General features: G+C 42.2%; 1 long non-coding RNA gene across 1 annotated transcript; it reads right to left on the reverse strand.

Moving 5' to 3' along the window:
- Positions 1-58,148: 58,148 nt before the first annotated feature.
- Positions 58,149-194,759, reverse strand: LOC145395613 (uncharacterized). Its single transcript, XR_013896643.1, has 3 exons — positions 194,714-194,759; positions 97,237-97,333; positions 58,149-58,210 (listed from the first exon to the last, which is right to left on the reverse strand). It is a non-coding gene; the product is annotated as an uncharacterized LOC145395613 (long non-coding RNA).
- Positions 194,760-288,358: the final 93,599 nt, after the last annotated feature.

Genomic DNA, 288,358 nt, shown 5'->3' on the forward strand with positions numbered 1-288,358 from the left:
AGATGGGCATTATGGTCAGGATTATCAGGTATTCTGGTTGGTTGCTTTACCAGCTGGGTGAGATTAAATGATTCTGCAAACAGCTCGCACTCTAGACCAGCGTCATCAGTCCTGGCAGAATGCAATAACCATTCAACATTATCTATGTTAAAATCACCCAAAATGGTAATTTCGGTGGTAAGGGCAAGGTTAAGGTTACTCAACTGAGTGGATATGGAATCAAATACACTGGGTTCCGAAGAAACACTGGGGAGCGATAAACTACACAAATATATTTGGTAATATTATGACAATTTAGTTTATATAAAGAGTAATCAAAACTGGATGAAGTGAAGTTTAACCCGCCCCATCCCGACCACTTCTCCATCACTGACTCCCCCCAATCCTGACCATTTTTGGAAAAAAAAATTTTTGGCTCAAACCTCAGCTTTTGGTGAGAAACATCGAAAATTCATAGAGAAATCACTCACTTGAGGTTTAAAATACTTGATACAGGTAGAAGTACCTTCTCACCTCACTGTGTTTTCTATCAGGCTGGCTCCAAAGAAAACGAGTTCTATGGGAGGTTAACCATTCCACACCACTCAGAAATGGTATTTATTTATTTATTTGGTACGAATTTATATGTAGTACGAGAGTATATTAGTTTTCACACAGTAATATAGGCAGTTTAAGCATTGTTTCACTCACCAAACACATCAACATACCTGACCTTTTTTGGCAACATTACCTGATCATCATTTCTGATTGTTTCTTCCCCTAATGCTATGTAAAGTTTGTCCTCCACATTGTCATTGATTGGGGAATCACTCTGGCCATGAATTTCGTACTGTGGCACGACATGTCTTTACTGGCCAGGTCATTGGTAACAGGTGAATTGCCGAGACAATGGCATGCAGGGGGGGGGAGGTAATGCTGGGTAAGGCATTGTCCCTGCCTGGCATCTTGTAGAGGAAGGCGTCCTGTGTATATGTACCAAAAATCACTTGCGAAAATTGAAAATTGTGCAAATTAGGGACCTTGCAATTGATTCGCGTTTATGTACGTCAACAGGATTGGCAGTGACAAAACGTGTGGACGTTTTATTCACATCAATGGGATGCGGTGGGTTAAAATAGTGTCAACTGCATATTGGGATTTGATATAAGAACAGGTGCCGCCCTTGTTACGGAAGTTTGTAAGGAGATGGTAACCGGGAAAACAAAATGGAGATATATCGGTAGAGGGTGAGATTTGTGGTTCTGTGAGGAAAAGGGCCAAAGAGGATATGGACTGAAGGAAAAAATGAACTGAGTTTAAATTTGTGGTAAGGCCACAGATCTTGGTGAAGAGTAAGGCCGCACTTTCACCTCTTCGCTGACGACCATTCCCGGAAATAATAACAGTCGCTGCTGGCACAGTCACTTGATGGCGACCGGGAGGACCCTGTGCCGCCAGCCCTACCCTGCCGGTGGTGGCAATCCGAGGTACCACCTCATTTGATAGTAACATTGGAGCGGCCATTACTAGAGACAGTGAATAGAAGGTGTGATATGTTATGCGCATGTAGTGTGGTGTAGACAGTTGAAGGTAGAGGTATTATGAGAGCATGCTGGCCTACTCTCCATGTCAATGAATGCACTGAAAATGTTCAGCAAAGGGAGATGGTCAGGATCAAGTCCTGAGGGCTGGTGAAACGGGAGCTCCAGCTCTCCCTATCACCAGCTTGCCATCAACCTTACTACATACCTGTAAAATTCTATGATGATAACTTGAGTGGTTGCAAAGTTACCATGGTAACAGACACACAGACCTCTTACTTTCACCAATTTCAGTTTCATAGATTTTCATCCCTACTACACACCTGTAAAATTTTATTATGATATCTTGAGTGCTTGGGAAGTCATCATGGAAACAGACACACAGAGTTTGACCTACTTTCACCAATTTCGAACTCGTGATCGATTTCTTTTTTTCTCTACCGCAGACCTGTAAATTTTGTAAAGAATATCTTGAGCAGTTTCGTGCCAAGAGAAACACAGACAGACGGTCAGAAACGCGGACAGATTGAAAACAATATCAGCATCGCTAATGCAGATAATAATAATAATAATAATAATAATATTATTATTATTATTATTATTATTATTGTTATTACAGCCGAAACTGAAGTCCCATCTGGAAACAGTACTGGAATATTATAGATTTTTTAAATAATTCCAGCTTCATCATCTTCCCATAGCTCCATGCATAGGCGTACAGGCTGGGGTGGTGGGGGAGGGGGCTGTCATCCCCCCCGATTCGGACAGAAATGAAAGAAATTTGGGCAAGTGATCAAGACCCATACTTGAAACGAAATTTTGCTTGAACACAGTATACAATTTGAACAATGCATTTTAATACGACAGAAATGGATATACCATACATAACATAAACAAGAAAACAAACGGGTTAAGGGGATATAAGTAGGAGATATACAGTATAGTGTGTCGCACTATGGTGTTGATCAGGACCTGATCAAGGCAGAAAAAACAATATTCATCCACATGTCATCACGATCATACACGCCAGTCAGGCTCAGAGGCGCAGCCAACTGCAGCCAGTGTTGTGGAAACTTTGTACAGTAATGATGTACATCGCGTGCTGCCAGTGTTTAACAGGACCGCCGGCATCCTGGCAACCATTCCTGTGACGTCTTGTTAGGCAGAACGCAGTTTCAGTGTGCTCCGACGTTTGAAAACATAATCTGAGGAGCACAATGGGTCAAGCACTTCTGAACAGTGTAGCCATACTGAATGTAGAGCGACATTATACAAATTTGTCACTTGGCAAGATTCTGGACCACATAGTGGATATATTCGCTTCTAGGCAAGGAAGAAAGCAGTATTTCCTCTAGAGGTGCCAATACTCAGAGGTTAGAGCACAGACTAAATGCAAACCACTCCATATATTTGTGCTGCCTTCCCAGTATAATTCTGTCTTGAATTACTGGATTTTCAGCTCCCAGCTAATTTACGAAAATTAGCATTACTGAACTCAATATTTTCTTATGCAACTGTGTGTGCTATGTCTCAATATGACAATAAGAGATGTAAATCTCTGTTGAAAACAATGTTTTGTTGTCAGTATTCCTATATTTTTTCTATTTCTGTGTGCTTCTTTTTGCTGGTTTCGCCGCAGTTCTGTTGGCTGTGCTAGTACGTTACAGCTGACACGGGCTTTTGAAAGAGTTTCGATGTTATACGGTTTCGTGGATGACGTAGTCACATGGATGACAGTCTGGAAAATTCTCGGGCAAGATGAATTCTCCCCCCCCCCCCAAATCAACAGCCCCCGTATGCCTATGGCTCCATGCATACCCTCCAGATCATTTCCTTTACTATTGAACATTGTCAGACTACAAGAAGCTACAGTATATTATTTACAACTCCATCATCATCTCCCTATCCTTCTATCCTTCCCAGTTCTGTTTTATTATGTTGGAAAAACGAAAATAACCAAGAATTAGGTGCAGATAATATGTTCTTATCACAGATGAACATATAGTCCTTCTTGGATGGACTGCCAGAATATAACATGTTGGTACTGAGACATTTTTTTTCCTCGGCTGACAAGAGATTCTTTTTAAAAGTTGAGTTAAACGAGCCCGTGGCTAACCCCTTCTTTATGAGATGGACTTTCATAGGCTTACTAATTTTGCTTAGTAATATAAGCTAACCAAAGGAAGTGTCCTTACCGTGAACAAGTAAAGGAGGCAATATATACAGAATGCAGTTCCACATTTGTAGGCAGTCAGTAGAAGAATGTTCTTGACTTTTGTGCAATGACAAGCTCATTATCTAGTTACTCCACCAGAGCAAGTAATGCAAAATGTAAAAATTATTTTCCTCATCACTTACATTATCTGTAATTAAAAAGACATAAGGCAGTTTCAAATTAGATATACTATCTCTGTCTTTTGACAATGTATAGCTTTTCTTTGCTGCATAAAATTATCTGCAATTGAACTGGATTATCAATACCAGTGCAAAGGTCAACCCTAGCTTAGAATTTCACCTCTCTAGGTCTTGTGGAATAACACCATGCATCACTGTCGCCATGAATGATTTACGAATCTGCACCAGATCTGTCACCTGCAAGTAAATGTAACATTAATATACAGGAATGAAAGCCCGAATTGATATATATTTTTTCTCGTCTGTCATTTTTACCATAAAAACTTTCAGGGAAATGTTTGGAACTAAAATTTATAATGTAACATTCCTTAAAGCTTACCAGCAAGATGCCCTTCCTAATTTGAAAGAAACTGATTATTTTACTGCATATTAAAGTACGAGCCAAAGGCTCCAAGTATAATAATGTATTGTTCCTGGAAGAACTAAAACAAATCGTCAATTTATTTTGAGATGTCTGGATTGGACACATAATTATAAAGTTTGGAGGTTATAGGCAGAGTGAAATACAGAATGATGACAGTTCCTTATTTGATCATTTGAATACAAGACGACTGAGAATACCTGGCAACTCCTGCAAGTAAGAGCTGGACAGGAAAGGGGACTAGGTGCTATAGGCTATAGCTTCTGTTACTGGGGAGGGACAGAGGCATTCACTTCAGGAAAATAGTGCTCTTTGAAATGTCAGTAAAATATGGAAGGATATGCAACACTTAAGTGAAGTGCGAGAAGCATGATGCCACAAAGTAGCGGGGGGATGGTGGGAAGTTATTCCTTTACCTCCACTGTGTTGAGAGAGAGAGAGAGAGAGAGAGAGAGAGAGACAGGGAGAGAGAGAGAGAGAGAGAGAGAGAGAGAGAGAGAGAGCAGAACTTCTTACAGTAAAAAATATCCCTTGGACAAAGCCAGCATTATCCAGGGATATGGATGAGGTAAGGCAATTTTCTTTCTATTTTCTATTTTTACCAATTAGGGAATAAATAGAATGAAACATAAATTGTTGCTTTCGGTACCAAACTTTATGAAAGGAAATGTAATAATATCATAAATAATGAGATACATACTGTTAAGAAACGAGATTTGCCAGTTGGGTGTTCGACAGGCTTCTCTCGCTTCTCGATACTTACAGTGGTTTCAGTACGAGTCAGAGTTGCCAGTTTGCCTGCTGTTTGTGAGTGTAGTTACTTTGTAAGTTATGCATTAATTTTAATGCTCTTTTTTTCTCAATAATGTTCTGTTTACGTGATTGTTAAATTATGTAACTGAAATTAAGTTTGTATGCAAAATAATTTACAGTGTTATGAAATATAAGAACTAAGAAAACTCTGGCATGTTTCGATGTCTCCTAGTTGGTAACTGTTAGCTATTGCCCCATCGAGTTTGTGCTAGAAGTTTCTCGAACAATGCAAGCTTATAAGGATGGATAAGAGGCTATTTTTTTCCCTATCGACCACTGAGGCCGGAGCCCCTGGTCATTAAGGCAAAAATATATATATATGTATATACATTGACACATATATACATATATATACGAACATCTATATATACGTACATACATACATACACACATCCATGAATATGAACATACACACTTTCATGCACACGTACATATATATATATATATATATATATATATATATATATATATATATATATATATATATATATATATATATATATATATATAATAATAATTTTTTTATTTAATTATTTTTTTTTTATTTATTTTTTATTTTTAACCTTATATTACTTATAATAAAAAATACCTAATCTAAATACCCTAAAACTAACCACCTAACAGACAAATCGCTAACCTATACTAAGTCCTAAGAGACAAATAACTAGACCTACACTAATAGTAAAAAAGCCTCGACCAAGAGAACACCATCGACTGCAGATATGTAATGCCTTTCTACACTACATACCTGCACTCATCACCTGGTGTCTGTCAGTCGAGGCACAACCTAATATAGGGGACATCAATATATGAAAGGGAACCAGACGAGTCAGGAACATTTCCATATACGTCAGCTGTCGTCCCTAATTAGAATAACTTAAGCAAGATGGTATAATGTATTTACATAATTTATACAATAAGTGAAGAACCTCGCCCAGCAGACCACCATCGACTGCAAGTGCCCAATACCTTCCTATATTGCACACTTGCACTCATCAGCTGGTGACTGTCAGGCGAGGAACTTGGCTTAATGTAGGGGACATCTATATTAGAAATAGATCAGTGGGAGGAGGAACTATTTAAAATATGTCAACTGTCAACCCTAATTAATATTACAATATATACATATTTACCGTTGATAAAAACCATAACCACACAGTAAAAAAGTCACATCACTCTGATCAGTCCGGTCTCTCTCAAGAAAGCCATCAATTTATCAGTCATAACAATGTCCCCATCACCCAGGATGGTGGAAAGGGTGAAGGGAACGTCTCCTGTACCGCAGTAATTTATAAGTGAAGCACGTTCACGAATAAATCGCCGACAGCGCAGGATGATATGACTGATAGATAACACCGCATTACAGATGTCGCACTGCGGTGGGAAGCGTTTTTGCATATATGGTTTCATGTGAGTTAAAATGGTGGCATTAAGCCCTAACCGTGCCAACACTTTTTCTTCCAGGCGACTAGGGCGGTTGGCAGTGTCCCAGTCGCCCAGGTACGGCTTACAAGTTGGAATATTTAGTCTGGTCCACTGACCTTGCCACAGAAGATTTATTGATTTCTTTCCGAGAGAGAGACTCGACCGTAGATCACGAGGAACGTCCCAAGTCTCCCCGAGCTCTACAGCCGACTTTGCAAGTAAGTCAGCCTGCTCATTGCCGTAGATACGACAATGACCAGGCACCCAGATCAGTGTGAATGACTTGTTGCTTGAAAGAGACTATGGGAAGTTCAGTTGGTTTTCAGTTCAGTTTGAGTGTAGTTCTGTGTCAGTGCAGTGCTTGTGGAAATAGTGAAGTGTTGTTGGCAGGCATTAAGTGTCAGTGCAGTGCAGTTTGTATATTTTCGGTACTTGTGAAAACAGTGAAGTGTTGTTGAGCATTAAGTGTAATTGGAGTTATTAAAGTTTGCATAGCTCCAGTGCTTGTGAGAACAGTGAAATGAAGTTGGAAAGGATTAAGTGGAATTATTTGGGAAAATAATGACAGTGTTTATTTTCACCTCCGATGAACCTGTGTGCTGTACACCGAAAGGCTGACCATAGGAAGAACATCTCATTGGCCAACGTCCTTCCTGTACTGAACTATTATTGTTGGAGCCTGTGGCAGTGTGGGGAGGGATGTTACAATATCTAAACAGCAATAGAGTCGAAAGAAACGCATCAGTGCATATCAAATTAAGAAAAAACGTCACTCACAAACAGTGGTCCACTATGACTGAAATTATCTATGTACACCCTGGGGATTCATAAAAGACACCAAATAGGCAATCCCTGGGGCTTATCATGCAGTTTTAGGTGGCACTGACGAGACCGATGCCAGCGACAGTTTGCATTAATCGACATCGATCATCACCGAGGGCAGTGGAGATGTTAAAGTCCTGTTTCAGTACGATTACACATTTCATCTAGGATGATACTGTAGAACACTGATATGCTGGAGCTGAATCAAGTTTGAATATCACCTTAAAAGGGTTAAGATCTTATTTGAAATTTGGTTTCTAACAGTAGCAAGCAAAATGAGATCAAATCCTAACCCTTGCAGTGAATACTTTCTGAACATGAATTTTGTGAAAAACAATGTAGTTTCTGTGGAGATCGCATTTCAAATAATCGCCAACATATCACACAAGAAAGTGAGTGGGCTGTATTGCAACACGATGCTGATATTATATTCGGATGTAATATTCAAATTAATTTACAACAGCAACAGATAGTGACAGCAAAATTTTGACTGTATACAAGTATATAATCCTCACCTCGTTCGCGTTGCGTGATGGAAGGACATGGAAAGTAAAATTCAGGGCCTGGCCAACCGCAACCAGCTGGTTGTAGTCAGTGCCTGAGTACCTGGTGGTGTTGCCCTCAATGGACTCTCTCCAGAAGGGTTCATATGTAAACGCTGTCACGTTTATCATCGCACCATGGAAACTGCCAAAAATAATGTAATATTCTGAATGTAAGGAAGTTGCAGTGCAACATTAGGGTGGAAGTGACTTTTTATTCAGCTTATGATAATCCTATAGGAATAAAAGCTATTGCATATAGTTCAAAGCAAGCAAAGGTACTCCATGATAAATTTTATAATTGATTATTACTGGATTACTAATATTAATTTCATTTAAGTAATTGTTTCTCGGCTCGATGTTCTCTTTGATTCCATTGTCTATAACATGTGTAATCCAAGTTACAAGTTATAACTGTTTTACATTAATCTGCACTAGATTTTCAGCCTTTTGCAATATATTTCACATAACTCAGATGCTGAAAAATACAAAGCTAGGGCTCTACTTCATTTCCATAACACTTTCTCATGACCAGCACTATAGTCTAATGTTAATCTCTTGTTACACCTAAGCACAGAAGATGGAGAGATGACAACTTTAGGTCGGGTTAGAATAAAATCAGTATAGCCCAGTCCATATACGTGAGTAATCTGAATATATTACTTATATTTTTCCAGTTTTGTAATGCCCAGTAATTTCAGCAGAGTACATAAGATACTCCAGTTCTGAAATGGCCAGTAATCTGTACACATTACTTGGTGTATTTCTCCGGGAAAAGGGTGGGAGGTGTGAGATAGTGTAGACCTGATGTGGGGGTCCAGGAAGCCACTTGCAGCACCCGGGCACCGTCAGGACTGTACGGCAAGTGAACCAACATGCTGTACCTGCACAATACATTTAAAGTTTTCAGGCAGAATGTATTATAATTCCTCGACACCACAAGGATGTAATTTATCATTTCCTTTAGCTAATGAAGGGACAGTTTCATGTAGTCTTTGGAAAAACTCTAGTAATGAAAATTGTGTCTAATCGAGGCTATAATTTAACCCCTTTGTTAAGAAAATTATGATTAACCCCTCAGTCTGAAAATTGTCTCCTGAGTGAAATTTTCTGGTGGCAGCAAGAATGATCGAAAAAAAAAAAAAGTATGATGTTAATTCCACTTATTGTCTGTTCATCACATAGGGCTATCTTTTCGATGCCTTGGATGTTTTCTGGTAATAAATCCTGTCCAGTTAATTGCTTGCTATGGTAGAGTCATCAGCCATTGGTTCTATAGACAGTACTCTCCACTGTTTTTCTCTCACCGAAACAAAGACGTATCCAGGGTTTCTCACGGGAAAGAGACCAGTTAACCCTCTCGCGCACCGTAAGTTGCCAGTAAGTTTCAATGCCCCCCCAAAGAACCTAAACCCCGCTCAGGCTGCCTCCGCTCATGCGGGAAGGAAACAAAAATTCTATGGCTTATATTGTTATAAATCGTAGCCCATCATCTTCGCTGATGTTTATACTATCAGATAAGCAAAAAAAACAAAAACAAAAAAATCATAAATAAACGTTCAGAAATGAAGTGAGAATAAACCTTATTCAGGTGACAACTAGTTTCCAACAACTTCCCAACATCACTGTGGAAAATTTTTCCTGTGATGCGCAGTTGTAGAGGACATGTCTATATGCAGAATTTCACGAACTTTCAAATGAGCTAGGTTGCGATATGATACGTCCAATACTTTTCGATAAAATCGAAAAAAAAACTACAAAAATTGCCTAAAAATGTCTGATTTGTTTATTATTTCATATGTTATTAGTGACACTGTTACAAACGTAAATGTTAATTATATCTTGTTTTGTAGCCCAAAGGTTAAGGAAGCCCATGATATAATTTGCAGGGTTATAACCCTTATTGTTATTGAGAAAATGAATTTTGAAAAGTTATGATGGGTTCCGCGGTAACAGCACGTATGCTCCGGCCTGTAGGCTGAGGGTGTTCGTCTTTCATAACTTTTCCCAGAATAATTACTTGCGCACATAGGTTACTTTGCTCTACAAAAGTATGCATAAGAAATCATCAGCTTGATCGTGCTTTCTTCGGATTTTTGATGCGACCTATACTTTACGAGTAAAATAACTGAGAGAATAGCAATGAAATGCACCACATTATCCCTATGAGAATATATAGTAAACACACATTTTATACCTTAAGATACAATAATATAAAAACTAGACAAATAAGCTGGTTACTCACGTCCTCTAGCAGTGTTGCTGTGTTTCTTGAGAGGAGATGGAGTTGCAGAGAGGAGGAAAGGTACTATCACAGCCTGTGTGTGTGTGTGTGTGTGAGTATTTATGATGTGTGTCTGTGTGTGTGTGGGGGGGGGTGATAGGAATGGTGGCAATGGTTATACCAGTGATGACATTGATGATGAGTGGTGAGAGTGGTGGCAATGGTGTTAGCAGTGGTTATACCAGTGGTGGCATTGATGATAGGAGTGGTGGCAGTGGTGATAGGAGTGGTGGCAGTGGTGATAGCAGTGGTAAGACCAGTGGTGGCAGTGGTGATAGGGTGGCTGTGGTGACAGCAGTGGTATAGTCTGTCTCAGGAAAAACGAGGGTAGAATATCGTCTATTTTACTCCAAAGTCACTGTCAAAGGCCGAAGGCATCTGATTTAACGACCTGTGGGAATACAGGCTGGCCAGGGACAAGGCCTGAGGGCAAGAGGCACACACACACACACACACACACACACACACACACACACACACACACACACACACACACACACACACACACACACACACACACACACACACACACACACTGAATGATTGGGTATAAGTGACCCGCTATGCTCACAGGTCAATATGAACTGTGGTTCCTGTTTTTGGATGCAACTTTTTTTTTTTTTTTTTTAGTTATGTTGTGTTGTGTTATGTTGTGGTCAGGCTTGGGTCCGAGTACATGGACTCGTACTCGTACACGTACTTAAGTACACAATATAATGTACTTGTACTTGTACTTGTACTCGGGTTTAAAATTTCCGTAGTACTTGTACTTGTATTTGTACTCGGACCCAAAGTACTCGACAATTTTACGAGTACTTTCGAGTACAACCATGATATATAAAAGTGGTGAGGGTAACAATGGTGTGTCCTTGGAGAGGCCAGGTGGCCTGGGTTGGTGAGTCACTGAGGTCAAGTGGTATTACAGCCACGCCCACTAACTCCTGATAAACTACATTTAATATGTTAGCAAGGAGCGAAGAACAGCTGCCTGGACATTATATACCTACATACACACAATAAACAGCTGAAGCAATTGAGGTTAAATCAGTAAAATGAACTCGTACTTGGATTCGAGGACAGTACAAATGTACTCGTACTTGGACTCGTGTTCGGCTATAAAACGGAGTACTTGTACTTGTACTTGGATTCGTGATACCGTAATGTAATCGTACTTGAACTTGAGTACAGAAAAATGTACTCGAACCCAAGCCTGGTTGTGGTGTGGTGTCGCACGTTGTGTTGTGTTGTATTGTGATGTCGCACGTTGTGTTGTGTTGTGCTGTGGTGTCGCACGTCGTGTTGTGTTGTGTTGTGTTGTGTTATGTTGTGTTGTGTTGTGTTGTTGTGTTGTGTTATGTTGTGTTGTGTTATGTTGTGTTGTGTTATGTTGTGTTGTGTTGTGTTGTGTTGTGTTATGTTGTGTTGTGTTGTTGTGTCGAACGTTGTGTTGTGTTGTGTTATGTTGTGTTGTGTTATGTTGTGTTGTGTTATGTTGTGTTGTGTTGTGTTGTGTTGTGTTATGTTGTGGTGTGGTGTCGCACGTTGTGTTGTGTTGTACTGTGATGTCGCATGTTGTGTTGTGTTGTGTCGTGGTGTTGCACGTTGTGTTGTGTTATGTTGTTGTGTCGCACGTTCTGTTGTGTTGTGTTATGTTGTGGTGTGGTGTCGCACGTTGTGTTGTGTTGTATTGTGATGTCGCACGTTGTGTCGTGTTGTGTTGCAGTGTCGCACGTTGTGTTGCGTTCAGTTGTGGTGTCGCACGTTGTGTTGTGGTGACGCACGTTGTGTTGTGTTGTGTTGTTGTGTCGCACATTGTGTTGCCCACATACACAACATTTGCACACACACACACACACACACACACACACACACACCTGAGCTGGGATCGGCAATTCCTTTTCCACTATGACCTCTATTTCCTTACCCAACATTCCTTCCCTCTCCCTAAGGACTTCCCACTTCACCTGTCCCTTGTTTCTCTCCGTCTTTGTGCCGTGATTAGAAATCTGGACAGAATAGGGTTGAGACTGAATGGCTTGTTCTTTGTTACTTTGTTAAAACGATAAATATAAACAAACATGTTTGTTTAAATAACTGACGACCTACCAAAAATTCTATCATTCTATCAGAATATATATATATATATATATATATATATATATATATATATATATATATATATATATATATATATATATATATATATATATATATATATATATATATATATATATATATACAACTTAGAACTATAAAACTTATATGTAAACCTCAGGAAACTGGCAAATGGGGACCCCCCCCCCTTAGAAAATTCCTTGGTGCGCCCCTACTGGGCACTGATAGATAAACAGAGGCTTCACATTGTTTTATTACTTAAGCGTCGTGTGTGTGTGTGTGTGTGTGTGTGTGTGTGTGTGTGTGTGTGTGTGTGTGTGTGTGTATGTGTGTGTGTGTGTGTATGCTTTTTCATAGTGATAGCTGAGTAGTCTAGGGAAGAGGAGGGCTCGGATTAACAGGATGGGGGGAGGGGGATTCCACCAGTGAAGAAGAAGGTTTAGATGAGGGAGACATGAATATCGAGTGATAGATAGATAGATAGATAGATAGATAGAGAGAGAGAGAGAGAGAGAGATTGTATTTTCGATGTAAATTTTAGAATATAATGAATATTTATAAAGGAAATGCTACTGTTGACCCTTCGATCAGTAATACTATTGTAAATCAGTTTATGTTTTTTTCACAAAGAATAGTAATTAAACAATAAAATAAAATAAAATAATTTGTCTTCATCTTTCATGGCTATTTCATTGGCTTCCTTACCCAACCCCTCCCCACATTCCGACCCGGGCCACTCCCATCCTCCATCCCTCCTCATATGGACCGATATCAGGACACTGACAGATAAATAGAGGCTACACATTGTTTTATTATTTAAGCGTCGTGTGTGTGTGTGTGTGTGTGTGTGTGTGTGTGTGTGTGTGTGTCTATCTATCTATCTATATACCTAGGCTGCTTCCCCCAAGGAAAGGGAGGTAGCCGAGACAGGACGACTCACTCTCCATTTACTCATCCATTCAAACACATTCATTTGCATCTTAGCCCCAAAGGGGAGAACGGACAGATCCTCACCGCACCACACCGCACAAGGGTCAACTGGGCAATGCAATCAGTGACATCCGCAGCAGGGCCCGACAGCAGAACTGGTTTACCCCTGCCACATCATAACAGACCCATCCCCTTACCCACACCTGACCTGACTAGCTGATCAGACCAAATGCGGGAGAATATCCCCTTAGGGCTCCGTCATCACTTATTCATTCACAATTTCTCTCCATTTATTTCTGTCACGCACAGCCACTCTTCCTTGCTCAACAGACATCCCTCTCGCATCCAGCGCTCTCTTCACACTGTCCATCCATCCTATTCGTGGTCTTCCTCTCAGCCTTACACCTCTCACATCAGATCTAGTTATCTTTTTCACCAATCGCTCATTATCCATTCTCTCCATATGTCCAAACCATTGCAACACCCTCTGCTCAACTCTACCAGCCATCTCCCGAACAACTCCAGTTCTCCTTCGCACTTCATCATTTCGCACCCGATCCATACGCGTCACTCCACACATACTCCTCAGACATCTCATCTCCATTACATTCAAACTTTTCCTCTCTGCTACACCCATATTCCATGTTTCAGCCCCATATAATGAAGACGGTACCACAACACCCTCATACAGCCTTCTCTTTACATCCATTCTAAGCGAACGACATTTAAACACTTTTTTCATTCCTCCCAGCACCTTTCCTACTTCATTTATTCTAAACTTCACTTCTGCATCTATTCTTCCATCCACAGCAACATGTGACCCTAGATATTTAAAACAATCTACCTCCTCAAGCAACTCACCATTCAAAACTATATTCATCCCCCTACCATCTATCAACCTCGTACACTTCATCACTTTACTCTTATTCTCATTTACTTTCAATTTCCTCCTTTCACACAGAGGAAAGAAAACGGAAGAGGAAAGGAGGAAGGTCCAGAATCCCGAGGCTTTGTAAAATTCTCTCCCTCATGTTTCCTGAGAAAGGTATAGGACCGGTGGTGGCATTTTTTTTTTTTATGTGACCGACTCTGGGCATAGGCTTCACAGCCTGATTTCAAGGCCCAGTAGTCCTCCTACGTACTGTACACCTCTACATGTCACCACGTCGGTGCTAACACCCATCGTCCATACTGAATACATGCTAGGGCTGTCTCATATAGGACTGATGTATTGGTATTAGCGGGGGTATTTTTACGATATGTCGGTGGGTCTTCTGGTAGATCAGTAAAGTCTGATTTTATGAAATTCAAATCCTTAAACTGTTCCCTGCCTCAGCGGGATTTGAACCCGGGTCCGTCAGGACTGCAGACCAACCCTCTACCGATTGACCCACCGCAGTGGTGACACCAGTGGTAGGACCGGTGGTGGCAGTGGTGATAGGGTGGCAGTGGTGATAACGGTGGTAAGACCAGTGGTGGCAGTGGTGATATGAGTGGTGGCAGTGGTGACAGCAGTGGTAGGACCGGTGGTATCAGTGGTGATGAGTGGTGGCAGTAGTGACAGCAGTGGTAGGACCGGTGGTGGCAGTGGTGATAGGAGTGGTGACAGTGGTGACAGCAGTGGTAGGACCGGTGGTGGCAGTGGTGATAGGGTGGCAGTGGTGATAGCAAGTGGTAAGACCATTGGTGGCAGTGGTGATAGGGTGGCAGTGGTGACAGCAGTGGTAGGACCGGTGGTGGCAGTGGTGCTAGGGTGGCAGTGGTGACAGCAGTGGTAGGACCTGTGGTGGCAGTGGTGATAGGGTGGCAGTGGTGATAGCAAGTGGTAAGACCAGTGGTGGCAGTGGTGATAGGGTGGCAGTGGTGATAGCAAGTGGTAAGACCAGTAGTGGTAGTGGTGATAGGCGTGGTGGTAGTGATGGTGCTACTGCCTGTAGTGCTAATTACCGCAGCCTTGACCGCGGCTTTGGGTTTATCTATTCCCCTGGGGAAGGATTTTCCTCTCCCTTTCCTCTACCTCACTCTCTCCTCCTCACCAAATTCACTGTCACATTCACTATCACTAGATTCTTCTCTTTCCTTCCCACCGAACTAGTATTTCAAATACTCCTCCTCTGATGAACCCCTGCCTGCATTCGTAGCTTCAGTGTACAGGAGGGGAATGGTCAAAATCAGTTACGAAATTTCAAAAATAGATGTCTCTGAAAAAAATATCAGAAACACTTATAAACCTTCTTCACAAGCACACTGCATTATATATATAGCCCACTATCACTATAGTATTCGTAAGGTATGGTCGGTGCAGTAATAGAAAACGAGGAATATGATGGCCGACCGGGTGCTCGCACACCTTCCTAGACTGACTGCCAAGAGGACACAGCTAAAAATAGGCCGCTTTTCCTTCGATAAGCTAGTAGGTGTTGTCATATATTTCCCTCAGACCTGGCCACCCTCACCTTTGACTGACCAAAATTTGACGCAGTTTCAGCCATAGGAAAAGTTTCTATGATCATTTATAGGGAAGTTGCATCATTCTGCATCATCGGTTACTCTTCCGATTGCAAGGACTATGATTTGCATTGCATCATAGTGCGCGAAAAGGTTAATCTATTCTGTTTGCATTAACTTGGCCTAATGTTATAACCTCTCCATCTGGAATGCTAAGCTGTGGCTATGATAATTTGTTGCTAGTCATGAAAAGTGTCATAGAAAGGAAGTATAACCACAAAATTGTTATTGTGCCACTTAGCTGTGTGCAATAAGATACAAAAGAGAAAAAATATGGGACAAGTTATAATGAAGGAAACAAAATGAGAATATAGAATGCAAAAATAATAATATTAATGTGCATTGTTTTCTCTTCAGTCCAACAAAGTTTTGAACTACCAACTCAGCACTGGACAGCAGGCTTTTATTCAGTGTGGAACTCTGGCTACAATTTCCTTTTACTTGTTGTGAATATTAGAGGGTTGGCAGATACTGTTACTCAAAAATGTACGTGTATGTTAGCCACCTAGATATTATAACAATATTATATATATATATATATATATATATTTTTTTTTTGGTGGGGAGGGCGTGAAAGGGGGATTCTTACAACTGGTAGATGATTTTATTAAATTTCGTAGTTTTTAAATATACGGGATTATAGCCTCCATCAAATTTTTCGCGATGCATACTCATTCCAAGAATCAGTTTATATTCTTTGGTGTTACTCTTGATTAAAATTAATGAGACGTTGTAGTTCTTAAGGTGCTAGGATCTCGTCTATGATTACGTATACATCATAGTTAAAGCTATTTAAATGACACACAAGCATATAAGAGGGTGTCCCATGCAAAATTAGTAAGGAAAAAGAATCCATCCTCTCTCATAAGCCTCGACACAAATGACAGTACACTTAAATTACAAAGGAGAATACAGACTCCTAGATAATAACAGAGATTTACGCATGTCTGTGGACGAGGTATACGTGATGCACGAGCCCATTGCACCAGTTCCCACAAGCAAAGTGTAAGGACAATCAAAATTATTGTGTGAAAAGAGGGGAACGGGTTTCAGTCCACAGAGGCTGCATTTCATGATCCTCAGGCATGTTTTTGGGCACATTTTCTGAGGACATGCAACTCTTGCATCATGGATTTTTCACGGCATTTCTTTCATTGTCCATAATGGGATACCTAGGCACAAGATCAGTATCATCAGAAAATCTCCCTACACTGGCTTGACCTCCCCTCTTATGACAAGAGCCAACATGATGGAACGGTATCCTGTTGAAGTCGGTGAATTTTACGTGTGGTTACCTTTGACCATGTTGGTGGCACACATAAAAAAGCACGCCATATAGGACTACTGGATCATGGACGACCTCATAGCCACACCTGTCTTTGGGAGGTAAATGGCACATTAGAGAGAACCTTGCCATACTACGGGTCCTGCACTTTTCGCCCAATGTGGGATCCTTACCCAATGACAGGGTGTGCAAAATTCGCCCAATTCTGGCCATGCTAGAAGGATCTTCCACCATTTTTTGCCTTTGTATTGTTCTGTCGCATGTATTGTTCTTGAGCTGACTGGCATTTATCCAATACACATCGCCCAAACGTCACTGCTTATGCATCACATTCTCTGTTGCTTGTGACCGTAGGATTGGATATATGCTGAACTTTATAGTTATCGACCACCTAGCGAGACGATAATGTAACCGCCTGCATCTGAGTGCATGTGTGTGTGTGTCTTCTTACCTAACTGTATCTTTACAGAAATGAGTCAAGCTCATACTGTCCAGTGTATTAAATTTGTGTTGTTATCATACATATCCTTAAATTTATGAATAGTATTGGCACACACCATTTCATTGGGTATTGCATTCCATTGATCATTTGCCCCAATTGGGAAGCTGATTTCCGTAAGTCTCTGTCACTTTTTATTTGATACAGTTTTTTGCAGTGTCCTCTTCCTGATGCCTCCCCATAGGTTATATACCCATTTATGTCTATTTTCTCTTTCCCTGAGATGCATTTATAAAGAGTAATCATATCTCCCCTTTTCCTTCTCTCTTGTAATGTTGGTAGGTTCAGGTTTCCTAGTCTTTCTTCATAGCTTAGATCCTTGAAGCTTGGTACCCATGCTGTAGCAGTCCTTTGTACATTTTCAGTCTTATCTATGTATTTTTTTATATGAGGATTCCAGACCACTGATGCATATTCCAGGGTTGGTCTGATGAATGATGTTATTATCTTTCTCAGAATGTCTTCATTTATATATGTGAATGGTATTCTCATATTAGCAAGCAGTGCGTGCATATTTCGTACCTTCTCATTTATGCGGCCAGCCAGAGATAGTCTGTTATTGATAATCACTCTCAGGTCCTTCTCCGTTTCTTATATTTGTAGGGTTGAACTTCCTAGCTTATAATCCCAATCTGGTCTTTTTCCACTTTTGCCAAACATAATTACATGGCATTTTCCACAATGAATTACATTTGCAGTCTGTTGCTCCATTCATGAAGCTTTTTTAGTTCTTCTTGTAGCTTTCTGCAAGAGTCTGTGTATTTTTGCATCATCAGCCAGCATAATTAGATAGCTTCCATTTCCAGTGTTCCTGTCTATATCATTTATATACACTAAAAACATAATTGGTACCAGCAATGAGCGCTGTGAAACTCCACTAGTCACTTCCCTCCATGATTAGTAATTACCCCTTAGTAACGTTCTCATTTCCTTTTTTTCTGAGAAAATCCTGCATCCAACAGTACAGATTACCTTGGATTCTCCTTGATGGTACAGTTTCCATAAAAGTCTTTGGCGCGGTACTCTGTCAAATGCTTTCTTAAAATCTAAATAGATACTGTCCACCCATCCCTTTCTTTTCTGTAATGTTTCTCCAACTCTATCACAATAACTTAATAGATCTGAACACGTGATTTTCCTTTTTTTTTTTTTTTTAATCGAATTGTCTTTCTGTTATCAAACTGTATTATTCCAGACGGTTTATCCAAATTTTCCTTATTAGCTTTTCTAATACCTTGTGTACAACACTGGTCAGAGATACTGGTCGTAGCTGAGTGGATTCTGTCTGTTTCATTTTTTGAATATGGGAACAATGTTTGCTTTCTTTCAAATACCTGGTAGTTTACCTTGATTTAAGGATTCCTTGAATATTAAATATTGTTGAGAAGCTGAATTTCTAACCAGAGTGTTCTGGAGAATTCCCGATGTTTGTTGTAGTTCCGGTACGAGTCAGAGTTGCTAGTTAGCCTGCTTTTTGTGAGGATACTTAATTTGTAAGTTATGCATTATTTTTTGTGCTCATTTTCTCTATATTGTTTTACTTATGTGATTGTTAAATTGAGTAAATTCTTTCAGTTTGTATGTAAGGAGAGTGGAAAGGTTACAAGATGAGAAAAAGGCAGAATATAAGAGAGAAGTGGAGGAGCAATTAGGTAAATATAGATTGGAGCAGATGGGGGAAATGGAAGGTGTGTGCAGGATATTCACAAAAGAAATATGTGCAGCATGTGATGTGGTGTGTGAGGTGAAGAGAAGACGACTGAGGATGCAAGGAACAGCGTGGTGGAATGACGAGGTGAGACAGGCTGTGGCACAAAAGAAGGAAGCATACAATGAATGGATGAGAAATAGGGACGTGGAAGAAGTTGAGAGGCAGAAGAGAGAGTTAGATGTAGAAAGGAAGAAAGAGGTGAAAAGATTAGTAAGACAGAGTAAGAAGAGTGTGGATGAGGCATTTGGAAGGAATTTGAGTGTAAAGTGGAGGGACTAAGAAAATGTTCTGGAAAGAGGTGAAGAGAGTAAGACAGGGTGGCAGTGAAGTTAGCAGGGGAGTGAAAGATAAAAATGATAGATTACTAGTGGAGAAGAGAGAAAAAGTGAGCAGATGGAGAGAACACTTTAAGGAATTGTTGAACATAGAGAATGAAAGTAATGCGAGTATAAGTGGCTGGGGAATGACTGGGAGAAGGAGTGAGGTGAGAAGACAGGAAGAAATCAGTAGGATAGAAGTTATGGAAGCAATGAGGAAAGTCAAACTGGGGAAAGCCCAAGGAATTGATGGAGTGTGTGGTGAAATGTTAAAGCATGGGGGAGAGACAGTAGTACAATGGATGTGGAAGATGTGCAGATTGGCCCAGGAGGAGGGTAGAGTCCCGGAGGATTGGAAGTCAGGTATAATTATCCCTTTGTACAAAGGAAGAGGGGAAAAAGAAGTGTGTGGTAATCATAGGGGCATTTGTCTTAGTGTAAGAGGAAAAGTGTATGGTAGGATACTTATTGACAGAGTTAGGGAAAGAACAGAGGAATTAGTTGGAGAAGAACAGGGAGGCTTTAGGAAGGGGAGAGGTTCTGTAGATCAGATATTCATTCTTAGATCTTTAGTGGAAAAGTTCTAGAGAAGGGAAAGAAGTTGTATGCGGGTTTCATGGATTTGGAGAAAGCATATGACAGGGTAGATAGACAAGGACTGTGGAAAGTATTGAGAATATATGGAGTAGATGGGAAGTTGTTGAATGCTGTGAAGAGTATGTATGAGGGTGCTAATGCTGCAGTGCATGTGGATAGTGAACTGAGTGAATTTTTCTACCTGAATGTTGGATTGAAACAGGAATGTGTCATGTCTTCATGGCTCTTCAATCTGAACAAGGATGGAGTTATAAAAGAGATGCAAGGTAGGGCAGCAGATATTGGAGCAGCCTTAGTGAAAGAGGGGAGTGTTTGGAAACTCCCTGTACTGTTGTTTGCAAATGATACTGTGTTGTTAAGTGAAGACGAAGGGGAGCTGCAAGGCTTGGTGGATGAGTTTGGGAGAGTGTGCAAGAATCTATCTATCTATCTATTGCCAGACGCCTCAATCCCGTTTGGGGTGGCCGCAAACAAATTGCCTCCAAGTCACCCTGTCCCCCGCCATTTCACTACCCTGCTCCCAACTCACACACCCCCTCTCTCATATACCTCTCCACCCCATCCCTTCATCTCATCCTCGGCCTCCCCCTCCCTCTTCCCCCCTCCACCTCGCTCACATACACTCTCTTCGTCAGTCTTTCACCCTCCATCCTCTCCACATGGCCAAACCACCTCAGTGTGTTCCTCATAACGCTTCCTATCACATCCACATATACACCACAACGCTCCTTTATATCCTCATTCGTCAGCCTGTCTCTCCACGTGACTCCACAGGCTCCTCTTAAATAACTCATTTCCACTGCTGTCACTCTTGACTTGTGTCCTTCCAACAATGTCCAAGCTTTACTTCCGCACGTTAGAGTTGGTATCACAATACTGTCATGTAGTAACTTTTTCACTTCCATGCTCACTTCCCTGTTTCTTATCACTGCTTTCAAAGAACCAGCAACCCTTCTTCCCTGCTGTACCCTTTCAAGCACTTCACCCTCCAAACCTCCATCCTTACTCATCACACTACCCAGGTACTTAAACGTACTCACATTTTCCAATTCCAAACCATCCAACCTCGCTGTACATTCACTAACTTCACCTCTCTCAAAGACCATTACTTTACTCTTCCCTACATTCACCTTTAGATTCCGTTTCTTACACACTCTCTCAAACTCATCCACCAAGCCTTGCAGCTCCCCTTCGTCTTCACTCAACAACACAGTATCATCTGCAAACAACAGTATAGGGAGTTTCCAAACACTGTCCTCTCTCACCAGGGCCACTCCAACATCCACTACCCTACCTTGTACCTCTTTTATTACCCCATCCATGTACAGATTGAACAACCATGGAGACATGACACATCCCTGTTTCAAACCAACTTTCAAAGAGAAAAATTCACTTAGTTCACCATCCACACGCACTGCAGCCTTCGCACCATCGTAAATACTCTTCACAGCATTCAACAACTTCCCATCTACTCTATATATTCTTAACACCTTCCACAATCCCTGCCTATCCACCCTGTCATATGCTTTCTCCAAATCCATGAAAGCCGCATACAACTTCTTTCCCTTCTCTAGAAACTTTTCCACTAAAGATCTAAGAATGAGTATCTAATCTACACAACCTCTTCCTTTCCTAAAGCCTCCCTGTTCATCTCCAACTAATTTCTCTGTTCTTTCTCTAACTCTGTCAATCAGTATCCTACCATACACTTTTCCTATTATACTAAGAAGACAAATGCCCCTATGATTACCACACACTTCTTTTTCCCCTTTTCCTTTGTACAAAGGAATAATTAAACCTGACTTCCAATCCTCTGGGACTCTACCTTCCTCCCAGGCCAATCTGCACATCTTCCACATCCATTCTACTACTATCTCTCCCCCATGCTTCAGCATTTCACCACACACTCCATCAATTCCTGGGGCTTTCCCCGATTTAACTTTCTTCATTGCTTCATTGCTTGTGCAAGAAACGGAATCTAAAGGTGAATGTAGTGAAGAGTAAAGTTATGGTCTTCAAGAGAGGTGAAGTCACTGAATGTACAGTAAGGTTAGTTGAGGAGGAAATGGAAAATGTGGGTGCGTTTAAGTACTTGAGTAGTGTGATGAGTAAAGATGGATCATGGAAGTTTGGAGGGTGAAGTGTTTGAAAAAGTACAACAAGGAAGAAAGGTTGCTGGTTCCTTGAAAGCAGTGATAAGAAACAGAGAAGTGAGTGTTGAAGTGAAAAAGTTACTACGTGACAGTATTGAGATACCAACTCTAACGTATGGAAGTGAAGTTTGAACCTTGTTGGAGGAACAGAATTCATGAGTGAGAGCAGTGGAAATGAGTTATTTGACAGGAGCATATGGACTCACATGGACAGACAGACTGATAAATGTGAATGTGATGGAGCATTATGGTGTGGATATGGATGTGATAGGAAGCATTAGGAGAAATGCAGTGAGGTGGTTTGGCCATATGGCGAGGATGGAGAGTGAAAGACCGATGAGGAGAGTGCATGTGAGTGAGGTGGAGGGGGAGAGAGGGAGGGGGAAGCCAAGGATGAGATGGAGGGATGGAGTTGAGAGGTTTATGAGAGAGGGAGGTGTGAGCAGGGAACCTGACAGTGAAATGGCAGAGGACAGGGCGACATGGAGATGATTTGTATGTGGCCACCACTTACGGAATTAAGGCGTCTGGCAATAGATAGATAGATTGTATGCCTAATAATTTACAGTGTTATGAAATGTTAGAAAACTGTGGCATGTTTCGGATGTATCAGAGTTGGTAACTGTTGTAACTGTTGCACCCTCGAGAATGCACGAGGACTATGGAGAAGAGTAGAACACTCTAGAATGCATGAAGATTATATAAGCATGGGCATGAGACTAGACCAGTTTCAGTCAGTTTGCAGTTTAGTTAGAGTGTCATGCAGTGTCAGTGCAGTGAAGTTTGTATATCATCGGTAACAGTGGAAAACAGTGAAGTGTCATTGGAAAACAGTGAAGTGTTATTGCACTTTGTGTATCTTCGGTGCATGTGAAAATAGTGAGGTGAAGTTGGAAAGCATTAAGTGTAATTATCTGCAAAATAAAGACAGTGAACTGAAGAAGCTAGTGTTTATGTTCACCTCAGCTGATCTTGTGTGCTGTACACCTAAAGGCTGACCATAGTAAGAACAACTCACTGGGCAACATCCTTCGTATGTGGCAGTGTGGGATGGGGACGCAACACTGGTGTCAGGAGTGTGGATCATTCAAGTGCTGCAGTAAGTCTAATCTTTGACATAAAGCAAAAGGGTGTGCAGACAAGATCCCGAGCTGGGCAGGAGGACGAGATGTCTTTGGCTGCAATTATGAAACTAGTGCAAGCACAAAGTGTCCAAGTACAAGCACAGAATGAAGGACAGAAAGAACTTAAAGAACAATTACAGGCACAAAGTGTACAACTACAAGCACAATATTAAGGACTGCAGGCACAGAATGAAGGATGGAAAGCACTCAAAGAACAATTACAGACACAAAATGAAGAACAGAAAGAACGATGTGAATGTCACGGGGTTTTTATAATATCACGGTGATTTTATAATAAATGGTTAAATATTATTCAATTGATAATAATATTCAATAATATTGAAGAGCAGGGACAATGATTGTCTTACTAAATCAAACAACGATTACTTTACGCTGACTTGCTACGATTCTCTAAGATCGAGAATTTATAAACTTTCTCAACAGTACACAGCAGAGACTAATTACTCACAATTGCTGAATTACTGTACTGTTAGCCTCTGGAGAAAGTTACTTCACCCCTGACAATAAATAACTAATACTAATAATAATAACATCAGGTTCTTGCTGATGCATTAACTCCTGGCACAACGGATTTTAAGTTAATACAACTAGACTGGTCTAAGTACCAGTTATGAAAGCAAACGTTTATGCCAGCTAGGAGCTATATGGAAAATAAGCTTAATTTGGATTAAATGAAACAAGAGTTTACTTACATTAAGCTCAAGAAAGGAACTGTTAAATTTATTAATCACAAAAATAAATTTAACATTACAATTCAAATCAATTAAATGAGACGCACTCACTCACTCTCACAAAAGCTAAATACTTACGCCTAGGAAAAAACACCTTAACTAAACTCTTAAAACTAGGAAATACACGAAGGAAATACCAGTCGATGAATACTATGTATCACCCGAGGGGTGGGGGGTGGGAGTACTGGGATTAACTGTACTAGTGGAGCTTGGGGTGCTAGCTGACCTCTCCACTTCTGAGCACAGAACCTTTCTCCGTCACAGCAAACACCAGACTGAATTCAAATACATTGTATGGGCAGGACGCAAGGCATGGCTAATGGTTGAGGGAAGCAGAGGCGAACGATAAAGAAACAATTGTATCGCTCAGTAGAGCACTTAGTGACGTGCATTAAATCGGTCACTTTTGAAAGTGATGAATGTTTTGAAAAGTATACTCCGAAAGGGAGGGAGAAACGGTTAGCTGAGCGATACACAGTGAGTTTTCCACTAATAGTTCGTGGCTTCTCACAAAACGGAAATGTCGCGAATTGATTCGTGACATTACGCCCCTACAAAATTAAATTTTTTCCTTATGGGAAAAAATTTGTGGATATATATATATATATATGTATACATCCTAAGTCATACACACAAGATTCACACTGTGGTGTGTGTGCTATCCTGCTACAGGAGAAAGTCGCAGTCGCCAGTGAGCGAAAAAACCTCGTATTTAAGTTAATAGAAGCAAGCTTGAGGGAAAAACTCCGTGACGACGGTGAAAATCCTGTACTCAGGTCAAACTGGGTGAAAGTTCGCTACATTTACTCTGACAACTAATTGTTGTGTAGCGTGGTGTATGTAATACACGGTGTAGGTGTGACAGTTGCAGTGTAACTGTACCTACGTGTAAAATGACACAGTAAATAATAATATGGCGACGAAGAAGGTAGAGGAGAAGAGGCGGCAGCGTGCGGCAGACAATCAGCTGGCTCGCACAGCAAAACTGCTACACCCATTGCTGAACCTGCAAAACCAATTGAGGTGGAGCATCAAAAGTGTCAATGAGACAAAATTTTATTGTTATAATTACTCTCTCTGCCTAGCAGTCAGTGCTACGACGTACATTCGAGGTCGCCATTAATTATAGCACACGATTAGTTTCGACAAGTGGAGAATCCCTGTGCAAACTCGGGTCTTCCATAGCCTCAAGTCGCCTCTGCGGAGTTCTCACTTCCCCCTTAACCTACAATACAATACTTATATTAGTATCGGGGAGCTGAGAATCCTTGTGCAAACTTGGGTCTTCCATAGCCTCAAGTCGCCTCTGCGGAGTTCTCTCTCGAACTTCCCCCTTAACCTACAGTACTTCTATTAGTACCGGGAAGCTGAGAATCCTTATGCAAACTTGGGTCTTCCATAGCCTCAAGTCGCCTCTCAACTTCCCCCTTAACTTACGGTACATAATATGTATGTACAGGCCCTGGACATAATGTGTCCTGTGGGGCCAATGGGCGAGACATCAGGTCTGCACCCACTTCACCACTACCCTGTCTCTCAACGGTCTCAGAGATTATGGGTGTGGTTACAAATGGCACAGGAAGGGGATGTCCCTGATTAGTGGTGATACTTTGGCACACACTGCAGGAACGGACAAAACTATCTATGTCTCGTCCCATCCCTGGCCAGAAAAAGTCAGCTCGGATACGGCCCTGGGTCTTCCTTTTGCCCATGTGACCTCCTGAGGCTGAACAATGACCCCATTGTAACACTGCTAGGCGGTACTTGGCGGGAACGACAAACTGCAGTCGAACCTCGCCCTCGGGTGTTCGTGACTCACGGTAGAGCCGTCCTTGTTTACGAAGGAACTTGGCTCGACCTCCCCGTGAATACTTAATCACTCGACCCTTTTGTTTATTCCGCACGGCAGCAAGTGTCGGGTCAGAATGTTGTTCTTGCACAACAAGTTGACTACACATCAGATCTTGCGGCGATTCAATGATCACTGGGGTGACACAGTCTGGAGCCTCAGTCATGGCTCGTGTTACCGCAGCAGCCGAAGTCTGAGTAGCGCCATCATCGGAGCAGCTATCCTTGGCTCCGTTAATATTTCCAATGATGAGTTCAAATAAGGGTTCTGGCATGACAACTGCAAGTGTCATACCAGTATAAAATGGAGATGCCACCTGGATACTTGCCTCAGGGAACAATCTCACTGATCCATCAATAAGATTTGCATGGATCTGTCGACCTGTATACTGCTTAACAGAGCAACCTGAGGAACCATTGTCTCTCAGGACCTTCACAGGAATGCCTCCCACAAACCCTGGCTGAACAAGGAAGGTACTGTCACCTGTGGGAGGGCCTGTGGAGGAAGCAGCTAGCCACTCATGAGGCTGCTGAATTGATGTGGCAAACATTGTGCCTTGAGGAGAAGATGGAACATTGGCCATCTGTGGAGGGAGGTTCACTGTCACTGGGGGACTAGTGAACTGTGGGGAAGTACCCACACTGGTAGGGACGTGACCACCGTGCTGCTGCTGAGGAATGAAGGCCGCATTTGCTTCCTGCCTCTTTTGAGCTGGTGGTAAAAAAGTTTGTCCCGACGGTCGGTTGCGTGGCTGATACTGCTGCTGGTTAGGGTACTTGTTGTACCTCTTCCACTCAGGTTTCTGAGTGTTTTACCCCTGGTCCTTCCACTGCGGTTTTGGACCTTGGCCATTATTCTGAGAATGACCTTGTTGCTGGGATTCAGTCTGAGACGGCTTCCCAGACTTGACAGTATCTTTTCTGCTCAAGGTGTTTTGCTTACGAGTTTGATACCCGTATGCAGTAAAGAATGCATCAGCCTTTTCTGCCATTTGGCTGGCATCTTTCACCTGGCAGATCTTAAGCTGTGCTATGAGCTCAGCAGGCCACAACCTCTCTAGCTGTGTACGCAGCATAAGGTCAATTATCCCATCACGCGTGGAAGGAGTTTCATCTTTCTCCATCCACTCATTTAAGTAAGCTGTGAGACGATCAAGGAACTGAACAGCTGTCTCCTTGTCTTGGAGATGAGCTCGCATGAACTGAACTTTGGCGTCGTCTACTGTGAGACCATACGCCTTAATGAGTGCAGCTTTCATCATCTCATATGTGAGATTGTCTCCACGAATTCTGTGGAGAATATCGAGGGCAGGGCCCTCAAATAGGCTAAGAAACTGAAGCCGCTTAGCTGCCTCATCCAGTTGATATAAGTCTGCCATGTCCTCAAAACGAGCTATGTACGGCTCGATTAGCTCGCTTTCCTTGTATGAAGGAAGCTTGATGCGTGGGTCGCCAGGACATGTGCAGGGAGAACGCTCGTGGAGCTTGGACCAACTGCACCAGACGTGTCTGAAGCCAAGGAATCTCGCTTGAGCTTCAGCACTTCAAGTTCATGTTCTCGTTCTTTCTCTCGTTCCTCACGCTATTCTCGCTCGTGTTCCAAGTCGAGTTCGCGCTGTTTTTGCTCGTGTTCACGCTGTTCTCGCTCGTATTCGCGCTGAATTCTACGCTCTTCACGAGCATCTTTCTCACGTTCTTGCTCGTAATTGAACCGTGAGAGTATGTATTCTTTGATTTCAGTTGGGTCCGAAAGACCCATTTCTTTGGCTTCCTGTAAAAATACAGTAGTAGCCATGGCGCTAATTTATTAAGCAACCCGAAATTGAGCACTGACTGCTTAGCGACGAATACTAATAAACACAAGTAAAGAGTACAGACACAAGCTAGTGGTGACCAGTCTTATCCAGTTAACTGGCAAAGAATAAATAAAAAATGTAAATGACTGGGAGGACTCAATAATAAACACAATGGGTACGGCAACTTCCCAGAAGCGAATAAAATCGTCTGGCGTTACTAAAAATAAACTAGAGTTAAGTATTCTATTGATTAATAAAGCAAAAACTCACTTGCTAAATTAACGGTAAACACCAGTAAGCTTGTGCCTATAAACTTTAATAATAAATACCTAAATATGAATGAGTGAGCACTATCTCGTGAATAGCTTTAGGGTTAGGAGTTAATATCCTGGAATGAGGTCGCCAATTGTCACGGGGTTTTTATAATATCACGGTGATTTTATAATAAATGGTTAAATATTATTCAGTTGATAATAATATTCAATAATATTGAAGAGCAGGGACAATGATTGTCTTACTAAATCAAACAACGATTACTTTACGCTGACTTGCTACGATTCTCTAAGATCGAGAATTTATAAAGTTTCTCAACAGTACACAGCAGAGACTAATTACTCACAATTGCTGAATTACTGTACTGTTAGCCTCTGGAGAAAGTTACTTCACCCCTGACAATAAATAACTAATACTAATAATAATAACATCAGGTTCTTGCTGATGCATTAACTCCTGGCACAACGGATTTTAAGTTAATACAACAAGACTGGTCTAAGTACCAGTTATGAAAGCAAACGTTTATGCCAGCTAGGAGCTATATGGAAAATAAGCTTAATTTGGATTAAATGAAACAAGAGTTTACTTACATTAAGCTCAAGAAAGGAACTGTTAAATTTATTAATCACAAAAATAAATTTAACGTTACAATTCAAATCAATTAAATGAGACGCACTCACTCACTCACACAAAAGCTAAATACTTACGCCTAGGAAAAAACACCTTAACTAAACTCTTAAAACTAGGAAATACACAAAGGAAATACCAGTCGATGAATACTATGTATCACCCGAGGGGTGGGGGGTGGGAGTACTGGGATTAACTGTACTAGTGGAGCTTGGGGTGCTAGCTGACCTCTCCACTTCTGAGCACAGAACCTTTCTCCGTCACAGCAAACACCAGACTGAATTCAAATACATTGTATGGGCAGGACGCAAGGCGTGGCTAACGGTTGCGGGAAGCAGAGGCGAACGATAGAGAAACAATTGTATCGCTCAGTAGAGCACTTAGTGACGTGCATTAAATCGGTCACTTTTGAAAGTGACGAATGTTTTGAAAAGTATACTCCGAAAGGGAGGGAGAAACGGTTAGCTGAGCGATACACAGTGAGTTTTCCACTAATAGTTCGTGGCTTCTCACAAAACGGAAATGTCGCGAATTGATTCGTGACAGTGAACAGCTTCAGGAAGCATTACAGGAGCAACAGATGGAATTACAATTGATGATGCAAGGACAGCTGGATGTTTTCAGGGGGGAAATGAAGGAAGAACAGCAGCAGCAGTTGAAGGGGGAAGTATATGCTAAGCTACAGCAGCAGAAGTGTGAGGTAAGCAATAACGTGATGGAGTTCAGACAGCATTTAGACGATCAGGTGAAGCATGTAGACAATTAACTGAAGATTAGTGAGGGAATAGTGACAGAGTGCAGACAACATGTTGACAACCAGCTGATGATCAGTGAGCGAATAGTGATGGAGTGCAGACAACATGCAGATAACCAGTTGAAGCATGTAGTCGACCATGTAAAGATAATCTGTAAGAAAATTGAGGCTGTAGAGAAATATTGCACTGCTGAGCCTCAGGTTAGTGTACAGGGAGTATATGAAAATAATGGACAGTGTATGGTGAATCTTGACAGATCTCAAGCACCTAAAGGAAGTATTGCAGGGTTTATTAATCAGAATGTAGGAGATTTAAGTCCTTGACTTAATTATGATGCCCCAGTTTTGGGGCCCAAAACCAGTGAAGTACATGGCTATAATGAGGGTACAATTAAAAAGAAACCTTAGGAATTTTATGGTAGAGTATCTTGGGAAGCTTACCGTGCACAGTTCGAGTTACTTACTGATCAAAATGGTTGGGATGATAGGCAGAGGGCTGAGCAGCTTGTTATTAGCCTTAAGGGTGCCTCAATGGAAATTCTGGGCCAGGCCAGATGTCAGTGATGGAGAGGAACAGTTATCAGTCCCTAGTAGAACTGCTTGAGTGCAGATATGGGACCATGTACCAGGCTGAGGTTTACAGAGCAAGATTCCGGAGTCATGTACGGTCTCGAGGCGAATCCCTACAGCAGCTTGCTCATGATTTGGTGAATATGGCACACAAGGCGTACCCTGGAGCAGCACCTAACCTGTTGGCTATTCTTCTGAGGGACCAGTTCATTGATACTCTTGGCAGTGCAGAGTTCAAAATGCAAGTGAAGCAGGCACAACCCAGAAGAATGCAAGAAGCACTAGCCAGGGTTCTAGAATTTGAGTCCTACGTCAGGCCAAGTACGTCCACTTTCCAGGCAGGTTGTAGTCCAGGATTCAGAGCAAGGAAAGGGCAGGTATGTGAAGTGGAAAATTCTGAAGGAAGTTGCTGGTACTGTGAAAAGCCAGGACATAGAAAAGAGGTCTGCTACAGGTGGAAGAGAGAACAGGAGAAGATCAGAGGAAGTTGCTGGTTGTGTGGGAAGCTGGGACACAAGAAGGACGTTTGTTACAAATAGAAGAAGGAGCAAGAACAGGGCATTGCAAGGAAATCTAAAATTGTAACAAAAGCATCTTGACATGTAATGATGTGGGACACTTCAGTTCTGCCCAAAGAAGAAAAAGGGGGATAAGAAGAAGGCTGCAGAGGACCAGAAGGAAGCGGATAACTAGTGGAGGCTGGTGTTTAAGGGTAACCACCAGCTGGCTTATTCCAAGTAGCCCCACCACCGAGAAAATGCAAGAGGACGGCAATTGACAGTGTGCGAGTAGATGGAAGAATAGATGGAGAGATGTGTTCCCTGGTGATTGATTCAACCTCAGAGCAGACCTTTGTGAGGCCTGATGTGTTACATCATCTGTATCATCCTGGATCATCAGAAGAACTGTGTGGCGTTACTGGGCACCGAGCAGAACTGAGGGGACCCCTGGATGTCCGGATCAAAGTGGCAGGACAAAAGGCTATGTGACCGACATGGAGGATCCTTGCCTTCTTGGTCTGAACTATCTGATGTCCATGGGATGTGAGCTGGACTTCTGCTCCATGAAGTTGAAGGTTAGAGGAAAGTCGGTTCCTGTCAGAGCAGTGAAACGTATCAGTTCTGGTGGCGAGGTGAGGATGCTCCGCACTACAGTGATACATCAAAAATCAGAACTGCTGCTCCAGAGTAAGGTAAGTGGCTCTTTTGACAGTTGTCTAGTGGTAGTGGAGCCTGAAGTGCGGTGCAAGATGAAGGCTGGAGTCATGGTCAGGAGAACTTTAGTGGAAACTTTTTTTTTTTTTAATGCAAGAAAGAAGGAACCAAAGGCCATGAGCCCACTATTGTTGTTCCTTCCAAGAGAAAAACAAAATACAATAAAGAGCCAAATTCATGATCCTGTCATTTCGAGATGCCTGGACACACTGCGTTTGAAAGACTGGAGATCATTGGAAGCGGTAATACAGACAGAGCGAGACAGTTCCAGAGTTGACCTGTTGCATAAATGAAGGACTGGGAGTAACGGTTAACCCTTGCATTAGAGAGTTGGACAGAAAAGAGATGAGAGTTTGCTGCTAGATAGATGCTATGCGCCCATCGTAGAGGTGGAGGAATGCATGCAGACAGTTCGGAGGAGCAGTAACCATTGAAGTAGTGATAGAAAAGAGATAAAGATGCAACAGTGCGACGAAGAGACAGAGGTTGCATGGAGTCAGTAAGAGGAGTATTAATGAGACGAAAAGCCTTTGACTCCACCCTATTGAGCAGAGCTGTATGTGAGGAGCCTCCCTACAGATGAGAGTAGTACTCCACACAGGGGCGGATAAAACCCCTGTATAGAGTCAACAATTGTGCAGGGGTAAAGAAGGAACAGAGTCGGCTTAGCACACCTAATCTCTTGGAAGCAGATTTTACAAGAGATGTAATATGATCTTTCCAAGATAAGTCCCGAGTGAATGAAACCCCAAGCATGTTCAAGGATGATGCAGGATTAAGCTGAATATTATTAAACATTAGTGGGTATACCCGTGGAAGATTTTGTCAGGTTGATAGGTGTAAGAACTGAGTCTTTGATGCATTAAAAACAACCAGATTATTTCTACCCCAGTCAGAGATACGAGCCAAATCAGACATTAGGTGTGCCATAGCCTCATCCCTTGTTTGTTGAAGTAACTGCTGAGATGGACGTTGTGGGAATCGAATGGAAAGGTGAAGGGTGTAGTCATCAGTGTATGAGTGGATAGGGTTAGATGTTTAGCTTAGGTCATTGGTTAATAAAAGGAAGAGAGTAGGTGATAGGACAGAGCCATGAGGAACACCACTGTTGATAGATCTAGGAGAAGAATGATGGCCTTCTACAACAGAATCTATAGAACGACCAGAAAGGAAGCTAGAGATGAAGGCACAGATAAAAGGATAGAAACAGCAAGAGGGCACTTTGGAAATTAATAATTTGTGCAAGACTCGATCGAATGCCTTAAAGATGTCAAGTGCAATGGCAAAGCTTTCGCCAAAGTCCCGAAAGGAGGATGGCCAGGAGTCTGAAAGGTAGGTGAGAAGATAGCCAGTGGAGCGTCTCTGACAGAACCCATACTGACGATCAGAACGAAGGTTGTGACATGAAAGATGCTTTAATTTTTTTCTATTAAGAATTGACTCGAAAACTTTTGAGATACAGGATGTTAAAGCAATTGGACGATAGTTAGAGAGTTGGGAATGGTCACTCTTCTTTGGGACTGGCTGAATGAGAGCAAACTTCAAGCAAGAAGGAAAGGTACAAGTTGATAGATAAAGGCGAAAGAGCTTGTCTAGGCAGGGTGTAATCACAGAAGCACAGTTCATGGGAACAACAGGATGGACTCCAGCAGGTACGTATGCCTTATCAGTGTTCAGGCCAGCAATGGCAGTTAATACATCAGCTGAAGAAATTTTAATGTCAGCCATGAGGAAGTCAGAGGGGGGAAATGATGGAGGAACAGCACCAGAATCGTCTAAGGTGGAATTGGAGGAGAAAGTCTGAGTGAAGAGATCTGCTTTATCAGTAAAAGAAATAGCTACAGATCCATCACAGTAGAAAAGAGGAGGGAAGGATGATGAGGTAAAGTTGTTAGATAGATTTTGGCAAGGTGCCACAAGGAGCGGGAAGAATTCGAGTTGGAAAGTTGAGAGCATTTAGTACGGATGAAATTATTTTTAGCAGAGCAAAGAACAGACTTAGCACGATTCCGGGCAGAAACGTATAAAAGAAGTGATTCAAGGGTGGGTTGCCTCTGATACCTTTTATAGGCCCTCTCCTTGTTGCGGACTACATTAGAACAAGCGTGATTAAACCAAGGCATTATTGCATTAGTCAGAGGATATGAGAAAGAAGTGTATCCTTCCATGCCCGAGAGAATAACCTCCGTAATGCACAAGGCAAACTCAGATGGCTCCCGGCCATGGAAGCAATAATCATTCCAGGGAAAGTCAAAGAAGTACTGCCTGAGGGTCTCCCAATCCGCAACTCCAAAGTGCCACATATGATGTTTCTTTGGAGGGTCCACAGGCCATACCGGAGTGATAGGACAGGTCAAGGTGATAAGATTGTGATTGGAGGAGCCCAACGGAGAGAAAAGATTAACAGTGTAAGCAGAAGGATTAGTAGTAAGGAAGAGGTCAAGTATGTTGGAGCTCTCTTGAAGGCCATCAGGTATATGGGTAGGGTGCTGTACAAGCTGCTCTAGGTCATTAAGGATAGAAAAGGTGTAGGTTAGTTCACCAGGTGGATCAGTGAAATGAGAGGAGAGCCAAAGGTGGTGGTGAACATTGAAATCTCCTAGAATGGAGATTTCAGAGAAAGGAGAAATGGATAGAATGTGTTCCATAGTAAAAGTAAGATAGTCAAAGAATTTTTGATAGTAGAATTAGGAGATAAGTAAACAGCACAGATATATTTAGTCAGAGAATGACAGGAAAGCCAAAGGCAGAGTGTAGAGAATTCAGAAGAATCGAGTTCATGAACACGAGAACAAGATAGGTTGTTGTGTACTTATACGCAACATCCACCTTTGGCTTTGAAATGAGTATAGAGAAAGTATGAGAATACAGAAAAGTGTTTGCTGTCAGTTGCCTCAGTCAGCTAAGTCTCAGTTACAAAAAGAAAGTGAGGTTTAGAGAAGGAGAGGTGGTGCTCAACAGAGTTAAAGTTAGAGGAAAGGCCACGAATGTTGCAGAAATGAAGAAGAGAGTCAGACAGTGGTTCCAGGCAGCTCGAGTCATCACTAGGAGAGGGGCAGAAGGTGGAGGCATTTATGGTCCCCCCCCCCCCGGGGACTCTGAGGCCACGTGTAGTGCTGCCATGAATTTTTTATTTTGGAAAAGGAAGTGAAGTGTGTACTGTGCATGTAGTTTGGTGCTGATAGTTAGAGAAACTTGTATTGGAGAGCATGCTGACCTACTCTCTGTGTTACTGAGACACTGAAAAAGTTCAGCAAAAGGGGATGGTCGGGACCTAGTCCCGAGGGCTGATAAAACGGGAGCTCCAGCTCTCCCTGTCATCAGCTTTCTATCCACCTTGAGAGTATTGCCCTGCTTGACTGGTGCTACAGTCTACTGGTTGTGGTGGCCAATTTCTCAAGTGAGCCACAGAAGATCAACGAGGGAGAAGTTCTGGGACTCTGCCAGGCAGTGGACCCTGAGTGACATCAGAGGAAGGCCTGCAGGTGTGTAGTCACAGAAGATGGGTATCTGCCAGACCACTTACAAGACCTATTTTCTAGGAGTTGCCAATGTCTGGATGACTCACAAGTGCTGAAGGTGATTCAGCTGCTGACGAAGTTTGCTAATGTATTCTCCACCGGAGACATAGACCTGGGGTGCACTGATCTGGTGAAGCATAATATACACACTAGGGATCACCACCCGATTAAACAGCTAGCACAGAGGATGGCGCCAGCCCAACAGCCCAATAGCAAGAAATGTAGATAGTAATGGAGAATCTCCAAAGTCAAGGAGTGATAGAAAAGTCCAGCAGTCCTTGGGCATCAGCAGTTCTAGTAAGGAAAATGAATGGCTCAGTAAGGTGCTGTGTACATTATAGAACCCTGAATGATGTGACAGTGAAGGATGCATACCCCTTGCCAAGAATTGATGACCCCTTGGATGCTCTGTCAGGTGCCATGCAGTTCTCCACCCTAGACATGAAGGCAGGATATCATCAGGTCAAGGTTGCAGAGAAGGACGAGGAAAAGACAGCCTTTTCATATGGGCAGGGTTTATGGCAGTTTAAAGTGATGTCATTTGGCCTATACAAGCCCCAGCTAATTTGGAGTGTCTCATGTATCACGTACTTAAAGGCCTGCACTGGCAGACAGCTCTATCTATCTGGATGGTGTAACTGTGTTTGGATGGACGTTTTATCAGGAATTGGAGAGACTGTCAGTGGTGTTGAATAGGAGCTGAGCAGCGCACCTGAAGCTGAACCCCAAGAAATGCTACCTGTTTCAGAAGGATGTGATGTACCTGGGTCACATTGTAGGTGAGGGCAGCATCCCTACTGATCCAGAGAAGGGGGCAGTTGTGGAAAACTGGCCAGTTCCAACTTGTATGAGAGAGCTATGGAGTTTCCTGGGCTTGTGCACCTACTACTGGCATTTTGTCAAGAACTTTGCAATGATAGCTGCACCTCTGCACAAGCTGTTGGGGAAGAAGCAGAAGTTTATGTGGACCGCAATGACTCAAAAGTCTTCAACAAACTCAGGCATGTGTTGGCAAACTCTCTAGTATTGCTGTACCCTGATCAGAGTCAGCCATTTATCTTGGACTGTGACACCATTGACCATGGTATTGGTGGAGTCCTGTTACAGAAGAAGGATGACAAGGAGTATGTGGTGGCATATTACAGCAAGAAACCCAGCCTACCGAAGTGAAACTACTATGTGGCCCATAAGGAGCTCTTGGCAGTGACAAAGAGCCTAATTTCTTCTGTCACTACTGGTATGGGTCCTACTTCATCATCAGGATAGACCATGCGGCACTCAAGTGGCTGAAGACGTTGAAGAATCTGGAAGGACAAATGGCACCCTGGCTCAGGATGCTAGACCAGAACAGTTATGAGGTGAAGCACCGTCCTGGGTGGGTACATGGCAATGCTGACAGCCTGAGTGGTCGGCCTTGTGACCCAGAGTGCCAACAGTATAGTAAAAAAGATAACAAGAAATGCAGCTGTGCTACAGTGACAGGGTCATCGTCAGATGAAGACCTTAAGAGGATACAGATGGAAGATGCAGATTTACAGTGCTACAATGGCTACAATGGAGTACAGTGTAACCATCTTGGGAAGAAGTTTCCAGGTTAAGCCCTGCAACCAAGAGCTACTGGAGTCAGTGAGACCTTCTTCGTTTCAGCAGTGGGCCACTGGAGTGTCAATGGGAGACACCTTATGGCCTCAGCAAGTCCCAAGAAAATGAGGTCTGGGATCTTGGATGAGTCTCATAACGCAATCACTAGTGGGCACCTGGGAGTTAAGAAAACTCTAAGGCAGATGTGACAGAAGTTCTACTGGTATGTGGCAGGATGTGGCAGGATGTTGAGGAGTGGTGTCGGGCCTGTGATGTATGCTGTGCCAAGAAGGGACCCAAGAAACGTAATTGCACCCCACTCCAGCGCTACCAAGGGGGTGCACCAATGGAAAGAGTTGCAATGGACATTGCTGGACCTTTGCCACTCACTGAAAGAGGAAACCAGTATATATGTGTTGCCATGGACTACTCCACAAAGTGACCAGAAGCCTATGCTATCCCCAATCAAATGCTGTGACTGTTGCTCAGGTGTTGGTTGACCAATTCTTCTGTCATTTTGGGATGCAACAGGAGCTACATTCAGACCAGGGTAGAAACTTTGAGTCTGATGTGTTCCATGAGTCCTGCAAGTTACTGGGGATCAGGAAGACCAGGACGACTCCACTAAGGCCACAGTCAGATGGGATGGTGGAGAAATTCAACTGGACCCTAGGACAAGAACTGGCCATGTACTGCATAGAGGGACAGACAGAATGGGTATGCTGATGGCATATCAGTCTGCATCCCATGATTCTACCGGCTACACCCCTGCAAAACTGATGTTGGGCCACGAGTTATGCTTACCTGTTGAATTGTTAATGGGAAGACCACCTAATGAATAGCTGCCTACAGATGTGGTAGGTCTCCATATTATAATTGCAAATCATACTAGATAGATAGATAGAGAGACAGATAGAAGCAGGAAGTCAAATGATGAGAAGGTGTTGTGTCTGCGAGAATCCAGCAGTGCTAAACATGCTTACACACTCTTAACACTGAGGAAAGCTGACGACAGCGGCCAGTAAGGAGATGATGCAGTTAGCTGTCAGCAGTCCTCTCGTGAACAAAGATCTAGTCCACCCCTGCTATACCAGAATTTAGGAAAGAGAGCTCAGACGGAGATTAGCCACCGAACAGGCTAGACAGAAGGAGACAAGCGACCCTAGAGAGAGGTCGAGACGGAGATTAGCCTTAGAACAGAGAGAGAGAGAGAGATAGCGAGACAGGGAGGTAGCTACCCAGGACTTATACTATTATACCTGTTTAATATTTCCAAGACAAATAAAAATAGTCCCATACTATTCTTTACCTCTCCCGTCACTACATGACATCTGGTGGGGAAACTACTACAAGATATAAAAGCCGCTCGACCACAAGTCTAAAATATACTTCTCTACAAGTAACTACAAAGTCTTTATGACATTTGGTAGCAGCGAACGTATACGAACCTCGTCTACGAATCAACATTAAATTCCTACAAAATATCAAGATTGAAAACAAGAATATCTCTCTCAACCAACAACATAACCGGCTCCTGACGCTTCTCTCCATCCCCCTCCGTCTCCCAGATCTTTACGCTGATGCAGAGGTCAAGAGATCACTCGACGCCTTGCAAGTAGCTTAACGACAAATCAGCAAATCTGCGGACATCGTCTCCGAATTAAAAGCAAATTTCTACAAAAGCAACCGATACTACAAGATTAGCTTCAGTTCTACATTGAATCCTACAAAATACAGCCTACAGTGCAAATAGTCTACAAGTCTACGACGAATAAGCGAACTACAGCCATCTACAATCAACTACAATTAACAACTCTACGTCGTCTGTATAATCTTCTACACGCACCTACAAGTAGCGGCAGTCTTCATTCTACAACGAGTAAATCACAAGAAAAAAAGGACCAAGAATACATCAAGAAAGAAAAAAAACAAACAAACAAACAAACGAAGAGTGAGAGACGACTCACAACTCATAACCACCAGACCTCACCCTCCTCTCTCTGCTACATCCACCAAACCCCCAACGCTTACGCAGGTGTGAAGAGGTCAATGCACGCAGCAAAACACCAAGTCCATATTTACAACTCATCTTACTCACTCGTCTTCACTCAAGTTACTCATCGCTACTCATTCACTCACCACAGCTACCAGTGTGGGAAGTTGAGGTCATCATGCGTGCTTGCTGAACAGACGCCACGTCAGTCAACACACCACCTGCACCACCACTCACACCATTCCCACCACGGTAAAAATTAGTGAGTTACATAGTTACTTCATTTATACAATACACAGTGATAGACAATAAGCTTCTGCACAAACATATAAAACGTGCTGTATAGTTACAGCTTAAATACACATACTTACTTCAGTTATCTGCATAACTCAAATACTAAATAATCACCAACAATAAATATTCTACACTGTATATATTCATTCATTTATTATAACATTTATTTACTACCAACGAGTGTTACCATTTATACCTACGTAAAATACGTGTTTCATACATACAACTATACATTAATTATATCTACAAAGTAATAAAGAAAATATACAATCACAGTTACTCAGTGAGCAATTAAAAGAACTGTATTAAACATTTATTAATTAAAGCTACCTAGTGGAAACAGACAAATTAAGTTACAAGGTAAACTAGAGAGAAAAAAAAAATGGCCAACACAAATGCCGTTAGCAAGAGTGAACATCTTCAACACAATCGTGAAGACAATGATTTCCACACAGTGCTGACACACATATTACCCACGATAGGTACAGGTGAACAACAAGTCAGTGTGTATAGTTAATACTGTATATAGTGTATATATTTTTTATATAAAATAACAAAATATGGGACTATATAATATCATTTTCAGTAGTATCTGTGCAATATAAACTAAACTTTAAAAAAGTATCCCAAGTAAATTAGCCAGTAATTATGTAACCATGAACAACATGGAAAAAAGTGTACACAAGCAAAGAGAAACAAACTATAGAAAATCATACAAAAAAAAAAAGAAAGAAAGAAAGAAAGGAAAGTAAGAAAGAAAAAAAGAGAAATAGAGTAAGATCACATAACAAACAAATGAAAATAAGTGTAAATGTTACTACATAAGTCAAAATACCACGTAAACTACAAACAAAAAAGCAAATTGTTGTCTCCACATACAAGTGGCACGACACATCATCACTATCATCGACCGCAGCATATGTTAGGACTGCACTTATTACAATTATGTTACTCCATATTACAATTATGTACCTACAAACGATATGTAACAATTATGTAACGACAAACGATTGCATTATGTTACACTTTGCCAATTATGTAACAGTTGCATTAACAAGATGTAACTTTTATGTAACTTTAACTACAATTATGTACCTACAAACGATATGTAACAATTATGTAACGACAAACGATTGCATTATGTTACACTTTGCCAATTATGTAACAGTTGCATTAACAAGATGTAACTTTTATGTAACTTTAACAACAATTATGTACCTACAAACGATATGTAACAATTATGTAACGACAAAACAGTTGCATTAACAAGATGTAACTTTTATGTAACTACAATTATAAGGCCAACACAATTATGCATTAACACAATATATGGTAACAATTCATAAAATGTTACAATTATGTAGTACCACAATGTTTGTACAATATTATAAGTCATACAATTATAGCACAATTCTATATTACCAGTATCATCATACAAGTTAGGTGAAATATTAGACATTACTAAAGTGATAACTCAAATATGTAATGTATAACCTAGCAGTATTACCATTGCACAATTATATGCGTACGTCTGTTGTACATGCACGTCTTACAAAGTGTTATACAACAATCATTGCATTTATTCCAATATGTATTCAACTTATTTAAAATGTAATATTACTGAATAATCACTATTTACTATGAATAATATATGTATACAATATTCATACAATTATGTTACTTTACAATATTATGTATTTCACTTAATTAGCTTATAAGTTCATTATAATGTGTATGTAGTATGTATTAATATATTATGACTATTAAATGTCGATGGTACGCCATTTTTGCGCGGCCGAGCAATGTGGTAGGTCTCCATATTATAATTGCAAATCATACTAGATAGATAGATAGAGAGACAGATAGAAGCAGGAAGTCAAATGATGAGAAGGTGTTGTGTCTGCGAGAATCCAGCAGTGCTAAACATGCTTACACACTCTTAACACTGAGGAAAGCTGACGACAGCGGCCAGTAAGGAGATGATGCAGTTAGCTGTCAGCAGTCCTCTCGTGAACAAAGATCTAGTCCACCCCTGCTATACCAGAATTTAGGAAAGAGAGCTCAGACGGAGATTAGCCACCGAACAGGCTAGACAGAAGGAGACAAGCGACCCTAGAGAGAGGTCGAGACGGAGATTAGCCTTAGAACAGAGAGAGAGAGATAGCGAGACAGGGAGGTAGCTACCCAGGACTTATACTATTATACCTGTTTAATATTTCCAAGACAAATAAAAATAGTCCCATACTATTCTTTACCTCTCCCGTCACTACATGACATCTGGTGGGGAAACTACTACAAGATATAAAAGCCGCTCGACCACAAGTCTAAAATATACTTCTCTACAAGTAACTACAAAGTCTTTATGACACAGACACCTTCTATGCGAAGCATCTTCAGGAAAGGATGGCTGAGGTACATATCAGGTGTGATAAGCTCTAAAGTTTTCGGGGAAAGTGATGAAGTGCAAGTATGATGCCAAGGCATGTGGTGACAAAGTTTGGTTGCATAATCCACAGCAGAAGAAGGGACAGTCACCAAAGCTGCAGAGCCCATGGGATGGGCCTTACACTGTGTTGGACCATCTGAACGACGTAACATACCTGATTCAGGGAGGCAGGAAGTCTCGCCTAAAGGTGATACACGTGAACCGTCTTTGGCAGTACCATTGGCCAGAACTGTACAGCTGGGACGTCTCCGAGGAAGCGTGCTCCCTCTCAGCTGAGGATGTTAAGGAGGACCAAGAAGCTGAAGTACAAGAGGATGGTGACAGTCTCCAAAGAGAAGAAGTGCATCGGGAAGAGGACCAAGACATTCCAGGAGGAGTGGACTGTGTGGAAGAGCAGGGACGTCGTCGGAAGTGGCATAATAGAAGACCTGATAAGTTGAAGGATTACTTTGTGTATGATTAAATGTTTAGTTTGGATTAAGGACTACGCTTACGCACATTATGTAGTTTTGTCTGGGCGACAAAAGGAATAGGGAGGGGGTAGTGCTGAGAAGCTGGCTTGCTAGCTAGATTGTTCTGGAGAATTCCCGACGTTTGTTGTAGTTCCTTTACGAGTCAGAGTTGCCAGTTAGCCTGCTGTTTGTGAGTGTAGTTATTTTTTAAGTTTTGCATCAGTTTTTGTGTTGCTTTTCTGTATAGTGTTTTACTTATGTGATTGTTTGTTAAATTATGAAATTTAATTTAAATTTGTATGCTAAACAATTATAGTGTTATGAAATGTAAGAAAACTATGGCATGTGGAGAAGTGTAGAACACTCTAGAACACAGGAACAATATATAAGGATGTGGAAGAGACTAGAGCAGTTTCAGCCACTTTTTCAGTTTAGTTTTAGTGTAGTGCTGTGTCAGTGCAGTGAAGTTTGTCTATAATCGGTAACAGTGGAAAACAGTGAAGTATTGTTGACAAACAGTGAAGTGTTATTGCAGTTTGTGTATCTTCGGTGCTTGTGAAAATAGTGAGGTGAAGTTGGAAACCATTAAGTGTAATTATCTGGAAAATAAAGACAGTGAAGTTAAGAAGCCAGTGTTTATTTTTGCCCCACCTGACCTTGTGTGCTGTACACCGAAAGACTGGCCATGGGAAGAACAACTCATTGGGTAACGTCCTTCCAATACTGAGCTACTGCTCTTGGTGCCTGTGGCAATGTGGAACAGGAACACAACAATATATTGGTCTGCTTAACTCTGCTCCACATTCATGTAGCACCCAACCTGATATTTCTTTAGGACCATCTGCTTTTCCTTTGTCTAAGTTACTCAACTCTGCCTGTACCTCTTGTTCCGATAATCGTAAGTCAGGTAATGTGTGGGCATGCATCACCTCTTCAGAATTACTTTCTTCTGTAAAAACTGATTGGAAATTCTTGTTAACTTCGCAAATATCGTTTTCTTGGATATAAGTTATTCCCTTATCCATGATGGACAGAATTTTATCCTTAACTTTGGTTTTGCTTAGATGTAGCTGTCAATACGATTCAGTTGATCACTACTTTTAAATAAAATGTCTTCCCCAAATTGCATTTGAGCTTCTCTCCTTATCCTTGTATAATAATTTCTTGCCTGTTTGTAGCTGTTATATGCCGTCTCACTATTGTGTCTTTTGTATATGTTCCACAGCAAGTCTCTTTTCTCTTTAGATTTTTTTGCTTTGTGTGTTAAACTACTTCTTTATCCTTAATTCTGTTTCTTTGTGCTGAGTTTCATAATTTTGGACTCCTGTTTCATACATTTCACAGAATTTTCTATATATAGCATTTAAATCTTGTCCTCTAAGCTCCTTTTCCCATTCTGTTTCTATGAGGTACTTCTTTAGGGCATGGCAGTTGCCCTATTTTGTAGTTTAGACTCTTTTTGTAACTATCATTACTGCTAAGTATATCATTTGCAATCCTGAAGTTGAAATTTAATACTACATGGTCACTTTTGCTGAATGGAGGGAGATACATTATGTTGTCGATATCATGATCTTGCCTGGTAAATAAAAGATCTAGTAATGATGCATCATCAAATCCACTTCTCGTGTTTTCCTTTACATGTTGTGTTAAGGAAAACTTCTGTGCAAGATCTAGAAACTTTTGATCCCAACAGCTTTCTTCGCTTCTTACATATAGAGTATTCCAATTTATATGTGTATTGAAATCTTCAGTTAATATAATTCTTTCATATTTCTCTTCCATTCTGTATAGTAGGGCACTTAAACTCTGACAAGTCTTCATATTTACCTTTTTCCTAGGTGTCTGTTTTGGGTTGCATGTATAAATTTGCCACAGTTATTTTCCCTCCAGATGTGTCAGTCTGTACTGCAATCACTTCTAATTGGGCTATCTCTAGTTGTATCTCTTTGACTCGTAGATTTTTCTTTGTTAATACCAGAACTCTTCTTTTTTCACATTTCTACCTCTTCTTCATTGTAATCTGCACAGCTTTGGTTGTCATTTAACCCCTTACCCGAGGCGATGGCTGGACCATGCCGTGCCCTTCTCGCGGGGATAGGAGGAAATCTAGACAATACATGATAAATCAGCTACTTCCAGGTCAATGGAAGTATCATTTAGCCTTTTTCCTTTTTTATATATATTTATTATTATGAGAATAGGGCATTAGGGACGTTTCAATGGGTAATGAACAGGGAAAATTAGCAACCAAGTGCACGTGGGGTGTTGCCAGGTAATAAATTATCTACTTCATGGCATTGACAGTATCGAATAGCCATTTCTCTATTTGTGTATATTTTCAGTATGAGAATAGGGCATAGGGCACATTTCCATGAAAAAAGCGAATGGAAACAAACAGCCAGGCACTGCGTTGTGCGGCCAGGCTATAGCTAGGCAGGGTAAGGGGTAAGGGAGGGGAGGTGGGGAGGTGAGGCAAATACAGGAAAATGTCTAAATTGGCAACACTGGATGCAAGTACTAGCAGTATTAGCAGCACTGCCTATAGCTACTCACTGACAGTACTGATAGATGATACAAGACAGCACTTGAAAGCCAGGGCGATTAAAAAAAAAAACTGGATCACAGAAGTGACGCCCAGTGGTATGGTTTATGTAACAAGTGTCATGGTAGTGATGGCCTGGCGGTAAGGGGATTAATTTTGTGTCAGTTAGGCAGATAATATGAGGTTCCATTTCTTTGATATAGTCTCTTATCTCTAATAATTTGGAAACCTCGGGTAGTAATTCTTTGATTTTCCCTGGAATGATTCTAGCTTCCGTGGCCGAGAGCCATCTGAGTGTGACTCACCCATTGTGTCTAGCAACAAACTCTCCCAGGCATGGAAACATACTTTCCTTTCTCTTATCATGTTACTACTGAAAAAAAAAAAAAGTTTACTTTTTCTAATGCTGTCCACAGCAAGGAGAGGGCCTTCAAATGGTACTGGAGCCAACACATCCCTGAATCTCGTATTTTTTATGTTTCCGGATGGAACTGTGTTTAGTGTGTCCTTAACTCTGCTAATTATAATTTTTGTCAGACTAACTCAAATTCTTCCAGCTCATTCTGGTGCTTACCAAAACCATTCTGACAACTTAACTTCATCACCCTTTCCTCTTTTCCATTCTGATGACTCTGTAACTGTTTTTTCTAATGAAAAAGCAGAACTCTTTGCTCAGATTTCCTCCTTTAATTTAAGTTTAGACGATTCTGGTGGTGTTCCTCCATCTCTTCCTCCCTCTTGCATATTGATGGCTGACATTAAGATTTAATCAGTTGATGTGTTTTCTGCCGTCACTGGCATTACTACTATCAGGGCACGTGGGCCTGATGGGGTCTCTCAAGTTGTCCTCAAGAACCGCGCTTCTGTGATTACACACTGCCTTGGTAAACTCTTTCATCAGTGTCAACTAACTTGTACCTTTCCTTCTTGATGGACTTTTGCTTTCATAGATGGGTGATCATTCCCAGCCCTCTAACAATCGTTCAGTTACATTAACATCTTGTCTTTGTTAAGTTTTTGAATCTATTATTTAATAAAAACAATTAAAAGCACCTATCCTATCATAACCTACTTTCTGATTGTTAGTATGGGTACAGAGAGGGGTGTTCCACTGACTATCTTCTCACCTCCCTTTAAAACTCCTGGTCATCCTTCTTTCGGGACTTTGGTGAAAGATTTGTCATTCCACTAGACATCTCAAAAGCATTCGATTGAGTTTGGCATAAATCTTTAATTTCCTTACCTCTTACAGTTTCTGTCCTATCTGTGCCTGTATCTACCGTATAGTCGATCAATAGCTGCTGTTGTAGACTGCCGCTGTTCTTTATCTCAGGTTATCAATAATGGTGTTCCTCAGGGCTCTGGCCTATCACGAACCCTCTTCCTTCGATTCAAAAATGACCTACTAAGGTTTACATCTAACCCTATTCACTCATATGCTGATGACTCCAGCCCTCACCTTTCCATCCGTTTCCCTCAACATCCATCTTAGCAGTCACTTTATCAAACGAGAGGAGACTATTGCACAAATAATATCTGACTTGGCTCATATCTTTGATTGGGGCAAAAGTAATTTTGTTGTTTTTAATACATCAAAAACTCATTCCTTACATCTTTCGACTCATCATAATGTACCACAGGAACATCCTCAAATTTTTATCTGTGGAGTAGACTGTAGCACCAGTCGAGCAGGGCAGTACTCCCGAGGTGGATGGAAAGCTGATGACAGGGAGTGCTGGAGCTCCCGTTTCATCAGCCCTCAGGACTAGTTCCTGACCATCCCCCTTTGCTGAACTTTTTCAGTGTCTCAGTTACACAGAGAGTAGGCCAGCATGCTCTCCAGTACAAATTTCTCTATCTATATTCACCAAACTACATGCACAGTACACACTACACTTCCAATTCAAAATTTACCAAAATGGCATCAATTCACCCAGCCTCGGAGTCCCCAGGGGGGGGACCATAAATGCCCCCGCCATCTTCCCCTCTCCCGGTGACGACTCAAGGTGCCTGGAACCACTGTCTGAGTCTCTTCTTCTTCATTTCTGCAACATTTGCGGCCTTTCATCTAACTTTCGCTCTGTTGAGCACCACCTCTCCTCCTCTAAACCTCACCTTCTTTTTCTAACGGAGACTCAGCTGTCTGAGGCAACTGACAGCAAACCCTTTTCTGTATCCTCCTACTTTTTCTATACTCATTTCAAAGCCAAAGGTGGCTGTTGTGTATACATACGCAACGACTTATCTTGCTCTCGTGTTCCTGAACTTGAATCTTCTGAATTCTCCACTCTCTGGCTTCGGCTTTCCTGTCATTCTCTGACTAAATATATCTGTGCTGTTTACTTATCCCCTAATTCTACTGACTATCAAAAATTCTTCGACTATCTTACTTCTACGATGGAACACATTCTGTCCATTTCTCCTTTCTCTGAAATCTCCATTCTTGGAGATTTCAATGTTCACCACCACCATTGGCTCTCCTCTCCTTTCACGGATCCACCTGGTGAACAAGCCTACATCTTTTCTATCCTTAATGACCTAGAGCAGCTTGTACAGCACCCTACCCGTATCCCTGACCGCCTTGGAGAGAGCTCCAACATACTTGACCTCTTCCTCACAACTAATCCTTCTGCTTACTCTGTTAATCTTATCTCTCCGTTGGGCTCCTCCGATCACAACCTTATTACCTTAACCTGTCCTATCGCTCCAGTACGGCCTGCGGACCCTCCAGAGAAACGTCGTCTCTGGCATTTTGGAGCTGCGGACTGGGAGGCCCTCAGGCAGTACTTCTTTGATTTTCCCTGGAATGATTATTACTTCCATGGCCGTGAGCCATCTGAGTGTGCCTTGCGCATTACGGAGGTTATTCTCTCGGGCATGGAAGCATACATTCCTTTCTCATATCCTTTGACTAACGCAAGAAAGCCTTGGTTTAATCACGCTTGTTCTAATGCTGTCCGCAACAAGGAGAAGGCCTACAAAAGGTACCGGACCCAACCCACCCCTGAATCACATAATCTTTACGTTTCTGCCCGGAATCGTGCTAAGTCTGTTCTTCGCTCTACTAAAAATAATTTCATCCATACTAAATGCTCTCAACTCTCCAACTCGAATTCTTCCCGCTCCTTCTGGCACCTTGCCAAAAATCTTTCTAACAACTTTACCTCATCATCCTTCCCTCCTCTTTTCTACTCTGATGGTTCTGTAGCTATTTCTTCTACTGATAAAGCAGATCTCTTCGCACAGACTTTCTCCTCCAATTCCACCTTAGACGATTCCGGTGCTGTTCCTCCATCACTTCCCCCCTCTGACTTCCTCATGGCTGACATTAAAATTTCTTCAGTTGATGTATTTTCTGCCATTACTGGCCTCAGTACTAACAAGGCATATGGGCCTGATGGGGTCCCTCCTGTTGTTCTCAAAAACTGTGCTTCTGTGCTTACACCCTGCCTAGGCAAACTATTTCGCCTTTGTCTGTCAACTTGTACCTTTCCTTCTTGCTGGAAGTTTGCTCTCATTCAGCCAGTCCCAAAGAAGGGTGACCACTCCCAACCCTCCAACTATCGTCCAATTGCTTTAACGTCCTGTATTTCAAAAGTTTTCGAGTCAATTCTTAATAAAAAATTTTTAAGGCATCTTTCCTATCACAACCTTCTTTCCGATCGTCAGTATGGGTTCCGTCAGGGACGCTCCACTGGCGATCTTCTCACCTACTTTCAGACTCCTGGCCATCCTCCTTTCGGGACTTTGGCGAAAGCTTTGCCATTGCACTTGACATCTCAAAGGCTTTCGATCGAGTCTGGCATAAATCTTTAATTTCCAAACTGCCCTCCTACGGTTTCTATCCTTCTATCTGTACCTTCATCGCTAGCTTCCTTTCTGGTCGTTCTATAGCTGCTGTCGTAGACGGCCATCGTTCTTCTCCTAGATCTATCAACAGTGGTGTTCCTCAGGGCTCTGTCCTATCACCAACTCTCTTCCTTTTATTCATCAATGATCTTCTAAGCTGTACATCTAACCCTATCCACTCATACGCTGATGACTCCACCCTTCACCTTTCCATTCGGTTCCCGCAACGCCCATCTCAACAGTTACTTCAAGAAACAAGGGATGAGGCTATGGCACACCTAATGTCTGACTTGGCTCATATCTCTGACTGGGATAAAAATAATATGGTTGTCTTTAATGCTTCTAAGACTCAGTTCTTACACCTATCAACCCGACAAAATCTTCCACAGGTATACCCACTAATGTTTAATAATATTCAGATTAATCCTGCATCATCCTTGAACATGCTTGGGGTTTCATTTACTCGGGACTTATCTTGGAAAGATCATATTACATCTCTTGTAAAATCTGCTTCCAAGAGATTGGGTGTGCTAAGCCGACTCCGCTCTTTCTTTACCCCTGCACAATTGTTGACTCTATACAGGGGTTTTATCCGCCCCTGTGTGGAGTACAACTCTCATGTGTGGGGAGGCTCCCCACATACAGCTCTTCTCAATAGGGTGGAGTCAAAGGCTTTTCGTCTCATTAACTCTCCTCCTCTTACTGACTCCCTTCAACCTCTGTCTCTTCGCCACACTGTTGCATCTTTATCTCTTTTCTATCGCTACTTTAATGGTCACTGCTCCTCTGAACTGTCTGCTTGCATTCCTCCACCTTTACGACGGGCGCGTAGCACCCGTCTGGCAGCAAACTCTCATCCCTTTTCTGTCCAACTCTCTAATGCAAGAGTTAACCGTTACTCCCAGTCTTTCATTCATGCAACAGGTCAGCTCTGGAACTGTCTCCCTCTGTCTGTATTTCCTCCTGCCTATGATCTCCAGTCTTTCAAACGCAGTGTGTCCAGGCATCTCAAAATGATCGGATCTTGAATTTGGCTCTCTATTGTATTTCGTTTTTCTCTTGGAGGGAACTGTTACTGCGGGCTCATGGCCTTTGGTTCCTTGTTCCTCGCATTAAAAAAAAAAAAAAAAAAAAACTCATTTTCATTCTGCATCATCTTTGAACATACTTGAGGTTTCATTGTCTTGGAATTTATCCTGGGAAAGTTCGTATTACCTCTGTTTCGAAATCTGCTTCAAAGTGATTACATTTGCAAAGTCGACTCTGTACCTTCTTTACTCCTACACGGTCGTTGACTTTAACCAGGGGTTTTATTTGCCCTGGTGTAGACTACTACTCTTATGTGAGGAGAGGCTTCCCACATACAGTTCTTCTAAACAAAGTGGACTCAAAGATTTTTCATTTCATTAACTCTTCTCCTATTGCTGGCTTCCTTCAATCTCCATTTCTTTACCGCACTCTTACATCTTTACATATTTTCTATCATTAATTTAATTATTTCTGCCCACCTGAACTTTCTGCTTGTATCCCTCCACCACTGTAGCAGACACGAAGCACCCGTCTAGCAACAAATTCTCATCTGTTTTCTGTCCAACACTCTAATGCAAGAGTTAACCATTACTCCCATTCTTTCATGTAGGCAACAGGTCAACTCTGTAACTGTTTCCTTCTGTCTGTATTTCCTACTGCCTATGATTTCCAGTCTTTTCAACACAGTGTGTCCAAGCATCTTGAAATGAACAGATATTGAATTTGGCTCTGTATTATTGTGTAGTTATTTTTGCTTACCGGGAGCAAATTGCAAGCTTCTAGCATTTATTTTCTTTACTTCCATAAAAAAAAATAATTGTTAAAAAACAGTGAAACATACATGGAAAGTGGATTTGTTTTTATAGTAAAATAGTATTGTTTTTAGTTCAGGATCTGTTGTGCAATAAGATCTTAGCCAAGGAAGTGGTTTAGAAAAAAAGAAAGAAAAAAAGAAAACTACGCGTCAGGAATGGACATGGCCACAGGGATAGCTCGACATCTTATGCGATATAGAAAACGTACTCGCAGAGAAAGTAAAGAAATTGTAATGGCAAGTCATGTGTAATAAACCTTAGAATTTCTTTTCTCTCTTCCATTCGACACAGTCATGCACATTGTCACTCTTGATCTATCTATCTATACACCTAGGCTGCTTCCCCCAAGGAAAAGGAGGTAGCCGAGACAGGATGGCACACTCCCCATTTACACATCCATTCAAACACGTTCATTCGCATCTCAGCCCCAAAAGGGAGAAGGGACAGATCCTCACCGCACTACACAGCACAAGGGTCAACTGCTCAGCAGAGCTGGTTTACCCCTGCCACATCATAATAGACCCATCCCCTTATCCGCACCTGACCTGACTAGCTGATCAGACCAAATGCGGGAGAAAATCCTCTCATTGCTGTGTCATCATTTATTCATTCACAGTTTCTCTCCATTTACTTCTGTCACGCACAGCCACTCTTCCTTGCTCAACAGACATCCCTCTCGCATCCAGTGCTCTCTTCACACTGTCCATCCATCCTATTCTAGGTTTCCTTCTCAGCCTTACACCTCTCACATAAGATCTAGTTATCTTTTTCACCAATCGCTCATTATCTATTCTCTCTATATGCCCAAACCATCGCAACACCCTCTGCTCAACTCTACCTGCCATCTCCCGAACAACTCCAGTTCTCCTTCGCACTTCATCATTTTGCACTCAATCCATACGCATCACACCACACATACTCCTCAGACACCTCATCTCCATTACATTCAAACTTTTCCTCTCTGCTACACTCATATTCCATATTTCAGCCCCATATATCGCAGTCGGTACCACAACAACACCCTCATACATCCATTCTAAGCAAACGATATGTAAACACTTTTTTCTTTCCTCCCAGCACCTTACGTACTTCATTTATTCTAAACTTCACTTCTGCATCTATTCTTCCATCCACAGCAACAAATGACCCTAAATATTTAAAACATTCTACCTCCTCAAGCAACTCACCATTCAAAACTATATTCATCCCTTTACCATCTACCAACCTCTACACTTCATCACGTTACTCTTATTCTCATTTACTTTTAATTTCCTCCTTTCACACACCCTTCCAAACTCCTCTGCCAACTGTCTCAATCTTACCTCTGAATCAGCCACCAGTGTAGTATCATCTGCAAACAGCAGTTGGTTCAGATTCCACTCTCCACCATCAACATTGACCTTACTCAGACCTCCACCTAAAACTCTTGCATTCACTTCCCTTACAACACCACCCATATAAATTTTAAACAACGAAGGCGACATCACACATCCCTGTCACAGCCCCACTTTCACAGGAAACCAATCACTCACAGCATTTCCCACTCTTCACACGCTTTACTATTTACATAAAAACTTTTCACCCCTTTTAGTAACCTACCATCAAGTCCATACAATCTTAAAACAGTCCACAAAGCCTGACTATCAATTCTATCATACATTCATTCATTTATTCATTGCCAGACGCCATGTATCCGAAACGGGGTGGCCAACGGCTTAGAGTTAATTGTTTTACAGGGAGGGGCACTAATCCTTCACCAACCCCACTTGACACGTCGCTTTCTCTAAATCCATGAATGCCTAAAACACATCCTTGCTTTTTGCTAAATACTTTTCACACACTTGTCTCACAGCGAACACCTGATCCACGCATCCCCTCCCTCTCCTAAAGCCACACTGCTCATCACCAATCACTCCCTCTCTACCTCCTCTAACTCTCATAATTAACATTCTACCATACACCTTACCTACAACACTCAACAGACTTATACCCTCAAAGCTAGTACATTCATACTTATCACCCTTGCCTTTATACAACGGGACTACACAAACACTTGCCCAGTCAATTGGCACCATACCTTTCACAAAGCACACATTCAACAATCTTACTAACCAGACAACAATAGTCACTCCACCACCTTTCAGGCATTCCACAGCACACTCCTCCATATCTGCAGTTTTTCCTATCTTCATCTTCTTTATTACCTTCTCCACTTCCTCCTTCGTGATCAAAGAATCATTCAACTCTCCCAACACATTTATTCATTGCACCCTTCCATCCGGCACAATTTCAGCCCCTCTTTCCTCTTCTACATTTAACAATCTTTCAAAATACTCTGCCCATCTCTTCCTTATTGCATCCATCTCAATTAACATCCTTCCATCCTCTGCTTTTACTTGCTCTTCCTTCCCGGACTCTCCCTTTTGCACCCTTTTAACCTCCTTCCAGAACAGTTTCTTATTCTGTTGAAAATTCTCAGTCAGCCACCTACCCCACCTCTTATCTGCTGCCACTTTAGCATCACGCAGAGCCCTTCTCGCCCTAATCCTCTTTTCCTTATACATCTCATATGACACCTCATCCTTCCTCTGCAGCCACACTTCATATGCACGTCTCTTCTCAGCTCCAGCCATACTTGCTTCCTCGCACCACCATTCACTTCCTTTTCTTTCCCCACCACCCACACGTCTCACACCACACACTCTTGATAGGCCAGAAAAATTGAGCAAGTAACCCGATTACAAGGGGTGATGATTCATTAATGTGGTGGTGGCCGGGGGCAGTGGAGAGGAATGTTAATGGCAAGAGGGGCAAGGGGGAGCAATGAGTGTATGTCAGCACGGAATCCCTATTTCTCTCAGGCTGGTGCGAGGGCTGTGGGCTGTAACTACCAACTCACCGCCGTATGAACACAGCCTTTTGTCACTCCCCAAATTCCCTCCATCCATCTCCTTCTACCTCCACAATGCCTCCGCCTAGACCAGACCTGTGGACACTTACAATGGAGAGATGAAGGATAAGTGAATAATCTGGTTTTTAATTGAGAGTTCGGTGTGCTGTAATTATGCAGTTATGACTGGTTGAAAAATCTATCTATCTATCTATTCCCATACGCCTCAATCCCGTTTGGGGTGGCCACAAACAAATCGCCTCCAAGTCGCCCTGTCCCCCGCCATTTCACTGCCCTGCTCCCAACTCACACACCCCTCTCTCATATTCCTCTCCACCCCATCCCTCCATCTAATCCTCGGCCTCCCCCTCCCTCTTCCCCCCTCCACCTCACTCACATACACTCTCTTCGTCAGTCTTTCACCCTCCATCCTCTCCACATGGCCAAACCACCTCAGTGTGTTCCTCATAACGTTTCCTATCACATCCACATCAACACCACAACGCTCCTCTATATCTTCATTCGTCAGCCTGTCTCTCCATGTGACTCCACAGGCTCCTCTTAAATAACTCATTTCCACTGCTCTCACTCTTGACTTGTGTCCTTCCAACAACGTCCAAGCTTCACTTCCGTACGTTAGAGTTGGTATCACAATACTGCCATGTAGTAACTTTTTCACTTCCATGCTCACTTCCCTGTTTCTTATCACTGCTTTCAAAGAACCAGCGACCTTTCTTCCCTGCTGTACCCTTTCAAGCACTTCACCCTCCAAACCTCCATCCTTACTCATCACACTACCCAAGTACTTAAACGTACTCACATTTTCCAATTCCTCACCATCCAACCTTGCTGTACATTCACTGACTTTACCTCTCTCAAAGACCATCACTTTACTCTTCCCTACATTCACCTTTAGATTCCGTTTCTTACACACTCTCTCAAACTCATCCACCAAGCCTTGCAGCTCCCCTTCGTCTTCACTCAACAACACAGTATCATCTGCAAACAACAGTACAGGGAGTTTCCAAACACTATCCTCTCTCACCAGGGCCACTCCAACATCCACTACCCTACCTTGTACCTCTTTTATTACCCCATCCATGTACAGATTGAACAACCATGGAGACATGACACATCCCTGTTTCAAACCAACTTTCAAAGAGAAAAATTCACTTAGTTCACCATCCACACGCACTGCAGCCTTCGCACCATCGTACATACTCTTCACAGCATTCAACAACTTCCCATCTACTCCATATATTCTTAACACTTTCCACAATCCTTGTCTATCCACCCTGTCATATGCTTTCTCCAAATCCATGAAACCCGCATACAACTTCTTTCCCTTCTCTAGAAACTTTTCCACTAGAGATCTAAGAATGAATATCTGATCTACACAACCTCTTCCTAAAGCCTCCCTGTTCTTCTCCAACTAATTTCTCTGTTCTTTCTCTAACTCTGTCAATCAGTATCCTACCATACACTTTTCCTATTATACTAAGAAGACAAATGCCCCTATGATTACCACACACTTCTTTTTCCCCTTTTCCTTTGTACAAGGGAATAATTATACCTGACTTCCAATCCTCCGGGACTCTACCTTCCTCCCAGACCAATCTGCACATCTTCCACATCCATTCTACTACTATCTCTCCGCCATGCTTCAGCATTTCACCACACACTCCATCAATTCCTGGGGCTTTCCCCGATTTAACTTTCTTCATTGCTTCCACAACTTCTATCCTACTGATTTCTTCCTGTCTTCTCACCTCCCTCCTTCTCCCAGCCATTCCCCAGCCACTTATACTCGCATTACTTCCATCCTCTACGTTCAACAATTCCTTAAAGTGTTCTCTCTATCTGCTCACTTTTTCTCCCTTCTCCACTAGTAATCTACCATTTTTATCTTTCACTCCCCTGCCAACTTCGCTTCCACCCTGTCTTACTCTTTTCACCTCTCTCCAGAACATTTTCTTACAGTTCCTCCACTTTACACTCAGATTCCTTCCAAATTCCTCATCCACTCTCTTCTTACTCTCTCTTACTAATCTTTTCACCTCTCTCTTTCTTTTTACATATAACTCTCACGTATCATACTTTCACCAAAAAAAAACCACATACGAGAAGGGCTTGCCTTGTAAGATCCCCAAGGTTTAGGATTTAAGATTTAAGTGAGTGTAATACTTTAGTAATTACAATCTGAAGCTGTCGGAGATATAATGAACAGGAGCGATACCAATGGTGATTGAAGCCATGTTTGGCGGACTTGAGTAGATCAACACTTTGTGTACACTGATACTGTAGGACACATAGCACTGGAAATGGAAATTAGATTTTGAAGAGAAATTCTTTGTATGGCACTGGAGACCAAAAAGGGTTGCGTAAGCAGAGACGAATGAATATAAAAGACTAGAAAGATTAAGTGTTGAAGGAGGGTTGATGTAGTACACAAAATCAAGATTGGTATAAGCTTGGCAAAGGATTTCAACAATTATATCTTTAAGGTAAAAAAAAAACAGTAAATACATGCCACTTTCAAATACTTGGCATCCTACAAAAAACTACAAATAAAAATATTAGCATTAGTGGTACGTTCTTTGTTGGTGAATACTTACCTACTGTCAGACGTTAAGGTTTCAGCATTGATAACCAAGGTGTTCATCATGGAAAATGTCCAGTGGGAAACAAGTAGAGCCCCGAGGTCTTCGTTGGGCAGGCGAGTAACCACCAAAAGTCTCGTCAACCACACCAGGAGGCGGCCATTGAGAGACCAATTGGCGAAGGCAGTGAGGAAGACAGGATCGTCACTCACCACCACCACCATTACGCACGATGACACCTGCCGCAGCTGCTGATGTCACCATGGTACAGGTTAGCTGTGTGAATTACCTGCCCGAGCATTACTGTGAAACTGACCAACCCACCTTAGCAGTAATGAGAGAATAACCTACCCACCTCAGCAGTGAAGTGAGAGCGACCTACCCGCCTCAGCACTAATGTGAAAGTGACCTGTATGCCTCAGCAGTAATGTGAGAATGACCTACTCACGTCATCAGTAACATGAGAGCGAACCACCCGCCCAAACAGTGATGTGAGAGTGGTGAACCCACCTCAGTAACAGAGAGTACTAGCCTGCCCCAACAGTAATGTGAGAGTGACCTACCCACCACAACAGTTATGTTAAAATGACGTACCCACCTCGGCATGAATGTGAGTGTGGCCTTCCCAACACAATAGTAATATTAGAGTGATATTCCCACCTGGGCAGAAACATAAGTGTAGCCTACCTGACGAGCCTGGCTGACGACCCGGCAGAGCTGTGCCTGCGTCACGTTAGCGTCCTGGCCATCCACACCCACCTCAAACAGACCGACACCCCATGCTGCGCCAAAATCACCAATACCCTAATAAAATGCAGTATATATTTACACAGAGTAAATTAATTTTCATGTGGTTAAGAAGCCGGCGAAGAAAGTGTATTATTACTTTGAAATCTCTTCCTAATTATCTATCAGTCTATCTATCTATAGCCAGACTTATCAGTCCCTTAAGGGAAGGCAACAGACAAATCGGCTCCATGTCACTCTGTTCTCAGCCATTTTGCTTCCTTCCCCCAACTCACACCTACTCTCACATAAACCATTCCAATCCATCCCTCCATCTCATCCTCAGTCTCCTCTTCCCTCTTCCCCCTCTCCACCTTACTCACATACATTCCTTGTCAGTCTCTCGCTCTTCATACTCTCCACGTGGCCAAATGACCTTAATGTACTTCTCCTAATGCATTCTAGAACATCAACATCTACACCACAACGCTTCTTCACTTCTCCATTTATTAGTGTGTCTTTCCATATAATTCCACATGGTCATCTCAAATAACCTATTTCCATTGCTCTCACCCCTGACTTGTACCCTTCCAACAAGGTCCAGTTATTGCCTCCATACGTTAGAGTTTGTATTACAATCCTATAACACAGCGTTCCTTTTACTTCCATGCTCACCTCCCTATTCCTTATCAGTTTTCAAAGAATCAGGGACCTTCCTTCCCTGGTGTATCTTTTCATGGACTTCATCTTCTAAACTTCCATCTTTAGTCATCACACTACGTAGTACTTAAATGCACCCTCATTTTCCATTTTCACATCATCCAGCCTCTCTGTGCATTCAGTGATTTCATTTTTCTCGAAGACCACAACTATACTCGTACTCTTCCCTGCATTCACCTTTAGGTTCCGTTTCTTGCACACTGTCCCAGACTCATTCACCAAGCCTTGCCATGCCCTTTCGTCCACATTTAACGATACAGTGTCATCACAAAACAACAGAACAGGAAGTTTCCAAAAGCTGCCCTCTCTCATTAGAACCACTCCAAAATCCACTGTTTTATCCTGGATCTCTTTTAAAACTCCATCCATTTACAGATTGAACAACCATGGATACATGATACATATTTGTTTCAATCTAATATTCAGGTAGAAAAATTTACTCAGTTCACTATCTGCACGCACTACAGCCTTAGCACTGTCATGCATACACTTCAGGCCATTCAACAGCTTCCCACTAACTCCATTATTATATTCTTAGTAGTTTCCATATTCCTAGTCTATCCACTCTATCATTTGCTTTCTCCAAATCCATGAAGGCTGCTACAACTTCTTTCCTTTCTGCAGAAACTTTTCCACTGAAGAACTTAGAAAAAATATCTCATCTACAGAACCACTTCCCTTTCCAAAACCTCCCTATTCTTCTTGAACTCATTCCTCTGTTATTTCTTTAACTCTGTCAGTAAGTATCCTACCATATATTTTTCCTATTACACTAAGAAGACAAATGCTATTATGATTAAAAACACTTCCTTTTCCCCTTGTCTTTTACACAGGGGAATAATTCTACCTGACTTCCAATCCTCCGGGACTCTACCTTCCTCCCAGGCCTTGGAGTTTCCCCGTTTTGACTTCTTCATTGCTTCCATTACTTCCATCATTCATATCACTTCCTCCCGTATCTCCCTCCTCGTCCCAGCCACTTCCCAGCTACTTGTACTTGCACTAATTTCATTCCCTATGTTTAATAATTCCTAAAAATGTTTTCTCAATCTGCTCAGTTTCTCTCCCTTCTCTACTAACAATCTACCATTTCTATATTTCACTCCCCTACTACCTTCTTTATAACCCTATATATCTCTCTGTACATCCTCCCTAACTATCAAGGTATTTCTTACAGCCCAGTAATGTCTAATGTAAAAGAATAAATTGTTTTCTGTGTATTACTTAGTATCAAAGGAAACTTTTGGTGTTGAAACTCAATTCTAGCAGTGAGACCATCACACTGTTTATGAACTTAGCTATCAAAGTAATGATCTCATCCAGTTAAGGTGCCTTATTTAACATCCATTAACATGTTCTTTTGTATTACCTTTATTATGGTGCTATTTATTCCCATGTTGTCCGTAAGCAGCATTGGAAAACAACTCCCTTGTAGCCAAGCTTCCAACACTGAACCAACCATCTGTACCGATTCCCACAGACGATCTCTGGAATCTGTAACGAAATATGACTCTCTCTCTCTCTCTCTCTCTCTCTCTCTCTCTCTCTCTCTCTCTCTCTCTCTCAATGTATATATATATATTGTTACGGAACAGAGAAAGATAATGTACACTTTAAGTGAGAATACGAAGAGTCACTACTGTCCCGTAAAGTTCCAGGTTCAAAACAAAAGAGTTAGGTAAAATTACAAGTTAAAGTTTAATGCTTAAATTAACAACAAAACATTCAGGACTCATAAGGATAATGTAATGGCAAATAAACAGGTTAAATATATGGTTAACTGCAATAGCCTCTATTAACACGAAATTAGCAAGAGTAAATTTATCTAAGTCAGCCCTGATAAAATGAGATACCAGCTAATACTCAGTGAATGCCAGATAAATAATTACAGATACAAACTATTATCAAAAATAACTGACACAACCCAACATTAATCAAAACCTCACTAGGCCTAAGAATTAACCTTATGCTACACAGTACAAGAAAAAATACAACAACAGTTATACTCAAATTACACACAGCTGCTAGATGTTTGGAGATTTCTTGAGCACTCACAATAATAATATCTGTACAGGGGAGGACAGAGATGTGAACAAAATGAGGAGCAGATCTAAGTGGCAATGATGCAGAGACTGAGCTCATTATATAGGAGCCAGGAGAGCTTGATACAACTTGTAATAAGGACGCGCAAATGAAGCCATGGGGACATAGAGTTGACAATCCCGCTCTGGACAACAGAGAGAACGACTTACTCTACTATAACGGTAGAAAGGGGGGACTGAGGCAGAACACGCTCGTGATCAAACATGCAGCATACTGTGCGTTAAAATTACACAAAGGATGATGAAATCATAGGCTATGTAACACCTCCCCACAAAGAAAAAAGAAATTTACAAAGGAAATTTCTTATTACTCTAAAACAATCTGTCTAAAGTCTAGATAAGCAATCTGCAATAACATTTTCTTTCCCCTTGACATGTTGTATGTCTAATGAATACTCCTGAAGAAGTAGACTCCATCTTGTCAATCTCTGATTTTTATCTTTAAACTTACTAAGGAATTTCAGTGGGTTATGATCGGTATAAATGACTATGGGGTCAAAACCAGAACACAAATAAAATGAAAAATGCTGTAAACCCAAAATCAAGGCCAAAAGCTCTTTCTCAATAGTTGAGTAGTTCTTTTGAGGTGGAGTGAACTTCTTACTGTAATAAGATACAGGATGTTCAATACCCTGATCATCCTCTTGCAGCAAAACAGCCCCAGCTCCTGTATCACTTGCATCAACAGCCATCTTAAAAGGCTTAGCAAAATTTGGAGTAGCGAGCACTGGCTGACTTAATAGAATAGCTTTAAGTTTGTTGAAAGAGGATTCACAGTTATCGGTCCAGACAAATTCAACTCCCTTTTTCAGTAGGTCTGTAAGTAGTGATACAAGAATAGAAAAGTTAAGAACAAATCTCCTGTAATAACCTACCATTCCCAAAAATCTTTGTAGCTCTTTCCTACTTTTAGGTCTGGGAAGATCACTTATAACCTGAACCTTAGCTCCTGGTGGTGCAACATGTCCATCACCAATTACATACCCAAGGTACTGAACTTTAGCTTGACCAAACTCACACTTTGATAAATTAGCTACAAGATTAGCATGAACTAAACGGTCAAGAAATTTACTGACATGGCATAGGTGATCTTTCCAGTTGTCACTGAAGATTAATACATCATCAATATAAACAACACACCCTGCCAAACCCTCTGTTACAACATTCATGAGCTTCTGAAATGTGGCTGGTGCATTCTTCATACCATACGGCATTACAGAACATGCAAAAGCCTTTCCTAGTGTTACAAAACATGAGATCTCCCTAGCACGTTCAGTCATAGGTACTTGCCAGTATCCCTTTAACAAATCAAACTTACTTATGTACCTAGCCTTTCCGATCTTGTCTATGCAATCTTCCACACGAGGGAGAGGGTAAGTGTCTGTTTTAGTTATCTGATTAACACGTCTGTAGTCGATGCAAAGCCTCTGTGACCCACCTGGCTTAGGGACTAGAGTGACAGGAGAACTCCACTCGCTCTGACAGGGCTCAATCATCTTGTGGTCCAACAGGTAGCCAAGCTCCTTCTGGATGAGAGGAACTTTCACTGGGTTCACACGGTAAGGAGGCAGTTTAATTGGCTTTGCGTCTCCAACATCGACATCATGCATCAACACAGTGGTTCTTCCTGGAGTGGCACGGAACACTTGCGGGTACTCCTGCAGTAATGCCGAAAACTCCTGCCTTTCCTTGGGTGGTAGATGAGAAAGCTTAGTCTGGAGATCATTCATGATATCAGGATTCTTCCCCAAACTATCACTCAGGCTCATGCTGCATGGGAGAACTTCACTTGTAGACTCGGGTGGAACAGCTACAGTGCAGACTGGATTATTTTCGTCCCGCCTGTGATATAACTTTAGCATGTTGATGTGACATAGTTGCTTGCTCTTTCTACGATCTGGCGTGGCGATGACATAGTTGACATCACTGAGTTTCTTCTCCACGAAATAAGGGCCACTAAACTTGGCTTGAAGAGGTTGCCCATGAACTGGTAGCAGAATCAAAACCTGATCTCCTGGCTGAAAGTGGCGTAACCTGGACTTCTTGTCATACCAAGTCTTCATCTTCTCCTGAGCAGCTCCTAAATTCTCTCTCGCCAGCTGTAAAGCAGTGGACAGCCGTTCTTTGAACTTCATCACATACTCCAGCAGGTTGACGTCATCTTCCTCCGACAGCCAGCATTCCTTGAGTAACTTAAGGGGTCCTCTTACTTCATGGCCAAACAGTAGTTCAAAAGGTGAGAAGCCCAGTGATTCATTTGGAGATTCTCTTGCAGCAAACACAACGAATGGAAGACCTTTATCCCAGTCTTTCTGATGTTCCAAACAGTATTTCTTGAGCATCGATTTGAGTGTTTGATGATATCTCTCCAACGCTCCTTGGGTCTGGGAATGGTAAGCTGAAGACGTGATCTGGGTGATGCCCAACTCTTTCAGAGACTGCTTGAAAACATTTGACATGAAATTACTTCCTCGGTCTGACTGTACCTCCTTGGGCAGACCAAACTTTGTGAAGAACCCTAGCATTTCCTTAACCACGTTCTTTGCTGAGATGTTTCTAAGTGGAATGGCTTCAGGATAACGAGTAGCCATATCAATCATGGTCAACACATAAGAAAATCCTCAAGAAGTCTTAGGAAGAGGGCCCACAATATCCACCAACACACGGGTGAAAGGCGCCTCAAAAGGAGGAATGGGAACTAGAGGTGCAACCTTTTCTGCCTGATTACACTTCCCCACAACTTGACAGGTGTGACAAGACTTACAATACCAGGAAACATCCCTGAAGATACCTGGCCAGTAGAAGTGTTTCAAAATGCGTGCCACAGTCTTCCTCACTCCAAGGTGTCCTGCCAAACTGGAATCATGAGCCATTCTAATGATATCCTGCCTACAAACACGAGGGATGACAACTTGATGTACAACCTCCCATTCACAGTCAGCTGATGCTGTTGGGGGTCTCCACTTCCTCATAAGTACTCCTGACTTTACATAATAACAAGTAGAAGCACCGGCTGACTCTTCTTCACTGTAAGCAGAGTTAGCTAGACCTTTCAACTCAGGGTCAGCAACCTGCAACTCAACCAACTCTTGACGAGACAAATTATCAACACTACGGGGTACTGCCTCATCTGGTGAGTGGTCCAAATTAGCAAGAAAAGTGTCAGCTAGGATAACATCATCATCATCATTATCCTCTAAATCACCAGTAACTTTAGACTTAGCCCTAGTGACAGCACATGCAGGGAACACATCAGGGACATCACAATCCTGGGACGCAGCCACTGGCTCACCAGACAACTGAGGAGCTGGACACACTTGACTTCCACCAATATCATTTCCAAGTAAGAAAGTTACACCTGACATTGGGAGTGTCTCAACCAACCCAACCATAACAGAACCATTAACAAAACCAGACTCTAAATTCACTCTGCACAGAGGAACAGAGAAGTAATTATTCCCTACACCTTGTAAGATTACAGTTTCATCAGAGGAATTAACATTAGAGCCTAGAACACTGGTCAGCATAAGGGATTGGCAAGCACCTGTATCACGATATATCTGAACTGATTTCCTGTCATTACTGTCCAGAGGACTGACAAAACCATCAGACAGGAAATTAGCACATGAACTCTTGAGAGTGTCACCCACGTTACTGCTCAAAAGAGGAGCTCCATCATGAGAATTTAAGTTACCCCTCAAAGCAGGTTCAGTTAACTCAGTTAAAGAATTCTGGGAACTCTCAAGAGTGGACACTAGACCAATCGACTGAATATTTAAAGACTCCTTTTTGTTCACATCACGCTGTCTCCTGAAACATCTCTCCGTAGTATGACCAAGCTTACTACAATAAGTACATTTACTTTTCTGAATTCTAGAGGTGAAGCTGGTATTTACTTCCTGAGAAACATCATCCTTATTCTCTTTCCTGTTACCTGTACTCTGAGTAGAGGCAACGTACTTACTCTCAGCTTTCCCTTTTTCTCTAGAATATCTCTTGTGAGTGAGAACATACTCATCAGCTAAAACTGCAGCATCAGACAAATTATCTATTCTTTTCTCATCAAGATATAGGCTTACATCTCTACTAATACACCTTTTGAAATCCTCCAGCAAAATCATCTGCTTAAATTTACCAAAATCAGAATCCACATTCTTAGAATTTAACCACTGCTCTAACAGATCTTCTTTGATTTTTGCATACTCAACATGGGATTGCTTATCTTGCTTATAAGTTGTCCTAAATTTTACTCTATAAGCTTCAGGAACAAGCTCATAGGCCTTAAGAATCAAGCTCTTAACTACATCATAATTATCAGATTGATCCTGAGGCAAAGATGCATAAGTTACTTGAGCTTTACCGGTGAGAACAGTTTGAAGGAGTACTGGCCAATACTCCTTAGGCCAATTAAAACCTGTAGCTACCCTCTCAAACAACTGAAAATACTTTGTTAAATCAGATTCATTAAAAGGAGGGACAAGTTTAACATTTTTAGCCACATCAAAATCATCAGAGCTAGATGATCCAGTTCCACATTGTTTCATGCGATACTCATGGTCTGCCTGAATCCTAGCAAGTTCAACTTGTGCCTGTATCTGTGCCTCCTGAATCCGAGCCTGAGATTCCGCCTCCTTAGCCTGAGACTCAGCCTGCTTAGCATTTGCCTGAAATTCAGCTTCCTTCACACGAGACTCCTGCAGAGCTAGCTGTAACTTAGCTAATTCAATCTGCGTTTGCTCATTTGGAGGAGTTACATTAAACAAGCTTTTATTAATCATGCCAACAATTTGATCTTTAGAATGATGAGAGTGAACTGCAATTCCCAATTGTTGAGCAACGAGCTTAAGTTCATTCTTTGTTCTGTTTTCTATATCACACACTGTTTGCACATTTGACAAAAAATCTTTGGCTTCATCAAGTGTAGAAATAGTAGCCATCATGAATATATCACAGTCACAAAATATCAAACAATATCCTTATGATAATATCCTGAATATCCTGATATGAGGTCGCCAAATTTATGTTACGGAACAGAGAAAGATAATGTACACTTTAAGTGAGAATACGAAGAGTCACTACTGTCCCGTAAAGTTCCAGGTTCAAAACAAAAGAGTTAGGTAAAATTACAAGTTAAAGTTTAATGCTTAAATTAACAACAAAACATTCAGGACTCATAAGGATAATGTAATGGCAAATAAACAGGTTAAATATATGGTTAACTGCAATAGCCTCTATTAACACGAAATTAGCAAGAGTAAATTTATCTAAGTCAGCCCTGATAAAATGAGATACCAGCTAATACTCAGTGAATGCCAGATAAATAATTACAGATACAAACTATTATCAAAAATAACTGACACAACCCAACATTAATCAAAACCTCACTAGGCCTAAGAATTAACCTTATGCTACACAGTACAAGAAAAAATACAACAACAGTTATACTCAAATTACACACAGCTGCTAGATGTTTGGAGATTTCTTGAGCACTCACAATAATAATATCTGTACAGGGGAGGACAGAGATGTGAACAAAATGAGGAGCAGATCTAAGTGGCAATGATGCAGAGACTGAGCTCATTATATAGGAGCCAGGAGAGCTTGATACAACTTGTAATAAGGACGCGCAAATGAAGCCATGGGGACATAGAGTTGACAATCCCGCTCTGGACAACAGAGAGAACGACTTACTCTACTATAACGGTAGAAGGGGGGGACTGAGGCAGAACACGCTCGTGATCAAACATGCAGCATACTGTGCGTTAAAATTACACAAAGGATGATGAAATCATAGGCTATGTAACAATATATATATATATATATATATATATATATATATATATATATATCTAGATATATGTGTGTGTGTGTGTGTGTGTGTGTGTGTGTGTGTGTATAATCATCATCGTCAGCCATTACAAGTCCACTGCTGAACAAAGGCCTCCCCCATCCTTCCCCACGAATTCCTTGACTTCTTGCTACGTTTACTGCAAATTTGTCTATCTCATCTCTCCACCTACTCTCTGGCCTTTTTCTGCTACGCTTACAATCTCTTGGTGTCCTGTCAATCAGCCTCTTGCTCCATCGGTTATCCCTTATTTTTGCTACATGGCCTGCCCACCTCCATTTCTATTCTTTTAAAACTTAAATAATATCTTTGACTTTAGTCTGCTTTCTCATCTAATTTGATCTTTTCCTGTCTCTTAAAGATGTTCCCAACATTGACCATTCCATTGCTCTCTGAGAAGGGAGTAATATAGTTTCCATCAATTTTATCAGTCTTCAGGTCTCACAACCATACGACATAGCTGGAATTATACATTCGTTATATACGTCTCGTTTCTCAAAGACTGGCAACCTAATTTTCATAATGTCTCTATGTTTACCGAAAGCTTTCCATCCAGTTGTAACGCGTCGTTTTATTTCGCTATCATGATCTTCCGATAATTTTAATATTTGCGCCAAGTAATTGTACTCCTTGACTTCTTCAAGTGTTTCTTTGCTTACTCTGATGATGCTCTTTGGTGTATTTCGATTAAACCTCATTTTACTGTTACTCCGGTGCATCTTATGCCTACTTTGAAACTTTCTCTGTTCAGATCATTTAGCATTTCTTGCACTGTATCTGCTGTTTGTGAGATTGGGACAATGTTATCTGCAAATCTTAAATGATTTAGCTTTTCTCCATCTATGTTCACTCCTTTGTTTTCCCAGTCTAGCTTTCTGAAATTACTTTCTAGGCATGCTGTAAATAATTAAGGTTAAATTGTATATCCCTGAACACGCCCTTATCAATCTTAATTTTTTTCCAAGTCATTATGTAATTTAAATGTAGCCGTCCCCTTTATATATATTCTCGAGCAGTTTTACAATGTTCTCATTCATTCCTTGTTCTTATAATTAATTTATAATTCCTATCTGCTCCGCTGAGTCGAAAACCTTTTCGTAATAAAAAAAAAAATTTAGCAGAGTGGTTTATTATATTCTGTAGTTTTTTCAGTTAGCTTAATTATTGTGTGTGGATGATCAGTAGTCGAATACCCGCTTCGGAATCCTGTCTGTTCACCAGGTTGGAGTTTCCTTCAAATTTGTTGTTATTCTCTTCGTAAGGACTTTAGTGAAGTGTTTGTAAATGACTGATAATAAACTAATGGGTCGAAAGTTATTAAGATCTTTTGTGTAACCTTTTTTGTAAAGTAAAATAACTATTGCATTACACCATGTTTGGGGAATTTTCTTCTTTTGTATACATTGAGTAGATAAGTGAGAAAGCCTGTTTCGTACTTCTACTCCTGCATCCAACAGGAAATCTGCTACTATTCCATCTTCTCCCGGAGCCTTCCTTCTTTTCATATTTTTAAGAGAAATATTTACTTCGTCTCGTGTTACCTCAGCTATTTCACTTGTGTCAGCTGAAAAGTTAGCTATTGGTACTACTGTCTTTGATGCATACAGTTTTTTGTAAAATTCTTGAATTCTCTTCACCATTTTATCTCTGCATTTAATGACTTCACCGTTCTTGTCTTTCAGTGATGTAATTTGTTGCTTTCCTAGTGCAATTTCGCTTCGGACCTGTTCCAGACGTTTTCCTTTTTTGATGGCTTCTCTGATCTGATCCATGTTTCTCTTTCTTTTTTCTTCCTTTGTCTCTTGTGGAAGAGTGCATGGAAAAGTTTGGAAGGAATGAGAGAGTGTTTTTGATTGGTGATATGAATGGTTAAGTTGGGAATGTGAAGGTGGATGGAATAGTTGGTGAGTGGGGTGTGCCTGCTGAGATAGATGAGAATGGCAGTGCGTTAGTGGACATTTGTGCTGGGAGGGGGTTGGTAATAGCCAATACCCTCTTCAGGCATAAAATGATCCACAGGTATACATGGCGAGTGATGAGAAGGGTGGGTGGTGAATTGAATGAAAGGAAGGCAATGATTGATTATGTGTGTGTGGATGAAAGGATGCGAAGATGTGTAAAGGATGCAAGAGTGTATAGAGGTTGGGGGAGTGGACTTTCTGACCACTACTTGGTGGTGGCCAGAATTAGAATGCAAGTAAGATGGAGGAATAGAAGAAGGGAAAGACGAGAGGAAGGAGTAGTTGCAAGGAGAGTGGAAAGGTTACAAGAGGATGAGAAAAAGGCAGAGTATAAGAGAGAAGTGGAGGAACGATTGGGCAAATATGAATTGGAGCAGACGGGAGACGTGGAAGGTGTATGTAAGATATTTACAGAAGAAATATGTGCAGCATGTGATGTGGTGTGTGGAAGGAAGAGAAGACGGAGGGGGGTCCAAGGAACAGCGTGGTGGACTGAAGAGGTGAAACAGGCTGTGGCACAAAAGAAGAAAGCATACAATGAATGGATGAGAAATAGGGGCGTGGAAGAAGTTGAGAGGCAGAAGAGAGAGTTATATGTGGAAAGAAAGAGAGAGTAAGAAGAGAGTGGATGAGGAATTTGGAAGGAATCTGAGTGTAAAGTGGAGGAACTGTAAGAAAATGTTCTGGAGAGAGGTGAAAAGAGTAAGACAGGGTGGAAGCGAAGTTGGCAGGGGAGTGAAAGATAAAATTGGTAGATTACTAGTGGAGAAGGGAGAAAAAGTGAGCAGATGGAGAGAACACTTTAAGGAATTGTTGAACGTAGAGGATGGAAGTAATGCGAGTATAAGTGGCTGGGGAATGGCTGGGAGAAGGAGGGAGGTGAGAAGACAGGAAGAAATCAGTAGGATAGAAGTTGTGGAAGCAATGAAGAAAGTTAAATCGGGGAAAGCCCCAGGAATTGATGGAGTGTGTGGTGAAATGCTGAAGCATGGCGGAGAGATAGTAGTAGAATGGATGTGGAAGATGTGCAGATTGGCCTGGGAGGAAGGTAGAGTCCCGGAGGATTGGAAGTCAGGTATAATTATTCTCTTGTACAAAGGAAAAGGGGAAAAAGAAGTGTGTGGTAATCATAGGGGCATTTGTCTTCTTAGTATAATAGGAAAAGTGTATGGTAGGATACTGATTGACAGAGTTAGAGAAAGAATAGAGAAATTAGTTGGAGAAGAACAGGGAGGCTTTAGGAAGGGAAGAGGTTGTGTAGATCAGATATTCATTCTTAGATCTTTAGTGGAAAAGTTTCTAGAGAAGGGAAAGAAGTTGTATGCGGCTTTCATGGATTTGGAGAAAGCATATGACAGGATGGATAGACAATGATTGTGGAAAGTGTTAAGAATATATGGAGTAGATGGGAAGTTGTTGAATGCTGTGAAGAGTATGTACGATGGTGCGAAGGCTGCAGTGCGTGTGGATGGTGAACTAAGTGAATTTTTCTCTTTGAAAGTTGGTTTGAAACAGGGATGTGTCATGTCTCCATGGTTGTTCAATCTGTACATGGATGGGGTAATAAAAGAGGTACAAGGTAGGGTAGTGGATGCTGGAGTGGCCCTGGTGAGAGAGGATAGTGTTTGGAAACTCCCTGTACTGTTGTTTGCAGATGATACTGTGTTGTTGAGTGAAGACGAAGGGGAGCTGCAAGGCTTGGTGGATGAGTTTGAGAAAGTGTGTAAGAAACGGAATCTAAAGGTGAATGTAGGGAAGAGTAAAGTGATGGTCTTTGAGAGAGGTGAAGTTAGTGAACGTACAGCGAGGTTGGATGGTGAGGAATTGGAAAATGTGAGTATGTTTAAGTACTTGGGTAGTGTGATGAGTAAGGATGGAGGTTTGGAGGGTGAAGTGCTTGAAAGGGTAAAGCAGGGAAGAAAAGTTGCTGGTTCTTTGAAAGCAGTGATAAGAAACAGGGAAGTGAGCATGGAAGTGAAAAAGTTACTACATGACAGTATTGTGATACCAACTCTAACGTACGGAAGTGAAGCTTGGACATTGTTGGAAGGACACAAGTCAAGAGTGAGAGCAGTGGAAATGAGTTATTTAAGAGGAGCCTGTGGAGTCACATGGAGAGACAGGCTGACGAATGAAGATATAAAGGAGCGTTGTGGTGTGGATGTGGATGTGATAGGAAGCGTTATGAGGAACACACTGAGGTGGTTTGGCCATGTGGAGAGGATGGAGGGTGAAAGACTGACGAAGAGAGTGTATGTGAGTGAGGTGGAGGGGGGAAGAGGTAGGGGGAGGCCAAGGATGAGATGGAGGGATGGGGTGGAGAGGTATATGAGAGAGGGGTGTGTGAGTTGGGAGCAGGGCAGAGAAATGGCGGGGGACAGGGCGACTTGGAGGCGATTTGTTTGTGGCCACCCCAAACGGGATTGAGGCGTCTGGCAATAGATAGATAGATAGATAGTCTCTTGTTGATAAGCTTATTTGATTCTGCTCCTTCTATTTCATCTTTGTTTTTACTTTTTTTTTCATAAGCTCGTGTCTTTTTTTAATACTTCTTGGCTTTTGTTGTATTCAGTTTTCCTTCTACTTCCGCTGATTCTCTTAGCACTTGTTAGTCTGTTATTCTGCTCATCAGTGTCACATTTTGCATTACTTAGAGCCTGAAATCTGTTCCTTATTTCCAACTTAAAGGCTGCTTTGTTTCCATTTACATTTATTCGGCATATCTTTTTATTTTTAATCATCATTCTTTCACTTCTGAAATTGAATCTGGCTGTGCAACCCACCATTCCACAGTCACTTCATATATTTAACTTGGTTACTAAAAGGGGTGAAAAGTTTTTATGTAACTAGTAAAGCGTGTGTAAGAGTGGGAAATGCTGTGAGTGATTAGTTTCCCGTGAGAGTGGGGCTGCGACAGGGATGTGTGATGTCGCCTTGGTTGTTTAATATTTACATGGATGGTGTTGTAAGGGAGGTGAATGCAAGAGTTTTAGGTGGAGATCTGAGTCTGGTGAATGTTGATGGTGAAGAGTGGAATCTGAAGCAGCTGCTGTATGCAAATGATACTGCACTGGTGGCTGATTCAGAAGAGAGATTGAGACAGTTCCCAGAGGAGTTTGGAAGGGTGTGTGATAGGAGGAAATTGAAAGTAAATGAGAATAAGAGTAAAGTGATGAAGTGTACGAGATTGGTAGATGGTAGGAGGATGAATTTAGTTCTGAATGGTGAGTTGCTTGAGGAGGTAGTGTTTTAAATATTTAGGGTCACATGTTGCTGTGGATGGAAGAATAGATGCAGAAGTGAAGTTTAGAATGAATGAAGTAGGTTAGATGCTGGGAGGAATGAAAAAAGTGTTTACATGTCGTTAGCTTAGAATGGATGTAAAGAGAAGGCTGTATGAGGGTTTTGTGGTACCGACTGCATTATATGGGGCTGAAACATGGAATATGGGTGTAGCAGAGAGGAAAAGTTTGAATGTAATGGAGTTGAGGTGTCTGAGGAGTATGTGTGGAGTGACGCGTATGGATCGAGTGCGAAATGATGAAATGCAAAGGAGAACTGGAGTTGTTCGAGAGATGGCTGATAGAGTTGAGCAGAGGGTGTTGTGATGGTTTGGGCATATGGAGAGAATGGATAATGAGCGATTGGTGAAAAAGATAACTAGATCTTATGTGAAAGGTATAAGGCTGAGAAGGAGACCACAAATAGGGTGGATGGACAGTGTGAAGAGAGCGCTGGATGCGAGAGGGATATCTATTGAGCAAGGAAGAGTGGCTGTGCGTGACAGAAATAAATGGAGAGAAATTGTGAATGAATAAATGATGACGCAGCACTGAGGGGATATTCTCCCGCATTTGGTCTAATCAGCTAGTCAGGTCAGGTGCGGGTAAGGGGATGGGTCTATTATGATGTGGCAGGGGTAAACCAGCTCTGCTGTCGGGCCCTGCTGCGGATGTCACTGACTGCACTGCGCAGTTGATCCTTGTGTGGTGTGGTGCGGTGAGGATCTGTCCCTTCTCCCCTTTGGGGCTAAGATGCGAATGAATGTGTTTGAATGGATGAGTAAATGGGGAGTGTGTCGTCCTGTCTCAGCTACCTCCCTTTCCTTGGGGGAAGCAGCCTAGGTATATAGATAGATAGATAGACAATTGTGACATTTGTGATCTTTTTATTCTTTTCTGCTATAATGAAGTCGATTTCATTCATTGTTTCTCCATTTGGGTTTCTGTAGATCTACTTTGTCCCTGTTCTTTTGTGAAAGAATATGTTCATTATTATCATATTATAAGAGTACATTTCAGCAAAATTTACTACCATTTCTTGTCTTTCATTCCTTTCTCCCACTCCAAAATTTCCAATACATTTTTCTCCTTTTCTTGATTTGCCAATTTTGCATATAAGTCTCCCACGAGTATAGTATATATGGTCTTTTCTTCATCCATAAGCTAGGAGATGTTGTCATAGAGTGTTTCTATTTCTTCATCTAAGCTTTGATAAGTTCGTGCATATATTTGTATTACTTGCAGGGTATATTTTTTACACAGTCTAATTACTATATATATATATATATATATATATATATATATATATATATATATATATATATATATATATATATATATATATATATATATATATATATATATATATATATATATATATATATATAATTGGATTCCAGAGTTGCGGTGTGAGGCACTGTTCCTGGAGGGTCCTAAGCGTAGCGCCCTCTGTATATTGGCTCATAGTTGCCATGCTCATTGGTCCCTACCTGGGGGTTCCCTACTTTATTAAGGTTTGAAAATTCCCAGTTCTGTCCAATACAAAAACTAAGAAACACAAGATGAACAGGGAACTGAACAAAAAATTCTATCTATCTATCTATCTATAGCCCGACGCCCTAATCCCGCAAAGGGTGGCCGCAGACAAAACGCCTCCAAGTCACTCTGTCACCCACCATTTGACTCCCCTCCCCCCAACTCACTCCCCCCTCCCTCATATACCTCTCAACTCCATCCCTCCACCTCATCCTCGGTCTACCCCTCCCTCTCCCTCCCTCCACCTCACCTACATACACCCTCTTAGTCAGTCTTTCAGTTGATGAAAAATAATAAAAAAAGACACTAACTCCAATCTCGCAACACAGGTCCGAATGTAAATAAAACCAGCTGACGTACTCAAGGGCAAAAATAAAAACACAATGAATAATACCTAATATAATACAAACTAATATTATTTACAATACAATATTTACAATGAGATAATGAAACACAAATGAATGAGAAGAACAAGCAACCTGATAATACCCCGAATAATCACACTTAAGTCTGGGACCAAACTTGCCAGACAAAAGGAATAAAATCATACAAAAAGAGTTAACTAAACTGCACTCGATTGCCACATATAATGATAATACCATAACAATAATACTTGCGATTGGATGCTGATACGAAGTGAAAAGATGTTTAGAAATATATACAACACACAAAATACTGCTTCTCCTCCCTCTCTGATCTCCAGTCCATACACTCCCTCTCCCAACGCCAATCCCACAAAAAGTCTCGCTCCATTCAAAATTCTCTTATATACCCTCCGGCAGCAAGCAAGCATTAACATGGAACTGGAGACCAGTTGAGAAATATACAGAAAAGAGCAAGGCAAATTAATCTCTCCCCCATACTCCAAACGTTATAAATATAGCTGGTGAATACAGATACTTATGTCGCCATATTAAGCTCCACCAAAAGTCACTGATATTAAAAACAATTTTAGTCACATCCGTATCGAGAGAGCAAACAAAGTTAACTAATCCTTTATAATTGTGTAGGCACTAAACAGGCAACAACATAATAGCGGGTGCATGTGCGTAAATGCTGGCATACACAGCATCGACACACACACACACACACACGCACACACACACACACACACACACACACACACACACACACACACACACACACACACACACACACACACACACACACACACACACACACACACACACACACACCACACACACACACACACACCACACACACACACACACCACACACACACACACACACACACACACACACACACACACACACACACACACACACACACACACACACACACACACACACACACACACACACACGCCCAGGGACACGCACACACTATACATACATGCACAATATACACAAAAATGTATATACATTCCTAAACATGTAACAATCCCACACCTAAGACAATTTTCCCTTATGAAAATTCGTTCTAAAGAACGTGACAATCAGTGATGATATTTTCAACACCCTTGATATGTCTAACATCCAAATGAAACTGCTGAAGGAACAAACTCCAAGGATTCAATCACTGATTCTTCATCTTCTAATTATTCAGAAATATGAGTTGGCAATGATCAGTATATACAATGATAATAGGTCCAAATGCAGGGACATACACAGAAAAGTGCTGCAGGGTGAGGATCAGGGCTGATAGTTCCTTTTCGATAACAGAATAATTACGTTGAGGAACAGAAAACTTGTTACTGAAATAGGAAATAGGATCGTCTATGCCACGATCATCGTCCTGCATCAACACAGCTTCTGCATCCACATTACCAGCATCTACAGCAAGTTTAAATGTCTAATTAAAGTTTGGTGCAGCCATAACTGGATAATTACATAAGATCTCATTGGCTGCATCAAAACTATTCTGACACAATCAGTCCAGACGTATTTTCTATCTTCCTTAAGCAGTTCAGTGAGAGGGCCCACTCTTGTTGCAAAGTTCTTCAACAAACAACAGTAGTAACCAATACTGCTGAGGAATCTCCAAAGTTTGCGCCTGTTTTGTGGTGCCTCAAAACACTTAATTGCCTCCACCTTAGAGTCAGGGGGGTGTACACAACCATGACGAACCAAATAACCAAGGTACTGAACTTGTGTACAAAAAAAAAACGCACATCTTTAGATTTACTACAAGGTGAGCATCGGAAAGCCTGGACAGCAAAACACCCAGTTCTCTTAAGTGGCGTTGCCAATCATCAGTAAAGACTACTACATCATCCAAGTATACCACACAATGTTTCACACCACTGACAACCATGTTCATTAATCGCTGGAATGTTGCTAGGGAATTTTTCATATCATACAACATCACATTACACTGATGTGTTTGTCCGTCTACCACAAAACACGAGACTTCCTTAGCCCGTTCGGTCAATGGCACTTGCCAGAAGCCTTTCTTGAGATCTAACTTGGTGATATAACTGGACGACCTGAAGCGATCAATGCAGTCCACAAGCCGGGGCAATGGGTACGAATCAGCCTTGGTTAGCGTGTTCACCCGACTGTAGTCTTTGCAAAATCTTGTGATGCCATCTGGTTTAGGCTGCAACATCACAGGGGAACTCCAAGGACTAGCAATGGGGGAGATAAGCCCGAGGTCCAATATATAATTGAGCTCCTGACGCAGCATGCCAACATGCTGCGGACTGACTCGATAAGGGGGCAAATGCACAGGAATGGCATCACCCACATCCACGTCGTGTTGAATCCAATCGGTCTTCCCAGGGGCACTGCTGAACACCTACTTGTAAGTTGACAAGAGGGCAACCAACTGAGATGCTTGGTCCCAAGGTAGATGTGCTAACTTGGAGTTGAGAGTGGACTCTGCCTCATCATTCTTCACCCAGCTACAATCTGGAAACTCGCAGTCCACCTCAAACAAATCGCTATCAACACCCTCCTCAGCAGCAGCAGCAGTGGTGGAGACAAGGTGTACTGGAGCTGGAGAATCTGGTGCACGATGGTGTGGCTTCAGCATGTTCACATGGCACAGCTGATGTTTGTTCCTTCTGTCGGGGGTCTCCACCAGGTAATCGGTGTCTCCAATATGCCACACTAAAGGGTAAGGATCATTATACTTAGCGGCCAGTGGTTGACCCTGCAGTGGCAGCAACACCAAAACCTCGTCACCGACCTTAAACTCCCTCAGCTTTGACTTTCGATCGTACCACACCTTCGTGTTTTCCTGAGCTTGCTTAAAATTTTCTTGGGCCAGCTCTAGAGTCACACTCATATGGGTCTTAAAGTCTGCACATAACGGAGGAAGCTCTGGTTCACAGCAAGGTTATTGCTCCAAGTCTCCTTAACCAAGCTCAGGGGACCCCAAGCTCGTTGGACAAACACGAGCTCGTTAAGAGAGAAACCCAAACACTCCTGGGGGACTTCCCTCGTAGCAAACAGGAGGAACGGCACAACATGGTCCCAGTCCTTAGAGTGCTCCAGACAGTACTTGCAGAGCATATTCTTGAACGTCTGGTGGTCACGCTCCAAGGCACCTTGCGTCTCTGGATGGTAGGCATTGCTCTTGAAGTGTGTGATGCCAAGTTGAGCTAATGACTGCTGGAAAATGTTGGAAAGGAATATAGACCGTCTATCTGACTGAATCTCCCGGGGCAAAATAAAACTTTGTACAGAAATCTAGCAAATCTCTAACCACTGCCTTAGCTTTGATAAAATGTTGAGGTATTGCAGAGTACCTCGTGAAAGGGTCAATCATAGTGAGCAGATGTGAGTTACCACTAGAAATTGGGGACAAGGGTCCCACCACATAATTAACCTGGAAAAAAGGGGATCAATGGCAGAAATGGGGACAAGAGGGGCCTTAGGGACAGACTGATTCGGCCTACTGACCACTTGACATGTATGACAATGTTTGACAAACTTAGCCACATCCACTGCCATGACGGGCCAGTAGAATTCCCTACTCAGTCTCTCCATGGACTTCCTTACTCCCATGTTACCTACAGATGGAGTAGAATGGGCCAGTTGAATTAACTCCTGCCCTCACACATTAGGCACTATAATCTGATGGTAGTCCCACATCCCATCATCTACATTCACATCTGGCGGTCTCCACCACCTCCACAAAATCTCATCTTTCACTTAAAAACATCCACTCTTCTTCTCAAAATCATCCACTGCATACAACTTCAAACTCTGAATCTCCTGGTCTCCAGACTGCAACTCCTTTAACTTCTCAATGTTCACATCCTTCAATGGAACAGGTGAAGTATCTTTAAAAGAACCCATACGTGTATCTGCCAAAGATATCTCACTGTCTGATTGTTTCATGTCCTTGGACTTAGGAGTAACTGTTGTCTCTGGTACGGCGATGCAGGGCACACTACAAGTAACGTTCTCCCGTTGACTCCTCTCTGCACGTGACATAGACCTAGTCACTGCACAAATTGGGAATACCTCTGCATCACTGGGATCAACCTGCGAGGGAACTTCAGGCACTGGCACCTCTGACAAAACTGGAGTGGTAATCTCACCTCTCACTAGGTCACTGTGAAATACGAAATTAACACCACCCTCTGGTCAATAATCTATAACACCCAATCGTGCCAATCCATCAAATAACTGACATTTAACCTCACAAGAAACTAGCAGCACAGTCTTTGCACCCATTACTCTCTTAATCAGAATAAACTCTGCACCTGCAACATCAAGAACTGCATTATTTGGCCTTATCAACAAAGAAATTGAAGAACCAGTGTCACGAAGAATGTGTACCAGATGCTGCATGTCATTCACCTACACTGAACAAGAATACAGGTAGGGGGCATACGAAGAAGCATGGGCAACACTGCTCGTCACAGCCTGTGCCACACCTGAAACAGTGGGCTCCGACACAACTGTGGCCTCCTTCTTCCCATCTTCTGGAACTTTAACCCTAGAAGAGGGTAAAGCATTTAAGTTTCCCTGACTAACAACTGGAGAACCAACTGAAGGGGTATCAACGGGAGCTCCACGAGAAACAAAGCTCACTGGCTTCGCAACATCTGACTTTTGCCAACGTCTGTCTATAGTGTGACCTGGCCTCATGCAATATGAACAAGGAAATGGGCAGCGGTTAGGTTCTGGGGAAATGTGAGGTGTATCAGGTTTGGGTGTGGAGGAATTCGTGGAGCTGGGCTTCTGAGATGGTTGTTTGGGGAGCTGAGTGAGGTAACACTTCTGAGGAACACTCCTAGGAACTTCCTTACACTTATTCAAATTCTTCAACAATAAATAATCTTCTACATAAACTGCAGCTTCAGCAGCATTCTTAACTTTCCTATCAGCAAGGTAAGTTCTTAAATCTGTATCAATCATATCAAGGAAGTTCTCGAGGATAACAAGTTCCTTAAGCTTAGCATAAGATTCTGAAAAATCCTCACTTCGCATCCATTGATTAAATGCATCAGTCATCTGCCTTCTGAAAACTACAAAGGTATCATGCGGGCACTTCCTACAATTCCTAAATTTCTGCCTGTAAGCTTCAGGTCTCATCTCGTATGCACACAGTATGGCTTTCTTTAGTACCTCGTATTCCTGTGATTCTTGGTGGCTGAGACTGTCATAAACCTTCAATGCTCTACCATTGATTACTGTCTAAACTAAAGATGACCAGTTGTCTCTGGGCCACTTGTTACTTGTAGCAATCTTCTAAAATCGATCAAAGAACTCCAGGACTAAGCACTGATCGAATGGCGGAACTAATTTTATGGGTTCAGCTGCTCTAAAGTCTGAAAAAGAATGGGGAAAATTGGTTGGGGCACTTGGCCAATTCATACATATTTCATAGTCAAGCTTCATCTGTTGTAGTTCAAAATTCTCCTCCCCCTTCTTCTCCCTCTGAAGCTGTAGTTGAAGCTGTAACATCCTATTCTGCTCCTCCCCCTTCTCCCTCTGAAACTGTAACATCCTATATTCATAATCACGCTTAGCCTGCTCTGCATCGATAGATTCTTTGTGCTGGATGACAGTGACCTCAGCTAAACTATCATGGAATGAATGAACTGATCTAGAAACTGATTCAAGGTCTGGCAAGGATCCAGGGACTTCGTATGGGCCTGTGCCAAGCAGTCGGTGGCAGATTAAGTTAGTTAATGGGAAGGCATTATCTGACTCACTCTGAATTTCAAGAGCTTGGGCAACTTAGGTTAACTCCTGCCTCTGCAACCTCCTAACCTTATCCTCCGCTGGTCCTGAGTTGAAGAAGTCAAGTGGATCTTGCTGACTCGCAATATGTACGGGTGCAACAGTAACATCACTAGTTCTACCCTCCATGATGATACAGTACCACAATGACTCAACAGTAAACAAAATATCAAGGTATTATGCTGGCGAGGTAATGTCAATTTATATGTTATGAAATGGAAGTAGGCAACACATGATAACTAAATCTGACTGCGTGAAAACCGAGGAAAAACAATCAAGATGAATAGGGAACTGAACAAATATTTAACTGATGAAAAACAATAAAAAAAATACACTAACTCCAATCTCGCAAAACAGGTCCGAAAGGAAATAAAATTAGCTGACGTACTCAAGGGCAAAAATAAAAACACAATGAATAATACCTAATATAATACAGGCCAATATTATTTACAATATTTACAATGAGATAATGAAAGAAAAGAATGAGAAAAAGAAGCAACCTGATAATACCCTGAATAATCACACTAGAGTCTGGGAACAAACTTGCCAGACCAAAGAAATAAAATCATACAAAAAGAGTTAACTAAACTGCACTCGATTGCCACATATAATGATAATACCATAACAATAATACATGCGATTGGATGCTGATACGAAGTGAAAAGATGTTTAGAAATATATACAACACACAAAATACTGCTTCTCCTCCCTCTCTGATCTCCAGTCCAAACACTCCCTCTCCCAACGCCAATCCCACAAAATCTCTCGCTCCGTTTCATTTAAAGATTTCCTGCACATATAGTGCAGGTCGGGCTATACATTAGCCCGGTCAGTGGGGTATGGGCTGGTTAAAAAATAATAAGAGGGGAGGACAGGACCTGGACATAGCCCAACACACACATCCTGTATCCTGGCTGGCTTTATTGTGTGTGTGCTCTCGCGCCATTAAAAATCCCCTTATATACCCTCTGACTGTGTGCAGGTATCAACATGTAGCTGGAGACCAGATGAGAAATATACAGAAAAGAGCTAGGCAAATTAATCTCTCCCCCATACTCCAAAAGTTATAAATATTGCTGATGAATACAGATCTTTATGTCGCCAGTTTATGCTCCACCAAAAGTCACTGATATTAAAAACAATTTTAGTCACACCCGTGCCGAGAGAGCAAACAAAGTTAACTAAGCCTTTATAATTGTGTAGGCACTAAACAGGCAACAGCATGATAGCGAGTGTATGTGCATAGATCCTGGCATACACAGGATCCACACACACACACACACACACACACACACACACACACACACACACACACACACACAAAGACACACACACACACACACACACACACACACACACACACACACACACACGCCCAGAGACGCGCACACACTATACATACATGCACAATATACACAAAAATATATATACATTCCTACACACGTAACAAGCCCACACGTAATTCAGAACTTTCCCTTACGAAAATTCGTTCTAAAGAACTTGACAAACAGTCTGCAATGATATTGTCAACACCCTTGATATGTCTAACATCCAAATGAAACTGCTGAAGGAATAAACTTGAAGGTTTCAGTCACTGATTCTTCATCTTCAAATTATTCAGAAATTTGAGTGGGTGATGATCAGTATATACAATGACAGTAGGTCCAAATGCAGGGACATACACAGAGATGTGCTGCAGGTTGAGGATCAGGGCTGATAGTTCCTTTTCGATAACAGAATAATTACGTTGAGGAACAGAAAACTTCTTGCTGAAATAATAAATAGGATGCTCTATGCCACGATCATCGTCCTGCATCAACAATGCTCCTGCACCCACATTGCTTGCATCTACAGCAAGTTTAAATGCCTTATTAAAGTTTGGTGCAGCCATAACTGGATAATTAAAAAAGATCTCCTTGGCTCCACCAAAAGTATTCTGACACACATCAGTCCAAACGTATTTTCTATCTTTCTTAACCCCTATCCACCGGCTGACGTGTATGCACGACAGGATTCAGGGCGCTGAGGTCCACAAGTTGACTTGATTTACCGCACTCACCTTCCCGCCGCTGTTTGAGTGCGAGACCATTTTCTGTGATACCTAGGGGTAGGGAGGACCCCCAGGTACCCCGCAGTTACGCGGTTCAGTTTGTGCTCGGCAGTGGTAGCGAGAGAAGCCATGTCATCTTCCTTGACATCGTCCGATTCCATCCCACCGCATGAAGGTCCAATTGCCTCATCAACCCCCGCGAAAATTCAGCCCTTAGTGCCACGTAAAGGGCTTAGTGAAAGTGCCATAGGACGTGCCCTTGACGATACTGTCACCTCTCGTACACTCAGCTAGAATACGTCCTCTGAGGAGAAAAAAAGCTACGACGTGGAGAGCGAGCTCTCTCGCCCTCCAATCCTTACTCGCCCTCTGACGTCAGAGAGGGCTCTCCGACTTCTCCAGGAGGAAGGGACAGTCTAAGAGTGATGATTTCGGCGATGAGGAGGGGCAAGATGACCCAGGACATCGGGAAAGTGACGCGGACCTGCGGTCATCTGCGGGAAAAAAACGCTGCAGAGCCGTTTCCCCCACACTCTCGCCGCCTGCTTGCCGACGTATCTTCCTCCAGCGTTCTCCCACATCTCAGCCTACCACTTGAAGGGCAGAATCTCCACAATCAGGCCCTTCGGGAGTGGTATGAGTACTGAGCAGGTGTGTGGGGAAGTATAAATAGTGTACAGCAGTGCAGAAGTTTGTGTATTTTCATAAAAGAGTGAAATATGTGATATTATAAGTGAATTATAGAAAGTGCTAAGATATGTCTTTTATAAGTGCATATAAGTGATTTATAGTAATTGCAATATGGAAGTTGATACTGTTTATTGGATATTGGTTAGAAAATTAGTGGATATACTTTGAGTTGGCCTACATGTTACCTGAAAGAAAACCACTTGTAATCGGGCCACAAAGAACAATACCTGCTTCACTATACCTAAATTATTTCACTCAATACTTTGGGGGATTGTGCCAAATATGAGCATCAGTGTATCTGTGATGTGAAGTACAAATAATGTTAGTTGTGTAAAACATTTATATGATTTTCACTATAACCCTGATTAGTACAAAGCAGTCTGATTTACAGTGCAAAATAATTACCTCATACTCTACGATCATGCGTGAAAGAGCAATAGCACTTACTTGTCAACCTGCAATTACCCGTAATCGTGATGTAAAGTGCAGTTCTATGTGTCTTAGTAAAGGAGAAATATGATTATTTACGGAAGAAGTGAGTACAGAGAAACGACGAGATATTTCCTTTCCCACACACCTACGGGGCTTAGTGGCATGGTGGTGTGGGCGGTAAATCCTTGGGTGAGCCACATGAACTGGGTGATGACTCATTTTCACTGCGGTGAGTAAGGAGTAGAAAAAACGTGCGGAATATTCCGCATTCCAAGGACGCACGGACAGTGTTACAATCATCACTCCAGTCAGCGCTGTCAACGCTAGCCGGCAGGGCTAAGGCCATTGCCAGTGTCAAATGATGAGTCAAATGAACTTTCATTGAATTCTCTAGCTATTATAGTTTGTCAAATATAAGGGTTTGAAGTAAGGGTATTTTTTCCCAAATCGCGGAAATCGCCTGTAGGGAGGAGTGTGCAGCTGCCGGGAACCCCCCGGCTGCTAAGGGTTAAGCAATTCAGTGAGAGGGGCCACTATTGTTTCAAAGCTCTTCAAAAACAACGGTAGTAACCAATACTGTCGAGGAATCTCCAAGGCTCCCACCTGTTTTGTGGTGCCTTAAAACTCTTTATTGCCTCCACTTTAGAGTCAGGGGGGCGAACACAACCATGACCAACCACATAACCAAGGTATTGAAATTGTGTACAAACAAACCCGCACATCTTTAACCCATTGACTGTGGCTGTATCATATATGATATCTGAGTCCAAATTGCTCTGACTGCGGCTGTATCATATATGATTTCCTGATTTCAAAAATTCCGCCGTCAGAAATGGCATGAAATAAATCAGCTAGCAACTCCTGGCACCCTATAGAATATTGCCATACATAGATTATGCATTTTATGAGGTGCAGAGCTCAGCTCACTTACCTACAAATGCCGAAGGTAAGGGTACGAAATCTTCTCCACGTCGCCACAAGCAGTAGCCACAGCAAATATTGGATGAAATCTCTGGGTGAATGTAGTAATGATACTGATACATTATTAGATGATGACAATGATTGTTTAGATGCTGATTTACACCTTGTCTGATGGCAAGATTGACACTGACAACAAAGTGCAGCCATAACACATCGTTTGCCTGGCACCGCCACACACGGAATATTTATTACTTCACAGACCTGTATCAGAGGTAATTTTTTTGTTTACTATATTGTGTTATATATCATTGAACTCGGGATTTTTTTCTCTATATTTTGACAATATTTTTTTTTTTTAATATTGTTTTCTAAATATTTGAAAACTGCAGCACACAGGATGTACATGTAAAAAAAGACTGACGCAGTGAATGGGTTAAGTTTACTACAAGGTGAGCCTCGGAAAGCCTGGATAACAAAACATCTAGTTCTCTTAGGTGGCTTTCCCAGTCATCAGTAAAGACTACTACATCATCCATGTATACCACACAATGCTTCACACTACTGACAACCATGTTCATTAATCGCTGGAACATTGCCGGGGAGTTTTTCATACCATACAACATCACATAACACTGATGTGTTTGTCAGTCTGCCACAAAACACGAGACATCCTTAGCCCGTTCGGTCAATGGCACTTGCAAGAAGCCTTTCTTGAGATCAAACTTTGTGATATAACTGGACGACCTGATGCCTTCGATCAGTCCTCAAGTCGGGGCAACGGGTACATATCAGTCTTGTTTAGCGTGTTCACCCATGCAAAATCTGCGGTGCCATCTGGTTTAGGCTGCAACATCACATGGGAACTCCAGGGACTAACAATGGGGAAGATAAGCCCGAGGTCCAACATATAATTGAGCTCCTGATGCAGCATGCCAACATGCTGCGGACTGACCAGATTAGGGGGCAACTTCACAGGAATGGTGTCACCCACATCCACGTCGTGCTGAATCCAACCGGTCTTCCCAGGGGCACTGCTGAACACCTACTTGTAAGTTGACAAGAGGGCAACCAACTGAGATGCTTGGTCCCAAGGCAGATGTGCTAACACAGAGAGTGGACTCTGCCTCATCATTCTTCACCCAGCTACAATCTGGAAACTCGCAGTCCACCTCAAACAAGTCACCATCAACACCCTCCTCAGCAGCAGCAGCAGTGGGGGAGACAAGGTGTGCAGGAGCTGGAGAATCTGGTACACGATGGTATGGCTTCAGCATGTTCACATGGCAAAGTTGATGCTTCTTCCTTCTGTCAGGGGTCTCCACCAGGTAGTTGGTGTCTCCAATATGCTGCACTACAGGGTAAGGACCACTATATTTAGCCAGTGGCTGACCCCACAGTGGCGGCAACACCAAAACCTCGTCGCCGACCTTAAACACCCTCAGCCTGGCCTTTCGATTGTACCACACCTTCATGTTTTCCTGAGCTTGCTTGAAATTTTCCTCGGCCAGCTGTATAGTCTCACTGATACGGGTCTTGAAGTCTGCAAATAACAGAGGAAGCTCTGGCTCTCGGTGAGGTTACTGCTCCAAGTCTCCTTAACCAAGCTTAGGGGACCCCAAACTCGATAGGCAAACACGAGCTTGTTAAGAGAGGAACCCAAACACTCATGGGGGACTTCCCTCGAAGCAAACAGAAGGAACGGTACACCACAGTCCCAGTCCTTAGAGTATTCCAGACAGTACTTGCGGAGCATATTCTTGAGTGTCTGGTGGTAATGTTCCAAGGCACCTTGCGTCTCTGGATGGTAGGCGCTGCTCTTGATTTGTGTGATGCCAAGTTGAGATAATGACTGCTAGAAGATGTTGGAAAGGAAATTAGACCCACTATCTGACTGCATCTTCCGGGGCAAACCAAACTTTGTAAAGAAATCTAGCAAAACTCTAACCACCGCCTTAGCTTTGATAGAATGTTGTGGTATCGTCTCAGGGTACCTCGTGGAAGGGTCAATGATATTGAGCAGATATTAGTTACCGCTAGAAGCGGGGGGCATTGGTCCCACCACATTGATATTTAACCTGGAAAAAGGGAGATCAATGGCAGAAAGAGGGACAAGAGGGGCCTTAGGGACAGAATGATTCGGCCTACTGACCACTTGACATGTATGACAATGTTTGACAAACTTAGTCACATCCACTGCCATGACGGGCCAGTAGAATTCCCTACTCAGTCTCTCCATGGTCTTCCTTACTCCCATGTTACCTGCAGATGGAGTAGAATGGGCCAGTTGATTTAACTCCTGCCTGCACACATTAGGCACTACGATCTGATGGTAGTCTCACATCCCATCATCTACATTCACATCTGGCGGTCTCCACCGTCTCCACAAAATCTCATGTTTCATTTAAAAACATCCACTCTTCTTCTCAAAATCATCCACTGCATACAACTTCAAACTCTGAATCTCCTGGTCTCCAGACTGCAACTCCTTTAACTTCTCAATGTTCACATCCTTCAATGGAACAGGTGAAGTATCTTTAAAAGAACCCATACGTGTATCTGCCAAAGATATCTAACTGTCTGATTGTTTCATGTCCTTGGACGTAGGAGTAACTGTTGTCTCTGGTACGGCGATGCAGGGCACACTACAAGTAACGTTATCCCGTCGACTCCTCTCTGCACGTGACATAGACCTAGTCACTGCACAAATTGGGAATACCTCTGCATCACTGGGATCAACCTGCGAGGGAACTTCAGACATTGGCACCTCTGACAAAACTGGAGTGGTAATCTCCTCACCTCTCACTAGGTCACTGTGAAATACGAAATTAACACCACCCTCTGGTCAATAATCTATAACACCCAATCGTGCCAATCCATCAAATAACTGACATTTAACCTCACAAGAAACTAATGGCACAGTCTTTGCCCCTGTTACTCCCCTAATCAGAACAAACTCTGCACCTACAACATCAAGAACTTCATTATTTGGCCTTATCCACAAAGAAATTGAAGAACCAGTGTCACGAAGAATCTGCACCGGATGCTGCGTGCCATTCACCTACACCGAACCAGAATACAGGTAGGGGCATACGAAGAAGCAGGGGTAACACTGCTCGTCACAGCCTGTGCTACACCTCCTGAAACAGTGGGCTCCAACACAACTGTGGCCTCCTTCTTCCCATCTTCTGGAACTTCAACCCTAGAAGGGGGTAAAACATTTAAATTTCTCTGACTAACAACTGAGAACCAACTGAAGGGGTATCCGCAGGAGCTCAACGAGAAACAAAGCTCACTGGCTTCATGACACCTGACTTTCGCCAACATCTATCTACAGTGTGACCTGGCCTCATGCAATATGAACAAGGAAATGGGTGGCATGTATGTTTTGGGGAAATGTGAGGTGTATCAGGTTTGGGTGTGGAGGAATTCGTGGAGCTGGGCTTCTGAGATGGTTGTTTGGGGAGCTGAGTGAGGTAACAATTCTGAGGAACACTCCTAGGAACTTCCTTACACTTATTCAAATTCTTCAACAATAAATAATCTTCTACATAAACTGCAGCTTCAGCAGCATTCTTAACTTTCCTATCAGCAAGGTAAGTTCTTAAATCTGTATCAATCATATCAAGGAAGTTCTCTAGGATAACAAGTTCCTTAAGCTTAACATAAAATTCTGAGACATCCTCACTTCGCATCCATTGATTAAATGCATCAGTCATATGCCTTCTGAAAACTAGAAAGGTATCATGCGGGCACTTCCTACTATTCCTAAATTTCTGCCTGTAAGCTTCAGGTCTCATCTCGTATGCACGCAGTATGGCTTTCTTTAGTACCTAGTAATCCTGTAATTCTTGGTGGCTGAGACTGTCATAGGTTTTCAACGCTTTACCTTTGATTACTGTCTGAACTAAAGATGACCAGCTGTCTCTGGGCCACTTATTACCTGTAGCAATCTTCTAAAATCGATCAAAGAACTCCAGGACTAAGCACTCATCGAATGGCGGAACTAATTTTGTGGGTTCAGCTGCTCTAAAGTCTGAAAAAGAATGGGGAAAATTGGTTGGGGCACTTGGCCAATTCATACACATTTCATAATCAAGTTTCATCTGCCGCAGTTCAAAATTCTCCTCCTCCTTCTTCTCCCTCTGAATCTGTAGTTTAAGCTTTAACGTCCTATTCTCCTCCCCTTTCTTCTCCCTCTGAAGCTGTAGTTGAAGCTGTAACATCCTATTCTGCTCCTCCCTCTTCTCCCTCTGAAACTGTAACATCCTATATTCATGATCACGCTTAGCCTGCTCTGCATCGATAAATTCTTTCTGCTGGATGACAGTGACCTCAGCTAAACTATCATGGGATGAATGAACTGATCTAGAGTGTGATTCAAGGTGTGGCAAGGATCCAGGGACTTCGTATGGGCCTGTGCCAAGCAGTCGGTGGCAGATTAAGTTAGTTAATGGGAAGGCATTACCTGACTCACTCTGAATTTCAAGAGCTTGGGCAACGTAGGTTAACTCCTGCCTCTGCAACCCCCTACCCTTATCCTCCGCTGGTCCTGAGTTGAAGAAGTCAGCTGGATCTTGCTGACTCGCAATATGTACGGGTGCAACAGTAACATCACTAGTTCTACCCTCCATGATGATACAGTACCAGAATGACTCAACAGTAAACAAAATATCAGGGTATTATCCTGGCGAGATAATGTCAGTTTATATGTTATGAGATGGGAGTAGGCAACACATGATAACTAAATCTGACTGCGTGAAAACCGATGAAAAACAATCAAGATGAATAGGGAACTTAACAAAAATTTAACTGATGAAAAACAATTAAAAAAAATACACTAACTCCAATCTCGCAACACAGGTCCGAATGTAAATAAAACCAGCTGACGTACTCAAGGGCAAAAATAAAAACACAATGAATAATACCTAATATAATACAAACTAATATTATTTACAATACAGTATTTACAATGAGATAATGAAACACAAATGAATGAGAAAAACAAGCAACCTGATAATACCCCGAATAATCACACTTAAGTCTGGGACCAAACTTGCCAGACAAAAGGAATAAAATCATACAAAAAGAGTTAACTAAACTGCACTTGATTGCCACAAAGAATATTAATATAGTAACAATAATACTTGCAACTGGATGCTGATACGAAGTGAAAAGATGTTCAGAAATATATACAATACACAAAATACTGCTTCTCCTCCCTCTCTGATCTCCAGTCCAAACACTCCCCCTCCCAACGCCAGTCTCACAAAAACTCTCACTCCATTTTTTTTTTTATTGGAGGGGTTTAATGGCCATCACCCTCTATTCGGGGTATTAGGCCAGCCGAAATTGATGGTATTAGTACAGGTCACTCCCTCGCCACGCACACCGCCCATCTAGGGGGCCAGCCGAGGCGGGAGCATATAAAAGAATGCTCTAAGATCGGCTAGATGCACCTCCTCCCCCCTGACAATCAGCACAGGTCTTATGATCTCACCACGATCGTCAGCCCGGAGCAGATCGTAGAGGGTTGTATATGTTGTTGCTCTGAGCTGGTACGATCATGTGTGAGTGCTGAGAGCCAGAAGGTGTCTATACGAGGCTACGTCTAGCTGACTCTTAAGGTCGATAATAGGAGGGGGAGATGGGGTGTCCTCCTCTGTCTGAGGAGGAGGGGACTCCTCGACTTCCTCCTCGGCCGAGGAGCCAGTCGACGCTTCCTCGGCCATGGAGGCGGTGGCAGATGAGTCCCGCTCCTCCTCAGACATTGCTGGCAGCTGGAGTACTTCCACCGTGGATGTAGCCGTATCGTTAGCCAGGTTCGGGGCCGGGCCGTCAACTTAAGAGGTCGTCCTTTTGTTGAGTGGGGTCTCCAGCCTAAGCCTCTTCCTTGGAGTCTGATGAGGAGTAGCTGGTCGAGGCTTACGAGCCCGGCGTTCCCGTCTGTGAGAGACTGTATGCACATCACAGACGAAGCACTTGGGGATGATAAGGTTGGGCAGCCCATTCTCCTTGAAGATCTTAGGAAGGAGAACACGCAATCATCCCCACAAAAAGCCTTTGCCATCGCGATGAACATCTTGACGACGGTGGTTACCTCCCCTGAACACCCGTGATCCCTGGGCTGGCGCCGCCTTGCATAGGCAGAGCACTGCACGGCAGCCCCGATGACGTCCCTAGCCTCAGGACCCTTGAGCATTCTGAAGAGGGCAAACTCCACTGTCTCACCATCACCTAGGGATTGCTAGAGATGCCATGGATTTGGTTTAGCAATTGCCTGGTGGTGCACGAAAATATCAATGCCAGTGTCCTGGCGCTTGATAAAACTGTACCCCACCTGAACGTTAAACCAAACCACAGCAACTCTGATCTTTGTCTGGGTCGTAGAAGGCCGAGGCTTGCTGTCTGCCCCCCTCAACGGGTCATGACCAACAGCAGGAGAGGTTGCAGCAAGAACAGAATCTGGACATCTGCACACTTCCGTGGTTCGTCGCTCTCTCCCCTCGCTCCATAAAAATTCTACCCCTTATATACCCTCTGGCTGCGTGCAGACGTCAACACGCAGCTGGAGGCCAGAAGAGAAATATACAGAAAAATGCTAGGCAAATTGATCTCTCCTCCATACTCCAAACGTTATAAATATCACTGGTGAATACAAATTTTTATGTCACCAGTATAAGCTCCACCAAAAGTCACTGACATTAAAAACAATATTAGTCACACCTGCGTTGAGAGAGCAAACAGAATAATATTCACTAGGACATTATAAATGTGTACACACTAAACAGGCAACAACGTGATAGTGAGTGCATGTGCATAGATGGTGGATACACAGCATCGAAGCACACACACACACGCCCAGCAATACGCACGCACCATACATAAATGCACAATATACACAAAAAATATATATAGATTCTTACACACGACACTATATATCTATCTATCTATTGCCAGACGCCTCAATCCCGTTTGGGGTGGCCACAAACAAATCGCCTCCGAGTCGCCCTGTCCCCCGCCATTTCACTGCCCTGCTCCCAACTCACACACCCCTCTCTCATATACCTTTCCACCTCATCCCTCCATCTCATCCTCGGCCTCCCCCTCCCTCTTCCCCCCTCCACCTCACTCACATACATTCTCTTCGTCAGTCTTTCACCCTCCATCCTCTCCACATGGCCAAACCACCTAAGTGTGTTCCCCGTTAACGCTTCCTATCACATCCACATATACACCACAACGCTCCTTTATATCCTCATTCGTCAGCATGTCTCTCTATGTGACTCCACAGGCTCCTCTTAAATAACTCATTTCCACTGCTCTCACTCTTGACTTGTGTCCTTCCAACAATGTCCAAGCTTCACTTCCTTACGTTAGAGTTGGTACCGTATCACAATACTGTCATGTAGCAACTTTTTCACTTCCATGCTCACTTCCCTGTTTCTTATCACTGCTTTCAAAGAACCAGCAACCTTTTTTCCCTGCTGTACCCTTTCAAGCACTTCACCCTCCAAACCTCCATCCTTACTCATCACACTACCCAAGTACTTAAACATACTCACATTTTCCAATTCCTCACCATCCAACCTCGCTGTACATTCACTGACTTCACCTCTCTTAAAGATCATCACTTTACTCTTCCCTACCTTTAGATTCCGTTTCTTACACACTCTCTCAAACTCATCCACCAAGCCTTGCAGCTCCTCTTCATCTTCACTCAACAACACAGTATCATCTGCAAACAACAGTACAGGGAGTTTCCAAACACTATCCTCTCTCACCAGGGCCACTCCAACATCCACTACCCTACCTTGTACCTCTTTTATTACCCCATCCATGTACAGATTGAACAACCATGGAGACATGACACATCCCTGCTTCAAACCAACCTTCAAAGAGAAAAATTCACTTAGTTCACCATCCACACGCACTGCAGCCTTCACACCATCGTACATACTCTTCACAGCATTCAACAACTTCCCATCTACTCCATATATTCTTAACACTTTCCACAATCCTTGTCTATCCACCCTGTCATATGCTTTCTCCAAATCCATGAAAGCCGCATATAACTTCTTTCCCTTCTCTAGAAACTTTTCCACTAAAGATCTAAGAATGAATATCTGATCTACACAACCTCTTCCCTTCCTAAAGCCTCCCTGTTCTTCTCCAACTAATTTCTCTGTTCTTTCTCTAACTCTGTCAATCAGTATCCTACCATACACTTTTCCTATTATACTAAGAAGACAAATGCCCCTGTGATTACCACTCACTTCTTTTTCCCTTTTTCCTTTAAACAAGGGAATAATTATACCTGACTTCCAATCCTCCGGGACTCTACCTTCCTCCCAGGCCAATCTGCACATCTTCCACATCCATTCTACTACTATCTCTCCCCCATGCTTCAGCATTTCACCACACACTCCATCAATTCCTGGAGCTTTCCCCGATTTAACTTTCTTCATTGCTTCCACAACTTCTATCCTACTGATTTCTTCCTGTCTTCTCACCTCCCTCCTTCTCCCAGCCATTCCCCAGCCACTTATACTCGCATTACTTCCATCCTCTACATTCAACAATTCCTTCAAGTGTTCTCTCCACCTGCTCACTTTTTCTCCCTTCTCCACTAGTAATCTACCATTTTTATCTTTCACTCCCCTGCTAACTTCACTTCCACCCTGTCTTATTCTTTTCACCTCTCTCCAGAACATTTTCTTACAGTCCCTCCACTTTACACTCAAATTCCTTCCAAATTCCTCATCCACTATCTTCTTACTCTCTCTTACTAATCGTTTCACCTCTCTCTTTCTTTCTACATATAACTCTCTCTTCCGCCTCTCAGCTTCTTCCACGCCCCTATTTCTCATCCATTCATTGTATGCTTTCTGCTTTTCTGCCACAGCCTGTTTCACCTCTTCAGTTCACCACGCTGTTCCTTGCACCCCCCTCCGTCTTCTCTTCCTTCCACACACCACATCACATGCTGCACATATTTCTTCTGTAAATATCGTACACACCTTCCACCTCTCCCATCTGCTCCAATTCATATTTGCCCAATCGTTCCTCCACTTCTTTCTTATACTCTGCCTTTTTCTCATCCTCCTGTAACCTTTCCACTCTCCTTGGAACTACTCCCTCATATATATATATATATACTGGCAAGTTTGCCAGTATGTATGAAACGAAAAGTATGTAACGAATATATACTTCCAGTTATGACGTACGGTTGTCAGACCCGAAAACTAGCAAAATCGATGGAAAATAAACTACCGCGATATCAGAGAGTAATGGAAAGGTTGTTCTGGTGCCAACATCATTTTCCCATGACGAGTTGTAGTTTCACAATGTTGTTACTTATTACATACAAAGTTGTTTATTCACAATTAACAATGTGTAATACAGTGTGAATGATAAACAACAAAACACCATTTCACTGTAAAGTGTGGCTTGGGATAGGATGCTCAATCAGACATCCTTTTTCAATCAAAACAACCTAGGGTAAAGGGAAGGCGATAGAGAAATATATTGTATATATGTATAAGTCTGGGAGGAAATATTTACCTTGTTGGTATACTTTAATGTAATTAATGCTACTTTACTGAGGTGTATAATGTACATGGTAAAGTTATGGTGCTTCTATTCACGTATAAATCCCAGTGTGGGGTTTGGCACCTCTGAATGTGCTGACCTCAGCGCCACATCGAGAGGGGATGCCGGCCAGCCAGAGCAGAACGCACGTATCATTAGAACGAGAGGGACGTACTAATTCTGAGCTCTCTGTGTTGTAGTTGTATCTTTCTGTGGCCAATAAACAGAGATTTAATCTGCTCAGTTTCAGTTCACCTGCACACGCTACCCTTAAATTCCTTCAACAGGAATCTACACCGATTCCCACCATCTCCAGCATGTGAAAAGACATTTTGGTGGAGTGTGTCAGCCGGAAGTGACTTCGACCAGGCGCAATGTTATAATCTTGCTTGGAAGAGAGAGGTCACGTCTCGGCTGATATATAAATTGGTGATCAGCTGTGGGGTTCCAAGCTGATATATTAGTGACCAGTCGAGGAATCCAAACAGCCGAAACAAGGTCTATGCTGGAAAAATCTTTAAGAGACAGGAATAGGGGTGAGAGAGCAGAGGAAGTCAAAGACATTAGAGTTATATAAGAACAGAAATGGAGGTGGGAAGGCCATGTAGCAAGAATAGGGGATAACCGATGGAGCAAGAGGCTGACTGACTGGACACCAAGAGATTGTATGCATAGCAGAAAAAAGCCAGACAGGAGATGGAGAGATCAGATAGAGAAACTTGCTGGAAAAACGAAGCAGAGATATGCCCAGTCAAGGAATTCGTGGAGGAAGTTGTGGGAGGCCTTTTTTTCACAAGTGGATATGACCGATGATATATATATATATATATATATATATATATATATATATATATATATATAGAGAGAGAGAGAGAGAGAGAGAGAGAGAGAGAGAGAGAGAGAGAGATGATATAGAATAAGTAATTTGAAAAGGAAACAATTTTCAGTGAACGAAACACTGTGGACTAATAATTTACTCTTTGCTGTAGTATTTTGCCATACTTGCTTCTTAACACTTGAAGAGAGAGAGAGAGAGAGAGAGAAAAAAAAAATGATGAGTCCTGGTTTGCTTTTGTAACTGATGATAGACATTACATCTGTGAGACTCAGTAGTCAGCACACTTACAAGGCACTTGATTAGGCTTTGCCATCCAAGGCATCTTTTGACAAATTATGCTGTTGTTTTCTTGGAGAAATTGAATAAAACCTCATCCTCATCTATTTTTTTGCCTTATTATTTGAAAAATTATTGTCTACATACCTTAATATACCTCGAGTGATACAAACTGTGGGTAGGGGGGTTTCAAGAATACTCCCCCAGTATCCCTGCTTGTCGTACGAGGCGACTAAAAGGGTTGGTGGTGGGTTAGTGCCCCACCCCGTAAAAAGAACCAACTAAAAAAGCGAATAATGCGCCTCGGACCCGGACGGACCATACGTTGATGACTAAGGAACGGACAATGGACATTCTTAGGGTGGGAACATGGACTGTGAGAGGAGTGAATGATGAAGTGAAAGAGAGAGAGATTGTTCAGGTGCTTGAGGATGCAAAAGTGGATATATGTGGATTGACTGAAACTAAATGGCAAGGTGAAAGGGTGAGAGAATGGGAATATGGTGTAGGTATATGTGTGGGAGTCAGTGAGAATGAGAGGGGGAGAGGGGGAGTATGTCTGATGATAAGCAAGAAGTGGAAGGAGATTATAAGAGAGTATGGAACAGTGGGTGCAAGGATTGTATGGGTGAGGATGAAAGTAGGTATACAAGCATGGGCGATTGTATGTGTGTATGCTCCAACAGAGGATCGAGTGGCAAGAGTGAAAGATGAGTTTTGGGCGAGAGTAGAAGCATGTATGGACAAGTTTGAGAGGAGCGAGAGAGTGCTGTTGATTGGAGACATGAATGGCAAAGTTTGGAATGTACGAGTGGATGGAGTGGTTGGTCAGTGGGGTGTGCCAGCTGAAGTAGATGGGAATGGTAGTGCTTTGGTGGACATCTGTGCTTGTAAGGGGCTGGCAATAGCCAACACCTACTTTCGTCATAAGATGGTCCACCAGTATACATGGAGAGTAATGAGGAGGATGGATGGTGAACTTGTTGAATGAAAGGCAATGATAGACTACGTGTGTGTGGATGAGCGAATGAGAAGACAAATGTTGGATCCAAGAATGTGGAGAGGGTGGGTGAATGGAGTCTCGGACCATCACTTAGTGATGGCCAAGGTAAAGATGCAAAGAAAGTGGTTGAGGAGGCGAAGGGGAAGACAGGAGGAAGCAGCTCCTGTGAGAAGAGTGGAGAAATTGCAAGATAGTGAGAAAATGACAGAGTATAAGAGCATAGTGGAAGAAAGATTGGGAAGGTATGAGCTAGAGCAGATGGAAGGGGTTGAAGACATATGTAAGATATTCACGGAAGAGATAGGCGCAGCGTGTGAGGCGGTTTGTGGAGTGAGGAGGAGATGCAAGGGTGTGCAAGGGACAGCATGGTGGAATGATGAGGTGAAACGATCTGTGGAACAAAAGAAGAAGGCATATGGTGAATGGTTGGCGAGTAGAGGTAGGGGAGAAGATGAGGGAGAGAAGACAGAGGTATATGTGAGCAGAAGAAGGGAGGTTAAGAGACTGGTGAAGGAGAGTAAGAAGAAAGTGGATGAAGAGTTTGGGAGGAATCTGAGTGTGAAATGGAGGGAGAGTAAGAAATTGTTTTGGAAGGAGGTAAAGAAAGTAAGGCAGTATGAAAGGGGAAATAATAGGGGAGTGAAAGATAGGAATAATAGATTGTTGGTGGAGAAGAGAGAGAAATTGAGGAGATGGAAGGAGCACTTTGAGGATTTGTTGAATGTAGAGAGTGAGAGCAGTGTGAGTATAAGTGGTTGGGGAATGGCTGGGAGAAGAAGAAATGAGAGGAGGGAGGAAGAGATCAGTAGGGCGGAAGTAGTGGAAGCGATGAATAAGATTAAGCTGGGAAAGGCCCCAGGAATTGATGGAGTGTGTGGTGAAATGCTTAGGTATGAGGGTGAGATTATTGTGGAGTGGATATGGAAGTTGTGTAGATTGGCTTGGGTAGAGGGAAGGGTTCCAGAGGACTGGAAATCAGGTATAATTGTTCCTCTGTACAAAGGAAAAGGGAAGAGAGAAGTATGTGGTAACCATAGGGGTATTTGCCTTCTTAGTGTGACTGGTAAAATATATGGTAGAATACTCATTGATAGGGTTAGGCATATGACAGAGGAGCTAGTTGGAGAAGAACAAGGGGGATTTAGGAAGGGAAAAGGGCTACGGTGCGAGTGGATGGTGCGCTGAGTGAGTTCTTTGATCTCAATGTGGGACTGAAATAGGGGTGTGTGATGTCTCCATGGCTGTTTAATATATATATGGATGGGGTTGTAAAGGAGGTGCAAGGTAGGGTAGTGGATGTGGGGCTGGCCCTAATGAATGAGGGTGAGATTTGGAAGCTTCCGGTGTTGCTGTTTGCTGATGATACAGTATTGTTGAGTGAAGATGAATGGGAGTTGCAAGGTTTGGTGAATGATTTTGGGACAGTGTGTAGGAGGAGGAAGCTGAAAGTTAATGTAAACAAAAGTAAAGTTATGGTGTTTGAGAGGAATGAAGTCACAGAGTGTGCAGTGAGGTTGGATGGTGAGGATATGGAGAATGTGAGTGCATTCAAGTACTTGGGTAGTGTGATGAGTAAGGATGGAACTTTGGGGGATGAAGTACGTGAAAGGGTACAGCAGGGAAGGAAGGTTTTTGGTACACTGAAAGCAGTGATGAGAAATAGGGAGGTGAGTATGGAAGTTAAGAAGTCACTGCATGATGGTAGTGTGATCCCTACCCTGACGTATGGAAGCGAGGCGTGGACCTTGCAAGAGGGGAACAAGTCAAGAGTGAGAGCAGTGGAAATGAGTTACTTGAGAGGAGCATGTGAAGTGACGTGGAGGGACAGGTTGACGAATGAAGAAGTGAAGGAACGTTGTGGGGTAGATGTGGATGTGGTTGAGAAGATTAGGAGAAATACACTGAGGTGGTTTGGACATGTGGAGAGAATGGAGAATGAAAGACTGACTAAGAGGGTGTATGTAGGTGAGGTGGAGGGAGGGAGAGGGAGGGGTAGACCGAGGATGAGGTGGAGGGATGGAGTTGAGAGGTATATGAGGGAGGGGGGGGTGAGTTGGGGGGAGGGTAGTCAAATGGTGGGTGACAGAGTGACTTGGAGGCGTTTTGTCTGCGGCCACCCTTTGCGGGATTAGGGCGTCGGGCTATAGATAGATAGATAGATAGTAAAAAACATACTGGAGGATATGAAGCTGTTGTCTGGAAATCAAGCAATGAACGAAATGGTTCTTTGGTGTTTCCTTTGTTAAACAGAATATGCTTTCTAAGTTTATATATATATATATCTATATATATATATATATATATATATATATATATATATATATATATATATATATATTTGTGTGTGTGTGTGTGTGTGTGTGTGTGTGTGTGTGTGTGTGTTATATTTCGTCCAGTAGGGAATAGTCGGGAATAGGATCATTGGTAAATAATCCGTCGCTGGAATAGGTCGGTGAAGAAATTGGTTCTTGGGGTAAATAGGGCCAAATGCGAACACAAGTCCATAAAAGACTAAGGACAGATCTCTGTGACAAATAATTTTTAGTAAAACTTTCCACATCACTGTGGGAAGTTTTATTTTTCCAGTCATTATTGTTATTTTACTTCAATAGAAAAGCCATATTTCAAGGGCTATTTGGCATATAGCCTTCTAAATTGGTCAACTTAGTCAGACAGCTGTCCTTTTCTTTTGGCCAAATACGGTGGCAGTCCGTCAGTCTGATCTCCGGATGTTACCCGGAACATAGAAAAGTGATTCAGCCTCCCTGTCTCAAGAACCGCTTAAGCTAGGAAGCTAAAATGTTACTGCAACGTGGACTTATGGCAGACGCAGTGTGGAAAGGAATATGGTTTTATTTGGCTGATTACTTTCTGAGATCGTTTGTGGTCAAAAAACGGATCTTTTCCGTATATTTTGTACATGCTAATGTTCCATGAAGGATTAAGGCTACAGCCACCAAATTTGGTCGACTAACAGAATGTGATGCCTAAGGTGACATGCACAGTATCAGTGACTTTGACTTCAAGGCTCCTTTATAGCTTGGCTTTTAGCAGGCAATGGCTGTGAGAAATTTGTCTTCATAAAAATTGTCCTTGGACGATTATACGGTGTTCTAGTTGCTATTGTTATTATTATTATTGTTTTCATTATTATTATTATTATTATTATTATTATTATTATTATTACTACTACTGCTACTACTACTACTACTACTACTACTATCAGCACTGCTACTACTACTATTATTATTACTATTATTTTTTATTATTATTATTATTGTTGTTGTTGATGTTATTATTCCGCGGAAAGCAAATACTAGATGTAGGGGAATAGTCTCTTGTGGAAACTTAATTGAGGAATTTCACCCATGAAAGAAGAACAATCCTTCCAGGAAAATATGCCTCTGGAAAAAATAAAAATGTCTCCACAGATTAGAAATGGGTCCATGTAGTAAATAGGTCATGGAGTGAAATAATTCCATGACGAAAATTAGTCCAAAGATGGATTTGGTATAAGGGAAATATAGTTCAGGGAGAGGTTTAACTATCATGTAGAAAATGGATTATTGGCAGAAAATAGGTGTGGGTAAGTGGCACGTAATCGGGCCATGAGGGAAAAAAACTCCTGCGGAAACAGGCCAATGGGGGAAAGAGATCCAATGAATAGGTTCACAGGGAAATTAGGTACGTGTTGGTTGAGCCCAAGAAGGTATAGTGTGAGACCGACTTATGTTTTTAGTGAAAATTACTTGATAATCTTGGAAGAATTACCAGATATGCATATACGTATATGTTCATACTGAATGTGTGTGCGTATTTTAAGCAACTGTACCTGCAAAAGGTGTAAGCAGAGAGCTCCTTGCATCACATGCAGCGTCAAAGAAGATGATCAGCAGCAGACCACACTTCATCATCCTTAGGGCCAATATCTGTAAGGGCAATCAGCTGTTTAGCAATGTAGAAAGCTCATGTATCTACCTTACAGTATTCCTTTCCTCATCAGTAGGAAGGGGTCCGGAGCCAGGATACTAAGTACCGACATTTAAGGCAAGGGTGACGACCCCTGATAGTCCCAAGTGACATCGTTTTAGTAATGATATCGAAACAGCCCTCAGACTGAAACCCTTATGGTTCCCGCCCAGTTAAAGCACCTGAACCCAGTATACCATAAAGAGTCGACTTGCTTGAATGGTTACCGCCCATCATGGTATATGTTTTCCTAAATTAGAAAAAATTATCTGGCTTGTCACTCAGGATAGAGTCCCCAGACGAATGCATTACATGAAGCAAATGGATGGTGGCCACGTCCCCCTACCATATATTTTATTAAAAAGTACATCTCATTAGAAATGTAACAGAAACATTTTAAAGGGCATCCAAATGTATGTGAGGATACTGCTATTGAATCTTACGTATAGATTCATGTACTGTACTGCACTTCTATAATAAGTTAACAAATGCCTTTACTTCTTAATGCTGTCATTGATGCAAATACTGGCTATGAAACCGAAGTCAAAAAGCCTGTTTACGTCAGGGAGGGTGGTCACATTTTCTTAATTGTAAGGCTGGCTCTCTGCATTTCTGCTGGAAGTGGCAGGGAGAGCCTCAAATTCGCTGATTGACTGATTAATTAAATATAATTAAAATCTGGCAATGCAACTGCCAGGGTCAAATTCTGCTGGACAACAATGTAAAAGACACCAGAAATAAAAAGCTCATGTTCAAAATAGAGTTAATACCCGTTAGTGGGAATAAAACACTGAACGTAACAAAAGTATCAAATATTAAATACAAAAGTGGAAGGAGGCCCGCCTCATGAAAAAACAATAATAACATCAGTAAAATTGGTGGATGCTCCCTCAAGCACCGAGGACAGACAGTAGGCACCATCTGCCCCCTTATTCCTATGGAGGAGTCTCTGACGTAGGTCCCTCAAACTCGGACACTCGACCAGCAAGTGATGGACAGTAAGGGGATCAAAGCAATCATGACAGTACGGTTGGGTCCCACCACTCATGAGGAACCCATATGTATGCCGAGAGTGCCCAATGAGAAGCCTGGCAAGAGCCACTACCAATCCCCAAGGCATTTAGGGAAGAACCCTTGGCACAACCACTTTGAAAGATTTCTTTTACTGTAGCTTATTATGACCAACACCATCCCAGTGTCTCTGCCAACACGTACGAATCATGTACCGCAAGTAAGGTGTTACATCAGAAGAAGGAAGCGGATAGTCAGGTGGGGACTGTTGAGAAGCTGCAGCTTTAGCTAATGCATCTGCCCTCTCATTGCCCATCACACTAACATGTGCGGGAACTCAAAAGATGTCCAAATGACGGCCACGACGGCCAAAAAGAAAAAAACCCTCTAAAATTGATAAAACCAATGCAAGAGGGACACCTGAGAGGGAAATCACTCCTTTTCACCAACAATGGACCTACAAAATGTCACAAGAAGGAGTAGCCAAAAACCCACCCTTGGGATCCAATGTGGACACACAGCCAGTTTCGGAACAGAGAGGGCTAACATGACATTTGGACCCTGTAACCAAAGGGCTTCGGGAAACTAGGACAGGTGTCATAAACACAAGATTGTGAATCCTGGGAGACTATGGCACAATAAATTGAGTCAGGAATGCGGTAAAGACGATACCCGTGCCTCATCACCAATGGCTGGCATAGCAAATCCAAGGGGAGTACACCGGCGTCCACCAATAGACTTTAATCGGGTATGACCTGAATGCCCCAGGTGCCAGACATACACAATCATGATGCACAGAATTTAACAACCGGAGACAGGCATTCGTTGCAGAGTAGACCTCACACCTATATCCATGTTTAGGAAGAATAAGAGACCTATGCAAGAGCAGCAGGGTCTGACGGTCAGCACCCCAAGAGGTACGAGCCAGAACTCTCAAAAAACTCATAGGTTTTAGACAAGCTGCCTCAACAGAACGAATATGAGGAACCCAGGTTAGTCGTCCATCAAACAGATGTCCCACAAACCTCGTCTATTCGACACAGGATATTCTCCGACCATAGAGATACAAGTCAGGGTCTGGGTGAACCCCCCAGGATGACAAAAATGCATTGCTACCGTCTTTGTTAAAGAAAAATGGAAGCCATGAGACTCTGCCCAGTCAGAAATTCTGTTAAGAGCCAGCTGCAAGTTCCTCTCTATCAGAGACATTCTAGATGTGGTGGAAGAAATTGAGGGGTCATTGACATATAGTGAGCCTTGTACAGCATCAGGAAGTCCACTGATTATGCTGGTGGTGGCCACAGCAAAGACAGTAACACTAAGGATACTCGCCTGTGGTACTCAATCTTCTAGTGCACGGGTGTTAGAAAGCACTCCACTAACTCGGACCCTTAAAAAATGGTTAGATAAAAATGGCTGAATAAAAATAGGCAAGCGCCAATGAAGACTACACTCATGAAGAGAAAGTAAAGTGCCATGACCCCAGGCAGTGTCATATGCCTTCTCCAGATCGAAGAAGACTATGATCTGGTGTTGGTTAGTGGAGAAAGCCTCACAAACAGAAGATTCCTAGGACAGTAGTGCATCAGAGGTAGATCACAGTTTACGAAAACCATACTGGGTAGGGGATAAGAAGTCACCTCTCTCCAAAAACCACACAAGCCTAACATTGACTGTCTTCTCCAGAACTTTACATATGCAAGAAGTCAGAGAAATAGGCTGGTAATTTGTCACCTGTCGCTGGTCCTTACCTGGTTTGGGGATGGGGATGACTAAGGCAACAACCCAACAAGTCAGAAACTCACCAGGACACCAAATCTTATTAAATAATGAAAGCAAAAACGAAAGGGACTCATCACACAAGTGATGTAAAAAGGCATAAGGAATTTCGTCACATCCAGGAGAGGAATCATGGCACTGCGACAGAGCTGCCTGGAGTACAGAAATAGAAAAGAGGATTATGAGGTTCTCCCCCAGAAGAGGCAAAACTGAGACCACGAGACTCTAAGTGCTGACACTGGCATGCTGAAGGCGAATCTGCATCTTTCCGTGACATGCTGGTAAAATGATCAACAAGCAATTCTGCAACAGTGGAAGGATCAGCCACAGTTCCACCTGCTCCAGATAAAACAGGCAGGGAGGGAATAGTAAATTTTCCTGAAAATTTCCTTAAACGGTTGCACAGTTGAGTGAGGGAAGTCCTCAAATAGATGGAGGAAACATAAATCCTCCAGGATGACACCTGGCCTCCTTTAAAACCTTCCTCATACGAGCTCGTGCCCTCCAATATGCCATCAAATACTGAGGATCCCCATGGTGACGACAAAGTCGAGAGAGGGTAACTCATTAACTCTCACTGTGGAACTGTACTCAGAGTTCCACCAAGACCCCTTGTTCTTGGTATAGATAATAGGGCTGCAGAGTGCAATACGTCAGTGGAATAAGACACCACCTCAGCAAGACAGCCAAACTCACTGACAGAAAGGATAATGGAACTTAATTCCCTGAAAAGTGGCCAGTCAGCCTTATCCAGAAGCCAGCGAGGAAGACGAGGCTGAGGTCCACCTACACTAGCCATACAGGTCTGGCAACACATCCCTGGTAAAATCTAAAACAACATAAACTGAACATAAGGACAAATCAATGACAGTAAAAATGCCAGTCTGGCTGTGGAAATAAGTCATCTTCTTGGAGTTTAAAATGCCCAGCTCCTCATCTTCCACTAAAGAGGCCAGAGGAACACCTGAAGGGTTGACCTCACTGTTACCCTTTAGTGGATGGTGACAATTCACATCTCCTAGTAACAGAAAGGGAGAAGAAAGGCTACCAATAAGGTGTTCCAGAACTGCCATTTCAACAGTAGCACTAGGAAGAAGATAAAGGCTGCAAATTGTATACTGCCTACGAAAAAAATCCGGACAGCAACAGCCTGCAGGGGAGTGGAGATGTCCATGTGACTGTATGGAGTATCCTGGCGAAGGAAGATTGCAGCACCTCCAGGACGACCTGGGCCTGGCACAAGATCAGAATAAAAAACATGGTAGCCAGAAGGAACAGCATTTTCTACCATGGTCTCCTGGATGCACATACATAGAGAAGTAAATTGAGAAACTAGATGACATAGTTCTTCAAAGCTAGCATGTAAATCCCGATAATTCCACTGGATGATAGAACCCATAGTGGAGGGATGATGAAGATTAAATGTGGGACTGTACACTTGACAAGAGAGCAGGTTTGGATTGATGCGTAGGAAGGCCCTTGGGAAGAGACTGCCCGGCACCAGGAACCAGCACCCTATGTCGAACATCCATGGGCAAACGTGAGGACAAGGAAGAGGAAAGTTTTACTACACTCCTCCTCTGGGGTGGAATAACACTTGGCTTGGAAAATGACTTGGAAAGTGGCTTGGATGCCACCCTGGTTAATGTAGGATGACCAGTGCCAGCATCAGACGACCCAGAAGTGGAAGGCATGTCCAGAGGATTAGAGTCCTGTGACAATGACATTGTATGTTTCAGAACTGAAGCACCAATGGTCTGTCCAACACCATCCCCAGGTCGGGACCTGATCACAGGCAAACCATCAGCTGCAGCTTCCACCTGGCTAGATCCCTCAGCCTCTGGGGTAGAGGAAACAGGGGAGAGGTCAACACAAGGTTCGATAAGAGAGACCTTAGGTGGCTGGTCTTCAGGCTCAGAGGACTCTGAATAACCACGGTGGCGTTTGCTGGATCCAGATGGAGCATCAGGAATACTGGACTAAGGGGGAGAAGGAGTCACGTCAACGTGTACATCAACCACCACCACGGAAGTGCACAAACCTCAGCCACAAAAGTAGATGCGGAAACAGTGGGAGCAGGGGTCGGGCGATGTTCAGTTTCACAACCACTGTGAACCATGGGGACAGCATCGTGCAAAGCATTAGGTGATCAAGTGGGCACTGGATTGTGTCGAGGCCGTCTCTGAGACATAGGGCAGTGAACTGGCATTCCAGAAAGGACAGCAGCATAAGCAACACCAGGCCAGAAGAAGGTGAGTCTGGGCTGTCTTCTTAACCCACCCCGTCCCGTCGACGTATGAGTACGTTGCAACATTTTGCAATTGCCAATCCCGACGACGTACTGGTACGTCGTGCAATTGCAAGGTCCCTAATTTGCACAATTTTCAATTTTCGCATGTGATTTTTCGTACATATACACGGGACACCTTCCTCTATTCTTCTACAAGATGCCAGGCAGGTACAATGCCTTACACCACATAACCTCCCCCCCCATTGTCTCGGCAATTCACCTGTTACCAGTGACCTGGCCAATAAAGACATTCAGGGCCAGAGTGATTCCCCAATCGATGACAATGTGGAGGACAAAGTTTACATAGCATTAGAGGAAGAAACAGTCAGAAATGATAATCAGGTAATGTGGCAAAAGAAGGTCAGGAATGGTGATGAGTTAGTGAGTGAAACAATGCTTATAATGCCTATATTACTGTTTGAAAACCAATATACTCTTGTACTACATATAAATTCATACTAAATAAATAAATAAATACCGTTTATGAGTGGTGTGGAATAGTTATCCTCCCATAGAACTCGTTTTCTTTGCAGCCAGCCTGATAGAAAACCCTGTAAGGTAAGGAGGTACTCCTACCTGAATCAAGTATTTTAAACCTCAGGTGAGCGATTTCTCTATGAATTTTCGATGTTTCTCACCAAAAGTGGGGGTTTTAGCCAAAATTGTTTTTTTCCAATAATGCTCGGGACTGGGGGGTGTTGGCGTGTGAAAGTGCTCGGGACATGACGGGTTAACCTTGGGAAATGAAAACTTTTCAAGTGTTCGAACTGACAAAATCTTCTTTTCCAGGCAGTACTGAGGACTGTTTTTAGAAGATACAGCATGAATGCCCCCACAGTGATAGCATTTAAGGGGTCCTGGACAGTCACTGGTATAACTTGATCTGCCACAGGAGATACAGACACCAGGAAGGCCAGCCTGTTCACAGTGGCAAAATTGACTAACATGTCCATATCCCTGGCAGTGGAAGCAGTGCTTTTGAGTTGGCACATACGGCTTCACAAGAAGCAATAACCATGTCAGTTTCACAGATGTAGGCAATGTCAACTTGTCAAAAGTCAAGAAGAAGGTTGGAGTTGGGGTCAAAATGCCATCTATCTTTTTCTTAAGGCGCTCAACCTTCACCACACCAAACGACTGCAACTCCTCCAGCAGTTGCTCCTCTGAGTATCGGAGAATGTCACGAGAAGAAACAACGCCTTTACACCGGTAAAAAGTTCCATGAGGAACACAGGTGACATCGGAGCCAGAAACAGAGGTCAAAGCCACTAGGTGGGAGCTCTCTTCTGGGGAGGACACCTCAGCTAGAGTGCTTCCCTACCTCTGGGATGAAATTCTGGGCTCTCTTTCACAAGCTGACACTATGGCATGGTGCAACTCAAATATATCAGTAACTAGGACTGATCCTCCTACTGTTATCAGCACCAGATATTTGATGTATGATGCCAGCACTGGCTCACCTGTGCTCAACCCAAGAGCCTGACTTGATCGCCTCCCAGTCTCAGCTGAATGCTGGGGCAAAGGAGGACACTCACCAGGGGCCTGGTAAGGCTCCAAGGTGGCAATAATGGAATTGCCAGGGACAAAGCCAGAGTTGTAAACGAAATATTTTTTATCTAAGGCCATATATATCAGGAAAAACTTTATTCCCCCAACCCTACACCCACCATGGAGCCCAACAAGGGGAGGTTGTACGCCAGGGACAACACAACTGGCAACCCCAGAGGTAGCAGGAAAGTATACGTGGGTAACCACCAGGGGACTTGGACAAGGGTGACCCAAGGAAAATAGGAGCCACAATGCCCCCCCAGTGCTGACGTCACCCTACCATCATGTGTTGGGTAGAGTGAAGTGTGCACTTCACTCTACCCAACACATGATCAGCTGATTGCCTTAGTTGGGCCTAACCAGCCCGCCCATCTAGCCAGAATAAAAGACCAAAGAGGGTATTACTAGCTGCAGGGCACATCATGCAGCATCACTCAACCCCCCAGGACTCCCGTCTCCCAGCATTACAGGACGTCACGCATGGCAAACCTGTGGGGAGGCAACAGTTTTTTTCATTGATTGATTTTATTAAAATCTGATGGTGCAACTGCCATGGTCATATGCCGCTGGACAACAAGGTAAAAGACACAGCAAATAAAAAGTGCATATTCAAAATAAAGTTAACCAATCCTGTCAGGGTGACATGTGTACTGGTCCTCCCGGGGCCATCTGGGGACCAAATATACATGATCTACTAACTTCTGCCATTGTTTGAATATTCAGCTGATTATTTCCACCACCTACACCCGCTGGCAACACTCCCGCACGCATCGCAATCACGCTTCAGTTGCCTGCCTACTTCCATGATGGATAGATCTACACCAATCCGTATTCCTGTGTCCAGATCCTCGGGCAACTGCCCGCACCCACCAATTTCAACACCAATGAAGTCCAAAGGCCCTTGGAGGAAGGGCCTTAGTGATAGAGCGATAGAAAGGGAGTTAGATATACCATTATCACCGATTGTGAGTGGGGAAAGTCACTCCTCTGAGGAAACAGATATAACGATACTGAGTATGGAAAAATACACATCAGAGGAGAAGAGTGACAATGAATTCTCCACTGTGTGTCAATATTTTCTATCTGCATGATCATCAGCCTTTTCTTATGATGAAGGGTCAGATATAGTTGATGATCCTGCAGGGGGTGATATACACACATTGGAGAAAGTGGCGGGAGAGGTAGAACATGAAGGAAGGGAGGAGGCTGGCAGGAGGAGAAAATGCCGCAGGCTGAGCTGCCAGGCATGAGAGCAGCCTAGGGTGGAAATTTCCACCCATACACCATCATCACCACTTTCACAAAGCCTGCATCACTACATTCATCACCACATACCTCACTACGTCGGCCTGTGTCACTACAGGCCTCACCACTCCGACCTGCCTCACCACATGCCTCACCACGCTGGCAGATCGGCTGTCTAAGGAGGTGTTGTATGTGGTATAAGAAGGCATTCCTACATGTAATGGACATCTGTGTACTGAATGCCTTCATTCTATACAAGGATGTTACACAGACCAGCACATCCCTCAGACAGTTCGAAAAGGATGTAATTTTCGGCTTTCTGGAGAGGTATGGACATGTAAGTCCTTCCATGAAACAGAGGCACAGTATGCAGCAACTGCCTGATGGCCTGCAGTGCAGGGACTACCTCAGCAGACATTTCATGGAAATACTGTCTTGCACACCTGCAGGCAAGGAAGCCTTCCGGTGTTGTTCTGTTTGCGCCAGTTCATCGCACCGACCTCAGCAACGCTGTATGATGAGGTGGTGGTGTGCTGAATGTAAGGTGGCACTGTATACTGATTGTTTATTTAATTTCCACACAAACACCGAGTGGTAGGAGTCTGGGTATTATACATATGTTATGGTACTGTAGTTTTGTACATACCAGTATGTTTTATTTTGTTTTGAAATAGAACATAATTATGATTTCACTGATCTGCATATATTTATGTGAATAATGGAGGCAGAAACTTGCAGCCTTATTGTATTATGAAAGCATTTGGTTATACCTATTTCTTATGGAAAAGTATAGCTCAAAGGAAAGAGAAAGTCATAGTGATAAGTATTTCCGTTTATGGGCAGAACATAAATGACTACTGATACTTGGTTCACATTTTTTTTTTGTAGTAGTCCTTGCAGTGGTAGTAGTAGTGGTAGTATGTGTTGTAGGTGTGGCAGTAATAGTAGCAGATGTGGTAGTTGTAATAGTAGTAGTTGTGGTAATGGTAGCAGTACTTGTAGTAGTGGTAGTTGTAGTATTAGTTGTAGTGGTAGTTGTACTTGTACTTCTAGTAGTAATAGTATTATTTCTAGTAGTTGCAATACACAGACTTCTACTCGCGCACCAATGCCAAAATTGAGCATCAGTCCTAGCCAAACATACATTTCCATCTGTGTGTGTGTGTGTGTGTGTGTGTGTGTGTGTGTGTGTGTGTGTGTGTGTGAGAGAGAGAGAGAGAGAGAGAGAGAGAGAGAGAGAGTGTCCACGCGAGTGTCTGTCTGTCTGTAATGCGGAAAGAGAACAGCAGCCTACCTTCAAGGTCATTGCTACTCTGACTGGACTTCATTCACCCAGTACGACCGATTATGGAAAAATATTCACGGAAACAGTGTTTGTACAAAGGAGTACAAAGGAAAGCAAACAGCAACAGACCTCATGGTCCTTTCAAGGCTGTTTGTTACAGAGTAGACTATGACTACGAGATCTAACACTACATGCTGAAGGATGAGGATAGTAAAGTAAGAAGGCTTCCCCTGCCTCCAAACCCTCCAGTTAAAACTGGTAAGAAGAAATGAGAGAAACCACCATGCACCATTGAAAAACTGACATGGAATTTTCATAGGAAAGACTAAAAAGGAAAAGTTACTTTCTCTAATACTTTGTCTATAAGCTACCAGTATGAATGACCTGAAAGAAAGTAGTAAAGTAAAATGAATAATTGAAAAGTAAATAACACATGTCAACCTGTACGGGTAGGTTGAGTTAATGGGGCGCCTGCGGACACAGCATGGAAATTGCACAGTACACAGTGTGGATGTTCAGGGGTGGTGCAGCAGCCTTGCCTGGGGCTATTAAGGTAGGCAGCAGTCAATCAGGCCCCAGCTCCATTCATTCCACTGAGACTAGGAACTTTCCCATGCGGGCCAAACACACGTCACCTCCTGAAGCAGTGACCCCTGGTACAAAAAAAAAAATCCTGATGGTGGTCACTTAACCCTCTCATGCACGATAAGTTTCAGTAAGTTTTGTGGCGCATGATTTTACCCGCCTGGCCGCCCGGCCCGGCTGCCCATGCATGACAAAAAACAAGTATTCTTGCCTTATTTTCGCCAACCAAACATCAATTTACTGCCATGAAACCTATATAATCTTGTTCGTCAATGTTTGTTCTAGCTGATAAGCACAAAATATATAGAAAAAAAACAGGAAAACATAAATAAAACAACATTAGGTGGCCCTGAATAAACATTTCGCATCATCAATTTCACTTCCCAGCATCACCATTCGAATGTTTTCCATCATACAGAAAAATGTTTTAAAAAGTCTTGATTGAGAATTTCATCAGCTTTCTGATGAGAAAGTCTGGTTGTGATACAAGTTGTAGTTTTCGAGAAAATGGCAAAAAACTGAAAGCCATTTTTTTAAAAAATCAGGGAGCTTTTCTGAAGAACTTTTCTCAAACACATTATGTTTTTATTGCATAATATTGTGCAGAATTTCACGAGCTTTCTGATGAGCACTTGATGGTCTTGTTACGCCTCATAGTTTCTGAGTAAATCGCAAAAAACTACTGGGTAGTCATGGCCATGCTGCACTTTCGTCATGCACTCACAATGATCATTATAATCCCCCCTTTTCATCAGAGATATTATATTGTTATGTCCTGAACATACGTAGAAGTCACTGATCTTTATCATGGTTCTCACGGGAAATCGATAGGTACAATAGTTTTGGAGTAATTGGACGACAAACATAGAAAACTCCTCCTCACCCACAGGCAAGATAAAAACATTTTTTCCCTGCCCCACCCACACCTACATATTTTTGCTCGTTAGGTTTTATTATTTTCTTTTTTTTACTCAAAGTATACATGTAAAATATCTTAAGGTTTTTGGTAGTGCTCTCTGAAACTTAACATGACCACTAGTCTTTTTGCTAGGTACTGATACTGAAGTTGAATTTTCTTCCATCTCATATGTGCGTAGGTAAAAAACAATACTTATTTGTGTAAAAAATATAGAACTATAGAACTAGGTCAATATACAAATCAGCAAAATACGGATAACTCACTTCCTCCAGAGGTGTTGAGATGCTGGCAAGAGCTTGAAGGGCTGCCGGAAGATGAGGAGTTATGTAGTGTGTGAGCTTGTGTGTGTGTGGGTGAGTGTGTATGTGTGTGTGTGTGTGTGTGGGTGGGTGAGAGTGTGTGTGTGTGTGTGTCTGTGTGTATGGGTGAGTGTGTCAGGGTGGGGGTGAGTGTGTCTGGGTGTGGGTGTGGGTGCGTGTGTGTGTGTGTGTGTGTGTGTGTGTGTGTGTGTGTGTGTGTGTGTGTGTGTCTGTGTCTGTGACTGTGGCATATTTTCTTCTCTCCTTGCAATACAATTGCCTAAAACACATGCGATGCACACAGTAGATTTCTCAACGAACATTTGCTGCACGACATATATATATATATATATATATATATATATATATATATATATATATATATATATATATATATATATATATATATATATATATATATATATATATATATATATATATATATATATATAATATGTATATATATAGATATATATATATATATATATATATATATATATATATATCTTGCCAGAAGCCATAATCCCGTAAGGGGTGGCCATTTGACTTTGAGTTATTTGTTTTACGGGGAGGGGCACTAACGCTCCACCAACCCACTTGTTGACACGTAGGACGCACGTATGGTTTGGTTATATGGCTACCACCCAGCGTTATAAATGGTTTCTTGGCTTACAGGAAACCATTTGGCTTGTCACTCAGTGTAAAGCCACCTGTAAAGGAAAGAAAAGCAATAAGAAGTAACAGGAAAGATGGGAGAAATAGGAAAAGAGGAGGGCAGGCACAGAAAAAAAATCATACAGGCTAAGGAAGAAGTAGGCAGCACTACATCAAGTGAGTGGATGATGGTCGCCACCATACATATATATATATATATATATATATATATATATATATATATATATATATACCGTATGGTGGGGCAAATGCGCACCCATCAAGGTAAATGCACACTTAAGTTATTTCTTAAAATGGTCAAAAACAGGTTTCTATTTTTTATTTTCTTAATTTTTTAAAGTTTGAATACGGAGCAGAGTCATTGGTTCAACTGTAACAAGTGTTACCCAACCATTTTATCAAGAATAGTGACCACCACGGCTTTATACAGGGAGGACGGAGCATTGATGGAAATTTTGGATGATACACTACATTGGAACACTAAGGGTAAGTTACCTAACAATAAATATTCCTAGGGTACTCTGTTTAGGCTCATTAATTATGTATATCATAAGGTAGATTATGCTATAATTATAAGTTCCTAGGTCTAAGTATTAGTGAGTAGTGAGTAATGAATAAATGGTGGGGTAACTGCACAAATTTTCATGGGGTAAATGGCACATGCTGGTATTGCCTACAAATTACTATCTAAATGAATTGGTTCATGCCTTTTAGCCTACATATTCAATCTTTAGAGGATAACAAAACAGAAACAATCCAAATACTTTAATATCGATCTGTCAATGCAATTTATTTCTCATGTTTTTACAGATGGTGCCACTCTACGCAAGAATCACAGACCCCAAGCAGGAGCGCCGCGCCGTTACTCTCCCGAGGACCTGTCTGAGGCTATCAGGCATGTAAAAGCAGGAGAACCCATCAAAAGGGTTTTGCGACTTCTACACATTCCTACATATTGGTTCGGGTCCCTCTGGCCAGCAGACCAAGAAAACTGGTGCCAAAAGGAAGCTGAGAGTATCTGAATCCGACTCTGACAGTATCCCGGAAGAGAATCTTTCATCAAGTGATGTGGACATGCCAAAGATACTTCTAGAGTATGATGATGAGGTAAGTTCAGGGAAGGAATCAGAAGCAGAAGAGAAGAGGAGGATCGAGAAGAGGAAGGAAAAGAGGAGGAGGGAAGAGAAGTGTGAGAAGAAGAGAAAGAGAGCAAGACCAAGGAAACAAAGGAGGGGTTGTATGTTATTGTTATTGTGAAGTTTACTGGCAAAAGAGCTAATTCAGCCTATAATTTTTTTGGAAAATTGCTAGGGAAGGAAGTAAGTGGAGAAGTGTCAGCAAAGTATTTCAAACGTGATTACAACGTGTCAGGAGGTGAATTTTCATACTTTATAGAGCCACAAAATCAGGACATTTGGTCTACTGATGTAACTGCTATTGTTAACTGTTTGCCTAAGCCATCCTCTATTGTTAACTGTTTGCCTAAGCCATCCTCTATTGTTAACTGTTTGCCTAAGCCCTCATTTATTAAAGATAAACTTTGCTTTAAGGCTTCAGAAATGACTGGCATGTCATGTGTTAATAAATGCTTTACGATTTCTTAAGTTTTCTTTCTTTTCATTTTTTTGGCTTGTGTGTGTACTTTTTTGCTTCTGTATGGCCAGTGAAGTGGCGTATAATACAAATACAATACAAATAATGTATCTAAGGTATGAATAGGATTGTTTAAATATGCTTAAGTGTGATTAAATTTGAAGAAAAAAACATGTTGTGCACTTACCCCTAACCCTGGGGTAAATGCGCAACCATATTTTTTTTTTTCACTACCTACCACATGAATAATTTCAGAAACATTTCAATATGTGCTAAAGGTTGCTCTGTTAACAAACAATAAAAACATGTCTCAGATTTTCAGTTTCCTCCTAGAACTCTTCCCATAGGTAATTTTTTTTTTTTTTTTAAGGTGTGCACTTTTCCCACTTTACAGTATATACATATATATATATATATATATATATATATATATATATATATATATATATATATATATATATATATATATTGTTACGGAACAGAGAAAGATAATGTACACACTTTAAGTGAGAATACTAAAAATCACTACTGTCCCGTAAAGTTCCAGGTTCAAAACAAAGGAGTGAGGTAAAATTACAAGTTAAAGTTTAATGCTCAAACTAACAACAAAACATTCAGGACTCATAAGGATAATGTAATGGCAAAAACAATTAAATATGGTTAACTGCAAATAGCCTCTATTAACAGGAAATTAGCAAGAGTAAATTTATCTAAGTCAGCCCTGATAAAATGAAAATACACTGGGTAATGCTCAGTTAATGCAAGATAAATTATTACAGATACAAACTATTATTATTAATTGCTGACAATAAGAATCTTTACATAAATCACAAAAAAACTCACTAGGCCTACAAATCAACAACTTATGCTATACAGTACAAGGAAAAAATGCAATAGCAGTTATACTCAAATTACACAGCTGCTAGATGGTTGGACACTTCCGGAGCACTCACAATAATAATAACAGTACAGGGGAGGACAGAGATGTGAACAAAATGAGGAGTAGATCTAAGTGGCAATTAATGTAGAGACTGAGCTCATTATATAGGGGCCGGCAGAGCTTGATACAACTTGTAAGAAGGACGCGCAAATGAAGCCATGGGGACAAAGAGTTGACAATCCCGCTCTGAACAACAGAAAGGATGACTTATTCTACTATAACGGTAGAAGGGGGGGACTGAGGCAGAACACGCTCGTGATCAAACATGCAGCATATTGTGCGTTAAAATTACACAAAGGATGATGAAATCATAGGCTATGTAACAATATATATATATATATATATATACAGTAATCCCTCCACTATCCGACGTAATAGAGCCACAGGCATGTCTGGAAAGTGGTCCTGTCCGGATAGTGGGCACCAGCCTCCTGGACTTGTACTTATGGACCCTAACTCAGAAAAACACCTATGCAACTCCCTCTGGACATGCATAGCACCTATTTAAGACCCAAATCACACCAATAAGGGACATAAAAGACTGAAATAAATGCAAAAGAAGCATAAAATGAGGTTTTTGAGGTAGGTTCATACAATATTAAACATTCTGTGTACTTACAAGTTCCTGGCTCCTAAACTGGTAGTTATGGACCCTAACCTAGCCTAACTCAGAAAAACACCTCCCTACTGCACATGCATAGCACCTAAGACACTACATATTCACACCAATAAGGGACATAAAAGAGTGAAATAAGGTGTTTGAGGTAAGTATAGTATGGAAAATACAGTACAGTACAGTATGAAACATTCTGCCTACTTACAGCAAGTCCATGGCCATCTCGATGAATAACCGCCTCCTCTCAGACTGACAGTAAGAAGGATTTCTTGAAGCACTAGCAGTACACTGTTCATGAAGTCTTGCACTTAACTTAGTCATTCACACTCAGAAGTCCATTCTCTTCACACTGCACACTCTTGTCTTACGCTCCATTGTAACTTAATAAGTGTTGCACTCTGCACTTTAAGTCTTTCCACCCATAGAACCAATTTCAAAACAAATCACAAGTTTACGTTAAATTTAGTCCAAAAATTTTGTCTTTTCACTCAGATTTCTACTTTCTTTACAATACTGTCTGCACTGTTTTTCTTTCACTGCACAACACTTAATTCCCGTGTGGTCTAGTGGAGAAGTTCTTGCTGTTTATTCACTGTCAGAGTTTGAGAGTATCGCTGGCAGATGACCTAGGGGTGCGTCACTGGGTCGTGGTGATGGCGTATCCACTGCAGACAACTCGGATGGTAGACGCAAACTCATGTCGAGCAGTGACTCCACCATGGCTGATGTGCTGGGCTATGGCTCAGAGCAAGAAGGCCTGTCTTGGGGAGGCAACGGAGTGGAGCCAGGGCTGGGCACAGCGGGGGTCACAGGCCTGAAAAAGCTGTCAATCGTTGATTGACGCAAGGAACAACGATTCTGACGATTTATGATGCACTGCCTGAAAGCACGCACTTTCTCCATAAGTCCCAAGGGCCCCATCTCCCTGTTGCAGTCCGTGTGTTCCAGGTAGTCCAGAACGAACTCTAGGTGTTCCCGGAGTGCACTCAGCTTGGGGATGGCTGGACTTGTGTCATCCTGAGAGGAGTCCGCATCATCGTCGCTGTCCTCATTGGAATCTTCAAGCTGGGTACTGACACCTGCAACTGAAGATGCGATCTCGATATCAGACAGGGTCTGATACCCAGGATCGCCCTTGTCATCATCCAACCACTCACACACTTCATCCACATCAACATCGTCCCCATGCGCGCGTAAACGTGCATGGAAGTCAACCACGTCGAAACCTAGGAAATCGTACTCCACATCCGTTCCAAGAAGCAGACAAGACCAACCATTTTCTAGAGTCTTGATAGGGATTTCCTTCCATGCACTAACCCAGTTGTAAATGGCAGACTTGATATTGTAGCGGTAAAGGTTTTCCAAAGTCCGTTGGCCTCGCATGTCCCGTCCCTCCCTGCGCTCGTCCTCGTCCTCGTCCTTAAGAACAACCATCACCTTGTCCAGGAACTTCCGTCGGTATAGGCGCTTCGTTGCCCCGATCACTCCTTGGTCCATTGGTTGGATGAGAGCAGTAGTATTAGGTGGCAGAAACATGCACCTAATGCGGCCATTCTCAGCCACCAATTCCTTGTCACATGGGTGGGCAGGTGCACTGTTGAGGAGAAGGAGGGCTTTTACCTGGTCGCATGGGATTCCCAGCTTCTCCGTCTGGTAATGTATGACCTCCTTGACAAAATGGCGGTGGAAACAGTCTTTGAAGATGTGGGCTGTGAACCATGCCTTCAAGGAATGGTGCCAGACGACAGGAAGGACATCCATCATCCCATGAAGACACCGAGGCTGCTTTGCATGGCCAACAATAATGGGCTTAAGCCGGTGCATGCCGTTAGCATTGGCACAACACAAAGCAGATAGCCATTGCTTGGAGAGCTTGCGGCCAGGTACACGCTTCTCCGTCTCCTCGGCTAGAGTGTTCGTAGGCAAAGAGCGATAGAATAAACCAGTTTCGTCAGCGTTGTAGACTTGACCGAGAGTGAGGCCCTCCCTGTTGATCAAGCTCTTCACCTTGTGCTGAGACTCCTCTACTGCATCCTTGTTAGCGTCCAAAGCTTCACCATGAGACTTATGGTTGGTAAGGCCATGCCGTAACTTAAACGCGAAGAGCCAACCCTCGGATGCCTTGAAGTCTAGGGCGTCGTGAAGCCTTACGAACTTCTCAGCAGCAGCCTTCAGCTCCGTACCACGTACCATCACACCAGCAGCACGTTGCTGTCGATACCAAATCAACGTGGAGCAGTCAACTTCAGCAAACTTGGGAGTAAACATCATCTTCCTCTCCACGTTGTGTTTGCTTTTCAATGAGAAGTCAGCCATGTACTGCATGAGTTTGTCTCGGGATCTCTTAATATCAAAGTAGATTGGGCCAGGTTGAACTCACAGAGGATGGGTGAAGAAGACCATCCCACATCTACTTTCTCCAATATCTCCCGCTTCATCTCCAGAGTCAGTACCACTCTCTTCCTCTTCTCAGGTGGCAGGACCATCATCACCCACACAAATGAGAGGCACAAGAGCAGCAGGAGTGCCTGGAGCAGGTAAGGCGCCATCACAAAAGCGAGCACGTGGGCAGCCATGACAACGAGCGTTCACTCATGACAAGAGACAGGCGGAAAGTGGGGAGGATGCAGGGGCGCTCTAGCGGATGTCGGAGAAATGACTCGCCACAGCAAAGCTGTCCCACGCCACGCGCGCAAAATTCAAATGACAGGCGGGAAAAAATCGCTTTTTTCCCGAATTTTTTGCAGTTTTCGGACCATTTTGGGAATATTGGATCCCGGGACGATTATGTCCGGTAAGTGGGGGTGTCCAGAAAGTGGGCATCCAGAATGTAGAGGGATTATTTTATATATATATATATATATATATATATATATATATATATATATATATGGCTGTGGCATATTTTCTTGTGTCTGATACTTGCGCTATGTTTTTGCTAAGTCATTCAATGCATGCAATATTTCTCGGTGAACACTCGCTGCACTATTTTATATGTATGTTTCACACTAAACCATATGCAATATCGCACTGTCTGAGATTGTTAGAATACCTTTTCACTGAAGTCTGTGACTGTGTGGCATAATTATTGTCTCTGATACTTGCACTGGGTTTGAGCTAAGTCAGTCAATGCATGCAATATTTCTCGGTGAACACTAGCTGCACTATTTTATATGTATGTTTCACATTAAACCATATGCAATATAAAACACAATCACATGATTCCATCCCAACCTCCTCTATTATTCCCTGCCCGACTGTATGGCGTATGTGACAGCCTGTTTCCTTAACGAATGTTGCATATCTTTATGGTGTACATAATGCCTGCTATGTTTATGGTAGGTCAGTTATTTCACCAATCAAGGCACCATATATTTCACAAATATAAGTACTGGCTTCACTGTAAAGGTAAAATACTCATCATTTTACGGGCAGGGTGAAGGAGAGTGGAAACCCCATTATAACAAGCCAGACTCCTGCCTGTAGGCCTAACAGCTGATTATGGGCCCCAGTGCTTTACAAACAAAATAATTATGTTCCATAGACACAATCACTTCACATTATAGTAAAAAACACTGTACAATCACAATATTTCAATAATGGCTTCTGCCTCGGGTGGGAGAGGGGAAAATAGCAGGTTAAAAGGGACGACTGACAGCTGCGCAACCCTCCTGCCTGGCTGGTCGTGAGATACTGAGGTTTTCTGCTACGCATTGTCTCATCAGAGCAGTCACAGCATTGCCAATGCCTTACCTCGGGAGAGACACGCCCACGGTAGAACGTTGCAAAATTTAATGCAAATCAGCCAAAAACTTAGTTTTTGACGATTTTTTTTTTGCTTAGGAACGTGATTAGCATGTGTGTGCTTTTTCCTACTAAACCACATGTCACGTGATTCACGTGACTGTGCCTAAGGGGGTTAAATAACAGGGACCCTCAGGGATCCACAGACCATCACAGGTCAAAAGTATGAGTAGTGACCATTAACTCAGGGCTATCTGTGATATCCTAGTCTGTGCATAAACTATATTTGCATTCATAAATTGATCCAGGCTCTAAAAAATAAAATAAAATATAATAAAATAAAAAAATTTACGTACACGTGTTTTATTCAGGAGTAAACATAGTAAGCTGGGGGTTAGTCGATAAATACTTATCGAGGCGACTTTTTAAGGTCAGTACTGTATTAGAATTTACTACATTGGAGGGCAATCTATTCCATATATTTACAACTCTATTGAAGAAGAAATGCTTAGCTTCATGCGACTGGAATCGTTTGCCAATTATTTTATACCCATTGCCTTCAGTATAATTTGAGTGATCAACTGTAAAGTATTTATCAAAAGCCATGTTATCATGTCCTATGAATATTTTGAATACTTGAATTAGATCTCCTCATAACCTCCGTTTGGTTAGGGTAAATAAATTCAGGGTTTCTAAACGTTCCTCGTACAGTTTATTTCTCAATCTAGGTATCATCTTTGTCATCCTTCGCTGTTCTCTTTCAGGCTTTTCCATATCGTTTTCGTTTTTTATTGTAAAGCTCCAACATGCTTGCATGTGTCGGCCTTGGTCACCTAATGGTGGTTTTCCATGCTGCACGATCAATTGCAGCCTCCCTGTTCAGTCCAATCAATTTAATGGCTTTTTTCACAACTTCTGTGCATTGTTTGTTTGGTTTCAAATCATTTGTTATTATAACTCCTAAGTCTTTTTCATGGTTTACCCTATCAAGTTGGACATTATTCATGTTATGACTAGCTCTTAAACTTTTACTGCCAATGTTTAGTACTTTGCATTTATTAATATTGAAATCCATTTGCCAAATTTGGGCCCAGTCAAACAGTCGATCAAGATCTCCCTGAACTGCATGTCTTTGCTGTGCTGTATCTGGTCTGTTACCTATTTTATTATCGTCATCAAATTTTGAAATTTTACAACATAATCCTTCATCAGTATCATTGATATATATTAAGAAAAGAATAGAACCTAACACTGAACCCTGTGGCACTCCATTTGTTATGTTTATCCAGTCTGACTCTTTTCTGTTTATTACGACTCCTTGCTTTCGTCCGGAGAGCCAATCTTCAACCTACCCTGCTGCTGAAACCATGTGCCTGTAGCTTTTGAAGGAGTCTTTTGTGTTGAACTTTGTCAAAAGCCTTTTGAATATCAAGGTAAACAACATCAACAGATTTAGTGTCGTCATACATGCAAAGTATATCATTGAAAAAGTCCAGCATATTCGTGAAGCAAGAGCGATTATTATGAAAACCATGTTGAGAATCTTTGATGAGATTGTTTGATTCTAAGTGTTCCACAAACTTGTCTCTGATAAAGTTTCAAGCAATTTGCAAATCAGCGATGTTAAACTAATTAGGCAGTAGTTTTCTGGCTGTGCTCTGTTGCCTTTTGGAATATTGGGGTTACATTAGCAAGTTTCCATTCATGTGGCACCTTACTGCTCTTAAGTGACAAGTTAAAAAGTTCAGATAAGAGCTTTGATATTTCATTCTGTAGTTCCTTCAAAACACAGGGAGATATTTTGTCCGGTCCCGGTGTTTTATTCTCTTTTAATTTGCTAATTGCAAGTAGTACGTCATGATCACCAGCTGTTATGTCAGTGATTATGTTGTCCTCTTCTATAGCAATGGGGGAAATAGCAGGAATCGTATGTATATTTTGTGTTGTAAATACTGACGCAAAGAAAGTATTAAGAATTTTTACCATCATAGTTTCATCATCAGTCTGCTTACCGTTATCTGTGATTAAGGGACCGATTATCGGAGATATTACCTTTTTGCTTCTTATGTAGCTGAAAAATTCTTTGGGATTTGTTTTACTGATACTTGCAATATGTGCCTCAAGGTTTTTCTTATTGCATTTGATTAATTTTTTGTCTTTCCGTCAAAGGGCATCGTATTTATTTTTATCACTTTGACTGTTTGTGGTATTGTAATTTTTATATGCAAGATTTTTTGTTTCCAGACAGTGTTTAATGTTGGAGTTCAACCAATTGGGTTTAGAATTTTTTGCAAGCTTTCTGTTGCGTATTGGAATACATAACTTGACAGCATGTTGAGAGTTTCTGTAAAATAATTCCATGCATCATTAATATCAGGATGCCAGTTACCTGCACCAACAATTGACTTTAATTTCATAAAATTTGCCCTCTTAAAGTCAGGCACTTTCTCGCAACTGGCCCTGACCTTGTCTTCACTGATTTTAATGTTAAATTTAACTGTGCAATCATCACTTGTACTAAATTCTTCTACAATAACATTACTCACTACATTTTCTGATGTGGCTAAGACAAGATCTAGGCTGTAAGTTCCATGTGTCAGATAATTTACAAACTGATACAAAGAACTTTCCTGCAAGTTTGTAAATAGGTCTAGCCCTGTGTGTGAGGACAGCATTTCTTCCCAATTTGGAAATATTAAATTAAAATCACCAAATATTACAGTGCTTTGCATACAAGATATTTCGGCAATTTGATTGTAGATTTCACTATCAATGTTGAGTGGCTGACCGGGCTGACGACAAATTAACCCAAGTGTGATTTTATGGGAACATTCATTTCTAAGCTGAATATAAATAGTGTCAATGTGTTCAATTACTGGCTTGGTAATTACAACTGGATGAAATCCTGATATAATATATAACAACACACCGCCCCCTGCTCGATTCTTCCTTTCACTACTGAAAATATGATAACCTGATAAATTAAACTCTGCTAGAAAATCTCGTTGCTCAGTATTTAGCCATGATTCTGTTATATCAATTACGTCATCATCTTCAGTAAAGACAAGGGCCTCTAAATCAGAAAATTTATTACATAGACTATGCGCCTTTATAAGAAGAGCTTTAACCCGCCCCGTTCCGTCGACATATGGGTACGTTGCAACGATTTGCATTTGTCAGTCCCGGCAAAGTACCGGAACGTCGTGCAATTGCAAGGTCCCTAATTTGCACATTTTTCAATTTTCGCGCGTGATTTTTCGTATGTATACACGGGACACCTTCCTCTATTCCTCTACAAGATGCCAAGCAGGGACAATGCCTTACACCTCATAACCTCCCCCCTCCCCCCTCACGCCATTGTCTCGGCAATTCACCTGTTACCAGTGACCTGGCCAGTAAAGATATTCAGGGCCAGAGTGATTCCCCAATCGATGACAATGTGGAGGACAATGTTTACATAGCATTAGAAGAAGAAACAGCCAGAAATAATGATCAGGTGATGTGGCAAAAAAAGGTCAGGTATGGTGATTAGTTAGTGAGTGAAACAATGCTTATAATGCCTTTATTACTGCTTGAAAACCAATATACTCTTGTACTACATATACATTCGTACCAAGTAACTAAATAAATACCATTTATGAGTGGATAAAATAGTTACCCTCCCATAGAACTCGTTTTCTTTGGTGCCAGCATGTTAGAAAATGTAGTCAGGTAAGGAGGAACTCCTACCTGGATTGAGTATTTTAAACCTCAGGTGAGCGATTTCTCTATGAATTTTCGATATTTCTCACCAAAAGCGAAGGTTTTCGCCAAAAAAATTTTTTCTCGAAAATACCTCGGGACTGGGGGATGTAGGAAGTGCGGAAAACCTCGGGACGTGACGGGTTAATGTGTTTTCCTTTCCGATGTGTGAAGCTTCCATTACGTATTGATTCATTGGATTGTATAACATCCGTGTTTGCCTCCCTTGATGCTTGTTTTTTTCTCCAGAAAAAAATTACGGCATCACTAAACAAACGACCGAGATGGGCAGAACCAAGGGCATTCAAGTGTAGTCTATCATTTGCAAACAGTGTTCGCTGCTGGTAAAACTGGTTCCATGTGTCGATGAACTCAACTCCTTCCGCAGGTAAAGTGACTTGACCCTATTATTTATACTAAATGCTTTACTGAAGAAGGCATTCCCTGTACCAATCCTTGGGAGTATTCCTGATGTTAGTTGTTGTTAGTTTTCTCCTTGTAGCATTGAATCATCCTTCTGTACTTCTCTATCAGCTCCTCTGATCAGGTCTGTATGACATCATTTGTACCTGTATGAATGATGACTAGGCTGTCATTTTTCGCATTCTCAAAAACATCATCTACAGCCTCTGTTACGTCGTCATGCCTGCACCTGGGATACAAAAACGCCATCATTTAGAAAGTACCCTGCCGCAAAATTCAACCAACTGACCACGGATGATGGAGTCCCCCACAACCCGTGCCTCATGGGGCTCTTCCTCTACTTCCACAGGAATCTGAAACTTGTTGTATGTTGTTACTGGAATGATGCTCCTTTTCCTTGCAAGCCTCACACCATTCTGCACTGGCTGGAACTCATTCTGTATGGTGAGGGAAGAAGTAACTACAGCAGGAGGAGGATGGTCAACCTGGACTGCAGTTGGCCTAGCAGTGACATTATCCTCTGCAGTGTGGCTGACATTACTCACAATGAATTCCTCCAGCACATCAACTTTTCAGATCAGGCTGTTGATTTTGTTTGTATCCTCGGTCAGCTTGTCTTCCAGGCTCTGACGTAGTTTGCATATCCTGCAAACAAAGGTGCGGTCCGTATAAAAAAGATCCAGTGAAACTACCGGAGCAGGTTACGCAAACAGTGTTCTGCAGCATTCTGAAATTCAAGATTACTGCAAGGATTTATCAGAGAAAAAGAATCCAATAATACTGATTAGTACCTGGAAGAGATATTGGAACAAGAATAAGTTACATATACAAAACCTTCTTGAACAGTGACAATTTATGTAATGGTTACAGGTTTTACTAGTGGGGGTCTTGTTGCTGTTTAGAACTGTAGAGGAATGGCTACTTACTGTTACAAAGAATGGAAAGCTAACCATTACCTAGAATGAACAACTAAAATTATACAACCTGAAACACAACAACAATGAAGTCACAGCAGAGTCTTACAATACACATAAGTTTATTATCACCTGAAAAGGTACAACATATGAAAATACAATTATATCTTACGTGTAAGGATAACTGTAAACATGGGATATAAATAAAAAAGTTATACTACAATCTGAATTATAACAATAAAGTCACAGCACGGTCATACAAGACACAAACAAGTTTATTATCTGTTGAAAAGTCACAACATATGAAAAAAAAAAATCTTACCTATAAAGAAATGGATGAGATATTTCAATGTAAAAAATAGTGCAGGTAGAAAGGAAAAAAAAATGTTGGGCAATAATAGCCAGACTTGCCTGGTGTCGAAAATGTAAATGGTCTCCTGGAAGTGTCATCGAAGTGATAACAGTGTGGTGGCTAGTGTAAGCCTTTGTTCTGTCACCAAACCTCCACCATGTGTACGGACACCCCCAAATAACACCAACAATTCCCCTCATTCCCCACGCATTCATTCTCCCTATCTGCATTTCACGGACCATCTGATGCCTTCAGGTTGATGTCGAAGGATTGGTGAGTAATATGAGACCTTGTTTGTTATAACTGGTTAAGTATTAACAGAGATATGAAGGTTTAAAGGTAGACAATTTTGCCGATTTCTGTCGGGAAAGCTCGGCTGTAGGGAACGATCACAACAACATCTGCCGGACGGGAGGGGTTAATATCTACTAGTACAAATTAAACACTGAAAATAATAAGAGAACAGTTAATAGAATATCAATTACTTATAAAAGTGGAAGGAGGCCTGCCTCCTGGAGAAAACTAAAAACATCAATAAAAATAGTAGCGCCTCCACCAAGCATCAAGGACAGACAGTAGGCACCATCTGCCACTTTACACCTATGGAGAAATCTCTGACGTAGGTCCCTCAAACTCAGACACTCGACCAGCAAGTGACGGTCAGTAAGAGGAACAAGGCAATCATTACAGTACGGCTGAGTCAAACCACTCATCAGGAACCCATGTGTAAGCCTAGAGTACCCAATGCAAAGCCTAGCAAGAGCCACCTCCAATTGCCAAGCCATGGAGGGGAGAACCCTTGGCACAACCACTCACTGAAAGATTTCTTTTAGTTCATTATGAGCAACACCATCCCAGTGTCTCTGCCAACACATACGAATTGTGTACCACAAGTAAGGTATTACATAATTAGCAGGAAGTGGGTAGTCAGCTGGGGGCTGTTGAGAAGCCACAGGATTATCTAATGTATCTGCCCTCTCATTCCTCATAACACCAACATATGTGGGAACCAAACGGAATCCACATGGCGGCCATGAGAGCCAAGAACAAAAAGCCATTCTAAAATTGATAAAACCAATCGATGGGATGCATTAAAAGACTCCAGTGCAGACAGAGCACTACGAGAGTCACAAAAAATCCCAAAAACGGATTAGGGGAGAGGAAAAATGCTTTTGAGAGTATATAAAATATGTCAGTTCTGCCGTATGCACTGGAGTAATGCCAGCAAGGCTACCGCCCCTACTAAAGGATGGGAAGACAACACCAAATCCTACCCCAGTATCAGTTTTAGACCCGTCAATACAGACTGGGACAGAACCCTCATGAGTGGAGGCATGTTCTAAAAATAGAAAGAGGGACACCTGAGATAGAAGTGAGCCTTTTATTTTTTTTTCAACAACGGACCTACAAAATGTCACAAGAGGGAGTAGCCAAGAACTCACCCTTCGGATCCGATGTGGACAAACTGCCAATCTCAGAACAGAGAGGCTAACATAACAGACTGGACTCTGTACGTAAAGGGCTTTGGGAAATTAGGAAGAGTGTCATAAACAGAAGATCGTGAATCCTGGGACACTATGGCACAAGAAACTGAGTCTGGAATGTAGTGAAGACGATATCAACACCTCATCATCAAGGGCTGGCGTCCCAAATCCAAGGGGAGTACACCAGCATCCACCAACAAACTTGAAATTGGGGATGATCTGAATGCCTCGGTTGCCAGACGTACACCAGCATGATGCACAGAATTTAACAACTGGAGATGGGCATCTGTTGCAGAGGAGTAGACCTCACACCCATATTCAAGTTTAGGAAGAATAAGAGACCTATGCAAGAGCAGCAGGGTCTGATGGTCAGCACCCCAAGAGGTATGAGCCAAAACCCTGAAACGACTCAAAGCTTTTAGACATGTCGCCTTAACAAAATGAATATGAGAAACCCAGGTTAGTCGTTTATCAAACAGAAGACCCAGAAACCGCGTCTCTTCCACACAGGATATTCTCCGACCACAGAGATAAAGTCAGGGTCTGGGTAAATCCCTCAAAGTAAAAAAAAAATGTATAGCCATGGTCTTTGTTAAAAAAAAAAGCAGAAACTGCGAGCCTCTGCCCTATCAGAAATTATATTAAGAGCTGGCTGCAACTTCCTCTTTATCAGAGACATTCTAGATGCGGTGAAGGAAACTGAGAGGTCATCGACGTATAGTCAGCCTCATACATCGTCAGGAAGTACAGTGATTACACTGTTAATGGATACAGCAAAGAAAGTAACACTAAGGATACCACTCCATCTTCTAGAGCAGGGGCATTAGAAAGCACTCCTCCCACTCAGACCCTAAAAAAATGGTTAGATAAAAATGGCTAAATAAAAATAGGAAAGAGCCCATGAAGAGAAAGAAAATGCCATGACGCCAAGCAATGTCATATGCTTTCTCCAAATCAAAGAAGACCGTGACCTGGTGTCGGTTAGTGAAGAATTCCTCACAGACAGAAGATTCCAAGGACAGTAATGCATCAGAGGTAGAATGCATTCAAAAACCATACTGAGGATGGGTTAAGAAGAGACTTTTCTTCAAAAACCACACAAGCCTAACATTAAGCATCTCTTCCAGAACTTTATACAGTATATACAAGACGTCAAACAAATAGGCTGATAATTCGTCACCTGTATGTGGTCCTTACCTAGTTTGGGGATGGGGATAACTACAGCAACACCACAACAACCCAGAAACTCACAATGGAACCAGATCTTATTAAGTAGTGAAAGCAAAAATGAATGGGATTCATCAGACAGGTGACGTACGAAAGGCATAAGGAATATCATCACAAAAAGGAGAGGAATCATGGCACTGCAACAGAGGTGCCTGGAGTTCAGAAATTGACAAGGGAACATTATAGGATTCTCCCCCAGAAGAGACAAAACTGAGACCACGAGATTGTAGGCATCGGCGTTGACAAGCGAAAGGTGAAGCTGCAGCCTTCTTTCACACGCTGGCAAAATGATCAATAAACAAATCTGCAACAGCAAAATGATTAGCCACAGTTCCACCTGCTGCAGATACAACAGGATGGGAGGGAACAGTAAATTTTCCTGAAATTTTCCTTACCCAGTTCCACACCTGAGTGACGGAAGTCCTCGAACTGATGGAGGAACAAACACTGAGAATCCCCACGATGATGACGAAGTCGAGAGGTGACTCGTTTGGCTTTCACTGCGGAACTACAATCAGAGTTCCACTAAGGAACCGGACGTTTAGGAAACTGACCCTTCGTTCTTGGAATAGATGATAGGGCTGCTGAGTGTAAGGTGTCAGTGAAAATGACAATGCCTCAGTAAGACAGCCAAAATCATTGACAGAAAGGGAAATGAAACTTAATTCTCTGAAACGTGGCCAGTCAGCCTTATCCAGATGCCAGCAAGAAAGACATGGCTGATGTCCACCTGCACTAGAGGTTAAAAGTAACAGAAAATGGTCGCTGCCATACAGGTTTGGCAACACATCCCAGATAAAATTTTAAACAGCATCAGCAGAACATTAGGACAACTCAGTGGCAGTAAAAGTTCCAGTCTGGCTATGGAAACAAGTCATCTTATTGAAGTTTAAAATGCCCAACTCCTCATCCTCCACTAAAGAGGCCAGCATAACACCCCGAGGGTTGGTTTCACTGTTACCCGATAGTGGATGGTGACCATTCATATCTCCTTGTAACTGAAAGGGAGAACGAAGGACAAAAACAAGGCGCTCCAGATCCTCCCTTACAGCAGTAGCATTAGGAGGAAGATAAAGGCTACAAACTCAATACTGCCTATGTAAAAATATCCGGACAGCAACACCCTTTAGGAGAGTAGAGATGTCCACATAACTGTATGGAATATCCTGGTGAAGGAAAATAGGAGCACCTCCATGATGACCTTGGCCTGACACAGGATCAGAATAAAATGCACGATAACCAGAAGGACTGGAAGGAAGAGTATCACCAACCATGGTCTCCTGGATGCACATGCATAGAGGAGTGAATTGATAAACAAGGTGACACAGTTCCTCATAGTTTGCATGTAAACCCTGACAGTTCCACTGGATGACAGAATCCATAGTGGAGGGATGATGCTTAATGCAGGACTGCACACCTACTGACAAGTGAGCGGGTTTGGATTGATGCTTAGGAAGGCCCCTGGGAAGAGACTGCCCAGCGGCAGAAACTCACACCCTATGTCAAACATCCATAGGCAAACGTGAGGATGAGGAAGAGGAAATTCTTACGACACTCTTCCTCTGAGATGGAACAACACTTGGCTTGGAACCGTTATGATGCACAGTGTGCCACCTGGCTGAAGATAATCTGAAGGAAGAAGAAGAGGGCCAGACAATGGCCTTCTGTGGTGGAGAGAGAGATGGCTTGGTAGAGGGACCGCAAGCTCCCGTAGCTGGAGTAGAGCAGGCATAGCCACCATGAGAAGAAGCACGATCAGTAGCACACCCCACAGTACTGGTACCCTGGGAGGAAAAAGCCTCATACAGCTGAGCAGATGCATCAATGACCTGGGTACCACCACTGTCTGGTGGTGGCTGGGCCATCATTGAAACACCATCCTTAGCCTGCACTCGCCTCGACCTCTGAGCATCCTGGGAAGGAGGAGTAATGGGCTCCACAGCAGAGATCTTTGGTAGCAGTGCTTCTATCTCTGAGCACTCTGAGGGCTATGGCGACGCTTACCATACACAGGAGGGACGTTGGGAGTTTTGAATGTGTCAATGCAAGACACAGTGTCAACATGGACATTTGCCACAGGAGTAACCGGGATGGGGGAGGCACTTCCAGATGCAGGAAGCACCAGCCCAGAGGGGACACCCCCTGAGACAGGAGGTGCCTCTCTAGAGGAAGCACAGCTGCTTCCAGGCTGCACCCTCTCAGTGGAACCCCCTGGCCGAGATGGCCAGGAAGTAGAGCCCCGAGAAGTTAATGGGGTATTGTGTGATGGCAGGGGCACCTGCTGGGTAGCTTAAGGGCGTGACAAGACAGCAACAAAAGTAACCCCAGGGCAAATGAACCTCTTCCTTATCCTGCCCTTTGCCTCAGGAAAGGAAATTTTCTCCTTCGTTCAGACAGAAACAATCTCATACTCACACTTGTACACACTGCAATCTCATGAGGAAGCTGCATGTGCTCCTTCACAATTCAAACATTTAGAGGGTTGAGAACAATCAACCAAACCATGGGAAACACCACAACAATATCCACAGACCTCAGGAAGGCCAGATGCTTCCTGCCAGCAAGAACAATGAACATGATCAAACCTTTGACAATAATAGCACCTAGGTCGGGAAACATGAGGTTAAACCTTAAGGTTGCACCATGCAGCAGTGATAACCTCTGGCAAAGTAAGGCAATAAAACGTCAAAATAAGAGTGGGCGTGGGTGTTAAACGCCATCAACCTTCTTCATAATTCTCAGCACTGCTACAACTCCCTGAGGAGCCAGCCCCTCCAGGAGGGAAGAATCAGAATAAGTGATCAAGTCACGAGAATAAACAACCCCACAGAACTGATTTAAAGCCAAGTGACGAGAGGCAGGCACTGGATAACTGGCGACCATAGTAAGAGACCAGATGTGTGAACTCTCCTCTTCATTCCTGGACTCTAGCAACAGAGAAACATCGCCCTGATAGAAGACCTTGGGGATAAATCCACATGCTGTAACTAAACCATTGTGAATCCGAAAACAGTTCAGGTTCTGGAAGGAACTACCATCAGCCATTTTGAGTACTATGTATTTTGCATAAGAGTGTTTCACAAAGATGCCAGGTAACAGCTTGTTAGAACGGACTTCTGGATTCGCAGTTTTGCCAGATGACCCAGAGGGTAAAGGGTCTCCGGTCAGAGAGTGACAAGGTGATGGTCACATGTGCTGCTAGTTACCGACCATACGAGTGGTTAAAGAAGTGTCTGATTTATCCATTTGTGACAGGTAAACTTGCACCAGGAGCCAAGGGAAACCATCTACTACGGGGTGAGGGGACCGAGCGCAGTCTGATGGGAGAGGAGTACCTCATCCCCAGAGGGTGACCCAAAAAGGACAACCCACGATGCGAACGTTTGCTCCCACCAGTGCAAAGACCCCCTTCACCAACATCCCCCAGCCCAGACACCCAACCAACCAACTCACGACAGCACCAAGGCGACCCCTGTGGAGGGTGGCACCGATGACCCATACAGGTAAACTACGTTTCGTGCAGCGCTTAGTCAGGCCCCCCACCCACAACCCTACCCACATGGGAGACCCTGCCAGATGTCGTTACATCTGCTGGCAGGGTTGTGGGATAACAGGGGCATGCAAGCCCCCTCACCACAGAGGGGTGCTGCCCATGGGGAGTGGAGAGACAACAGTCCTGACCTAGATGGCAAATGGGCAAGGACTAACATCGCCAGCAGGCCTCCTCCACCAGTGATGTAGGGGGTGCTTGGTCCTCAAGGCTGACAAATATCGAACCCTACAAATGTAGCCACGCCTCCAAGGTATGTGGCAACACCAACCACACTTCAAGCCCTACCACCACGTCAAGGTGACCCCCCGTAGCGGGCTCAAATTCACAGATATAAATCCCGTCAAAACATTGACAAAACGGGCAAATGCGTGTACAGTCCCCTCCATACCCTTATCCCCCGTGCTCATCTCTGCCCTCTGCTTGCTCAATGCAGGTATTGGCAAGACAATTCATTCCCATAACACCAGATCACCTGTGGGAAGGATGCGAAGTGGGGTGGGTAATAATGATAATCGCAAACACCCTTCCCTCAACTCAACCTTGACAAAAATAGGTTTTTCACATTCATCTTCAAAACTGGTGTTATGACAAGGTTCGGGCGTTTGCATTTAGTTAGCTGCATACCAAAAGGATGGAAACAAGTTTAATGCCTGACGGAAACATATACACTGAGGATCCAAGAGTGTGGCTCTCAGGCTAGGTATTGCACTGGACATTTCATTTGACATCAGCGCTCTCTTCCCCCTCCCCTTTTTGGCATGTGGACAATGTGCGTAAAAGGTGTTTTTTTTTTCCATGCTTGGTTTGATACAAGGCATGTGCATACAGCCGAGTGATTACACTAATAGATCGCATAGCCGAGTGATTACACTGATAGATTGCATAGCACACGAGAAATCCAGTTGGCGGATATTAATATTCACTGTTTCACTTTCCGGCACCCATACTTTATTTTTATTTTTTACTTTCATTCACATGCACTTATTTGATTCTGTTTTTCTTTGCCTGCCAAGATCACAAACGAATTTGAGAAAAAATCTTGAGATTCCATAAGAGGGGTGCACTGCACTACCTCTGGTGATGATTGGGCACCTGGTGCCCTGCTCACCCAATGGCGGGGTTGGAGCATACTGTGTAGGAGGCTCCTAACTGGTATGGAGTAATGTGACAGCAAGAGAAAGCATGAGCATGAGTCACTTTGGTAAGAGCATGGAGCGCAGTGTTATGTTTCTCGGTTATTGCCTAGGAGGATGCTTTGTGCTGTACATGAGGCATCCCCCACAGCGTGATTTATGTATGTCATGATGAAGGTCGCTGCTGAACTTCACCGGCCACCTCTCTGTACAAGTGAGAGTGTGTGTGTGGAGAAATGCCTGAGATGCCACTGTTCCCCGATCGTTGTGTGCTCAGGGAACATCAGCCATGTCTACGTCTGCAGTTGTTTAACAAGTGATAGTAGTGTAATGGTTCTTAACCTATTTTCCACTGTTACCAGTATCCCATTCCACTTAAACCAGGAGAAATAGATGAAAAACATATTGGTACTGGTAATGTATTTTCCAGGTGAGTATACAAGCCATAGAAAAAAGTCTGTATGTGGGTTTCAGCTACATTGTTTTCAGTACATCATAAACTTGGTTAGATTTCTGGTGCTGTGGGTGAAACAGTTTTTTCCCTAATCAGTTTTTCTATGAATGGCTCTCTTAGAGGCATTATGCATCACAAGCCATAGTCAGTAAGCTTACTGTTGTTGTTGTTGTTTTTTTAAGCACTGCAGAAAAACTCACTTCACAGTGGTCTGTAGCTGCAGAAGGCATCAGGATCTTGTTTACTTGCTGTGATAAAATGATGTATAATTTCCTAAGCTTTATCCCCACACGGGGGGTCACCTTGACGCGGTGGAGGAGTTTGAAGCATGGCTGATAGTGCCACCTGTTCTGGAGGCATGCCTACCTTTGTAGGGTTTGGCATATGTTGGCCTCATAGACCAGGTACCCACTACATCACTGGTGGAGGAGGCCTGTTGGTGATGTAAGTCCCTGCCCATCTGTCATCTAGGGCAGGATTGTTGCCTCCCCACGTGTTTGCGGTGCGTGTTGTCCCCTAATGCTGACAGACAGGAGTCCTAGGCTAAATGGGCAGCCTGGTTGGGCCCAACTAGGTCAATTGGCTGGTCATGTGCTGGCTAGGGTCAAGTGGGCTTTGGGGGACCTGGTGGCTCCTATCATCCTAAAGTTACCCTTGCCCAGGTCCCCCGGTGGTTACCCACGTACACTTTCCTGCTACCTCTGGGGTCACCAGTTGTGTTGTCCTGGGGATAAGGCCTCCCCTTGTTGGGCTCCACAGTGGGTGGAGGGCTGGGGGAATGAAGTTTGTTGGAAGTATTCATGGCAAATTTTAAACTTCACCTGGGTGACGACTCTGACACTGTCCCTGACCACTCACCAGGCCCCTGGTGAGTATCCTGCTCTACTGCAGTGCTCAGTTGGGACTGGGAAGCGTTTGCATTGGGTTGCTGCGGCTCCATGGTTGAAAGCAGATGAAACAGTGCTTGCATCATATGCCAAATATCTAGTTCTGAAACCCTCCGTGCAAGAGTCAGTGCTAGATACAGATATTTTTTAGTTACACCGTGCTATAGTGTTGGCTTGTGAAAGGAAGCCTCAGAGCTTTTCCCAGGGTGATGGGGGCATACTTAGTGAAGTGTCCTCCCCTGAAGAGAGCTCCCGTATGCTAGCTCTGACCTCTGTGCCTAATGCAGCCATTTGCTGTGTTCCTCATGGCAGTTTTAACCAATGTTGGGATGTCATATTTTCCTGTGATCTCCCCTGATACTTACAGGCACAGGTGTTGGAGGAACTGCAGTCATCTTGTGTGGTGAAGGTTGAGCATCTTCAGAAGAAAAACGATGGAATTTTGAACCCCACCCTGATCTTGTTTTTCATATTTGACCAATTATCGTTGCGTACATCTGAGACACTGGCATGGCTATCCCTCCCTGTGAAGCCATGTGTGTCAAGCCCAATGTGCTGTTTCCACTGCCTGAGGTATGAACATGTTAGCCAATTTTGCTGCCATTCACAGGCTGGCCTTCCTAGTGTCTGTAGCTACAGTGATGGACCAAGTCATACCAGTGACTGTCCAGAACCCCTTAAATGCTATCGTTGTGGGGGTCCTTGTGCTATGTCTTCTAAAAACTGTTTTTGCTACTGCCTGGAAAAGTAGATTTTGTGAATTTGAACACTTGAGAAGGTTTTATATCCTGAAAGCCCAGACTCGCTTCTTCCAGCCCGGGGTTACTTATGCTGCTGTCCACCCTGTGTCTCAGAGATGACCACAACCCATTCCAGTGCCCATTCCATCACCTAGTGCTTTGAGGGATGCTGTCCCTGTGGTTCATACTGTCTGTGAGACTGATGTTCACCTGCCCGATACTCCAACAGTTTCTGCCCCAACTTTAGTGGCTGACAAATTGCATACTCCCGTGGTGGTGGCTGATGTACACACTGATGTGACTCCTCCCGCCTTGACCAGTATGCCCAAGGTATACGTCACCTTCATCAGAGTCCTCTGAGCCTGAAGACCAGCCACCTAAGGTCTCTGCTATTGAACCTAGTGTCGACCTCATTCCTATTTCCTCTGCCCCGGAAGCTGATGGGTCTAGCCAGGTGGTAGCTGCAGCTGATGATTTGCCTGTGGTCAAGTCCTCACCTAGGGATGGTGTTGGACAGACAGTTGGTGTTTCAGTTCTTAAACACAATGTCATCCCCACAGGGTTCTAATCCTGTGGACACTTCTTCCACTTCTGTGGCGTCTGATGTTGGCACTGGTCGTCCTACATCACCTAAGGTGGCCTCCAAGCCACTTTCGTAGCCAAATGTTATTCCACCTCAGAGGAAGAGTGTTGTAAAACTTTCCTCTTCCTCGTCCTCACATTTGCCCACTGATGTTTGACATAGGGTGTGGGTTCCTGGTACTGGACAGACTCTTCCCAAGGGCCTTCCTATGCATCAGTCCAAACCCACTTGCTTGTCAGGAGGTGTACAGTCCCGCACTTAATCATCATCATCCCTCAACTATGGGTTCTATCATCCAGTGGAATTGTTGGGGTTTACGTGCTAGCTATGAAGAACTGTGTCATCTTGTTTCTCAATTTACTCCTCTATGGATGTGCATCCAGGAGACCATGGTTGGTGATGCTCTTCCTTCCTGTCTTTCTGGCTACCATGCCTTTTATTCTGATCCTGTGATGGGCCAAGGTCGTCATGGAGGTGCAGCTACTGTATCTCCTTCACCAGGATATTCCATACAGTAATCTGGACATCTCCACTCCCCTGAAGGCTGTTGCTGTCTGGATGTTTTTACTTAGGCAATATACAGTTTGCAGTCTTTATCTTCCTTCTAGTGCTACTGTTGAAACGGCGGATCTGGAATGCCTTATTTGTGGCCTTCCTTCTCCTTTTCTGTTACTAGGAGATATGAATGGTCACCATCCACTATAGGGTAACAATGAGGCCAACCGTTGAGGTGTTATGCTGGCCTTTTTAGTGGAAGATGAGGAGTTGAGCATTTTAAACTCCAATAAGATGACTTATTTCTATAGCCAGACTGGATCTTTTCTGCCCTTGGTTTGTCCTTATGCTCAGCTGATGCTGTTTTAAGTTTTACCTGCCATGCGTTGCCAGACCTGTATGGCAGCAACCAATTTCCGTTACTCTTAACTGCTAGTGCAGGTGGACATCAGCCTTGTCTTCCTCACTGGCTTCCGAATAAGGCTGATTGGCTACTTTTCAGAGAAATAAGTGCCATTGCCCTTTCTGTCAATGAATTTGGCTGTCTTTCGAGGCATTGTCTTATTTCACTGACGTGTTGAACTCCACAACTCTATTATCTATTCCTAGAATGAGGGGTAAATTTCCTAAATGTCGGGTTCCTTGGTAGAACTCTGAGTGCAGTTCCACAATGAGAGCCAAATGAGTCACCTTCTATCTACTTCTGGTGATCCTCAGTTTTTGATGGCATATAGGGGGGCAAGAGCTCATATGAGGTGGGTTTTAACCCGTCACGTCCCGAGGTTTTCCGCACCTCCGACATCCCCCAGTCCCGAGGTATTTTCGATTTTTTTTTTTTTGGCTAAAACCTTCGCTTTTGGTGAGAAACATCGAAAATTCATAGAGAAATCGCTCACCTGAGGTTTAAAGTGCCCAATCCAGGTAGGAGTTCCTCCTTACCTGAGTGGGTTTTCTATCATGCTGGCACCAAAGAAAACGAGTTCTATGGGAGGGTAACTATTTTATCCATTCATAAACTGTATTTATTTATTTACTTGGTACGAATGTATATGTAGTATGACAGTATATTGGTTTTCAAGCAGTAATAAAGGCATTATAAGCATTGTTTCACTCACTAACTAATCACCATACCTGACCTATTTTTGCCACACTACCTGATCATTATTTCTGGCTGTTTCTTCTTCCAATGCTATGTAAACATTGTCCTCCACATTGTCATCGATTGGGGAATCACTCTGGCCCTGAATAACTTTACTAGCCAGGTCACTGGTAACAGGTCCTTTGCCAAGACAATGGCATGAGGGGGGGAGGGGGGAGGTTATGCAGTGTAAGGCATTGTCCCTGCTTGGTATCTTGTACAGGAATAGAGGAAGGTGTCCCGTGTATACATACGAAAAATCACGTGAGAAAATTGAAAATTGTGCAAATTAGGTACCTTGCAATTGCACGACGTACTGGTACGTCGCCGGGACTGGCAAATGCAAATCGTGGTGACGTACCCATACGTCGTCGGGACGGGGCGGGTTAAAGGAGGACAGGCAGTCATCTTTGAATGGTTATGTTTCCTCCATCAATTCGAGGATTCCCTCACTCAGGTGTGGAACCGTGTAAGGAAAATTTCAGGAAAGTTTACCATTCCATCCCCTCCTGTTTTATCAGCAGCAGGTGCAGCTGTGTCTGGTCCCATCGCTGTTACAGAGATGCTTGTTGATCATTTTGCCAGCATGTCACGGAAGGATGCAGATGTGCTTACGGCTTGTCACCGTTGATGCATAGAGTCTCGTGGTCTCAGTTTTGCCTCTTCTAGGGGAGAGCCTTATAATGTCCCCTTTTCCATTTCTGAACTCACAGCAGCTCTGTCGAAGTACCATGGTTCTTCTGGTTGTGATGATATTCCTTATTCCTGGTGTTCTGGTGAGTTTCTGGCTTGTTGGGGTGTTGCTGTAGTTATCCCCATCCCTAACCCAGGTAAGGACCACCTACAGGGAACGAATTATAGACCCATTTTTCTGACTTCTTGTGAATGTAAGGTTCTGGAGAAGATAACCAATGTTAGGTTTGTGTGGTTTTTTGAAAGATGTGACTTCTTACACCCTGTCCAGTATGGTTTTAGTAAACTGTAAGCTACCTCAGATGCGCTACTTTCTTTGGAATCTGTGTGAGAGGGTTTCTTCATTAACCATCACCTGGTCATGGTATTCTTCTATCTGAAGAAGGTGTATGACACTGCCTGGCATCGTGGCATTTTACTTTCTCTTCATGAGTTTGGTCTTCGTGGGCACTTGGCTATTTTTATTCAATAGTTTTTATCTAACCTTTTTTAAAGGGTCCGAGTGGGAGCAGTGCTTTCTAATGCCCGTGAACATGGGGTGTCACAGGCGAGTATCCTTAGTGTTACTCTTTTTGCTGTGGCCATCAACAGTGTAATAGGCATAATTCCTGATGTTGTTCGTGGCTCAGTCTAGGTAGATGACCTTTCAATTTCCTTCCCTGCATCCATAATGTCTCTGATAGAGGAAATTGCAGCTGGTTATTAATAGAATTTCTGAGTGGGCTGAGTCTTGGGGCTTCCTTTTTTCTTTAACCCGCGGTGTCCCGTCGACGTGAATTAACGTCCACACGTTTTGTCACTGCCAATCCCGTTGACGTACATACGTGAATCAATTGTAAGGTCCCTAATTTGCACAATTTTCAATTTTCGCGAGTGATTTTTGGTACGTATACACGGGACACCTTCCTCTACAAGATGCCAGGCAGGGACAATGCCTTACCCAGCATGACCTCCCCCCCTGCACGCCATTGTCTCAGCAATTCACCTATTACCAGTGACCTGCCCAGTAAAGCCATGTCATGCCATGGTATGATATTCAGGGCCAGAGTGATTCACAATGTGGAGGACAAACTTTACATAGCATTAGAGGAAGAAACAGAAATGATGATCAGGTAATGTCGTCAAAAAAGGTCAGGTATGTTGATGTGTTTCATGAGTGAAACAATGCTTATATTGCCTATATTACTGTGTGAAAACCAATATTCTCTCATACTACATATAAATTCGTACCAAATAAATAAATAAATACCGTTTATGAGTGGTGTGGAATGGTTATACTCCAATAGAACTCGTTTTCTTTGGAGCCAGCCTGATAGAAAACACAGTAAGGTAAGGAGGTACTGCTACCTGTATCGAGTATTTAAAACCTCAGGTGAGCGATTTCTCTATGATTTTTCGATGTTTCTCACCAAAAGCAGAGGTTTGAGCCAAAATTTTTTTTTTTTCCAAAAATGGTCGGGACTGGGGGGAGTCAGTGGTGGAAAAGTGGTCGGGATGGGGCGGGTTAACAAAGACTATGCATTTTTGTCGTCTTTGGGGGGTTCACCCAGACCCTGACTTGTATCTCTATGGTCGGAGAATATCCTGTGTGGATGAGACACAGTTTCTGAGTCTTTTGCTTGACAGACGACTAACTTGGGTTCCTCATATTCCTCATGTTAAGGCAGCTTGTATTAAAGCTTCGAGTCTTCTGATGTATTGGCTCATACCTCATGGGGTGCTGACCATCAGACCCTACTCATCTTGCACAGGTCTCTTATCCTTCCTAAACTTGAATATGGGTGTGTGATCTACTCCACTGCAACAAATGCCCATCTCCAGTTGTTAAATTCATGCATCATGATGATGTAGTCATGGGCAAAAATAATCACCTATCCTCCTGTACCCCGTGCCTCAGGCTGGCTCCCTTACGCACGGCAAGTCACACTGGAGTAAGAGGGGCTGTGAGGGAGGAGCCAGATAAAGGAGGGAAGGTGGGTGGGGGGAAGAGCGATGTTGCTTAGGTGGAGTGAGGGAGGGGATGGAGAGGAGGTAGGGGAGGGAGAATGAAATGCAAATTTGTGGCCACATAATTAGTCTATTACCTTTCATTCAGGGCATCATATAAAGGAGTTACTATTCGGTGATAAAGCTGCATTACACCTTGTATAGCAGCATCAGATAACAAACTTTAGATAGGTGGTGATGTCAAGGACTGGTTTTTGAGAAAAGTATACTGACGTGACAAATCAAATACTAGTGCAGAGCCATAGAGATTTTGTTGGCACAGATTGTCAACGCGTGGTTAAGGCGACCAGAGTCCCGCCTTTAGGCGGGACAGTTCCGTTTTTTTTTACATCTGTTCTCCCTTTTTAATTGTGACTGAAATGTCCTGCTTTTTGTGCAAATTATCTATAATGTCCCGTTTTTAGAAAATTACTATTACATTAGATATAACATGACCTTTTATGAAATTATGATGAATTAGTAAAATAAAGCATAATCCAAACCAAGTGAAATACCAATTTGTTAACATAAAATCTATAATCCTGACTAGTAACTTTGGTCGGCCCATTCACCGTAGTTTAATGTATATTAGTCATTGGAGTTCGTTTGAGACGTTAGTGTTTGATTATCAGCCCCAGAGTGATGTGTCGCGTAGCAGCTGTCGCTGTCACTCATCTCTCTCTCTCTCTCTCTTTCTCCACACACACAAAGTGACAATGTACCACTTTTAGCTTTAATAAATCTGGTCACCTTACGCGTGGAAGCCAAAGAACGAGAGGACACGAGCCCGCCTCCTCCAGCACACCAAAGACGAGTGGGAGCTGTTCAAATAAAACCAGCAAACCATCAACATCGTTGTTTCCCCTGTGCCGCAATACCTGCATGAGGTTTTTAAGGCATGAGGCCACTGGACTACTTACGAAGGCATTCCAGGTTGCTTTGGCTTGACCAGTGTACATAAACATTGACATAGATATATTCTGGGAGTTTGGGTAGGATTTTGTTTCATTTTCCCCGTAACAGATTATGAGAGATGCCGTTACCATATCCACCCATGAGCACAGACATCAAATTTATTTACCTTTTATGCACAATTATTTTAAAAAGCCTTTTCATATAGAGATATCATTAAACGATCATTGAATGGACATGATGACTGTATAGAGGGAGTGTATACCGCGAGGGTGATCGTAGTTACTGTGGACACAGCCATGTGAAAAGTTGCATGTAATATTTAGTTCCAAAAATGTAAGGGTAGAGGACGTTTCGTACACAAACATTACAGAAGTCAAAGCCATCCAGATTCCATTCTGTGTCTGAAGTCAAAATATGCGGATAAACACAAATATTTGGCTCCACACAAATATTTGTCACGTCAGTATATTTCTCTCACGAGCCAGTCCTTGATCTCACCACCTATTTGAAGCTTGTTATCTGATGCCGCTATACAAGGTGTAATGCAGCTTTATTTACCGAATAGTATCGCCTTTACATAATGCCCTGAATGGAAGAACATGGACAAATTATGTAGCCACAATTTCGCATTTCATTCTCCCTCCCCTACATACCCTCCCTCCCCTCCCTCACTCCACCCCAGCACCATCGCTCGTCCCCCCACCCACCTTCCCTTCTCTCTCTGGCCCCTCCCTCCAAGCCCCTCTTTCTCCAGGGTGACTTGCCGCTCATGAAAGTGCCAGTCTGAGGCACGGGCGTACAGGTTGATAGGTGATTATTTATGGCCACGACTGTACAGTCACGCATACTAATTTCTGCTCAGGGGTTACCCCTTCCTTCCCCCCTCTACCCTGGACAGAGGGAAGGGGGGAATCGCGAACAAGTCTACCCCACCTTCTGCCCCCAACTCCCCCACCCTCCACCTCCAGCTGCCAGTTACTGATTAGACGCAAATTTTCTCATGTCCTGTAAACATGACTAAACTGTTGTCGCACACGCTTTCAACGGCCAAGATTTGGACTATATTTTTAGAATAAATTATTACTGTATTGAACTGCATTCTCAAATTTAAAATATTCACCATCATTGTAATCCAGTGTCGTCCGCTGCACAATTCTGGGTTCCAGTGCTTACCTTTTCACTTCCCCCAGCTGTCTCTCTCTCTCTCTCTCTCTCTCTTTGAATTTACTTTTCCCACTCACTGTTTCTTTTTAAATTTATATAACTTTCTCTTTGCTTCTCTCCCCCTCTCCCCCTTCTCTCTCGTTCTTTGTCTTAAGTCTTCCCCGCCTCTCACCCCTCCCCTCCCCCCACCTTAGGCCTGATCAGCGGTCAGTTATACCGTCACCGCTCCTTCGTATATCGTGTGCAGGCAACATTTATCACACACACTTAGGTCAGATGTATGGAAAGCTAATTTTTTTTATATATATAATTGTATTTCTCATTATGTGCCAAGTTCAAATAGAGAACACCAGACCAAATATTCGTAATTTTTATTAGAGTGACCATTCTACTTAACATAGCTGGGTAGCTGGGCTTATAGACTGCACACACACACACAAACACACACACACACACACACACACACACACACACACACACACACACACGACTTAAATTTTGCACTGACAGGGTGGCGACTAAAAATATAGTCATTCTAACAACTGGATCTGCTTGCTCCAAACCTTCCCTGTCCCAGTCAAACTCCTCATTCAATAACCGGTTATTGAATGAGGAGTTTCACTGGGACAGGGAAGGTTTGGAGCAAGCAGATCCAGTTGTTAGAATGACTATATTTGTAGTCGCCACGCTGTCAGTGCAAAATTTAAGTCGTGTGTGTGTGTGTGTGTGTGTGTGTGTGTGTGTGTGTGTGTGTGTGTGTGTGCAGTTTATAAGCCCAGCTACCCAGCTATGTGAAGTGGAACGGTCACTCTAATAAAAATTACGAATATTGGTCTGGTGTTCTCTATTTGAACTTGGCACATAATGAGAAATACAATTATATATAAAAAAAAATTAGCTTTCCATACATCTGACCTAAGTGTGTGTGATAAATGTTGCCTGCACACGATATACGAAGGAGCGGTGACGGTATAACTGACCGCTGATCAGGCCTAAGGTGGGGGGAGGGGAGGGGTGAGAGGCGGGGAAGACTTAAGACAAAGAACGAGAGAGAAGGGGGAGAGGGGGAGAGAAGCAAATAGAAAGTTATATAAATTTAAAAAGAAATAGTGAGTGGGAAAAGTAAATTCAGAGAGAGAAAGAGAGAGAGAGAGAGAGACAGCTGGGGGAAGTGAAAAGGTAAGCACTGGAACCCAGAATTGTGCAGCGGACGACACTGGATTACAATGATGGTGAATATTTTCAATTTGAGAATGCAGTTCAATACGGTAATAATTTATTCTAAAAATATAGTCCAAATCTTGGCCGTTGAAAGCGTGTGCGACGACAGTTTAGTCATGTTTACAGGACATGAGAAAATTTGCGTCTAAACAGAAACTGGCAGCTGGAGGTGGAGGGTGGGGGAGTTGGGGGCAGAAGGCGGGGTAGACTTGTTCGCAATTCCCCCCTTCCCTCTGTCCAGGGTAGAGGGGGGAAGGAAGGGGTAACCCCTGAGCAGAAATTAGTACGCATGACTGTACATCTGGTGACTGGGGCATTCAGGTCATCCCCAATTTCAAGTTTGTTAGTGGATGCTGGTGTCCCCTCTTTTGATTTGTCACTAGTCATTGATGATGAGGTGTTGGTATCGTCTTCATCGCATTCCAGACTCAATTTCTTGCACCATCGTTTCCCAGGATTCCCGATCGTCTGTTTATGATACCCGTCCTAGTTTCCCGAAGCTCTTTGGTTACAGGGTCCAGTCCGTTACTGTATGTTTGCTCTCTCTTTCCCGGGACAGACAGTTTGTCCACATCGGATCCCGAGGGTGGGGTTTGGCTGTAACGGTCAGATTTATATATATATATATATATATATATATATATATATATAATAGATATATATATATATATATATATATATATATATATATATATATATATAGAAGCAATGAAGAAAGTTAAATCGAGGAAAGCCCCAGGAATTGATGAAGCGTGTGGTGAAATGCTGAAGCATGGGGGAGAGATAGTAGTAGAATGGATGTGGAAGATGTGCAGATTGGCCTGGGAGCAAGGTAGAGTCCCGGAGGATTGGAAGTCAGGTATAATTATTCCCTTGTACAAAGGAAAAGGGGAAAAAGAAGTGTGTGGTAATCATAGGGGCATTTGTCTTCTTAGTATAATAGGAAAAGTGTATGGTAGGATACTTACTGACAGAGTTAGAGAAAGAACAGAGAAATTAGTTGGAGAAGAACAGGGAGGCTTTACGAAGGGAAGTGGTTGTGTAGATCAGATATTCATTCTTAGATCTTTAGTGGAAAAGTTTCTAGAGAAGGGAAAGAAGTTGCATGCGGCTTTCATGGATTTGGAGAAAGCATATGACAGGGTGGATAGACAAGGATTGTGGAGTAGATGGGAAGTTGTTGAATGCTGTGAAGAGTATGTACGATGGTGCAAAGGCTGCAGTGCGTGTGGAGGGTGAACTAAGTGAATTTTTCTCTTTGAAAGTTGGGTTGAAACAGGGATGTGTCATGTCTCCATGGTTGTTCAATCTTTACATGGATGGGGTAATAAAAGAGGTACAAGGTAGGGTAGTGGATGTTGGAGTGGCCCTGGTGAGACATGATAGTGTTTGGAAACTCCCTGTACTGTTGTTTCCAGATGATACTGTGTTGTTGAGTGAAGACGAAGGGGAGCTGCAAGGATTGGTGGATGAGTTTGGGAGAGTGTGTAAGAAACGGAATCTAAAGGTGAATGTAGGGAAGAGTAAAGTGATGGTCTTTGAGAGAGGTGAAGTCAGTGATTGTACAGCGAGGTTGGATGGTGAGGAATTGGAAAATGTGAGTACGTTTAAGTACTTGAGTAGTGTGATGAGTAAGGATGGAGGTTTGGAGGGTGAAGTGCGTGAAAGGGTACAGCAGGGAAGAAAGCTTGCTGGTTCTTTGAAAGCAGTGATAAGAAACAGGGAAGTGAGCATGGAAGTGAAAAAGTTACTACATGACAGTATTGTGATACCAACTCTAACGTACGGAAGTGAAGCTTGGACGTTTTTGGAAGGACACAAGTCAAGAGTGAGAGCAGTGGAAATGAGTTATTTAAGAGGAGCCTGTGCAGTCACATGGAGAGACAGGCTGACGAATGAGGATATAAAGGAGCATATTGGTGTGGATGTGGATGTGATAGGAAGCGTTATGAGGAACACACTAGGGTGGTTTGGCCATGTGGAGAGGATGGAGGGTGAAAGACTGACGAAGAGAGTGTATGTGAGTGAGGTGGAGGGGGGAAGAGGAGGGGGTGGCCGAGGATGAGATGGAGGGATGGGGTGGAGAGGTATATGAGAGAGGAGGGTGTGAGTTGGGAACAGGGCAGTGAGATGGCGGGGGACAGGGCGACTTGGAGGCGATTTGTTTGTGGCCACCCCAAACGGGATTGAGGCGTCTGGCAATAGATAGATAGATATATATCCCAACGTTGTTGTTTCTGTTTAACTTACTCGTTGATAATACAAAGGGTACTCAACTTAGTCTCCCCTCAATGACTGATAAAATATTCACCTCAATAAAACAAAGGGGGGGGGGTAGCACTTCGACTTTGAATGATAAAGGTTAATTGTTTAACAGATACTTTTGGTAGCGTTTGCAGTTTTGGCCGAGTCGAGAATAAGTCAGTACCACGTGTGTTCGTCGTTACCAAAGCGGAGGAATCTTAAACTGGTAGGGAAGTGAGTTATGCGTGAGAGGACATAATTCCCTTGATTGGGTATCAAAATGACTAATTCTTTACTCTACTTTAATAATTCTATACTGGTTAATCAACAGACATTTTTGAATTACATGACCTTTAATCATATGTAAAAGGGTTGTAAATTAAAGCCATGGTTTGGGCGAACATCATACAATATTGTTACCAAGCGAAGCACTTTGAATATTCAACAGTGATTTCTGAGGTCATCATACCACACTCTTTATAATCGGTTATTCTTGGGCTCGTCAATAGCCTCAAGACTGGGACATTTTATTGGCATGAATTGTCTTTTCTGGCTGGCACAGCCTCGAACCAAAAATAATCACTCGTGTTCTATTTCGTCTGGGCAGTATAATCTCATCATACAATTCACTAATAATTCACAATCACTATTAATTCATAATCATTAATAATTCATAATCATCATTAATGCATAATCACCAATAATTCATAATCACTCGGGCTTGTTTAGCCTCGAGGAACAACTCAAAGATCACATTTTTTCTCACAACCACTAAGTTCCCTTCAACGCTCCCAATTTTCTAACATATTAATATAAGAGAAAGAAAACGGTTGATGAGTTTGAATTCGCCTTTCCGTTACATGACCACATTAACTTTCAAAATTCTATACCTTATCTACTAAAAAATATGGTTCACCTGATTGATTCATAATACCATTTCTACTACATTCAGTTTATAAACTATTCATGGGTAGTGTAAGTGTGTGTGTACGACAAGTCTATGGGCAATATCACATGATGGCCTCGTGCACACCCCGACGTCACTGGTGTCTGTGAACTGAATCAACGTCTGTTATCCACCACGTCTCGGTAGCGAATGTCTACGTTAAGCTTTTAACAACATTACTTCATATTGTTCACGACAAGTAAGGATTAAACAAGAAAGGGGGGAGAAAGGAGGAATGTGTACAGCTCACCTGAATCAACGTCTGTTATCCACCACATCTCAACGTCTATTATCCACCACATCTCGGTAGCGAATGAGGCATGTCGGGCACCTATGGACACCACTGCTAGACCAAATGAGACTGTGTTTTTGCGATATAGTGGGTTTTAATTCTCTTCACTATTTATATAGTAGTGTACACATGACATTAGGACTTCTGATTGAATTGGGGAAAATTTGGGATTCAATCCTTACTAAATTTAAATACTGAATTTACTGCCATCCCACCTTGAATTTGGGGTAGCTTATGCCATCTAGTGACGGCTAAGGCAAGCAGGAGTATTTGATCCTCACAAATTACATTATTTTGGCCTTTTTTGACTATTAACCCTTTAACTGCGGGCATTGTTTTGCCCCGACTGGCCTCTCCCGCGGGGGTTCCAGCCAAAATGTAAACAATCTTTAAACCTTTATAACTCTGAACAGAAAAAATCTAAAGTGAAAAATAAGGTACCATTAGAAAGTACTAAGCTTCGGCTTTGCAATGATGTAGGTTTCATGATTTCGTTGACTATCACTGGATGGGCAGTGCCATTAGAAGTGAGCGATCTAAAATCACTATTTTTCGCTCACACACCATTACCAAATGCCAACCTCATTCTGATAATAATACTATAAACATATATGAACACTGCACATACGATAAACACCCAAACTGTGTTCACTGAGGCAGGTAAAAGGCACTGTAATTGGCCGCACTTCACTGCCACATCAGCGGTGTTGTCACTCACACAGCTGGACAGATACTGACGCGTGTTTGGTCAGGGGTGGGGTGGGGGGCTCAGGGGGTGGGAGGTGGGGGCCCAGGGGGTGGGAGGAGGGAGGTGGGGGTCGGCTGGAGTGAAAGAACTTAATAGCTACTCTCCCTTGAAACAATTGGCTTGCAGAAAAAACGTATGGTATTCAAAATATTCACAAACATTCGAGAATGACACCCGCGGTTTGGTCCAGTTTTTGCAATGTCATTCTGGGATGACACCCGCGGTTAAAGGGTTAATCTTACATATTTGGGTTCTAGCAGCTTCATTAGTAAGTATTTCACAACAATGATACGGAAAGAATTGCATACCCATTAATATTCTGTTTAAGGTTTAAACTTGGCGCCCGGCAATGATGCACAGACACGGGGGGGGGGGAACTTTGCTCACATCTGTTATTCGTTAATCTACCAGATGGATGAACTCCCCTAGCTCAACACTTATAGTTACACTACCTATGCATAGATACAGAGATGTATACATATAAAAATAAAGTTATCCCTACATCGATCGTTAAAACATGAACTACTACTTAGGACAGGAACATATAGACTAGTATTCAGATTACACCCTATCTAACTTAGAAATTACAGTACCTCTAAACATATACATGAATACTAAATCTGTGGCACTACACGGCTCCCACGTTCTGAAGACAAATTTTACCCAAGTCAATCATCTATGACATGTGCATGGATGGAATGTTGTTACTCCCATAACTGCTATGAACACTTTGAATTGGAACATCTTTCCCCACAATTGGTTGCACCTGTCGGTCCACATTAAGCACCTAATGCGTACCTCAGAAGGTCGCTTACTCACTTTATTAGTAGGTATGATCACTCCTTACACTTGATGTTATGAGGGAATTTATGCCCCAGTCAGCCTCAGGTTTTGGAGGATAGCTTGTCGCACCGCCGGATTAAGGGGGGGGCCCAAGAGGCCCGGGCCTGGGCCACCCACCAAGAGGGGGGCTCCCACCAGAGCAACTTGTGTTCATTTCATTTCGTGTTTATGCATTACATATTACAGCATTGGATGAATAGTCCCCATTCAGTATTTCCTAACTAAAAGTGTCCTATTTATATATTAGGATTTAGGTTACCAGTCTGTGGTGTATGCCATTGGGGGAGTTGGAAAGGGGGCCTCCCTTCCAAGCGGGCCCCGGGCCTCCCACATGCTTAATCCAGCCGTGGCTTGTCGCTCACTGGAGCTTGACAGGGTCTCTCGAGAGTGAGATCACCACGGGGGCGCTTCCTTCCACTCTTCCATTCGCATTCGCATTCACTCTGTTCTTTTGTTTCCAGCATTCTGCCCGCAAGAAGGTGAGTGCTCATTCTGTCCTGAAGACTCCACTACCTCATAAACCATGCTAACTGTAAGGTGAGGGGATTAATTACTCCCCTCGAAGTAGGGAACTTCCCGGTTCCAACCGGAACTCTTTTTTCTCTTTTTTCTTTTTACACCCTCTCCTCGGGGATGAGTCCACCCGGAACATAACCTCAGGCAGTTATGTTTCACAACATTCGTCTCATGCACTTATCTCTACTTCTCTATTTAACACTCCTCTATGAGCCTCCGATGGGCATTCCTCACTCGTGGTGGTAATCGCTCATCTTCGGGCTCCAGGGCGAGCTCCAGCTGCAATGGTTCTAAGAGCCATTCCTCACTACCGTAATATGGTTTTACCTTTTCAGCAGCCCTTCGTATTCTCTTGCCACTAAATACATTTTCAGTTATATAAACACTTCCATCTAGCAACACTTTGATCACTTTATACGGGCCTTCCCATTTGGCATTCAGTTTCCTACAGGTATCCGGCTGTATGGTTTCTTTTTTTGCCCACACCAAGCTATTGACCCCAACCTTCTGCGCTCTCCTCCACCTGTTGGCCACCTCCCGGTATCGCCTGGTCATCTTCTGGTGGGTGTTCTTAATAAGCGTGTGAGCTATCACTAGGTCGTCCTCCTCTGCGTCCATGGAAGGCAATAAGGTACCAATAAGGCGAGGAGGATGGCGAGAGAAGAAGGCATAATAGGGCTGTTGTCCCATTCTCGAGTGCACCGCTTGATTTATGACGGTTTGGCACGACTGGAGTAGCTGAGGCCAATGCAAGGGGTGTTCGTTGCAGAGGGATGCTAGGATACTTTTTATAGTCCTATGCATCCTCTCAGTGGTGGAATTTCCTTGGGGATGATAAGGGGTGACGTAGAACAAGTTCACCTGGTTCCTCCGGCAGAATTTCTTGAACTCTCCACTCATGAACTCTCCGCCATTGTCCAGGATGATACCTCGTTGCGTCCCAAAGTCAGTGAAGTATTGCCCAAGACAGTGTATGATGTGTTGTGTATGTTTGTCTCTGAGTGGGTAATATTTCACAAACCTACTGTAGTGATCTATCACAGTAAGGACATATCGGTAGCCCTGAGCTCCAGCAACCATATCGGTCAAGTCGATCCCTATACGTTCCAATGGTTTACTTACAGGCGGGAAACCTTTCCAAGGTTGCTGCAACCCAGTTTCACCTTTGAATCTTTGACAAGTGGGACACTGTTTCACATACTCGCATACATCTACTTTTAGATTTGGCCAATAGAATAGCTCTTCTGCCTTTTTGATAGTCTTTTTTTGACCTAGATGCCCTGAGATTTCATGAGCGTGTTTTGTAGCTTCTTTTGTTAATGACTTAGGAATCACCAAACAATATTGGATGCTACCACCATTTGTTTCCTGAGCAAAATATATTAGTTTGTCAATCATCGCAAACTGGCTCAACATGGCTTTCGGTAGTCTTTTAGTAGGGGGCTTCTCACTACGCAAGTTCTTAGCTAACTCATCCCACATGGGTTCTTCTCACTGCTTATTTCTCACTTCATCTCGGCTAAATCCAAGCCAGTTGGTTTCTGACTGGTGGAATATCACTCTGACAAGTCTAGAAAGCTGATCAGCGACTACATTATATTTACCCTTGACATATTGCACGTTGTAGTCGTACTCACGCATCTCGAGAATCCATCGGTTCATACGTGGGGCTTTTGTTTTTCGCTAAAAAATACTGGTAAGCAGTTGATGGTCTGTCAAGATAGTAAAGTGGGAACCCCACAAGTAATGGTGGAAGTTGCGGCATGTGAGAACGACTGCCAATGCTTCTTTGTCAGTTGCAGAATATTTTCTCTCGCAGGGATTGAGTTTTTTGGAAAAGTAACCAATAGGTAAGTTGGAGTTGTCTGGTTGTATCTGGCTCAATACGCCACCAATATGGGTGTTGCTGGCATCGGTGGTTACAATGAATGGTTGAGTCACACAGGCTCTTACCAATACTGGCGCATTCACTAAACACGACTTCAATTGAACAAATGCGGATTGGCACTCATCTGACCATTCGAACGCTACTCCGGATCTTGTTAAGTTAGTAAGGGGAGCTGCTATTTTTGTGAACGAAGGTATGTGTTTTCGGTAGAACCCGCACATCCCAAGGAATCTCCGGACTTCTTTGAGTTTTGTGGGTCTTCATTTTGTTGATAGCCTCTATGTTTTTTGGGTACGGTTTACTCCCAGCCGCTGAGATTTTATGGCCAAGAAAGGTTACTTCTTTTAATCCAAAAGTACATTTGCTTAAATTTAGCTTGGCCCCATTCTGTGTGAGTAAAGTGAATCCCCAGGGCTGTCATATCACTAACTCTCTTCCTTTTATTAATCAATGACATTCAAAGCTTTACATCTGCTCCACTTGTACACTGATGACTCCATCTTTTACCTTTCCATTTGCTTCCTGCTGCATCCATATCAGCACTTACGTCAACAAACAAGGGATGAGGCTATGGGACACCTAATATCTGACTTGGCTCATATCTCAGACTGGGGTAAAAGTACTCTTGCTGTTTCTACTGCATCAAAAACTCAGTTCTTACGTCTATCAACTCGACAAAATCTTCCACTGGCGTACTCTTTAGTTTTGGTCGATATCTAGCTCAATTCTGCAGCATCTTTAAACATACTTCGGGTTTCATTCTCTCGGAATTTATCTTGGAAAGAACATACAGTATTACCTTTCTTGTAAAATCTGCTTTGAAGAGATTGGGTATGCTAAGCCGACTCCACGAATTGTTTACCCCTGCACAGTTGTTGATTTTATACATGGGTGTTATTCCCCCCCTGTGTGAAGTACAACTCTCATGTGTGGTAAAGCTCCCCACATTCAGCTCTTCTCAGCAAGGTGGAGTCAAAGGCTTTTCGTCTCAATAACTCTCCCTTCAACCTCTGTATCTTTGCCGCACTGTCATATCTTTATGTATTTTCTGTCGCTGCTTCAATGGTCACTGCTCCTCTGAATTGCCTGCTTGCATCCCTCCACCACTACAGTGGGAGTGTAGCACCCATCAAGCAACAAACTCTCATCCATTTTCTGTCCAGCTGTCTAATGCAAGAGTTATCCGGTACTCCCAGTCCTTCATTTATGCAACAAGTCACCTCTGGAATTGTTTCCCTCTGTCTGTATTTCCTACTACCTACGTTCTCCAGTCTTTCAAATGCAATGTGTCCAGGCAGCTCAAAATGATCGGACCTTGAACTTAACTCTCTGTTATCTTGTTTTTTTCTTGGTGGGAACAATTTGCAGGCTTCTGGACTTTGGTTCCTTCTTCCTTGCCTAAAAAAATAAAAAAATACAAGTTCCCAGAGAGACACTCGGAATAATTATATAGAAGAAGAAGAAATGCTTCGTGATGTAAATGGATGCCTTTATGCAGTGTCACAGACAGAGCCAGACGACCACACCGCCTGATTTTACAAACGTCCCTCAGCGACTTCCCAATCCCCGACAAGGAGAATTATTTGCTGTAGGAGGAAGATAGGTTTAGCTCCCAGCCCACCGGGCTCACATTTCAGATGAGTCGGGAGTTGCAGTTACTATAGTCGCCATGCATGACCCTGAGGTTGTCATTATCGTACCCTGGCAATCTGTCCCGTAGCCACGGGGGGACTATGGAGGGGCTTAGCCCCCAAAGAAATTCATTAGCCCCCCTAGAAATTTTGTACCTAGAGGCATATATGATTTGCTTACAAAGTGGGAAAATATACGAAAATTCAACCCAGGTATACTACTTATTCATGACACATGATTTGATTCTATTCAGCTACATGTTTAATGACGGTTATCATATGGTCATGATGTAATTCATTATATGCAAAATAAGCTGGTATACTGTAGGTTCAGCGTGGCAGTGGTTGCATGTTTATATGGATCTTGCCGCTAGGAAAACGGCGTGCAACATCATTTCAAATTCAAACTTATACTGACGAAAACACCGTGAAGCCTACCAACTTTGGCAGTCTGGGCCCTGGCACACTAGATAGTAGGTGCAGCATAGAGCATCACTCAACTGACAGTGCAAAATAGTACTTTGTGTGACGAGTAATCAGGTAAGCACGTCTTCGTGTAACCTTGTTAGCAATATCAGTGCCAGTATGTAAACTGCAAATACTACCGAAGTTATAATTAGTTTTGAAAAAGGTACAAGTTGAAACTTATGAAAACTGAAAAGCTATGACGCTTCACGTGTAGAGAAAAGAATAACGTTCATTCTGGTGCCAAAAATCTGGTTTCACCTGGTTTACCAGTATAATGCAGCGTATAGTTAGTTCATTTCATGTTCATACTATACATTCTAGAAGAAATATACGTGGAAGGGATAGTATAAAAAAAATAAAGCTCCTCCTACGATGGAGGTGGCCCCCCTAAATTTCAAGTCCTGGCTATGGGCCTCCTAGATATCTAGGCTACCATTCAAACGTGCGTCCGATTTCGTATATTATACACGGATCATATTATTATGCACAAAAAATATTATAGACAGATATTATTATACACAAAGATATTGTACACGAATCACATGCGTCTCATATTACACACGAAATCAGACGCACTTTTGAATGGTAGGTTGCCAGGGCACGATAATAACAACCTCAGAGTCGCGCGCCGTGACTATAGTACTACCACTAATGCTACAACGGTCAGTGATCACACACACACACACACACACACACACACAGCTGTAACGTGCTCTCCCCATACCCACCACACGAATCCTTCAAATGAACTAGTAAGATACCGTAGTGCACTGAAACTAAATTTGAGTGTACTGTAGGTGTATTAATGAATGTAACCGTACATCTTAAGGACATGCTAGAGAGGCGTTGATGAAGCAGACCGAATAATCATCACCAGAAGCAGTGTCGTTGATCAGGGCCTGCTTCATGATCCACAGTTAAGGAAGCTCTATAGTACCTTTTTGTCTGCGATATATTGTTTACACCTCCCTGTCCTCATTTGTGTTGCATAAATCCTACCAATTTCGCCTTACTCTGCACAGATAACATAGACAATAATAGCAGCCACCCATATCCAAAGAGATGTCCGTAAGGAAGTGGTGGTATGGAGCTTCCTTAACCAATGAATATTCAAGCCTTTGTCATCTGACCTTCAGGTACTTATTGCCGTAAAGCTCTATTGATAATTTTGTTTCATATTAAATGTCCTCATTATTCCCTTCGCTTAGGCCTATTCTTGTTTATAGCGAGTTAAAGCACAATGGTCAGGATCTGCCTCCCCCATTAAAAATGCAGACTGGGAGAGGATGAAAAATATGAAGACAACGAACATTAATATTTTGAACATGACGTAAATGCACTCTTGTTTCAAAATTTTCGTTCTTCCTGCTGCCCATCTGTAACTCAAGCATTATATGAGTTATGGTATTTGTAACTATCAACTGGGTAAAACTAAATTGTGTAAGTAACCAAACAGATTATAGTGACGGTATACAATCTTACTCAGACTAATATAAGGTTACGAGGTGCTGAACGGCAGGAGGAGGAACGGGACTTTCGGAGACTGTAGTGTATTTAAGTTAGTGCCAAAATAATATTAGTGTTCATTGCGTTCATCATTTTCACCCTCTGCCAATTTGTCTGTTATGGGAGGGGTAGATCCTGATCATTTGTTATTATAACTGATCGACTATATTGCAGAAATTTATCCTGGTTTGTCAAGCACTTTACAACGCTGACATATTTTATGAGTACACCAACCCTTGATATCTCATGACGGTTTTGTTCTGTGACGGACTGGCCCGGGGGCCAGTCTAACAGAGTCAGTGTCACTGAGAAACTGGTCAGAAATTAGTCTTCCTAGAGCCTCCTGGATGGTTACAAGTACCTTCCTAGGATCCCCTACGATGATTAACATGGATTATTGTTATATTCACAAAGATTCGTTTACGCCAAGCGCCCAGAGTTTCTGGCTATAAACAGCTTGGCTGTTTTCGTCTCAGAGAACCGAAGGAACGTAATGCCAAATTCTTCACTATCTGAGCCCTCGTTAGTAATCAATGAAATTACCTGGAAAGCATGATACTGAATGAAATACGTATGTACTTTCCTTCCATAGAAAATTCTGGATCAGTTTAAGCAGTTACTAGGACAGGGTACTAATGAGTCGCTTGAGATGTATTTTCATCTACTGGTATACAAGTTCGCATTCTAAAAATGATGAGCAAACTCTGTGTTGAAAGTGAACTCATTCACGTTCCCTTCAAAGTGGAGGGGTTCGATGGAACGTCAATCACCCCTTCACTATGAAATGTCTCTACAGTTGAATGAAATAGATTGTGAGTTGCCAGAGTAACTAATACATCGCAGTGAGTGGTTTAAGAGATATGCAGTGGTATCCTGCTGCCAAACAAGGAAAGTAACCCGGCACTAATGCACATTATATAAAACTGCTAAATAATTACATTGGTATACTGCAGGAATCTTTTTTTTTTTTTCTTTACATACTGACAAGAATTCCTCCCGCCGGGAAGGAGTCAGAAACATCCTCAGTCAAACTCCTTCTGTGAAATAAGTAATCGAAAAAAAATAATAATCATCGTCAGGTGAAAGACTAATAAGAAGAACATAAAGAGATTTACAGGATCGGATAAATAGACAGGATATATTGTTATTTAGACAAACTTTTGCCCTAATATTGAAAACACAATGGCGGCGGTTTCTTGATATTTCTAAAGAGTTTTTAGTGTCTTGCGTTCCAAGTTTCGCCGCCAGTTTAGTCCTGTCACGTTTTTCTGTAACCACAAATCAAGACTGGTTGGCAACTGATCGAGGCACGAGACTCCAAGAGCCATTCCACCATTTTCGTATTATTTTTTGAGCCCCACAATGATTATTTGGCGATTCCAAGAGTACTGACTTCTCAAGTATGAAAAGGAAGAGCATATGCGTCCCAAGAGACGATGTTTAATTGTGCACAATAAGCTGTGAGCAAGGAAATGAAATGACGTTGCTGGTATAGTGTGTTGTCTCCTGTCACTATGCTCGTCCTCCAGGATGTGGTTCCGAGCTGACGTATTCTCCGACAAGTTTTGGCATCCACGTTTCTCTCCTGCTGCCAGCGGTCAATCCATCTGTAAATCGAGGAGACACTTGCACCAGTCTCCAGGGCAATGTCTTTCACTGATACGCCTTCCAGCCACATCCCCACTATGAGCAAACGATCTGCCATCACAGATGGGTATAGGATTAGGCGCTTATGAATTTGCTTTCCAGTGTCAGACAAAAAACTCATGCAACGTTATTTATGTGCTAAGGTATGAAACGAAAATTAAGGCAAAAGAAAGCATCATTAATTTCTTGTAAGATCTTCTGAAGTTGGGGTAACAGCGATATGTATATACATACTATTTCTCTCTCTCTCTCTCTCTCTCTCTCTCTCACACACACACACACACACACACACGGCATCGTCGGAGGAAGACGTCCTTTACCGGCGCTCCATACCAGCTCAACACGGCCAGAGGCATTACCTAAATAAGTATCTTTGAATGAGTCAAGCTCTGTACCAGGTTAGACTAAATGATTTTTCATTATTAAAAGGAAAAGAAATAATAAGCTTAAATAAGACTGGTTGAAACAACAAAGAACCACGATGCGTTGAGTCAGCTGGGCTTGCTTATACTACGGCAACACGCGGAAAGTGTAAGTACATACTCTTCATTTAGTATTACAAAATGGATACATACTTCAGTAAAACAAATTTGGAAAAGAAAAGGGATAAAAGTAAAAAGCAAAATGATGATTTCTACCAAGAACTGGTTGAAGTGGAGACTCACAATAGACTGGTTGAAAGTGTACACAAACTAGAAATGGCTTTCAAAAATGAAATTGATGAAATAAAGAAGCAAATGCACTTGCAAAAGGAAGAGATAGAAAAACTGGGAAGGGAGGTCAATAAGAAAGACACAACCATCAGTGAACTAACAGTAGAATTGAATACGCTTAGGAAGAAAGTGAGTGAAATGGGAAGTACAGTAGTTAATCACGAGAGTGTTATGGAAGAGTTAAAAAATGACACAGAGACAATTAGACAAGCAAGCAGTCTTATGGACCAGAGCAGTGATATTGAGGAGAAGATAACACAGGTGAATGAAGCTGTGCAAAGCTACAAAAATGATGTGGAAACCACGTATGCTGAAATGGTGAAAGTAAAGAAAGACTTAGATACAAGGGTGGAGGAAAAAAACATTAAAAAGGAAGTGAAAAGAATAATCCAAAACAATCCAAAGTTAGTCAGAGATTCAGTAGAAATAAATAAATCAATAGTAATCAATGGTATAGAAGAGGAAGAAATTAAAAACAAAATCACTAGAGACAAAAAGGAAATGGCAAATGTAATGAGCTTACTGAAAGAAGTATCAGAGGAAATCTGTAGTAAAGACATAGAGGAACACAAAAGGTTAGGGAAATACGAGAAAAGCAAGACAAGACCTCTAAAGGTGACTTTCCAGAGTGTAAACACTGTGGAAGAGATCCTAAAAAATGCAAAGAATCTTATGGAAAAAGAGGAGTTCAAAAATGTATGGATAAAAAGATGTCTAACACAAGAGGAACTGGAATTACTGAAAGAGAAAAGGGAGGAAGCAAAAACAAAAAATGAGGGAAGATCAGAAGAGGACAAGAAGAAATTTTTTTACAAAGTAATAGGATTGGAGGTACGAAAGTGGTACACAAACAGGGTGGAAGAAAAAGGAGGAAGTTAGTAGAACCATGTCATGACAAGTATATAAACAAGATGATAAAGTTGATGTACTCAAATGTGGATGGAATGGTATCTAAATTACTAGAGATGAATGATTATGTCAGAGAAAATGAACCATAAATAATATGCCTAACTGAGACAAAATTAACACCAAGGATATCCAATGACATACTAAACTTAGAGGAATACAATATATGGAGAAGAGACAAACTTAAGAAAAGGAGGAGGAATTATAATATTAACCCGCGGCGTCCCGTCGACGTACTTCCACGTCCTCACGTTATGTCACTGCCAATCCCGTTGACGTACTTCAACGTCCTGCAATTGCAAGGTTCATAATTTCCACAATTTTCAAAATTCGTGCGAAATTTTCGATTCGCCCACGTACCCAAGCCTCCCCTACCTGCCCCCAGGTGGGCAGCGTCCCAGACCCCGCGTGACCTGTGCTCGCCCTTGTCTTGGTCACTCACCTGTTAGCAGTGACCCAGGTCAGACATGGCGCGTAAAGGTCTCTCAGACGACGAAATACAATCCGCCCTGGATGCCTTCACTGGAGATAGTGATTCTCCACTTGATGATGATGTGGTGGATCGAGATTATGTGCAGCCTGAGGAGGAAATAACAAGCAGTGATGAGGAGGTCCCTTCGCCCCGGAAAAAGCGGTATGTCACGTATCGTAAGGCAAGGGAAGGCCAGCCTGCACCCAAAACACCTACATGGACCTCTCTCCATCCCCTAGAGAGAGATTCTGATGAGGACGAGGATGAGGACGATGATGATGACGGCGGCTTAGGACGTGATGTTGCCTCGTGGTTGGGGAAGGAAAAAATCTCACCCCGAGGATCAGAAGGTGGGGCGAGAAGGCAAATAAAGTATGGCCTAGTGTTTTGTCTGGGGAAGGGGAAAGTGGTGTGGTGGGAGTGCGGGGTGAAAGGGAAGTGGTGTGAGGGAGGCAGCACGAGCACGTGGTGCACGTAGGCCTAGGGGAGAGGAGGTGGAGCCACTCCCCAGCACGTCTTTCACCATACAATATTCCCAAACTTCCTCCACACAGCCCCAGGATATGGGGAAAGGAAGGAAAGGGAAGGGAAAGGGTAAAGGAAAAGGGAGAGGGAAGAGAAGTGCGAGTGATGAAAGGCGCCGCTCTCCACCTCCCCCACCACCACCAATGTTGCGTTGTGCCTTCAGCCATGTTTCAGAGAGTACCATAACTTCCTACACTACTGAAACTGTGTGGGATGGCGATATGACGCTCAGTATAATGGTAAGGCCAGTCAGTATGTGCCAAGTCTTATATAAACTTGAAACGGGTGTAATGTTTGCAGGAAAGTAATGTATAAGCTGAGAAATAGTGTAAGTTGAACGAAGTGATATGAAAACTACACCCACTGTATAAATCTGCAAAAATATGACGCTCAGTATAACACTCTGGTCAGTAAATATGTGATAGCAAGAATATAAAGTGGAAACGGGTGTAATGTTAGCATGAATAAAACGTATAAGTTGAAAAATAGTTTAAGTTGTAATAATTGATGTCATGAGTACACCCACTGTGTAAATCTGCGAAAATATGACGCTCAGTATAACACTCTGGTCAGTAAATATGTGATAGCAAGAATATAAAGTGGAAACGGGTGTAATGTTAGCATGAATAAAATGTATAAGTTGAACAATAGTGTAAGTTGTAATAATTGATGTCACGAGTACACCCACATTCTGGTCAGTAAGTATGTGATAGGAATTATATAAAGTGGAATTTGTTGTAATGTTAGTAGTAAGGTATTTTATAAGTTGAATACTAGCGTAAGATGAAACAAATGATATCGCGATAACACTCCCTGTGTAAGTACGCGCTAATATGACGCTCAGTTGCATCGTAAGTTCTGAAATTATGTGATATCAATTATATCAAGTGTAAACATGTGCAATGTTAGTGGAGAATTATTATATAAGTACAAAAATAGGTTGTAAGTTGAAACAGTAGTCATAGCGACTTCACCGTGTGTGTTATTATGCGCTATTATTACGCTATATATTTACGTAAGGCCTGAAATTATCTCAAAACAGTTCTATAAAGTTGAAAAGTGTATAATGTTATTAGAAAAGTATTATGTAAGTAGAAAAAACACAATACGAGTTGAAAGAACAGTCACAGCGAGTTCACTCACTACGTAAATAAGCGCTAACATTAAGCTAAATGTTATCAAAAGGCCTGTGAATACGTAAAAACAGTTCAATAAAATGTAAAATGGTATAATGTTATTGTAGAAGTATTATGTAAGTAAAAAAAATGATATGTATCATGATTTTCGAATGTTAGCGATTCATCGTGATCAAGTTGCCCGATTTTGCTCATTTCGCACGATGGTACAATGCTTATTTCTGCTCTATTTTTGTATAAAATCCAATATACTCTTTTATCACATGTTTTTATGTTTGTAATAAATACATATCTACTTACTTTCATTGGTTTCCCAGACTTATAATACCATAGAAAACGTTAGAGGCTCAGACCGCCTACGGAGAACACGGGGCCAGGTGGGACCAAGGCATACCTGTTTAAGGTAATTATGGACCCCGGGGAACAATTTCTTTGCCACTGACCATTGTTTCTGACCAAAAGCGAAAGTTTTAGCAAAAAAAAAAAGGGTCGAAAAATGGTCGGGATTGGGGGGTACCAGTGGTGAAAAAGTGGTCGGGACGGGGCGGGTAAACTAAGAAAAATCTAAAAGTCAAGGAAATAAACCTAGATACACCATCACAAGTAGAACTGATTGCAGTAGAGATCGACACATCTGAAGGTAAAGTAATTGTAGCCAATTTGTATATGCCACCCAGATCAAACACATGGGAAAGAGACGAATATGAGGACCTGGTAGAGAGTACAATTCAGAGCATAAGATCCTTGCTACATAAAATGGAAGAGAAATCGGAAAGAATTATACTAACTGGGGATTTCAATACAAATATAAAATTGGAATACTCTAGATATAAATAGCCAAGAAAGCTGTTGGGACCAAAAGCTCCTGGATCTCGTACAAGAGTTTTTCTTAACGCAACATGTGAGGGAAACCACTAGAAAAAGAGGACTTGATGTACCTTCAGTGCTAGATCTAATATTTACTAGGCAAGAAAATTTTATTGACAGTTTAATATATCACCCTCCACTCGGCAAAAGCGATCATGCAGTACTAAATTATAACTTCAAGATAGCATATGACATAGTAAACAGCAATGACAGTTACAAAAAGAGACTAAACTAAAAAAAGGGAAATTATCAAGACCTAAAGAAGTATTTCTTAGAAGTTGATTGGGAAAATGAGCTTAGAGGACAAGATTTAAATGCTGTATATAAAAAATTTTGTGAATTTTATGAAATAGAAGTCAAGAAGTACATCCCACAGCACAGAGAAGCAGATAAGAAAATACAGAAATGGTTCAATACAGAATGTAAAAAATCAAAAGAAAGAAGAGATTTGTTGTGGAATAGATACAGAAGACACAATAGTGAAAGGGCATATAATAATTACAAACAGGCAAGAAACGACTATACAAGAATAAGGAGGGAAGCCCAAAAACAGTTTGAGGAGGATATAATAAATAAAAGTAGTGATCAACCAAAGCTGTTTTACAGCTATATCAGAAGCAAAACCAAAGTAAAAGATATAATACAATCCATCACGGACGAGGGAATCACTTATACACAAGAGAAAGATATTTGAGAAGCACTAAATAAGAATTTCCAATTAGTTTTTACAAAAGAAATAAATTTTGAAAGGGACTATGTGGAACATGCATGTCCACACATACTACCAGATATACAAATAGCAGAAAAAGTAATACAGGAGGAGTTAAGTAGATTAGACAGAGGAAAAGTAAGTGGTCCTGATGAAATTTCATGTTGGGTGTTACGAGAAAGTGCAAAGGAGTTAAGTAAACCATTATTTTTAATTTTCAAGAAATCCTTGAGTCAAGGGAAACTTCCTGATATTTGGAAAAAAGCAAATATAGTCCCCTTATTCAAGAAAGGAAAGAGACAAAATCCTCTCAACTACCGACCAGTATCACTGACCAGTGTTGTAAGCAAGTTATTAGAAAAACTTATAAGAAAAGCTTGGGTAAATCATCTAGAAGAACACAATATGATAACAGAAAGACAGTTTGGCTTCAGAAAAGGAAAATCATGTGTTACTAATCTGTTGAGCTACTATGACAGAGTAACAAACACAATACAGGAAAGGGAAGGATGGGTGGACAGTATCTATTTAGATTTCAAGAACGTTTTTGACACAGTACCACACCAAAGACTTTTATGGAAGCTGTACCATCAAGGAGGAATTCGAGGCAAACTGTTTTGTTGGATGCAAGACTTTCTCATAAAAAGAGAAATGAGGACAGTACTAAGAGGAAACTACTCATCATGGAAAGAAGTGACTAGTGGAGTACCACAGGGTTCGGTGCTGGCACCAATCATGTTTTTAGTGTACATAAATGATATAAACAGTAACACTGGAAATGAGAGCTATCTGAATATGTTTGCAGATGATGCAAAAATACAAAGGAGAATTACTAGCACAGACTCTTGTAGGGAGCTACAAGAAGAATTAAATAAACCTCGTGAATAGAGTAGTACATGGCAAATGGAATTCAATGTGGACAAGTGTCATGTAATCAAGTTTGGTAAAAGTGGAAAAAGACCTGATTGGGATTATAAGTTAGGAAATAAAACCCTATACACATCAGAAAGAGAGAAAGACCTAAGTGTGATTATCAATAACAGACTATCTCCGGCTGACCACATCAGCGAGAAGGTACGGAACATGTATACACTGCTTGCAAATATGAGAATAGCATTCACATACATAAATGAAGACATGCTAAGAAGGATAATAATATCATTCATTAGACCAACCCTGGAATATGCATCAATAGAATGGAGTCCTCATCTCAAAAAGCATATAGACAAGATTGAAAAAGTTCAAAGGGCCGCTACAAGATGGATACCAAGCTTAAGGGACCTAAGCTACGAAGAAAGACTAAATAAACTGAATCTACCAACACTACAGGAGAGAAGGAAAAGAGGTGACATGATAATGCTATATAAGTGCATATCAGGAAAGGAGAAAATAGACATAAATGATTACTTAACGTATGGAGAAGCATCAGCAAGAGGACACTGCAAAAAACTGCATAAAAAGAGAGGTGATAAAGACGTAAGGAAATTCAGTTTCCCAAACAGAGCAATTGATCAATGGAATGCACTACCGAATGAAATAGTGTGTGCCAAAACAATTCAGAAATTTAAGGATATATATGATAAATATGGTCTAAGACACGGGACAATACGAGCTTGACTCATTCCTGGAAAGATACAATTAGGTAAGAACAATTAGGTAAGAACACACACACACACACACACACTTACGTACTTAAAGCTGTCCTGCTACAGAAGACAACGCCTGCCATATTCACCAGGATGGTGTATTTCTCATTGTCTTTGGTGCCGACGTGTGTGACTGTGCGGGGTAATGCTGGATCCACAAACTTTTTCCCACGGACAGCTTATCAAATCCTTGTTTGATGGGAGAACTCTATTTTTGGTTGTTCCTCCATTGTCTACGCTTTTCTCTGGCCAGTTTCCGAGCTTCTCCAAGATGAAATGTTCCTTCACTACAGAGGGCTTGCCATCGTTCTTTGTTCGAGGTATTGGTTTCAAGATCCTTTCGTATGATGTTGCCTTTCTTCAGAGTTGTCCTATTATCTCTTCTTTTGTCCCCTTGGACTGCGACGTGCTGCAGGAAGCTGGCCATACAGAACCTGGCTTGTAGTGGTACACAGAACACGTATCCGACCCATCTTAGATGGTTTTTAGACAGCATGGTTTCTATGCTGGTTGACTTTGCCCACTGGAGGTTTTGTGACTGAGGGACTTTATCCTCCCATGTGAGTCCAAGGATGCGTTGTACGTATTGGATGTGAAATGGCTCAAGCTGTTTGATAGGACGCTTTTAACTAGGGTAGAATTCAGATCCTTTTAAGAGGGTGGAGAGGCATTCATTTGTATATACTGAAATGTTTGTCCCGATTCTCAGGCTGATGTATTCAAAGACACTGGGTCTGAGAGGCCCAGAAAAAGCTGAGATGTACTTAATTCATGAAAGGATTTCTGCATAAGAGTTGTGTTTATCTGTGAGCATATATCGAAGGTAGGCAAACTTCTCCACCTGTTTTACATTTTAGCCATTTGTCTGAAAATGCATGAGGCTCTGCTAGGTTGTTTCTCTGTGGTATTTTTTTCTGTTTTACTGACATTTATTCGGAATCCAGTTGCATGGTATACTCGTATATTAGAAACGATAACAATACTCTGTTGTGGGGCTATTGCAGCATGTGTAAGGATAGCACAGTTATCAGCTGTAGGAAATAAATCAATTCGGTCTTTGACTGTGCTTGAAGAAGTCTAGGATTAAATACGTTACCATCTAGACGGAGCTGGATTTTTATTAAATCATCAGGATTCATTCGTTGGTGACATAAATGGGTAACTGCAGTAAGGCAGATGTTGAAAATGACAGGAGCCAGGGCACATCCTTGCTTTACTCCCACGTTAACTTTGAAGGGTTCGGATTTGCTCCCTATGGATACATGAGCATTCCTGTTGTCATGCAGACTCTTCAGGACGGTAAAAAATTCCTGAACTCCTAATTTTGAAAGAACATTCCATTAATGTTCTCTGTTGTCAGTACCAAATAAGTTTGCAAGATCAGTATTCGTAAATGCAATATATAAATCACAGTTCTGCTCGTGGCATTTCTCTTGGATCTGTCTGGCAACAAAGATCATATGATCATACCACAGGAACTTCTCTAATAATAAAATCCATATCATGTTTCAGGAAGTATTGACTTAGATGTTTTGTTAGTATGGCTAGCACTTTGCAAGCATTCACTAGGAGGGATATTCCTCTACTGTTGTCACAGTTTGAGCAGTCTCATTTCTTCTTGTTGATGATTACAATATCAGAAGTAAGCCATTCAGATGGAATTCATTCTTGATTCCAGATAGTCAGCATGAGACTATCACAGCACTAGTGGAGTGACTGGTCACCCACTTTGATAAGTTCAGATGGTATACCATAAGTGCCTGGACAATTGTTATTTTTAGAGATCGAAGGGCCTGAACAGTTTCTGTAAGTGTAGGAGGGACACTGAGATCTGCTGCTTGAGGAGCACTTGGGATGTTATCAAGGATATTGTGCTAACCTGGGTTTTCTCGATTTAGTAAGTTTTGAAGTGTTGTCCCATCTTTGTAGGATTGTTTGCTTGTCTTTCACGAGCTCTTCCTCGGGTGACGTCTTTCAGGAGCTCTCCCTTGCGTGATCGTCCAGTGGCTTTTGTGTTTGTTTTGCTCCTAGATAGTTTTTATCGATTTGTAGAATCCATGTTGATCATAAATATTAGTCTTTGCAGCTCTTTTGCTTGCTCAGTCCACCATTTGTTCTCCATGTTCGGCAGTTTCCTCTGGGTTTTACTTATGAGAGTCTGGAATTCAGTTTTTAGGGTTAGGGAGCTAAGATGAGTCAACCAGTTGTTATGTGCTCTATTTTTTAATTGCAAGAAGGTAATGTTTGCTCTCAGCGTGATCATCAAACCAGTCATGATGGCGGTAAGAGGAGAAATATAGGGTTTCTTCTGCAGTGCCATTAAGCACTGTCTTAATGTTTGGCAGCTCTGTGTCTAGGATTATTGCATTGTTGCTTGCGTCAAGTGGAGGGCATTGGGAAAGCTTGTCTGTAATAGCACTGGGGAAGGTGTTACAAGTTGCTGAATCCTGGGGAAGGTGTTACAAGTTGCTGAATCCTTTATAATACAACAGTTTAGTTTCTTGGAAGATGGTCTACAGTGCATTTGTGGGCGTGTGACCAATTGCAGTTTGGCAAGTATAAGGGTATGATCCACTGAGCACCCAGCACCTCTCATGGATTGGGTTATAAGAACTTCTCTTTGGTCTCGCTGCCTTATACTGACATAATCATTTAGGTGCCAGTGTCTAGATTGTGGATGCATCCACGTGTCTTGTGTTTATTCATAAGTTGAAAAATGGCGTTGCTAATGACCAGACTGTGTTATGAGCATACTGAAAGTAGTCTAAGGCCATTGTTGTTCATGTTACCAACATCATAGTGGCCTATAATGGCTTCCCAGAGGTGGTTATCTTTTCCTACTCTGGATTTAAAATCATGAACTAGGATGAGTTTGTTATTGTGTTGTATTAGGGAAATGGTAGCATCCAGAGTGTCATTAAAGGAATCTTTGACGGTGTCCTTAGAGGCAAGTGTTGGAGCATAGGCACTGATGAGTATTGTACATTGGCTCTAGAGAGAGGTTTGTGCCAGGACACCAGCATCTCTGATATACCCACAGGCGATTCTTGGATCTTCTATAGTTGGTTGTTTGAGTATCTTCTTTAGAAGTACTTACACCCTTCTTCCCCTTCTATTAGGTTGTCCTCTCCTGTGAGGTAAGTCTCAGACGTGGCAGCAGTGTTAATTTATTATCGTTTCAGATCATGGCAATATGGGCACGCAGTCCTATGGCGTGGTCCTGTATGTTGGTCAGTATCAAGCAATGTTCGTATATTCCAGGTAGCAAAAGTCAGAGGGTTTATTTTGAGTCTTCGTCCGCAGTGTGGAATGCTTTGATAAACGCTGTTTTCTGTGTAAGTGTAAGGCAGCAAATGTCTAGGTTACTTTTTCTAAACCCCTCCCCGTCAGATTAAGCAATTGGGTGTCCGTTTCTGGCTGCTTAGTCGCACTGGGTGCTACTGAAGACATGGCATTCTCCTATGCCATCATGCCAGCGACCACTGGGCCAATGCCGCCAATGTGCAGGATTCGAGCTAGCGAATTCCACCCACATCCATGGCCTATCACCATCACCGTATCCTGTTGCCATAGGTCATTTAGTTTTGATGATTGGGTGAAATGGGATGTAAATATAGCAGTGGGCTTGTGCAATGAATGCATTTGGTGTGGTGGTGAGAGTGCGCAGTCCTTACCGCCACATTACTCGGCTCTTCTTAGCCTGTGATGGTGGCATGAAGATTCACCACGACTATCTACTAATCAGGGGTGCAGCAGTCTGCCCGAGCCCTGTCCGTCAGGCCGTTTTCTGCAGGACTTCTCTCAAGAATTTTACTCCCGTTCCCTTAACCCATCCAAGAAAGCCTGGGTATACTCAGTCTGACCCCCCACTGATGGGCCCTGCAGCATGGGTAACCCTGTCCACCTGTTGAGGCCGAGGGGGGATCTGCCCACACTGGGATGACCTACAAGGTTTACAGTACGCATGCACCCCTGTGGGAAGTTACACACACACACACACACACACACACACACACACACACACACACACACACACACACACACACACACACACACACACACACACACACACACACACACACACACACACACACAACAATACATAAATACTGATAATTGAGGTAATTACAATTATTTGAGGTCCAACATAATACTTAATCTGATTCTTTTAGGACTATCCTTAACTTTGTACAGTGTTTAAAATGGTACACATTCTATAAACAAATATTACTCAACAAAAAGTACCAATACCGTCTATGGCAACGTTGACAGACATAAAATGGTTGCACTATCACACGGGATAAAAATTTTCATCAAATATCATCTTATTTTTATGTTAATGGAAACATTAACCCCTGAAGCAAGCAACTCGCTCACAGGTTTCACTCGTCTACTCGTAAACGACCCTGTCATCCCAGAAAGGATGTCTATGGGTCTTAAATTACACAGATGCTACACAAGCTGAAGCAAATCGCCTGATCATAACTGGAATAATAAAAAAAATAGTAGTATATCCACACGCCACACGCTTCAAAGAGTAAAATAATTAAAATGCCTACACAGGGAGAGCTGGTAATTTGTGGCAGAATACAGACTTAGGATTGAGCTAATAATTGAGCACACGGATGTATTATCAAATCTACACACACACACACACACACACACACACACACACACACACACACACACACACACACGGCACAAACTTCCATCATCTCCCTCTCAGTCCTACGATTGGAAGATGCTAGACTACAGTAGAGAAACATTAGTCTACAGTCCACCAGGTTTACATTCACATGAGCCAAGGGTTGCAACTAATGCAATATCTACAGTATGGTATACTCATATATTGATCTGTTTATTCTTATGCAGATTAACTCATTTTAGTATTCAAGTTCACAAGACGTGAGTGTGTCTTAATGTGAGTACACAACATCCTTCTTCCTGTATTTCTTCCTGCAGAAATAGATGTGTGTAAAGGGAAACAACAAATCTTCCGCTTTTATCCTGACTTCTGATCCCCGAGGAAAATAAGAGAAGCATATTCCACTTTCTTAGAAAACAGCATACTCCATTAAGGAATAATGTGTCTTTTTTTTTTTTTCTATTTCTACCGAGGTTCTGCACAGGGACACCTTCATGCGGTGGCACCTATGTGACTGGGTGACTCCACTTCCTGTTAAACAAACGTTTTTCAGCTGTTTCCCAATCACTCGAAACGAGACGAGGATGGTGGACTTTACAGTAGATGAAACACAGTTTCATCCTGCAATTCACCGGGTTCCCAATCAGATGAACCTGGGGCAACAAACACGTAGGTTACAAACTGTCAATTTCGAGGCGTGTGTGAAAGTGGCCCTGTTGTATTGGTCTTAATGCTATACTGCTCCGAAAGAAATACTCAATTCTTTGAGGGTCGCTGTATAACGTGCAGGTCACTGACGTTTGAAGAAATGAGCTTATCGACCATGAGCCGGACGGTAGACAAACAACCATCCCTCCCAAACACTATGTCCAGCACATTCAGGCAATAAAAGGTTGACAGAGCTCTGTCAAAAATTAAATTAATGATTGATATAATTACTGAAATAAGAGCTTGCAGCGCAACTGCCAGAATCATATTCCAAACTAATATGAAGATGAACATGAAAGTGAAGAAAATTAATGACCTAAATGATAAATTTATATAAAACGGTAAGCATTACAACCGATCGGTGTATATAATGGCCTACTTACACTGCTTGCTGTAGTTAACTGGAGTCAGTCTTGGAGGACGAGCCATACGAATTGACGAACTTCGAGATTCTTGAGCCATCAGGCGAGGCGTGTGTCTTGGTTGAAGGGGAACGTACGTCGATGTTAATATCTATGTGGATGTTAATATCTATATGCATATCTATATCTATATATCTGTATATATATCTATACATGTATATACACTCAAACCTCGATTTGAGGGACCTCCATTTAAGGGATTTGGGATTTAAGGGACTACATATTCTACCTGGCAACTGCACATTATTATTTTGTAATGATACGTAATGTCTAGGTTATTCACATTATTACGTTTCTTTTTACAATATCCGTAAAATAATATTCATAATTATATAAAAAGTAAGATAAGTGAAACAATCTTTGCATTTCACAATGGACATTTTCAAGTAAGGGACATTTTCAAGTAAGGGACATTTTCAAGTAGGGGAGAAGTTGAGTCCCCATTTAGTCCCTTCCAACTTAGAAAGGATTTCAAACTGTTATGGAGTTAACTGGTTTATCCAGTCAAGGTAGTTTGGGAAACCACTCCCAGTACTTAATGAAATAGTCTGGTGCTGTTAGGACTGAGTGATTGATTGATTAACCTAAATAAAAAAAAGAAATAAAATGAAAACACTAAAAGCGCTAAACATTAAACTTACAAAAGAGTCTGGGTGTCTGCATAAGGGAGAGGATTCTGCCATCCCTCTCCATAGCACAAGCATCCTCTCCAAGCACCAAGCTGTTAATAATAACGTAAAGAAGACGTAACATGAGGGACAGGGTTAACCTCAATCCAATGACGTCTTTTTCAGATTAATCAGGCCATAATTAACCCTTAAACCGTGGGCTTGTTTTGCTTTGACTTGCAGCTTCCGCGGGCATATTCGCGCTCCGACAGACTCTCTAAAAATATTTGCCAAAAATCAATTATTAGTCCTAGAATATTAAAATCACATATGCTCATGGCACATACCTTCAGCTTTCTCCTTGGGTGTTTGTTGAGCCTTCGTCGAGTACCGTAGGACTTGTGGAGACCTCTGAAGTTGGGTAACGAAATCTCCACTTTACACTTCCCGACAACTCGTAATATGATTACCACAGCCTGATATTATCGCTAGAAACACTATTCTGTGATTCTCAAATAGTCTGGAATCCATATTCCAAAAAAAAAAAAACACACACTGTAAAAGCAATGAAAATTACGAGGGCGTATGACCATCCCACTTCCGATGGTTTCCCGCTGGTGTTGTCTATTATTCATAAAAACACTCACACTTTATATTTCTGTTACTATATAACACTTATATATATCTACAGTCTTTATCCATAAGTTTCCTTCAGTAATAGTAGTTTATTGTCACTGTAGGGATTCAATTTCTTTCAGTAAAATACGTAGCATTCACTTTCTCGTCCTGTATACTAGCATTGAGAGTGAATGTCACTTTCACCTTCACTCTCATAACTCATAGTATTCATACATGCTAGAGTGAAACTTTCACTTTCATTACTCCTAGTATATATACTTGTGTTCTTATAATACTACTCATTTACATTTCTATATACATTCTCTATTTTATTTACATTATTTACATTTCTATTTTATTTACACTGTGTTATGTTCTGTCACTTGAAGTAACGTATAAAACTATTTTCCACTGTTCACTTATATTTACATTTATTGCTTTCACTTGTTGTTTACACATTATTGACACATTATTTACATTTCCACTTGCACTGTTTTACTCAATAGAAAGATCGTAGTCACTATCTATCAATTGTCAGCCCTTTACCTCTTTCCACACGAGGTTTAGTAGGGGCTAAAGGTCACAGGGCCCTTTGCATGAGGCTAAAAAGCAGCGAAAGTTAGCAGGAGCGAATCCGACATACTTTCACCTTGAAAGACAACAGTGAACTGATAGTGGTGGCCTCCTGCCGCCTGGCTAGGGTGAGTGCAATACTGCCAATTTCAGCCTTGTGAGACCTGCTAATATATAGCAATGAAATGATTGGCAGGAAACCAAGACAATACATAATAAATTAGGTAGTTCCAGGTGAATGTAAATAACACTTAGGCTTCTCCCTTCCCTCCTTATCTGTATATTTATTACGAAAATAGATTATACGGCATATTTCAAGGGGAAATAAACAGCGAAAATTAGCGAACGAGTGCACATGGGGTGTTGTCAGGTGATAATTAGCCAATTCCAGGTGTATGGCACTATCACTTACCTTGTTTCTTTTTTGTATATATTATTTGGTATAAGAATAGGGCATAGGGCTTATTTCAATGGATGAAATCAGTGGAAAATTCCAGGGAAGATTTACTTAGCGTAGAATACAGTGTGGTGGCCTGCAATAATTAGGTAGTTCCAGGTGAATGTAAATATCACTTAGGCTTCTCCCTTCCTTTCTTATATATATTTTTATTACGAAAATAGATTATACGGCATATTTCAAGGGGAAATAAACAGCGAAAATTAGTGAACGAGTGCATGTGAGGTGTTGTCAGGTGATAATTAGCCAATTCTAGGTGTATGGCACTCTCACTTACCTTATTTCTTTCTTGTATATATAATTTGGTATAAGAATAGGGCATATGGCTTATTTCAATGGATGAAATCAGTGAAAAATTCCAGGAAAGATTTACTTAGCGTAGCACAGCCGGGCAGGCAAGAGGATAGGGTAATGGAGGGGAGGTAGGGAGGGGAGTCAAGAACGGGGAGAAATGGCTAAATTTTCAACAATGAATGGGAGTACAGATGAGACTAGGAGTGCTGACTAGTGTTGGACATTGGCAGTACTGATAGATGATACAAGCCACCACTTGAAAGCCCGGGCGAATTCAAAATAACACAGAATCACAAAAGTGACGCCCCACAGTATGATCCCTCTCTCCCAAGTGTCACGAAAGTGACGCCCTGCGGTTAAGGAGTTAAACAATTTTACTGGAAGTACAAAGAACATTTATGGAAGAGTTTATTGAAGGTCATAACTAGTCTCTTAACCCGCCACGTCCCGAGCTATTTCGCACCTCCAACACCCCCCAATCCCGAGCTATTTTGGATTTTTTTTTTTTTTGTGGCTAAAACTTCCGCTTTTATTGAGAAACAAAGGAAAATCACCAAGAAAGGGCTTACCGCGGTCCATAAGTGGTCGGAACAGGTGAGGTCCGCTGCGTCAGGCATTTTATTCTGTCACTGATGTCGCTCATGTTTTCTGTGGTAGGTAATTTTGGGAGAAACCACAAAGAACACCTCTACATTATTGAATTTGAATTAATAAACAATAAGAATAACAATATAATGGTTTTCAATGACATATATGAAAAATAAGCATTGTACCTTCGCTCGAGCATAGCGAGTTTGGTCAGAGTGGTGACACGCTATGTGCTAAGTTTCTTGTTTCAGTCAACATATAATTTTTTCTACTTGTATACTACTGTTTCAATGCCATTTTACCATTTTGTACTGTATGTAAATGTTTTCAGCTGTTTTCATTCATTACGATGACATGTAGCATAACTATAGTGCACATCTGCTTATTCAGCACACTCGCTATGACTCTTATCTCAACATACCATATTGTTTTATCACTTTCATAGTATTGTTATCTTTACATTGAACCTTTCCTCCACCACTGTAAATGTTTTCAATTATTTACATTCATTATGAGGGCATTTAGCAAAATGCTAGGGCATATTCACGCAGCAAGCACACTCTCTACCACTCGTGTTTCAACTTCTACTTTATTTCTTCACTCCCAATATACTTCCCCACATACATTACACCCAATTACACCCTATACTGCACTATACGTATTTACGGGCCTTATTTATTCAACTGAGTGTCAGAATATCTCACCAAATTACCCTCACAATGAATGTTTCAACTAAGATAATACTCATACACATACATACTAATTTTCCACTTATATTACACCCGTTTCCACTTGTATACTCCTATTTACATAATTATGGGCCTTATTTATTCCTCTGAGCATCAGGAAATCGTACCTATATACACTTGCTAGGAATATTTTGACTTAGAAAAATTTCAGCACTTACAAAACTTTCAACTTGTATTACACCTGTCTGCATTTTTTGTACTAATATTTACATATTTACGGGCCTTATTTATTCCACTGAGCGTCAGAAAAGCACATCTACATACACTTGCTGGGAAGGTTTCCACTTAGAAAATATTTATGCCCTTACAGATTTTTCCACTTATAATACACCCGTTTCCACTTCCATACTACTATTTACAGATCTACGGTCCTTATAATTACACTGAGCGTCTGTTTGTCGCATTTATTTCTGAGTATGAGCATCATATCGCATTCACACCATATCAGAAGTGCATGAGGGTGATACTTACTGAAACAAGGGTGAATACAGAGACCCACGTCACACTCAATGCACTCATAGCGGGTGTCTTTTCTCTGAGTGGTGGATCTCACACGGGAATTGCTACACACGACACCTGCATTGGGGCCTAGGTCAATTTGGCTGGGGAGGTATAGGAGTGGGGAAATAATGGGTGGATATTCTCGGCGGTTTGGGCCGCAGGGGTAGTGCGTGTGCGGTGTTGGGGCCTTTCAACCGCATACCGGGCAAAAATCTCACGTGTAAGCTCCCTCATAAACCCTTCAAAGGTTTCCTGAACTTCTGTTGTCATGGCATGCAGGTGGTGGCAATTCAGGGCAGTTATATCTAGCAAGTGAAAGAAGAACTTCTTGTACCACTTCAACGTGGTCCTGGCAAACTCGACAGTGGATATCATGGAGTCTGACTGGTCCACCAGGAGCATGTTGATGTTGTAATCAAGGACACACTCAGGTTTCCATATGTGGCGCCTGTTCTTGCTCCGGTAATCCACGGACTCTGTACGGTGCATCAAGGGGTGGTGAACCGTGGACAAGAGGCTGACTTCTCTATTGTGGTTCCACACAGTTGCAAGTATGTTGTTTGCCTGGAAGAAGACAACCTCATTTCTGTCAAGTTTCCGCCCCACCTTGACCATGTGACGCCGGTTCACCTTGACGGTACCACAGATTCCCGTGTCATGCCTGCGTAGATAACGAGCGAGAAGAGGGCTATTGTACCAGTTGTCCAGGTACAGGACGTGACCACGATGAAGGTAGTCTTCTATCATTGTCTTTACCACTGCTCCAGACAGTCCAATACTCCCATCTTCTATTATGTCTGTCTGTGCACCGGTGTACAAGACTATGTCTTGCACATAACCAGTCCTACAGTCACACATAACAAAGATCTTGAACCCAAAACGGTGCCTATTGCTGGGTATGTACTGCCGAAATGAAATATTGCCTCTCCACAACACGAGACTCTCGCCTATGACAAGGTCTCTATAGGGATAAAATGAGGAATGAAATGTTTGCCTCAGGTGATCAAAGACCAACCTAATTCGCCTCATCCTATCTGTGTCATTTGCATTTGCAGGATCATCAGCATCGTAAAAGTGGAGGCGACTTAGAATATGCTGAATGCGATTACGGCTCATGATTTGGCCAAATATTGGTTTCAGCATAATAGGGTCCCTTGTCCAGTATGCCGGAATTCTGTTCTTTCGTACAATACCTACCACAAGTACCAGGGCAAAAAATAAAAACGTTTCTGGAAGAGAGACCGGGGAATCATATCTGATAGAATGCCTGCTCCTTGTGCCCAGTCTTTCACTCTCACGGCGCTGGCTGCTAGCGAAACGGTTTGTTTGTTCCACTATTTCCTCCACAAAACCCTCACTGAAAAAAGATGGAAAAAATCCAGCCTGGTGGAATTAGGGTGAATTCCTGGAGCAGTGCAGCCAGTGTGCCCCTGCTCAGTGAAGGAGAGAATGATGGGAGAAAAATCATTCCCATCCTCCCAATTCCGTGACACAAATCCCTCTTCCCCATCGTCGCCTTCGTCTGGGTGGGGAGGAGATGCTGGCGGGGGAGGTTGGGGAGGAGTGCAGAGGGCTTCCCCACTCGCACCCCTCTTCCCTTGGCCTTTCCCCTTTCCCTTTCCCTTACCCTTACAGCCTTGTGGAACATTAGGGAGCTGTGGGGATGAAGTCTGGAAATATTGGGGAGCATAAGACGTGCTGGGGAGTGGTTCCTCCCCACCTTCCCCCTTCATCACAACGCCACATGATTCATCACGCACCCTCACTCACCCACATGTCTGGGAATATTGGGGAGCATAAGACGTGCTGGGGAGTGGTCCCTCCCCACCTTACCCCCCCATCACAAGCCCATGTGATTCATCACGCACCTTCACTCGCCCACGTGATACGCCCCGCCACCTCACACCTCCGCAGGAGAGCGATGACTCACTCCTGCCACTATCACTTTCTATACTCATCCCTGCACTTTCCCTTTCACTCCCCACTCCCTCCACGCCTCTTTCACCCTCCTCAAACAAAAGACTAGACTCATACCTGCTTGTACGACGTGGTGTGCACTCGGGGCCGGGATGGGTGATAATCTCTTGGCTGTACTATGTGGCAGCACGTCCCACGGCTCCGCCCTCGTCCTCGTCCTCGAATTTGGGCTCCACATCACATAGGGGCTGCCGAGAGGATGTTGCACGTTGTTTTTGTGCAGGCTGGCCGTCTCTAGCAGCAAGATAAGTTACGCAGCGCTGCTTCCTGGGGGACGGGACCTCCTCATCACTGCTGCTGGTTTCCACCTCCTCTGGTTGGACATAATCTTTGTCCACAACCTCGTCGTCCAGTGGGGAATCACTGTCGCCTGTGAAGGCGTCCAAGGCGGTTTAGATTTCCTCCTCTGAGAGACCCTTATGCACCATGTCTGAGCAGGACTGCTGCTAACAGGCGAGTGACCGAGCCGAGGGTGAGCGCGGGGTCGTGTGGGGTCGCCGAGTGTCCCCGCCTGGTGGCAGGTAGGGGAAGGTCAAGTGACCCTACGTACCAAAAATCAACCGTGAATTTTGAAAATTGTGCAAATTATGCACATTGCAATTGCGCAATGTTGTTGAACGAAAGGCAATGATAGACTACGTGTGTGTGGATGAGCGAATGAGAAGACAAGTGTTGGATGCAAGGGTGTGGAGAGGGTGGGGGAATGGAGTCTCGGACCATCACTTAGTGATGGCCAAGGTAGAGCTGCAAAGAAAGTGGTTGAGGAGACGAAGGGGAAGACAGGAGGAAGCAGCTCCTGTGAGAAGAGTGAAGAAATTGCAAGATAGTGAGAAAAGGACAGAGTATAGGAGCATAGTGGAAGAAAGATTGGGAAGGTATGAGCTAGAGCAGATGGAAGAGGTGGAAGACGTATGTAAGATATTCACGGAAGAGATAAGCACAGCGTGTAAGGCGGTTTGTGGAGTGAGGAGGAGATGCAAGGGTGTGCAAGGGACAGTATGGTGGAATGATGAGGTGAAACGAGCTGTGGAACAAAAGAAGAAGGCATATGGTGAATGGTTGGCGAGTAGAGGTAGGGGAGAAGATGAGAAAGAGAAGAGAGAGGTATATGTGAGCAGGAGAAGGGATGTTAAGAGACTGGTGAAGGAGAGTAAAAAGAAAGTGGATGAAGAGTTTGGGTATACTCAGTCTGACCCCCCACTGATGGGCCCTGCAGCATGGGTAACCCTGTCCACCTGTTGAGGCCGAGGGGGGATCTGCCCACACTGGGATGACCTACAAGGTTTACGGTACGCATGCACCCCTGTGGGAAGTTACACACACACACACACACACACACACACACACACACACACACACACACACACACACACGCACACACACGCACACACACACACACACTTACACACACAGACACACACACACACACAACAATACATAAATACTGATAATTGAGGTAATTACAATTATTTGAGGTCCAACATAATACTTAATCTGATTCTTATAGGACTATCCTTAACTTTGTACAGTGTTTAAAATGGTACACATTCTATAAACAAATATTACTCAACAAAAAGTACCAATACCGTCTATGGCAACGTTGACAGACATAAAATGGTTGCACTATCACACGGGATAAAAATTTTCATCAAATATCATCTTATTTTTATGTTAATGGAAACATTAACCCCTGAAGCAAGCAACTCGCTCACAGGTTTCACTCGTCTACTCGTAAACGACCCTGTCATCCCAGAAAGGATGTCTATGGGTCTTAAATTACACAGATGCTACACAAGCTGAAGCAAATCGCCTGGTCATAACTGGAATAATAAAAAAAATAGTAGTATATCCACACGCCACACGCTTCAAAGAGTAAAATAATTAAAATGCCTACACAGGGAGAGCTGGTAATTTGGGGCAGAATACAGACTTAGGATTGAGCTAATAATTGAGCACACGGATGTATTATCAAATCTACACACACACACACACACACACACACACACACACACACACACACACACACACACACACGGCACAAACTTCCATCATCTCCCTCTCAGTCCTACGATTGGAAGATGCTAGACTACAGTAGAGAAACATTAGTCTACAGTCCACCAGGTTTACATTCACATGAGCCAAGGGTTGCAACTAATGCAATATCTACAGTATGGTATACTCATATATTGATCTGTTTATTCTTATGCAGATTAACTCATTTTAGTATTCAAGTTCACAAGACGTGAGTGTGTCTTAATGTGAGTACACAACATCCTTCTTCCTGTATTTCTTCCTGCAGAAATAGATGTGTGTAAAGGGAAACAACAAATCTTCCGCTTTTATCCTGACTTCTGATCCCCGAGGAAAATAAGAGAAGCATATTCCACTTTCTTAGAAAACAGCATACTCCATTAAGGAATAATGTGTCTTTTTTTTTTTTTTCTATTTGTACCGAGGTTCTGCACAGGGACACCTTCATGCGGTGGCACCTATGTGACTGGGTGACTCCACTTCCTGTTAAACAAACGTTTTTCAGCTGTTTCCCAATCACTCGAAACGAGACGAGGATGGTGGACTTTACAGTAGATGAAACACAGTTTCATCCTGCAATTCACCGGGTTCCCAATCAGATGAACCTGGGGCAACAAACACGTAGGTTACAAACTGTCAATTTCGAGGCGTGTGTGAAAGTGGCCCTGTTGTATTGGTCTTAATGCTATACTGCTCCGAAAGAAATAATCAATTCTTTGAGGGTCGCTGTATAACGTGCAGGTCACTGACGTTTGAAGAAATGAGCTTATCGACCATGAGCCGGACGGTAGACAAACAACCATCCCTCCCAAACACTATGTCCAGCACATTCAGGCAATAAAAGGTTGACAGAGCTCTGTCAAAAATTAAATTAATGATTGATATAATTACTGAAATAAGAGCTTGCAGCGCAACTGCCAGAATCATATTCCAAACTAATATGAAGATGAACATGAAAGTGAAGAAAATTAATGACCTAAATGATAAATTTATATAAAACGGTAAGCATTACAACCGATCGGTGTATATAATGGCCTACTTACACTGCTTGCTGTAGTTAACTGGAGTCAGTCTTGGAGGACGAGCCATACGAATTGACGAACTTCGAGATTCTTGAGCCATCAGGCGAGGCGTGTGTCTTGGTTGAAGGGGAACGTACGTCGATGTTAATATCTATGTGGATGTTAATATCTATATGCATATCTATATCTATATATCTGTATATATATCTATACATGTATATACACTCAAACCTCGATTTGAGGGACCTCCATTTAAGGGATTTGGGATTTAAGGGACTACATATTCTACCTGGCAACTGCACATTATTATTTTGTAATGATACGTAATGTCTAGGTTATTCACATTATTACGTTTCTTTTTACAATATCCGTAAAATAATATTCATAATTATATAAAAAGTAAGATAAGTGAAACAATCTTTGCATTTCACAATGGACATTTTCAAGTAAGGGACATTTTCAAGTAAGGGACATTTTCAAGTAGGGGAGAAGTTGAGTCCCCATTTAGTCCCTTCCAACTTAGAAAGGATTTCAAACTGTTATGGAGTTAACTGGTTTATCCAGTCAAGGTAGTTTGGGAAACCACTCCCAGTACTTAATGAAATAGTCTGGTGCTGTTAGGACTGAGTGATTGATTGATTAACCTAAATAAAAAAAGAAATAAAATGAAAACACTAAAAGCGCTAAACATTAAACTTACAAAAGAGTCTGGGTGTCTGCATAAGGGAGAGGATTCTGCCATCCCTCTCCATAGCACAAGCATCCTCTCCAAGCACCAAGCTGTTAATAATAACGTAAAGAAGACGTAACATGAGGGACAGGGTTAACCTCAATCCAATGACGTCTTTTTCAGATTAATCAGGCCATAATTAACCCTTAAACCGTGGGCTTGTTTTGCTTTGACTTGCAGCTTCCGCGGGCATATTCGCGCTCCGACAGACTCTCTAAAAATATTTGCCAAAAATCAATTATTAGTCCTAGAATATTAAAATCACATATGCTCATGGCACATACCTTCAGCTTTCTCCTTGGGTGTTTGTTGAGCCTTCGTCGAGTACCGTAGGACTTGTGGAGACCTCTGAAGTTGGGTAACGAAATCTCCACTTTACACTTCCCGACAACTCGTAATATGATTACCACAGCCTGATATTATCGCTAGAAACACTATTCTGTGATTCTCAAATAGTCTGGAATCCATATTCCAAAAAAAAAAACACACACTGTAAAAGCAATGAAAATTACGAGGGCGTATGACCATCCCACTTCCGATGGTTTCCCGCTGGTGTTGTCTATTATTCATAAAAACACTCACACTTTATATTTCTGTTACTATATAACACTTATATATATCTACAGTCTTTATCCATAAGTTTCCTTCAGTAATAGTAGTTTATTGTCACTGTAGGGATTCAATTTCTTTCAGTAAAATACGTAGCATTCACTTTCTCGTCCTGTATACTAGCATTGAGAGTGAATGTCACTTTCACCTTCACTCTCATAACTCATAGTATTCATACATGCTAGAGTGAAACTTTCACTTTCATTACTCCTAGTATATCGGTAGAGAGGTGGCGTGCGGTTCTAACGGGCCCAGGTTCAAATCCCGGCTGGGGCAGGGAACAGTTTAAGGATTTGAATTTCATTCAATCAGGCTTTACTGATCTACCAGAAGACCCCGCCGACATGTCGTAAAAATACCCCCGCTAATACCAATACACCAGTCCTGTATGAGACAGCCCTAGCATGTATTCAATATGGACGGTGGGTGTTAGCGCCGAAGTGGTGACATGTAGAGGTGTATGGTATGTAGGAGGACTGCTGGGCCTTGATAGCAGGCTGTGCAGCCTATGCCCAGAGTCGGACACATAAAAAAAAAATATATATATATATATACTTGTGTTCTTATAATACTACTCATTTACATTTCTATATACATTCTCTATTTTATTTACATTATTTACATTTCTATTTTATTTACACTGTGTTATGTTCTGTCACTTGAAGTAACGTATAAAACTATTTTCCACTGTTCACTTATATTTACATTTATTGCTTTCACTTGTTGTTTACACATTATTGACACATTATTTACATTTCCACTTGCACTGTTTTACTCAATAGAAAGATCGTAGTCACTATCTATCAATTGTCAGCCCTTTACCTCTTTCCACACGAGGTTTAGTAGGGGCTAAAGGTCACAGGGCCCTTTGCATGAGGCTAAAAAGCAGCGAAAGTTAGCAGGAGCGAATCCGACATACTTTCACCTTGAAAGACAACAGTGAACTGATAGTGGTGGCCTCCTGCCGCCTGGCTAGGGTGAGTGCAATACTGCCAATTTCAGCCTTGTGAGACCTGCTAATATATAGCAATGAAATGATTGGCAGGAAACCAAGACAATACATAATAAATTAGGTAGTTCCAGGTGAATGTAAATAACACTTAGGCTTCTCCCTTCCCTCCTTATCTGTATATTTATTACGAAAATAGATTATACGGCATATTTCAAGGGGAAATAAACAGCGAAAATTAGCGAACGAGTGCACATGGGGTGTTGTCAGGTGATAATTAGCCAATTCCAGGTGTATGGCACTATCACTTACCTTGTTTCTTTATTGTATATATTATTTGGTATAAGAATAGGGCATAGGGCTTATTTCAATGGATGAAATCAGTGGAAAATTCCAGGGAAGATTTACTTAGCGTAGAATACAGTGTGGTGGCCTGCAATAATTAGGTAGTTCCAGGTGAATGTAAATATCACTTAGGCTTCTCCCTTCCTTTCTTATATATATTTTTATTACGAAAATAGATTATACGGCATATTTCAAGGGGAAATAAACAGCGAAAATTAGTGAACGAGTGCATGTGAGGTGTTGTCAGGTGATAATTAGCCAATTCTAGGTGTATGGCACTCTCACTTACCTTATTTCTTTCTTGTATATATAATTTGGTATAAGAATAGGGCATATGGCTTATTTCAATGGATGAAATCAGTGAAAAATTCCAGGAAAGATTTACTTAGCGTAGCACAGCCGGGCAGGCAAGAGGATAGGGTAATGGAGGGGAGGTAGGGAGGGGAGTCAAGAACGGGGAGAAATGGCTAAATTTTCAACAATGAATGGGAGTACAGATGAGACTAGGAGTGCTGACTAGTGTTGGACATTGGCAGTACTGATAGATGATACAAGCCACCACTTGAAAGCCCGGGCGAATTCAAAATAACACAGAATCACAAAAGTGACGCCCCACAGTATGATCCCTCTCTCCCAAGTGTCACGAAAGTGACGCCCTGCGGTTAAGGAGTTAAACAATTTTACTGGAAGTACAAAGAACATTTATGGAAGAGTTTATTGAAGGTCATAACTAGTCTCTTAACCCGCCACGTCCCGAGCTATTTCGCACCTCCAACACCCCCCAATCCCGAGCTATTTTGGATTTTTTTTTTTTTGTGGCTAAAACTTCCGCTTTTATTGAGAAACAAAGGAAAATCACCAAGAAAGGGCTTACCGCGGTCCATAAGTGGTCGGAACAGGTGAGGTCCGCTGCGTCAGGCATTGTATTCTGTCACTGATGTCGCTCATGTTTTCTGTGGTAGGTAATTTTGGGAGAAACCACAAAGAACACCTCTACATTATTGAATTTGAATTAATAAACAATAAGAATAACAATATAATGGTTTTCAATGACATATATGAAAAATAAGCATTGTACCTTCGCTCGAGCATAGCGAGTTTGGTCAGAGTGGTGACACGCTATGTGCTAAGTTTCTTGTTTCAGTCAACATATAATTTTTTCTACTTGTATACTACTGTTTCAATGCCATTTTACCATTTTGTACTGTATGTAAATGTTTTCAGCTGTTTTCATTCATTACGATGACATGTAGCATAACTATAGTGCACATCTGCTTATTCAGCACACTCGCTTATGACTCTTATCTCAACATACCATATTGTTTTATCACTTTCATAGTATTGTTATCTTTACATTGAACCTTTCCTCCACCACTGTAAATGTTTTCAATTATTTACATTCATTATGAGGGCATTTAGCAAAATGCTAGGGCATATTCACGCAGCAAGCACACTCTCTACCACTCGTGTTTCAACTTCTACTTTATTTCTTCACTCCCAATATACTTCCCCACATACATTACACCCAATTACACCCTATACTGCACTATACGTATTTACGGGCCTTATTTATTCAACTGAGTGTCAGAATATCTCACCAAATTACCCTCACAATGAATGTTTCAACTAAGATAATACTCATACACATACATACTAATTTTCCACTTATATTACACCCGTTTCCACTTGTATACTCCTATTTACATAATTATGGGCCTTATTTATTCCTCTGAGCATCAGGAAATCGTACCTATATACACTTGCTAGGAATATTTTGACTTAGAAAAAATTTCAGCACTTACAAAACTTTCAACTTGTATTACACCTGTCTGCATTTTTTGTACTAATATTTACATATTTACGGGCCTTATTTATTCCACTGAGCGTCAGAAAAGCACATCTACATACACTTGCTGGGAAGGTTTCCACTTAGAAAATATTTATGCCCTTACAGATTTTTCCACTTATAATACACCCGTTTCCACTTCCATACTACTATTTACAGATCTACGGTCCTTATAATTACACTGAGCGTCTGTTTGTCGCATTTATTTCTGAGTATGAGCATCATATCGCATTCACACCATATCAGAAGTGCATGAGGGTGATACTTACTGAAACAAGGGTGAATACAGAGACCCACGTCACACTCAATGCACTCATAGCGGGTGTCTTTTCTCTGAGTGGTGGATCTCACACGGGAATTGCTACACACGACACCTGCGTTGGGGCCTAGGTCAATTTGGCTGGGGAGGTATAGGAGTGGGGAAATAATGGGTGGATATTCTCGGCGGTTTGGGCCGCAGGGGTAGTGCGTGTGCGGTGTTGGGGCCTTTCAACCGCATACCGGGCAAAAATCTCACGTGTAAGCTCCCTCATAAACCCTTCAAAGGTTTCCTGAACTTCTGTTGTCATGGCATGCAGGTGGTGGCAATTCAGGGCAGTTATATCTAGCAAGTGAAAGAAGAACTTCTTGTACCACTTCAACGTGGTCCTGGCAAACTCGACAGTGGATATCATGGAGTCTGACTGGTCCACCAGGAGCATGTTGATGTTGTAATCAAGGACACACTCAGGTTTCCATATGTGGCGCCTGTTCTTGCTCCGGTAATCCACGGACTCTGTACGGTGCATCAAGGGGTGGTGAACCGTGGACAAGAGGCTGACTTCTCTATTGTGGTTCCACACAGTTGCAAGTATGTTGTTTGCCTGGAAGAAGACAACCTCATTTCTGTCAAGTTTCCGCCCCACCTTGACCATGTGACGCCGGTTCACCTTGACGGTACCACAGATTCCCGTGTCATGCCTGCGTAGATAACGAGCGAGAAGAGGGCTATTGTACCAGTTGTCCAGGTACAGGACGTGACCACGATGAAGGTAGTCTTCTATCATTGTCTTTACCACTGCTCCAGACAGTCCAATACTCCCATCTTCTATTATGTCTGTCTGTGCACCGGTGTACAAGACTATGTCTTGCACATAACCAGTCCTACAGTCACACATAACAAAGATCTTGAACCCAAAACGGTGCCTATTGCTGGGTATGTACTGCCGAAATGAAATATTGCCTCTCCACAACACGAGACTCTCGCCTATGACAAGGTCTCTATAGGGATAAAATGAGGAATGAAATGTTTGCCTCAGGTGATCAAAGACCAACCTAATTCGCCTCATCCTATCTGTGTCATTTGCATTTGCAGGATCATCAGCATCGTAAAAGTGGAGGCGACTTAGAATATGCTGAATGCGATTACGGCTCATGATTTGGCCAAATATTGGTTTCAGCATAATAGGGTCCCTTGTCCAGTATGCCGGAATTCTGTTCTTTCGTACAATACCTACCACAAGTACCAGGGCAAAAAATAAAAACGTTTCTGGAAGAGAGACCGGGGAATCATATCTGATAGAATGCCTGCTCCTTGTGCCCAGTCTTTCACTCTCACGGCGCTGGCTGCTAGCGAAACGGTTTGTTTGTTCCACTATTTCCTCCACAAAACCCTCACTGAAAAAAGATGGAAAAAATCCAGCCTGGTGGAATTAGGGTGAATTCCTGGAGCAGTGCAGCCAGTGTGCCCCTGCTCAGTGAAGGAGAGAATGATGGGAGAAAAATCATTCCCATCCTCCCAATTCCGTGACACAAATCCCTCTTCCCCATCGTCGCCTTCGTCTGGGTGGGGAGGAGATGCTGGCGGGGGAGGTTGGGGAGGAGTGCAGAGGGCTTCCCCACTCGCACCCCTCTTCCCTTGGCCTTTCCCCTTTCCCTTTCCCTTACCCTTACAGCCTTGTGGAACATTAGGGAGCTGTGGGGATGAAGTCTGGAAATATTGGGGAGCATAAGACGTGCTGGGGAGTGGTTCCTCCCCACCTTCCCCCTTCATCACAACGCCACATGATTCATCACGCACCCTCACTCACCCACATGTCTGGGAATATTGGGGAGCATAAGACGTGCTGGGGAGTGGTCCCTCCCCACCTTACCCCCCCATCACAAGCCCATGTGATTCATCACGCACCTTCACTCGCCCACGTGATACGCCCCGCCACCTCACACCTCCGCAGGAGAGCGATGACTCACTCCTGCCACTATCACTTTCTATACTCATCCCTGCACTTTCCCTTTCACTCCCCACTCCCTCCACGCCTCTTTCACCCTCCTCAAACAAAAGACTAGACTCATACCTGCTTGTACGACGTGGTGTGCACTCGGGGCCGGGATGGGTGATAATCTCTTGGCTGTACTATGTGGCAGCACGTCCCACGGCTCCGCCCTCGTCCTCGTCCTCGAATTTGGGCTCCACATCACATAGGGGCTGCCGAGAGGATGTTGCACGTTGTTTTTGTGCAGGCTGGCCGTCTCTAGCAGCAAGATAAGTTACGCAGCGCTGCTTCCTGGGGGACGGGACCTCCTCATCACTGCTGCTGGTTTCCACCTCCTCTGGTTGGACATAATCTTTGTCCACAACCTCGTCGTCCAGTGGGGAATCACTGTCGCCTGTGAAGGCGTCCAAGGCGGTTTAGATTTCCTCCTCTGAGAGACCCTTATGCACCATGTCTGAGCAGGACTGCTGCTAACAGGCGAGTGACCGAGCCGAGGGTGAGCGCGGGGTCGTGTGGGGTCGCCGAGTGTCCCCGCCTGGTGGCAGGTAGGGGAAGGTCAAGTGACCCTACGTACCAAAAATCAACCGTGAATTTTGAAAATTGTGCAAATTATGCACATTGCAATTGCGCAATGTTGTTGAACGAAAGGCAATGATAGACTACGTGTGTGTGGATGAGCGAATGAGAAGACAAGTGTTGGATGCAAGGGTGTGGAGAGGGTGGGGGAATGGAGTCTCGGACCATCACTTAGTGATGGCCAAGGTAGAGCTGCAAAGAAAGTGGTTGAGGAGACGAAGGGGAAGACAGGAGGAAGCAGCTCCTGTGAGAAGAGTGAAGAAATTGCAAGATAGTGAGAAAAGGACAGAGTATAGGAGCATAGTGGAAGAAAGATTGGGAAGGTATGAGCTAGAGCAGATGGAAGAGGTGGAAGACGTATGTAAGATATTCACGGAAGAGATAAGCACAGCGTGTAAGGCGGTTTGTGGAGTGAGGAGGAGATGCAAGGGTGTGCAAGGGACAGTATGGTGGAATGATGAGGTGAAACGAGCTGTGGAACAAAAGAAGAAGGCATATGGTGAATGGTTGGCGAGTAGAGGTAGGGGAGAAGATGAGAAAGAGAAGAGAGAGGTATATGTGAGCAGGAGAAGGGATGTTAAGAGACTGGTGAAGGAGAGTAAAAAGAAAGTGGATGAAGAGTTTGGGTATACTCAGTCTGACCCCCCACTGATGGGCCCTGCAGCATGGGTAACCCTGTCCACCTGTTGAGGCCGAGGGGGGATCTGCCCACACTGGGATGACCTACAAGGTTTACGGTACGCATGCACCCCTGTGGGAAGTTACACACACACACACACACACACACACACACACACACACACACACACACACACACACACACACACACACACACGCACACACACGCACACACACACACACACTTACACACACAGACACACACACACACACACACAACAATACATAAATACTGATAATTGAGGTAATTACAATTATTTGAGGTCCAACATAATACTTAATCTGATTCTTATAGGACTATCCTTAACTTTGTACAGTGTTTAAAATGGTACACATTCTATAAACAAATATTACTCAACAAAAAGTACCAATACCGTCTATGGCAACGTTGACAGACATAAAATGGTTGCACTATCACACGGGATAAAAATTTTCATCAAATATCATCTTATTTTTATGTTAATGGAAACATTAACCCCTGAAGCAAGCAACTCGCTCACAGGTTTCACTCGTCTACTCGTAAACGACCCTGTCATCCCAGAAAGGATGTCTATGGGTCTTAAATTACACAGATGCTACACAAGCTGAAGCAAATCGCCTGGTCATAACTGGAATAATAAAAAAAATAGTAGTATATCCACACGCCACACGCTTCAAAGAGTAAAATAATTAAAATGCCTACACAGGGAGAGCTGGTAATTTGGGGCAGAATACAGACTTAGGATTGAGCTAATAATTGAGCACACGGATGTATTATCAAATCTACACACACACACACACACACACACACACACACACACACACACACACACACACACACACACACGGCACAAACTTCCATCATCTCCCTCTCAGTCCTACGATTGGAAGATGCTAGACTACAGTAGAGAAACATTAGTCTACAGTCCACCAGGTTTACATTCACATGAGCCAAGGGTTGCAACTAATGCAATATCTACAGTATGGTATACTCATATATTGATCTGTTTATTCTTATGCAGATTAACTCATTTTAGTATTCAAGTTCACAAGACGTGAGTGTGTCTTAATGTGAGTACACAACATCCTTCTTCCTGTATTTCTTCCTGCAGAAATAGATGTGTGTAAAGGGAAACAACAAATCTTCCGCTTTTATCCTGACTTCTGATCCCCGAGGAAAATAAGAGAAGCATATTCCACTTTCTTAGAAAACAGCATACTCCATTAAGGAATAATGTGTCTTTTTTTTTTTTCTATTTCTACCGAGGTTCTGCACAGGGACACCTTCATGCGGTGGCACCTATGTGACTGGGTGACTCCACTTCCTGTTAAACAAACGTTTTTCAGCTGTTTCCCAATCACTCGAAACGAGACGAGGATGGTGGACTTTACAGTAGATGAAACACAGTTTCATCCTGCAATTCACCGGGTTCCCAATCAGATGAACCTGGGGCAACAAACACGTAGGTTACAAACTGTCAATTTCGAGGCGTGTGTGAAAGTGGCCCTGTTGTATTGGTCTTAATGCTATACTGCTCCGAAAGAAATAATCAATTCTTTGAGGGTCGCTGTATAACGTGCAGGTCACTGACGTTTGAAGAAATGAGCTTATCGACCATGAGCCGGACGGTAGACAAACAACCATCCCTCCCAAACACTATGTCCAGCACATTCAGGCAATAAAAGGTTGACAGAGCTCTGTCAAAAATTAAATTAATGATTGATATAATTACTGAAATAAGAGCTTGCAGCGCAACTGCCAGAATCATATTCCAAACTAATATGAAGATGAACATGAAAGTGAAGAAAATTAATGACCTAAATGATAAATTTATATAAAACGGTAAGCATTACAACCGATCGGTGTATATAATGGCCTACTTACACTGCTTGCTGTAGTTAACTGGAGTCAGTCTTGGAGGACGAGCCATACGAATTGACGAACTTCGAGATTCTTGAGCCATCAGGCGAGGCGTGTGTCTTGGTTGAAGGGGAACGTACGTCGATGTTAATATCTATGTGGATGTTAATATCTATATGCATATCTATATCTATATATCTGTATATATATCTATACATGTATATACACTCAAACCTCGATTTGAGGGACCTCCATTTAAGGGATTTGGGATTTAAGGGACTACATATTCTACCTGGCAACTGCACATTATTATTTTGTAATGATACGTAATGTCTAGGTTATTCACATTATTACGTTTCTTTTTACAATATCCGTAAAATAATATTCATAATTATATAAATAAGTAAGATAAGTGAAACAATCTTTGCATTTCACAATGGACATTTTCAAGTAAGGGACATTTTCAAGTAGGGGAGAAGTTGAGTCCCCATTTAGTCCCTTCCAACTTAGAAAGGATTTCAAACTGTTATGGAGTTAACTGGTTTATCCAGTCAAGGTAGTTTGGGAAACCACTCCCAGTACTTAATGAAATAGTCTGGTGCTGTTAGGACTGAGTGATTGATTGATTAACCTAAATAAAAAAAAGAAATAAAATGAAAACACTAAAAGCGCTAAACATTAAACTTACAAAAGAGTCTGGGTGTCTGCATAAGGGAGAGGATTCTGCCATCCCTCTCCATAGCACAAGCATCCTCTCCAAGCACCAAGCTGTTAATAATAACGTAAAGAAGACGTAACATGAGGGACAGGGTTAACCTCAATCCAATGACGTCTTTTTCAGATTAATCAGGCCATAATTAACCCTTAAACCGTGGGCTTGTTTTGCTTTGACTTGCAGCTTCCGCGGGCATATTCGCGCTCCAACAGACTCTCTAAAAATATTTGCCAAAAATCAATTATTAGTCCTAGAATATAAAATCACATATGCTCATGGCACATACCTTCAGCTTTCTCCTTGGGTGTTTGTTGAGCCTTCGTCGAGTACCGTAGGACTTGTGGAGACCTCTGAAGTTGGGTAACGAAATCTCCACTTTACACTTCCCGACAACTCGTAATATGATTACCACAGCCTGATATTATCGCTAGAAACACTATTCTGTGATTCTCAAATAGTCTGGAATCCATACTCCAAAAAAAAAAACACACACACTGTAAAAGCAATGAAAATTACGAGGGCGTATGACCATCCCACTTCCGATGGTTTCCCGCTGGAGTTGTCTATTATTCATAAAAACACTCACACTTTATTTTTCTGTTACTATATAACACTTATATATATCTACAGTCTTTATCCATAAGTTTCCTTCAGTAATAGTAGTTTATTGTCACTGTAGGGATTCAATTTCTTTCAGTAAAATACGTAGCATTCACTTTCTCGTCCTGTATACTAGCATTGAGAGTGAATGTCACTTTCACCTTCACTCTCATAACTCATAGTATTCATACATGCTAGAGTGAAACTTTCACTTTCATTACTCCTAGTATATATACTTGTGTTCTTATAATACTACTCATTTACATTTCTATATACATTCTCTATTTTATTTACATTATTTACATTTCTATTTTATTTACACTGTGTTATGTTCTGTCACTTGAAGTAACGTATAAAACTATTTTCCACTGTTCACTTATATTTACATTTATTGCTTTCACTTGTTGTTTACACATTATTGACACATTATTTACATTTCCACTTGCACTGTTTTACTCAATAGAAAGATCGTAGTCACTATCTATCAATTGTCAGCCCTTTACCTCTTTCCACACGAGGTTTAGTAGGGGTTAAAGGTCACAGGGCCCTTTGCATGAGGCTAAAAAGCAGGCGCATGTTGATGTTGTAATCAAGGACACACTCAGGTTTCCATATGTGGCGCCTGTTCTTGCTCCGGTAATCCAAGGACTCTGTACGGTGCATCAAGGGGCGGTGAACCGTGGACAAGAGGCTGACTTCTCTATTGTGGTTCCACACAGTTGCAAGTATGTTGTTTGCCTGGAAGAAGACAACCTCATTTCTGTCAAGTTTCCGCCCCACCTTGACCATGTGACGCCGGTTCACCTTGACGGTACCACAGATTCCCGTGTCATGCCTGCATAGATAACAAGCGAGAAGAGGGCTATTGTACCAGTTGTCCAGGTACAGGACGTGACCACGATGAAGGTAGTCTTCTATCATTGTCTTTACCACTGCTCCAGACAGTCCAATACTCCCATCTTCTATTATGTCTGTCTGTGCACCGGTGTACAAGACTATGTCTTGCACATAACCAGTCCTACAGTCACACATAACAAAGATCTTGAACCCAAAACGGTGCCTATTGCTGGGTATGTACTGCCGAAATGAAATATTGCCTCTCCACAACACCAGACTCTCGCCTATGACAAGGTCTCTATAGGGATAAAATGAGGAATGAAATGTTTGCCTCAGGTGATCAAAGACCAACCTGCAAATGCAAATGACACAGATAGGATTCGCCTCATCCTATCTGTGTCATTTGCATTTGCAGGATCATCAGCATCGTAAAAGTGGAGGCGACTTAGAATATGCTGAATGCGATTACGGCTCATGATTTGGCCAAATATTGGTTTCAGCATAATAGGGTCCCTTGTCCAGTATGCCGGAATTCTGTTCTTTCGTACAATACCTACCACAAGTACCAGGGCAAAAAATAAAAACGTTTCTGGAAGAGAGACCGGGGAATCATATCTGATAGAATGCCTGCTCCTTGTGCCCAGTCTTTCACTCTCACGGCGCTGGCTGCTAGCGAAACGGTTTGTTTGGTCCACTATTTCCTCCACAAAACCCTCACTGAAAAAAGATGGAAAAAATCCAGCCTGGTGGAATTAGGGTGAATTCCTGGAGCAGTGCAGCCAGTGTGCCCCTGCTCAGTGAAGGAGAGAATGATGGGAGAAAAATCATTCCCATCCTCCCAATTCCGTGACACAAATCCCTCTTCCCCATCGTCGCCTTTGTCTGGGTGGGGAGGAGATGCTGGCGGGGGAGGTTGGGGAGGAGTGCAGAGGGCTTCCCCACTCGCACCCCTCTTCCCTTGGCCTTTCCCCTTTCCCTTTCCCTTACCCTTACAGCCTTGTGGAACATTAGGGAGCTGTGGGGATGAAGTCTGGAAATATTGGGGAGCATAAGACGTGCTGGGGAGTGGTTCCTCCCCACCTTCCCCCTTCATCACAACGCCACATGATTCATCACGCACCCTCACTCACCCACATGTCTGGGAATATTGGGGAGCATAAGACGTGCTGGGGAGTGGTCCCTCCCCACCTTACCCCCCCATCACAAGCCCATGTGATTCATCACGCACCTTCACTCGCCCACGTGATACGCCCCGCCACCTCACACCTCCGCAGGAGAGCGATGACTCACTCCTGCCACTATCACTTTCTATACTCATCCCTGCACTTTCCCTTTCACTCCCCACTCCCTCCACGCCTCTTTCACCCTCCTCAAACAAAAGACTAGACTCATACCTGCTTGTACGACGTGGTGTGCACTCGGGGCCGGGATGGGTGATAATCTCTTGGCTGTACTATGTGGCAGCACGTCCCACGGCTCCGCCCTCGTCCTCGTCCTCGAATTTGGGCTCCACATCACATAGGGGCTGCCGAGAGGATGTTGCACGTTGTTTTTGTGCAGGCTGGCCGTCTCTAGCAGCAAGATAAGTTACGCAGCGCTGCTTCCTGGGGGACGGGACCTCCTCATCACTGCTGCTGGTTTCCACCTCCTCTGGTTGGACATAATCTTTGTCCACAACCTCGTTGTCCAGTGGGGAATCACTGTCGCCTGTGAAGGCGTCCAAGGCGGTTTAGATTTTCTCCTCTGAGAGACCCTTATGCACCATGTCTGAGCAGGACTGCTGCTAACAGGCGAGTGACCGAGCCGATGGTGAGCGCGGGGTCGTGTGGGGTCGCCGAGTGTCCCCGCCTGGTGGCAGGTAGGGGAAGGTCAAGTGACCCTACGTACCAAAAATCAACCGTGAATTTTGAAAATTGTGCAAATTATGCACATTGCAATTGCGCAATGTTGTTGAACGAAAGGCAATGATAGACTACGTGTGTGTGGATGAGCGAATGAGAAGACAAGTGTTGGATGCAAGGGTATGGAGAGGGTGGGGGAATGGAGTCTCGGACCATCACTTAGTGATGGCCAAGGTAGAGCTGCAAAGAAAGTGGTTGAGGAGACGAAGGGGAAGACAGGAGGAAGCAGCTCCTGTGAGAAGAGTGAAGAAATTGCAAGATAGTGAGAAAAGGACAGAGTATAGGAGCATAGTGGAAGAAAGATTGGGAAGGTATGAGCTAGAGCAGATGGAAGAGGTGGAAGACGTATGTAAGATATTCACGGAAGAGATAAGCACAGCGTGTGAGGCGGTTTGTGGAGTGAGGAGGAGATGCAAGGGTGTGCAAGGGACAGTATGGTGGAATGATGAGGTGAAACGAGCTGTGGAACAAAAGAAGAAGGCATATGGTGAATGGTTGGCGAGTAGAGGTAGGGGAGAAGATGAGAAAGAGAAGAGAGAGGTATATGTGAGCAGGAGAAGGGATGTTAAGAGACTGGTGAAGGAGAGTAAAAAGAAAGTGGATGAAGAGTTTGGGAGGAATCTGAGTGTGAAATGGAGGGAGAGTAAGAAATTGTTTTGGAAGGAGGTAAAGAAAGTAAGGCAGTGTGAAAGGGGAAATAGTAGGGGAGTGAAAGATAGGAATAATAGATTGTTGGTGGAGAAGAGAGAGAAATTGAGGAGATGGAAGGAGCACTTTGAGGATTTGTTGAATGTAGAGAGTGCGAGCAGTGTGAGTATAAGTGGTTGGGGAATGGCTGGGAGAAGAAGAGATGAGAGGAGGGAGGAAGAGATCAGTAGGTCGGAAGTAGTGGAAGCGATGAAGAAGATTAAGCTGGGAAAGGCCCCAGGAATTGATGGAGTGTGTGGTGAAATGCTTAGGTATGGGGGTGAGATTGTTGTGGAGTGGATATGGAAGTTGTGTAGATTGGCTTGGGAAGAGGGAAGGGTTCCAGAGGACTGGAAATCAGGTATAATTGTTCCTCTGTACAAAGGAAAAGGGGAGAGAGAAGTATGTGGTAACCATAGGGGTATTTGCCTTCTTAGTGTGACTGGTAAAATATAAGGTAGAATACTCATTGATAGGGTTAGGTATATGACAGAGGAGCTAGTTGGAGAAGAGCAAGGGGGATTTAGGAAGGGAAAAGGGTGTGTAGATCAGATATTTGTTCTAAGATGTTTAGTGGAGAAGTATCTAGAGAAGGGAAAGAAAGTGTATGCTGCCTTCATGGACTTGGAGAAAGCTTATGACAGAATAGATAGGCAAGGTATGTGGAAGGTATTGAGAATATATGGAGTGGAGGGGAAATTGTTGAGTGCTGTGAGGAGTATGTACGAGGGAGCTAGGGCTACGGTGCGAGTGGATGGTGAGCTGAGTGAGTTCTTTGATCTCAATGTGGGACTGAAACAGGGGTGTGTGATGTCTCCATGGCTGTTTAATATATATATGGATGGGGTTGTAAAGGAGGTGCAAGGTAGGGCAGTGGATGTGGGGGTGGCCCTAATGAATGAGGGTGAGATTTGGAAGCTTCCAGTGTTGCTGTTTGCTGATGATACAGTATTATTGAGTGAAGATGAATGGGAGTTGCAAGGTTTGGTGAATGAATTTGGGACAGTGTGTAGGAGGAGGAAGCTGAAAGTTAATGTAAACAAAAGTAAAGTTATGGTGTTTGAGAGGAATGAAGTCACAGAGTGTGCAGTGAGATTGGATGTTGAGGATATGGAGAATGTGAGTGCATTCAAGTACTTGGGTAGTGTGATGAGTAAGGATGGAACTTTGGGGGATGAAGTACGTGAAAGGGTACAGCAGGGAAGAAAGGTTGTTGGTACACTGAAAGCAGTGATGAGAAATAGGGAGGTGAGTATGGAAGTTAAGAAGTCACTGCATAATGGTATTGTGATCCCTACCCTGACATATGGAAGCGAGGCGTGGACCTTGCAAGAGGGGAACAAGTCAAGAGTGAGAGCAGTGGAAATGAGTTACTTGAGAGGAGCATGTGGAGTGACGTGGAGGGACAGGTTGACGAATGAAGAAGTGAAGGAACGTTGTGGGGTAGATGTGGATGTGGTTGAAAAGATTAGGAGAAATACACTGAGGTGGTTTGGACATGTGGAGAGATTGGAGAATGAAAGACTGACTAAGAGGGTGTATGTAGGTGAGGTGGAGGGAGGGAGAGGGAGAGGTAGACCGAGGATGAGGTGGAGGGATGGAGTTGAGAGGTATATGAGGGAGGGGGGGGTGAGTTGGGGGGAGGGGAGTCAAATGTTGGGTGACAGAGTGACTTGGAGGCGTTTTGTCTGCGGCCACCCTTTGCGGGATTAGGGCGTCGGGCTATAAATAGATAGATAGATAGCAATTGCGCGACGTACCAGTACGTCGACGGGACTGGCAATTACAAAATGTTGCAATGTACTCATACGTTGATGGGATGCCTTGGGTTACGAGTAAATGCTGCATAAAACTGTCAAGATTATTATCCTGGTTACTAGGATGGTGTCATAAGTTTATTGTTACCTCTAAAAAATAATATTAAACTCAGGAAGAATTTCTCTTGTCCAAAGGGTTCAGGAAAGATATATCTGACTGCCTAAGTTTAGGTTAAGACATTTTTTTGTCCCAGCCTCAATAAAATCACCTGGAGATTTTAAGATCATATTATGAAAGATATCTTATGTCTGCAAAACCAAACTTCCTGTGTTTACATCTTAACTACCATTATTTTTTTTTCCCACCTCCAGATAATTCTTTCCGTGATACGATAAACTTTTTGGATTCGTGTCCCTATTCTCGTGGGTTATGGAAGCTCCCTAACAGCTCTTCCTTGGCGATTTATTTTGCTTATCATGATACCTTTTACTGTCCTCTTCTGTTCATTAAAATAATTAAAATGCTATCATTCACAGCACAAATGAAATACAAATTGATATTAACCAGACTTGTCCAAAAATAAATTGCTAAGGAACAGGTGTTAAGGAGCTTCCTTACCTCTACTAGTGGTCTCTCTCAAAATAATATTAACTGCCAGCAGGAAAACTAATTTAAGACGGTACCGTGATGAAATGTTTAAACGACTTAGGCCCGCATGTCGTCAGCTGAGGCAGCTCCTTAACATCATTCCTTAGGCGATTCATTTTATTTATTATACTTTTTTGTCCTCATCTGTTGCATATATACTTCCAGTATCGCCATACCCTGCATAAATAACGCAAACATAAATATATATTATCCACTAATATCCATAAATAAATTGAGAAGAAGAGGTGTTAGGGAGCTTCCAGAATACGAGCTTCAGATCTGTCTATTAGCAGCTCGAGGATGGTTAAGGCACACAAGTTTTATCCTCGTCTCTGTTTTCCCACAGGACATGACCCGCAGTATCAGTTTACATCCAGGTCCCTAATACAATGCTGAAAACCAAACTCAGGTTCTCCCAGTTGTGAGCTGATTGTACTAACAAATGCACCACCAGCTGGCATGAAAAAAATAACAATATTTCCGAATATTTTTATCACTAAGAGCCACGAGCTTAATTAAGGTGTTACGAATCATAAGGCCAAATTACCCTCCCCACCTTTTTTTTTTTTGGGGGGGGGGTTCATATGAGGCGTTGGCTAGGTGATTTACTGAATATTTTGCAGCCCAGTTTTCCATCATCTGAGTCCTTCGCAGAAGGCAGTCAGAAAATATGAATGGTCACCTGCATAGGTAAATAGAGAAAAACCCTTATCCTTAATAATCTCACCTGTTTCTCTTGGTTTCCTTGTCCAATTCTGCTTGTGGGATGGAGCCACACTGTCGGTTGCTAAGTACTGTAAGGGTTGTATCCACTTGTTAAACTGGCAGTCGACGGCATAGCTTTATTTTACAGGCATTTTGAAGTCCAGTTACAATGATTCTGAAGACTTCATATGCGCCAAGCGTGAATTTAGCGCAGCTTATGAGAGGTAATGAGGTCTGGTCGAGATGTCGCAGCAAATAAGTGATAAAACTTTTGTATAGGCATTAAGGAAGGAAAAAAAATGTCAGGTAATGTACTGTATAATTTTTAAAGGTTAATTTAGCATGAGAGAGGAGTGGATTCCTGATGATAAAATCGTGTGGTAAGTCCCAGCTGAATCACAGAATAAGGAGTTGCATTTCTTTCTGACTGTTCACAAATGTTTCACAGAACTAACCGGCACGTCATGTAATATACCCCCGTTAATATGAGCGTTCGCGTGAAGAGGAAAATCTGCCAGACACCGCCAGAAACCATGTCTCGTTTTCGTTTTGATGGGCTAAGGGGGTCTTAGTCAAACTTCAGTGTTCTTTTTCTGATCGATATTTGCGATATTGGTTAAGTAAATGCCTAAAAAAAAAAAAAATGTAAATTACTCTTCCTTGTGCTATTTCATCCAAAATATCGCCTAAAAATTCGTATATTTATATATTCTTCCCTATGAAGGTTAGGACACTATCTGTCAATAAGACTGTTTTTGGACTGTTTGAAGCAAAAAAGGCGTATGAATAATGGCATTTGTATATAATATGACTTGTACAAAAAATGGCAAGTATGGTCTATCCATAGTTTAATATTTATTAGACTAAAATGTTACGGCGTATCGAAGCCTTGCGCTGCCAGACGTACGAAGCAAGCCAGCTGATGGAGTAGGTACAGAGCGAGGAAAGACACAACTGTTTTGGTTTGCTTGGAAAACTTGTTGTACCTGAGGCAGCAACTAAATATCGACATCCTTTCTCGAAGTGAATTAAGTTTTATTCTTAATCACAGGGAGTTTAATGTGTTAGTATGAATTATAATAACTATTATTGTTGATTAAAGATATACATATATATTTCTATGCATGCATAAACCAGGCTGCAACCGCTGTGAAATATTTTTTATATTACTATATTTTTTCATGCTGCATTGACAAAGCACTGTTTTATAGAGAAGAAATAGAATATTTACATATTTTTACAATATGTAAAATGCATGATAAAGGCCATTCAATCATTGCCCAACGTGATTTTTTTCCATCTGAAAAATTATAATACCGGTGATATCTGGCATTTCTCCAGTCGCGCGAACGCTCCTATTCCATCACATTCAAGCTAGAATGTTTGAGTATAACTGATTCAGTATTAATGTCCAAGATGTGACATGTGATGGTGTGTTTCTCTCTGCCAAAGTGTCGTATGCACTGCTGAGTTTGTGTCCAAAGTCACAGATATGGCTATCCCATCACTTTTAATGGACTCGCTACTATGTAAATCATAATCTCACTCTCCTTATTTTATTATGTGCTGTCTCTACGAAAGGTAACATTATTTCTCTCGCAAATTGGACTTCAAAGAGATTGTGGGTACTGGGGGTGTGGATGCTTGGTATTCCTTTATGCTCTTCACAATGACCGACTCTATACAGGATCCCTATTGTCCCTTGTGCAGTGTACGGACGTCGTATATGGGCAATATCTGCTTTATAAAACATGTTGTACTAAGGCTTTTCCGTTCATCGACTCCAGTCCTGTCTTGGACTCAGTTCTCTGCAATAATACATTATTATTTTTTCACTAATATGGGGGACACAATTCCTCAGACATTTTTTCTTTGGTTGCTGCTTGCTTTCATATTCAGTCCTTCAGCAATATGTTTTCTGTGCTTAAATTCCATGTACCTTCAGGCGATGTTATTTATGGTAATCAAAACCCTCATAGTGATTGTGTTAGAAGCAGTCTCCATCAAAGTAACGCTAATCAGTCTATACACTCACCTCTTATTCTTCCGCCCATATTCCTAATGTATTTAGTAATGGTTAGTTTCATTCCTTCATGCATATTAGTACAGTTGTATACAACTGGAATAGTCAACATTCATGGTGCCATTCCTTTCCCTGTAACACTACAGCCCGTTTTCCCGTCGGTTAAGGAAGCTCCCTAGCACCTCATCTAAGCGTTTTATTTTGTACATTACTCTTTATTATCATCTTGTAGGCCATTAAAATCACTGAAATTACACGGCATTCATCATAAATAACGTAGGAATTGATATTAACTAGCCATATCCAAAATTACATCGCTAAGGCAGGGGTGTTTGGGATGTTCCTTAACCGACAAGAATACGGGCCTATGGCTGACAGGGGCCTTGTGAGAAGAGTGATGAGAGACTACCAAAGAAATAAGACAATTAGATGTAGAGGCAATGACGGAACAGGGACACCAAAGAGGAGATGGAATGATGGTGTGAAAGAGGCAGGGGCTTCGAAGTACAGAGTCTCGCATATCTAGGAGGAGGTGAGGCGGGTATGGAGCAAAACGGAATGAGATGATATCTGGGGAGGAGAGAGAGAGTTGAGAGTTGCGGTCAACGCTCTGTAGCCAGAGTGAGAGGTGAAGTGACCAGAGTAAACGGCATAACAATCAAGGGTGTCTAACTAGAAATTTGAAGTTGATGTACAGTATGGTCGAGGAATAAACATGAGGGAAAAAGACAGACATAATTCCCCACTACAGACAGGAGTATTGTGTATGTATTTGGGAATATGTTAACGATGCACTAACTAGGTTCGCTTCTAACTAACTAGGTTCGCTTCCAGTCTGTTATATTAATTCTCATTGCATATATAGCCAGTTACAGCACAACATAGAGAATACACCAGAAATTTCACTGGGTTAAGATGATAATAACATCACGTTTAAACTGAGTAATAGTATTTTGGCAACGTAGTGTAAAATTAATTATGCAGCCAACCGTTAATTAAGTGAGTGAGAGAGAGAGAGAGAGAGAGAGAGAGAGAGAGAGAGAGATGTTGCAAGTGTAAAAAATCACAACACGAAGTATTAACACACCTCTTTAAGGGCATGGCAGGGCCTACCTTGTCTTCGTAAGGTTTCCAAACAGCAGAAACTTCCATCACTCGGATACCTTCCCTACTGAGTGTCTTCTCGATCATCTCACTTTTATACATCAGCGCCAGGCACAGAGCGACGACGCAGAACATGCTCTGCTCTGCCGCATTTTGCTTGGCTTGACATTTTGTTTTCCGGGATGAATAAACAACGTGACGAGAACAAAAACAGCAAACTTACCTTAGAAATAACAGTAAATGCCTCCCAAGAGAACTGATCATTGTTGTTATTATTCTTTCTTTGGTGTATCGAGTCTGGAAAATAGTGTGGTATATGGAGGAATATTTTAGGCCATATATCCATAGTCCAGCTCACGTATGATGTCATATAAATGTAAATGTGCGTAGTCTCATTTATCCATGTAATTATGCTTGCTCCAAAATTATATGCATAGTAGGGATTAATAAATTATACTTTTGGTTAATTCATGCAAAATATTTATGTAAGACACACAATGGAACATGTCATTTGTAAGTCACGTTAAATCTTACAAGTAATACAGAACTACTAACAGATAGCAATGTCCTCACGCCAGTGGCGTACCTGAGGGGGGGGCGGGGGGGCTGTTTGAAACTGACCCCCGGGCCCCCAATTGAGGGGGGCCCCCCCAAAGCCTTAAAAATTTGTTTTTTTTATTAATATTTAAAAAATATATATATTTATCATCCCGACAATCCCGGCTGAGATATTAGATAACTTTTGAAAATTAGGGGGGCTAGGTTCTTTGCGGGGCCCCCCCTCCAGAAGGGGGGGCCCCGCAAAGAATCTAGCCCCCGGGCCCCCAAATCTCTAGGTAGGCCCCTGCCTCACGCAGCTGGCATTTGTGTGTGTGTGTGTGTGTGTGTGTGTGTGTGTGTGTGTGTGTGTGTGTGTGTGTGTGTGTGTGTGTGTGGATAGACGAGTGATAATTTCTTACTATTAATTCAAGACATGAACAAAGTACTTCATAACAAATCAAGATCATGGAAAGAAATCCTCTTCAGTAATAGTTTGAGAGATCGTGACGTCAAAGATTTCGTGCAAAACCAAATAATTGGCCAATTCAGTGTCAAGTCGCCCACTTTGACCCTACGTCATATAGGCTGTATGCCAATGATTTTGTGATTAAATAATACTTTCAAAGCAGAAAAAAACGATACAGAACGCTGCACCATTTTTCCAGTAACAAAATTCATTGCTTTTACTGATGAAGTCCCTCATAAAACGACGGTAGTAGAACGTTGAAACGTAAATATGGACGCTGATCCTTCAGCCCAAATATAGCTTTTTGTTTATCACTAATTCTGGCTACTTCTCTCCTCAGAAAGTAGAAATCGTTTAAGTACGTTAAATAATACACACATTTACAGAGGCAGCAAGCAGGAACATATGGTCCATAACAGGAATGTATTTTGACTTTCGCGTTTTACATCTCGAAATAATCTTTGCTTAAGTCGCACTGAAAAGATTTACTGCACTCTCTCCTTCAGCCCTGCTACCATGTTAGTCAGTTCTACCTACTTCTGTATTTCCTCTGTATCCTTAAAAACTGCCCAATTGCATATTTTTGCACTCTATTAAATCAGATCGTCCACCATCTACACACTGTGTGTAATGTTGTCTTCAGGTGACGCTACACTGACCGACAACCCAAATGGTTTCGTGTAGTCCAAAGAACCGCATAAAGGCATGGCGGTCTACTGGTGAAAGTACTACTATCGGATGTGGTCTGTAAGGCAACCAGTGAGTGTTTGGAATGTGTGGGCAGGAGGTGGCCGAGTCGGTAGAGTTGGCTTGCAGTCCTGAGTGGGGCAGGGAAGGGTTTAAGGATGTGAATTTCTTTTAAGCAGATTTTAATGACTGGCAGCAAGACCCGTCCACATGTGATAATACCCATGTTAGTACCAGTATGTTAGTCCTGTGATGATGAAGGACGGGGTGGTGGCTGCGTCAGCAACTGTCAGGTCACTGCTCGCCCTTTCTTCAGGTTAGCTTAACAGTCCATTCAGAAGATCTTTATTATTATTATTACTGTTACTATTATTATTATTATTATTATTATTATTATTATTACTACTAATACTACTCCTATTACTACTACTACTACTACTACTACTATTACTAATAATAATAATAATAATAATAATAATAACAATAATAATAATAATATAATAATATTATTAGCATAAGTTACATAAGCACACAGGGTATGGCTGAGAGAGTACAAGTAGGCTATTACAGACTAACAAAGTAGTCTGAGCACAAATATAAGTGTCAAGAAAAACAGCAGAGAAACAACTGAACAGATATACAAGGAGAGCAGAAAGATAAGTTTAACAAGAATCAAAGGCAGTTATGTTCATGTAACAGGAAGGTAATATACAGTAAGACTTTACGTAAAATGCACTGATGTTGCCAGTGCTAAAGGATTCGTCATTTTTCACACTGCAATCGGTTATTTTACTGTATGAGGCGAGAAGCATCCTGTGAACGGTGATGTATAACGCCATAGGGCAGGTAGCAGTGTACACTCAAAGACAGATTAGTCAGTCTGGAAGCAATATAGCTCAAGGAACATGCTGTGTAAAGGATGGCAAGGGTTTAGGGTTGAATGTTATAGAATGTACACAGATTACTCTGTTCAGACATTTCACGTGAGTGATCACTTGTTCGCCCCTGAGCGATTTTATGTCAGCACTTTTTTTTTTTTTTCCGACGCTGGGCATAAGCTTCACAGCTCGTTTCCTGAGGCCCATCAATCTTCTGTATACTATACACCTATACATGGCACCCGCTTGCGCCAAAACCCACCGTCCATATAGGACCATATTGAATACCGTACATGCTAGGGTTGTCTCATCACAGGAATGTTCATCGCATCCATGTAGTCACGTTCTGAGGATGAATTATATATAGTCAGAGGAACAGCATCAATACCTTAGGCAGATTTAATGGTTTCATCATTTAGCGTCTTCTTTATACTATCTCCTTTTCATTTAGTTTTTGCGATTCACAGACCATGTTATGAAATCACAAGAAACTCGTATTAGGTATAACGTCATTATCCCCTTCACCACAGCTAATTTCTTTTAATCACGTTACCTCCAGACGATGGATTTATTTCATTTTTATTATTATTTTTTACTGTACTGAAGGAGTGAATAAAGCCCGTGTGTAGCTCCTTCAGGTCAAAGTATCCCCCAAGCAGAATAATATCGCGTGAATGTGGCAAAAATATGCTTTCAGTGACTCCTGTGTGCTAAAGGGAATTGCCGTTTCAACTGGTGCTAGAGGGGGACGCCTTGCGGTGGCACCGATATTGCCGGTCGACTCACTGCCCTGTTATACAAACATCCCTCAGGTCCCATCCAATCCCTCGAAATATGGTGGACTGCAAGAGGAGGGCAGCTTCACCCGGCAGTCCACCGAGTTCACGTTCGGATGAGCAAGATGCTGATACTATACGTTTTCAATTTAATGATAATCCTCAATATTTTCTTGCAATCTTCACACGATTTTATACAACTTAGGAGAGACTTTTCAAACTTGAAGGGTTAAAATTTCTTCCAGTAACCTTTTCCCACCTCATCATCCATATATAGCTCAAAATATCATTTGGTGGCGACAGGAATAGGAATGAAAATACATCAACAAACAAGAGGGTTTAATCATCATGACTAGAAAATAATAGCCTATACGTCTAATATCAATTTTTTCTTCATTTAAGCAGGATACTTAATGTACTGCAATTCCAGTTTTGTTGTAGGCAACATCCCCCAGGGAAACACAGAAGCTAGTCCTTTTGGCAATGCCTCACGCATTTATCTTGCTATTAAATTCGTTAACCCACTGACTCAGCTAACGCATTTTACACCATTTTCTTACTTTCTCTTTTTCCTTACAACTTTTGTCATCTTGAGAGAGACTTGAAAATGGAAGGGTTAGATAAATTCTTCATTAATTGGAAATAGAAAGGTTGCGTAAAGTCTTCATTAAATGGAAATGGTTAGGTTCAGCCTCCCTTAACCCACATCCTCTGAAACACTCTTCCCAAGCTAAACACAAACGTCTAAGTAGACATTTTCCGTCTGAGTAGATATTTCAACACAACCAGCCCATATAGTGGACCACACAATCATTCACACATGACTCAAGCCCCCGGAATCCTGGCTCCTACATTCAAAATCATCCGATTTCCCTCAAAAATTACAAAAAAGACTTGTTTCCTGTGGCTGTAAACAAAATTTATTAATTAGTTACCGTTTGGTAACCAATGATGTTCAGAATTCTTCTACTGATTTTTGCTGCAACAGAGGCAGGAGCAGGGCAAGAGAGAGGTTTGGTCCAGGACCAAGGCGATGATCGCCACCCCTTGAACGCTGTCCCTGACCCCCTAGACCCCGGACGCTCCCCAAGCCCTGACCCTCTACAGGACATGGGTGTGTTCGAGAGGAGCGGTGTTCGTGTGGTGGTGTCGCACGGGGAGCAGGAAGTGGTGGGGAACAGGGAACAGCAACCACCCCCAGCCCACCCTCACCCCTAGGACTCCACATACCCCTCCCGTCCCTCCCCCCCAGCGCCCCACACACTCAGCCCAGCCCCAAGCCCAGCAGGACATAGGTTTAGCCTTTGTGGGGCAGTCTGAGAAGGCCTATGTGGTGGAGCGGGGGGGGGGGGCGGTTGAGGTGCGGCGGGTGAGGAAGGTGGTGGTGCCTATTGTGCTGTCCCTTCCAGTGGTGTTGCTGGCGATTGTATTCGAGTCCTGCCTGTGGTGCTGTTGTTTTCTCCTCCTAAGGGCCCTGCCTTGAGACCGTATTTTCGAGAGTTAAGGAAACTTTTCAGCACTTCTTGTTTAGCTGTTTGCTTCACTGCAATGTGTCTTATTCCCTACAATACTACATATACCTTTATTTATTTACCACGTTTTCGTACGAGGCCTTGGAACACCTTTACTTCTGGTATTTTACACTGCCCTTAAGTTGCATATTAAACTTTGTGTGTGTTGTGTAGTTTTACTTGGGGTTGTAATTTTGCTGGCTTAAACGACTATGTATCACTGCTTGCATATTTACTAATGTTGGATTTGTAATAAAGTCATATGGTCATATCATTATGGACTTACGGGGCTTTCTAGCTGATGATAAAGTTGATAATGCCAGGTTAATGATGGGATCGAGCTGGTTGCATGATCAGTGTTATGAAATGGGTTTGGCATCCTCTTTTTAACATGATAGTCGTCGGATTGACACCGTCTTGAATTTGGCTCTCTATTGTATTTTGTTTTTCTCTTGGAGGGAACTGTTACTGCGGGCTCATGGCCTTTGGTTCCTTCTTCCTCGCATAAAAAAAAAAAAAAAAATCATGAAACTACGTGTCAAAAGTGTGCCTGTGAGGTGCAGTCCGAAATCTAGAGGCTTGAATGGTGAGTGAATGAATGTGTGGCCTATTTCATTAGGTAACCTAGGGTTTATTTCTCAGTCATTCGTTTTTTGTTTTTGTTTTCGTTTATTCTTTGCTTTCTAGACCTTACTGAACACCGGTGGGTAGGAATAAGAGGCGGAATGATGACGATGATAAGGAGGAGGAAGAGGTAAATGAATCGTGTCTATAAGCAATCAATGCAATAATTATGTACAAACAGATGAACTGAGGTGCAGTTAAGACTCGTGAGACTCGAAGAGATGTTGGATGGGAGAGAAACACATATTAGAGTTTGAATTGTTTATTTTAACGTTTTGGGCTACACAGGACCCTCTTCTGAAGATGGATTCTGTGTAGCCCGAACCGTTGAGAAAATAAAGGTTTCAAGCTCCAAACAGCCTCTCTCTGCCACCCAACATTTCCAAAGAAGACTGTACTGATATGGGCACGGATGAGAAGAGATGAAGATTATGTGGTATTAGAGTAACGGTAATGGAGGTAACTACAAGGAAGGAAAGACAGGAAGGCCGAAAAGGAGGTAGCCTAGATGGACTGTGTAAACGAAGATTTGAGAGAGCAAAGGACTGTCGGGGGAAGCAGCGCAGGACCGAGATGTATGGTGATGATTGGTCAAACACACCGACTCCATATAAAAGTGGGAAAATATGAACAATAAAGCAGATGACTTTTGTGCATGCTGTTTCCTACTACATAGAACCTTGCCACACCCCATCTCTTACGTGAGAAGTGGAGTTAGGATGATGATGATAATGATGACGCTTATGATAATGGTGGTACTTTGACATAAATGGTTTCCAAGATCACTTTAAAATAATTCGGTGCTAAAAGTGATGGAATACTAACAGACACACAGAGACACCCTCACTTTTGCTTACTCTCTCTCTCTCTCTCTCTCTCTCTCTCTCTCTCTCTCTCACCCACACAAGCGTTTGATAATTACCCGTGGATATTTATTGCATATATGGATGGGGTTTTGAGAGGGAAGTCAAAATACAAGTAATGGAGAGAAGGACGTCGTTAGTAATGAAGGTGTATTCTCTGTAATGCAGGAATTTCCTCAGATTCGTGAATTTCGTTTATTTATTTTGAGTGTTTACTACCTTGTTTCCATGAATAATGCACATTTCAACCTTTACTTCACTGGCCTGTAAATCTCTCTCTCTCTCTCTCTCTCTCTCTCTCTCTCTCTCTCTCTCTCTCTCTCTCTCTCTCTCTCTCTCTCTCTCTCTCTCTCTCTCTCATTCCCTGGATTCTTCCTTTTTCTGTCTGCCTTGCATAGATCTCTAAACACCTTACTCTGATTAATTTCAGCTTCTCTGGCCATATATAGTTTTGGGAGCAGCTGGGATCGCTGTGCTTGTTGCCTTCATCAAATAGGCTACCATACTAGATTTAGCAGTCTAGGTTTCTGATTTTCATCCTTCTTTTCGCTGGTGTTATCACAGCCAATTTATCATCAGTGATTACATCAATCTCCATCACTAAAATATTTTCATTACTTTTTTTTTAAATATAATTCCGCTTATCTTCTTTAACCATCAGCATTTGTAGGCATTGGCATAGCCAGAGGGGTGCGGATCATCCAAGACCAGTCCGACTATAAGAGAGTATACTGAGCGAGTTAAACGCACGAGAACAATGTGCCCTCCAAGCGAGGAAAGTAATTTACTTTCATTAGGTGAAGACACCTTGAGTTACGTCACAGCAAGGGCTGAAACAATCAAGGGAATACGGTATCAAATTGTATTCACAGGACCGTATAAATGAGTGCATGTTGATAACATTAATTCACAGTGAGCTCAAACTTCCATACCTTTGGGCTGCTTTACACGATCAGTGTCGAACCAGTGTTTCGACGAATTGTTTCGATGTTGTGCTCGAGCACTGGTCATGTTGGCGGCATCAGCTGTCTACACGGTCAGTGCCTGAGCACGAACCGTGCATCTAAACCATACTACGACACTGATCGTGTAAACAAGTCCTTCGTGAATCTTACTTGAATTGTTCTTTTTCAGTATTTTTTAAACCTAATCTTCATATGTGCGTCATCCATGTTTATTGCTACGATATTATCTATATCATTTCTTCACATATTATACACGTTGCTTAGTGCCAGCTTCTTACTTCTGTTGTGTGTACACTGGGACACATACTGTAAAACTGTCAGACTTACAGGTATAGCCTGGTGAACAAGCCTACATCGTTTCTATCCTTAATGACGTAAAACAGCTTGTACAGCACCCTATCCGTATCGCTGACCATCTTGGAGAGAGTCCCAACATACATAACCTCTTCTTTACAACTGATCCATCTGCTTACACTGTTAATATTTCCTCTCCGTTGGGCTTCTCCCATTACAACCTTATTATCTCAACCTGTCCTATCGCTCCAGTACGGCCTGTGGACCCTCCAAAGAAACGTCGGTTGTGGCACTTTGGAGCTACTATTTGGGAGGCCCTCAGGCAGTACTTCTTTGATTTTCCCTGAAATGGTTATTGCTTCCATGGCCGGGAGCCATCTGAGTGTGCCTGGCGCATTACGGAGGTTATTCACTCGGGCATGGAAGCATACATTCCTTTCTCACATACTTTGACTAATGCAAGCAGTCCTTGGTTTAATCACGCTTGTTAAAATGCTGTCCACAACAAGGATAGAGCCTACAAAAGGTACCGGAGCCAGCCTACCCCTGAATCACATCTTTTCTATGTTTCTGCCCGGAATCGTCCTAAGTCTGTTCTTCGTTCTGCTAAAAATAATTTCATCCGTACTAAATGCTCTCAACTCCCCAACTCGAATACTTCCTACTCCTTCTGGCACCTTGCCAAAAACCTTTCTAACAACCTTACCTCATCATCCTTCCCTCCTTATTTCTACTCTGATGGCTCTGTGGCTATTTCTTTTACTGATAAAGCAGATCTCTGCACAGATTTTCTCCTCCAGTTCCACCTTAGACGATTCCGGTGCTGTTCCTCCATCTCTTCCCCCCTCTGACTTCCTCATGGCTGACATTAAAATTTCTTCAGCTAATGTATTTTCTGCCATCACTGGTCTCAATACTACAGTAACAAGGCATATGGGTCTGATGGGGTACCTCCTGTTGTCCTCAAGAACTGTGCATGTGTGCTTACACCCTACCTAGGTAACCTCTTTTGTCTTTGTCTTTCAAATTGTACCTTTCATTCTTTGCTGGAAGTTTGCTCTCATTCATCCAGTCCCAAAGAAAGGTGACTATTCCCAACCCTGTAACTATCGCCCAGTTGCTTTAACATCCTGTGTCTCAAAAGTTTTTGAGTATATTCTTAACAGAAAAGTTTTAGAAACTTTTCTACAAACAACCTTCTTTTTCATCGTCAGTATGGGTTCCGTCAGGGACGCTCCTCTGCCGATCTTCTCACCCATATTTCAGACTCCTGGTCATCCTCCTTTTGGAACTTTGGCGAAAGCTTTGCCATTGCACTTTACATCTCAAAGGCTTTCGATTGAGTCTGGCATAGATTTTCATTTTCCAAACTGCCCTCTTACAGTTTCTATCCTTCTATTTGTGCCTCGATCATTAGCTTCCTTTCTGGCCGTTCTATAGCTGATGTTTTGGACGGCAGTGTTGCCAGGTAGGTGGGTGCTGTTGGCGCACAATCCTTCCCGAAACACGCCCAAAACGCGCACGAACCGTCGTTGCTTAGCCCAACCCCGAATGCAGACCTGGTTCTTAGTTTTCTGCCACTATTTGTAATTTTTTTGCGATTTTACCATGCATTTGGACATCTGAGTGCATCATCGTTAACCACCTCTGTCATCATCCCATTCATTCTCTTTAACATGATAGCTGAACTGAGAAATTATAAACACTGACCATTGCTCATGGCTGTGTAGAATTCCACATCCCACAAAAACTAGATTCTTATATTACTTTAACAGTACATTTTGTACCCGCATAGGAAAATGAAATAAAGAATGTACTACAACGAATATAGATATAATGAACGTTATAGAAAATAACATTGTTTAAAACAGGTGCACACTCCTTATTTCACAACCTAGGGAATCAGTCATTACACTAGCCAGGTTAGTCATTGTGTTTGGTTGGGTCATCCCCAACCAGACATTTCATTATTCTGAATCACCACAGAGTTCAGTAGAATAACTATGGCACACAGTGACATTAGTCAAAAGTGGCTACACAGGTTACAAGACTTCTTTCCTATCCTTATCTCATTCTAGTAGTTTAGTTACTCTTTTAGGAGCTGCGTGGCATGGGCCAAATGGCCTACTGCAGTTATCCTTTCTTCTTATGTTCTTATGTATGTTTACTTGAGTGCCTAGACATAAACTACAGTATATGGGAAAAAATACCTAAATGTTCAACACACTCTCAGCATTTGCTTTAGCGTAAATATCCTGACCAAACAGTTTTGACAATGACTGATTGGGAATGAACTCGCTACAGCATATTGCATGCCTAGACATGAACGCCCGGACATGCATTATGTTCTCCATTGTTTCTTGCAGCATACGGTTCCGTACTTTATTTTTTATTAAGTTCATTTGTGAGAATGCGCGTTCTACTGCAGCATTACTCACTGGCAGTGCCAACATTGTTAATACAAACTGCCCCACTTGCTTGAATCTTGCTCTCCTGCTGCATCTTTCAAAATTCACTTGTGTCATTAGACATTTTATGGATCCAGTCACATGTGTCCAGTTTCATCTGCTGTTGTTCGAGCTTGCCTAAGTCCCCGTCATACATCGGGAGGAATGAAAGGTCCCCCAGGTGTGGCTTTCGGAGACCAAGAACAATATCAGGGGAGAGACACGCCATGCTCTTCAATATCTGGACATTGGTGGGCAGTCGCTTACGTATTTCACGTAAAAGTGTCAACATTAACTGACGACAGTGGGATTTGATGTTACCAACAACGTCAGCACGAAGACCACTTCTTTCCACTTCCAGAATGAATTTGACACCCATATTTACTGCAGCTAATGGCATAAGCTTTTGGTCACCTGCCACCTATAGTGAACCAAAAGACATGAGTTACCATAATGATACAGAGAGAGAGAGAGAGAGAGAGAGAGAGAGCAGTAGCAGTGCCCATGGGAAGATGGGGGCATTTGAGGCACACGCCTCTCCTTCATCAGTCTTGGGCGTGATGACCATAAGAACATAAGAAGAGAGGATAACTGCAGTAGGCCGGTTGGCCCATGCAAGGCAGCTCCTAGAAGGGTAAGTGAACAACTAGAATGATATAAGGATAGAAAAGAAGAAGGCTGTCCCCCGCCCTCCAAACCCTCCTGCCGAAAGCGGCAGAAAAAAGTCAGAAAGAACACCACGCAGTATAGAAAAACTGGCGTGGACATTTTATAGGAGAGTGTGAAAGGAGAATAGAGACTATCGTGGTGTAACCTGAAAAGGAAAAATTATGGATTAGTATTGGTTATAAGATTATTTTTTTCTATACCCACCCCTTACTTGTCATATGCTTATCTAGCCTATGCTTGAAACTCTCAACGGAAAAGGCAGCAACGACTTTACTAGGTAGCTTATTCCATTCGTCTACTACTCTATTACCAAACCAATTTCTACCTATTTCCTTATTGAAACGGAATTTTTCTAGTTTGAAACAATTACTTCTAGTTCTATCCTGTATGCTCACTTTAAGTATCTTGCTACTATATCCCTTATTTATACGCCTCATCCACTTAAACACCTCAGTTAAGTCTCCCCTTACTCTATGCCTTTCTAGCGAATGCAGACTTAGCCTTTTTAGTTTGTCTTCATATGACAGGTTCCGAACGTCATGTATCAGTTTTGTCATTCTTCTATGTACATTTTCTAACGAGTTAATATCCATTCTTTAGTAAGGACACCAAAATTGTACTGCGTAGTCTAAATGCGGCCTTACTAATGCTAGATAAAATTGCAATATTACTTTTGATGACCTATTGCTCACGCTTCTCGAAATAAATCCTAAAACCCTATTTGCTTTATTTCTCGCATTAATACACTGTTGTCTTGGTTTAAGGTCGTTACTAACCATAACTCCTAGATCCCTCTCACATTCTGATTTGCTAATTTCTTTGTTATCTAAGCTGTATTTAGTGTCTCCAATGGTCTTGCCTACTCTAAGTACTTTACATTTTTCAACGTTAAATTCCATTTGCCAAGTTTTAGACCATTTGGACAATGTATCGAGGTCTTTTTGTAAGTTATGGCAATCGTCAGTCGAGTTAATGATAAGCCCTATTTTTGTATCGTCGGCAAATTTCCTGATGCTGCTAGTGACTCCTAAGTCTAGATCATTCATCCATCCATCCATCCATCCATCATCCAATCCTACGTTGCCCCATGAGGAGCGTAGGAGCCCGGGGCTAGGCAAGTTGGTCCTGGCATTTAAAATGAGAGTGAAGATCATTTATATATATAATAAATAATAAGGGACCGAGTACTGAACCCTGTGGTACACCGCTAGTTACTAATCCCCAATCCGACTTAGTTCCATTTATTAATACTCACTGCTTTCGTCCTTTCAGCCAGGATTCTATCCATTTTAAAATATTGCCGTCTACACCTTGTGCTCGAACCTTTCTAACTAACCTTTCGTGTGGGACCCTATCAAAAGCTTTACTAAAGTCCAGATAAATAACATCGTAAGCTTTATTGCTGTCTACTGCCTCATAGACCTCCGAGTAGAATGACAACAAGTTTTTGAGGCTGGATCGTCCTTGCCTGAATCCGTGCTGACTTTCGTTTACAAGATTAAATCTTTTAAGTGTTCTCTAATCTTATTTACCAAAATTGACTCGTAACATTTTTCCTACTATTGATGTTAGACTTATCGGACGATAATTCGACGCAGCTGATTTATCACCCTTTTTAAAGCTGGGCACTCGTTTGCAGTCTTCCACGCCTCTGGAACTTCTGAAATTAAAGAGTCATTAAGTAACATTAAAAGCGGTTGTCATAATTCTTCTTTGGTTTCTTTTATAATTTTTGCATATATATTGTCCTCACCTGGCGATTTTTGAGGTTCTAACTTATTAATTTCTTTCAATACGTCCTCCTTACTAATGGTTATTTTACTAAGAATATTTTCCGTATTATCATCGTAAATATTTGCTGCTTGAGGGACAAGGTCTAGATTTTCCTTGGTGAATATTGATATGAAATAATTATTTAGGATGGAGCACATTTCTTTATCTTCACTGGTAATGTCACCTGATTCTGTTCTGAGTGGTCCTATGCTATCTATATTTTTTGTACAGTACATTTGATAAAACCCATGGGGCTTTCTTTCTATTCAATGGCAACCTTAATTTCATAACTTTTCTTTGTTTTTCGTATCTCCCTCTTTACCTCTCTATTTAAAATATCGTACCAGTTACGTAAGTGTTCCTCTCCACGTGTTATTTTTCTATATATTCCTTTCCTTTGGCCTATGAGAGATTTTAATCTGTTGTTTAACCATCTTGGTTCTGAATTATTCGTTTTAAACAGTTTTGAAGGGATATATCTATCTTGGCCTCCATGTATTATATTTAGTAACTCGTTATATTTCTCACTGGTCGAACGTCTGCTTGGTACTGGATCTGAGTTAATCCTCATCACCTGGACTACACTCCCATCTATGACCTCACCTTCCCCAGACTCCTGGCGCACATTCCCACCTGTTTCGTGCCCCTCACCTATGACCTGGGGTTCCCCACTGACCTGACACTCCCTAAAATAGCTATTCTCCCTACGAAATACCCTTCTAAAATAAGCTCTTAAGCCTTCGAAATATCCTAGACGAAAATTAGGAACGGTGGATGTATTTTCAGTGGAACAAACATGCCAAATAAATTTGAACTTAATTTCTTCATGATCGCTATTCCCAAGTCATCCAGCAGCCTCTGTATCACTAATGATATTTTCTTTATTAGCTAAAACCAAATCTAGTGTATTATTACCTCTGGTGGGCTCCCTGATATACTGATAAAGGAAATTATCCTGTACTACCTCTAGAAATTCCTCTGACTCTGCTTCCCCTGTCTGATTTCTCCAATCTATCCTTGGCAGATTAGGGTCCCGTACAATTAATACTAAGCTGGACTGCGATGCTTTCCTATTTTCCTCCCAAACGTATTTACTATCTGCTCTACTTAATTTTGGAAATGTGTAAATTGCTCCTAAGACTAATTTCTCCCTATTGTTACTAATTTCAACCCAGACACTTTCTGTGTCCTCATTTACTTTAATGTCTACTTTATTGTAACAGTTTAATGAATCCTTTACATAAATAGCTACACCACCCCCCTTTCTTCCCAGACGGTTTGACACAAAGGTATTATAGCCCTTTATCTGATATTCTGCTAAAAATTCTCGCGTGTCTGTATTCATCCAAGTTTCACTAATAACGGCAATGTCTATTTTCTCTGTACAAATTAACCCCTTAACCGCGGGGCGTCACTTTCGTGACGCTTGGGAGCAAGGGATCATACCGCGGGGAGTCGCTTTTGTGATTCTGTGTTATTTTGAATTCACCCGGGCTTCCAAGTGGGGGCTTGTATCATCTATCAGTACTGCCAATGTCCAACACTAGTCAGCACTCCTAATCTCATCTGTACTCCCATCCATTGTTGACAATTTAGCCATTTCTCCCCGTTCTTGACTCCCCTCCCTACCCCCCCTCCATTACCCTATCCTCTCGCCTGCCCGGCCATGCTACGCTAAGTAAATCTTCCCTGGAATTTTTCACTGATTTCATCCATTGAAATAAGCCCTATGTCGTACTCTTATACCAAATAATATATACAAGAAAGAAATAAGGTAAGTGAGAGTGCCATATACCCGGAATTGGCTAATTATCACCTGACAACACCTCACGTGCACTCGTTCGCTAATTTTCGCTGTTTTTTTCCCCTTGAAATATGCCGTATAATCTATTTTCTTAATAAATATACATGTAAGGAGGGAAGGGAGAAGCCTAAGTGATATTTACATTCACCTGGAACTACCTAATTTATAATGTATTGTCTAGATTTCCTGCCAATCATATCAGTGCTACACAAAGCTGTTTCAAGATTTAACATTGGTAGCTCTGATTATATATCTCCTAAGTAGGCCTCTAATCTATTTTCGTAATAAATATACATGTAAGGAGGGAAGGGAGAAGCCTAAGTGATATTTACATTCACCTGGAACTACCAAATTTATAATGTATTGTCTAGATTTCCTGCCAATCATATCAGTGCTAGACTTAGCTGTTTCAAGAAGTAATATTGGTAACTCTGAATAACCCCTAAACAGGCCTCCAGGCTGGCTGGCCCTGCGTTATCAGTTTACTCTCATCTTCCGAAGTGAGAGGACGTATGTTTCTTCTTGCTGACTTCAAGGCCTTTTTTCACCCCCATGCAAATGGCTCTGTGATCTTTACCCCCTACTAAACCTCGTGTGGAAAGAGGTAAAAGGCTGACAATTGATAAAAGAGTGACTACGATCTTTCTATTGAGTAAAACAGTGCAAGTGGAAATGTAAATAATGTGTAAATAATGTGTAAACAGCAAGTGAAAGTAATGAATGTAAATATACGTGAACAATGGAAAATAGTTTTATAAGTTATTTCAAGTGACAGTGCACAACACAGTGTAAATAAAATAGAAATGTAAATAACGTAAATAAAATAGAGAACGTAAATAGAAATGTAAATGAGTAGTATTATAAAAAGTATATACCCTAGGAGTAATGAAAGTGAAAGTTTCACTCTAGCATGTCTGAATGCTATGAGTTATGAGAGTGAAAATGAAAGTGACATTCACTCTCAATGCCAGTATACAGGACGAGAAAGTGAATGCTACGTATTTTACTGAAAGAAATTGAATCCCTACAGTGACAATAAACTAATACTACTGAAGGAAACTTATGGATAAAGACTGTAGATATATATAAGTGTTATATAGTAATAGAAATATAAAGTGTGATGGTTTAAATGAATAATAAATGACAGAAAACCAAGAGAGAACTAGTGCCAGTGCGACAATCAGACAGCTCGTAATTTCCATTGCTTTCACAGTGTTTTTTTTTTTTAGTATGGATCCCAAACTACTTGAAAATTGTAGAATAGTGTTTATAGTGTTTGTATCTGGCTGTGGTAATCATATTACGGGTTGTCGGGAAGTGTAAAGTGGAGACTTCGTTACCCTACTTCAGAGGTCTCCACAAGTCCTACGGTAACCGACGAAGGCTCAACAATCATTCCAGGAGAAAGCTGAAGGTATGTGCCATAAGCATATGTAATTTTATTATTCTAGGACTAATAACTGATTTTTGGCAAATATTTTTTGAGAGTCTGTCGGAGCCCAAATAACCCCGCGGCACATGCAAGTCATTGGTAAACAAGCCCGCGGTGTAGGGGTTAAAGCCCTCAGTTCATACATTTTTTACGTAAACTCCGGCTGTTTGTGTGGTACACTTTCAGATTATTACGAGGCGGAAGAGAGAGTTATATGTAGAAAGAGAGAGGTGAAAAGATTAGCAAGAGAGAGTAAGAAGAGAGTGGATGAAGACTTTGGAAGGAATTTGAGTGTAAAGTGGAGGGACTGTAAGAAAATGTTCTGGAAAGAGGTGAAGAGAGTAAGACAGGGTGGAAGTGAAGTTAGCAGAGAAGTGAAATATAAAAATGGTAGATTACTAGTGGAGTAGGGAGAAAAAGTGAGCAGATGGAGAGAACACTTTAAGGAATTGTTGAACACAGAGAATGAAAGTAATGCTAGTATAAGTGGCTGAGGAATGGCTGGGAGAAGGAGGGAGGTGAGAAGACAGGAAGAAATCAGTAGGATAGAAGTTGTGGAAGCAATGAAGAAAGTTAAATTGGGGAAGGCCCCAGGAATTGATGGAGTGTGTGGTGAAATGCTGAAGCGTGGGGGAGAGATAGTAGGAGAATGGATGTGGAAGATGTGCAGATTGGCCTGGGAGGAAGGTAGAGTCCCGGGGGATTGGAAGTCAGGTATAATTATTCCCTTGTACAAAGGAAAAAGGGAAAAAGAAGTGTGTGGTAATCATATGGGCATTCGTCTTCTTAGTATAATAGGAAAAGTGTATGGTAGGATACTTATTGACAGCGTTAGAGAAATAACAGAGGAATTAGTTGGAGAAGAACAGGGAGGCTTTAGGAAGGGAAGAGGTTGTGTAGATCAGATATTCATTCTTAGATCTTTAGTGGAGAAGTTTCTAGAGAAGGGAAAGAAGTTGTATGGGGCTTTCATGGATTTGGAGAAAGCATATGACAGGGTGGATAGACAAGGATTGTAGAAAGTATTAAGAATATATGGAGTAGATGGGAAGTTGTTGAATGCTGTGAAGAGTATGTATGATGGTGCTAAAGCTGCAGTGCGTGTGGATGGTGAACTGAGTGAATTTTTCTCTTTGAACGTTTGGTTGAAACAGGGATGTGTCATGTCTCCATGGTTGTTCAATCTGTACATGGATGGGGTAATAAAAGAGGTACAAGGTAAGGTAGTGGATGTTGGAGTGGCCTTAATGAGAGAGGATAGTGTTTGGAAAGTCCCTGTACTGTTGTTTGCAGATGATACTGTGTTGTCGAGTGAAGACGAAGGGCAGCTGCAGGGCTTTTTGGATGAATTTAGGAGAGTGTGTAAGAAACGGAATCCAAAGGTGAATGTAGGGAAGAGTAAAGTGATGGTCTTTGAGAGAGGTGAAGTCAGTGAATGTACAGCGAGGTTGGATGGTGAGGAATTGGATAATGTGAGTAAATTTAAGTACTTGGGTAGTGTGATGAGTAAGAATGGAGGTTTGGAGGGTGAAGTGCTTGCAAGGGTACAGGAGGGAAGAAAGGTTGCTGGTTCCTTGAAAGCAGTGATAAGAAACAGGGATGTGAGCATGGAAGTGAATAAGTTACAACATGACAGTATTGTGATACCAACTCTAACGTATGGAAGTGAAGCTTGGACGTTGTTGGAAGGACAGAAGTCAAGAGTGAGAGCAGTGGAAATAAGTTATTTAAGAGGAACCTGTGGAGTCACATGGAGAGACAGGCTGACAAATGAGGATATAAACAAGTGTTGTGGTGTTGCTGTGGATGTGATAGGAAGCGTTAGGAGGAATACACTGAGGTGGTTTGGCCATGTGGAGAGGATGGAGGGTGAAAGACTGACAAAGAGAGTGTTTGTGAGTGGGAGGCCGAGGATGAGATGGAGGGATGGGGTGGAGGAGTATAAGAGAGAGGTGGGTGTGAGTTGGGATCAGGGCTGTGAAATGGCGAGGAACAGGGTGACATGGAGGCGATTTGTTTGTGACCACCCTGAACTGGATTGAGGCATCTGGCAATAGACAGATAGACGAGTAGTTATGCCTCTACCTTGGGATGTACTGTTTTTTATTTAACTACTAACTGCGAAACTCTACTTTACTAATATAACATTTTTTTGTGCTATCACTTATCGCCATACTATTATCGCTTTTTCTGTTCTCTGTCATTTCCTGCTCATTTTGAGGTGCCTGGGTGGATGTATCTACACTAATGGTTAAACTATTGTTCTTACTTTTGCAAGTCTTGCTGCATCAATCCAAACCTGATGGTAATGATTTCTGAGTGTAGTTGCTGCAACTTCCTTTAGGTCTACTTCTCAACCTCGAAAAAAAAAACTCTAATTCCCTATCTATCATTCCAGCTAAACCAGTAACTCCTTGCCTGCTGAGTCCCATCCCAGCTATACAAAGCACTCCATCCATAAAACCGGCCCCAGCTGTCTATGAAAGGTATTGCATTATCTTTGCAATACCCTTCAAGGTATTATTAAAACTATTGCCCTGCTCAACCACTCCCTCCCAACTCGCCTTCTGTGCAAAAAACACAGAGCACTACAGGGGTTCCTCCCCTCTCCCTAACCTTCTCTAACATCAACTTGTACTTCTGCCACAGTACCTCACTCATATGCCTATTAATATCATTGCCTCCTACACTGAGGCACACAGTGGGAGCCATTTATTATCATTCCTCTCTATTATTAACCCAAAAAGGAGTGTGTGTGTGTGTGTGTGTGTGTGTGTGTGTGTGTGTGTGTGTGTGTGTGTGTGTGTGTGTGTATGTGTGTGTTCTTACCTAATTGTTCTTACCTAATTCTATCTTTACAGGAATGAGTCAAGCTCGTACTGTCCCTTGTCTTAAACCATAATTATCGTACATATAATTTGTGAATTGTTTTGGCACAAACTATTTCATTCGGTAGTGCATTCCATTGATCAATTGCTCTGTTTGGAAACTGAATTTCCTTACGTCTTTATCACCTCTCTTCTCATGTAGTTTTTCGCAGTGTCCTCTTGCTGATGCTTCTCCATATGTTAAGTAATCATTTATGTCTATTTTCTCCTTCCCTGATATGCACTTATATAGCATTATCATGTCACCTCTTTTCCTTCTCTCCTGTAGTGTTGGTAGATTCAGTTTATTTCGTCTTTCTTCGTAACTTAGGTCCATTAAGCTTGGTATCCATCTTGAAGCGGCCCTTTGAACTTTTTCAATCTTGTCTATGTGTTTTTTGAGATGAGGACTCCAGACTACTGATGCATATTCCAGGGTTGGTCTAATGAATGATGTCATTATCCTTCTTAGCATGTCTTCATTAATGTATGTGAATGCTATTCTCATATTTGCAAGCAGTGTATACATGTTCCGTACCTTCTCACCGATGTGGTCAGCCGGAGATAGTCTGTTATTGATAATTACACCTAGGCCCTTCTCTCTTTCTGATGTCTATAGGGTTTTATTTCCTAACTTATAATCCCAATCAGGTCTTTCTCCGCTTTTACCAAACTTGATTACATGACACTTGTCCACATTGCATTCCATTTGCCATGTATTACTCCATTCATGAAGTTTATTTAATTCTTCTTGTAGCTCTTTACAAGAGTCTGTGTTAGTAATTCTCCTTTGTATTTTTTGCATCATCTGCAAACATATTCAGATAGCTCTCATTTCCAGTGTTACTGTTTATATCATTTATATACACTAAAAACATGATTGGTGCCAGCACTGAACCCTGTGGTACTTCACTAGTCACTTCTTTCCATGATGAGTAGTTTCCCCTTAGTACTGTTCTCACTTCTCTTTTTATGAGAAAATCTTGCATCCAACAAAACAGTTTGCCTCGAATTCCTCCTTGATGGTACAGTTTCCATAAATGTCTTTGGTGTGGTACTGTGTCCAATGCATTCTTGAAATCTAAATAGTTACTGTCCACCCATCCTTCTCTTTCCTGTATTGTGTCCGTTACTCTGTTATAGTAGCTCAACAGATTAGTAACACATGATTTTCCTTTTCTGAAACCAAACTGTCTTTCTGTTATCATACTGTGTTCTTCTAGATGATTTACCCAAGCTATAAGCTTTTCTAATACCTTGCTTACAACACTGGTCAGTGATATTGGTCGGTAATTGAGTGGATTTTGTCTATTTCCTTTCTTGAATAAGGGGACAATATTTGCTTTCTTCCAAATATCAGATAGTTTACCTTGTCTCAAGGATTTTTTGAAAATTAAAAATAATAGTTTACTTAACTCCTTTGCACATTCTCGTAGTACCCAACATGAAATTTCATCAGGACCACTTGCTTTTCCTCTGTCTAATTTACTTAACTCCTCCTGTATTACTTTTTCTGATATTTGTATATCTGGTAGTATGTGTGGACATGCATGTTCCACATAGTCCCTCTCAAAAAATTTTTCTTCTGTAAAAACTAATTGGAAATTCTTATTTAGTGCTTCACAAATATATTTCTCTTGTGTATAAGTGATTCCCTCGTCCGTAATGGATTGTATTATATCTTTTACTTTGGTTTTGCTTCTGATGTAGCTGTAAAACAGCTTTGGTTGATCACTACTTTTATTTATTATATCCTCCTCAAACTGTTTTTGGGCTTCCCTCCTTATTCTTGTATGATCGTTTCTTGCCTGTTTGTAATTATTATACGCCCTTTCACTATTGTGTCTCCTGTATCTATTCCACAACAAATCTCTTCTTTCTTTTGATTTTTTACATTCTGTATTGAACCATTTCTGTATTTTCTTATCTGCTTCTTTGTGCTGTGGGATGTACTTCTGGATTCCTATTTCATAAAATTCACAGAATTTTTTATGTAGAGCATTTAAATCTTCTCCTCTAAGCTCATTTTCCCAATCAGCTTCTAAGAAATACTTCTTTAGGTCTTGATAATTTCCCTTTTTATAGTTTAGGCTCTTTTTGTAACTTTCATTGCTGTTAACTATGTCATATGCTATCCTGAAGTTGTAATTTAGTACTGCATGATCGCTTTTGCCGAGTGGAGGGTGATATATTAAACTGTCAGTATCATTTTCTTGCCTAGTAAATATTAGATCTAGCATTGAAGATACATCGAGTCCTCTTTTTCTGGTGGTTTCCCTCACATGTTGCGTTAGGAAAAACTCTTGCACGAGATCCAGGAGCTTTTGGTCCCAACAGCATTCTTGGCTAATTATATCTAGGGTATTACAATTTATATTTGTATAAAAATCTCCAGTTAGTATAATTCTTTCCGATTTCTCTTCCATTTTATTTAGTAATGATCTTAAACACTGAATTGTACTCTCTGCCAGGTCCTCATATTCGTCTCTTTCCCATGTGTTTGATCTGGGTGGCATGTACAAATTGGCTACAATTACTTTCCCTTCAGATGTGTTGATCTCTACTGCAATCAGTTCTACTTGTGAGGGTATATCTAGTTTTATTTCATTGACTTTAGATTTTTCTTAGTTAATATTATAATTCCTCCTCCTTTTTTTAAGTTTCTGTCTCTTCTCCATATATTGTTTTCCTCTAAGTTTAGTATGTCATTGGATATCCTTGGTGTTAATTTTGTTTCAGTTAGGCATATTAATTGTGGTTCATTTTCTCTGACATAATCATTCATCTGTAGTAATTTAGATACCATTCCATCCACATTTGAGTACATCAACTTTATCATCTTGTTTATATACTTGTCATGACATGGTTCTACTACCTTCCTCCTTTTTATTCCATCCTGTTTGTGTACCACTTTCGTATCTGCAATCCTATTACTTTGTAAAGAAAATGTGTTCTCCTCTTCTGATCTTCCCTCATTTTTTGTTTTTGCTTCCTCCCTCTTCTCTTTCAGTAATTCTAGTTCCTCTTGTGTTAGGCATCTTTTTATCCATACATTTTTGAACTCCTCTTTTTCCATAAGATTCTTTGCATTTTTTAGTATCTCCTCCACAGTGTTTACAATCTGGAATGTCACCTTTAGAGGTCTTGTCTTGCTTTTCTCGTATTTCCCTAACCTTTTGTGTTCCTCTATATCTTTACTACAGATTTCCTCTGATACTTCTTTCAGTAAGCTCATTACATTTGCCATCTCCTTTTTGTCTCTTGTGATCTTGTTTTTTACTTCTTCCTCTTCTATGCCAGTGATTACTATAGATTTGTTTATATCTACTGAATCTCTGACTAACTTTGGAATGTTTTGGATTATTCTTTTCACATCCTTTTTAATACTTTTTTCCTCCACCCTTGTTTCTAAGTCTTTCTTTACTTTCACCATTTCAGCATACGTGGTTTCCACATCATTTTTGTAGCTTTGCACAGCTTCATTCACCTGTGTTATCTTCTCCTCAATATCACTGCTTTGGTCTATCAGACTGCTTACTTGCCTAATTGTCTCTGTAACATTTTTGAACTCTTCCATAATACTCTCGTGATTGACTACTGTACTTGCCATTTCCTTGCTTTCTACCTTTATTCATTTTCTTTTCCAAATTTGCTTTACTAAAGTATGTGTCCATTTTGCAATACTAAAAGCACAGAGTACATGTACTTACCTTGCCCGTGCAGCTGTAGTCTAAACAAACCTCAGCTGAATGAGCACATTCTTTCCCCTCTTGGTGCTCTTTTCTGTTTGAACAAGTCTTGTTTAAACTTCTTCTTATTTTTTTTCTTTTAATAATGAAAAATCATTTAGGCTAACCTGGTACAGAGCTTGACTCATATAAAGATACTAATTTAGGTAATGCCACTGTCCGTGCCGGTTTGGTATGGAGCGCCGACGTCGCACGTCTGCTCTCCCTGACTCCCAGTGTGTGTGTGTGTGTGTGTGTGTGTGTGTGTGTGTGTGTGTGTGTGTGTGTGCAGTAGTGGTAGTAGGAGGCAGGTCGGAAAGTCAGGCAAAGGAAGAGTGGGGGTCAGGTGAGAGAGGGTTGGACTGCCGCGCCTATTGAACATTGACAAGGAGGTGATACTCTCTGGGGAAGGGCTGGGGTTAAGAGGATGAGTGGAGGCAATGGACTTCAATCTGGATAAGAGAGAGAGAGAGAGAGAGAGAGAGAGAGAGAGAGAGATTTGAGTCTTTAGTAATTATGGGATCAAGGTTGGGTTGGGCAGGCATGGTGAAGGGTGTGAGGGATCAGACAAAGAGAGAGATGAGGGGAGGTGCACTGTGCAGGGTGGTCACTATGACTCTGGTGATGGACATTAACATTGTACTGGCTACATTTAGGTCACATTTAGACTTGATAGGCCCTCATTGCAGCGCAATTTAGGCGTCCATACTGTAGAATGGGTATATGTTCGTTAGAATATGTACAGGGAAGAACGACAAAAATGATACATGATGGTCGGAACCCTTCATATGAAAACAGACTAAAAAGACTAAATTTGCTCTCATTAGAAAGGCGTAGAGTAAGGGGAGATTTAACTTGAGTGTTTAAGTGGATGAAGCGTGTTCTTATATAACCTAATTTTCTGGAATTCACTGAGACTGTAGAAGCTGTAGGAAACATTCATTATAGAAATTATGCACTTAAAGTAAAGAAAAACATTACGGGTGATGAATTATAATTTCATTACCATTATTCAAACATTTTAACCTTTCAGGGTGGATGTGGGAGGGCTTTTCATACATTGAAGTTGATTTCAGAAAATACCCCCCTTTCACTAAATTCTGAGGACGCTGCTGAAAAGTAGGCTACTGATCTAGAGAGTCAGACATAAATATTGCTTGGAGAGCTGAAACCTTCGTTGTAGAGTAGGATCTCTACGGAGAAAGTGTTGTTAAGGGTAGGAAGAAAAAGAAGGGAAAGAGAAGGATACGGACAGGAGAAAAGGGAAGAAAGAAGAGAAGGAGGAGCAGGTTTGGAAAAATGAGATTTAGAGGAGGGATTTACACTGACATATTCATGTGTATATACCTGCATACACATACACGAGAGAGAGAGAGAGAGAGAGAGAGAGAGAGAGAGAGAGAGAGAGAGAGTATAAAGAAGTGTACCTGTACATGTGCCGACTTAATAAGCGTCCTTTGTTGGTATATTCATTTACTTGAATTGATAGTATGATATTTGAAGTAAGAGAAATTAACTCAAAATAATTTAAAAATCGAATTAATTAAATACGTAATTTTTTCTTTACAATACACTGAGCAACAACGGAGTGTACTGTGTACAAGAAATGAAAGAAGCTTTAGCTGAAGAATAAATTACAAGTATATAATTAAACTAACGTACAGTATATATATATATATATATATATATATATATATATATATACACACGAGGTACTATCCAAAGGTTCCAGTAATTTGATTATTGTAGGAAAATAAGTTACGTTACCTCCCAGTTCTCACAGTCGCCTTCAAAGTAGTCCCCTTGGGCATGTATACAGTGGTCCCAGCGTTTTTTCCACGAGTCCGTGCATCCCTGGAATGCATCAGGCATGATGGTCTTGAGCACCTCCTGCGATTCTGTCTGGATCTTTTCAATCGACTCAAATCGACGCCCTTTCAGTCGTAATTTCAGCTTGGGAAACAGGAAAAAGTCGCAAGGAGCAAGGTCAGGCGAATAGCATGGGTGGGGAAGGACTACCGTGTTAGTGGAAGCCAGGAACTGCCGGACAACAATTGATGTGTGGGCGGGGGCGTTGTCTTGATGCAGGACCCAGTCCTTGTCCTTCCACTGTTCTGGACGTTTGTGGCGGATGTTCTCCCTCAGACGCTGCAAAACTTCACAGTAAAACATTCCGCTGACAGATTGACCGAGTGGGACAAATTCCTTGTGAACAATCCCTTGGATATCTGAGAAAACGATCAACATCAACTTGACATTGCTGCAAACTTGACGCACTTTTTTCGACCTTCATTGAACAGCTAGTAGCAAAAAAATGTCCTGCTTTGGGATGTGGCATTGTCACCAAAGGCTTACTGAAGCAAGCGGTGAGTTTCTGCAGCCATCTTGTTTATCATGAACCAGAGTTTGATGCAGGTTCTTTGTTCCATGTGGTCCACTATTGCAAAACCACCAAGCCACCTACACACCACGTTACAATAGTAAGCTTAGCTCAACAACACGTCCGCTCACAGACAAGGCCGGGGCCACACTGACGTAGAAGGGGTGCTGCAGATTCCTCCTAGCGGCAAAAGGAAAAACTGCAAATGATTGGCTCCCTCTGTTCAAATTACTGGACCTTTACAAGTATATATATATATATATATATAGATAGATAGATAGATAGATAGATAGATAGATAGATTGATATATATATATATATATATATATATATATATATATATATATAGATATATAGATATATATATATATATATATATATATATATATATATATATCTATATCTATATATATATATATATATATATATATATATATATATATATATATAACCTCATAAGACATGAGTGAGTCCCATGTAGGGAAGGTGCGTGGCATCAAAATCCTCTGCAGGACGGACTGGTATAGGGACATCGTATAGGCCAGAAGTTTGCTGATGTTACATTGCTCCCCTTGGAAGAGTTTGTTCACCCTGTTCACGTCACATACCACACTTACCAATGGCTGTAAGAAAGCTAAGTATGCCCTGTTTTCAGAGTCTTCTTACATAGTACTTCTGAAGTGTAGCTCTTGTCGTCTCCTTTCACCAGCTGAAAACCGTAGACATATTAACATATCAATTCTCTCTCTCTCTCTCTCTCTCTCTCTCTCTCTCTCTCTCTCTCTCTCTCTCTCTGTATATGTGTATTTAGAAAATTGCAAAGGATTTTGAAAATAAATAAATATATATTACCTGGAATTGTAACTTCAGCTCTGCGTACTGCTCCAGAATCCTTGTGATGCTTGGTGCAATGGACATCCATCGTTTATCTGTCAGCTGGAGTATCTTTAAAGGTTCTTCTCCCACGTTGATTGTCTTGTACAATTCACTTTACTTTTGCTGTCTCTGGGTGCTCTGAGAAAAATATCTGTATGTTTCTGATATCATGAATTCTACTGTAGGTGTTTTGGTAATGTTCTCATAGCATAAGAGGCACACAGCTGCAGTGAGTGACAGATGCATTTTTTATGCATGATATGGGGATTAATTTCTCTAAATCTGCTTATTACTGAATTATTTACCCCACTCATTATATTACACCCGTTAGTTACAAGACCAACGCATCTTCTTGGACTGAGTTCTATCTTTTCCAGAAACTTCAGGAGTTCTTGTGTCATGGCTCCAGCTGTGCCTGAGGGTAAACTTAGCAGACCCAGAAACGATGTGACGATTTTTTTCTTCTTGTAGCTGGCGTATCTCACCATGATGCAGAGTTGTTTTTTCGCTGTTTTATTTGTACTCTTGTCTATAATCAATGAATATTCACTCTCACCAATATCATTAGGCAAATCCTTGAGCATTAACGGGCCTAAAACATGATTAATAATTGCCGTACATTTTGTCCTGTGGATGGCTAACTCCTTGCAAGAAATGGTGCTGACTAACTGTCCCAGGTGATCCAAAGTTAGAATGCCTGACTGGCAAACAATATGGGCTGCAATTCTTATTTCTGACACTTTAATAGATGGATCTGCATCTCGTCTGGAGATTCATGTTTGGAGAAGTGTTCTTGCATTTGAGAAAGGGGCAGCATTTCTTTTATGTTTGTTTGTGGTCGCGTGCCGTATTAAGTCACCGTTATGTGCTCTGAAGGTCATTTTACAATATTTACAAAAAGCCTTTCCATCATCACCTGGAATGTGTGCTATCCAGTCCTTCAAGACGGGATCCTTTTCCCATTCTCGTGCATAGTGCTTTTTGTATCTGGCCCACTTTCCCATTATTTGATAATGACTGTGCCTCAGTGAAGTCTGCTTGTCTTGTACTGTGTGCTGTGGCTAGTAGTGAGGCTGGCAAAGAAATGAGAGGCAGCGCCGGCAGAGAAAGTTGAGTCTTGAGGACTTGAGGATTAAAACAAGGGGCTAGCACACACACACACACACACACACACACACACACACACACACACACACACACACACACACACACACACACACACACACACACTTGGAATCATGGAAAGTCAGGTAAGGTAGAGGTGCTAATTAGCTGAGGTTTCACAATGCATGAAGGGAATGGCAGGATAAGGATTATGCCATGTCCTTGTACTTTTATTTTTATGAACATTCGCTTCCAGTCACTTTCAAAATCGCCCCAAAAAGCACAAAACACAGCCATTAAACTTTAAGCACAAATAATCTGGCGAGAATGTGCACACCTGGCAACCCTGGTAGACGGCCACTGTTCTTCTCCTAGGTATATCAACAGTGGTGTTCCTCACCAACTCTCTTCCTTTAGTTCATCAATGACCTTCTAAGATGTACATCTACTTAAACGCTGATGATTCCACCCTTCACCTTTCTATTCGGTTCCTGCAACATCCATCTCAGCAGTTACTTCGACAGACATGGCATATATATATATATATATATATATATATATATATATATATATATATATATATATATATACATATCTTGCCAGACGCCTTAATCCCACACTGGGTGGCGCCAAACAAATCGTTTCCACGTCGCCCTGTCCCCCGCCATTTCACTGCCCTGCTCCCAACTCACGCACCCCCTCTCTCATATACCTCTCCGCTCCATCCCTCTATCTCAGCCTTGGCTCTGAGGTACAGTGGTAAAGTGTGCGTTTTCGTACATGAAAGAATGAGGGTTCGCGCCCTGCCAGAGTAAGAAACTTTGGGAACGTTCTTCTGGCCACAAACTGCGTTGGCGGACACGAAGGGTGCTGTGGTTGAACCAGTGTTGCATACTATAAAGTATGCTTGCACCCAGTTGGCCTGCGTGGGCCGATTACACTTGGTTCACAGACTACGCACAACGCACATCCAAAGCCACTCCAACACTACAGTTACACTTACAAGCACTTCTCACCCTACATACAATCTCTACTAGACAGCCTAAGCCACTTGGTAGAGATACATTGGCTGTATCGTCCCCACTTCGGGATAGGACGGTCCTGCAGTGGACACTCAAATGGCTGATGAGATGAGATTATATCTATCTATCTATATATTATCTATCTATCTATCTATCTACATATCCACAAGGAAAATTATGGATATATATGTTGATATCCACAACGAAAATTATGTATATCTATAATGTATGTGTATCTATCAATCAGTCTATCTCTCTATCTATCTATATATCATCATCATCCAATCCTACATTGCCCCATGAGGAGCGTAGGCGCCCAGTGCTAGGCAAGTTGGTCCTGACATTTAAGATGAGAGTGACCAGCCTCACTCATCCATCCCTTGGATATAAACCTTCACTGGCTCAATCCGATTGGAGCGCCGTAATTACCCACTAAACCACCAGGCGCCAATATTTGGTTATATGGTTACCACCCAGCATAGTAAATGGTTTCCTGGTCTACAGGAAACCATTTGGCTTGTCACTCAGAGTTACCCACAGGAGAGGGATTTCGTGATGTCTAGGATGAGGCGTCATCAGTGTCACTGTGGGAGGATTTGCGCTGCTTGTCTGTGGCCACAAGTAGTGCTGTTGTTGCTGGTAATTATTTCTTTCATATGTCCCAATCTCCAAATCGAATATAATGTTCTCAATTTCATATCGTGCAATAGCTACGTCATAATGTGATCTGTCACAGTTGCGTAGTCTGTTAGCCACATGCTCACCAAAGACTCTATGTTCGTCTCGTGTGGTTGCCTGCGTTGCAAAGGTTTTCATAATGCTGTAAGCATCATCAACCACTTTAGCTTCTTAAACCCTCCCCTTTACTGCTTTACTGTGCACACTTCTCTGTACATCACTGTGCATATTGTCTTCATTTTGAGCTGATGTCACGTCTAGGTACCTCTTCCGAATCTTCATGCTCCTCTTCACCAGCAGTCGAGGACACATCGTCAGGATCCTTTACAAAAAATAAATAGAAGTTTAGGGATATCATGTATTACTGTTTCACTAATCTAACCTAACCTAATCACGTAATCCCTAAAATTCCTAGAGATATCAGAAAACCTCCATTATCATCATTGTTGTTACACGGTCATACTACATGTAGTTGATGTCAGTAGGTTAGGTTAGTTTAGGCTAGGCTAGTGAAACAGTAAGTACACAAAATCCCTAAAATGTTTTTAGGGATATCATGAACTCACTGGTTACACAAATTCACTATAACACACACACACACACACACACACACACACACACACACACACACACACACACACACACACACACACACACACTAGCACCTTCCCTTCGTTTTTATTCCTCCGTTTCGTCTACCTCAGCCTGCATATTAATACATAAATAAATAAATATAAATTCTTCTACAGATTCCTAAAACACAAGAAGACTGGGTCAGAACAGTAGAAGGATTCGGTACTGTGTGGAATTTTCCACACTGTTTTGGTGCCATGAATGGAAAACATATCCAGATACAAGCACCAGAATGGAGTGGAAATCTCTACTATAACTACAAGGGAACATTCAGTGTAGTTGTATTGGCAATAGTAGATGCACATTATAATGTAATATATGCAGACATGGGGTGCCAAGGTCGGATTTCAGATGGTAGGGTTTTCAAAGCAACAAGTATCTATAAAAAGATGGAAAGAAACCAGCTTAAGCTACTCCCTGCTCAACCTTTGGGGAGACAAAATACCACTGTTTCCTACGTGCTTGTGGCGGACGAATCATTTGTTCTGTCAAATAATGTAATGAAACACATACCTGGACATCATCCACATGCATCCCCAGAAAGAATTTTCAACTACAGGTTAAGCAGGGCACGGAGGGTAGTGGAAAATGTGCTTGGTATTTTAGCAGCTGTTTTCAGAGTTTTGAGGAAACCTCTAGCCTTGCACCCAAACAAAGCTGAAAGTTTCCCTAGCTTGTATTTATTTACCTAACTTCCGTCACAGGTATCATGCACCACGCAACAATAATTCACCTCCTGGAACATTTGACAGTCAGGATGTAGTGAATGGCACAATAGTCCCGGGATCTTGGAGTTATGAAGTCGAAAATGATGACTTAGGTTTAATTGATTTACAGAATGTGCCAAGGAGGTCATGGAACACAGCAGAAAATGTCAGGGGAGCTTTCTGTGAATATTTCGTCTCTCCAAAAAGAAGAGTTTCTTGGCAAAATAACTATTTCTAAGGGACTCTGGTTGCCATAATGATGAAATCTGTACATAACTTTTACTTCTGTCCGCCGATGAGTTCCCGCCAGTGACATAAAGCAGACAGTGACTCATGCAGCAATATGCACCAAAATATTGTATGCATTCCATTTTGTTTTAGTCATCCTTTCCCATTAAGTCCTACGTACTTAACCTGCTTATTAACACTAATTATACACTTGTTTCTCTATGATGACAATAAAGGTATGTGGGGGACTCGAAACTTTTTTTTTTTCCAAACAAGGGATGACAGGGAAACAAACAAAATTAAATATAATGCTGGTGTGCCGGTAACTTATGCTAATTTGTATCGCGTCAACATTTTATAATATATTCATTTACTTATCTATTTCTGATCAGCTATAAATACCACATCTCATATTAAAACAGCTATGAATGAATTCGTATATATATATATATATATATATATATATATATATATATATATATATATATATATATATATATATATATATATATATATATATATATTGTTACATAGCCTATGATTTCATCATCCTTTGTGTAATTTTAACGTACAGTGTGCTGCCTGTTTGATCACGAACGTGTTCTACCTCAGTCCCCCCTTCTACCGTTATAGTAGAGTAAGTCGTTCTTTCTGTTGTTCAGAGCAGGATTGTCAGCTCTTTGCCCCCTATGGCTTCATTTGCGCGTCCTTCTTTCAAGTTGTATCAAGCTCTGCCGGCCCCTATATAATGAGCTCAGTCTCTGCATTATTGCCACTTAGATCTACTCCTCATTTTGTTCACATCTCTGTCCTCCCCTGTACAGTTATTATTATTGTGAGTGCTCAGGAAGTCTCCAGCCATCTAGCAGCTGTGTGTAATTTGAGTATGTGTTATTGCATTTTTTCTTGTACTGTGTAGCGTAGGGTTGATTCTTGGGCCTAGTGGGGTTTTTGTAATTTATGTAAATGTTCTTATTGTCAGCCATCATTAATATTATTTTGTATCTGTAATAATTTATCTTGCATTAACTGAGCATTACCCAGTGTATTTTCATTTTATTAGGGGTGACTTAGATAAATTTATTCTTGCTAATTTCGTGTTATAGAGGCTATTGCAGTTAACCATATATTTAACCTGTTTTTTGCCATTACATTATCCTTATGAGTCCTGAATGTTTTGTTGTTAGTTTGAGCATTAAACTTTAACTTGTAATTTTACCTAACTCTTTTGTTTTGAACCTGGAACTTTACGGGACAGTAGTGATTTTTAGTATTCTCACTTAAAGTGTACATTATCTTTCTCTGTTCCGTAACATAAATTTGGCGACCTCATATCAGGATATTCAGGATATTATCATTAGGATATTGCTTGATATTTTGTGACTGTGATTTATTCATGATGTCTACTATTAATACACTTGATGACGCCAAAGATTTTTTGTCAAATGTGCAAACAGTGTTGGATGTAGAAAACAGAACAAAGAATGAACTTAAGCTTGTTGCACAACAATTGGGAATTGCTGTTCGCTCTCATCATTCTAAAGATCAAATTGTTGACATGATTAATAAAAGCTTGTTTAATCTAACTCCTCCAAATGAGCAAACGCAGATTGAAATAGCTAAGTTACAGCTAGCCCTGCAGGAGGCTCATGTGAAGGAAGCTGAATTTCAAGCACGTGCTAAGGAGGCTGAGTCGCAGGGTAAGGAGGCTTGTGTTAAGGAGGCTGAATTTCAAGCAAATGCTAAGGAGGCGGAGTCTCAGGCTCGTATTCAGGAGGCACAGATACACGCACAAGTTGAACTTGCCAGGATTCAGGCAGACCATGAGTATCGCATGAAACAAGGTGGAACTGGATCATCTTGCTCTGATGATTTTGATGTGGCTAAAAATGTTAAACTTGTCCCTCCTTTTAATGAATCTGATTTAACAAAGTATTTTCAGTTGTTTCAGAGGGTAGCTACAGGTTTTAATTGGCCCAAACAGTATTGGCCAGTACTCCTTCAAACTGTTCTCACCGGTAAAGCTCAAGTAACTTATGCATCTTTGCCTCAGGATCAATCTGATAATTATGATGTAGTTAAGAGCTTGATTCTTAAGGCCTATGAGCTTGTTCCTGAAGCCTATAGAGTAAAATTTAGGACAACCTATAAGCAAGATAAGCAATCCCATGCTGAGTATGCAAAAATCAAAGAAGATCTGTTAGAGCAGTGGTTAAATTCTAAGAATGTGGATTCTGATTTTGGTAAATTTAAGCAGATGATTTTGCTGGAGGACTTCAAGAGGTGTATTTATAAAGATGTAAGCCTATATCTTGATGAGAAAAGGATAGATAATTTGTCTGATGCTGCAGTTTTAGCTGATGAATATGTTCTCACTCACAAGAGATATTCTAGAGGAAAAGGGAAACCTGAGAGTAAGTACGTTGCCTCTACTCAGAGTACAGGTAACAGGAAAGAGAATAAAGATGATGTTTCTCAGGAAGTAAATACCAGCTTCACCTCTAGATTTCAGAAAAGTAAATGTACTTATTGTAGTAAGCTTGGTCATACTACGGAGAAATGTTTCAGGAGACAGCGTGATGTGAACAAAAAGGAGTCTTTAAATATTCAGTCAATTGGTCTAGTGTCCACTCTTGAGAGTTCCCAGAATTCTTTAACTGAGTTAACTGAACCTGCTTTGAGGGGTAACTTAAATTCTCATGATGGAGCTCCTCTTTTGAGCAGTAAAGTGGGTGACACTCTCAAGAGTTCATGTGCTAATTTCCTGTCTGATGGTTTTGTCAGTCCTCTGGACAGTAATGACAGGAAATCAGTTAAAATATTTCGTGATACAGGTGCTTGCCAATCCCTTATGCTGACCAGTGTTCTAGGCTCTAATGTTAATTCCTCTGATGAAACTGTAATCTTACAAGGTGTAGGGAATAATTACTTCTCTGTCCCACTGTGCAGAGTGAATTTAGAGTCTGGTTTTGCTAATGGTTCCATTATGGTTGGGTTGGTTGAGACACTCCCAATGTCAGGTGTAACTTTCTTACTTGGAAATGATATTGGTGGAAGTCAAGTGTGTCCAGCTCCTCAGTTGTCTAGTGAGCCAGTGGCTGCGGCCCAGGATTGTGATGTCACTGATGTGTTCCCTGCATGTGCTGTCACTAGGGCTAAGTCTAAAGTTACTGGTGATTTAGAGGATAATGATGATGATGATGTTATCCTAGCTGACACTTTTCTTGCTAATTTGGACCACTCACCAGATGAGGCAGTACCCCGTAGTGTTGATAATTTGTCTCATCAAAAGTTGGTTGAGTTGCAGGTTGCTGAACCTGAGTTGAAAGGTCTAGCTAACTCTGCTTGCAGTGAGGAAGAGTCAGCTGGTGCTTCTACTTGTTATTATATAAAGTCAGGTGTACTTATGAGGAAGTGGAGACCCCCAACAGCATCAGCCGACTGTGAATGGGAGGTTGTACATCAAGTTGTCATCCCTCGTGTTTGTAGGCAGGATATCATTAGAATGGCTCATGATTCCAGTTTGGCAGGACACCTTGGAGTGAGGAAGACTGTGGCACGCATTTTGAAACACTTCTACTGGCCAGGTATCTTCAGGGATGTTTCCTGGTATTGTAAGTCTTGTCACACCTGTCAAGTTGTGGGGAAGTGTAATCAGACCGAAAAGGTTGCACCTCTAGTTCCCATTCCTCCTTTTGAGGCGCCTTTCACCCATGTGTTGGTGGATATTGTGGGCCCTCTTCCTAAGACTTCTTCAGGATTTTCTTATGTGTTGACCCTGAATGATATGGCTACTCGTTATCCTGAAGCCATTCCACTTAGAAATATCTCAGCAAAGAACGTGGTTAAGGAAATGCTAGGGTTCTTCACAAAGTTTGGTCTGCCCAAGGAGGTACAGTCAGACCGAGGAAGTAATTTCATGTCAAATGTTTTCAAGCAGTCTCTGAAAGAGTTGGGCATCACCCAGATCACGTCTTCAGCTTACCATCCCCAGACCCAAGGAGCGTTGGAGAGATATCATCAAACACTCAAATCGATGCTCAAGAAATACTGTTTGGAACATCAGAAAGACTGGGATAAAGGTCTTCCATTCGTTGTGTTTGCTGCAAGAGAATCTCCAAATGAATCACTGGGCTTCTCACCTTTTGAACTACTGTTTGGCCATGAGGTAAGAAGACCCCTTAAGCTACTCAAGGAATGCTGGCTGTCGGAGGAAGATGACGTCAACCTGCTGGAGTATGTGATGAAGTTTAAAGAACGGCTGTCCACTGCTTTACAGCTGGCGAGAGAGAATTTAGGAGCTGCTCAGGAGAAGATGAAGACTTGGTATGATAAGAAGTCCAGGTTATGCCACTTTCAGCCAGGAGATCAGGTTTTGATTCTGCTACCGGTTCATGGGCAACCTCTTCAAGCCAAGTTTATTGGTCCTTATTTCGTGGAGAAGAAACTCAGTGATGTCAACTATGTCATCGCCACACCAGAACGTAGAAAGAGCAAGCAACTATGTCACATCAACATGCTTAAGTTATATCACAGGCGGGACGAAAATAATCCAGTCTGCACTGTAGCTGTTCCACCCGAGTCTGCAAGTGATGCTCTCCCATGCAGCATGAGCCTGAGTGATAATTTGGGGAAGAATCCTGATATCATGAATGATCTCCAGACTAAGCTTTCTCATCTACCTCCCGAGGAAAGGCAGGAGTTTTCGGCATTACTGCAGGAGTACCCGCAAGTGTTCCGTGCCACTCCAGGAAGAACCACTGTGTTGATGCATGATGTCAATGTTGGAGACGCAAAGCCAATTAAACTGCCTCCTTACCGTGTGAACCCAGTGAAAGTTCCTCTCATCCAGAAGGAGCTTGGCTACCTGTTGGACCACAAGATGATTGAGCCCTGTCAGAGCGAGTGGAGTTCTCCTGTCACTCTAGTCCCTAAGCCAGGTGGGTCACAGCGGCTTTGCATTGACTACAGACGTGTTAATCAGATAACCAAAACAGACACTTACCCTCTCCCTCGCGTGGAAGATTGCATAGACAAGATCGGAAAGGCTAGGTACATAAGTAAGTTTGATTTGTTAAAGGGATACTGGCAAGTACCTATGACTGAACGTGCTAGGGAGATCTCATGTATTGTAACACTAGGAAAGGCTTTTGCATGTTCTGTAATGCAGTATGGTATGAAGAATGCACCAGCCACATTTCAGAAGCTCATGAATGTTGTAACAGAGGGTTTGGCAGGGTGTGTTGTTTATATTGATGATGTATTAATCTTCAGTGACAACTGGAAAGATCACCTATGCCATGTCAGTAAATTTCTTGAACGTTTGGTTCATGCTAATCTTGTAGCTAATTTATCAAAGTGTGAGTTTGGTCAAGCTAAAGTTCAGTACCTTGGGTATGTAATTGGTGATGGACATGTTGCACCACCAGGAGCTAAGGTTCAGGTTATAAGTGATCTTCCCAGACCTAAAATTAGGAAAGAGCTACAAAGATTTTTGGGAATGGTAGGTTATTACAGGAGATTTGTTCTTAACTTTTCAATTCTTGTATCACCACTTACAGACCTACTGAAAAAGGGAGTTAAATTTGTCTGGACCGATAACTGTGAATCCTCTTTCACCAAACTTAAAGCTATCCTATTAAGTCAGCCAGTGCTCGCTACTCCAAATTTTGCTAAGCCTTTTAAGATGGCTGTTGATGCAAGTGATACAGGAGCTGGGGCTGTTTTGCTGCAAGAGGATGATCAGGGTATTGAACACCCTGTATCTTATTACAGTAAGAAGTTCACTCCACCTCAAAAGAACTACTCAACTATTGAGAAAGAGCTTTTGGCCTTGATTTTGGGTTTACAGCATTTTTCATTTTATTTGTGTTCTGGTTTTGACCCGATAGTCATTTATACGGATCATAACCCACTGAAATTCCTTAGTAAGTTTAAAGACAAAAATCAGAGATTGACAAGATGGAGTCTACTTCTTCAGGAGTATTCATTAGACATACAGCATGTCAAGAGGAAAGAAAATGTTATTGCAGATTGCTTATCTAGACTTTAGACAGATTGTTTTAGAGTAATAAGAAATTTCCTTTGTAAATTTCTTTTTCTTTGTGGGGAGGTGTTACATAGCCTATGATTTCATCATCCTTTGTGTAATTTTAACGTACAGTGTGCTGCCTGTTTGATCACGAACGTGTTCTACCTCACTCCCCCCCTTCTACCGTTATAGTAGAGTAAGTCGTTCTTTCTGTTGTTCAGAGCGGGATTGTCAACTCTTTGTCCCCATGGCTTCATTTGCGCGTCCTTCTTACAAGTTGTATCAAGCTCTGCCGGCCCCTATATAATGAGCTCAGTCTCTACATTAATTGCCACTTAGATCTACTCCTCATTTTGTTCACATCTCTGTCCTCCCCTGTACAGTTATTGTTGTGAGTGCTCAGGAAGTCTCCAACCATCTAGCAGCTGTGTAATTTGAGTATAACTGTTGTTGCATTTTTTCTTGTGCTGTGTAGCATAGGGTTGATTCTTGGGCCTAGTGGGGTTTTTGTGATTTGTGTGGGGTTCTTGTTGTCAACCATCATTAATATTATTTTGTATCTGTAATAATTTATCTTGCATTAACTGAGCATTACCCAGTGTATTTTCATTTTATCAGGGCTGACTTAGATAAATTTACTCTTGCTAATTTCGTGTTAATAGAGGCTATTGCAGTTAACCATATATTTAACCTGTTTTTTGCCATTACATTATCCTTATGAGTCCTGAACGTTTTGTTGTTAGTTTGAGCATTAAACTTTAACTTGTAATTTTACCTAACTCTTTTGTTTTGAACCTGGAACTTTACGGGACAGTAGTGATTTTTAGTATTCTCACTTAAAGTGTACATTATCTTTCTCTGTTCCGTAACAATATATATATATATATATATATATATATATATATATATATATATATATATATATATATATAACTGGAATGTTCGAACTCTCAATCAGGCTGGTAAAATGGAAGAACTTATTTCAGTGTTCAAGGAATACAAGATGGATATTTGTGCTCTGACAGAAACGAAGTTGCTTGGAGTTGATAAAATGAATTTGGAAGATGGTATTACTATGTTGGTTTCTGGTAGGAGTGATGGAAATCATAAACAAAGGAGTAGGCTTACTGCTGAGTAGAGATGCTTGTAAGGCAGTATGTGAGTCTGAACCAATTAATGAGCGCTTGCTTTATGCTCGCTTAAAATCTGACCATGGTAATATCAGTATGTTTGTAGGGTACGCTCCGACAAATGAGGCTGCTGAAGAAATGAAGGATGACTTTTATTAGAAGCTGCAGGATGTAGTGAATAGAGTGGCAAGACATGATGTGTTAGTTTGCATTGGTGACTTTAATGCGATTGTTGGCAGTAGTAGGGATGGCTTTGGAGATTGTATGGGTAAGGAGGGTGTTGGTATAAGAAACGAAAATGGGGTGCGACTTGCAAGCTTTTGTTTGGCAGATGACCTTAGAATTGGTGGAACTATCTTTCAGCATAGAAAAATACATAAGACTACTTGGATTTCACCATGTGGTAAATACTGTAACCAGATTGACCACATTGCAATTAGCAGAAGGCATAGGAGTTATTTGCAAGATGTTTGCGTAAGGAGGGGGGCAGATATAGGCAGTGATCATCAACTTGTTGTGTCAAAGATTAAAATAAAACTTATGAGAAACGTTAATGGTAATTGTACAGGAGGTAATAATTATGATTTTGATGAGCTGAAAAGTGATGAGAGCACGAAGGAAAAGTTTCGGTGCGAATGTTGAAACAAGTTTCTAGTCCTGCAGACTTTGATGGAATCTGAAGACAATGATATTAATCAAATGTGGAGAGAGGTAAAAGAGGTGCTAAGGTTACTATTAAGAAAAAGGGAAAAGTGAGAAGGAAAAAGTGGATGTCAGATGAAACATGGAATGTAATTCAGAAAAGGAAAGAGGCTAAGTTAAGAAGTGAAGAACAACATGTTGATGGCCAGGTAGTTGAAGTACTTAGAGCAAAGTATTGGAGTTTACATTCTGAAGTAAAAATACTTGTTAGACGTGATAAGAGGAGACTATATGATGAAAAGGCGACAGAGACAGAAATTAAATTAAGTAAAAATGACGGTCAGAGCACAAGAGCAGCGTATCAGGCCATAAAGGAGTTAACTGGGACTGAAAAGAGAAGGAAGGAAATACCTGTACGAGATAGAAATAGTAATTTGATGACTAAAGATTTGGATATAAAAGGAAGATGGAAAGAGCACTTTGAATCTGTTCTAAATAGACCAATCCCAGCTGAAGAGGACATTTTGCCAGCCGAGAGAGATTTGCAGATAGAAACAGGGGATATAACTTTGGAAGAGGTAGCAAAATCTATAAAGGAGTTAAAGAATTTTAAGGCTCCAGGTCAGGATGGAATATTCCCTGAAATGCTTAAGGTGGAAAATGACGAGTTGATGAATGCACTTTTGAAACTTTTTAATGTGGCTTGGGATAATGGTGGAATTCCAAAAGAGTGGAAAAATGGAGTGATTATAAAAATACCAAAAAAGGGAGATTTAAGTGTGTGTGGCAACTGGAGGGGGATAACTTTGACACCTGTAGTTGCAAAAGTCTTTTCCAAAATCTTGTTGAACAGAATAGAGCCAGTAATTGATAAAATTTTAAGAGAAGAACAAGCGGGATTTAGAAAGGGTCGAGGTTGTAATGATCAGATTTTTATTGTAAGGCATCTAATGCAACAAGCTAATGAGATGAAAATGCCACTTAACATGTGTTTTTGGATTTTGAAAAGGCGTTTGATAGTGTTTCACGTGGAGCTATGTTGAAAATTATGAGATTCTATGGCATACCAGAAAAGTTTGTAAATATTATTAGAAGCCTGCATGAGGGTACTTTTTGTAAGGTAATGGTGGGTGGTTCTTTCAGTGATCCATTTCAAGTTAGGTCAGGAGTGATTCAAGGAGGGGTTCTTTCGCCATTGTTGTTTGTTTTGGTTATGGATTATGTTATGAAAAAGGTTGTAAGGAGAACAGGTGCAGGAATTAACTGGAAAGAAATTAAGAAGCTGATGGATTTGGACTATGCTGATGATATTGTACTGATTTGCGGAAGTATTTACGAGATGTAGAGGGTGCTCGATTGTCTGGTGGAGGAAGGAGAAAAAGTGTGATTGGTAATAAATTGTGGAAAGACTGAAATTATTAATATGAACGTGGAGAACCAAATCGATTGTGTAATTGGGAATAATGTGGTGAAGAATGTAGAAAACTTTAAATATCTGGGAACGATTGTATCATCTAATGCATCATTAAACAATGAAATTGAGGAGAGGATTAGACAGGCTTGGCTAGCTGTTGGAATGTTGAAATCTGTTTGGAATAATAATATGCTTTCGGTACATACTAAAGTGAAAATTTACAAGTCCATGGTTAGACCCATTTTAATTTACGGGCATGAGTCATGGTACAGTACAATTGCAACAGATCAGAAAGTATTAGGATTTGAGAATAAAATACTGAGAAGGATTCTTGGGGTAAAGTGGCAAGACAGAGTTACAAATGAAAGAGTAAGGGGTATTACGAGAGTGGAACCAGTTGATGAATATGTGAGACTGTCTCGCTGGAAGTGGCTCGGGCACATATACAGAAAAGAAGGTTGTTTAATACAGGATGTGCCAGAGTGGATTGCTAGAGGAAGAAGAGGTAGAGGTAGGCCGAGGGAAACCTGGTTGAGGACAATGAAAAAAGAAGCAGGAGAGGAGTGTTGGTGGGACCTGAAGGAGATGGCAGGAGACAAATATTGGTGGAGAGAGTTCATTGAGACCCTATGCATCCCGTGGGGTGCCACAGGAAATGAGATATATATATATTATATATATATAAAATATATATATAAAATATATATATATATATATATATATATATATATATATATATATATATATATATATATCCCGACGCCCTAATCCCGCAAAGGGTGGCCGCAGACAAAGCGCCTCCAAGTCACTCTGTCACCCACCATTTGACTCCTCTCCCCCAACTCACCCCCCCCTCCCTCATATACCTCTCAACTCCATCCCTCCACCTCATCCTCGGTCTACCCCTCCCTCTCCCTCCCTCCACCTCACCTACATACACCCTCTTAGTCAGTCTTTCATTCTCCATTCTCTCCACATGTCCAAACCACCTCAGTGTATTTCTCCTAATCTTTTCAACCACATCCACATCTACCCCACAACGTTCCTTCACTTCTTCATTCGTCAACCTGTCCCTCCACGTCACTCCACATGCTCCTCTCAAGTAACTTATTTCCACTGCTCTCACTCTTGACTTGTTCCCCTCTTGCAAGCTCCACGCCTCGCGTTCATACGTCAGGGTAGGGATCATAATACCATCATGCAGTGACTTCTTAACTTCCATACTCACCTCCCTATTTCTCATCACTGCTTTCAGTGTACCAACAACCTTTCTTCCCTGCTGTACCCTTTCACGTACTTCATCCCCCAAAGTTCCATCCTTACTCATCACACTACCCAAGTACTTGAATGCACTCACATTCTCCATGTCCTCACCATCCAACCTCACTGCACACTCTGTGACTTCATTCCTCTCAAACACCATAACTTTACTTTTGTTTACATTAACTTTCAGCTTCCTCCTCCTACACACTGTCCCAAATTCGTTCACCAAACCTTGCAACTCCCATTCATCTTCACTCAACAATACTGTATCATCAGCAAACAGCAACACCGGAAGCTTCCAAATCTCACCCTCATTCATTAGGGCCACCCCCACATCCACTGCCCTACCTTGCACCTTCTTTACAACCCCATCCATATACATATTAAACAGCCATGGAGACATCACACAACCCTGTTTCAGTCCCACATTGAGATCAAAGAACTCACTCAGCTCACCATCCACTCACACCGTAGCCCTAGCTCCCTCGTACATACTCTTCACAGCACTCAACAATTTCCCCTCCACTCCATATATTCTTAATACCTTCCACATACCTTGCCTATCTATTCTGTTATAAGCTTTCTCCAAGTCCATGAAGGCAGCATACACTTTCCTTCCCTTCTCTAGATACTTCTCCACTAAACATCTTAGAACAAATATCTGATCTACACACCCTTTTCCCTTCCTAAATCCCCCTTTTTCTTCTCCAACTAGCTCCTCTGTCATATGCCTAACCCTATCAATGAGTATTCTACCACATATTTTACCAGTCACACTAAGAAGGCAAATACCCCTATGGTTACCACATACTTCTCTCTCCCCTTTTCCTTTGTACAGAGGAACAATTATACCTGATTTCCAGTCCTCTGGAACCCTTCCCTCTTCCCAAGCCAATCTACACAACTTCCATATCCACTCCACAACAATCTCACCCCCATACCTAAGCATTTCACCACACACTCCATCAATTCCTGGGGCCTTTCCCAGCTTAATCTTCTTCATCGCTTCCACTACTTCCGACCTACTGATCTCTTCCTCCCTCCTCTCATCTCTTCTTCTCCCAGCCATTCCCCAACCACTTATACTCACACTGCTCTCACTCTCTAAATTCAACAAATCCTCAAAGTGCTCCTTCCATCTCCTCAATTTCTCTCTCTTCCCCACCAACAATCTATTATTCCTATCTTTCACTCCCCTACTATTTCCCCTTTCACACTGCCTTACTTTCTTTACCTCCTTCCAAAACAATTTCTTACTCTCCCTCCATTTCACACTCAGATTCCTCCCAAGCTCTTCATCCACTTTCTTCTTACTCTCCTTCACCAGTCGCTTAACCTCCCTTCTCCTTCTCACATATACCTCTCTCTTCTCTCTCTCATCTTCTCCCCTACCTCTGCTCGCCAACCATTCACCATATGCCTTCTTCTTTTGTTCCACAGCTCGTTTCACCTCATCATTCCACCATGCTGTCCCTTGCACACCCTTGCATCTCCTCCTCATTCCACAAACCGCCTCACACGCTGCGCTTATCTCTTCCGTGAATATCTTACATACGTCTTCCACCCCTTCCATCTGCTCTAGCTCATATCTTCCCAATCTTTCTTCCAGTATGCTCTTATACTCTGTCCTTTTCTCACTATCTTGCAATTTCTCCACTCTTCTCACAGGAGCTGCTTCCTCCTGTCTTCCCCTTCGTCTCCTCAACCACTTTCTTTGCAGCTCTACCTTGGCCATCACTAAGTGATGGTCCGAGACTCCATTCCCCCACCCTCTCCACACCCTTGCATCCAACACTTGTATTCTCATTCGCTCATCCACACACACGTAGTCTATCATTGCCTTTCGTTCAACAAGTTCACCATCCATCCTCCTCATTACTCTCCATGTATACCGGTGGATCATCTAATGACGAAAGTAGGTGTTGGCTATTGCCAACCCCTTACCAGCACAGATGTCCACCAAAGCACTACCATTCCCATCTACTTCAGCTGGCACACCCCACTGACCAACCACTCCATCCACTCGTACATTCCCAACTTTGCCATTCATGTCTCCAATCAACAGCACTCTCTCGCTCCTCTCAAACTTGTCCATACATGCTTCTACTCTCGCCCAAAACTCATCTTTCACTCTTGCCACTCGATCCTCTGTTGGAGCATACACACATACAATCGCCCATGCTTGTATACCTACTTTCATCCTCACCCATACAATCCTTGCACCCACTGTTCCATACTCTCTTATATTCTCCTTCCACTTCTTGCTTATCATCAGACATACTCCCTCTCTTGCCCTCTCATTCTCACTGACTCCTGCACATATACCTACACCATATTCCCATTCTCTCACCCTTTCACCTTTCCATTTAGTTTCAGTCAATCCACATATATCCACTTTTGCATCCTCAAGCACCTGGACAATCTCTCTCTCTTTCACTTCTTCATTCACTCCTCTCACGTTCCACGTTCCTACCCTCAGAATGTTCTTTGTCCGTTCCTTAGTCGTCAACGTATGGTCCGTCCGGGTCCGAGGCACTTTATTTGCTTTTTTAGTTAGTTCTTTTTACGGGGTGGGGCACTAACCCACCACCAACCCTTTTAGTCGCCTCGTACGACAAGCAGGGATACTGGGGGAGTATTCTTGAAACCCCCCTACCCCCAGGGGTATTAAGAAACCTTGAGGGTCTACCGGAATCGAAACCTGGATCTATGTCACTGATCAGGCCCCTCCTCCGGTTTGGCCGTCAGGCCTCTATATATAATATATATATATATATATATATATATATATATATATATATATATATATATATATATATATATATCAATTATCTGTCCATCTATCAATCTATCTATCTATCTACCTGTCTGTCTGTCTGTCGGTCGGTCGGTCGGTCTGTCTCTCTCTCTCTCTCTCTCTCTCTCTGTATATATATATATATATATATATATATATATATATATATATATATATATATATAGATATATATAATGGACTCAGTATTTTGATGCACACTGCTGGCTGTCTTGCGATTGGCAGGATATCATCTGTGGACGAGGCTATGTATGACGAGTCAATGGCAATATGCAATAGTAGTATCTACCTACATACGTGTAGCCTATTCACTCAATTTTCTTGACTAAAATTGTGCTTACCTCATCTGCACCGTCGTCTGTGCACCGGCTTTCTCTTGGCTGATTTCCTTGAGGTAGGGAGAGTAACGGGTGATAGCCAAATCAGCAACACTTCTTGGGGAAACAGCCGCTTTTTTTTCAGTCACTTAGTCTTTTGTATTCTCTCCTGAATTGTCTTTATGTTGTTTGTTTTTCTCCATATCAGACATGGTTACCTTGTACACATCAGCAAGTCTCTGTACTTCGTCTTTTCTCTTCCTCAGTTTTTGTATTCCGTGCATGTAACATCCCACAAACAAGGAGTTTCATGTAGCATCTCAATAAAAAGAAAAAAAACGTTTTTTTTTCTGTTGAGCACATGTTAATCAGTTAAACTGAAAATAATTATTGTAACGTGTAGCACGTCTCTCATGAAAAGCTAGGCAGTAAATGAGCCTTCGTGATTGAACTATCCACCAAGTGAATTTTGAAATATCAGTTTACAACCAACATATGTCATATTGTACTCAAGAAGTGATATTCCAGTCAGAGGCAAAACTCTATCCACTCCACATGGCCAAAACACCTCAATGTGTTTCTCCTAACGCTTCCTGTCACATCCACATCCATACCACAATGCTCCTTCACTTCCTCATTTGTCAGTCTGTCTCTCCATGTTACTTCACAGGCTCCTGTCAAATAACTCATTTCCACTGCTCTCACTCTTGACTTCTGTCCCTTCAACAAGGTCCAAGCTTCACTTCCATACGTTAGAGTTGGTATAGCAATGCTATCATGTAGTAGCTTTTTCACTTCCATGCTCACTTCCCTGTTTATCACTGCTTTCAAGGAACCAACAACCTTTCTTCCCTGTTTTACCATTTCAACCACTTCTCTTTCTAAACATCCATCCTTACTCATTACACTACCCAAGTACTTTAACGCACTCATCTTTTCCATTTCCTCCTCATCCAGCCTCACTGTACATTCACTGACCTCACTTCTCTCGAGACCATCACTTTACTTTTCCCTACATTCACCTTTAGATTACGTTTCTTACACACTTTCCCAAACTCAGTCACCAAGCCTTGCAGCTCCCCATCGTCTTCACTTAACAGCACAGTATCATCTGCAAACAACAGTACAGGGAGTTTCCAAACACTGCCCTCTCTCACCAGGGCCACTTCAACATCCACTGCCCTACTTTGCATCTCTTTTATAACCCCATCCATATACAGACTGAAAACCATGGAGACATGACACATCTTTGTTTTAATCCAACCCTCAAATAGAAAAATTCACTCAGTTCACTATACACATGCACTGCAGCCTTAGCACCCTCATAGATACTCTTCATGGCAGTCAGCGATTTTCATCTACTCCATATATTCTTAATACTTTCTGCAGTCCTTGTCTATCCACACTGTCATATGCTTTCTCCAAATCCATGAAGACCGCATACAACTTCATTCCCTTCTCTTGAAACTTTTCCACTAAAGATCTAAGAATTAATATCTGATCTACACAACCTCTTCCCTTCCTAAAACCTCCCTGTTCTTCTCCAACTAATTCCTCTGTTATTTCCCTAACTCTGTCAATAAGTATCCTACCGTATACTTTTCCTATTATACTAAAAAGACAAATGCCACTATGATTACCACACACTTCATTTTTCCTTTTTCCTTCGTACAGGAGAATAATTATATCTGACCTTCAGTCCTCTGGGACTCTACCTTCCCCCCAGGCCAATCTGCACATCTTCCACATCCATTCTATTACTATCTCCCCATGTTTCAGCATTTCACCACACACTCCATCAGTTCCTGGGGCCATCCTCATTCTGACTTTCTTCATTGCTTGCACAATTTCCTTCCTACTGATTTCTTCCCCTCTTCTCACATCCCTCCTTCTCCTATCCATTCCCTAGCAACTTCTACTTCCACTACTTTCATTCCCTATGTTCAACAATTCCTGAAAGTGTTCTCTCCATCTGCTCACATTTTCTCACTTCTCCTCTAGTAATCTATCATTTTTATCTTTCACTCACCAACTACTTTCTTTGGCACCCCATCTAACTCTCTTTACCTCTTTCCAGAACATTTTCTTACATTCCCTCCACTTTACACTCAAGTTCCTTCCAAATTCCTTATCCACTCTCTTCTTACTCTCCTACTAATCTTTTCACCTCTCTCTTCCTCCCTACACATAACTCTCTCTTCCGTTTCTCAACTTCTTCCACGCTCCTGTTTCTCATCCACTCACTACATGCTTTCTTCTTTTGTGCCACAGCCTCTCTTACTTCTTCAGTCCACCATGCTGTTCCCTGCACCCCCTTTTGTCCTCTCTTCACCCCACACACCACCTCACATGCTGCACAAATTTCTTTTGTGAATATCTTGCACACACCTTAGTGGGGAGAATATTGCCTGAAATATGATGACCTTGACCTTTGACCTTTAGGATACGTTGGGTATGCAAGTGCTAGCAAGCTAATGAGCTAGCAGGTGTTAAGGTATGTATAGGTCATTAACCTTTAGGTTAATCATGTGCTTTGCATACTAATGAGGTAGCGAACGTAGAGGTCATTGACCTTTGTGTACCCAATGATCTTGACATGAAAATTGCATAGTGCATGACCTTGAAGGTCATAGGGTATAGGGAGGTCATTGACCTTTGTGCACCCAGTGACCCTGACATGACCGTTGCTTAGTGCCTGACCTTGAAAGTCATAGGGTACAGGGAGGTCATTGACCTTTGTGCACCCAATGACCCTGACGACCGTTGCTTAGCGCCTGACCTTGAAGGTCAAAGGGTACGGGGAGGTCATTGACCTTTAGGGTACAGAGAGGCCATTGTGCTTTAAAGTAAGGTAGAACGATGTTAGAATGGGTGTAGAGGCCATTGACCCTTGCATATCCAATGACCTTGACATGACCTTGAAGGTCATAGGGTACCCACATCCGGAACGTATCCCCCTCCTCTACCCCCCCTTCCCCAGTTATTGCATCATGTTTGGTAATCCAGGTTGAAACAACATGTTATATCGTGTTTGTACACGTTGGTTCCCCCAGGGTATTGTTGCATCATGTTTGGTAATCCAGGTTGAAACAACATGTTATACTGTGTTTGTACACGTTGGTTCCCCCCAAGGTATTGTTGCATCATGTCTGGTAAATACAGGTTCAAACAACATGTTATATCATGTTTGTACACGTTGGTTCCCTCAAGGTATTGCATCATGTTTGGTAATCCAGGTTGAAACAACATGTTATATCGTGTTTGTACACGTTGGTTCCCCCAGGGTATTGCATCATGTTTGGTAAATACAGGTTGAAACATGTTATTGCATTCCCACTTGGTAAAAACAGAGGTTCAGTTTGTAGAGAGATAGTGTTAACCTCCCGGATGTTTGAACTCAGAGCATGTTTATCCCTATTGGTAAAAAAAAATCAGGTGTGACCTCATAACATATTTGTTCCATTTCAAAATGTCATGTATGGTTTTTAACGGATTATCTGTGTAGTTTTAGACACTTCATTCACCTCTCTTCCCAATCGGCCCCGCGCTGGCCGAATCTTGCCCCTACCTTGTCTGTCCCGCGCTGCCCCAACCAGCCAGCCTGTCAATTTAGTTGTTGTGAGAGAGAGAGAGAGAGAGAGAGAGAGAGAGAGAGAGACAGAGAGACAGAGAACACACACACACACACACACACACACACACACACAGAAAACCAAGCAGGGGGAGTCTAGTAATAGGGGAAGGGGAACTGGGTAGAAAACGAGAAGTGAGAGTGGGAAGGAGGAAAGAGTTGTAGAGTGGACGAGTTAAGAAGGTTATGATGAAATAGGAGGGAAAGGATGAAAAAGGGGCGAGGGGAAGAGAAAGAGGGAGAGAAAACGAATGGAGAAAAGGAGGGAGAGAGAAAGACACCCTCCCTCCCTCCCAGCATCCTTTTCCTCCCTGTCTTTTTTTCCCTCTCTCTTCCTCCCTCCACTTTTCTCTCTCTCCTTCCCTCCCTCCCCCTCTCTACACAAAGCCCGAGGAGGTAAGTCTTCTCCCCATTGCATTCCCTTACTCCGCGCCCACAGAAAAAGATAACACACACACACACACACACACACACACACACACACACACACACACACAGGAAAGAAAACGCCATTGGATTATGTAGTTAGTTTATTATTTAATGCATCATTAGATTAAATGGCTTGAGGGTGCAAAAGTGGAGGTATGTGGAATGACTGAAACAATATGGAGAGGAGAAAGTGTGAGAGAATGGGAGTATGGATGGGGTATATGTGCAGGAGTAGGTGAGAATGAGAGGGCAAAGGAAGGAGTATGTGTAGTTGTGAGTAAAAGATGGAAGAAGAGCATAAGACAGTATGGATCAGTTGGGTCAAGGATTGTGTGGGTAAAGTTGAAAGTTGGAATACAAATGTGGGTGATTGTGTGTGTATGCGCCAACGCAAGATCGTGCTAGAAGAGTGAGAGAAGAGTTCTGGACAAATGTGGAAGTGTGCATGGAAAAGTTTAGAAGGAATGAGAGAGTGTTTTTGATCAACGATATGAATGGTAAAGTAGGGAATGTGAAGGTGGATGGAATAGTTGGTGAGTGGGGTGTGCCTGCTGAGATAGATGAGAATGGCAGTGCGTTAGTGGACATTTGTGCTGGGAGGGGGTTGGTGATAGCCAATACCCTCTTCAGGCATAAAATGATCCACAGGTATACATGGCGAGTGATGAGAAGGGTGGGTGGTGAACTGAATGAAAGGAAGGCAATGATTGATTATGTGTGTGTGGATGAAAGGATGCGAAGATGTGTAATGGATGCAAGAGCTTATAGAGGTTGGGGGAGTGGACTTTCTGACCACTACTTGGTGGTGGCCAGAATTAGGATACAAGTAAGATGGAGGAATAGAAGAAGGGAAAGACGAGAGGAAGGAGTAGTTGCAAGGAGAGTGCAAAAGGTTACAAGAGGATGAGAAAAAGGCAGAGTATAAGAGAGAAGTGGAGGAACGATTGGGCAAATATGAATTGGAGCAGATGGGGGACATGGAATGTGTGTGCAGGATATTTACAGAAGAAATATGTGCAGCATGTGATGTGGTGTGTGGGAGGAAGAGAAGATGGAGGGGGGTGCAAGGAACAGCGTGGTGGACTGAAGAGGTGAGACAGGCTGTGGCACAAAAGAAGAAAGCATACAATGAATGGATGAGAAATAGGGGCGTGGAAGAAGTTGAGAGGCGGAAGAGAGAGTTGTATGTAGAAAGAAATAGAGAGGTGAAAAGATTAGTAAGAGAAAGAAGAGAGTGGATGAGGAATTTGGAAGGAATTCGAGTGTAAAGTGGAGGGACTGTAAGAAAATGTTCTGGAAAGGGTAGAAGTGAAGTTAGCAGGGGAGAGAAAGATAAAAATGGTAGATTACTAGTGGAGAAGGGAGAAAAAGTGAGCAGATGGAGAGAACACTTTAAGGAATTGTTGAACATACAGGATGGAAGTAATGCGAGTATAAGTGGCTGAGGAATGGCTGGGAGAAGGAGGGAGGTGAGAAGACAGGAAGAAATCAGTAGGATAGAAGTTTTGGAAGCAATGAAGAAAGTTAAATCGGGGAAAGCCCCAGGAATTGATGGAGTGTGTGGTGAAATGTTAAAGCATGGGGGAGAGATAGTAGTTGAATGGATGTGGAAGATGTGCAGATTGGCCTGTGAGGAAGGTAGAGTCCCGGAGGATTGGAAGTCAGGTATAATTATTCCCTTATACAAAGGAAAAGGGGAAAAAGAAGTGTGTGGTAATCATAGGGGCATTTGTCTTCTTAGTATAATAGGAAAAGTGTATGGTAGGATACTTATTGACAGAGTTAGAGAAAGAACAGAGGAATTAGTTGGAGACGAACAGGGAGGCTTTAGGAAGGGAAGAGGTTGTGTAGATCAGATATTCATTCTTAGATCTTTAGTGGAAAAGTTTCTAGAGAAGGGAAAGAAGTTGCATGCGGCTTTCATGGATTTGGAGAAAGCATATGACAGGGTGGATAGACAAGGATTGTGGAAAGTATTAAGAATATATGGAGTAGATGGAAAGTTCTTGAATGCTGTGAAGAGTATGTATGATGGTGCAAAGGCTGCAGTGCGTGTGGATGGTGAACTAAGTGAATTTTTCTCTTTGGAGGTTGCGTTGAAACAGGGATGTGTCATGTCTCCATGGTTGTTCAATCTGTTCATGGATGGGGCCATAAAAGAGGTACAAGGTAGAGTAGTGGATATTGGAGTGGCCCTGGTGAGAGAGGATAGTGTTTGGAAACTCCCTGTACTGTTGTTTGCAGATGATACTGTGTTGTTGAGTGAAGACGAAGGGGAGCTGCAGGGCTTGGTGGATGAGTTTGGGAGAGTGTGTAAGAAACGGAATCTAAAGGTGAATGTAGGGAAGAGTAAAGTGATGGTCTTCGAGAGAGGTGAAGTCAGTGAATGTCTAGAAAGGTTGGATGGTGAGGAATTGGAAAATGTGAGTACGTTTAAGTACTTGGGTAGTGTGATGAGTAAGGATGGAGGTTTGGAGGGTGAAGTGCTTGAAAGGGTACAGCAGGGAAGAAAGGTTGCTGGTTCTTTGAAAGCAGTGATAAGAAACAGGGAAGTGAGCATGGAAGTGAAAAAGTTACTACATGACAGTATTGTGATACCAACTCTAACGTATGGAAGTGAAGCTTGGACGTTGTTGGAAGGACACAAGAGTGAGAGCAGTGGAAATGAGTTATTTGAGATGAGCCTGTGGAGTCACATGGAGAGACAGGCTGACGAATGAGGATATAAAGGAGCGTTGTGGTGTGGATGTGGATGTGATAGGATGTGTTATGAGGAACACACTGAGGTGGTTTGGCCATGTGGAGAGGATGGAGGGTGAAAGACTGACGAAGAGAGTGTATGAGTGAGGTGGAGGGGGGAAGAGGGAGGGGGAGACCGAGGATGAGATGGAGGGATGGGGTGGAGAGGTATTTGAGAGAGGGGGGTGTGAGTTGGGAGCAGGGCAGTGAAATGGCGGGGGACAGGACGACATGGAGGCGATTTGTGTGTGGCCACCCCAAACGGGATTGAGGCATCTGGCAATAGATAGATAGATAGATCATTAATTCATGTGAAAATCATAAAACCTTTAGGCTAACCTCTACCACCTTCATAAAAGTACAATGTAGAATAACATAATGTTCACTTACTTGTTACTGTGTAAGAATCATTAACACTCCATTAACTTAAAAACTATACCCACCCAAGAAGAAATATTATGAGGTACAAAACTGCGTCGTAGTAAAAACTATCTAACATGATGTTCACTTATTTGTTTTTGTGTGAGAATCATTAATTCTTCCACCCCATTAACTTAAAAAACTATACTCGCCTGGGAAGAAATGTTATGAGGTACAAAGAAAGTGTAAATTGTAGACCTAGTTAAAAATAGCTAACCAAATCATAGCTGTAATGGGCGCAAAAATAATCACGACCTGCACTGATAGAGACTAATAATAATAGGGTATTTTTTTACCCCAGCACAAACACATATGAAATATTGAGGAAGGAGGGGTCCATCTAAAAACTACAAATCCAGCACACGAGAATATTAGACATACTGGTATAAGTTCACACCCTCCTATAGTCCATTCATTTTAACTAGGGCATGATTTTCGTCATTACGCTGCATTTTTTGTAATCTAATGTTAACCTAAGGCAATACTACAACCCAGACATCAAGTCTGTGATTTGGGGCCTAGTGAAAGTGAACAGAGTACTGACATATAAAAATTACTTTCTAGACCTTAAAAGCTACTTGCCACCTACCCAACTTACTGCACTTAATGAACTACTCACACTCCTATTTTTCCATGACACAAAAAGACTAGAAATACACTCTATCCTAAAAAATATTACCCCTCCTCAATACATGTCAGACACAATTCAGTCCATGCTTTGAGTCTGTTCAAAGACGTCCGGATCAATTTTCGACAGTAGATTTTGGGCTGCGTTTTGGGAACCGTCCATCAGGTCGTCCACATTGCCATCCCATGCCTCCACACTACTGAGCCATTGCATCTGTTTCGCCGAGATCGTCATCTGAACGCTGGGAGGATCCCGAGGTTGTGCTTTGAGTATGTGTTTTGTTAAATCAAATATTTCTGTGTTCTGTGCTTCGGGTGAAGGTTCAGGGCGTGTGCGGCGTTGTTCTTTTTGTTGTTCTTGTGTGAAATTGAGCCATCACTGAAGGGGGGGACCTGGGGTCGAACCAGCTGGGGCAATGTGATCCCGAACTCTGACCCTCCATATATTCCTACCGGCCCTCCACTCCCAGTTGGCGCATTTGTAGCTGCCCCCGAGGGGGTTGGGAGGAATCTTGAAGTCGGAGCTTGGTGTCCCCATCATATTTTCTGCTGCTGCTGCTGCCCCACCTTGTAGTTTCCTGACCCGCCCCCTCAGTACCCCCCCGCTGGGGGTGGCCCCACTCCTTGTCACTACTTGTTCCACTGAAGCGGGTGTTGATGTTGTTGTCTGAGGATGGGTGCTTGGGTTAACAGGAGCAGGTGGGGATGTCTGTGTCACGGTGGAAGTGTGTGTGGGTGGGACACCTGAATTCCCTTGTCCATGACCAGTGGGCAGCCACTGCCTGCTACTTTATCTGCGAGGTCCATCAAACTCACCAGTGCATTCTTGATGGCCGAATGAGTATTGGACTTCACACATGAGCACCTTCTGTTGGCACATCCACCCTCGCATGTATTGTTATTGTTGGGCATTTCTGGAGGAGATAGGATGATGGTCTCCATGTATAAGGTAGAGGAACCTGTATGGGAGAAAAGGAAAAAAACTACATGTAATGAACTCGTTAAAAAATGAATGCGAGAAACTAATCTTTTAAAATAACACCAAGATTCCGAGGGCTTAGAATTGGGGCGTCTGGATGTTGCTACACCTCACTCCGCCCTGCCCTGCCCCGCCCCTACTCCAACCCTAATGTAGGAAAGGAGGTTCTGGTGATGAAAACTCACTGCAATAGTCACCCATGGTTTTAAGTACAACTCATAGTCATGAAGTAAAACTCAACTGATTGGAAAACTGGAGCTGATGATGCCTCCGTCTGTTGGGATGTGCCGGGTGCAGAGTGATCTGGAAATATGATTGGTGGGAGTATAGCTATTTTCTCCTCAAGCAGGCAGTTAGATAACTATTGCATTTTATTCTCTCACTCATTTATAAGAGTATCTCACAGGATATATTATATTTAGGGCTAACCCTTTTTTAATGTGTAGATTTTTTTTTATGTGTCCGACTCTGGGCATAGGCTTCAGAGCCTGCTCGCAAAGCCCAGTAGTCCTCCTACATACCATACACCTCTACATGTCACCACTTCAGTGTTAACACCCACCATCCACATTGCATACATGCTAGGGATGTCTCATACAAGAGTGGTTCTTACCTAATTGTATCTTTACAGGAATGAGTCAAGCTCGTACTGTCCCGTGTCTTAAACCATATTTATCGTACATATCCTTAAATTTGTGAATTGTTTTGGCACACACTATTTCATTCGGTAGTGCATTCCATTGATCAATTCCTCTGTTTGGGAAACTGAATTTCCTTACGTCTTTATCATCTCTCTTCTTATGCAGCTTTTTGAAGTGTCCTCTTGCTGATGCTTCTCCATATGTTAAGTAATCATTTATGTCTATTTTCTCCTTCCCTGATATGCATTTATATAGCATTATCATGTCACCTCTTTTCCTTCTCTCCTGTAGTGTTGGTAGATTCAGTTTATTTAGTCTTTCTTCGTAGCTTAGATCCCTTAAGCTTGGTATCCATCTTGTAGCGGCCCTTTGAACTTTTTCAATCTTGTCTATGTGTTTTTTGAGATGAGGACTCCAGACTACTGATGCATACTCCAGGGTTGGTCTAATGAATGATGTTATTATCCTTCTTAGCATGTCTTCATTTATGTGTGTGAATGCTATTCTCATATTTGCAAGCAGTGTATACATGTTCTACACCTTCTCGCTGATGTGGTCAGCCGGAGATAGTCTGTTATTGATAATCACATCTAGGTACTTCTCTCTTTCTGATGTGTGTAGGGTTTTATTTCCTAACGTTTAATCCCAATCAGGTCTTTTTCTACTTTTACCAAACTTGATTACATGATACTTGTCCACAATGAATTCCATTTGCCATGTATTACTCCATTCATGAAGTTTATTTAATTCTTCTTGTAGCTCTTTACAAGAGTCTGTGTTAGTAATTCTCCTTTGCATTTTTACATCATCTGGAAACATATTTAGATAGCTTTCATTTCCAGTGTTACTGTTTATATCATTTATATACACTAAAAACATGATTGGTGCCAGCACTGAACCCTGTGGTACTCCACTAGTCACTTCTCTCCATGATAAGTAGTTTCCCCTTAGTACTGTTCTCATTTCTCTTTTTATGAGAAAATCTTGCATCCAACAAAACAGTTTGCCTCGAATTCCTCCTTGATGGTACAGTTTCCATAAAAGTCTTTGGTGTGGTACTGTGTCAAATGTTTTCTTGAAATCTAAATAGATACTGTCCACCCATCCTTCTCTTTCCTGTATTGTGTCTGTTACTCTGTCATAGTAGCTCAACAGATTAGTAACACATGATTTTCCTTTTCTGAAACCAAACTGTCTTTCTGTTATTATATTGTGTTCTTCTAGATGATTTACCCAAGCTTTTCTTATAAGCTTTTCTAATACCTTGCTTACAACACTGGTCAGTGATACTGGTCGGTAGTTGAGTGGATTTTGTCTATTCCCTTTCTTGAATAAGGGGACAATATTTGCTTTCTTCCAAATATCAGGTAGTTTACCTTGACTCAAGGGTTTCTTGAAAATTAAAAATAATCGTTTACTTAACTCCTTTGCACATTCTCGTACTACCCTACATGAAATTTCATCAGGACCACTTGATTTCCTCTGTCTAATTTACTTAACTCCTCCTGTATTACTTTTTCTGATATTTGTATATCTGGTAGTATGTGTGGATATGCATGTTCCAAATAGTCCCTCTCAAATTTTTTTTCTTCTGTAAAAACTGATTGGAAATTCTTATTTAGCGTTTCACAAATATCTTTCTCTTGTGTATAGGTGATTCCCTCGCCCGTAATGGATTGTATTATATCTTTTACTTTGGTTTTGCTTCTGATGTAGCTGTAAAATAGCTTTAGTTGATCACTACTTTTATTTATTATATCCTCCTCAAACTGTTTTTTGGGCTTAACTCCTTATTCTTGTATAATCGTTTCTTCCATGTTTGTAATTATTATATGCCCTTTTACTATTGTCTTCTGTATCTGTTCCACAACAATTCTCTTTTTTCTTTTGATTTTTTACATTCTGTATTGAACCATTTCTGTATTTTCTTATCTGCTTCTTTGTGCTGTGGGATGTACTTCTGGACTCCTGTTTCATAAATTTCACAGAATTTTTTATATACAGCATTTAAATCTTGTCCTCTAAGCTCATTTTCCCAATCAACTTCTAAGAAATACTTCTTTAGGTCTTGATGATTTCCCTTTTCATAGTTTAGGCTCTTTTTGTAACTTTCATTGCTGTTAACTATGTCATATGCTATCCTGAAGTTGTAATTTAGTATTGCATGATCGCTTTTGCCGAGTGGAGGGTGATATATTAAACTGTCAATATCATTTTCTTGCCTAGTAAATATGAAATCTAGCATTGAAGGTACATCGAGTCCTCTTTTTCTGGTGGTTTCCCTCACATGTTGCGTTAGGAAAAACTCTTGCACGAGATCCAGGAGCTTTTGGTCCCAACAGCTTTCTTGGCTAATTATATCTAGAGTATTCCAATTTATATTTGTATTATAATCTCTAATTAGTATAATTCTTTCCGATTTCTCTTCCATTTTATGTAGTAATGCTCTTAAACTCTGAATTGTACTCTCTGCCAGGTCCTCATATTCGTCTCTTTCCCATATGTTTGATCTGGGTGGCATGTACAAATTGGCTACAATTACTTTCCATTCAGATGTGTTGATCTCTACTGCAATCAGTTCTAATTGTGAGGGTATATTATCTAGTTTTATTTCATTGACTTTTAGATTTTTCTTAGTTAATATTATAATTCCTTCTCCTTTTTTTAAGTTTCTGTCTCTTCTCCATATATTGTATTCCTCTAAGTTTAGTATGTCATTGGATATCCTTGGTGTTAATTTTGTTTCAGTTAGGCATATTATATGTGGTTCATTCTCTCTGACATAATCATTCATCTCTAGTAATTTAGATACCATTCCATCCACATTTCAGTACATCAACTTTATCATCTTGTTTATATACTTGTCATGACATTGTTCTACTACCTTCCTCCTTTTTATTCCCTCCTTTTTGTGTATCACTTTCGTACCTGCAATCCTATTACTTTGTAAAAAAAAAAAAATGTGTTCTTCTCCTCTTCTGATCTTCCCTCATTTTTTGTTTTTCCTTCCTCCCTCTTCTCTTTTAGTAATTCCAATTCCTCTTGTGTTAGGCATCTTTTTATCCATACATTTTTGAACTCCTCTTTTTCCATAAGATTCTTTGCATTCTTTAGTATCTCCTCCACAGTGTTTACACTCTGGAAAGTCACCTTTAGAGGTCTTGTCTTGCTTTTCTCGTATTTCCCTAACCTTTTGTGTTCCTCTATGTCTTTACTACAGATTTCCTCTGATACATCTTTCAATAAGCTCATTACATTTGCCATCTCCTTTTTGTCTCTTGTGATCTTGTTTTTTACTTCTTCCTCTTCTATACCAGTGATTACTATAGATTTGTTGATATCTACTGAATCTCTGACTAACTTTGGATTGTTTTGGATTATTCTTTTCACTTCCTTTTTAATGCTTTTTTCCTCCACCCTTGTTTCTAAGTCTTTCTTTACTTTCATCATTTCAGCATACGTGGTTTCCACATCATTTTTGTAGCTTTGCACAGCTTCATTCACCTGTGTTATCTTCTCCTCAATATCACTGCTCTGGTCTATCAGACTGCTTACTTGCCTAATTGTCTCTGTATCATTTTTGAACTCTTCCATAATGCTCTCGTGATTGAATACTGTACTTGGCATTTCACTCATTTTCCTCGTAAGTGTACTCAATTCCACTGTTAGTTCACTGATGGTTTGTCTTTCTTGTTAACCTCCCTTCCTAGTTTTTCTATTTCTTCCTTTTGCAAGTGCATCTGCTTCTTTATTTCATCAATTTCATTCTGGAAAGCCATCTCCAGTTTGAGTACACGTTCAACCAGTCTATTGTGAGTCTCCATTTCAACCAGTTCTTGGTAGAAATCATCATCTTGCTTTCTACCTTTATCCCTTTTCTTTTCCAAATTTTCTTTACTAAAGTATGTGGCCATTTTGCAATACTAAAAGCATAGAGTACTTACATTCCCTGGGGCAGTTGTAGTATAAACAAACATCAGCTGACTGAGTGCATTCTTTCGCTACTCGGTTCTCTTTTCTGTTTGAACAAGTCTTGTTTAAACTTCTTGTTATTTTTTTTTTTAATAATAAAAAATCATTTAGTCTAACCTGGTACAGAGCTTGACTCACATAAAGATACTAATTTAGGTAATGCCACTGGCCGTGCTGGCTCGGTATGGAGCGCTGTCGGCGCACGTCTGTTCTCCTTGGTAGCTGCTGTGTGTGTGTATTGGTATAAGTGAGCGTATTTTTAGGACATGTCGGCGGGTTTTCTGGTAGATTGGTAAAGTCTGCTTTCATAAAAATCAAATCCTTAAACTGTTCCCTGCCCCAGTGGGAATTTGAACCTGGGTCTGGTAGGACTGCAGACCATCTCTCTACAGATTGAGCCACCGCTTCCCTGCGCACATGGTGGGTTTAGGTCCTCTTCACACTCAGTACTGTTTACAGGGCAGGTTGCCCATTATATATACCCAGCCAGCGGTCCTGGTGGTGGTGGTGGTGATGGTGGAAGGTCAGGAGGGTCGGGAGGAGGAATTGCTAATGAGCGACATGTTAGCCCAGGTTCACACAGGGTAGGGTGATGGTTGTGTTCTTACCTAATTGTACCTAACTGTATCTTTACAGGAATGAGTCAAGATCGTACTGTCCCGTGTCTTAAACCATATTTATCGTACATATCCTTAAATTTGTGAATTGTTTTGGCACACACTATTTCATTCGGTAGTGCATTCCACTGATCAATTGCTCTGTTTAGGAAACTGAATTTCCTTACGTCTTTATCACCTCTCTTCTTATGCAGTTTTTTGCAGTGTCCTCTTGCTGATGCTTCTCCATATGTTAAGTAATCATTTATGTCTATTTTCTCCTTCCCTGATATACACTTATATAGCATTATCATGTCACCTCTTTTCCTTCTCTCCTGTAGTGTTGGTAGATTCAGTTTATTTAGTCTTTCTTCATAGCTTAGGTCTCTTAAGCTTGGTATCCATCTTGTAGCGGCCCTTTCAACTTTTTCAATCTTGTCTATGTGTTTTTTTAGATGAGGGCTCCAGACTACTGATGCATATTCCAGGGTTGGTCTAATGAATGATGTTATCATCCTTCTTAGCATGTCTTCATTTATGTATGTGAATGCTATTTTCATATTTGCAAGCAGTGTATACATGTTCTACACCTTCTCGCTGATGTGGTCAGCCGAAGATAGTCTGTTATTGATAATCACACCTAGGTCCTTCTCTCTTTTGGATGTGTATAGGGTTTTATTTCCTAACTTATAATCCCAATCAGGTCTTTTTCCACTTTTACCAAACTTGATTACCTGACACTTGTCCACATTGAATTCCATTTGCCATGTATTACTCCATTCATGAAGTTTATTTAATTCTTCTTGTAGCTTTTTACAAGAGTCTGTGTTAGTAATTCTCCTTTGTATTTTTGCATCATCTGCAAACATATTCAGATAGCTCTCATTTCAAGTGTTACTTTTTATATCATTTATATACACTAAAAACATGATTGGTGCCAGCATTGAACCCTGTGGTACTCCACTAGTCACTTCTCTCCATGACAAGTAGTTTCCTCTCGGTACTGTTCTCATTTCTCTTTTTATGAGAAAATCAAACTCTCCAAAATGGTTTGATGGCAATTGTGCCAGAGCAACAGCCCAAAAGTCATTAGCATATAACTCTTACTTAAAATCAAAAACACCTGAATCACTCTCCCAATTTAAAATTGCTAGAAATCATGCAAAAGCTGTATTAAATCTATCTAAATCAAACTTTCTTCAAAAGCAAGCATCAAAACTACTTAACAATCCTAATGACAATAGATAATTCTGGTCAACTCTTAATTCTTTCAGTAATAACTTTAACAAGTCATCTTCCATTCCCCCACTAAAATCTTCAGATGGCAATATTACAAATGACCCACGTGGGAAAGCAGATATCTTTGCTAGTACCTTTGCAAGAAACTCTACCATAGATGATACCAGCCAGAATGTCTCAGTACTGGAACTTGATTCTCACGAAATTGCCCCACTTAAAATACAGACAAGATTTGTAAAATCCATCCTAGACAATTTACCTACCAACAAAGCTCCAGGTCCAGATGGAATTCCGCCAATTGTTTTGAAAAAGTGTTCCCCTGAACTTGCCTCTGTCCTAGCTAAATTATTCAGACTATGCATACGTACTTCTTTATTCCCAAATTCATGGAAAGAAGCCAATATCCACCCAGTTCCGAAGAAAGGAAGTTCGTCTGACCCCTCCAATTACAGACCAATAGCTATCACATCTTCTCTTGGTAAGGTATTTGAAACTTTAATTAATAAGCATATTGTTAAACATCTTGAATCCAACAATTTAATTAATGATAGACAATACGGTTTTCGCCACGAAAGATCCACCATTGACATACTCAATCTCTTAACTCATACCATCCATCAATCAATTGATCTTTATGGAGAAACTCATGCAGTAGCTCTTGATATCTCTAAAGCTTTCGACAGAGTATGGCACCGTTCCCTGCTGTCCAAACTCCCTTGCTATGGACTAACGTCTTTTGTTCCTTCGATTTCTTCTTATCTTAGTGACAGGAAAATAAGAGTAAAAGTAGATGATGTATATTCGAATTTCCACTCAATTAACGCCGGCGTGCCGCAGGGATCAGTTCTGGCGCCAGCCCTATTTCTGGTTCATATTAATGATCTCTTATCTGTCACTCACAATCCCATTCACTCATATGCAGATGACTCAACACTACATAGTTCATTCACACTCAGACATCCATTTACAAAGTCTAATATCTCTACCTCTCAACTCAGTACAGCCATCTCCATAAATCAAGATCTATCTAAAATCAGTGAATGGGGACAAAACAACCTTGTCTCTTTTAATGCTAGTAAAACTAAATATATACAGTTTACTAATAGACAGATATTGCCAGATTCGTACATTACCTTCAGTGCTACTAATATTCCCATCTCCAAAAGTATTGAAATTCTTCGTGTCTCACTTAACAGTGCCCTCAGCTGGACCTCTCATGTCAGATCACTTGCTAAAACCGCCTCAAAGAAACTTGGATTATTTTACAGAGTCCGTAACTTCTTCGCCGATGAGCAGTTAGCTACAATTTATAAGAGTCATGTGCGCTCTCAGCTTGAATATTGCTCACCCTTGTGGAATGGTTGTGGAGAGGTTGCATTAAGACAACTAGACAAAATTCAGAATAAAGCTGTTAGAATCATTAACAACCCTGCCATCACATGTAAACTACCTCCCCTGCAAGTAAGAAGGAATGTTGCCTCCCTTGCATTATTTTACAGATATTTTTTTGGCAAATGCTCAGACGAAGTTGCGTCCATGGTGCCACCTCTCCATGCCTTCCCTCGTGCTACACGGGCATCTGGTAGCGCTCATAACTGGAATGTCACTCAACCATATTGCAGAACTTCTGCCTATCAGAATTCTTTCATTCCCCGAACTGCATCTCTCTGGAACTCGCTTCCCCAGAGTTGTTTTCCTCCAAATTTCAACCTACAACTGTTCAAGTCTAACTGTTACAGATATTTTATGAACAGAGGACACCAGTAATCTGGTGTATGGATTATTTTTTTTTCTCCATTTGTTTTTCCTTCCTCCGTTCTGCTATTTAAAAAAAAAAAAAAATCCAACAAAACAGTTTGCCTCGAATTCCTCCTTGATGGTACAGTTTCCATAAAAGTCTTTGGTGTGGTACTGTGTCAAAAGCTTTCTTGAAATCTAAATAGATACTGTCCACCCATCCTTCCCTTTCCTGTATTGTGTTTGTTGCTCTGTCATAGTAGCTCAACAGATTAGTAACACATGATTTTCCTTTTCTGAAACCAAACTGTCTTTCTGTTATCATACTGTGTTCTTCAAGATGATTTACCCAAACTTTTCTTATAAACTTTTCTAATACCTTGCTTACAACACTGGTCAGTGATACTGGTCGGTAGCTGTGTGGATTTTGTCTATTTCCTTTCTTGAATAAGGGGACAATGTTTGCTTTTTTCCAAATATCAGGTACTTTACCTTGACTCAAGGGTTTCTTGAAAATTAAAAATAATTGTTTACTTAACTCCTTTGCACATTCTTGCAGTACCCAACATGAAATTTCATCACGACCACTTGCTTTTCCTCTGTCTAATTTACTTAACTCCTCCTGTATTACTTTTTTCTGATATTTGTATATCTGGTAGTATGTGTGGACATGCATGTTCCACATAGTCCCTCTCAAAATTTTTTTCTTCTGTAAAAACTAATTGGAAATTCTTATTTAGTGCTTCACAAATATCTTTCTCTTGTGTATAAGTGATTCCCTCGTCCGTAATGGATTGTATTATATCTTTTACTTTGGTTTTGCTTCTGATGTAGCTGTAAAACAGCTTTGGTTGATCACTACTTTTATTTATTATATCCTCCTCAAACTGTTTTTGGGCTTAACTCCTTATTCTTGTATAATCGTTTCTTGCCTGTTTGTAATTATTATACGCCCTTTCACTATTGTGTCTTCTGTATCTATTCCACAACAAATCTCTTCTTTCTTTTGATTTTTTACATTCTGTATTGAACCATTTCTGTATTTTCTTATCTGCTTCTTTGTGCTGTGGGATGTACTTTTGGACACCTATTTCATAAAATTCACAGAATTTTTTATATACAGCATTTAAATCTTGTCCTCTAAGCTCATTTTCCCAATCAACTTCTAAGAAATACTTCTTTAGGTCTTGATAATTTCCCTTTTTATAGTTTAGGCTCTTTTTGTAACTTTCATTGCTGTTAACTATGTCATATGCTATCTTGAAGTTGCAATTTAGTACTGCATGATCGCTTTTGCCGAGTGGAGGGTGATATATTAAACTGTCAATACAATTTTCTTGCCTAGTAAATATTAGATCTAGCATTGAAGGTACATCGAGTCCTCTTGTTCTGGTGGTTTCCCTCACATGTTGCGTTAGGAAAAACTCTTGCACAAGATCCAGGAGCTTTTGGTCCCAATAGCTTTCTTGGCTAGTTATATCTAGAGTATTCTAATTTATACTTGTATTAAAACCTCCAGTTAGTATAATTCTTTCCGATTTCTCTTCCACTTAATGTAGTAATGCTCTTAAATTCTGAATTGTACTTTCTGCCAGGTCCTCATATTCGTCTCTTTCCCATGTGTTTCATCTGGGTGGCATGTACAAATTGGTTACAATTACTTTACCTTCAGATGTGTTGATCTCTACTGCAATCAGTAGAGTGTGTGTGTGTGTGTGTGTGTGTGTGTGTGTGTGTGGTGACAGTGGGTCAGGAGAGATGAACATCACGCTGGATTGGGTTCACATGGGGTAGGGCGATGGTGTGTGTGTGTGTGTGTGTGTGTGTGTGTTTGTCATTAACAATAAAGTTTTTGACACTGAGTGTAATGTGCGGACAGAATGTTCGATGACAGTAACTAGGTATCGTGTTGATATTAGTTAATCTGACTTTTTCTGTCATTGGAGGGATAATTTCTAGATGACCAATTACGAATGATGTCAGTGATAAATCAGTGGAGGCCTTTATTAGTGATCATTGTTGATGCGTGTACTGCATATAACCTGCACATGTATGAATACTCATGCTGTATCCTATGCAGTGTGTACCCAGGATGTTTATCAATAAATTTATTAAAATACTGTGTATACACTCGAGGGTTCAAGCCATATAAATCGAACACATAAAACTTCTTGATTTTTGTATCCACATGAAACACAACCCAATGCCCCAAACTATAGGTGTTACTGGGTAAAATATTAGCAATGAATAAGTATGGCCTGTCGCTGGTGTGGCTACGAAAGTCCATTTTACGCACCTCAATAGCACTAAATACCCCCAAAACTAAACCTCGCGCCCCAGATTATCTTTCAAAACCCACATAAGATCATGCGAATTGATACTTTGTTTGGGAGAATTAAGCTCCGACATCCACCTGTACCGACCTATCATAGTTAACTCTGTTATATTTTTTTAAAAATCCAAATCAGATGCAACCAAAGGCTAGGAGCCTGGAAACAATTCCTTCCAAGAAAAAAACAAAAGCAATACAAATGAGAGCCAAATATCTGTTCATTTCGAGATGCCTGGACACACTGCATTTGAAAGACTGGAGATCATAGGAAGTAGGAAATACAAACAGAGGGAGACAGTTCCAGAGTTAACCTGTTGCATATATCATGGACTGGGATTAACGGTTAATTCTCGCATTTGAGAGTTGGACAGAAAAGGGATGAGAGTTTGTTGCTAAACAGGTGCTATGCGCCCATCGTAGAGATGGAGGAATGCAAGCAGACAAATCAGAGGAGCAGTGACCATGGAAGTAGCGGTAGAAAAGAGATAAAGAGGCAACAGTGAGGCAAATAGACAGAGTTTGAAGGAAGCCAGTAAGAGGGGGAGAGTTAATGAAACGAAAAGCCTTTGACTCTACCCTATTGAGAAGAGCTGTATGTGGGGAGCCTCCCCACACTTGAGAGCTGTACTCGACACAGGGGCGAATAAAACCCGTGTATAAAGTCAACAATTCTGCAGGGGTAAAGAAGGTATGGAGTCGGCTTAGCACACCCAATCACTTGGAAGCTGATTTTACAAGAGATGTAATATGATCTTTCCAAGATAAATCCCGAGTGAATGAAACCCCCAAGCATGTTTAAGGATGATGCATGCTTGAGCTGGATATTATTAAACATTAGTGGGTACTCCTGTGGAGATTTTGTTAGGTTGATAGGTATAAGAACTGAGTCTTTGATGCTATAAAAACAAGATTATTTTTACCCCAGTAAGAGATACGAACCAAGTCAGACATTAGGTGTGCTATAGCCTCATCCCTTGTTTGTTGAAGTAACTGCTGGGTTGGACGTTGTGGGAAGCAAATGGAGAGGCGAAGGGTGGAATCATCAGCATACAAGTGGATGGGGTTAGATGTACAGCTTAGAAGATCACTGATGAATAAAAGGAAGAGAGTTGGTGATAGGACAGAGCCCTGAGGAACACCACTGTTGATAGATCTAGGAGAAGAAAGATGGCTGTCTACAACAGCGGCTAGAGAATGACCAGAAAGGAAGCTGTAGATAAAGGCACAGATAGAAGGATAGAAACCGTAAAAGGGCAGTTGGAAATTAAAGATTTATGCCAGACATGATCGAAAGCCTTTGAGATGTCAAGTGTGATGGCAAAGCTTTTGCCAAAGTTGTGAAAGGAGGATGACCAGGAGAATGAAAGGTAGGCGGGAAGATCGCCAGTGGAGCGTCCCTGACGGACCCCATACTGACGATCAGAATGAAGGTTGTGATAGGAAAGATGCTTTAAAATTTTTCTGTTAAGAATAGACTCGAAAACTTTTGAGACACAGGATCTTAAAGCAATTGGATGATAATTAAAGGATTGGAATGGTCACCGTTCTTTGATACTGGCTGAATGAGAGCAAACTTCCAGCAAGAAGGAAAGGTACAAGTTGAAAGACAAAGGCAAAAGAGTTTACCTAGGCGGGGTATAAGCACGGAAGCACAATTCCTCGGGACAACAGGAGTGACCCCATTTGGCCCATATGCCTTATTAGTACTGAGGCCAGTGATAGCAGAAAATACATCAGCTGAAAAATATTTTAATGCAGCCATGAGGAAGTCAGAGGGACGAAGTGATGGGGGAACAGCACTGGAATCGTCTAAGGTGGAATTGGAAGAGAAAGTCTGAGCAAAGTGATATGCTTTATCAGTAGAAGAAATACTCAGAGCCATCAGAGTAGAAATAAGGAGGGAAGGATGATGAGATAAAGATGTTAGAAAGGCTTTTGGCAAGTTTCCAGAAGGTGTGGGAAGAATTCGATTTGGAGAGTTGAGAGCATTTAGTACGGATGAAATTATTTTTAGCAGAACGAAGAACAGCCTTAGCAAGATTCCGGGCAGAAACATAAAAAAGATGTGCATCAGGGATGGGTTGGCTCTGGTACCTTTTATAGGTGCTCTCCTTGTTGCAGACAGCATTAGAACAAGCGTGATTGAACCAAGGCTTTCTTGCATTAGTCAAAGGTTATGGGAAAGGTTGATTGATTGATTGATTGATTGTAGCAGAAACTGGCGGCGCAACTGCTAAGGTCATATGCCGCCGGACAACAAGCTAAAACACATGGCAAATAAATTGTGCATTTTTAATAATTTTTCTAGAAATAATACACTGAAAATAATGAAAGAATAGTTAAAAGAGAAAACAATTTCTTATAAAAGTGGAAGAAGGCCCGCCTCCTGAAGAAAACCAAAAACATCAGTAAAAACGCTATGGGCTCCACCAAGCATCGAGGAGAGACAGTAGGCACCATCTATCCCTGTATGCCTATGGAGGAATCTCCGACGCAGGTCCCCCAAACTTGGACACTCGACCAGCAAGTGACAGACAGTAAGGGGAACAAAGCAATCATCACAGTACATTTGAGTCTCACCACTCATCAGGAACCCATGTGTAAGCCGAGAGTGCCCAACACGAAGCCTAGCAAGAGCTACCTCCAATCGCCGAGGCATGGAAGGGAGAACCCTTGGCACAACTGCTCTCTGGAAGACCTCTTTCAGCTTATTATGAGCAACACCATCCCAGCGTCTCTGCCAACACACATGCATTCTGTCCCGCAAGTAAGGTGTTAGATCAGATGCAGGAAGCGGATATTCTGTTGGGGGCTGTTGAGTAGCCGCAGCCTTGGCCAATGCATCCACAGTCTCATTGCCCACCACACCAACATGTGCGGGAATCCAGTAAAAATCCACTCTCTTCCCCCGACGACGAATGAGGAACAGCCACTCCAAAATAGCTAAAACTAAGGGATGGGAAGAGTTAAAAGAGTCCAGGGCCAAAAGCGCCCCTTGAGAGTCCCTAAAAATAGTAAAATAATTGTCAGGATGAACAAACACCAACTTCAAGGCTAAAATGATGGCTGACAACTCCGCAGTAAAAACTGAGGCAACCAAAGGAAGACTACCTCCACGGCTAAAATTGGGAAATACCACTCCAAAACCAACACCTGATGCGGATTTAGAGCCATCAGTATACACAGGCACAGAACCACCATGACTAGAAGAATGTTCTAAAAATAACCTTAAAAGACACTGAGGAGTGACAAAATCCTTTGAACCTGCAATAGGCCTGCAGAAAGTCACCTTGGGTAATATCCAAGGCGCAACCCTCGGGATCCAAACAGGACTGAAAAGTACTGCCGACAAACCAAACCCCTCCATTATATCCTGAACCCTATAGCCAAATGGACGAGGCATGCGAGGGTGTCTACTATAACACAAAAGACAAAACTGTTTCGTCACACCCTCACAGACAAGTGAGTCTGGAAGGCGACGAATCCGGAGCCAGCACCATACTGCAACAGACTGACGCAGTAGATCTAAGGGAGGCACACCAGCTTCCACCAATAAGCAGGGAATTGGAGAGGACCGAAAAGCCCCAGTTGCAAGGCGAAGACCAGTATGATAGAGTATCTAGAGTTTTTAGTCTTGATTCTGTGGTAGAGGAATATACCTCACAGCCATATGACAGCTTAGAGGTTACAAATACCTGAAACAAATGCAAGAGTGTCCTTCGATCAGTACCCCAAGAGGTATGGGACAGAACCCTCAATAGACTGAGAGCTTTCATACATGATGTTTTAAGATTTGCCAAGTGTGAGACCCATGTCAAACGACAATCAAAAGTCAGGCCCAAGAATTTCGTCTCTGTCACACAACGGAGTCTCCTGCCACAAAGCTGGAGATCAGGGTCCGGGTGTACCCCTCTTATCCTACAGAAGTGCATAGCCACAGTCTTTGAAGGGGAAAACCGAAAACCCTTGGAAGTGGCCCAGGCTGAAATCTTGTCCAAGGCAAGTTGCATCCGCCGCTCAATAGCAGACATGCGGGAGCCAGAAAACCATATAGCTAAGTCATCCACATAAAGGGATGAGGATACCCCAGCAGGCACAGTGTCAGTGATACCATTAATGGCCACTGCAAACAGGGAAACACTTAAGACACTCCCCTGCGGGACACCTTCCTCCTGGCACAGTGGCGCAGAGAGGGTAGAACCCATACGGACCCGAAATACACGATCAGTCAAGAAGTCTCCAAGCAACACAGGCAGGCGACCATGTAAACCAAAGGCATGAAGTTGTTGGAGGATGCCATGGCGCCAGGCAGTGTCATAAGCCTTCTCAAGGTCAACAAACACAGCCACAAGATGTTGCTTGGAGGCAAAAGCTTTACAGATTGACGCCTCGAGCCTGATCAGGTTGTCTGAAGTGCACCGTATTTTACGGAAACCACTCTGCGATGGAGAGAGAAAGCAACCCGTCTCCAGAAACCACATAAGCCTGACATTGACCATCTTTTCGAACAGCTTGCACACACATGATGTTAAAGTGATAGGGCGATAGTTGGAGACTTGGGAATGGTCTTTACCAGGCTTGGGAAAGGGGAGGACAATACCCAACTTCCAACTCCTCGGAATAGAGCCCTCACTCCAAACCCTGTTAAAAAGGTACAATAAAAGCTGAAGTGAATCAGTCAGAAGATGACACAGCATAGCGTATGGAATATCGTCAGGCCCAGGAGCAGTGTCACGACACTCTGAAAGGGCAGCACGTAGCTCACGGAGGCTGAAATCTAATTTATACAGCTCTCGGCCACGAGAGCGAAAGTCAAGACCCAGCCTCTCCTGATTCCTACGAAAGGTAGCAAATGGCTGAGAAGGATCCTTTGTGGAGACAGCGTAAAACTGATCTGCAAAAGCAGAGGCTACTGCATCTAGTGCAGACACAAGTTGTCCATGAAGGCGCAACACCAGAGGGGAGGGGGGCGAGAACCTACCAGAAATCTTGCGCACCTTTTTCCACACCACAGACATTGAAGTTGAAGATGTAATTGTAGAAACATACAACCTCCAAGAGTTACGGCAAGCATTCTTCATGACCCATCTATAGTGAGCACGTGCTTTGCGAAACTGTATTTTTAGAAAAACAACATTACGATTGGCAAAATACCGACGAGCAGCTGCTTTGTAGGTTCCCTTTGCTATGGAGCAGTCATCATTCCACCATGGCACAGGTCTCCGGGAAAAAACACCAGAAGTCCGTGGGATAGAATGAACCCCTGCTGAGAAAATGGTCTTAGTAAAATAACATTCAGCATCATCGATAGTTGAAAAATCAGTAACCCTGTTGGCAAATACACATAGTTCCTCAAAGAGAGACCAATCAGCCCTGTCCAGACACCAGCATGGCAGACGGGTTACAGGAACAGAGCGAGTAGGCTGGACCACTACAGGATAATGGTCACTACCATGTAGATCATCCAAAACCTCCCAAGAAAAATCAAGGGCACAGTTAGAGGAGGAGATGGTAAGGTCAATGACAGAATACGTGCCAGTCTGAACATGAAAATGGGTTGGCCTTCCATCATTTAGGACAACCAAATCTAAATCCCCAACCAAAGAGGCAAGAAGATCACCCCGGGGATTTGAAAGTGAGTCACCCCACAAAGGATGGCGGCCATTAAGGTCACCAAGGAGTAGGAAAGGGGGTGGAAGTTGGCTGATAAGGGTTTCTAGATCAGCACGTATAACAGAAACAGAAGGTGGAAGGTACAGACAACAGATGGTATAGCACCTCCCAACGTGCATCTGTACGGCTAGAACTTGAAAGGGCGACTGAATCTCAAAGGAAATAAAGGGGACATCAGAACAGCACAAAATTGCACATCCACCGCTGTGACCACCAGGAGGAGATGCATGGAAGGCCTTATACCCCCTAATGGAAGGGAACTGTCTGTCCCCCACCATTGTCTCCTGAAGACACACACATAGTGGGTTCAGAGCAGAGAGTAATAACTGCAATTCCTCCCAATTTGCCATGGCACCTCTACAGTTCCACTGAAGACAGATTGGTACCGATTGAGCCATAGTGATTATTATTAAATATTATGAACTTAGAAAGCTATGTAGAAACCTCGTTGGGAAGGGAGTGAAAGCCCTTCTTCCTAGGCGTGGAGCTCTGTCTCACCAACCGAGAAGGCAATGAAGAATTAGAGTTTCCATGGGTGGAAGTACCCTTATCCCGAGACATGTCCCGCCCATCGCCAGAATGAGTCCGAAGCACAGAGACCTTCTTGGAAGACCCACGTGCCCCGTCCGCACACCCATATGAGGGTTCAGCTGGCACCTCGGGGCCAACCGAACCCCCCCCAACCAAATCAACCAAAGGTTGGTCGCTGGGTGACGGATCAGAGGGAGGAAGCGACTGAGCTCTATGAGTATCTAAAGACCTAGGCCCCACCACACCTGAGGAAAAGGCAGGGACGGGAATCCTAGAAGGGCCATCATGAACACCCACAGACTTAGATGCCACCACTGGCTGGGTTGTCGAGCGAAGAGCCCTCTCAGAATCCTCATGTGGTACAGAAGTTTGAACCTTAGAAGGAGGAGAGTCACCCAAAAACTCCTCACTCCTCATTCTTTTGAGGTTGGCACATGCAACCTCCATCTCTGCACCAGAACTTAAAGCATTAGAAACTATAGTGCCACACTGTAAAGAAGAGTGAGCAACAGTAGCAGAGCAGCCAGATGGTACAGGAGCAGCAATCGGTATGGAAGTAGCAGCTGATACAGAAGTATGAGAGACGCTGTTTTTTTTGGATATGTCAGGACAAGGATGCACAGGAAGGACATCGGGAGTTTTGGATATGTCAAAGCAATGTGTAGCATCGACACGGTTCTTTGTCACAGGAGGAACCGGAGGAACTGGGATGGGGGAGGCACTCCCAGACGCTGGAAGAACCACCGCAGAGGGGACACCCCCAGACACAGGAGGCACCTCTCTGGAGGAAGCACAGCTGCTTCCAGGCTGCACTCCCTCAGTGGAACCTCCCGGGCGAGAAGGCCGGGAAGTAGAACCCCGAGAATTTGATGGGACATTGTGTGATGGCAGGGGCACCTGCCGGGTAGCTTTATGGCGAGACAATACAGCAGCAAAGGTAACCCCAGGGCGAATGAACCGCTCCCTTACCCTGGCCTTTGCCTCAGAAAAGGAAATTTTCTCCTTCGTTCGGACAGAAATGATCTCGTATTCATATTTGTATACTTCACAATCCCTTGAAGAGGCTGCATGTGCTCCTCCACAGTTCAAACATTTAGAGGGTTGAGAACAATCATCTATACCATGAGAAATTCCACCACAATTTCCACAGACCTCAGGAAGGCCAGACGCTTCCTGCCTGCAAGAACGGCGGACGTGACCAAATCTTTGACAATAATAGCATCTTCTAGGTCGGGGAACATAAGGTTTAACCTTTAGCTTCCACCACGCAGCAGTGATAACCTCCGGCAAGGTAAGGCGGTCAAATGTCAAGATAAGAGTGGGCGTAGGGGTTAAAACCCCATCAACCTTCTTCATAATTCTCTATACTCCTACAACACCCTGAGGAGCCAGCCCCTCTAAGAGGGAAGAATCAGAATATGAGATCAAGTCACGAGAATACACAACCCCTCGGGACTGGTTTAGGACCAAGTGACGAGAGGCAGATACAGGATAACCAGCGACCATAGTTAGGGACTGGATGTGTGAACTCTCCTCTTCATTCCTAGCTTCTAGCAATAGAGAACCATCGCCCTGCAAAGAGACCTTGGGGGTAAATCCACATGCTGAAACTAGACCACTATGAATCTGAAAACAATTCAGGTTCTGGAAAGAAGTACCATTATCCATTTTAAGGACTACGTATTTTATGTAAGTTATTAACAAAAACACCAGGTAACAGCTCCATAGAAAAGGCATCGTGATTCACAGTTTTGGCAGACGACCCAGAGGGTACAGGGTCGTCGGCCAGAGAGTGACCAGTTGATGCCGACTCGTGCGGCTGGTCACCGACCACACGAGTGGGTAAAGAAATGTTCTGTGTATCCATACATCAGTGAAAAAAAAAAAAAATTGGCACCAGGAGCCAAGGGAAACCGCCTACCAGGGAGTGAGGGGACCGAGCGCGGTCTGATGGGAGCGGGGTACCTCGTCCCCAGAGGGTGTCCCCAAAAGGACACCCTGTGATGCGAAAGTTTGCTCCCACCAGTGCAAAGACCCCCTTCCCCAACACCCCCCAGCCAAGACACCCAACCAACCAACTAAGGACAGCACCAAAGCAATCCCTCTGGAGGGTGGCACCGATGACCAATACGGGTAACCTACGTTTCGGGCAGCGCTTAGTCAGACCCCTCACCCACAACCCTACCCGCATGGGAGACCCTGCCGGATGTCGTTACATCCACGGGCAGGCTTGTGGGATCACAGGGGCACGCAAGCCCCCCCACCACGACAAGGTGGCTGCCCACGGGGGGGTTATGGGAAAGGAATGTATGCTTCCATGCCCGAGAGAATAACCTCCATAATGCGCAAGGCGCACTCAGATGGCTCCCGGCCATGGAAGCAATAATCATTCCATGGAGAATCAAAGAAGTACTGCCTGAGGGCCTCCCAATCCTCAGCTCCAAAGTGCCACAGTTGACGTTTCTCTGGAGGGTCCGCAGGCTGTACCAGAGCAATTTGACAGGTTAAGGTAATAAGGTTGTGATCAGAGGAGCCCAATGGAGAGGAAAGATTAACAGCATAAGCAGAAGGATTAATTGTAAGGAAGAGATCAAGTATGTTGGAGCTGTCTCCCAGGCAGTCAGGGATATGGGTAGGGTGCTGTACAAGCTGTACTAGGTCATTAAGGATAGAAAAGATGTAGGTTTGTTCACCAAGTGGATCAGTGAAAGGAGAGGAGAACCAAAGGTGGTGGTGAACATTGAAATTTCCTAGAATGGAGATTTCATTGAATGTACAGCGAGGTTGGATGGTGAGGAATTGGAAAATGTGAGTAAGTTTAAGTACTTGGGTAATGTGATGAGTAAGGATGGAGGTTTGGAGGGTGAAGTGCTTGAAAGGGTGCAGCAGGGAAGAAAGGTTGCTGGTTCTTTGAAAGCAGTGATAAGAAGCAGGGAAGTGGGCATGGAAGTGAAAAAGTTACTACATGACAGTATTGTGATACCAACTCTAATGTATGGAAGTGAAGCTTGGACGTTGCTGGAAGGAAACAAATCAAGAGTGAGAGCAGTGGAAATGAGTTATTTAAGAGGAGCCTGTGGAGTCACATGGAGAGACAGGCTGACAAATGAGGATATAAAGGAGCGTTGTGGTGTGGATGTGGATGTGATAGGAAGCGTTAGGAGGAATACACTGAGGTGGTTTGGCCATATGGAGAGGATGGAGGGTGAAAGACTGACGAAGAGAGTGTATGTGAGTGAGGTGGAGGGGGGAAGAGGGAGGGGGAGGCCGAGGATGAGATGGAGGGATGGGGTGGAGAGGTATATGAGAGAGGGGGGTGTGAGTTGGGAGCAGGGCAGTGAAATGGCGGGGGACAAGGCGACATGGAGGCGATTTGTTTGTGGCCACCCCAAACGGGATTGAGGCGTCTGGCAATAGATAGATAGATAGAGAAATGGACAGAATGTGTTCCATCATAGAAGTAAGATAGTCAAAGAATTATTGATAGTCAGTAGAATTAGGGGATAAGCAAACGGTACTGATATATTTAGTCAGAGAATGACAGGAGAGCCGAAGCCAGAGAGTAGAAAATTCAGAAGAATCAAGATCAGGAACACGAGAGCAAGATAAGTCGTTGCGTATATATACACCACAGCCACCTTTGGCTTTGAAATGAGTATAAAGTAGGAGAATATAGAAAAGAATTTGCTGTCAGTTGCCTCAGACAGCTGAGTCTTGGTAAGGAAGAGAAGAGGTTTAGAGGAGGAGAGGTGATGTTCAACAGAGAGAAAGTTAGAGGAAAGGCCGCTAATGTTGCAGAAATGAAGAAGTGAATCAGACAGTGGTTCCAGGCAGCTCTTAGAGTCGTCACCGGGAGAGGGGCGGATGGTGGGGACATTTATGGTCCTCCCCCTGGGTACTCTGAGGCATCATTAATATGTGCCATTTTAATTTTTTAGTTTTGAAAAGGAAGTGTAGTGCGTACTGTGCATGTAGTTTTAGTGTTGACAGTTAGAGAAACATGTATTATAGAGCATGCTGGCCTACTCTCTGTGTTACTGAAACACTGAAAAAGTTCAGTAAAGGGGGATGGTCAGGAACTAGTCCCGAGGGGTGATGAAACAGGAGCTCCATCTCTCCCTGTCATCAGCTTTCCACCCAACTTAGGAGTACTGCCCTGTTCGACTGGTGCTACAGTCTACTCCTCTAGTGCCGTGTGTTTCACCAAAAAGTAAAATCATGTTATTGCTTCAATCAAATTCTCCCAAACTCACTTTGATTCTCAGGTTTGCATCTTTCTGCACGGGGACAGTGTCGTGTAATTGTTCGGGTACGAAGGAAAACACACTCACTGTCCTCCCCTCTGTAAAATCCTCGTCCTTTATTAAGCCCTCATTATCGAGCCACAAACTGGCCAATGTGGTGTAGTATAGCTGCACATATTCATGGGGGAATTCAGTCTTGATAGTATAAGCCACCGTTCCATTGACGTGAATACTGATGTCAGAGTCATCAAGGTGCTGGAAATATAGAGGGCTTTTCTTCCATTCCCCCTGAAATGACTGAAGGTCTATCATCACTATATAGATCTTTTCTGGTAATACTTCCCACACATACGTTTTCCATCACAATGTGCGTTTGGTTTCTACCTAAGATGTACAATTTATACAGAGTCTTAGAGAAGAGGATGTCCAAAAAAAAAAGAAATGTTTTCTCTAAGGCAAGGAGCGCCATGGTGTGGTGTTCAACCCGCATGACCCATAATTTGGCAGAGTTTATTCGATACCGAAATTTAGCATCTGTCTTGAGTGACTGCCACACAAATTTCCTGTTGGCCAGTTCTAATCTGAGCATCATGTCCAGGTTACTGGGTAAATAGCTTTCACATGAGGAAACATTGACTAATAATGGGAACATGATGTGCAGGACCCTCTGTCTGATCTGAGTCAAGATAGCTTTTTCTCACGCAGTAGCTCTGCGAAATGATTGTCTTGGCAAAGCTTCTTTTTGGAAGAAAGCAGGCCATGTGCACGGAAACCGCTGACCCTGACCAAACTCTCGGCCTTTCTGGGGGTCACTGATGTAAGAAGTATAATGTAGCTTTAGACAGCATGATACTGTTTGTTTTCGACTGTTGTACCCCCCAAGAAAATCTGCACTGCTCGAAATACTGTAATAGCAATCCCGTTGGCAAACGTGACATGGTCATTCTCGTCTACAGGTGTGTTTCTGTCTTCCTTAGTTATCAAGAGAGAGAGCTCAATGAGTAAGCTTGAAATATCAGCAAAATCAGGACAGGGTGGTGTCCTGTACTCCAAATAAGGGTTAGTCAGTTTTCCACCAGTCAGTAGTACACTGAGCAGTAATGCATTGGTAATATATTTATTAGAAATGCTAGATCTGACCTGATGATGCTGGTCAACATGAGGAAAGCTATCGACCATAGTAGCTATGTACTGTGAGTCAGGGAAATGCTCACCCCATCGTGGGTAACTTGCCATGATGTAACTGGAGGGGTAAACTGAGGCGCTTTTTTGCATTCAGATGCCTCTGTAACGTCGAATACATGAGGGCGTAGCCTCTTCACATATTTCCTCTTTGCATTTCTTGAGATTGTTTCGTTTTCCTTCGTGTTCCTCTCACCCTCTTTGATTAGGAGGAGGATTCTGCTTCATCCCTTTTTTTTTCCCTTTTACCAGCCCCCAACTTGATTTTATCTCGCAACTCCTGTACTGCTGTGATCCCGCATTGCTTTAACAAAGACTTGAAATTTTTGCTGGCTAAAACATCATCTGCTACATTCTGAATGAGATTTAATCCAGGAGAAGAACTTTTTTAACGAGTAACGAGGTGGCTTTTTTAGCCAGCCCCACCAGCAGTCCGAATATCTCCGTTCCTTGTGGAGAGGGTTTAAAATATTTAATATCGGCCAGTGAGCCCCCTGGAGGGGGCTTGGCAAATAATTTGAGGAAATGTTCCTCACTGGGTGAAATGGCACATTCATTCTGAGGGCGGTGGGGCGGCACTGATGAAATATCTCGGAAGTAATGATATTTATTTGGACCTAAAATGCAAGACGCATGTGACACTCTGGTCTCATTGAACGTAAACAGGCTCTCCATTTTCATCTGTTAATTTTATGGCTATGGATTCAATGTGATGTGAGGAGACTTTCTTGTAAACGACTGCACTATCATTTGTCACTATGAAGGATGGTAGGACAAAGATATCAAAAATATTTACAAACTGACTACAAAAATTACTTCTTTCAATAATATTTGTATACACATACACTGCAGTAGCAAAATTTTGTCTTAGTGGCGGAGCAGGTGCATATTGAGGCTTACATCTGGGATCCCCCTCCGTGGGAAGGCTTCTTCGGATGCGTCGCACCACTGCCACCGCTCCCTCCTCCCCCTCTCCTGATGTCCTCCATACTGTTGTAGGTGCTGCTGTTGAGGCCTCGGCTGTATGGACTCTTGCTGCCAGTACTCTTAACCCGCTGCATGCCGGCTATTTTTGGCTCTCTGGATCACCCCAGTGCTGGCCATTTTTCGACGTTTTTTTTGGGGGGGGGCTAAAATGATAGATTTTGATGTGGAAACAATGAATTTCACCATTAAAATGCTCACCGAGGGTCGGAAATCGGTTTTATTCAGTCCTGCATACTCGTGTACAGGTATAGCCACTCTCTTATGCTCACCACGTACATTTTCTATGTAAGGTACACTCAGGTATTTATGCTGGGAAGGTATAGCAATGTTCAGTACACTTTTCTGATCACTTATTACTTCAGCATCTATCACAATTTGCATGTCTTTCTCACTGTGAATGTATTATCTTACACTTACTTGAAGATAGGTACAACCTGACTTCAATATGTACAGTCCTGGCACTTACAAGAAGGTATTTACAACTTGACTTAACTATATGGTCCTTACACTTACAAGAAAATATTTACAACTTACACTTACATGAAAATATTTACAAAATGCCTTCACTATGTATAGCACTGGGTGAGGAACACAGTCAGAGTGAGGAAGAGCGAGCGTGAGGGGGGAAGCGAGTGAGTGTATGGCCTTGACAGCCTGGGGGATGGTAGAGGAACAGTTACCTTACATGCATACCAATTTTTACCCGCGAATCTTGACAAATGCGGTCACAGTGATTTTTTTTTTTTTTTAGACCGTTTTAAAATGGCACTGGCACTGGCCGCAGCATTATGTCAGACTTTTTAAAAATGGCACTGGCAGGTGATGGGTTAAGTCAAAGGGCTTGTATACTGTCAGTGTTTCACCTTGTTCAAAGCCCAGGAACTTTGCCAATCTGTACACCAACTTCAGTTTAATGGTGCAATATATGTCTTGTGGGTTACATATTCCTTCTTTCCAATACACAATAACTCTGTCAAAACGTGGAGAATATTCAAAGAGCCCCTTCCTGTTCAAATATTTTTGGTAATGATTCTCCATCCCCATCTCACTGGATATTTCTCTGTTCAAGGTCCTGATGGCGAATTTCACATCGTTGTGATGAGTAAACAAAGAACTCGTGTTCAGTGTTATCATTCGATTTGATACCATAAAATGTGATCCCACTGTCAGGGTTATCTTTAATTAACCCCTACATTGCGGGCTTGTTTACCAATGTTTTGCGTGTCCCGCAGGGTTATTCGGGCTCCTACAGACTCTCAAAAAATATTTGCCAAAAATCAGTTATTAGTCCTAGAATAATAAAATTAAATATGCTTATGGCACATACCTTCAGCTTTCTCCTGGAATGTTTGTTGAGCCTTCATCGGTTACCGTAGGACTTGTGGAGACCTCTGAAGTAGGGTAACGAAGTCTCCACTTTACACTTCCCGACAACCCGTAATATGATTACCACAGCCAGATACAAACACTATAAACACTATTCTATAATTTTCAAGTAGTTTGGGATCCATACTCAAAAAAAAAAAACACTGTGAAAGCAATGGAAATTACGAGCGCATCTGATCATCGCACTTGCGCTAGTTCACTCTTGGTACTCTGTCATTTATTATTCATAAAACCCCTCACACTTTATATTTCTATTACTATATCACACTTATATATATCTGGAGTCTTTCTCCATAAGTTTCCTTCAGTCGTATTAGTTTATTGTCACTGAAGTCATTCAATTTTTCATTCAGTAAAATACGTAGAGAGCCACGGATTCACTTTCACTGTTATAACATAAAATTTATTTGTACTCATATTCTTATATTACTAATTACTTACATTACTATTTACATTTTCTATTCTATTTTCAATATTTACCCTTCTATTTTACTTACACTATGTTATTCACTGTCACTTTCAGTAAGATAAAACTATAATACACTGTTCAATCATATGTACTGAACATCCATTGCTTTCACCTGCTATTTACACATTATTTACACATTATTTCCAAATCATTCTGCTTCCACACTTGCACTGTTAGAACTGCTTCTAACACAGAGGGAAACCTGGCACTCAGCGCACTGCCAAGAGGTGCGTTTGTGCTCAGGTGTACGGCGGGTGGTATGCGCACATACCTGACACCTGCGAATCGCAGCCTTCCTTTTCCCTGTGGCAGGCATAAACTCAAGTCTGTGCCGATCCATATATGCCCTCTGCTCAAGTCGGTCGGGAAGTGTTACTGGATGGCGCCTTGGAGTTGCTGCTGTCACCCTACCATATCTTTCCAGCCGCTGCTGGACACAAGTCTTGGCGAACAACCTCAGGGAGAAGGACTTGGGTGGCTTTACCTTCATCTTGTACAGGATGAAGGCGTTCAGCATCGTCATATCTATCAGATGCAGAAAAACTTTCCTGTACTACCTAGTATTCTTCCTGAGGCAGTCGATCTCACCAATCATCATGTCGGACTTGTCCACCAGCCGCATGTTGATATTATAGTCCAACACAGCATCAGGTTTCATCACAGGTTCGCCTGTCCTAAGGTCGACCTTCCCACTGTCTCTCATCTCCCCCTTATGTATGGTGGTGAGCATGTGCACGACCCTCTTGTCATGCCACCGTATTGCCAGCATCTTCACACACTTGCATAGGTGCACGTCTCCTCGCTGCAAGGTTCCCGCCTCTGGGAATTTGGGGAAGTGGGCACTTTTACTTTTCACAGTACCGCAGGAGCCAATGCCGTGCTCAGAAAGGTATTTGGCAAGTTTCGGTGCTGTATAGTAGTTGTCTGTATACAGCACATGATTCCCACCAAAATACTTTTCTAGGAGCACTTTCACTACACAGCCTGAGAAACCAAGGGGGTGTGTTTTATCCAGATCGACAGTGCTGGCTGAATATATGACGAAGTCAAGGATGTACCCTGTCTTACAGTCGCACAGTACAAAGAACTTAATTCCAAAGTGATGGCGTTTGCTTGGAATGTACTGAACAAACCGAAGACGTCCTCTGAACAAAACCAAGGATTCGTTAATGACAACCTTCTGAAAGGGGTGGAAGAATGACATAAACTTATCCTTCATTCTGCTCAGAATCTCCCGGATCTTCCAGAGTGGGTCAGTTTGGGAAGGTACATCGTTGTCAGCAAAGTGCAGGTTTCCCATGATGTTCCGGAAGTGATCTCTGGCCATGTACTTATTGAAGGTGGGTGAGGGTAGTAAGGGGTCCATGGACCAGTATTCTTCCAACTCATGCTTCTTGGAGTGTGGCATGAGAAGCATGAGGGCAAAGAGCACATACAGCTCTTGCACTCACAGCATGGACCACGGTTGCATCTTGGCTGCACCTGTACCACTTGCAGCATGTTGTGATTCATACCTGTTGGTCTCATCACATATGTGCTGCATGACTTCGTCATCTAGGAAGGCCAAAAGGTAGTCGACACACTCAGCATTTTCGTCCATAGTGAAGGCAGGCTGAACTCTTGAGGAGCTCTCATCAAAAACTAAATTTTCTGGCACAAAATCTGACCCTTCCGTCCACGCGAAGGCGTCCAGGATTCCCTGTCGTGGCGGTGTAGGGAGGGTGGTGGTGGTGGTGGTGGAGGTTGGCTGTGAGGCAGACTTATCTCGGTCAAGGTCACTCGCACTGACCCTAGGTTGCCGTACAGCACTAGCAGCCCTTACCCTACTAGCTACACTACTTTTCACTCTCCTTGATTTACCTCTACCTCTACGGCCTACCTTCACTGTTGATGGTGGTGATGACTTTGACGACGAAGATTCCGGAGATAACTCAGCCGATGATGATGAAGAAATGAGTGAAGTGGGGCTTGGGGAACGAGGTGAATGCACTCATGACTCATGGCGGGCTGGGTCACGTGGGGGCATTGTTCTGGGGCTAACACGCCGCCTTTTCACTCCTTTCCCAAATTCTTGTCATTGCTGCACTAAAGGCTCCTTTCCCTTGGAGCTAGACACCGATTCACACACTGTAGCACTCGTTGTTGCTGTTTCTGGCACGATAACCTTACCCAGCTCATCACAAGATTCACCCGAATCGTCATAGTCACTGTCCATCATAATCATGGACAATTCTGCCAGTTCACGTGCCACTGCAGAGTCACTAAGGCCTTTCCTGCTTGCCTCACTACTTTTCTTAGGAGTAGAGGTCACGGGGCCCTTTGCAATGGGCGCAGAAGCGGCAGGAATGGCAGGGTGCGAGTGTGACATCGTTTCTCTACAGCGGAGGACAAGGAACTAAATGCCGCGGCTTATCTGAGAAGGGAATGGTTGACAATGACACTTTAGGCTGACTGCTGCTAACTTACATGCTAATTTTTTATAGGTAGAAAATCTCGGCAATACATAAATAAATAGGTAGTTCCAGGTGAATGTAAATGTCAATTAGGATTCTCCCTTCCTTTCTGATATATATTTTTATTACAGACATCGATTAAAAGGCATAATTCAAAGGGGAAATTACCGTGGTAATGTAGCGAATGAATGAGCGTGAGATGTTGTCAGGTGATAATTAGCCAATTTCTGGTGTATAACACTATCACTTACCTGTTTTTGTTTTTTTGGTATATATTATTTTGTATAAGTATAGGGCATAGGGCTTATTTCAATGGATGAAATCTGTGGAAAAATCCAGGGGAAATTTGCGTAGTGCAGCGCGGCGTGGGAGGTGAGAGGACAGGGTAATGGAGGGAAGGTAGGGAGGGGAGTCACGAAGGGGGTAAAATCGCTAAATTGTCAACAATGGATGGGAGTACAGATGAGATTTGGAGTGCTGACTAGTGTTGGACATTGGGAGTACTGATAGATGATACAAGCCACCACTTGAGAGCCCGGGATAATTCAAAATAACACAGATTCACAAAAGTGACACCCGCGGTATGATCCATTGTGGCCGAGCGTCATGAAAGTGACGCCCCACGGTTAAAGGGTTAAGGCTTATTTTTTTGATGGGTACACAATGTTTATTAACCCAATTTCGTGTTCACTAGTAGAATCGAGAAGAAGAGAGGGGAATAGTTTATTTTCAAATGAGTGGTTTTGCTTATGAGGAATATGTCCCAATCACCATAGCTGCTCAGAAACACATAAATATCAGACCTCTCTATTGTGCTTCACACTTTAGAATAACTCCAGACCTAAACATAGAGGAGTATAAATTATATACTGCTCCATTTTTTTTTTTTTTTCTGGGATGGGTACAATGAGTTAATGACCACTACCTGTGTTGTTCTTCTTTTTCCACTCCTGGGGAAGGGAATCATCATTATCACTGCACTCCAGCTTCCGTTTCTTACAGTCCTGCTCCTCCTCCTCCTCCTCCTCCTCCATCATTTCTTTTTCATCTTCAGTATCCACCACCCCGTCCATTCTCTGCCTGGCCTCAGCAAATTCCATGGGTTAGTCGGACTTCTCCTCCTCCTCTTCTTCTTCTTCCTCTTCCTCTTTACCTGCGGGACCAGTGGTGGTGGTGGGGGATCCGTGGCTATACACAGTTCATTTTCATCACTTTCTGTATCCTCAACAGTGACTTCCTTCATGATTTTGAGATATTGCGCATACAGACGTATATCCTGGAGGAAGTTTTCCGAGGGTGTAGTTAACACCACTTCTATTCCATCCTGGTGCACATCTTCAGCGAATCAGTGGAAGATAGCATTAGGCAAACTCTTGTTTCCTGTAGTGGTTCTTCACACAACTATTGCTATTCACGGAGAACACCACGGTTTGCAGTCATTCTTCCTGGACTTCAGAACACCAGTCAGTTGCCCCAGGGCCTCAGCTAAATACCATTGGCGGTTCTCTCGAGTATCGCTTTTCAGCCCCTCAACATAATCTGCGTTGGTCGAGTGGTTGATGTACTACTTGGACATTTTGTTGTCTTCTGTGGGGTATCCAATGGTGTACTGCACCACAATTCCAGCAAACCAGGGATCCTCGCCAATGTTTTCAACAAGGCAAAGACTCCCCGGCTTGATTGTCTTTCTCTAGTACAGTGGCTTAAGTTGTACAGATATTGCTGGCTTTTGAAGAAGTTGAGATAGGGGTATTTTTCTCCAGCTCCTTCACGTAGCTGAAGGCATCACAGGCAGTAGAATCTAACCTCACCACGAGACAGTAAGTCGTTTTCCTGTAATCTTTGTCTGCCAGGTGGGCAGGGGGAGTGGGTGAGTGTCCATGGTGAGGTGAGGTGTGATGTGACCAGTGCATTCGGGGGCCAGGGTTGGGCATGGAGTGGGGACCCTGGGAGAGGGGCTTGGGGTGGATGGTTAACAGTAAGCCACCCAACTGCTGCCTAATGACATTCGACCCCTGCCCTTATTCAACTTTGCCTTTAAGCTTGGGTTTCTCAAAAACTTTGGAGGAATGTTAGCGGTATCTAGTAACATCTTAAGGTGTGGGATATTCAAGCAGAGGGTGCGATGGGAGACTTTGGACATACCCAGCACAAATATTATTTCAAGGAGATTTTCCCCTGTCACTGGCGAGATTAAATTTCCAGAGGTGTCCCATTTCACCCTTGGTGCATTTTCAAACATAGAGAGAATAAAATCGATGTAATCCCGATGACCTGGGGGAGTGTACAGGTGGAGTAAGTGCCACGGGGGGGGGGTTCCTGACCTTTACTTTTTTTTTAGGGAGGGAGGGACAGGGTTGTGATGTGGAGAACTCCTTTCCAAATTTCTTGACTTTTTTCACAATCCGTGGATCTCGGGTGAGATTTCCTCTCAGAAAGTTGCTGAACAGCTCGGAAATAGTATCAATATGCGGTTTGGAGAGAGAGGCAATGAATTTCACTCTTAGCCGGTGCTTCAGGTGCTGAACGACCGGTATAATCTCAGTGTCTCTTAAGGAGGGGAGAGGGGGACATGTTACATAATTTGAAGATCTTTGGCTGCATTCCATGAATTTTCGAATGTGGGATACCCAATCCACCTGACCAAATATTCTTCTTTTCCTTTCTGAGTACGGGAGCAGATGACCCTCACCGGGAATGTTTCTGGTATAGATACGGGTACTAATTCTTCCTTATAAAATATCCCGGGTATGGCTTCGTTCTTTAAATATTTCAACTGGTACATGTGTAAATCCTGCTAATGCACAACTTTATCTATAACGAAGTCCTCTTCAGTGTTTTGCACGTGATATCCTCTGTTAAATTTGGATGAGCGGTCGGTTCCTGCGATACGCACTGGATGTCCTGGGGTAGTGGTAACATGGTGGGGGGAGCACCGGACCCTGGGATTTAAACATTTTCCTGAACTGATGCCTGAATGAACGAGCACCTTTCATCGAATGCACTTGCTTAGGTGTCTGACTGGATGTTAGTCCCTTAAGGAGGATATTATTATACCCTTCCACCAACTCATGTAGGGCGGTGATATACGTTCGTGTGTTATTCGCCATTAAATATCGATATACTTTACCTTTCAGAGTTTGTATGAAGTGCTCGGCCAGTGAGCTCTTTATCTGTTGAGATGATGTGCTAATGCTATAGACCCAAATGCCCTTAGCTGCTAGGAACTTATTGGTGAATTCGGTGCCTCCATCGCAGAAAAGGCACCTGACTCCTTTAAAATCCCTGCTCTCCAGAACCTGTTCAAAAGCTCCGGAGACCGAATGACTAGATTAATTCTCTAAGGGCACGACTTTAGCAAACCAGCTAAATACGTCGATGCAGACTAACAGGTATCGAGTGCCTTTACTGAACTTTGCTAACCAACTCATGTCACACAAATCACATGCTAGGATAACTTTAGGTTTAGGGGCCAGTACTCTGAGACGAGGAAACATTTTCTTGGTTAAGTAATGGAGGGTATAGGCTCTATTTCCCTTTAAGAATTTTTTTACCATATTCATTGTGATGCTCAGGTTCAAGTGTTTAGTGGCTCGGTATAATTTCTGCACACCCTCATATGCCGAAGGTTCATTGGCTTCTTTGTATAGTCCTTTCAGCATCGCATTTATGGTTTCCATTGGTAAACAATTTTGGGATCCTGTCCAACATCTCAGGATCTGAAGGTTAAATAATCGGGTGTGTTGGGGGCAACGTCAATGAGCAAATACCCGTAGCTCTCAGCTGCTTTCTTATAAATGTCCACCATCTGCCTGGAGCCCGCATTTCCAAACAGCTGTCTCCCTAAAGTTTCAGTCTGGTTCAGATCATTCATCATGTGAAAAGCAAAGTGACTTGCATTTAAACTTATATCCCTGGAGTACTTCCTGTATGTAAAAAGATTCTGGGTTATGAGGACCACACTGATATTGTTGTGTCTTCCCCATGTGTAAGGTTTCATGGCAGTCTTATCTTCCAAAGCATCAAAGAATAAATAATCGAGAATGCATAGAATCCCCCTTTCATCTTCCGATCCATCGACCTTTCAAAAGTATTAATTATACCTTCGTGCAGTTCGATTTTAGGGAATATTTCGGGATTAGACTGCAAAGGGTGGTTATCAACTCCTGAAATGATGATTTTATAAAATTTACTTTGGTATTTGGTAATTAGTTTTGAGACGAATTCGGATTTACCACTGTTGCTGTACCCCGCCACGAGTAGCCTTGCAGGTGTTCTGAAAATATCAAGATGCTTCGTTGATACACAACGGGCATGTTCCATACTCTTCACCCAACTCACCCACCTGCCTACCTACCTACCTACCTACCTATCTACCTACCTACCTACCCACCTTCCTGCCTGCCAGACCCACCTGCCCTAATTTTGATCAACCAACTGCCTTCATTTTGAGGGGGGAAGAATATAATGTACTACCTCTTCCTCCCCCCACCTGACTGTAGTGATGGTGGTGGTGGTGATGTCAGTGGTGGTAACGTCAGTGGTGGTAACCATTTATATCGTTACACTCTCTCATTCCACAGTGTTTCCCTCTGGGGGGACGTGCTGGGAGCTTTGGTGGTGGTGGTGGCAGTGGTTGTTGTTGGTGGTGGTGGTGGGTCGGAGGTGCTGGGAGGTATATCGGGGTGGCCATATGCCAGCGAGTGCGAAGAATTAATGAAATAACACTTGCCATCAAGCAAAGACAGGCTTCGCTATCTTATGGCCATTGTGCAATCCTGTCCGTTAATGTTTCTGATGCTGTAAACATTACAGTACTCTGTATCTGCACTTTTGCAGGGATTCCCGATATTTTTCGTGTGTCAGTTTTCTGATGTGATGTTGAGGGAGGCCTTTGCTGCATTTAAAGGAAGACTCATTACACATAAGCAGGCTGCAACTCTTGGGTTTTAGAAAAATCCCCTCTTTTATGATACTGTTCCCCACCTCGCTCTTGAGGTACCCCAAGTGACCCTTCTGTGATGGATCAAAAAGAGGGTGAGTTGGGTCGAAGTTTGAAAAATCCATCCAGTCACATAGTGGTGGCTTTTTCATATCTTCGAAAATGTCATCTACCTCCTTGAGCAGAAGGATGTAGCTGTCTGTGTCGTGGTAGGCGAGTTCTATTCTACCACCATAATGTTTCTTCAATACAGTGCAGTAGAACTCGTAAACCCCCTGCTTGGCTAGATGAAGGATTTGAAACCCTATGCCATGGGATGGGATATTTTGACACTCCTGTCTTTGCGAGTGCATATCACCCTCTTGTCTCTCAAATGGATGATCCTCTTTAAAAGGGGGTCCCGAATCAGCTTCTTGAATCTTGCCTCTTTTGTCATGACCTCGGTTTTTTCTGAGTATTACTCCAGATTCTTTAACGTTTTCCCATATATGGCATTTGATGCTGTCTTCAGAACCTTTTGTCTGATATTGCTTATGGCTTGGTGTCTCGTGTGGACATGCCTGTGAATGAAATCCCTCAGGAACGGCTGTTGCTTGAAGGTGTAAATCTCAAACACTCAATTTCCAACCCCAGCCACAACAGTGTTTGTAATGTTGGGAGGGGGTACAACGCATCGTACATTCCTTTGTGATAGGCCACGAGTTTGCGACTGTGGCTGGGGAGCTTTGGCCCCTCTCTCTGCAGAATACTGGACTGTAGTCGGACAAGAGAGAGGGCCCTATGTCTTTATGCGATGGTACCAGGGGTAGTTCGTTGGTTTCTCTTGCTACTTCTGGACGAACAGGTTTCGTGGCGAGCCTGATCCAGTAACCTCTTTCTCTGTTGGTTTCATATTCGAATGCCCAACATCAAGGAACTCTCTCATTTCCTCTGCTGATAGTTTGCGAACGTCTCACACTGGCAGTGGCTGTTGCATGACGTCTGGTTAGAGGGCATTATCGTCCAGGTAGAGAGTCCAGATCCCATTCTCAACCTCGGGGTTAATCCCGGCAAGATCGGTAAACTTATTCCTGTCTTTGATCTTCTGTCTGACAATTATTGTCAATCCCCCGAAAATGTTTTTTGCATCAATTGGTACAATTCCAGGCCGTAGGAGAGGTCTAGTTCAACTCCTGAGGACGTAAGGAAGGCATCACAAGAATAGGCAGACGGGGAGACAAGGTAGACTGGGTTTAGGGTATACATGTCCTTTAAAATGCTCCACCAGTGCATGAAAATATCTGCTAGGAATCCAATATCGCACCTGACATAATTTAGCATGTAACCGCGGAGACCTCTGCACTTGCACTTATCTCAAACACGTTGAGCTAAGGCATAATCCTCATCTGAAATGCCCCCCTGTCTTAGACGATTGTAGAGTCTCTCTTTGGCGGGAAGCTCCGTCTCACTTAAACTTTCACATGTAGTCACTGCTTCGTAAGAGAATATTCCCTTGCCCGACATTAAGAACTCCTGACCCTCAAGGGGTAGGTGCTCTATCACGTGATGGGTGTACGTGAGCGGGAGACCCTCGGCTACGTGCGACTCAACTAGTTTACCCAAATTGGCTTGTAAAAATACCAGGGAATCCATCATGTGAATATTGCTGATGTCACCCCTTAACAATGTCATCCCACCTTTACAGGATATGCTGATGTCGTCTGCTTCATGCTCCATTTCCTTAAGGAGCAGAGAGCAATCGTATGACAAGTTATGGGCATAAGTTATCAATCGTTTGCTCGAGCTGTGACATGCCAGGTTACAACGACGGCAATATGCCCTGATGTAGTTATTATTCGGCAATCAGTGGTTTTGATGGGCATGTTTATCAGAACCCTCAGTAAACTTGTTACACAATTCACACCTGTTGTGCCTCGCAAATTCAGCTTTGGCTTCCTATCTATCTATCTATTGCCAGATGCCTTAATCCCTTATATGGGGTGACCACAAACAAATCGCCTCCACGTCACCCTTTCCCCCACCATTTCACTGCCCTGTTCCCAATTCACCCCCCCCCCTCTCTCATATACCTCTCCACTCCATCCCTCCATTTCATCCTTGGCCTTCCCCTCCCTCTCCCCCCCTCCACCTCACGCACATACACTCTCCTAGTCAGTCTCCCACTCTCCATCCTCTCCACATGGCCAAACCACCTCAGTGTGTTTCTCCTAACGTTTCTTATCACATCCACATCCATACCACAATGCTCCTTCACATCCTCATTTGTCAGTCTGTCTCTCCATGTGACTCCATAGGCTCCTCTCAAATAACTCATTTCCACTGCTCTCACTCTTGACTTTTGTCCCTCCAACAACGTCCAAGCTTCACTTCCATAAGTTAGAGTTGGCATCACAATACTGTCATGTAACAACTTTTTCACTTCCATGCTCACTTCCCTGTTTCTTCTCAGTGCCTTCAAGGAACCAGCAACCTTTCTTCCTTGTTTCACCCTTTCAAGCACTTCACCCTCCAAACTTCCATCTTTCCTCACCCCACTTTATTTTATACTCGGGAATATTCGCGTGAATAAAATCCCAGGAATTTGATATGGTGTTGATGAAATGGGTGGTGGCGTCCTCCACGGCATGCACGTGTGAGTCTACAACTCCCATTCTGTCATCAATAATGAGATAGGCATACCCGACTGCTTCGTGAAGACTTTACCATGGGAGAAAGACCTAATGTTTCATGCTCAGCATCAGTAGGCTCGTGCATTCTCGACTCAAAATAAAAGAATGCCAGGTGAGATGGGGGTAGGTGCAGGCGTAGTTCTTGAACCTCTTTTTTCCTCTTTGTTCTGGGAAAATCAGTGTCTGTTCAGCCATGCACCCCTGCTCATGGTAGTTAATGTCTTCCAGACAGTTACATCCGTACATGTAAGTGTGACAGTAGAAGGGGAATTTTTGGTGTGTATAGCACCTGACCCACTGGTGGAAATCTTTGATGAGCCTGACGTGCCATCCGCCATCTAAAAGCAGATATACTACAGTCTCATACTTCTTTCTCCCTTTTTGCGCCAAGAAAACCATGTGTCGGGTGTCGCTGGGCTCCAACCCATACATGTTCATAGAGAGATTGTTTAATCTCTCTAAAATGTGGATCTTCTCAAATGCTACTGGAAAGCTCATATCACCGAGCGACACTATCATTCTGCAGCGCAACAACTCGGCTACCATTCTCTTGGTGTGGGTCCATTCTTCCCCAGGGGTTGGTTATTGTAAGTGACGTTGGTATGCTGCGAGACATCAAACCATGCAACAACTGTCATTGCCGGGGGGGGGGGGGGGTTGAATAGCCACTCTTTCCCACATACTCCCATTGGGTAAGGTAGCGTTCTCCCTTTCTAGAATACAAATCGTTACTTTGAAGTAACGAATGCCATCTAAAACCCACCCACTACCCTCTAGAATACTGTAAATCGGTTTCAAGTCTTTCATGAAGATAATCATGGAAGTGCTGTACAAAAGCCTCTGGTTCATCTACCAATGCATTGATGTTTGGGATAATCAGGTAGAACACTGATCTTTGGAAATGTTGGTCGTCATTCTGTTTGACGAGAATCAGTGGCATCATGCCCCAAATTCTTAATGATCTCCTCTCAGGTATACGTCTCTGATAAACTAAACTCAGCATGTCAGTGAAATACTGAAAATGTTGGTGAATGTACAGAACTGAGTCAGGGTTTTCATGTTTTGGAATGAAAAGATAATGGAAATATAGTGCCCACCAAACACCTCCTCTATTTCAAGAATGTGCAGGGTTTCATCACCACCATTATCATCATCATTATCACCATTATTGATATTTAAACCCGCCCTTTCACCCTCCCCCTCTTCAAACACTACTTTCTTTCTGTTCGCGGGTGGTGGTGGTGGTAATGGTGGTGGTGGTGATGGAGAGGGAGGAGTTATGTAACTGCGCGGCGTGTCTGATTTCCCTGAGTCCCGCTTCGTACCTGCCACACGTGCGCATTCTCTCGTACTGTATACCTGCTGATACTAGGTTGTGGAAAACTTGGTTTGTTAGATTCAGGTGGGGTGTTAATGTCTCCATCACGGGGATTCGTTTGATGTATGGGAGATACTGTACAGTGTGTGTGTTCTGTGAGTGGGTAAGTTGGTGCCCTGTAAAAGATGAAAAAAAAAAAAAAGTTCAATATTGGGGATAGGACTTAGTTTTTTTTACCCCCTGGGGGTAGGGGGGTTTTTCAAGAATACTCCCCCAGTATCCCTGCTTGTCGTAAAAGGCGACTAAAGGGTTGGCGGAGGGTTAGTGCCCCTCCCCGGAAAACAACTAACTAAAAAAACAAACAATAAGCCTCGGACAAGGACAGACCAAACGATGACGACCAAGGACCGGACAAAGGACATTGTAATTGGAACTTGGAATGTAAGGGGAGCGAATGATGAGGTGAAAGAGAGAGAGATTGTCCAGGTGTTTGAGGATGCGAAAGTGGATGTATGTGGAATAACTGAAACAAAATGGGAGGAGAGAGAGAGTGAGAGAATGGGAGTATGGATGGGGTATATGTGCAGGAGTAGGTGAGAATGAGAGGGCAAAGGAAGGAGTATGTTTAATTGTGAGTAAAAGATGGAAGAGGAGCATAAGACAGTATGGATCAGTTGGGTCAAGGATTATGTGGGTAAAGTTGAAAGCTGGAATACAAATGTGGGCGATTGTGAGTGTGTATGCGCCAACGCAAGATCGTGCTAGAAGAGTGAGAGAAGAGTTCTGGACAAATGTAGAAGTGTGCATGGAAAAGTTTGGAAGGAATGAGAGAGTGTTTTTGATTGGTGATATGAATGGTAAAGTTGGGAATGTGAAGGTGGATGGAATAGTTGGTGAGTGGGGTGTGCCTGCTGAGATAGATGAGAATGGCAGTGCGTTAGTGGACATTTGTGCTGGGAGGGGGTTGGTGATAGCCAATACCCTCTTCATGCATAAAATGATCCACTGGTATACATGGCGAGTGATGAGAAGGGTGGGTGGTGAACTGAATGAGAGGAAGGCAATGATTGATTATGTGTGTGTGTGGATGAAAGGATGCGAAGATGTGTAATGGATGCAAGAGTTTATAGAGGTTGGGGGAGTGGACTTTCTGACCACTGCTTGGTGGTGGCCAGAATTAGAGTTCAAGTAAGATGGAGGAATAGAAGAAGGGAAAGACGAGAGGAAGGAGTAGTTGCAAGGAGCGTGGAAAGGTTACAAGAGGATGAGAAAAAGGCAGAGTATAAGAGAGAAGTGGAGGAACGATTGGGCAAATATGAATTGGAGCAGGTGGGAGACGTGGAAGGTGTGTGTAGAATATTTACAGAAAAAATATGTGCAGCATGTGATGTGGTGTGTGGAAGGAAGAGAAGACGGAGGGGGGTGCAAGGAACAGCGTGGTGGACTGAAGAGGTGAAACAGGATGTGGCACAAAAGAAAAAATCATACAATGAATGGATGAGAAATAGGGGCGTGGAAGAGGTTGAGAGGCGGAAGAGAGAGTTATATGTAGAAAGAGAGAGGTGAAAAGATTAGTAAGAGAGAGTAAGAAGAGAGTGGATGAGGAATTTGTAAGGAATTTGAGTGTAAAGTGGAGGGACTGTAAGAAAATGTTCTGGAGAGAGGTGAAAAGAGTAAGACAGGGTGGAAGTGGAAGTTAGCAGGGGAGTGAAAGATAAAAATGGTAGATTACTAGTGGAGAAGGGAGAAAAAGTGAGCAGATGGAGAGAACACTTTAAGGAATTCTTGAACGTAGCGGATGGACGTAATGCGAGTATAAGTGGCTGGGGAATGGCTGGGAGAAGGAGGGAGGTGAGAAGACAGGAAGAAATCAGTAGGATAGAAGTTGTGGAAGCAATGAAGAAAGTTAAATCAGGGAAAGCCCCAGGAATTGATGGAGTGTTTGGTGAAATGCTGAAGCATGGGGGAGAGATAGTAGTAGAATGGATGTGGAAGATGTGCAGATTGGCCTGGGAGGAAGGTAGAGTCCCGGAGGATTGGAAGTCAGGTATAATTATTCCCTTGTACAAAGGAAAAGGGGAAAAAGAAGTGTGTGGTAATCATAGGGGCATTTGTCTTCTTAGTATAATAGGAAAAGTGTATGGTCGGATACTTATTGACAGAGTCAGAGAAAGAACAGAGAAATTAGTTGGAGAAGAACAGGGAGGCTTTAGGAAGGGAAGAGGTTGTGTAGATCAGATATTCATTCTTAGATCTTTAGTGGAAAAGTTTCTAGAGAAGGGAAAGAAGTTGTATTTTTTTTTTTTTTAATAACAGAACGGAGGAAGGAAAAACAAATGGGGGAAAAAAAAATAATCCATACACCAGACTACTGGTGTCCTCCATTCATAAAATATCTGTAACAGTTAGACTTGAACAAATGTGGGTTGAAATTTGGAGGAAAACAACTCTGGGGAAGCGAGTTCCAGAGAGATGCAGTTCGGGGAATGAAAGAATTCTGCTAGGCAGAAGTTCTGCAATATGGTTGAGTGACATTCCAGTCATGAGCGCTACCAGATGCCCGTGTAGCACGAGGGAAGGCATGGAGAGGCGGCACCATGGACGCAACCTCGTCTGAGCACTTGCCAAAAAAATATCTGTAAAATAATGCAAGGGAGGCAACATTCCTTCTTACTTGCAGGGGAGGTAGTTTATATGTAATGGCAGGGTTGTTAATGATTCTAACAGCTTTATTCTGAATTTTGTCCAGTTGTCTCAATGCAACCTCTCCACAACCATTCCACAAGGGTGAGCAATATTCAAGCTGAGAGCGCACATGACTCTTATAAATTATAGCTAACTGCTCATCACCGAAGAAGTTATGGACTCTGTACAATAATCCTAGTTTCTTTGAGGCGGCCTTAGCAAGTGATCTGACATGAGAGGTCCAGCTGAGGGCACTGTTAAGTGAGACACCAAGAATTTCAATATTCTTGGAGATGGGAATATTAGTAGCACTGAAGGTAATGTACGAATCTGGCAATATCTGTCTATTAGTAAACCATATATATTTGGTTTTACTAGCATTAAAAGAGACAAGGTTGTTTTGTCCCCATTCACTGATTGTAGCTAGATCTTGATTTATGGAGATGGCTGTACTGAGTTGAGAGGTAGAGATATTAGACTTTGTAAATGGATGTCTGAGTGTGAATGAACTATGTAGTGTTGAGTCATCTGCATATGAGTGAACGGGATTGTGAGTGACAGATAAGAGATCATTAATATGAACCAGAAATAGGGTTGGCGCCAGAACTGATCCCTGCGGCACGCCGGCGTTAATTGAGTGGAAATTCGAATATACATCATCTACTTTTACTCTTATTTTCCTGTCACTAAGATAAGAAGAAATCAAAGGAACAAAAGACGTTAGTCCATAGCAAGCGAGTTTGGACAGCAGGGAACGGTGCCATACTCTGTCGAAAGCTTTAGAGATATCAAAAGCTACTGCATGAGTTTCTCCAAAAGGATCAATTGATTGATGGATGGTATGAGTTAAGAGATTGAGTATGTCAATGGTGGATCTTTTGTGGCGAAAACCGTATTGTCTATCACTAATTAAGTTGTTGGATTCAAGATGTTTAACAATATGCTTATTAATTAAAGTTTCAAATACCTTACCAAGAGAAGATGTGACAGCTATTGGTCTGTAATTCGAGGGGTCAGACGAACTTCCTTTCTTCGGAACTGGGTGGATATTGGCTTCTTTCCATGAATTTGGGAATAAAGAAGTACGTATGCATAGTCTGAATAATTTGGCTAGGACAGAGGCAAGTTCAGGGGAACACTTTTTCAAAACAATTGGAGGAATTCCATCTGGGCCTGGAGCTTTGTTGGTAGGTAAATTGTCTAGGATGGATTTTACGAATCTTGTCTGTATTTTAAGTGGGGCAATTTCGGGAGAATCAAGTTCCAGTACTGAGACATTCTGGCTGGTATCATCTATGAAAGAGTTTCTTGCAAAGGTACTAGCAAAGATATCTGCTTTCCCACGTGGGTCATTTGTAATATTGCTATCTGAAGATTTTAGTGGGGGAATGGAAGATGACTTGTTAAAGTTATTATTGAAAGAATTAAGAGTTGACCAGAATACTCTATTGTCATTAGGGTTGTTAAGTAGTTATGATGCTTGCTTTTGAAGAAAGTTTGATTTAGATAGATTTAATACAGCTTTTGCATGATTTCTAGCAATTTTAAATTGGGAGAGTGATTCAGATGTTTTTGATTTTAAGTAAGAGTTATATGCTAATGACTTTTGGGCTGTTGCTCTAGCACAATTGCCATCAAACCATTTTGGAGAGTTTGATCTTTTAGTGAACTGTTGACTTGGTATGAATAAATCCATACCAGCTAGTATTAAGTCGCAAATGTGGGACTGGGTAGTATTGGGATCACTAGAGAAGAAAGACTGCCATGGAACATCAGCGGCTTTCATGGATTTGGAGAAAGCATATGACAGGGTGGATAGACAAGGATTGTGGAAAGTATTAAGAATATATGGAGTAGATGGGAAGTTGTTGAATGCTGTGAAGAGTATGTACGATGGTGCGAAGGCTGCAGTGCGTGTGGATGGTGAACTAAGTGAATTTTTCTCTTTGAAGGTTGGGTTGAAGTAGGGGTGTGTCATGTCTCCATGGTTGTTCAATCTGTACATGGATGGGGTAATAAAAGAGGTACAAGGTAGGGTAGTGGATGTTGGAGTGGCCCTGGTGAGAGAGGATAGTGTTTGGAAACTCCCTGTACTGTTGTTTGCAGATGATAGTGTGTTGTTGAGTGAAGACGAAGGGGAGCTGCAAGGCTTGGTGGATGAGTTTGAGAGAGTGTGTAAGAAACGGAATCTAAAGGTGAATGTAGGGAA

This window comes from Coenobita brevimanus, chromosome 32 (assembly GCF_032717465.1).
Source record: "Coenobita brevimanus isolate Jiangsu-jjx chromosome 32, ASM3271746v2, whole genome shotgun sequence".
NCBI classification, from domain to species: Eukaryota; Metazoa; Arthropoda; class Malacostraca; order Decapoda; family Coenobitidae; genus Coenobita; species Coenobita brevimanus.